Source organism: Hermetia illucens, chromosome 2, assembly GCF_905115235.1.
Source record: "Hermetia illucens chromosome 2, iHerIll2.2.curated.20191125, whole genome shotgun sequence".
Classification (NCBI taxonomy): Eukaryota; Metazoa; Arthropoda; class Insecta; order Diptera; family Stratiomyidae; genus Hermetia; species Hermetia illucens.
The window spans coordinates 92,208,469-92,496,826 of record NC_051850.1 but is presented as its reverse complement, the minus strand read 5'-3'; the positions used below and the strand labels follow the sequence as shown (position 1 = coordinate 92,496,826).

The 288,358-nt window shown below is 41.3% G+C and overlaps 3 protein-coding genes across 4 annotated transcripts; all 3 read left to right on the top strand.

The window, feature by feature from the left end:
• Positions 1-889: 889 nt before the first annotated feature.
• Positions 890-34,504, top strand: LOC119648498 (DC-STAMP domain-containing protein 2). Its single transcript, XM_038050265.1, is given in 15 exon segments — positions 890-1,033; positions 1,090-1,278; positions 1,333-1,483; positions 11,172-11,331; positions 11,425-11,541; positions 17,442-17,582; positions 17,641-17,715; positions 17,718-17,869; positions 19,520-19,567; positions 19,569-19,702; positions 19,889-19,983; positions 20,040-20,183; positions 34,050-34,155; positions 34,217-34,291; positions 34,360-34,504. Coding segments are annotated over 15 exon segments (1,812 nt in total). The 5' UTR covers positions 890-953.
• An 18,828-nt stretch (positions 34,505-53,332) lies between these two features.
• Positions 53,333-280,662, top strand: LOC119647920 (breast cancer anti-estrogen resistance protein 1). Of its 2 annotated transcripts, XM_038049244.1 has the most exons (6): positions 53,333-54,015; positions 146,707-146,736; positions 226,819-226,962; positions 245,158-245,343; positions 271,026-271,603; positions 277,483-280,662. In XM_038049244.1, exons 1-6 carry the CDS (start codon positions 53,941-53,943, stop codon positions 278,516-278,518), a joined length of 2,049 nt encoding a protein of 682 aa, XP_037905172.1. In that variant the 5' UTR covers positions 53,333-53,940; the 3' UTR covers positions 278,519-280,662. The 2 variants fall into 2 exon arrangements, with proteins under 2 accessions (XP_037905172.1, XP_037905173.1); XM_038049245.1 differs by lacking the exons at positions 53,333-54,015; positions 146,707-146,736 and adding an exon at positions 181,589-182,458.
• Positions 140,005-140,842, top strand: LOC119647921. Its single transcript, XM_038049247.1, has 2 exons — positions 140,005-140,175; positions 140,234-140,842. Exons 1-2 carry the CDS (start codon positions 140,172-140,174, stop codon positions 140,695-140,697), a joined length of 468 nt encoding a protein of 155 aa, XP_037905175.1. The 5' UTR covers positions 140,005-140,171; the 3' UTR covers positions 140,698-140,842.
• Positions 280,663-288,358: the final 7,696 nt, after the last annotated feature.

Genomic DNA, 288,358 nt, shown 5'->3' with positions numbered 1-288,358 from the left:
GAAATTTCCGCTTTCAAGTGATATTGACATTCTAGCCTTGAATTGCAGAGAGGCGACAGTTTTGACCCAGCATTACTTTGTTAGTAACAGTGCGATTTTCACCAAATTGGCAAGGTTATGTTCTATACTGTAGCTACATTGTTGTTTTGGTTTCTAGGGTGAACTTAAGGGGGTTTTTCCTGTCAAGTACCAAAATTATAGTTATTTACTATTATTAACTTTATTTTAACAGGTATCGGTTATGGAGGGTACTTCGGGAGCCTAGGCACCATATAGTGGCAGCCCTGTGATTTTTTTTCAAATTTTTGGTGAGTAGTTTTTGAGAATGGATTCGTAAAAAAATGACCACTTTCAACCCCCCACACTCCCCACCTTTTCCACAAATGTCCAAAACTAAGGACCGGCTTCGAAAAGTACTAACCGAGATCTTTAATTTGATACCCCACATGACTATATTTGATTGAAAACAAAAATTACACCCCCTTTTGCATGTATGGGGACCCCCCCCTTAAATTCAATGTAAAAGGATGTAACTCACTACATGCGTGAGCGTTCACAGTTCCCACCTTTCTACCAAATTTGGTGCCAATTGCTACAACCGTCTCCGAGAAAAATGCGTGTGACGGACAGACACACAGACAGACGGACGGACAGACAGACAGTAAACCGATTTTAATAAGGTTTTGTGTTTACACAAAAGTAAGGCTTCGTGAATATAGGCATGAAAATATATTCTAATATAATTTCCAATAAAATATAAGTTGAATTTTTCGGTTAATTACGCTGGTTCTGGTCTTGGAACTTCAAAAAACATTGTACATACAAATTTGTGTTTTCGTTGCACAACGATTTGATTTCAGATACGATTTTTCCAGTAGGCATTATATTATCCAAATGTACAAATTGAAGTCAATCAGAAATAATTAGAATTCAATTTACGAAAAGTTGCAATCATGAGTAAACTTAAGACTTCGTTTTCTCGGAGAAGAAATTCACCAGAAGGAGTGAAGCCTGTGCCGTCTATCATTATAATGTATTCCCAATATAAACATCCTTTTTACCAATATTTTGTTACTTATGTTATTGCAGGAGACGGACGAAAGTGAGGAAACTCGTGAAAGGATCTATACTCGGATATTTTGGGGGAGTTGTTTTAACGTACATGTGGTTTCTGTTTTTTGCTACCCAATTGAACTTCTCCCTGAGCAAGTCTAGAAACCTGGGGATTGCTTTGGCTATCATCTTGACGATTGGGCTAGCGTTCATCAGAACCGTACGGTAATTACGCCTTCCTTTGCAAATGGATCAAATGCTGACTTCAGTCTTTTACAGATGCATCGTTATTCTCATTCTGCCAAACTTTTTCAGTGTAAAAGGACGATCCGCTTTAGTAGCGTATACTTTTGTTTTAGCAGTAACTGGGCCTACGAAGAATATAATTGACAATGTTGATGTCCTCTCAACTAGTTTGTCTTGTGGACAAGTAAGTTCATGAATATACGAGTACTGTTTATAGTAGCATAGAAGGTAAGTTTAATTCGCTTATTTGTCGTGTGTGACGATGAACTTTGCATTATTCTGGTATATTTGACCTGGAATTCTTCTGAGAAAATTCCACTTAAAGGCTAGTGTTTATCAAAGCCATGAATAAATAAAATAACAAATAAGTTTTGCCAGAACATGTTGCCATTGGTTATTTGTGGTTTATTAAAGAAAACCGATATCTTACAAGTGTTGATTATTTGCTTCGTATATTTGTGATCCTTTCACCACACTTTTCATATCTTCTTATGATTTCTGGTGTGTTGACCGCGAGTTGATTACGCATATTGTTTACAAGTTTTTTTCGGTTATTCACATACTCTGGATTCAGATATCTTCAAATGAATTGAATTTAGATCTTCGCTAAAAAATTATCCTCAAAAATGCCCCTTAACAAAGACATTGACTCCTTTGATTTGTGCTTCCCACAGCCAGCATCAGTAATGGAAACTGCGTCTCTGCCTTCATTAAACCCTTCAAACGTAAAAACAAAATAAATCATGTGTAATAGATGAAAAATATAATACTTTGCAGTGAATTTCGTGATAACCCAAGTTCTGTCGAGTGTATCTTTATTAAATTGTTTTGCAAATTCACATATATACATTATTTAACCTAGGCGGCCCATGACAAGGCCATCACTTTTTCATGGCATCCATAAAGTCACACACCAGTCAGTCGGGCAAGGAAAGAAGATATCAAAGCGACATAAAAAGACTAAGAATGAGCTTCCAAAATCGGCTGATTATGATTGGAATACAGGAAGGTAGGCGAGATTGCCGAAAAAAAATTGCTAGAAGCTGAAGGTACCATGAAAGCAGGGATAAATAGAAATGGTGACAATCCTCACGACAGGCCGACCAAGAGAATGCATCTATGATCGTTAGAAACAAAAGGACCGCATTGAGTCATACACTTCGGAGAAATACTAGGGCGTTCACCTCAGTCGACCCTCAGTGACTGCAAAGCTGCTCCCTATGAGAGCATCGCACCAAGCTACTAGCCCGCCGCACATTAAACGGTGACAATTTCGTGAAAAGAAATGATCTCACTTACGTGATTACCAACCAATACGAATGATCCACAAAGCAGCCACTGCAACCCTCGGGATCACCAAGCCCAGTAAGTGGTTCATCAACAGAGATACTGGGGGTTGGTGTGACGATGTTCAAATAAAGATCCGTGAAAAGAAACGTGTCTACCAAAAGTTGCTCCACAATAAAAAGCTAGTCAATTGACAAATTTACAAGATTGCCAATCGGGAAGCAAAAAAGTGATCGCTGTTATCTGCTATTTGTTATCATTACAAAAAACTTTTAAGATAAACTAGATACTCGAGATGGCTAGAGAGATCTGAGATCTGTATCGATATATCAAAAGCCGAGACGAACGCACACAAGATATCGAACACTTCTGTTGCGTAAATGGCAAGAATGGTACTTTGCATACTGACGAGCCGTGACAGATAGATTGAGTGAATATTTCGAGCAGATTTCAGCTGAAGGATTAGTTCATCTGTCAATTCCATATGTGTTGCCGATATTTGGTCCAATTCCACCTTTCAGCGTCATTGAAGTCGAGGAAGCAATAAAATGAATGAAATCGGAGAAAGCACCAGGACCTGACGACAACGCATCTCAGCTGTGAAAAGCCAAGAAGTGGGACCCAACAGTGTGGCTCAATGAATTCTTCAATCGTGTTATTCAGGAGGTATAACACCATCTGACTGGCAAGAGGGTACTTCAATTCCAATATGGAGAAAGAAAGGAAGTCCTGCAGAGAATTCAAACTACCATCCAATCCGGTTACTTTCCCATACCATGAATATTTTTGAACGCATTCTTGAGAAATGTATTCGCTAAATCGTGAAAATAACTATGAATCAAGCCGGGTCTGTTAAGAACTCCGGAACTATTGATGCAATACACGCTAAGCGGTTACTCATGGAGAAACGCCGTGAGAAGCATCGCCCTCTTTATATTGCATTTCTGCATCACGAGAAAGCTTTTGACAGTATGCCACACGAACTCGTCTGATGTGCTCTACGAAACTTAGTGCCAGAAGAACTCATATGCTGGGTGCAAATGCTTTACCCCGATCCGAAAAGTAAAGTTAGAAATGTGGCGGGTGTATCAAAAGTGCTTCGTGCCTCCGTCGGTGTTCATTAAGGAAGTGCACTTTCACCGCTCCTCTTAGTTCTTCTTATGGACATTGTTATACGGGACATCCTAAGCCCAGCTCCCTATATAGTATACGGTTTTATGCAAATTGTGTTTTCCTGGCGTCTTGTGGCGAAAATGATCTCGAGCAATTTGTTCAAAAATTCAATACTCATCTCATGCATGATCTCAGAATGAATCTGACTAAAACCAATTTTTTATCTGTCAATGGCAGTGATTTGCTCAGAGCTGAGCAATTCAAATATCTCGGGTCGGCCATCAGTGAATGGAGAACTACATTATGAAATTGCTTCACACATTAGCAGCCTGGATGATGTGGCGGTCCACTACTGGTGTTCTTTGTGTCAATGTATCAATGAACGTCTCAAATCTAAAATTTATCGCAATGTTATTCGCCTTGTCGCCCTCTAAGTGTTGCCTGACTATAAAAGGCAATGAATAGCGTTTTGTGGTAATGAAGACGAAGATGTTGCGTTGGACTAGTGGCGTGGGGTGCCTTGATCACTTCCGAAATGAGGATATCCGCGCTCGATATGGGGTTGCATTGATCGTGGAAAAATTGCGAGAGAGGAGTCTTGGATGGTAGGTTCATGTAATTCGCGCTAATAAAGATTCACTTACCAAGATTGGCCTGAACCTGGAAGTTGGTGGTCAACAACCAACGCTGCCTTGATACACTGCATGGGGATTTAGTAGTCTTGCCACTGTATCAAGATCAAGCTTTTAAAAGAATAAAATAGCGCAATAGATCACGAGACCCCACTTGTGAAAGGAACAAAGGCTAAATGAAAAGAAAGAGAAGGCAGGACTTTAGTGATAATTGCTATTGGAAAAATGAGACAATAGACTAAAGAAAATTAATAAAAATTTAAAACAAGTCGGGAAACCGGAAGCTCAGCGCTTCAGGTATAAAAGGTTTTGTGTATTTCCTTTATAAAGAGATTTGAGTGTGCATTTGTTCCATTAGCATGTAGCACGTAAAATATGCATATATTATGTGAGAATTTCCACTTTCAAGTAATATTTACATTCATAGTCTTGAATTTGCAGAGAAGCAACATTTTTGACCTAGTATAACTTTCTTAGTAATAGTGCGATTTTCACCAAATTTGGCAGGATCATGCTCTATACTATAGCCTACATTGCTGCAATTTTGTGATTCTAGAGTGAACTTAAGGGGAGTTTTCCTGTCAATTACTAAAAATTCTAGTAATGTACTATTATTGACTTTATTTGAACAGGTATCGGTATGGAGGGTATTTCGGAGCCTAGGCACTATATAGTGGCAACCCCCTGATTTTAATAAGGTTTTCTGTGTTTACACAAAACCTTAAAAAGCAAGATTAGAAAATACTCGAGAACTTTGAACACCGGCACCTTAATGGCATTCATCTTCGATGCTAAAGATTATACCGAAATTATTACGTGGGGAGACTGTGAGATAACGGAGCCACATCTTACTTTGACTGTGTCTGATGAAGCCTCGAAATTCATTGTCAAGAACGGTCTCGGCACTTGTCAAAATATGAAAGATTTTCCATGCCACACACAAGCCTTAGAGCGATGCATCAAGTTGGTGACCAAAGTTTCAAGTGCAGTTTGCGGAGAAAATAAACGAGACGGTATCATTAGGGCAAGACTACTATCATGCCAACGAATGCCTAATTTTAATACAAAAACACAATTTGATATTTAATTACGTATTTTTTATATGTTTCTAAGTAATTTCTAGAATAAATGATAAAAAATAATTTTTTTTCTGAATGTGTGGAGATGAATGTCTTGAATGACTAAGAGAATCGTAAACTTCCCTGTTTACACCATATGTGTCCTTCTTATATCACCCCCAGCACATGCCGATAACTCCATTCCCCTCCATGGCAATTTTGGGGACTACAGTTCTTAGCCAGTTCGTCATGTCCTTCGTCGCGCAGCCTACCAACATAAGAGAAAGTGGTTGCCGACTCTTAGGGAGGGTTTCTTGGAAGAATTTCTCTCTTGTGGGCAGAGGTCTGCATCACTCCGCTTCCGTAGTTCCGTTGTTAAGGATTTAGGTCTATCCTCCTAAGGGCCTCCTGCAGGCTTTCTTCAGATAGCGGAGATACCATTTAGCAGCTCCAGCAATGAGACCTATCTCGTTCCTAATGTCTTATATACTGATTTCAGGCGTACTTTAGCTGATCTCTAGTTTTTGGGCAAAGGTGTTGTCACCTGGTTCTCAGTCTTGCGGAGATGCGATTCAACCTGATGGACCAGTTTTTGTGGTGTATGGGGCCCACTTGCCTGTTGTTAGTTTTTCTTATTTTTTGAATAGATGTGCTCATTCCCATCCCACGAGTATGGAGATTAGGACGTCCGCTGTGCCATACTCCCCCGTAACACGGTAAGGTCAAGGTTACTCATAGAGGCAACCAGTATCACTGAGACTCCGTTCTAATACAATCGATTACTCCCGACTGCAAACTATCTAATGGACACTCTGAATTAGGGCCGGTATTTTCTGGCTCCTGAATCTGGATCGGTAGCGTTTTGTTAATAGTAGACCCTACTTCGTACAGAGTGAAGCTGTCACCACCCACCACCGGTCTTGGTAAACAAACAAAGCTTGGTTCCTTGAGAGAAATAGGATCAATCGATCCTGCGTTTAGTTTATTTGAGCAGATATCGGAATGGGACATATTTTGAGGCCTAGATTTCATCTAGGCGCACTACCCTGATTTTTTTCGGATTTTTAGGTTGGGTAGTTTCCGAAAATGAGTCCTGTCTCACTTCAAGTGCGTACATTTTGACTCCTTACTCACGCACTTTGCAATTTATGCCAAAACTAATATCAATTTCAGAAAGTACAAATCGGGACCTTTCATTTGATACCCTACACAACTATATCCGGTGAAAAAAATTTTTGAATCCCCCTTTTGCATGTATGGGGAGCCCCCCTTTAAACTCCACCTAAATTTATGCCCTCCACCTAAATTTGTGTCCGGATAGCTGAGTGGTTAGAGCACAAGGCTGTCGTACGGAAGGCCGCGGTTCAAATCTCGCTGGCGACAGTGGGATTTGTATCGTGACTTGACGTCGGATACCAGTCGACTCAGCTGTCAATGAGTACCTGAGTCAAATCAGGATAATAATCTCGGGCGAGCGCAATGCTGACCACATTGCCTCCTACAGTCTACTGTAGTGTACCGTTACGGTCTTGAATGAAGTGCTCTAACACACTTCAAGGCCCTGATCCAATATGGATTGTTGTGCCAACGATTATTATTATATATAAATTTATGCCACTCGCTGTATGCGTGGGATTTCATAGTTCCCATCTGTTCACCAAATTTCGTTCGGATCGGTTTAGCCGTTTTGGAGAAAAATGCGTGTGACAGACAGACAGACAGACAGACAGGCAGACATTGAATCGATTTTAATAAGGTTTTGTTTTACACAAAACCTTAAAAATAATAAAAATGAGTATCACTAAGCGATCCAGCAGTGTTTGTCGTTTGAGACCAACAACAAAGCTAGAGCAGACTTTGTAAGAAACAGAAGGCAGAAAACGAAGCAAGACTGGAAGAAACAACTAATTCGGAATTGAATCAAAGGGAAATTCTCTTCAAAGTTTTGGAAAATAAGGAGCGAAATATGGCACAAATGGTGATTGTTGTACTAAGAGCAAAAAGGTAATGCATAATTTTGGAACATCATAAAACACCAACCGGTCGTTGGCAATGAAGCAAAGACAACTTAATTGGACTGCATGCCAGCGGTCCCTGGCTAAATGGGTCAGATTACGCCCCGGTTATGCCAAAATGTCATGACTGAAACGAAGCCTAGCCAGTGAGCGTTAGGCAAAGGTTGAGGTTCGACTTTACAACCAATTGGTTTCTGTTCAATCCTGTGATACGGACCCATGGAAATAATGTGCGCAGAACTTGTACATATAGTTTCTCCTTTTTATGAATAGATTTTATTTAGAATAGAAGTCCGTACTACTTAATCCTCTCTTCTTCGTTTGTGCAATTCCTATGAGTGTTTGGGAATACATCCAAGGGTTTCGGTTGGATAAATCTTGGAGTTTCATGTAAAATGGGATACAGCAGGCTAGGTGCTAATGTTTTTAGGTTTCTAGGTTCATTCGAATTCGAAAGGCAACAACGCACCTTACATGAGGAGCAAGGGAGCTACCAGTATGTGCCTATGGTCACTTCTGTAGAACTTTCCTTAAGAGCGTTCCCCCTTCGTTTTTTTCTTCAGCCTTTGTCTCCTTGAAGCGGGGTCAGCTTTTCGTGATCGGTTTCGCAATTTTGTTTTACCAAAAGCCTGATCTAGATGCAGCGGCAAGACTTCTAAATCCCCATCCAGCATATCAAGCCAACGTTTTTTCGGTGAGCTTTTTGGTCCCGTATCATCGACTTCGATGTTCACGCCAATCTTGGCGAGTGAGCGCCAATTACGTCACTTCGATCACAAAGAACACTAGTTGTGGACCGCCACTTCATCCAGGTTACGAAATTTCATAATGTAGTTCCTCGTTGGCTGATAGCATTGATCCGAGATATCTAAATCGCTCAGTTCTCAGGATCGGTCGTCAAAAATCCAGTTTTATTCAAATTCAGAAACCATGTTGCATGAGGCGATCGTTCAATTTTTGGACAAGTTGCTCGAGATCACTTTTGCTATTGGACGCTAGGAAAACATCATCTGCAGAAACCAGTGTATAAGGTGCTGACCGCAGGATGTCCCCCGTGTGGCAGTGTCCATAACAAGACCAAAGAGGAGTGGTGAGAGGGCGCTTCCTTGATGAACACCAACAGAGATGCGGAGCGGAATTGATACATCCGCCATATTTCCAACTTTACTTTTCGGATCGTGGTAGAGCATTTGGACCGAGCATACGAGTTCTTATGGCACTAAGTGTTGTCGTAGAGCATACCAGACGAGTTCGTGTGGCATACTGTCAAAAATTTTCTCGTGATGCAGAAATGCAATATAAAGAGATCGATGCTTCTGACAGCGTTTCTCCATGAGTAACCACTTAGCGTGTATTGCATCAGTAATTCCGGAGTTCTTAGCAAACCCGGCTTGATTGACAGTTATTACAACCATTTCGCGAATACATTTCTCAAGAATGCGTTCAAAAATATTCATGGTATGGGAAAGTAACTGGATTGGATGGTAGTTTGAATTTTCTGCAGGACCACCTTTCTTTTTCCATATTGGAATTTAAGTTCTTTCTTGCCAGTGATCACCTTCCTGAATAACCCGATTGAAGAATTCATTGAGCCACACTGTTGGGTACTACTCCTTGGCTTTCACAGTTGAGATGCGTTGTCGTCATTCGTTTTATTGCTTCCTCGACTTCAATGACGCTGAAAGGTGGAATTGGTATAAATGTCGGCAATACAAATGGAAGTCCAGGATGTCGCAGCAAGTCGATCCGGATTTCTCTCGTCATCCCGAGTGTCCAGTTTATCGTAATGACCATTGTAATGGACGGCTCGGGTGATAGCAATTACTTTCTTTGCTTCCCAATTGGTATTCTTATAAATTTACCAATTGGCGAGCGTTTTGTCGCTGAGAAACTTATGGTAGACGCGTTTCTTTTCATGGACCCCAATTTCAACATCGTCATTCTAAACCCAAGTATCTCGGTTGATGATGGCTTGGTGACCCTGGGAGTTGCAAACGGTGCTTTTTGGATCGTGTCTTTAATTTGGTTCCACGGTTCTTCCATGTTTGTAGTGGGTGGTAATCACGTAAGTACGATCATTTCTTCTTTCTTCCCACGGAATCGCCACTATTTAATGCACGGTGGGCCAGTGCATTCCTGACGCCCTTTCAGCGGTCGCTTGATTCGCGAAACGACACTCAACGGCCGATCTTCAGATGCGATGGTCTCATAGGGAACCACTTTGCAATCAGTGGCAACGATAAAATGTCGTCGTCTTAGAGAATGTATAAAGGGAGACAATCGTTTTATGAACTATGTATTTTATGTACAACGTCATGGGTGTCCACAAAATCGACTATTCGTTCGTCACCCTCATTGTGCGCTTCAAACCCCTTTCACACATGGCACCTGTTACCGTCAGCATTTTTACCCACATGACCATTAAGGTTGCATACAATGATGATATAGTCATCAGCAGGTATGTTGTGAAGAAGTAAATTGTGCGTGCAGATCAGCACAGTGATCTTCTAGATGAGAGGTATATAGCTCTCTAGGCACCCCAAGCAAGGATTCATTGCGCGTTCTGGGTCAAACTGTCGTAAGAATTACGACCTCTCACAACTTTTCTTGGTGATACATATACGGAACCGAAACAACTATCATTCGAAGTACATTTTGTTTTCCTAACTAGTGAAATAACGAATAGATTCAAATTATAAGAATGTAACAAATCGGGAAACCGGAAGCGGAACGCTTCTTTTATGAAAGATTTTGTGTATTATTTATATAAGCATATTTCAAAGACCAGTGTACCAGTGACCTAGTGTACGTAGTATTTCTGGCATTTGATTTGTCAGACTAGTTGATGATTCTAAGATAAAATTAGGAGGGGTTCTCAGTCAATTTAAAAAATATACTTATAATGAATAAGGTCATGTACTATTATTATGTTCATTTGAGCATTTGTTGGTATAGCGAGTATTTGGAGGCCTAGATACCATCTATCTTTACATTTCTATTCAGATATTTAGGCTGGGTAGTTTCTGAGAACGGGTGCTTGAAGTAGCCGACATTTTCCGGACCTTCAATTCCAAACCTTTGGAAACTACTAATCAAGACCTTTAATTTGATACTATATGACTATATTCGGCGAAAAAAAATGTACACCCCCATGCATGTATGTAACAAATTGCCTCTAATTATCGTGAACGTTGATGTCCTCATGTGCTCTGAAGAAGCCCCAAAAAAGTCGATTTCACAAAATCATTGCAGGTATATGACTAAAAACAATTTTCTCGTAAAGGGTGGGGTTTGGTTTTATTTGACAGCTGATTCCTAAGCAGTCTTCTTACTCTTAATAGACCTCCTCTTCAGCCCTCCTGTTTCAAGGTAGACGTTAGACTTTGATGCCATCTCATCAATAATTGCAAACTTTAATGAAATGTCCGGATAGCTGAGTGGTTAGAGCACAAGGCTGTCGTACGGACGGTCGCGGTTCAAATGTTACTGGTGACAGTGGGATTTGTATTGTGATTTGACGTCGGATACCAGTCGACTCAGCTGTGAATGAGTACATGAGTCCAATCAGGGTAAATAATCTCGGGCGAGATCCTATAGGGTACTGTAATCCTGTCGTGTGCCGTTACGTCTTGAATGAAGTGCTCTAACGCACTTCAAGGATCCAATTGGATTGTTGCACCAACGGTTATTATTATTATAATGAATTCTGTGTTTTTTAGTTCAGATTCAGATTCAGGGCCTAAATTTATTTCAAATTTTTTTTTCAGGAGCAATTAAAAGGAGCATTGGAAGGAATGTTGGAAGTTGTCAAACGGCCACTATATGCGATCAAAAATGCTGTTAAGCTTGCTGTTCGAGCTATGAAGAAAACTCTGGAAAAAATTGAGAAAGTTTTGAGAATGGTTAAAGATCTCATCAGTGAAATATGTACGTATCGTTGATCCGAAAAAAAAGCCGCATGAAATTGTCTGCTTGTTTATTTATTTCAAGCCAATCAGCTAATCTTACTATCTTTCATAGTGAAAGCTATAAGGCAGGCTTTTGAATGGCTAGGAAGCGTAGTGAATATATGTAACAAACAAATGGGTACGCCTTACCAACGATGTGTAGATATGTTCGAAGAAGGAAGAAGGGAATGTAGGTAATGAATGCGTTTCATTTCATTAGCTTATTGTATTATGTTTAGCACTAAGTAACGTCGATTAATTTGAAATACCGAAGTTTTGTGTAAAACATATTATTAAATTCGGTTAACTTTCTGTCCGTCTGTCCGTCTATCCATCTGTCCGTCTGTCTGTCTTTTTTTTTTGTGAGGAGGTGGAAATCTTCAAAAGACACTGGTCTGGACACATCAGCGTGTGGGATTTTACCCACTAAAACCACCCCCGACTTCCTCCCTGCCCCAGGGAACCACCATAAGGTATTACATCGCGGGGCGGAGTCAGCTCACTCTAGCTTAATTCCATTTCTTCTATGCGCGGCGCACGTGACCGCGCTTTTCTCCTTTCCTTTGCCTTTCGCGATTTATCTTGAATAGATGCGATCATGGAGTTGACCGCATCCCAATTCTCTTGATGTGGCTAGCATTTTCGGCACCAGATTTTCTGGTACCAGCACCTCTCCTAGAGTCTCCTCTAGGAGACAAATCTCGACAGTGGAAGGATACATGCTCTGGATCCTCTGGGAATCCCTCACAATTTGGACAGTCGGGTGAGGTCTCCAATTTAAACCTGTGAAGGTATTGGAGATATCCTCCATGTCCCGTGAGAAACTGGATGAGATTATAGTTAATCTCACCGTGTTGCCTCTCCAACCACTCCTTAATGGCAGGAATGAGCCTGTGAGTCCACCGACCCTTTCCCGAGCCTTCCCACCGCTCTTGCCATCTATTTATCGATCTCTCCCTCTCAGCCTTCTTCGTCTGCAATAAGGGAGAGATTAGCTTCGCATGGTATATATTCGCCATCTCATCTGCCACGATCTCAATCGGCATCATTCTAGAGATGACGAATGCTGCATCATCTGAGGCAGTCCTTAAGGCAGAGCAAAACCTCAAGGCTGTCCTCCCGTATACTGCACTCAGTTTGTTGTTGTTCACTGGCATCTGCAATGCCTCTCTCCAAACTGGGGTCCGCATAGAGCATGATTGAGGTCACCACTCTGGCTATAAGCAACCTAGAGGTATGCCGTGGCCCTCCCACGTTCGGCATCATCCTCGCCAGGGCCATACTAGCAATGGATTATTTATCACAAATATACTGTACGTGTTGCTTATAGCTGAACTTCCTGTCTATCACCACCCCCAAGTATTTGATGGTCGGCTTGGAAGTGATGATATGATTCCGATTCTAATACACGTGATGAGGACCGCTTCCGTTTTTTTCCTCCGCAAGCGTCAGACTAGAGCTCTCTAACCAGGATTTGATAGCACTGATTGCCTCGCTTGAGTATAACTCAGCATCTTCAAGATGCTTTGCGACAACAACCAGTGCTATGTCGTCAGCGTAACCCACCACTGTGGGGGAAGATTAAGTACATCGTTGTACATGATGTTCCACAGTAGTGGGCCCTATACAGAGCCTTGTATTAGATTCCAATTGGTCGAATTGAATGCATTTTTCACGTCCAGGGTTACTACCACGCAATATTTGCTGATACTACCCTTTCCGTGGATTGCATCTTCGGCCAGGCCAGTAACCAATTTGATGACATCAATGGTTGATCTGGCTTTTCGGAAACCCATACTGCCGATTTGAAAGGCCGCCTTGGCTCTCGACAACCGGGAGTAATCTATTATAGATTACCCGCTCTAACATTTTCCCCACAGTGTCCAAAAGACATATGGGTCGGTATGACGATGGTTCACCTGGAGGTTTACCAGGCTTAGGCAGAAGTACCAACTTCTGTCGCTTCCATGCCGCTGGAAATATTCCCTCGGACATGCACGCTTCGAACAACTCAGCGAACATGTCCGGCCTGGATTTCACGGCGAGCTTAAGGGCCTTATTTGGTACTTCGTCCAGGCCCGGCGCTTTTATTGTCTCCTATTCTACCGCGCATCTGCAGCAGCTCGTCTCTGGTGACTCGTGGGATTGCCGTCACATTCAGAGGTGGTTGGAATGTGTCGGTGCCCTCCTCTTGTTGAGGGAATAACCCCTGGATAATTTTCAGCAAGAGGGTGGGACACGTGATCTGCGGAGATGAACGGCCTCTGAATCGTCCCATCACGATTCCATAAGCTCTCCCCCACGGGTTTACTTTCGCTTCTGAGCAGAGCTCCTTAAAGCATTTCCTCTTGCTTCGCTGGATGGCGAGCTTGAGGATTTTGCGGGCTGCCTTATAGGCGCACCCCTTCTGTCCTTGATCGACTCTACCTACCGCCCTCTGAGCCGCTCTTCTGGCTTGGTGGCAGGCTGATCGAAGACCGGTCAGTTCATCATTCCACCAGTAGTTTGGTCTTCTACGGGGGAATGAGCACCTCCTAGGCATCGACGCGTCACATGCTTTGGCGATGCATTGAGAAAGATGGACGGATCTTTTCGTAGAGGCGCCTGCTTTATCAGGTTGATCTAACCACACCTCTATGAAGGTTTGCTCATCCAAAGATTTAGCAGACCAGCCTGAAATCTTTTTCGGTTTCCGGCATGATAGCTCTTTGCCGGAGGCTCGACACATGTCTCAAAGAAGATTGTCTGGTTATCGCTGTTGGTGTAGCGTTCGCTGACGCACCAGGACATACCACCCGCCAGCGAAGGGCTGACAAAAGTCAGGTCTACAACTGAGTCTGACCCCCCTTTCTGGAAGGTGTTTACAGCACCTTCGTTAGCCAAAACCATGTCCATCTGCGCAAAAGCTTCTAATAGACTGCGCCCCTTAGCATTTGACTCTCTGCTACCCACTCTAGGGCCCAAGCATTGAATCACCAGCAATCACCTTTGGACTGTCGAGAACAAGATTATCAAGCATTTACTCGAATTCAGGCAGTGTCAAACTTGGTGGGGCATAGCAGCTGTATACATATACACCACTTATTTTCGCCCACACAAAGCCATTGGCTGCTTGACTTGCAGTACATTGTATGGCCTGTCGACCACAAGCCCATATCGCCCGCTCCACCAGTCGAATCTGTAACCCATACGCCACCGTGACGGTTTCTGTACGGTTCACTTATGATGGCAACTTCCATCTTAGATTCGAACGTGGTCTGCTCAAGGTAAATCCTGAGCGACCCTGCAATGATTCAGGTTTATTTGAATAAACCTCATTTTCTCATTGCAGTGAGCGCTTTCCTAAATTCCGGACATTTGGCACTTCCGGCAATGTTATCCTGTTCCTCTTTGGCTTCGCACAATAGGCATTTGGGGTCCCTATTGCACTCTCTGGCAATATGGCCCTTCTCCCCACACCTTCTGCATCGATCGGACCGATCAATGCTGCTGGTGCATGCCTTCGCGAAGTGTCCCAAACATGAGGCATTTAAAGCACCTCTTTAGTGAAGTTTGCTCCTTTAAACGGCGGACAACCAATCCAATCCGAACCCTTCCGGCAGCTAACAACATCTGCGCTGCCTCCGCTGGCACTCGTATAGTGGCCGTTTTGAGTGCCACCATAGGCTTTCCGTAGACCGACAACAGACTCCTCTGTAAGTTCTTTCAACTTGAATTGCTCCTTCAGAGCAGTACAAATTTCCCCTTTCGATATAACTTCATCGAGATCCTTACATTGTATATAGATCTCATGTTTTTGGGCACGCACTGCGGCATTCTCCCCAAGTGAGTTTTTCACTTGAGTGCGAAAGTCATCAGTTTTGCCACCGCTGGATCTTTTCAGCTCGAACATGAGATCCCTTTTCTGGGTTCTTCGGATTCTGTTCACATTTCCGCTCAAATCTTTTAGGTCGGGATCAGCTTTGACCTTTTTCAGTATCTCCGCGTAGGATAGATTGGCCTTACTGGAGATAAGAATCGCATCTGGACGAGTTCGCACTTTTGCTTTTCGTTTCGCTTTTTTGTTGGTTACTTTAGTCCATCCATCGTTTTCGTTCGTCTGTCCGTCTGTCCGAGACACTGTTCTGGACACATCAGCGTGTGGGATTTTTACCCACTAAAACCACCCCCGACTCCCTCCCTGCCCCACGGAACCACCATAAGGTATTACATCACAGGGCGGAATCAGCTCACTCTAGCTTGTCACCTTTCTTCTGTACGCGGCTCACGTGACCGCGTTTTTCTCCTCTCTATTTTTCGCAGTTTATTTTGGATAGATGCGATCATGGAGGTTTACCGCATCCCAATTCTCTTGATGTGCTAGCATTTTCGGCTCCAGATTTTCTGGTACCAGCACCTCCCCTAGAGTCTCCTCCAGATTCCTCCTTTCTTCCACAAATCTCGGACAGTGGAAGAATACATGCTCTGGGTCCTCTGGGGACTCCATTGCAATTTGGACAATCGGATGAGGTCTCCAATTTAAACCTGTGAAGGTATTGGAGATATCCTCCGTGCCCCGTGAGAAACTGGGTGAGATTATAATTAATCTCACCATGTCGTCTCTCCAACCACTCCTTGATGGCAGGAATGAGCCTGTGCGTCCACCGGCCCTTTCCCGAGCGTTCCCACCGCTCTTGCCATCTATTTATGGATCTCTCCCTTTCAGTCTTCTTCGTCCGCGATGAGGAAGAGGTTGGCTTTGCATTGTATATGTTCGCCATCTCATCTGCCAAGATGTCAATCGGCATCATTCTAGAGATGACGAATGCTGCATCATCTGAGACAGTCCTGAAGGCAGAGCATACCCTCAGAGCTGTCCTCCTCTAGAATGAACTCAGTTTGGTAGCGTTCCCTGACATCCACAACGCCTCCCTCCAAACTGGGGCTGCATAGAGCATGATCGAGGCCACCACCCTGGCTATAAGCAACCTAGAGGTATGCCGTGGCCCTCCAACGTTCGACATCATCCTTGCCAGGGCCATACTTGCAGTGGATGATTTGTCGCAAACATACCGCTCATGTTGCTTATAGCTAAGCTTCCTGTCTATCACCACCCCCAAGTATTTGATGGTCGGCTTGGAAGTGATGATATGATTCCCGATTCTAATACAGGCGTAATTTCTCTTCCGGCGCTTAGGGATGAGAACCGCTTCCGTTTTTTCCTCCGCAAGTGTCAGACCAGAGCTCTTTAGCCAACTTTTAACAGCACCGATTGCCTCGCTTGAGTATAATCTTCGAGATGCTTTGCGACAACAACCAGCGCTATGTCGTCAGCATAACCCACCACTGTGGCTTACCCTCCGTCTGTCCATCTGTCCGTCTTTCCGTCTGTCTGTCTGTCCCTCACACGGATTTTTTTTTCGGAGACAGTTATAGTGATTGACACCAAATTTGGTGAAAAGATGGGAACTGTGAACGCTCACGTATACCGTGAGTTACATTATTCCACGTCAAATTTAAGGTGGGGTCCCCATATATGCACAATTTTTTTTCGACAAATATAGTCAAATAAAATGGTCTTGATTAGTACTTTCCGAAGCCGGTCTTAGTTTTGACATTTATTAGAAAGGTAGAGAGTGAGGGGGGTTGAAAGTGATCATTTCTTTAATGGAGCCATTCTCAGAAACTACTCAAGTGAAAAATCTGAAAAAAATCAAGAGGCTGCCCTATATTACTATAATTTTTAGTAATTGGCTGCAGAACTCCCCTTAATTTCGGTGTAATGTAGGCTATGATATAGAACATGATCCTACCAAGTTACCATAGGTAAAAATCGCTCTATAACTAATGAAGTTATAATAGGTCAAAGTTGTCACTGCTTTGCAAATTAAAAGACTTTGAATGTCAATATCATTTGAAAGTGGATATTCTCACATAATATATACATATAACCCGTGCTACGTACTAATGGGAAAAATGTATTTACAAAAGAAATACACAAAAACCTTTCATACCTGAAGTTTCCAGCTTCGGGTTCCTGACTTTTTTACCAATTATATTATATATTGGAAATTACGGACATATAAATTTATTTCATCTTTTAATTACCAGCAACCGACTGGGATCTCTTAAATTTTCTCTGCAATGTTACATACATAGTGAAGACCATATGCTATGCTGTCAAATTCATAGACTATGTTTGTATCCTGGTGGACTTTGTGAGTGATGCCATCGTTGGTACCGTAACCCGGAGTAATTTTCACTTACTTATCCGTTGTTTACCTCTACAATTAACTAATTTCCTTTTCAGAACTGAATATGTTCATTCAAGAGATAAAAAACATGTTCTACGTGTCCGTGAAATTCGATCATAAATTCAACTTACAATGCATTCCTCAAAAAATCTTTCGCAAGTGGGAGCAGATATCCTGGCTGATGTTCGCCAGCGTTCACGAGGGATTTTCTTTGTTATGGGATGGATGGAAATGTTGGCCAGCCTTTTTATTCTCAGAATTGTTTTTGAAGTAAGATATGTACGAGTAAGATATACGTAGATATAAGATTTTGAAAGATTCTGCCTCTGGTGTTTCGCGAATTTCTATTATCAGAAATAGGTGTATCGCAATGCTTTTTCCTGGTGTATATGTACCTAGTCCAGTATTATCGTTTTGAACCAGATTATAGGTTTCGATTGGAAGTTGAAATCTTCTTTTATGCTTCTTTTGACACCTGCGTACATAGGTGTATGAAGCTGTCATTATTTGTCAAACTGTAGTTGACGCTACGGCTGGGGTTGTATCGATCGATGGAGTTTTATATTTTCATTGGCTGCTTAGGGACCAACTCATCTGTCTTACTTCGAACTGGTCCCTAGGAAGAATGAGTTTGGTAGATTGGTTTGCAAGCCGATTATTTTCTATGCTCGTTTAAATTTGAATTTCCAACTTTATTTAAAATTGCCATGTTGTTGATTGTCTATTCCTTAAACGGTCTTGGTGCTTTTTATTCACATTGGGTTTGATTTTACATATTCTGTAAGTGGAGCAGATAACGGTCTTGTCATTATTTCATGTTAGTTTAAACCATTGGTGAACGGATGCGGGGGCTCTAGAGCGATATTTTTATTGACCCTTAAGAAGTAGGATATGGAAACCTTGACAGGGCTTTTATCAAGGCCTCTTTTAAGATTTGTGTAAAATAAACCCTTACTAGAATGGGTTTACGGTCTATCTGTCTGTCTCGAGGCGTTTATCTAGGCAACGGTGATACTGATTGACACCAAATTTGGTGGGAGAGTGGGAACTAAGACCATCCTTCTAAGTGGAATTTAAGGGAAAGGCTCCATATATACAAAAGAGTGGTGGAACATTTTTTTTTTACCAAATATGGTCACGTTGGTCTCAGTTCTGACATTCGAGGCAAGGGGGAGGAGGAGGAGGTGGAAAGTGGTCATTTCTTTCATGGACCCATTCTTAGAATCTACTCAACTGAAAAATCTAAAAAAAGTCACGAAGCTGCGACTATACGGCTGCCTAGGCTTCAGAAAACCCTCCATACCGACATCTGTTCAAATAAAGTTAATAACAGTATATTACTATATATCCCTTATGTGCTTTACTAATTCTTCTCTTCTCCTTGGTGTCGAAATCGTGACGACACCAGAGTGTACATCGGAAAAACTAGTGTTATGGTCGAAACTCGTCTCATGCTCATTGAAAAGAAAAGGCTGAGGCAGATCGAAAATAGTATTTTGTTAAATGGAAGAAATGGGAAATTAGATTTTGGAAACTATGGAAATAAAACTTGAATGATGAGGCAATTTCCTTTTCTTCTTCAGTACTGTACGGCTAGCTTAGACATAGGTTATAGTGTAAAGTTATCTTAAAAGACACCAAGAAACGGTCTATTTATTCAATTGCAAAAATTTCTGCTTTATACAGCGTTTTGAAATATTAATTTTTTTTGGATCTACCTTCAGAGCGGTTATTTACAAAAGCAAGTACCTGCATAATGATCGTTTCGATAATACCTACCATCACAAAGGACTTTGTTTGCAGTGGATGATAAAAGAGGAGAAATGGGGAAGGAAACTGCTTTGCCGTTGACGAGAAAGGAAGGAAGAAAATATGTTCCTGTGATTTCATGTGCATGTGATTTCAAAGCCTTCACTAAGCTTTACATTTTTGTAGATAACGTCCTGCTTCCTAGTTAAAGCGGAAAAGTTGAAAACTAGCCAGATCTGCTATGTTCCTTATGATTACTACGATACAACTGTTGACAATTTGCACAGTCGATTATTCATTTTATTGGCTGCTGTGGACGATACGGTCACACGGAAGGAAAATGGCTGGCATTGAAAGTAACGCATTTTCGTAAAGTGTTAAATTTAAAATACTATATATCGAAAAAATTCAGTTGCTCAGGCTTAAATAAAGCTTAAGAGTTTCCTGTTTTCTATAGCACCAAACCTTTTCGAATTTTTGTGCAGCTCCAGATCTAATAAGTGTGAATGTGACTGGTGGTGGATTTGTTGCTGAAATATACGACGAATAATAAAGGCGTTTTCCTCCAATGGCTGAGAAGTACGACATTGATCCTATACCATGTCTGCCTGATCCCAAGCCGCCGAAGTATGACCGGTATGTTCAGATAGGTAATTCTTGGGAGCTTACACTTTCGGCGAGTGGTTAAAGTACTCTTACTTTCTAGGAGTTTTGTTATTAACCTGTTGGGCTTTTTTGGTATTCGAACCTTACGGACTGCGATTACGACAGATTATAATGAGGAATTTTTATCCAGAACGTTCTAAGGAGCGCGCAGTGTGGTTGCACAGCCAGATTCTTATGAGAAGAAGTAAATGGAATGAAAATAAATACATTACAATCTTATGGTAACATGTTTGACGTACACACTCAATGGTAAAACATTTTGATGGTGGATAGAAACAACTCGGTCGAGAAAAACTGTTTCATGGAATAGCTACTCTATTTACCATCATTACAGCGTTATGTCGTTTTTTGCGAATAACACCAAAAAGCATGACCTGCCCAAGAAATCACAACTTTCCATTCCTCCAATTATTTAAACCGAGAATTGACACCATTTTCTTGAAACTATATAAAATTTAATTCAAATGGATATGTTCTCATATTGCAAAGATCCGTCACGTCGAAGATACAACTATTCAAACTTTCAACTTCAATTTACATACTGTTATTGAATTTATGTTCAGTACATATAAATGCACATTAGCAATTACAGAGCTCAGGCTGAACCAGCAACCCTTTTCAACTTTTATACTTGAAAACTACTTAACGTTACTTAAGGATTATGTATTATTATTATTTATAATTTGCTCCAGGAAACGTACACAGAAACCTAGATTAGCTGTCTTATAACTACCTTACTTACTTTCTATTTTATGCTACAAACAGAAATCATAGAACAGCTCTCATTAGCGGGGTTTCGAAAGATTAGGCTTTTTAAAGAAGCTATGTTAGCTGTGTTCTTAATTTTTTCAACGTTTGCCAAGCAATAGGGGCGATCAGTTGGATAATACCATGGTTTGTTAGTCATTATTTTAAGGCATTTGCTTTGTGGAACCTAAACTCTTGTTTTGTGACCAACCTGAAGCACGTTACTACGTATTGCGTAGATTCTTTGTACAGCAGTGTTATTCTGGAGTGCGATTTTCGATTTCCTATTTGTCAGTGGATATAACGCACAAATAAATGTTCATTGTCAACGTAATTCTTAAAAGTTCTGTCCAAGGTCATACCAAGGTAATTTATTGAGTCGGCCCAAGAGATAGATTGGCTGACAAAATTTAGCTTGATTTGATTAATATTCGATGGTTTTCTTTTTCTTCGCGCAGGAGTGCGCAGCGATTTCTAACAGCACTACTCGGAGCTTCGCCATGTACAGCATTGACTTCACTTCTTGTCCTTTTAGCAAAGTCATTCGAACGTCATTCGGACCGATAAATACGCGCTTTATTACGGAGATTATTACGTGTTTAACACTATAATTTCCGAACGACTTCGAACATCAAAAAATTACTTCGCCCATATATTCTACACTATATCAAGATACAATTAATTCCAAGAAAAAATTCGATTCCGCGGATCCGACACACGGAATGACCCTCTTAATTCTCCGGGCTTAGCATCGGGCTCACATTCGTTAATCTCAAAATTATTTGGGAGACTTTGAATAGCTTGTTGCACTATCACTTCATTTATACAAGATTTCCTGTTTGTAATTAGTGCATGAGCTTCCATAAATGTATCTACCAACAATTCAGAGAGAGTCATTCTCTGATATTTCTATCGAGTAAGGGTGGTATATGAAAGTTTTTTGTTTTTGCTTCACACATTTTGACTGGCAAGAAAGTACCATAGTGCCAACATGGAAAAAGAAAGCTAGTCCAGCAGAATGTTCAAATTACCGTCCGATCCGGTTACTATCCCATACCATGAAGATTTTTGAACGCATTCTTGACAAGCGTATTCACGAAATCGTTGAAATAACCGTGAATTAAACCAGATTTGTCAAGAACTGCGGAACTACTGACGCAATACACGCCGCACGGTTACTCAAGGAGAAACACCTTGAGAAGCATCGCCTTCGTTATATTACATTTCTGGATCTAGAGAAAGCTTTTGACCGTGTGCCACACGAACTCATCTGGTATGCTCCACGACAACACCAGACGAACTCGCGCGATGGATCTAACTGCTCTACCACGATCCGAAAAGTAATGTTTGAAGTGTGGCGGGTGTATCAAAACCTGTCTCAATATGTCTGTGTTTGTGTCCATCAAGTAAGCGCCCCTCACTCCTCTTTGAATCTGAATTTTTGACAAACGATCCCCATGAAACAGGTAAAATCACTGTGTCACTTCCTAACGTCTCATAGCAAAAATGATCTCGAACGTCTTGTCCAGAAATGGAATGATCGCCTCATGCAACACGGTCTCAGATTAAATCTGAATAAAAGTGAATTTTTGACAACCGATCCACATGAAACAGGCACAATCACTGTCAGCGGCAGTGACATGCCCAGAACTGAGCGATTTAAATATCTCGGGTCAACGCTATCAGCCAATGGAGAACTGCGCTATGAAATTGCTTCATGCATTAACGCAGCTTGGATGAAGTGGTGTTCCATAACTGGTGTTCTTTGTGATCGACATATCAACGGTCATCTGAAATCTAAAATTTACCGCAATGTCGTCCGTCGTGTCGCTCTCCATGGTTTTGAGTGTTAATAATAATAATAATCGTTGGCACAACAATCCATATTGGATCAGGGCCTTGAAGTGTGTTAGAGCACTTCATTCAAGACCGTAACGGTACACTACAGTACACTGTAGGAGGCAATGTGGTCAGCATTACGCTCGCCCGAGATTATTACCCTGATTTGACTCAGGTACTCATTCACAGCTGAGTCGACTGGTATCCGACGTCAAATCACGATACAAATCCCACTGCCGCCAGCGAGTTTTGAACCGCGAGACCTTCCGTACGACAGCCTTGTGCTCTAACCACTCAGCTATCCGGACTACTTTTGAGTGTTGGCCGACTATAAAAAACAATGAGCGCGTCTTGCGGTATGGGAGACGAAGATGTCGCGTCGCGATCGATATGGAGTTGCACCGATCGTGAAAAAACTGCGAGAGAGGCGTCTTCGACGGTATGATCACGTAATTCGCGCAAACGAGAATTCACTATGCCAAGATTGGTCTGAACATCGACGTCGATGGTAAACGACCAAAAGGCAGGCCAAAACAAACGGATGGCTTGATACGCTGATGGAGATCTAAAGGCTTTGAAATTGCATCCAGATCAGGCATTGATAGGGTCAAATGGCGAATCCAATCACGGCGAGCCAAACCCCCGCTTGTGAACGGGACAAAGGCTGAAGAAAAAGAAGAAGATGAAAATTTTTCTTTCTTCTTCTTTCTTTCTTTTATGCTGAAAGATTTTGTAATTTTAAAATCATTGCGTTCCATTTAGTGTACCTCAAGTACTAATATCCTTCTATTAATTTCGTAGTAATAGCTTATTTATTCGTCTTTTAATTGTCGGGTCCCGATACCTTCGCCATTGTTTTCTCAACATATTTCGCTCCCCTAGGATATTGCATGTCTTGGAATCTGGCTGCTACGATATCGATATGGCTAGTTTCCACGATATTTGGTAAACTTAAATCATTCAAGGAAATGCTGTCGCCAAAAAAATCTTCGAAATTCCTGTCAATTTGTATCGTTTGAAGGATAGTTTCCTTTTATTAGCGGTGTGGACGATAGCCATATCTTCACTAAAGGCAGTTAGCACCGTGAGATGAGGGGAATTTAGTGTATATTGAGTTTTGCCTTGGGATATCTTCACATCTATGCTATGTCCTTTAGATGTGGGGAAAGTGGGCTCGCATGGAGCGTGAATATGAAAGTTTTGCTTTGAACAAAATTCATATAAAATACGCCTTGCTTTGCTGGAGCCAATGCAATTCCACAGTTGGTGTCTGGCTTCCAGGTCACCATAAAGCAAATACCTTCCATTTGCTATTAGCCATTTCAAATCTAGTTCAAATGCCACAAACCATAGTTAAGCAGTTGCCAGATTAAGTGGGCCCTCCGCCCTCTTTTTTTTACGTGTGTGGTAATCCCAATAAACGATACTGTGTATAATAGCTTTAATTTTTCGAAGGTCTTTCACTTGACGCATTTTTCAATATCTATGATATAGCAGCAGCAAAAATTGTCCCTGCAACTTCCTTGTTGAATTTTTTAATGTCGATGACCTCGCGTTGAATAACGTCGCGGATGGGTGAAAAGTAATTGCTCAAACTATAAAGAAATTTCCAAATCGATTTTCATCTAAATTTCAAAATGCGAGAATTCCAACGAAATAAGCTGGACAATCTGGCTGAAGCGAAATAGATGTAGGATTCTGGAGAGTTCTCCTCCCTCTCTCTTGCAACACTAACGGCACTGTGGTATACTTTATAAAGCCAAGCGTAGCATGATGCCGGTATTAACTACTGAGTATGTAAGCTGATTTCTGGCAGTATTCCAGTCTAGATTAAGGGGCATCACAATTGTACAGTGCTATGCAACCAACGGAGATTTCCGAAATAGTGGTAAAAGTTTGCTTTCTCTGTAGCAATTAAACGCAGTTGAGGAGAGGCTTCATAAAGGTGATATTGTGATCGTAATGGGGTGATCTGAATGCCAAGGTGGCCTCTAACAACGACTTGCTCAGACAAGGGTATGGGGAAAATACAATTCTGGTGACCGCGACAATAATGGAGGGAGGGTAGTGGATCTCTGCAACGTACACTGCCTAGGCATTAGTGGCACATTTTTCGAGCATAAAGCTTGCCATGAAGTCAGTTGGGCTTCAACTGCCAGACACCGCTTACGAGTAATTAAATTGACCATCTTGCGATCAGCACTAGATTAGGAGTTGTCTTCTGGATGTGCTTACCCAAAGAGAGGCGCTGACATCGGCTTCGAAACGGATCACCATCTGATGTCGCTTACATTCGCTTACTGTTGCGTCCGCCACCTCTGTAGGGTTTAAAGAGCTGCCACCATCCTAAGTTTAACATCGACCATTTCTATAATCCAGCACCTCAGTGAGAGAGCTACCTTGCTGATCCAACTGAGCAGCCCACCTGAGAATATTGATAAGCATTGGGTCGACATAAATGATGTTCTTTTCTAGGATGCTATGCAGGTCGTCGGCTATGTTCCGAAGGGGCCTCACAAGATCTGGCTGACTGGAAAGGCATCGATAAACGGAAGTGCTTGAGGAGTCCTATTGACTGCTGCGAGTGATAGCGGAGAGTTTAGCGTAGTGTGCGCCGTGACAAAGGGAATTTGTTACTGCACTGGTCAGACAAACAGAAATTGCCACAGATATCAATGATTTCGGAACAATATACAGCATCACGAAAGAACATGCAGGTGGTCGCAAATCGTTTGATGATCCTGAGAAGGATGTTAACGGTCGGCCCCTCATCCATGATGACGAAGAGCTGAACAGGTGGGAGGAACCCTTCACCACGTATTACATGAAGTGAAGTTACGTCTCGTTTTGATAAAACTGCTAGTCACCATGTGAATATGTGCTCTTCATCGAAACCGAAGAGAAATCATTTCGACCATCAATGCACAGAGTAAAACCGCTGGGCTCGACGCTCTCCCTGCTGAGTTATTTATCGCCTCATCTTTAGTTACTACAGATCTACTACCTTGGAAATCCAAGACCTTTACAAGAAAGAGGAAGAAGACGATGATCATTAAAATTGTTGTTTTATTGATCTTTCATGTAATAATATACAAGTACACAATGGTTTTATTTAAACATAACTCGTAGTGTACATACCCAATATTTAATTCGATGTGGTACTGTCATTTTATTTCTTGCGGGGTACCAATTTGATGCAAAAGGGGCAAATTTGACCTACTGTAACTTTGTTAATAATGGTAGGAAATCCACAAAACCTTGCAGTAGACTGCTTCATATTAAAGCTTGGTTACTCCCCGCAGTAAATTTTAAAAGTACATTAATATACTATGACTAACTTTATTTTAGCGGATATCGGTGTAGAGAGTATTTCGGGGCCTAGATGTCATATAGAGACATCATCACGATTTTTTTTTCAAATTTTCTGCCTTTTAATTTCACAGAATCCCCTCCTCTTATTTTAAATGAATCCCTTTATGTCGCCTTCGCTCCCCCGTTTCGAACTTGGTTTCAAAACAAGGACTTAATTCGGAAAGTATCATTGGATTTGATACCCCAGATGACTATATTTGATGAAATAAAATGTTACATACCTCTTTTGCACTCATTGCATGCATGGGCATTCATAGTTCCCACCTTACGGAATGGAAGTTAGCTTAAAATTGGCTTAGAGTTTTCGATCGGGGATTCTTCTCTCTCCAGACAAATTGGCAAAAGTAGACGGTGCAATCCCACCAGCACATAAGTGCAGCTTCACTAAAGTATCCTGTTGATACGCGTTTACATCCTACCTCTGTGCTTGTAAAGGCATTAGGGGGCCCTTTTGAATCTTCAAGCCCTCACTAAGTCATGTACAAAATTTAATATGTGTTATATATGATGGTTGCAATTGGCGTAGAAACTCTTTTAGAGCGACTCCCATCGTTCTTTGCACCGTTACGGTCGGATATTGTCCCCTCCCCCTGTTATGGCTAAAGGAAAGTTATGATTTAAGATTTGTAGGTAACATCTCTATCTATGAACAAAGTCCAAAGCAATGAAAGTCGATAGAAAATCCAATTTAGAAAGATGATCACAGATTTGTTAATACTACGAAGTCATAACTAAAATTTATTGTTAGTTGTTGCTAATTTGGGTATACTGCCTGGCCAGTACTACTACTTGCTGTGGTTTTCGTTATTAATGTGTAGCCCGGGATGGAGGCATTTTGTACATCTCAGCTTTTTCCTCTCATTATTCTAATATCATCAGCATAAGCCACAAGTTAGGTGGACTTGTAGAGGATAATGCTTCCTCCATTTACATCATCGTCGCTGATCACTTCTTCAAAAGCCAGGTTGAAAAGGATACATTATGGAGAACGAGACAGTTGTTAATGATGCCTCGGCAAGCAGATTACCCGTTCGTTCCTACTTTGCAGTCATCATTGAACTAGTCACCATCATCAACAGCGCAACAACCGGTATTCGGTCTAGGCCTGTCCTAATAAGGAACTCCAGACATCTCGGTTTTGCGCCCAGGTCCACCAATTCGATATTCTACGCCATCGTTCCATTTCAGGCAGAGTCTGCCTCGTCTTCTTTTTCTACCATAGACTTTTCGGGCTGGATCATCCTCATCTATATTTCCCCAACCAGATAAGAGTTCGCAATTTTTTTAGCTATGAATCCAGGTTTCCGAATAATACATAAGGACTGACAAGATAATAGTCCGTGTGCGGATTCCATCGTTATAGTTGTTATCGGTTGTTGATTTTCGACCTTAGATAGGAAAAATTTTCAACGGTCTCAAAGTTGTAGTCTCCTATTTTTATTGTTTTCGTTTGCCAATGTGCGATTTGATGTTGTTTGTTCTTTACTTTTTGGCGCTGACATTACGACCATGTACTTCGTCTTGCCTTAATTTACGGTGCAGTTTGAAATCTCGGCGCCGTCTGCTCGATCTGGATGAAGGTAGGCTGCACATCTCGGGTCGTTCGGGTAGTCGGGTTGGATTTTAAACAGGGTCGTACCCCTACTCCCTGCATCACGAATCACTTTCTGAGGAGGGTGCATGATAGGGCATCCCCCTGTTGTAGACCGTTGTTGATGTTGAATGGTCTCGAGAATGATTCTGCCTGCTTTTATTTAGCCTCGCACATTGGCCAGGGTCAGCCTAGTCAGTCTTAGTAATTTCATTGGGATATCGAATTTCCTCTCTGTACAGCTTTTGATAGGCGGCTTTAAAGTCGACGAAAAGATGGTGCAACTGATATCCACATTCCAAAAATTTTTCCATCGTTTGCCGTAGAGAGAAAATCTGATCTGTTGTTGATTTACCTGGAGTGAAGCCTCTTCGATATGGGCCAATGATGTTCTGAGTGTATGGGGCTATCCGGCCCAGCACGATAGCGGAGAATATCTTATAGATGGTACTCAGCAACGTGATACCTCTATAATTGTTGCACTGTGTGATACCTCCCTTATTACGTATGAGACAGATAATGCCTCTTTGCCAGTCGTCAGGCATTTATTCGCTGTCCCGCCCCTTGAGCACAAGTTGATGAACCACTTTGTGTAATTAACCGCTTCCATATTAACCAATTCGCTGTAATTCCATCGGCTCCTGGCGACTTATGATTTTTAAGCCAATGAATTGCACGGACTGTTTCTTCTATACTTGGAGGTGGCAATATTTGTCCGTCGTCTTCAGTTGGCGGGACCTCCAACTCGCCGATATTCTGGTTGCTCAGTAGTTCATCAAAGTACTCAACCCATCGCTGCAATATGCCCATTTTGTCGGAAATCAGATTTCTCTCTGTATCTCGGCACGTTCGACGCTGCTTCGCTTGCGGCTGATGGGCGAATGGCCTAGTGGCCGAGGTGGTTAGCCACCAGTTCTTGTGTGTTTGGTGTTAGTGTTGTCTTGTGATGTCCTTTGTGTTGTGTTGTATGCAGAGTGGTAGTTAGCTGGTGAAAGGTTCCGTTGCGGTTCTCCGCCTCGGGCTGATTCCAGTTAACCCGTTGGGGAGTTTCGTCCCCATATACTCGAGGAGGGCGATCAGACTCGAGTCTGCAAAGGACTCATCTGAAGTGACTCTGCCACGAAGCCTCACCGGAGGTTATCTGGTACCATGGGAACCGGGAAGGCCCTCTGAGAGCATATGCTCCAGGAGAATTCCTGGAGGATATGTTCTCGGCCCGGTTATTTGCGGTTGGCCCCCTAGTGGGAGTTTCATGGTGGTTGTGGTTATGCCTACATCGCGGGTAGAGCTCCTCGGAGCTCAAGCGTAGAGTTGCGCTTTACAACTCGGGTGCCGTACCCCTTAGTTGCGGCAGAGGTGTTAGATAGGCCTCGCATCCACTGGTATGAATGCTGAGCCTGCACTCAGTATAAACCAGGACCGCTGTGCTTGCATGGCGGAGCTCTGATTGTGGTCCCAAAATCAATCCGTGTCCGAAGAGGACCGTGGGATAATGCCTACACGCAGGTACTCACGTTAAACCCCCAGAACTTTCATTTGTCTCGGCAGGATGAGCATCGAGCTGCATAAGGCTTCATCCTGCTGACTTGTCGGTAAAATTTCCGCGCCTGGTGCGATTGCTCCCTGTACTTTTTGAGTACACAGACCTTTTGGATCTCCTAGGCTTCCTTTTTCCGTCCGTGAAGTCGCTTCTCCGCTCGACGGAGTTCGTGATAAGTCTCTCCGCGTGCCTAGGTTCTTTGAGAATGCAGCATTACTCGGTATGCAGCATTCTTCCGTTCCGTTGTTAGCTTACATTCATCGTCAAACCAGCCGTTCTGACTCTTTTTCCGGCTGGGGCCAAGTATGTTTGTGGCAGTATTTATGGTAACGTTCTTCAGGTGATTGTAAAGATAATTTGTTGATGCTTCATCTCCAGGATATCTGTTGACTGCGGTTATTGCGGCATCCATTTCCCTCTTGTAGGTATTGCGGAAGGCTGTGTTGTGGATGGCTTCAGTGTTAATTCTCACCTGATTGTCAGAGGGGATTCTGGGTGATGTTGTTATTTGAGTTCGGAGCACTATGCCAACCAGATAGTGATCCGAGTCTATATTGGCCCCCCCCCCTATATGTTTTGACATTCATCAAGGCTAAGAGGTGGCGTTACCATTGTATTTTGATGTAAGCTATGGAAGCCAACGTATTACATGAATACGGGCTCCGTCCCTACTTGGCTTTTAAAATCCTCAAGTATGAATTTGATATCTGGAACAGACTTCGAGGGTTCATTCTACTAATTTCGTCGGAATACCGAATTCTCTCATGACCGTGTGCAATTTTATCCGGGCTATGTTGTCATAAGCGGCTTTAAAGTCGATGAAAAGATGGTGCAGCTGATATCCATATTCCAACAGTTTTTTCCATCGCTGCCGCACAGAGTAAATCTGATCTGTTGCTGATTTACCCGAAGTGAAGCCTCTTTGGTATGGGCTAGTGATGTTCTAGGCGTATGTGGCTATCCCGCCTAGCAAGATAGTGGAGAATATCTTACAGATGGTATTCAGCAAGCCGATACCTCTATAATTGTTACACTGCGTGATATCCCCTTTTTTATGTATAAGACAAATAATGCCTCTTTAACAGTGTCAGGCATTGATTCGCTGTCCTACACCTTGAGCATTAATTGATGAACCATTTGGTGTAGTATGTCGTCTCCATATTTAACCAATTCGACTGGAATTCCATCGGTTTCTGGCGACTTATGGTTTTTAAACCGGCGGAATGCACGGGACTGTTTCTTCTATGCTTGGTGGTGACAGCATTTGCCGGTCGTTTTCAGTTGGCGGGACTTCCAGCTTACCTATATTTTAGCTGTTGAGCAGGTTCATCAAAATACTCAACTCATCGCTCCAATATGCCCATTCTGTCGGAAATCAGATTTCTCTCTTTGTCTCGGCCAGGATGAGCATCGAGGTGTATAAGGCTTCATCCGGCTGACTTGTTGGTAAAATTTCCGCGCCTGGTGCGGTTTCTCCCTGTACTTTTTGAGTTCACAGACCTGTTGGTTCTTCCATTCTTCCTTTTTCTGTCTGTGAATTCGCTTCTCCGCTCGACGGAGTTCTTGTTATGTCTTTGCGCGGGTCCGCGTTCTTTGAGAATGCAACATTACTCGGTATGCAGCATTCTTCCGTTCCGCTGCCAGCTTACATTCATCATCAAACCAGCCGCTTGAACTTTTCTTGCGGCTGCGGCTAAGTATCTTTGTGGCCGTATCAATGATAACGTTCTTTTCAGATGGTTGTGAAGACCATTTGTTGATGCTTCATCTCCAGGGCATCTGTTAGCTGCGGTTATTTCCGCGTTCATTTCCCCATTATAGGTTTTGCGGAGTGCTCTGTAGTGAACGGCTTCAGTATTCACTCTCACCTGATTGTCAGAGAGGAATGTAGGTGGTGTTGTAAGTCCGGAGCACCATGACAAGGAGATATTGATCCGAGTCTATATTGACCCCCTATATGCTCTGACATTCATCAAAGCTGAGAGGTGGCGGCGTTCAATCAGCACGTAGAATTTGGTGGAAAGTGGTCCCGTCTGAAGACGCCCACGTATGTTTGTGGACCGCTTACCACACAAACCAGGTAGTGCCAACAATCATTTCGTACGATACTGCTAACTGAATAATCCGTACTCCGTGTGTGTGCATAGCCTTTCGCTTATATTTTCAAAGCCAATAACAGCAGGTGTCATTTTTTGGTTTAGTTGCTCTTCTCCAGAAAACCGATCGCTGTCCAACGGGTTTATTATTTATTATTATTATTCAACAAGATAATGAGGCGAATCTATACTGGTCTCCATATATGTTCTGTCTGTTGTACGGACGGTTGCGGTTCAAATCTCACTGGTGGCAGTGGCATTTGTATCGTGACGTGACAGCGTATACTAGTCAACTCAGCTGTAAATGATTGTCTGTACCAAATCAGAATAATAATCACGGGCTTTTGTAACGTACGGAAGGTCGCGGTTCAAATCTCGCTGGCGACAGTGGGATTTGTGTCGTGATTTGACGTCGGATACCAGTCGACTCAGCTGTGAATGAGTACCTGAGTCAAATCAGGGTAATAATCTCGGGCGAGCGCAATGCTGACCACATTGCCTCCTACAGTCTACTGTAGTGTACCGTTACGGTCTTGAATGAAGTGCTCTAACACACTTCAAGGCCTAGATCCAATATGGATTGTTGCACCAACGATTATTATATTATTATTTTGTAACGCTGATCACCTTGCCTCCTATAAAGTATTGTAATTCTGTAGTGTACCGTTACGGGCTTGAGTGAAGTGCTCTAATGCCGTTTGAGGTCCTGATCGAATTGGATTTTTGCGCCAACGATAATTATTATTATTTGTGCAAAACTATAAGAACTATTCATTAATTACATTACATTCAAGTGGCGAATGTTTTTGGACTATATTTCATAGAACGGCTCATTCTCATTTCCTACCAAAGTAGCTGGTACTTGTGAATTGAAAATAATTTCCCCGAATGAATGATGCTTTTGAGAGACGTCAAAACTGCTGCCGTATGCCCAAAAAGCAAACAACGTCGTATCATATACACATACAAAGTTTCGGGGTAAACATACCTGGGCTTTGTAACGTTGTGTTGCTAAGGCTTTGTAATCGGTTGATAGGAAACGCTTGAGACTCAATGCATCAGAAACCGACTCAATGTGGCAGGTGCGCAAAGGACCACGGGAACCACCAGATTCGTGGGTTATCAGCGCAACAACCGGTAGCTAGTCTAGGCCTGCCTTAATAGGGAAACGCCAGACATCCCGGTTTTTGCGCCGAGATTCACAAATTCAATTTCCAAGGCTGTCAGGCGTTCTGGCCTACGCCATCGGTCCATCTCAAGCAGGGGTCTTCCTAATCTTCTTTTTCTACCATAGGATTTTTCGGGCTTGATTATTCTCATAAATACGGATTAAGTGACCTGCCCACCGCAATCTATTAAGCCGGATTTTATACACAATCTGGCGGTTATGGTATTGCTTATAGATTTTGTCTTTATGTAGGCTTCGGAATCGGAACCATCAGATTCGTTACCAATGAAGTTGGCTTATTCGCGATGCATTTGTAAACGATAATTCAATTACGTGATATTCTTCAGAGGATAGAGACACAGACGATACGTTCCAGTATCAATCTTGATGCACTCTCGATTTTAACTCACAAATACAACGGCCTAATTCCCAAGCCAGCAGGAAACTGCTTTTTTGAAATGGTTAGTTTTTTTAGTCAAATGCTGCCCCCAACTGAATATATTCAGGTAGTTCATCGATCGCATGAAACACAGAATCAGCTATTTTTCGTTCGAACAGTCGTTCGATCAACCGTGCCGATGGACTACTACAACGAAATCACACGACGCTGTTCGTGAATGCAAAAAGTTTAATAATATACGTCTATATATCTCTGTATTGCCTGTGCTGGCTCACTTAGGTAGAGTGCATCTAAATGTGCACTAACATGAAAATGTACATAGCATTATATTGCTACAATTCAAAGGGTGTAAACGTTTGTTCAATTATATAATAACACCTAGGGTTTTGGAAGACTTTGGATAAAAATTCGAAATGGTAGCTCCATACCGATGAATTATTATAAAAAGTTAATTTTAATATCGTGGAGTCGGCAAGGGATCAGGAAATTGAAAATGGAATTATGGAAATCATAAAAAAAATGCTATCAAATGAATTTTTTTACCAGCCGGTAAGACAATGCAAAAACAAAGATAATTCGCATATCGTGAAAGCATTGTTAATTCGTTATTTGTTTGAGAAAGTGAGAACTGTGAACGTCCGCGCATACAGTGAGTTAGATGCTTCTATGTGGATCTTAAAGGGGAAAGAGGGCCCATACATGGAAAAGAGAGGTGTAACATTTTATTTCATTGAATATTGTCATGTGGGGTATCAAATGAAAGGTCTGATTAATACTTTCCAAATTAGTTTTGAACCGAATTGCGAAACGGAGGAGTAGGGGTTCATAAAGCCGTCATTTAATTCAACTCAATTATGGGGCCGTTTTCAGAAACTACTAATCAGAAAAAATTGTTATGCTGCCTCTATATGACATCTAGGCTCCGAAATACCCTCCATACCGATATTCGCTAAAATAAAGTTAATAGTACAATTGAATATTAATATATTTTCAAAATTTACTGCGAACTCATCTTAAGTTCATCCTAAATTCATAGGGTTGGATATGTTAAAGTTTGTTGGAAATCCTACCAGTTACAGTAAGTCAAATTTGTTTCTTTTGCGTCAAATTGGTACTCCCTAAAATATAATACAACGCCACATCGAATTGGAAGCTCCATTAACTTCCCGGACTACTTAATACGGTATACGCAGATGCTTTCGAATTTATTCTGATTTTCCGTTGGAATGAGAAAGTTTGCATTACGATTAATGAAGCCTGGACATAACTAATGCTATTCCAATGATATTTACTTCAGCAAGCTTTCTGAAATTCGCTAGACGGAAAGCTCGGCTAGAATTCGGAAAGAATAAGAAAGCGGATAAAATATCGTGCCTAGATTGGCTACGTGCTAAGACGGATGGGTATGACTTGAATTCAGATTCAGATTGCAGATAACGATCAACTTTCGAAATGTTCTCACAGGTGCTGGATAATGCGAAAAATACTGGGAAAAAGTAGCACTGTAAGATGCATGCTGTGTGCTTCCCCAATAACAAAGTTCGTATTTGAATAGATCTTTCTTATTTGTATGAGGACACAACTAATTCAAACAATATTATTGGTAGCGCCGAAGATGTTGTCCAGTGCCCTAAACCTGGCTGCAGAGGAAAGTACTGCAAAGAGTGTTTTAGTGAAATGAAGAACAAATGCTTCTTGTGCTCAGAACCAGTTGAATATGGAGATTTTAGTGATTTATCTGAAGAAAAGTAAGTTGAGACGAAAAGTATTAACTAAATCGCAAAACGGAATAATTTTAATTTGCATGATTATACATATGTACATACATATATGAAAATAATCAATCCCTATTCTGCAGAGATTCGTCAGATGAAGCTGAAGAAGTCGTTACTGTTGGCAATGAAGATGACATAGAAGAAGCTGCTAACCAAGCGAAGACAGGGGATTAATACTCTTGTAAAAAGAGCCATATTTGGTAGCATTTATTCTTTCAATAAAGGCTATCTTTTATATGCAGAAATGAAGCTGACGCTGTTGATTGTTTTACGATCTGAGACTACCGACGATAAAGTTGCTCCAATCATCCATATGTTTGTAGCTACGGCTTACTGATTAATTGTTTAGTAATAGGAAACGGTAACAGATCTTGCCATAATCCGATAAATTTCAACACTCCTCTGTTTAAAACATCCTCCCACCTGAGGAAGCTTTTTGATGTTGCAAACTGCTTCCGACTACGAGACGCTTTGTTAATCCAATAATTCATAGTTCCTAGCCTGTGTCTATCTAACAAATGCTAAATTACACATTATAACTGACATAATCAAATTTCGCTGGCCCCCAGTTGAAGATTATAGCCTTCCACTAGTACAGTGGGGAGAAGTCGTGTTGAATCTGACTATTATTCTTGAACAAATTATAACCTAATTCTTAAGTCGTTTATGAATTGTTAATAGAATATCTTGTCTTAGCCAGGAACAGGTATCCCGGTTTTTCGCCAAGGCCCACTAATTCGATATCCCTACAATCTTACTGTCGTGGCCTACGTCATCCCTTCATTTGAGGCAGGGTCTGCGCCGCCTTTTCTTTCTACAACAGATATTGCCCCATACGAATTGAGTGACTCGCCTACCGCAACGTATTGCTCCGGATTTTCTCTTCAACCATACGGTCATGGGATCCTTCATGATTTTCGCCATTTTATAGGCTGCGAAATCGTCCATTTTCATGTAGAAACGGAACTGTTTTAAAGGTTTTGTTAAAAACAGCAAGCGTTGACATGAGGCTTGGGAGAAAGGTTGGAACGGCGAACTCCAACTCATGCGGTAAATGCCATCGTTCCACGTCGAACTTAAGGAGGTACCCATACGCCTAAAAGAGGCGTGCAATTTTTTTCTTCATCGAATAAAGCCATGTGGGCATCAAAAGAAAGGTCTCAGATATTAGTTTCCACATGCAAAGGGGTAGGGAAAGGGTCACTTGCTTCACGGACCCGTTCTCAGAAACTATCCAACCGAAGAATCTGGAAACGTTATGGTAGTCGCGGCATATGGTATCTAGGCCCCAAATTACCCTCCGTTATAATATCTGCTCAAATAAAGCTAATAATATTGTATTATTATTTTTTGAAAATTTACTGCGAACACCCCTTAAGTTCAATCTAGATCCGTAAATTGCAATAGAATATGTTTTAATAGGAAGCATTATACTGGAAGGTTAGGTGGAAGTCTTAATATTAGTGACAACATTAGAATAGATCAAAAATGTCCCTTTCGCGTAAAATTACCGCTGCCAATGAGATAAAATGAAAGCACCACATCGACTTGTATGCATATATAGGCGTACCAGGTTTATCCTCACCTGAGTTGCAAACGCAGAGCTGCATGCGACCAGGCGCGTGTCATGGGTTGCGGATAATGACATGACCCACCGGGTCAGCTACGAATATCGCAAGTTAATCTTGTAAATAAGTAGCCGCGGACAAGCAGAACGTTTCCCTTTGTGTTCGTCCTCCCTTACCGATTCTTCCCGATCAGGGGGAGTAAACCTCCTTAACAAATCCGTAATCCGGGGTGAAGGGATCGACGCGCCTATCGGATGAATTGCAGTGACGTTACACTCTATTTCAGCGGCTCCCCTCCAAATACCTTCCCTACCTTTGGAGGTAACCATGGGGCATTGCAACATTGGGGCTCTGTTGCAGGGTTGAATTGCTTCCCCAATACTCGTGGGAACAAAATTGGGGAAAAATAATTTAAATTCTCTTAATGGGACCCCAGGGACACGAAGACAGTACCCAACACGATTAAGGGTCGTTCAACAACATCAGAGCGGCTCTTCGCCCTTGGATGTTTTGGCGGTTATGCCGTCAACCACCAGGGACGGGAGACCTAGGCGTCGTATGGTTTGGACGAACCAACTCAACGAATTTATCGTCCGCGCCTATTACCGTGTCACGGATTTGGAACGGAATCCATCAGGGTACAGACATCGACTACATGACGCGTTCATAACCCGATTTCCGGAGCTAAGTCATGTTCCGGAACAGAACGTCGTCAACCAGTACCGGGTGATAGTGAATAACAACCGAGTTGCCTTACCAACTAGGCAACAAATCTTCCAAGAGGTTTCATTTGAGCTCGGGCTGGAGTCATCAAATTACCGGACTAGTCAAAGGAGTAACACAAGTACTCCACCTGTAAGGCACTCCATGAATCCAGTAGTCAGGAGAAGCTTAGTAACTGGGGATGTCGACTCAATTTATAATGAGGCTTTGACCGCAATTCCAGGTCGCATTCACAGAGTATGCTGAGATTCTCCCAGACGCTAGGCCAAAGATCCCAAAACTGAAGTTTACTTCGGCAACTACTAACATCATTGCTGCCGTTGACAGAATTTTGGCTGATCGTTTGGCTAGCGAGATTACTGCTACAGAGGTTCACAGCCTGATCTACGTTGCAGCTGCCACGGTTATTCGTCTCCATAACCAACATCTTAGAGCGAATAACAGAGGTTAATGCGCAGATGGACTTTACCGTTCTGGGTGTTTCGACTAAACAAAAGAGTCGAAAAGTTGAGAAAGGAGATTGGTCGTGTGACGCAAGCACTCCTTGGAAATCCATCACCAAGAGTGCACAGATGCGTTGCGAACATCATTGGAAACTACCATCTGTCCAATGATATGCCAATCGAAGAAATCCTCGAGGTGCTGAAGCAGAAACTTGCGGTATGCTCCAATCGCATCCCGTAGGTATCAGAAAAGCTTTCAGCGAAGGACAGACAACACTTTGTTCTTCCAGAAATCAACGAGGATTCTACAAAAATCTCATCAACTACAGGTAGGGAAAGTAACTTCAATCTGGATCAGGCAGAAGACTTCTGGAGAAGTGTTTGGAGCGAATCCAGTCGTTGCAATTTAGAAGCAGCGTGGCTCCCCACACCTTATGCGCTCATGCGAGGGCCCCTCCCCGAAATGGCCATGCTGACGTAACTGAAGTCGACGTTGAAGCAAGCCTTGACAAGGCAGGTAACTGGAAGGCGCCAGGAGTTGACAAGATTCACAACTTCTGGCTGAAGCGGTTCAAGAGCACTCCCAGGATATTCGCAAATCAATTTAATCAGATGATTGCCGATCCTGATTTAGTTCCACCAATTTTTCACCAAGGGGATAACTTTCCTCATCCCCAAGGAACAGGGGTGTCTCTTGCCCTTCAAAATGTCGACCAATTACTTGTCTTCCTACCATCTACAAGGTCTTCACTTCAGTTCTGTGCGCGAACATCTTAAAACATCTTCATAAATTGATAGCTGAGGAGCAAAAAGGATGCCCAAAAGGCTCCCGAGGCTGCAAAGAACAGCTTATAATCGAGGACGGTAGCTGGAAAGCAGGCTGTCCACCAAAAACGAAACATCTCGACAGCCTACATCGATTATAAATCAGCCTTTGACTCCATATCACATTCGTGGTTACTACAAGTGTTTACGCTTGTATAAAATCAACCCGAATGTTGTTTCTTCTTCTGAGAACAGTAATGAAGAATTGGAGCACGAAGCTATCGGTATCTTCGCAAACATCAGGAGAGATACCAATCAGGCGTGGCATTTTCCAATGGCGACTCTCTAAGAGCCCACTGTGGTTTTGTTTGGCTTTGAATATCGCTATCCCATCTTTTGCATGAAAGGAAATACGGGTTCCAAGTCAAGCATGGCATATTGTCGAAATGTACATTAAGCCATTTAATGTACATTGACGACATCAAATTGTATGCCAAAGACGAGAACCAACTTCGCTCCTTGCTGGACATCACCATCCAGTCAGCAGGGGATATCGGCATGCAGTTGACTTTGGAGAGAAATGTCGCCATAAAAACAATTGTTCGGTGGGAAAAACACACCGACAACGAAGGATACAGCCAAAATAACATCTGAATTGAGGGCATGGATTCGGACGACGTCTACAAATACCTCGGCATATTGCAAGCAACAACACCTGCTGTGGCAATAATTAAATCTAAGTTCCTGGGGGAATTTGAGCGGCGTCTGGATCTTGTCCTTAAAAGCTGAGCTGTACGGGAAAAACAAAATCATGGCAATCAACACCTTTGCCATTCCCGTCCTTCTATACACTTTCGGTGTGAGTACAGTGGGAGTAATACTGATTTAGAATCTGTCAGATAGACGGGTAAGGGTAGTTCTTGCAAAACAACAACATGCACAATAGTAGCTGTCGAAAAATTGAGGGATCACTATCCCACGTCATCAGGGAGGAAGGGGGGCACTTGATTTAAAGAAACGATGCACTACAATCAAGGTGCATTCTCTTCGTGAGTTTTCTATGAGAAACAATCCTCTAGCCAAATACATCAGGCTACCGTCATGGCAGATAATAAATTATCTCCTTTGAACTTGAGAAGCAGAGAATGGGGATCCCATGTCGAATGTTACTTCAGTCCAACAGAAGATCGACATGTGGAAAGAGAAACCCATTCAACGGAGGTCATATAAAAAATTTGTTGTTGTCAGGCATTGACATCGAAGCCTCCAACAAATGGTTGACAAAATGGTGTACTTTTCTATAACCGAATCATTCCTAACTTCAATCCAGGATGCTTCGCTCCCAACAAAAAATTATAAACGGTACATTCTTCACGACTCCTCAATCACCAACTCCAGTTGTAGGTTATGCAACTGTGAAGAGGAGACCATCCAGCACATAACATCTGCGTGCAGGATGTTGAGCGGTACCGAGTACACCAATCGTCATAACTCCGTCTGCAAGATTCTCCATCAAAACCTTGCGTTGAAGTATAACTTAGTGGCAACCTACCATCCTTACTATAAGTATACTCCGCAGAGAATCTTGGAAAATGATCGGGTCAAACTACTGTGGGATCACACTATCGCCACCGACCACAGTGTTAATCATAACAGACCCGATCTAGTTCTGCTTCTGACATTGGATTAGCATGCGAGCAATTCGGTTGAAAATGGTCCCATTTGGAGAGGCTCATGTTTGTTTATGGACTGCTTTCCGCGCGAACCAAGTACCTCCAACAAGCATTTCGTGCGACATTGCTAGTTGGATAATCGGCAGTACCTTATCATTTATAGTGTCAAACTATGGAGTGTCAACGAGCTACTTAACGACACTCCATGTCGGACGTCCCTTTTATTGTCGGGTCCGCCATTGTTGGTTCCGTAATCTTGGTTTTCCATTTTAAGAGCGCTATCCAACCCCGAACCTGGAAGGCCAATTGGTAAAATTTTCTCCGTTTTAAGCGTATCGTCATAATTCTCCGTATGAAATTCTTTGTTAAGAGAAAACTCCCAGCGATCACCACGTTGAGGTGGAGAAAGGGATTGATATGAGAGCCGCTTTTAATGGTCAAGCAGGCGTTTCCAAAGCATTATCCTCCCATCCACCATCGCTCTGGGAGTAGTATACTACCTTTTTACCGCCAGAAGAATATAGATGTTCTTTGCAATAAAAGGCTGACGGTGGTATCAAATTGCAGGTTTTTAGATATGAAGCCACTTCATCAGAGTGAATGATAACAGAATATTTGCGCTTACGAAAAAATCGAAAAAAGATGGCATTTATGGGATGCTTCGGTTTGCTCAAGAATCCAAAGATGAAAGGTCGCGGTATTCCATTCAATAGTTCAGAGAAGTCCTATTGCAGAAGGTTTTTCTTCTCATACCGTTGGTTATATTTGAGTGTAAAATCGTTCGAAGCAAAAGTAAATATTCCAATGACATTTGGCATATATACCTATATGTAAGAGAGACAATCCTCGAGATATGGGGAGTAGTAAAACTTGACTTAGTACCGAAACGTTATGCGAGTCCCACGATCCTTTGCTGTTAGAGCCCTCAGAATAATACTATTACGAACGAAAAGACTGTAATAGAAAAGCGGAATCTAAGCAAACACGATTGCAAAATCTGAATGATACATTTTGAGAGTGCTTTGAAGAAGTTTATGAGATCAGGTAATTCAAATGGGCGGAGGGAATGACTGTCTTCGCAAACGCTTCAATACGAAAGTGTTACAGGTGATGCTGAGTCAATACGAGATCGATAGTTACCACTGAAAAAGCAATATCCGTCAAGCATTTCAAAACATTGCCATCATATAAAAGCCTGGGAAAGATGACTATTCAAACCCAAAAGACTTAAGAGGGTAAACCACTGTAGAGGCCGCAAAATAGAGCCAAAACGCAATCGAATTAGCGAAAGTGATAGTAATATCTATACAAATGTGCCACTTATTACAAAATAGCTAAAGCTAGGAATCAATTCAACGACTCCAACTGAAAAGAATAGATGCTTCAATTCACGATACCAACTGCGGCACCTAGATCACGTTCATATAGAGCAATGCAAGGGACCGCGAACACTTACGGATTTTTTCGTGATGAAACCTTTTTAAGATAGTAATTATAGTTTCTAAGATGGTAATTACCATCATCATCAACGGCACAACATCCGCTATCCGGTCTAGGATTGCCTTAATAAGGAACCCCAGACATCCCGATTTTGCGCCGAGGTTCACCAATTCGATATCCCTAAAATCTGTCTGGCCTGACCTGCGCCATTGTTCCATCTTAGGCAGGGTCTGCCTCGTCTTCTTTTTTTACCATAGATATTGCCCTTGTAGACTTTCCGGGCTGGATCATCCTCATTCATACGGATTAAGTGCCCCGCCCACCGTAACCTATTGAGACGGATTTTATCCACAACCAGACGGTCATGGTATCGCCCATAGATTTCGTCGTTATGTAGACTACGGAATCGTAAATCGGAGGATTCTTCTCTCGAACGTGGCCAAGAGTTCGCAATTTTTCTTGCTAAGAATCCAAGTCTCCGAGGAATACATGAAGCCTGGCAATATCATTGTCTTGTACAGTAAGAGCTTTGACCTTATGGTGAGTGAGACGTTTCAAGCAGAACAGTTTTTGGTAAGGTGAAATGGGCTCTTTGGGTACCAATAACCGTGCGTGGATTTCATCGTCGTAGCTGGTATCGTTTGTGATTTTCGACCTTAGATAGGAGAAATTATCAACGGTCTCAAAGTTGTAGTCGCCTATCTTTATTCTTCTCGTTTGACCAGTGCGGTTTGATGTTGTTAGTTGGTTTGTTTCGGTGCTGACGTTGTCACCATGTATTTTGTGTCGCCTTCATTAATGTGCAGCCGAAGATCTCGCGCCGCCTGCTCGATCTGGATGAAGGCAGTTTGCACGTCTCGAGTCGCCCTTCCCATGATGTCGATATCGTCAGCATAGGTCAGTAGTTGGGTGGACTTAAAGAGGATCATACCTTTTGCATTTACCTCAGCATCACGGATCATTTTCTCGAGGGCCAGGTTAAAGAGGACGCATGATAAGGCATCCTTTTGTCGTAGACCGTTGTTGATGTTGAATGGTCTTGAGAGCGATCCTGCTGCTTTTATCTGGCCTCGCACATTTGTCAGGGTCAGCCTAGTCAGTCAGTTATTAACTTCGTCGGAATACCGAATTCTCTCCTGGCTGTGTACAGTTTTACCCTGGCCATGCTATCATAGGCAGCTTTAAAGTCGATGAATAGATGGTGCAACAGATGTCCATATTCTAACAGTTTTTCCATCGCTTGCCGCACAGTGAAAATCGGATCTGTCTGATTTGCCAGGAGTGAAGCCTCTTTGGTATGGGCCAAAGATGTTCTGAGTGTATGGGGCTATCGGGTCTAGCAAGATAGAGGAGAATATCTTATAGATGGTACTTAGCAACGTGATACCTTTATAATTGCTGCATTGTATGATATCTCCCTTTTTATGTATGTGACAGATAATGCCTCGTTACAATCATCAGGCATTGATTCGCTGTCCCATGCCTTGAGCACAAGTTGATGAACTACCTTTTTTGCGGCTGGTGCCAAGTATGCTCGTGACCGTATTTATGATAACGTTCTTCAGGTGGTTGTGAAGATCATTTGTTGATCCTTCATCTCCAGGATCTCTGTTGACTGCGGTTATTGCGGCATCCATTTCCCTTTTATAGGTATTGCGGAGTGCTGCGTTGCGGATGGCTTCAGTGTTAACTCTCACCTGATTGTCAGAGAGGATTCTGGGCGTTGTTGTTATTCGAACTCGGAGTACCATGCCAACTATATTGGCCCCCCTATATGTTCTGACAATCATCCAGACTGAGAGGTGGCAGTGTTTGATCAACACGTGGTCAATTTGGTTGAAAGTGGTCCCATCGATGTTTGTGGACCGCTTTCCGTGCAAAACAGGTACTCCCAACAACCCTTTCGTGTGACACTGTTAATTGAATAATCCGCAGTCCGGTATCATTTGCATTTTGATGTAAACTATAAGAGCCAACGTATCGCCTAACTACGGGCGCCGTCCCAATTTCCAAGTATGATTTTGATATCATAGAGCAATTTAAGCGATTTCGAATTGATGGCAGATGTATATGAATGTGCATAAAGGAAGGGGAGGTGGAAGGACTTCTTGGGAAAGGCTGTAATTAAATGAAATTAAACTTATCCCAAACAATGAAAGCGAGAGAAGGAAAAACCATAGTTGGAAAATCTATTGAAGCGTTCTCCGTACAGCTGAGGGCGACTAAGGGGCAGTGGATCTACGCAGAGTAACAAATGGGCTAACGGTTGGCAGTATAGTCGTAACATAGAGGAATTGTAAGGAAATCTCTTTGATTGTTCCTTTTGGTAAGGTTTGATAAAGATCCTGCCGAACAGACATAATCCGAAAGTCCTCTTAGGGCACAGATATATTTAGAGACCATACTAATAGCCCCACCATGGCTAGCACCACGGTACTGGTTTATACCAAGTGCAGCCTCCGTATTCATAAAAGAGGATGCGAAACCTATCAAACAGCTCTGCCGCAACTAAGGTGTATTGGGCCCTAATTGTAGAGCGCGAACCACGCTTGAGTCCACAAAGCGCTCTGTCCGCGATATCGACACAACTGCAACCACTGTTAAGCTGAAGGGGGATAACCAATAATAATCTGGCCGAAAGCACGTTTTCGAGGAATTCTCTTAGCGCATATGTTCCCAGGGGCCACCCAGGTCCCCATGGTACCGATGAGGCTTCGTGGTAAGAGTCGTTCCAGAGCCCTAATTCAGACTGGAGTCTGATTGTCCTCTTCCAGTACGTCGGGGTAGCGCTCTTCGAGTAAGGATAGATGAAAAACCTTTGCGGTCAAAACAGAAGGTTGGGCGATCACATCGAAATCATTGGAATATATAATCTTGAAGGAAGCTATTACACGGACGGTGTTTTTATCCTTCGTCTGATTCACTCACGAAGGAGGTACCAGACATGAGCAGGTTCTACTCCTCATGCAGCCAAGGATGTCATCGAAAGAAGCATAATAAGTCAACCTGGATATGAAGAGTTGCTTTGGTGAGGTGATTTGCAGCGTTGGAGCCGGTTCAACGTCAACAGGGTGCTTTATGGTGTTACTATCGGACGGAGCTTCGTTTGAAATGAAAGTTGGATTGACATCACCGGAGCTGTTTGGAGCAGCTAAGCCGGTGTTAGCATCAATTTTTACTGGCACGCCGTATGGGTAGTAAAGCGGGATGGATGCAGTGGAGTAGAAAATACTGTTGCTCGATGATGCAGACGAGGGGGTTGTATGCCGGAGAAGGCCCTCAGTATCGAATTCAAGGGACCATGTCAACTGCTTAGTTGAGCGCTGCTAATGTCCTAGCTTCATACAGCGTCATAGTGGTAGGTATCATTGACCGAAAACAATGTATTACGAACGATTTAGCACACTGCTGCAAGATGTGTCAACATGATTGAGAACATGGAGCATCTGAATTTATTGTCCGAGGTTTGTCGGGCATTAAACAAGATTTGAAAGTGTCGGAGAAAAAAGGTCGACACAAGCAAAATATTGTAGAGTTCATGCTGGAGAGAGGCTTGCAAATGAGTCGAAAAGAATGTAGTGAACAAATGACGAACAGTTAAACAAGAAAAAGGGACATACACAGAGAAACGCTGTACGCGACGTAATGGAGATTGGGAGAAGAAGGCGGCGGTTACAGTGAGTAAGAATCTTCAATAACCACAAGGCAGATCGATGGAGCAACTTAACTGTGCCGAACCTCCGGCAGTATTGTTGCTTTGAAACAAAATCTTTGCTTTTTAGTACTAAAAAGAGAGAACTCCGATAAAATGAGAATTTGGAATTTTAAAGAAGTCGATTACTGGAAAGCTGCTGAAATCTTCCACAAGCTATTTCGTTCATATCACAGAAAAAGCTTCAAGGGACTAGCAGTTATTTTGAAACGAATAGAAAAAGGAGTATTACCGGAAGGGACAAAGAACGATTGAAGAGCGCTAATCAATGTATATTGTAATGACAAAATAGATTGGGCGATAGTCAAGAGACCACACCCGTTGGCTGGAGTTGACCTATAGGGTAGAGCTGTCCGGAAAACCAAACAAGCTGATGAAAATGACCGTGCAGCTCCGTCCACAAATATGAAGCTTGTAATCTTCTTTATCTTGACCGCGCGTGATTAGCCATAAAACCCCAAAACCGAGTGCCGCAATGCGGAGGAACATCTTAACAGATAACAATCCTCAATCGATGCTTCCCCTTCTTCAGATGTTCATTAGTCGTGGCCCTTTGGGTTCCTACCCTTTCTGGCATCCCCAGACCATGAAATGGAGAGACCGCTAGTTAATGTGAAATTTGCGGGTTAAAGGAGAGGAGGAGAAGAGGAAGTTTAAACCAAAAAGTCAGGTAAGTTCAACTTCATTTCAATGTAATAAAGAAAAAATATCAAAATAGAAAAAAAATATATCACAATAACCAATAATCAAATGGTAAGAAACTAAACTAAAAGTAAAAGAACAAATAGAAAAATGAATGAAACAGATTAAACCAATGAGAAATAAAGATATAAACGAGAAATAGTATAGCAGAAATCATCATAAAACAAAGGGAATCCGTTTCCAATCTTACAGATCTTCAAGAGTTCATCAAATATTCACGTCTACAAAGATGACTAATACTAATGCTCTTTTTTCAAATAAAACAAAGTGAAACACGAAACACGAAATTCAATAACACTTTACGACTATCCCCACTTCAAATCAAAGCAAATTTCAGACTGAAAGCATTTCGTCTACTCTAACTTTATCAAACTTGGAAATCATCATCATCAACGGCGCAACAACCAGTATTCGGTCTAGGCCTGCCTTAATAAGGAACTCCACACATCTCGGTTTTGCGCCGAGGTCCACCAATTCGATATCTCTAAAAGCTGCCCGGCGTCCTGACCTACGTCATCGCTCCAACTTAGGCAGGGTCTACCTCGTCTTCTTTTTCTACCATAGATATTGCCCTTATAGACTTTCCGGGCTGGATCATTGTCATCCATACGGAAATCCCAAAAGCTAAACTTCTTCAGCAAGAATCGCGAATCAGCCACCCTCCATCAGCTCCGTTCTTTCAAACATCGAAACTGTACTTGCTAGAACCTTTGGGAAATGCCCAATTACCCTAGAATCCATCCAGATTGTCTCAACTTCAGGTGAAAGGAACTTTAAGCCCGAAACCACATCATTTATGTTTTCAATTTTCAAAATAAGAAGTTGCAAAAACTATGTTATTCCAGCAACATAACGGAAAAAAACTTTTCTCTATTTTCGTTTCCACTTTTAAAACTTAGAAATATTGACGGCCATATTACTCAAACAAGTCGGGAAACCGGAAGCTAGACGCTTCAGGTATGAAAGGTTTTGTGTATTTCTTTTATAAAGAGATTTGGGTATGCATTTGTCCCATTAGCATGTAGCACGTCAAATATGCATATATTATGTGAAAATAGCCACTTTCAAGTGATATTGACATTCATAGTCCTGAATTTGCAGAGGAGCGCAGATTTGACCTAGTATAACTTTGTTAGTAATAGTGTGATTTTCACCAAATTTGGCAGGATCATGACCTATACTGTAGCCTACATTGCTGCAATTTTGTGATTCTAGGGTGAACTTAAGGGGGGTTTTCCTGTCTATTACTAAAAATTATTTTAATATACTATTATTAACTTTATTTGAACAGGTATCGATATGGAGGGTATTTCGGAGCCTAGGCACCATATAGTGCCAGCCCCCTGATTTTTTCCAGATTTTTCGGTTGGGTAGTTCCTGATAATGGGTTCGTTAAAAAAATGACCACTTTCAACCCCCCGCACTCCCCACCTTTTCAGCAAAAGTCAAAACTAATACCGGCTTCGAAGAGTACTAATCGAGATCTTTAATTTGATACCCCACATGACTATATTTGATGAAAAAGAAATTTACACTCCCCTTTTGCATGTATGGGGACCCCCCCTTAAATTCGTCGTAAGAGGATGTAACTCACTATATGCGTGAGCGTTCATAGTTCCCACCTTTCTACCAAATTTGGTGTCAATCGCTACAACCGTCTCCGAGAAAAATGCGTGCGACGGACAGACAGACAGACGGACAGACAGTAAACCGATTTTAATAAGGTTTTCTTTTACAAGCAAAACCGTAAAAAGAGACTCAAACAAAGCCCTATAGTCACCTCACTTACTGATCCACCGCCGCTTAGTTTCCCAATGTTCACTTGGGGCAACAACAGCTATTTCGAATTTTTCTATATTTTGCATTGAGCGGTCTACCGTCGAACGGACCTGTTTCCAACAACAAAATCTCAGCATTTGCGTTTGCATGCATTTTACTTTACCCTGAAATAAACGCTAAAGTTGCATTTAACTATATGTGGCGAAAACGCAAAAAACAAGTCGAAAAGCGGAAGCTCGACACTTCAGGTATGAAAGGTTTTGTTGATTTTTTATGCAGGAATATTTGGCTCCAGGATATGCATATATATATGCACGTATATAACTTGATCGTACCTATATTTCCGATTTACTTCGTGCACAAAAGCATACATATATACATATATAGTACGCATATTAAATACGGCTGGTATCTGAATCACCCCCTGCAACTTTGTTAATCATGATTGGATTTTCTTCAAACTTGACCAAAGTGTGCACTATATTATCCCTTACACTCTTGCCAAATTTTGTACTTCTGGGATGAACATGAGGGGGTTTGTCGGGTAAATTTCTAAAATGTGGAAATATACTATTATTAACTTTATTTGTGTGCATATCGGAACCGGATGTATTTTGAGGCCTAGATTTCGTAGAGTTGCACTATTTTAATATATATTTTAATTTATTCTTAACCGCATTCCTAGGATACATCCAATTAAAGCCAAATACGCGTGGGATCCTCGGGTTGCTACTGAAAGACTTCATTTAGCATTTTGAACCTGTCTATTTCTGTTTTACAAGTGACTGAAAGTAGAAAGTCAAAAATAGAGCCCGGCACTGTTTTCTAAGAACTTAAATGTACAAAATATATGGTAATTGCAATGTCCTAGCGTAATGTACCCACTTTCATGAATCCGACTATGCCTATTCTCTAGAAAACAAAACCGACCTTATTGCAAATCATCCCAAGCAAAAGGCATTATACGACCTGAAAATAGTTTTAAATTACCGCCGAGTCGCCACTTGTGAATTTAGAACCTGCTGTTTATGGAGCGCATGACAATGTCTCGATATCTAGATAGTCCACAGATAGCTCTAGAAACGATCCATAAAAGAACCAGCAACGGCCAATAAACTGATTTCCACGCACGGCATGACATTGAGAGTTGAATTAATTCAAAGTTTTGTTGACTTGCGGCATGACAAGCCCCGAACATGGCTCTCAACACTGCACTTTTCCTATCTCGGCATTGTACACCCACGCTACCACTTCTTTCGGAAGAATTCAATATTAAAACAGGTCCAGATACCGCACCGGCTAAAGAGAGTCGACCTACCTGTTGCCTTCTGTTGTTGCTTGTTCCCAGGTGGGCTCGAGCCGGCCGAGATCACTTCAGACCGTGTTTACATTATGGTTAAGTGTTGTGGGTTCTATTCCTTAACAATGTCAACACAGACTGCAATACATTTGAAAAAGGGACGAAGAAAAATAGCCGTGTATCTATTAATTCCGACTATCAGTTGTATCTCCATGTGTGGCATGTGCAAGGAACCATCTTCAACCACCAACCAGGAACATGGTAAATTTATGCCGGGATAAATAGGGCTAGTCCAGGCTAAGAATGGTGATTTAACGTCTGTTTAACTCAAGATTTGTTTTATGATCTGAATAAATTGTCAGGCGATTTATAGATCATAAATCGTTTTTTATGGATTGGATAAGCTCGACGAAATTAAAAAACGAGATCGATATCTGTGAGTACACTAAACAATAATATTATTGATAAAATGCGACAACATTAGATATACGAATTGATTTATTGGTCAGCAAGTAATATTCTATGCGGATTTTAAACAGCAGCCTTCAATACTTTGGAATCAAGAGTTGTCTCCAAACAAACTTTATTCGAGTGGAACAATTAGCAAAATTGTATCAATTTCGGTCCCAGTCGAACTTCAGTACAAGTATTTCCTTATGTACAATGCATTTTGATGTTCGATCTTCGAATGTCGCTCTTCCGTAGTAGCTAGCCGGCATTATTCTCTTCTGAGAAACTTAAAGCGTAATAATAATACCTTATGATCACAGATATGAAAGCAATTAATGTTTATCAATCGGAATTTCTAAGATGGACACATGACCGCAATTTAGGTATAAAATGCACTGAAATGAAGCTATTTCACCAGAACCTGTTTTAATCTTTTCAGGAGGTCCGCATAAAATGAAGAGGACTGAGAAAAATGAACCTCTTTATCATCCGCATCCTACTACAACATAACAACAGCAGGGTAGATGCAACATCTTACTTGCCCCTAGACTAGACTGTGCAGCGAGTTGCAGCCCAGTGCCGCTTTATTACTCGCAACGGCACAATCCCGACCGTCATCAGGGAGCGTGTTTGACATGAGGTCATTGGGGAAACTGATGACCAAAAGTCGATGGGCACAAAGGCGGCATCAACAACCACGCTGCACTATAGGCAAGAGTTTCAATAGTTGCCGAAGAACTTTTTTTACTGCTCGACTGAAAGCTCCGCTGAGGTTCAGGACGAATTCCAAAGAGCGTGTATAAAATTCTTGGAAATGGATCCTTTGCATAGGTCAGGTATTCCAAGCGACTCCGAAAATTTTATCTCAAATCAAAGATGAGATTACGCGTCGATTGTGTGGTAATCGGTCATTACTGCAACTAGAGTCACTAGTGTATTGTAGTGACGTTGCAACTGTCCGATTGCATGCTCACAAGATTCGCTTTCGATTATTTGGTCTGAGTGACCAAAGAGATGCACCGTGTGGAATTCGTTTGGAACGTTGGTGGTACTGACAAAGGCAGGACATTGTTAGGCTTGCTCAAATCGGCACTGACGATGCAGCAGACGAGTGCAGGTGGTTTACCGGAACTATGCCATCACCAGTGAGATACCTTTAGTTGAAAATTCAGGACACATTCAAGCAGAAACTTTCTGTGGTATGCTATCTTTCGCGACGGTGAAAGTCACACCAGTCGTGTTCAAAATGCAACATACCCAAGGAATCGACGAAGATTTTTTAAATCACTCAACGAATCCTAACTGACTAAAGCAAAAGAATAGTGGGGTGGACGTTGAGGGTTACCCGCCCAGTATGTTGAGCATACTGAGTAGATTCAAGGGACCCGTCCTGTCAGGCATGGATTTGGTCGATGTTACGGAAAGCAGGTTCGATGAGCCGTAAACAGCTCGAAGAACTGGATGAGCCCGAGTGCGGAATGAGTGTAGAATTTCTGGTGTAAAAATTTGCTTGTTCGAAAAAAGGATACGGTGCAGATCCCGCAGACACAAGACCGATTACTTGCTTATCAACCCTTTACCCTCTCTCTATGCAACTCGAGGAGAACAACATTCTGTCCGAGGAGTAGAAGGACTGCCGATTTAGGTCAAAGGATTGCAAAGAGCAACTTATTATTGACTCACTTGTTTTGTGACAGGCAACTAGAGGGCAAAGAAATTTCTTTAGTTCCTATAACGATTATGTCTAGGCTTTCGACAGTGTCCCCACTTCTGACTAATCCATATCTTATATTTGCCTCGCATTGATCGAAAATCAATAAAATTTTTGACGACATTAATGGAAGGGTTGTATGCCACCTTGTCAGTGCATTCATCTGAGGCTGCTAACACCTCAGAGCCCATCCCTATACAAAGAGGGGGAAATTTATTGAGCCCTCTTCGGTTTTGCATGGTACTGGATCAAATATGACTAATTGCCAGTTGATGTACTTAAATCACATCAAGGAATTTGTTGCGAATAGTAGTAATGTTTGGCCGTGATATTTGGATGGAATTTGATTTAGACCAGCGTCGAATTCAAGCCACCCGCAAAGGTCATCACGAGCCGCAAGTGGGACACAGCGTTGGTGACCCCCACATTTAAGCTATGACCCTTGCTTCTATAAATAACAATTGAATTCGAATTGGTGATCTGGAATTCCTGCGACGTGTGAACCCTCTCTCGAAGAAGAATAAACCAAGCACATTGAATGTATTCGTTATCCCTTCACTGTATGCGTTTATGCATCCGGGATATGGTCGTGGACGAAAATCTATCTGGAAAACGTCCAGCGGCGAATACAGACTATTGTGTCGGTTTGTAAGGTTTATTGGGGTCAGATCAGGAACAGATCAATGAATGGAAGTTGAAAATATTGCAACGCAAACACTGGAATTGTCTCTAGCAGCCATTTGTGGATCTACATTTTTCGAACAGGTGGCTGTGTGCTGGGGAGATCTTTGCTGATACGGAGGGATTCACGTATGTCATTCAGGACACTATCCGAGCTTATAAAAAGCTCATCATGAAAGAACGGGTGGAGAACGACCAGTTCAGAATGTGTGGTTCGGCGTTAGAGACGTTCGCCCATCTCATTTCTGGCTGTACTATTATGGCAATAGTGCAATACATCACCAGGCATATTGCTGTATGTAAGGTTATCCATCAAAACCTTGCATACAATCATGGGCTGATCACACGAAGATGTCCGATTTACGGATATGAGCCGCAAGCAGTACTTGATAGTTCTCCTTACAGCATCTGACTGATGACACCGCACATAACAAGCCTGACGTACTGTTAGCTGACAAGACGGGTCGCTCTGCGTATATTATTGATGTTGCTATCTCCATAATAGCAACATTGAGCGGAAATATATGGAGAAGAAAGTGAACTATGAGCCATTGGCTCGGGAAATCAAAGAAATTTGGCATCTCGAGCGGGTGGTTGTAGTTCCCAAAATATTGTCAGCTACATGTATTGTACCTAAATCCCTCAAGGCTTCCCTTGATGACCTGGGACTTTCGCACAGTCTGGTTCAAACCATGCAGAAGTACACCATTACCATGCTCGATGTTGCGGGGAGTTCTCGATGGATTCTCCCATTGACTTGAGACCGACCACTACCACCAGCGCGCCTTTAGTTTTAAGTAGGTGGGATCGTCGAGCCTAAATGCTTTGCACTTAGTGCCAGTATTAGGTCAAATCCGGCATCTGCCGAGATTGTGATAACTCGGAAATAATAATAATCGTTGCGGCAACAATCCAAATTGGATCATGGCCTTGAAGTGCGTTAGAGCACTTCATTTAGGACCATAACAGTACACTACAGGATTACAGTACCCTGTATGCGGCAATGTCGTCAGCATTGCGCTCGCCAAGACCATTCAATGAAAAGCCTGTAACGGAAATCATTACAAAAAGAGGCGTAAAGTGGAATGTTAAAATAAAAAAAATGAGTTAAACCCATTTATTTGGAAATTTTTGTATTTGTTTGTCGGGTATATTTATTTCGTTTAATTTGTTTTTATTTTTTTTTGTGTTGTATATTATTATTGAATGAAATAAGAATTTACTATTTAATGGCTTTTGGATTAAAAAACCAAATTAAATGAGCTCTTTCGAACATTGAGATTTTTTTTAGATTTAGGTCCCTCTAGTTCCTGGCTGCTCACATATTTCAAAAAATTCATAAGTACAAAATGGTTTTCATCGTTTTAAGGTATTTTAGCAGTCTTCCGGATTCTCACTTCAGAGATGGAATCTGTAAATTTGCAGCAAGTTCAGGAAGAATATATTAAATAAGAAAATCTTTTTCAAACCAGAATATCATTCTAAGAAAACTTATTGAACATTGTTTTACATGTAGAGAATTGGTAGACATTTTTCAAAAGAATTTATTTATAGAAACTGAAGTTGAGGCAATTTGAATATGCAGGACGTAAACCGGGTTTTAAACTCAGGATTCTGCAGTTTATGCAAATCGACATTCAGCCCAACAAGCCACTGTCACAGGCTCAGCTGCGGAACACGGAATTAGCAAATTTGTCCAGAAAGGTAACCCAGTTCGTCCTTCTCCAAGGATTTAAACATGCGCAAAGAAGGCTGGGTGTTACGCTCCGACATGTCCCTCCTTAGCAGGGGACATTCCACAATCGCCTTGCGCGCGGTGTCGGAAATAGCGGTAATCACTGTATTCTCCTTTAGTCTCTCCTGGAACGCGAGTAGTGGAAGAGTTACCCTCATCCGAATAAGCCTTTTCTAGCCGATCCCACTTCACCTGTTCCATTGTTTAGCCGGCATCTTACTCCACAAAATCACGCGAATCGCGTGAAATCGTTACGCGACTTTACGTCGTTATTCGCGGATTAGTGCTTTGCCGCGTCGCCTACAACCGCCGCCTTGAAGCAACATTCGTCCGACATCCGTCCGTCTATCGAACCTGTCGTAAATTCACTTGTTCCTGTTTACTGCCTTTCCTTTATCTTCGCGCCCCAGGAACATGATGCCACCCATTTATCGCTGAATGTATCGCTTTGCAAACACCGACGCCAAATAGCGTTGCGGTTTCCTTCCCGTCTCCTCCTTAGTCATCAAGTGCAAGTGATTCCGTAATATTTATTACTTGGGAGAAAAAGTGCAAAAAACTGCAAGTGGCGAAACGGCATCTTGAAAAGGAAAGTTGTAAGTGAATTTCGCGCCCACACACCAGGGAGTTGCGAGCCGTCAGTAGGAAGGAGTGCGTGACTTTTCTTTTCTTGTGCTTGTCGTTTTGCTGGCTCAACGGCGGGCGGATAACACCCCCGCACTCAGGATACAATGTTTACTGGCTTCGGAATACAACAGCAACAACAACCCGTGGTCGGAGTACCGCATCGCTTCTTTTCGGCACAGGTAAGGAACGTGAACACGACCTGAGGCAGAAAGATTTATCCTGGGCCAGATTGCACAGTTTACGCTCATCTTCGTGTATTTCATTAATTACGGCTCGCGCTACAATTCATTCTTAATGAGTGTGTGCGATGTGTGCGGGGAGCTTCTCGGGTACGTTAGGTGGCGTGCAAACGATCCAGTTCAAGGACTACCTCACCAGCCGGTAACGAGGTGGTTCCAACTCGGTGTACTCGGCAGGAGCTCCCACGCAATGTACTCGTTTCAGCTTCTACTGTTGGACGTGCCCTTTGTTTGAGGATGTTAACCGTTTTCCTTCTCGGGCGTTGCGGCGTTTCAACTGCTAATTGGTCAACAAACAAATAATTATAACAGCTCGTATGTAACGTGTCATATACAGGGATCTTTATAGTATCCTGCCATTACCTTCTACAATGCGAACATACGTAATATCAGTTCATGCATCAAATCATTTGCCACCAGGAAACACCTGAAATTTATTATTTTCTCCGATAAATTTTGTGTCAAATCTAAAGCGCATCTGAGGGCAGTCCAGTAACAATTCTCATAAATTGAAAGTTTGTTTTTTTTATTAAGGTTTTGTGTAAAACATAAAATATAAAAACAAACTATACGCACTTTTCTCCAAAACGTCTACACCGGGATGTCAAATTTGTTTTCACCGCATATAGTCATGTGGGATATCAAATGAAAGGTCCCGATGTATACTTTCCAAAATTAATATTAGTTTTGTCACAAATTGTAAAGTGCGCGAGTAATGAACCCAAATGCGCATACTGAAAGTGAGACAGGATCATTTTCGGAAACTACTCAACTCAGAAATCTAGAAAAACGTCTAAGGCTCAAAATATGTATATTACCAACTTTTTGAAGTTGCCTGGAAAACCCTCTTTAAGTTCGTTCTAAGAATCGCGCATAATACTGCCAAGTTTCATGGAAATCCGGCCATTAATTTCAAAGTTATAGCAACTCGAACTTCTCAACTTCACGCGAATTTACTGCATATTAAGTCATGCAAATAAGACGCTGACGTCATACGTAACGAGAATAATTGACATTCGCGTGAAAGGAAGTCCTCAGAGAGAGAGAATGTTCTTTTTTCAGGAGAGCACTTTTAAAGTTTACACTTGTCTCCAGAATCTTACAATCAAGTCGAGGGACTTTGATTTTAGCCATAACGTGTTGATTTTATACTATTTTATTTACCATATGAAGGGAAATTATATCAAAATTATTAATACTTTGGCCACGACTTGAGTTGCTTAATTTTGCACCTCACGCTTACCTAGTTATTCACAGTGTGTACATGGGAAGAATTAATAAACAAGTCGGAAAACCGGAAGCTCGGCGCTTCAGGTATGAAAGGTATTGTTTGTTTCTTCTGTGAGTATATTTGAGTGCAGAACTATTCCATTTGAACGTAGCCCGTTATGTATATGCATTTAGCATGTCAGACTACTCACTTTAGTGTGATGTTGCAGTAAAATGAGCTACTGTAACTTTGTTAATAATAGTATGATTTTGATCATCATCATCAACGGCGCAACAACCGGTATCCGGTATAGGCTTCTTAATAAGGAACCCCAGATATCCCGGTTTTGCGATGAGGTCCACCAATTCGATATCCATAAAAGCTGTCTGGCGTCCTGAGCTACTCCATCGCTCTATCTTAGACAGGGTCTGCCTCGTCTTCTTTTTCTACCATAGATGCGGGTGGGATCATCCTTATCCATACGGATTAAGTGACCCGCCCACCGTAACCTATTCACTCGGATTTTATCCACAATCTGACGGTCATGGTATCGCTCATAGATTTTGTCGTTATGTAGGCTACGGAATTGTCCATCCTTAGGTAGGGAGTCAAAAATTCTTCGAAGGATTCTTCTCTCGAACGCAACCAAGAATTCGCAATTCTTCTTGCTAACAACTCAAGTCTCCGAGAAATACATCAGGACTGGCAAGATCATTGTCTTGTACAGTAAGAGCTTTGACCCTATGGTGAGACGTTTCGAGTGGAACAGTTTTTGTAAGTTGAAATAGGCTCTGTTGGCTGACAACAACCGTGCGCGGATTTCATCATCGTAGCTGTTATCGGTTGTTATTTTCGACCCTAGATAGGAGAAATTATCAACGGTCTTGAAGTTGTATTCTCCTATGTTTATTTTTCCCGTTTGACCAGTGCGGTTTGATGTTGTTGATTGGTTGGTTTTCGGTGCTGACCTTGCCACCATATACTTTGTCTTGCCTTCATTGATATGCAGCCCAAGATCTCGCCAGACTTGCCGCCTGCTCGATCTGGATGAAGGCAGTTTGTCTCCGGTGGTTCTTCCCATGATGTCGAGATCGTCAGTATAGGCCAGTAGTTGGGTGGACTTAAAGAGGATCGTACCTCTTCCATTTACCTCAGCATCACGGATCACTTTCTCGAGTGCCAGGTTAAAGAGGATGTTTGATTTTGTATATTTTCATATATTTCTCTAAAAATGTGGTAATATACTATAAGGTCTACAAATAAGTTCTGTCGGTTTTCACAATAGATGACGTAGCTTGTTTTTTATTCCATTGATCCACATTTCCAAACATTCATCGGAAAGCTACTGTCAAAAGGCACAAACGTCAGTATAAATTATTTAATTGAAGTGTAAACAACAATACTTTTTTCATCAACGAAAATGGCCAATTTTGTACCAAATAATGTGTTTTTGCGGGGAGTTCTACTTCATTATTTCAATATGAAGAAAAAAAGCAACCGAAAGTCATCGCATTTTGGTGGAAGTTTATGGTGACCATGCTCTATCTGAACGAACGTGTCAGAGGTGGTTTGGACGGTTTAAAAGTGGCAATTTTGACTTGGAAGACGAAGAGCGCGCAGGACGGCCAACAATTTTTGAAGATGAAGAATTAGAGGCATTGCTCGACCAAGATCTATCGCAAACGGAAGAAGAACTTTGAAAAAACACTTGGAGTCACTCAGCAAGCCATTTCCAACCGTTTAAAAGCAACGGGAATGATCCGAAAGGTCGGAAATTGGGTTCCGTATGAACTGAAGCCAAGAGACGTCGAATGTCGTTTTTTCACGTGCGAACATCTGCTCCAACGACAAGAAAGGAAGGGTTTTCTGCATCGAATAGTTACTGGCGATGAAAAGTGGATCCATTACGATAATCCCAAGCGTCGGGCAACGTGGGGATACCCCGGCCATGCTTCATCATCGACGGCCAAAGCGAATATTCATGGTGAGAAGATCATGCTGTGTATATGGTGGGACCAGCTGGGTGTGGTATACTATGAGCTGCTAAAACCGAACGAAACGGTCACGGGCAAACTCTACCGACATTAAATGATGCGTTTGAGCCGCGAACTCAAGAAAAAAACGGCCGCAATACCAGCAAAGGCATGATAAAGTTATTTTGCAACAGGACAATGCTCTTCCACATGTTGCACAGCCCGTTAAAACATATCTAGAAACGTTGAAATGGGAAGTCCTACCCCACCCGCTGTACTCTCCAGACATTGCTCCTTCTGATTACCATTTGTTCCGATCGATGCAGCATGGCTTGACTGACCAGCACTTCTCCAATTACGACGAACTCAAAAAATGGCTCGATGAGTGGATAGCGGCCAAGCAGGCCAATTTTTGGCGCGATGGTATCTATGAATTGTCTGAAAGATGGAAGAAATTTGTGGCTAGCGATGGGCAATACTTTGAACAATGAATGTATAATATAACCAATTTTTCACAATAAAGCTTCAAATTTAAAGAAAAAAACCGACAGAACCTCTTTGTAGGCCTTATATTATTAACTGAATTTGAGCAAATATCGGAATGAAGGGTATTTTGAGGCCTGGACAAATAGAGGTAGCTTCATAATTGTTTTCAGATTTTTTGGTTGAGTAGCTTCTGAGAATGGGTCCGTTAAAGAAATCATCACTTTCCACACCTCCAACGCCTCGCCTTTCTAACAAATCAAAAGGTCGGTCAAACAAAACTAAGGTCGGCTTCGAAAAGTACTAATCGAAACCTTTCATTTGATACCCAACATGACAATACTCGATGAAAAAGAACATGTATGGGGGTCCCTCCCCCCTTAATCTCAACGTAGAAGGATATCACCCACTGCATGTATTGGGTTCACAGTTCCCACCTTCCTACCAAATTTCGTGTCAATCGGTAAACCGATTCTGACAATAGTGCGTGTGACAGACAGACAGACTGCAGATAGAAAGACAAGCAGACAGATTCTACGTAAAAGGATGTTACTCACTATATGCGTGAGCGTTCACAGTTCCCACTTTCCACCAAATTTGGTGTCAACCTCTACAACACTCTGAGAAAAATGCGTGTGACGGACAATTAAAGGTCTCGGTTAGTACTTTTCGAAGCAGGTCTTAGTTTCGACATTTGTAGGGTAGGTGGGGAGTTCGGGGGGTTTCTTCATTTCTTTAAGGGGGCCATTCTCAGAAACTACCCAACTGAAAAATCTGAAAAAAATCAGAAAACTGCTACTATATGGTGCCTGGGCTCCGAAATACCTTCCATACAGATATCAGTTCAAATGAAGTTAATAATAGTATATTACTATAATTTTTAGTAATTGGCTGCAAAACCCCCCTTAAGTTCCTCCTAGAATCACGAAGTTTTGCTGTAATGTAGGCTACAGCATAGAACAGAATCCTACAGCATAGAGCATAATCCTACCAATCGCACTATTACTAACAAAGTTATAATAGGTCAAAATTGCCGCTTCTGTGCAAATTCAAGACTTTGAATGTCAATGAAAGTGGATATTCTCACATAATATACACATATATTACGTGCTACGTACAAATGGGACAAATGCACACTCAAATCTCTTTATAAAAGAAATACACAAAACCTTTCATACTTGAAGCGTCTCGTTTCCGGTTTGCCGACTTGTTTTTTTTCTATTATGGCATGATCACTGTCGCAATCCATGTGAATATGACCACATACTAAAAATTTATGGTGCTACAAATACCTAGGAATTCTGCAAGGAACCCACGCTCGAGTTAGTGATCTGAAGGATCTGCTGCCCGAATTCCTGCGACGTTTAAAGCTGGTGCTGAAATCGCATCTCTCGGGGAAGAATAAAATAAGCGCATTGAATGTATTCACTATCCCTTCACTGGCTTATGCATTCGGAATATTGCCGTGGACGAAAACCGACCTGGAAAACGTCCAGCCGCGGATTCGGACAACTATGTCCAAATTCCAAATGCATCATCCAAACTCTCCCGTGGAGCGGATGAACCGGCCTCGCGACATCGGAGGTAGGGGCGTGGTTGCCAAGTCGAGTTGTTACGCATGTATGTTTACAGCAAATGGCAGGCGAGTCTCTTGCATGCAGCTGTCTGTAAGGCAGACTGTGGGCTGACTCCACATAACTTGAAGAAACACTCTTTCAATCCTCTGAGTGGGAAGTTGGACCAAAAGCGGATCGATGAATGGAAGTCGAAGGCAATGCATGAAAACACGTGAATTTTCTTTGGAAGCCATTTGTCAATTTGCATTTGTCGAAAAGATGGCTCTGTTGAAGAGCTTTTGCTAAAAAGGAAGAATTCATTTGTGCTAGTCAGGTTGGCGTGGTCGCCACCCGAGCTTATGAAAAGCTCATCATGAAAGCGCGGATGGAGAACGACCAGTGCAGAATGTGTGGTTCGGCGTTAAAGACGTTGGATCATTTCATTTCTGACTGTACTGTTATGGCACCGGTGTAATACATCACCAGGCATAATGCTGTATGTAAGGTGACCTATCAAAACCTTTCATACAGCATGGGCTGATCACGGGAATATGTCCGGTTTACTGATATGAGCCGCAAGCAGTACTTGATGGTTCTGCTTACAGCAAGTTTTAACTGATCGCCACATTATTGATGTTGCTATCCCCCATAATAGCAATATTGGACGAAAATACGTGGAGAAGAAGGTGAACAAGAAGTGACTGGCTCGGGAAATCAAAAAAATTTGGCGTTTCGAGCGAGTGGTTGTAGCTTCCATAATATTGTCGGCTACACGTGTTGTACCTAAATCCCTCACGGCTTCCATTTTGCATACGTGATTGATGTTGGAGGGAATTCTAGACGGATTCTCCCAACAGCCTACAACCATCACCAGCATTCCTTTTTAATTTACGTAGGTATGATCGTCCGAGCTTAAATGCTTGGCACTTAGTGCTAGTATTAGGTAAAATCGGGCATCTACCGAGATTGTGACAACTCAGAAAATAAAATAAAAAAAAAAGAAAATAAAAGGTAAATTCAGAAAATTAAAGCCTTCAAAACACAACACAGTAATCAAATATGCATGCAAAACCTCACTAGAGCTCTAAGGTTCAGATTTACAGAGAAAATTTATACAAAAAACAATTGCGCCAGATTTGAAAAAAAATTCAAATTTGTCCCCGGAAACGCTTTGATAGATCCGCTGAAATTGTTTTTACTATTCGAATTGGAGTATATGTCACCGAAATTTCTAAAGTAAATCATTTGAAGTCAAAACGTAAATTATCTTCCTTCGTGTGAAATTGTGAACTTACAGCAGACAGTTCTCAGTTGACGGTCGATTCGCTTGGGCAATATTCTTTCAGAACTCTAATGACGAAACGTCAACAACACTTCGGATAGTGATTGACCTCACGGCAACGACTTTTGGCGAAAACGGACTATGATTCGTTTCTGGAATGTGCGCACGCTTCTCAATAACGATAGCGAGAGTCCTCAGAATGTTCACTTACTCCAACTTGGGGCGGAATTCCAGCGATATAAACTGGACATTTTGGGCCTAAGTGAAGTAAGATGCGGGGACTTTGGAGAATACTCCGCTACCTCTTGCGTCAATATACTTTTGTACTCTGCAAAGTCAAATGGTAGCAGACGCGAATCGCGTGTCACGTTGTTTCTTATGGATACCGCAAGGTGCGCTCACTTGGCCTGGGTACCGGTTTCTGACAGACTTCTAACTGCTAGATTTTGGTTCAGGTAAAGGAGCATCACAATTGGCAATGCAACGCATCAACCGAGACTTCCGATGTGGTGGAGAAGGATGTTTCTATGATCAATTAAACGCGGTTCAGGGTTTCTTGAAGTTGACATTCTGATCGTGATGGGTAATCTGAATGACATGCAACACGGTCTCATATTTAATCTGAATAAAAGTGAATTTTATATGTTATATTATAATAAGACACCGAGGATGAAGGGTAGTATGTGCCTTAGGGATTTTGCAGGTTCGGTACTGCAACTTTCAACATATACCTAGATAATCAAAGCTGATTTAACACTTACAGCCTGACCATCAAATGCCACTTCCGGTTCCACGCTAGTAGCCCCTGGAATATGAATGGTGAGTTCTCTGCATTGTAAAATGGTGATGAGGGTATGATGACAGGGTAATAACCTGTCCATAGAATAACATTGTCTTGGAACCCAAAACGAAATCTGCATATTGAGCGATAACTTTAAGAGACTTAATCTTACAACTTGACGAAAAGAATAGGAGCAGTATTCCAGGAGCTAGTCAACGTCACAACCCCATCTAGGCACATCGGAGGTGTATAAGCCTTACGAACGTCCGATTCACCACTTTCGGAAAAATAAAGAATGCACTTAAAACGCTAAAAATAACAAAGCTTCTAAAAGGTGTCCGGATAGCTCAGTGTTAGAGGACTAGGATATCGTACGGAAGGTCGCGGTTCAAATCGTGTATCGTGATTTGACGTCGGATACGAGTCGACTCAGCTGTGAATGAGTACCTGAGTCAAATCAGGGTAATAATCTCGGGCGAGCGCAATGCTGACCACATTGCCTCTTACAGGATACTATAATCCTGTGGTGTACCGTTACGGTCTTGAATGAAGTGCTCTAACATGCTTCAAGACTCTGATCCAATACGGATTGTTGCACCAACGATTATTATTATTCTAAAAGCATTATGGGGCGACTACCAAGCTTTATGAGTTCCTAGATACTGTTTGGTCTGACTAAACTTTCAGCCGATCAACGAAATAGCTCTCTCACTGTCGATAATGTGTCAGCGTTGAGGAGGTGGTGGAAGTTCCAGAAACCACAAACCTTACACCATTGTCGTTACAGTCGCCAAGACCGTGTTTCAGTATCACATGTTCGAGCAAGATGTTCTGAGAGGCCATCTTATTCAGATCTCCCAAGATGATCACAATGTTTCCTTTAGGAAGTCTCTCCTGAAGTGCGTGTAAGTGCTCATGGGAAGCATTCGTCTCCACTAGTCAGTGCATAACGCTGCAGAATTATGATGCTCCTTAACCTGAATCATTAGTGTTACTGTTAACTCTAAAAAATAATAATAATAATAATAAAATGTGGACAGGAAAACAAATTTTTCCCTATCCCATTTTTGGACTATCTTTATTGACCAGATGAGGTTCGATTTTAATGTAATTAGTGAATAATAATTACTTTAAATAAAAAAGACATACAAATAGTAAACTGAGTAAGAAATAGCGGGCTGGGAATCGTTTTCAAATAATTTGCTGAAAAAAATTTCGACAAAAAATTCTAAATTAAATTTATTAAAAAATTTAACAAAAAATTTATCTCTTTTCTATTTGCTTATTGTACTTTTATTTTACTTAATTAGAAACATCTGTCATGCACTGATAGTGCAAAATTTTGTTGATTTTCAGGCTTTTTGGTCATTAAGTTTTTTGACGTTCTATGAGTGGTTTCCCATTTTTTTCTGTATCTTTAAAATGTTTCTTACTACAAGCAATATCGGACATTAATTTCTAGAAATTCCCGACTGGATTCAAATCTGGACTTCCTACTTGCCAGGCACCATTTTCATTCAATCAACCAAAAGTAAACTTGGGCAAACAATCTAGCACTATCTATCTGAGCTATCTGAAATGTTGTGTCCTTGGTACCCATGTCTCTCTCTAATTCCGGCTTAGTAAATTTTCATGCGTGTCGCGGTTTTTTGGCTATTAACTCAAGCAATTAGACCGTGAACTATGATTTTCCAATCAGATAGCAAGGATGACCAAACCATGATTAACTCTCCGCCGAGTTGACGGCAGTTCCTATTCATATCAGGTGCTTTATCTATCTAAGCTACCTAGTCCGTCCAGATCAAATTTCCTTTAACCCGAAAAAAAGTTTCTCTGTAGACATGTTGCTCTGGTCCACTTTTGCCCTATATCTGTTCCTTTTATTTCATGCTCTTTCGACATGATGGCTGGATTATTTTCTTTATTAAGTTTTTAAACGGAAAATGTAACTTTTTTTGAACGCAACTGTGGCATTTATGATTTCTCCCTCCACCGGTGACAGCTGATGGCTTTCCAACTGTCTTCTTTTGAATTAAGCATTTTAAAAATAAGTGAATGACTTCGGTGAACTCGGTAAAGCTTCTTTCTTTTTCGGTTCTCTAAAAAACATCGGACTGTAGAACATCGAAGAAAAGACATTAAGATGCTGTACAGGAAGTGCACGTTGCAGAGGAAATGCGAAAAGCATTTGTCCTTTTTTACCAGTTTTTCTGTTTTATTTTATGTCCGTTTCGAGGATCCGGAAAGATAATTATTACGGAAAGTGTCAGCTCTGTGCTAACCTTCAAATTTAACCATTTCCGTTAAGAAAAGCCCCTAGCGATTACAGCATGGATGTAAAGATGGGAGTGGGTAACTGAGTTATTGGTGTTAATTCAGCAGCTTTCACAGATTTTGTATTCTGTCGAGGGTCTCTCGCTCTTTCGATTCGGAACCTATACGTATAGGCGCTATTCATTTAATACGATTTAAAAATTTAAACAAGTCGGAAGACCGGAAGCTCGCGCTTCGGGTATAAAGGTTTTGTGTTCATCTTATCTAAGAAATTTCAACGCACATTTTTCTATCCGTATATAGCTCCAAATCCAACATACTCCTTCATATTTTTCCAAACTACGAGGCATACGTACATATTACAGCCGTAGATATTATGCTCACCCTAAGCAAACAAACTGCCTATTTCCGAATACTATACATATATATGCACGTATATAAATTGATCGTACCCATATTTCCGACTTACTTCTTATATCTATTTGAATTAGGCACTATCCGTAAAGTCCATTAGCACGCATATAATATATACCTACATCCACACGTGATGTGGATCCTCTTGGAAGTCAACAGGCGCCTAAGAGGAAAAAATCCATACAAATAGTTCCGAAAACCGGAACTAAAGGCACCGAAGAGAGAAATGCAGGTACCCCAAGTACGAACTCCGGCAATCGACTCGACAAAATCCAAGGGGAATGAAAAAGGAAAAAGCCGAAGAAAAAGACAAAAGTGCGAATTCGGTCAGAAGCGATTGTAATCTTCAGCAATGGAAGTTTGTCTTACGCGGCTTTGTGTGGGCGAAAATAAACGGGGTATATGTGTACAGCTGTTACGCCCCACCAAGCCTGACATTGCCCGAATTCGAGGAAATGCTTGACAGCCTTGTTCTCGATGCAAGGGGTCGTAGTCTAAGGGTGATTGCTGGGGACTTCAATGCTTGGGCCCGTGAGTGGGGTAGCAGAGAGACAAATAGCAAAGGGCCGCAGTCTATTAGACACTTTCGCACAGTTGGATGTCGTTCTGGCCAACGAAGCATGTGTAAACACCTTTCAGAAAGGGGGTCTACCTCAATCGTAGACCTAGCTTTTGTCAGCCCTGCACTGGCACGTAGTATGCCTTGGTGTGTCAGCAACCACTACACCCACAGCGGTCATCCGGCAATCTTCTTTGGGCTATGGGTGGAGTCACCGGGCATAAGATCATCATGCCCGAAACCGAGAAAGATGTCAGGCTGGTCCGCTAAGGCTCTGGATGAGCAGACCTTCATGGAGGTGTGGTTAGACCAACCTAATAGAGCAGGCGCCACTACGGAAAGAGCTGCCCATGTGGTCCAATGCATCGCCGAAGCGTGTGACGCGTCCATGCCGAGGAGGTGCTCATTCCCCAGTAGAAGACCAAACTACTGGTGGAATGCTGAACTGGCCAGCCTTCGATCAGTCTGTCACCGAGCCAGAAGAGCGGCTCAAAGAGCGATAGGCAGAATCGACCAAGGGCGAAAAGAGCGCGCATATAAGGAAGCCCGCAAAACCATCAAGCTCGCCATCCAACGGAGTAAGAGGGAATGCTTTAAGGAGCTCTGTTTAGAAGCGGACGTAAACCCGTGGGGGAGCACCTATAGAATCGTGATGGGGCGATTCAGAGGCCGATCATCTCCGCAGATCACGTGTCCTACACTCTTGTTAAAAATTATCCAGGGGTTATTCCCTCAGCAAGAGGAGGGCATAGACAGCTTCCAGCGACCTCTGAACGACAGGGCAATACCACCAGTCACCAGTGACGAGCTGCTGGAGATCTGCACTAGGATAGGAGATAATAAAGCTTGCCGTGAAATCCAGACCGGACATGTTCGCTGAGTTGTTCCTTATCATGGAAACGACAGAAGTTGGTGGAATTGCTTAAGGCTGGCAAACCACTAGGTGAGCCAACCTCCTACAGATCTATTTGTCTTTTGGACACTGTGGGCAAAATACTAGAGCGAGTAATCTATAATAAATTACTCCCAGTTGTTGAGAGCCAGGGAGGTGTTTCAGATCGGCAGTATAGGTTCCGTAAAGCCAGATCAACCATCGATGCCATCAAAATGGTTACTGGCTTGGCCGAAGATGCAATCCACGGAAGGGGCAGTACTAGCAAATATTGCATAGTGGTGACCCTGGATGTGAGAAATGCATTCAATTCGGCCAGTTGGAACCTAATACGGGAATCTCTGGCGAAGATTGGTGTTCCCGCTTATCTTGCAGCTATTATCAACAGCTATTTACAAGAACGGAGGCTTTGGTATGACACCGATGACGGACCCCAAGGGTACGTTGTCTCCGCGGGTGTTCCACAGGGCTCCGTACTGGGCCCACTGTTGTGGAACATCATGTACAACGATGTTCTTAATCTTCCCCTTCCGGAGGAAGCCACGGTGGTGGGCTACGCCGATGATATAGCGCTGGTTGTTTTCGCAAAGTATCTCGAAGATGCTGAGTTATACTCATGTGAAGCAATCAGTGCTGTTAAGGGTTGGCTTGAGAGTTCTGGTCTGACACTTGCGGAGGAAAAAACGGAAGCGGTCCTTATCACGTCGTAAAAGAAACTTTGCCCGTATTCAAATTGGGAATCATATTATCACTTCTAAGCCTGCGATCAAATACTTGGGAGTGATGATAGATGGGAAGCTTAGCTATAAGGCACATGTGCAGTATGTCTACGACAAAGCATCCACTGCGAGTGTGGCCCTGGCAAGAATGATGCCGAACATGGGAGGGCCACGGCATGCTTCCAGGTTGCTTATAGCTAGGGTAGTGAGTTCGATCCTGCTCTATGCAGCTCCAGTTTGGGGAAAGGCATTGCAGGTTACATTTAACGGTAACAAACTGAGTTCAGTCTACAGAAGAACAGCCCTAAGAGTATGCTCGGCATTCAGGACTGTCTCAGATGATGCAGCATTCGTCATTTCTGGAATGATGCCCATTGACATCTTGGCAGATGAGATGACGAATATATATAATGCGAAGTCTATCTCTCCTTTATGGCAGACGAAGAACGCCGAAAGGAAGAGATCGCTAAATAGATGGCAAGAGCGTTGGGAACGCTCGGGAAAGGGTCGGTGGACACACAGGCTCATCCCTGCCATCAAGGAGTGGTTGGAGAGACGGCACGGTGAGATTAATTATAATCTTACTCAGTTTCTCACGGGGCATGGAGGATGTCGGAAGTACCTGTTCAGGTTTAAACTGGATACCTCACCCGACTGTCCAAACTGCGATGGAGTCCCAGAGGACCCAGAGCATGTATTCTTCCACTGTCCAAGGTTTGTGGAGGAAAGGAAGAACCTAGAGGAGACTCTAGGAGAGGTGCTTGTACCAGAGAATCTGGTGTGAAAAATGCTAACATGTCAGGAAGACTGGGATGCGATCAACAACTCCATGGTCGTATCTATCCAGAGCAAACTGCGAACGGCAGCGGAGATCAGAAAAGCGCGGTTACGTACGCCGCGTAGAGACGAAAGGGGACGAAGATAAAATGAGCTGACTCCGCCCCCAAAAAGAAAAAGACAGACGGACAGACAGATATCGAATCGATTCTAATAAGGTTTTGTTTCACACAAAACCTTAAAAACCATAAATGGCATACACTACTCTAAGCATGGCCAAAACGCATTGAATGGGAAATAAGAGTCTCTATACACTTTCTAGTATTGAGGTTCGTATAACATCTACAAAATATAGTAATATTCAATTACCAGAGTCATTTGAGCTGGTATCGGTATACAGAGTATTTTGAGGCCTACGAGGTTGGCGTGAAAAGTTCCCGTTCTCAGTTATTGCAGTTAAGACCAGCATATAAGAGTACTAAACGATACTTATCATTTGGTACCCCCTGTGACTATATTAGACAATACACTTGCTATTCAGATCCATCTTTTCTTCAGACACTGTGCCTACTATCAACAGCCCCTAATCGACCGAAGTCTTTCACGGCCATAATGAAATTCTTGGCCTTTCTGATAAAGGGATATTGAGATTTTATAATTATTTTGCTTTTTGCGAATACTGATTGCACTAAGGCAGAATACGCAAGCAAATCAAGAATTGGTAAATCTGTAAACTTTCTTCCTATAGAAGTACCATATAAGTGGAATGCAGCCAATCTTTCGCCTATGACCAAGAACCAAAGAGTAAATTATGCAAACTCCCATGGTATCGAGCCAGAGCAGTTCCTTCATTCCACAGACGACTTTATTGCCCAATGGCGTCCATATAGACGACAGTCAATCGATCGATGCTGCAAAGCAAGTTCACAATCTTTCCCTTTTCCGCCTGTTCTGCAAACTACTCTCCTTCCTATCATCCTCAAGATAATTCTAAAGATTTCTGCCATTGAAAGTTTACCAGAAAAGAACTCCCACACGATTCGCGTACTCGTATATGCAGTTCCAATGAATCAACTGCCACCATTGAGTCTATGGAGCCCACATAAAACACAGATGTCGAATTTGCAAGCAGTTTGCGAAAAAGACACTGTTTATGGCTGGACCGGTGCTCGTAACTCGTTCCGTCTGCGATGTTGATGTAATGCCGCCGTGTTGAGTCCCCAAAGTGTGCAACATATGTTCCTTGTTATTGTGCACTATTTCCCGTCTGACACAAGCATAAGCTAATTTGACGCTAAGCAAGAAATCGGTGCCGTGATGTTATTAATTTCCCAGCTACATCACGTACTTAATTAGAATTGACTGGCTAATCGGAATCATATTATGCTTAGAGGTAATTTGAAACTGAGGTGGTGACTTCATACTAAGAGCGTACTAAAAGCCCAGTAGATACTTCCTATAAAGTGTAGTGGCACCCAGTCTACTGCATCCAAGTAAATTTCGATACGAGTCCGCATATCTACGTGGGACGTAGAAGCTAATACTTCAAGCCAATTATTCTAATTGCAAAAACGAGAGTGAATACAGACAGCGCTAGTTATGTGTGCATGTTTGCAGCAGTGTTGAAAGGATTAATGAACATTTTACATAGAATCATAACTGCTGGGGCTCTGTAACGCCTCCGCAGACTACATCTGCTTTCCTTGAAACCTCCCCTTGGAGTAATTTCAAGCTGGAAATCTCGAGGGTGTCGTAGAGAAAGCACTTGATTCTGTTTTCGTCGCCTAGCTCTCAACCTTGATTTAAATAGAAAACAAACGAGTAAGCCTTCAACTTTGATTGAAATTTATTACCTAATTTCGTCTAGATAAATATCGTTTCCATTACTACAGACCATCTTTTGGTACGATAAAGGCAGATATGAACACCCCTTCAGGTTCTAAGTTTGATTAGGAAGAACAGTAGCCATTCTGGCTCGAGATTTGTTCATAGCGCACTCATATCTTGAGATCTTAATGCTCTTGTGAAATTAAATTTCATCGTTATTCAGGCAATTGTGTGAGAGATGCCGGCTCTCGTTGGGTATATTGGAAGTATTATGGCTGTCTTGTTACCCTTCTATACATTCCTTGAATTTGACTTTCTTAGATCATCTTATATTAATAATAAGTGAGTCTTCGAATCTCAGGGAAAACATACCTACGAGTATATGTATATTTTTTACTAATATCAGAATTTATTCGCTTCGATTCCGTACTACTTCTTTGCAGTTTAATATGGGACTAAACACATAAGGTTAAGCGCATTTGAAAAAGATTATCACTTTCGGTTTGCTATCAGCTTCGTTCAGAAGCTTGGGTAGGAAGGCCAATGCCACATATTGGGAAGAAAGTACGTATTTAATTCTCTAATGTATGTGGTCAAAGGGTAGTATAGGCCTCAGGGCGAAACGTTGATTGGTACCCACGATGGAGCAGAAAACCTGGGAAACACCTGCTGAACCAACACCAACCGCTCTACTACCAAACCCTATCTCCACCTCCACGCGGTGATCGCTGGGAGTTCTTTCTTAACGAAAAGCTGCAGACGGAGGAGGATGAAGGCGAGTCTCCCAAGCCTAAAAACGGGACAAATTGTACCAACTGGTCCTCCAGGTTGCGGGTTGGGTAGGGCTGACAACCCTACACGGAAAACAACATGTTACGAAGCCACAATAGGAGACTCGGACTGACCGGATTACACAACGACGAACCCGGCAACGACAACGGAATAATGATTTGCGCATTTTCTCATGGAACGTGCGCTCCCTGTACAGAGATGAAGCTGATGAGCAGCTAGCCGATACCCTGTCCCTATATAGGGCTGATGTGAGCGTTACAGGAGATGCGTTGCACAGGGAACGGTTTCCTAGAGAAGAGCCGCTACACTATATATTATAGTGGCCATCCAGTAAACCATGTGCTCGCAGTAGGTTTCTTAGTCAGCCAAAAAATGAAACCTGCTGTTATCGGCTTTGAAAACATAAGCGAACGGCTATGCATTGTGTGCCCCTACAGAGGAGACTGCAGAGTCGGAGACGGATACTTTCTACGAGGCAGTAGGACGAATCCTCGAAGCCTGTCCCAGATATGATATCAAAATCATACTTGGGAATTTTAACAGCCAAGTAGGGAAGGAGCCCGTATTCAGACGATACGCTGGTTCCCATACCTTACACCAAAATACAAATGATAACGGACTGCGGATTATTCAATTAGCAGTGTCACACGAAATGGTTGTTGGAAGTACCTGGTTTGCGCGGAAAGCGGTCCACAACATACGTGGGCCTCTCCAGATGGGACCACTTTCAACCAAATTGACCACGTGTTGATCGAACGTCGCCACCTCTCAACCTTGATGAATGTCAGAACATATAGGGGGGCCAATATAGACTCGGATCACTATCTCGTTGGCATGGTGATCCGAGCTCGAATAACAAAACCACCTAGAATCCCCTCTGACAATCAGGTGAGAGTTAGCACTGAAGCTATCCACAACATACCTCTCCGCGACACCTATAAGAGGGAAATGGATGCCACAATAATCGCTGTCAATAGAGGACCTGGCAATGAAGCATCAACAAATGATCTTCACAACCACCTGAAGAATGTTGTCATTGATACGGCCACAAAGATAGAAAAGTCGCCAACTGAACACAATGGACAAATACTGACACCACCAAGTTTAGGAGAGACTGTCCGTGCAATTCATCGGCTAAAAAATCATAAGTCAACAGGATCCGATGGAATTACAGCTTAGAGTTATTTAAATATGGAGGCGACCAGTTACACCAAGTGGTTCATCAATTTGTGCTCAAGGTATGGGGCAGCGAATCAATGCCTGACGATTGGCAACGAGGCATTATCTGTCTCATACATAAAAAGGGAGATATCACACAGTTCAGCAATTATAGAGGTATCACGTTGTTGAGTACCATCTATAAGATAATCTCCGCTATCTTGCTAGGCCGGATAGCCCCATACGCCCAGAACATCATTGGCCCATACCAAAGAGGCTTCACTCCACGCAAATCAGAAACAGATCAGATTTTCTCTGTGCAGCAAGCGATGGAGAATTTGGTATTCCAACGAAGTTAATAACTGACTGACTAGGGTGATCCTGGCCAAGGTGCGAGGCCAGATAAAAGCAGCAGGATCACTCTCAAGACCATTCGACATCAAGAACGGTCTACGACAAGGGGATGCCCTATCGTGCGTCCTCTTTAACCTGGCCCTCGAGAAAGTGATCCATGATGTTGAGGTAAATGCAAGAGGTACGATCCTCTTTAAGTACACCCAACTACTGGCCTATACTGACAATATCGACATCATGGGAAGAACCACCGGAGACGTACAAACTGCCTTCATCCAGATCGAGTAGGCGGCGCGAGATCTTGGGTTGCACATCAAGCTGGTTTGCAGTTTGAATCCTCTTGTACCGACCACTTTAACCCTCAGGATCATTGTGGAACAATGTGCAGAGCGTAGATCATTGCTCCGCCTGCTCCTCATCGAATTCGAGAAAGCGTTCAACAACGTTAACCAGGAGTGTATCTGGAATTCTCTACACAGGAGGGCATTCGGCAGAAACTAGTAGCTTTTTTCAGAGCGAACTATGATGAGGCAAAATGTCACATATTGCGTTGAGGTAAAATCTCAAAGAAACTCAAAGTGCTAAGCGGAGTCCGCCAGGCTTGCATCTTTTCTCCGATATTTTTTCTTCCACTTATCGGAAGTTCTTCATGCTACTTTAGCTGAGGACATTGAGGAATTCAATGGACTATATGTTTTACAAACAAAACCTTAAAAAGCATAACCTACAAAATCCAATTTTTCACTCATTCCATATGTGATACTATTTTCGGAAGCTACATGAAATTTCATACAAATGGAAAATCGGCTTTGATATAGTAGTTCTAATTGCGAGCAATGGGAAATTGATGTACCAAAAATCGTAAAACCTTTGATTGGTTCCCCATGGAGACCACGTTTTCCTTCATTTAATCAGTAATATTCGTAAATTTCATATAAGTAGCCCCGCCATTTTTACATGTCATCCGAAAAATAACATGGTGAGGCAACTTTTTTCAACTTCGCAGGTTTGTAAGTCGACCGTCCCATCACAATATTGCATTTTAAACTTTTAATGAGAAATCGAATTTTCTTTAAAGTTTGAATAGTTCTGGTATAACTTCAAAGTGATTATTTCATTTTACGTAGTTTTGGAAAATGATGTCAAGTCTGGAATTAAGTGAGTATAAAGTTGTGGTTTTGTTGGGCAGTTCATGCTTTATGACACGATTCACTAACACACTCCGGACTCCCGAAAGGGAAACGGATCGCATCCTCGATCAATGTTCCTCCTGGCTCAAATGCACCGTCAGGAGGTTTCTACCGCCCTGGCATCCTCAGGCGATTCTATTGGAGGATGCCCCTTTATCCCTAGCTGCTCGAGTCTCTAACCAACTTCCTGCAAATCTAATGGATTGTCAAAATGGCATATCAACCTGAAATATTGTTGCAGCATGTGTACAGGAAAACACCCGCCCACCATGCTTATCAAAGGAGCAACACCAACCGAGTTGCTCCCTATCACAGAGTATTAAGTTAACAAAATCAAACAGAAGGGAATGTGAGAATTCAACGTTCTCCGTTTGAAATCTGAGGATAAGGTGAGGATGAATCATTGGGGAGGGAACGGCACAGCATTTACGTGACTGCCTCCGCATTTCATCAAAGATTCATCTTACTTGTCACTTCATCCCGACGAAAAACAAAAGAATATTCAATTTTTCAATTACTGAAACAAAGAGATAACCGTTTCACATAAAGATTCAGATTTCCAATGTTCGCGGATAAATGGAAGTATCAAATCTACAGAGGTTGCAAGGACGGCACAGAGCACAATTTTATTTCTTACCATATCATCCACAAGAGATGGAGCTGCATCGGATCTTAGATTATTCGAAATCTTTCTGACGTACTTTTTCCCCCGTAGATGAAAGTTTTTTCGCGATGTGGTATAGAATAGTGAAATCGTTGTCCATTCCGGCATCTTTCCTCGCGAGCACAATGGTGCAATTCTTTTTGTCATAGCGGATCCTATGCTAAACATTTCGCACTTTTTCATGGCAAACGGAGTTCCCACGCGCCATGTTCCTCCGCCTAGTTCCTCAGCAGAGTTCTCTCGACGTTCATTTATTCGCCTCTGCGATTTAGCATTCAGGCAGATTTTGCGGCGTCCTTTTGGGACGAACCTGACAACTTCTCCTCAACCAGAGGGAAAGGCACTTTTGGTAGCGGCCCAGCGGTCATCAATATTCTTGCTCTTCAAGGTTTTGTGTAAGGGGGAGAGGAGTCTCCAAGCATGCGAAAGGAGAATGTGAAATTCTTTTCCACCAAATATGGTCCTGTGGGGTATCAAATGAAAGGTCTCGATTAGATTTTTCATCATCATCATCAACTACGCAACAACCGGTATCCGGTCTAGACCTGCCTTAATAAGGAACTCCAGACATCCCGGTTTTGCGACGAGGTCCACAAATTCGATATCCCTAAAAGCTGTCTGGCGTCCTGAGCTACGCCATCGTTCCATCTTAGGCAGGCTCTGCCTCGTCTTCCATTTCTACCATAGATATTGTCCTTATAGACTTTCCAGGCTGGATCATCCTCATCCATACGGATTAAGTGACCCGCCCACCACAACCAATTGAGCCGGATTTTATCCACAACCGGACGGTCATGGTATCGCCCATAGATTTCGTCGTTATGTAGGCTACGGAATCGTCCATCCTCATGTAGGGGGCCAAACATTCTTCAGAGGATTCTTCTCTCGAACGCAGCCAAGAACTCGCAATTCTTCTTGCTAAGAACCCAAGTTTCCGAGGAACACATGAGGACTGGTAAAATCATTGTCTTGTACAGTAAGAGCTTTGACCCTATGGTGAGACGTTTCCGGCGGAACAGTTTTTGTAAGGTGAAATAGGCTCTGTTGGCTGACAAAAACCGTGCGCGGATTTCATCATCGTAGCTATTATCGGTTGTGATTTTCGATCCTAGATAGGAGAAATTATCAACGATCTCAAAGTTGTAGCCTCCTATCTTTATTCTTCCCGTTTGCCACCATATGTTTGTTTTGCCTTCATTGATGTGCAACTCAAGATCTCGCGCCGCCTGCTCGGTCTGGATGAAGGCAGTTTGTACGTCTCGGGTGGTTCTTCCTATGATGTCGATATCGTCAGCATAGGCCAGTAGTTGGGTGGACTTAAAGAGGATCGTACCTCTTGCATTTACCTCAGCATCACGGAACACTTTCTCGAGGGCCAGGTTAAAGAGGACGCATGATAGAGCATTCCCTTGTCGTAGACCGTTGTTGATGTGGAATGGTCTTGAGAGTGATCATGCTGCATTTATCTGGCCTCGCACATTGGTCAGGGTCAGCCTAGTCAGTCTTATTAATTTCGTCGGGATACCTAATTCTCTCATGGCCGTGTCCAATTTTACCCTGGCTATGGTATCATAGGCGACTTTAAAGTCGATAAATAGATGGTGCAACTGTTGTCCATATTCCAGCAGCTTTTCAATCGCTTGCCGAGCAAAGAAAATCTGATCTGTTGCTGATTTGCCTGGAGTGAAGCCTCTTTGGTATAGGTCAATGATGTTCTGGGCATATGGGGCTATCCGGCATAGCAAGATAGCGGAGATTATCTTATAGATGGTACTCAGAAACGTGATACCTCTATAATTGCTGCACTGTGTAATATCTCCCTTTTTATATATGAGACAGATAATGCCTCGTTGCCAATCAAATCAATATGCCCATTCTGTCGGAAATCAGATTTCTCTCTTTGTCTCGGCAGGATGAGCATCGAGGTGTATAAGGCTCATTCCTGCTGACTTGTTGGTAAAACTTCCGCGCCTGGTGCAGTTGCTCCCTGTACCTTTCTAGTGCACAGACTTGTTTGTTCTCGCAGGCTTCCTTTTTCCATCTTTGAAGTCGCTTCTCCGCTCGACGGAGTTCGTGATAAGTCTCTGCGCGGGCCCGCGTTCTTTGAGAATGCAACATTACTCGTATGCAGCATTCTTCCGTTCTGTTGCTAGCTTATATTCATCGTCAAACCAGCCGTTCCGACTTTTTTTCTGGCTGGAGCTAAGTATGTTTGTGGCCGTATCCATAATAACGTTCTTTAGGTGGTTGTAAAGATCAATTAGTGATGCTTCATCTCCAGGATCTCTGTTGACTGCGGTTATTGCGGCATCCATTTCCCTCTTATAGGTGTCGCGGAGGGCTATGTTGTAGATGGCATCAGTAGTCACTCTCACCTGATTGTCAGAGGGGATTGTAGGTGGTGTCTTAATTCGAGCTCGGAGCACCATGCCCACGAGATAGTGGTCCGAGTCTATATTGGCCCCCCTATATGTTCTGACATTCATCAAGGCTGGGAGCTGGCAGCGATCAATCAGCATGTGGCCAATTTGGTTGAAAGTGGTCCCGTCTGGAGAGGCCCACGTATGTTTGTGGACTGCTTTCCACGCAAACCAGGTACTTCCAACAACCATTTCTGGTGATACTGCTAACTGGATAATGCACAATCCGTTATCATTGGTATCCCTATGTAAGCTATGCCCCTACTTGACTGTTGAAATCTCCAAGTATGATTTTGATATCATGTTTGGGACAGGCATCGAGGGTCCGCTCAACTGCCTCGTAGAAGGTATCCTTCTCCGACTCTGCAGTCTCCTCTGTGGGGACGTGAACGTTAATGAGGGTTATATTTCTAAACTTGCCTCGCAAGCGCAGAGTGCATGGCCATTCGCTTATGTTGTCAAAGCCGATAACAGCCGGTTTCATTTTTTGGCTGACTAAGAAACCTACTCCGAGCACATGGTTTACTAGATGGCCACTATAATATATGGTGTAGCGGCTCTTCTCTAGGAAACCGTTCCCTGTGCAACGCATCTCCTGTAACGCTCTAACATCAGTCCTATATTGGGACAGGGTATCGCCTAGCTGCTCATCAGCTTCATCTCTGTACAGGGAGCGCACGTTCCATGAGAAAATTCGCAAATCATTATTCCGTTGTCGTTGCCGAGTTCGTCGTTGTGTAATGCGCTCAGTCCGAGACTCCTGTTGTTGCTTCGTAGCATGTTGTTTTCCGTGTAGAATTGTCAGGCCTACCCAACCCCCAACATGGAGGATCAGTTGGTACAATTTGTCCCGTTTTTAGCAGCCTGACAACGGGTTCATCTGCTATTACTACCCTTTTTAGAGCGCAAAAGTGCAGTGTCGCGAAGGACAAGGAATAGCCATCAGAGTGCTGCCATCTCACTTAAATTAGACGTACAATGCTCAATTCATGTCGTTCTCGCTCGAATTGGAGAATGCGAGTATTCTGGGGGCCATCGATACGTTACTGGGTAGCATGCGCGCATTCCAGAAGCCAATAATAAACCGTTTTTGATAGGCAAATGCAGTATCCATGAGGTCAGTCCCTATGCGAGGCGTTCTTGATATCTCGAAGCTTGCATTTCGCTAGGTCCCATATTTCGATTCCTTTTAGTCGCTTTTTAAGATCAGCAAGGAATACTTTGAGTGTGTTCTTAAACTTTAATGTATAAAGCAGGCACTACAGGAGCGAGAACTAAATCCGTTTAGCAGAAGCACATGCATTCCTTTAAATTAAAGTGAGATGAGAGATGTCAATCCAGGGAACTCCTGGAACTCCCGAAAATATGAGGGAGCAAATAAAAATCGTACCACGGTTCTTGTCCTTGAAAAGTAATCATACACTATGCTGGATATATATGGAATATTTTTTCTCTGATGCACCACCGATTTGTCTGATAGAGGCGCAAACGTTTGTCTGAAACGGACACGTGCCTGATACAGACACAGATATTCATCGTCCGCTGTCTGAGAAGGCAGGTCGAATTGAATCTATTGTGTCGTATCGATGCCACTCTCACTTTCAAAAAAGCACAGGAATTTCATCGATATCAGTTGCCTTTTTGCACCGCGAACAATTTACTGATTAATTTTTATCGATAGGATCATTTGAGGGACAACGACCAATCTGTTATTTTGCCTTTTCCATTTAAATCCTTTTCAACTTATCGGAACTCTTGCCAATTTTCATCAAGTCGAAGCCTTGATGGAAAACAGTAAAATGAATCATTAATGGCATTTGAAGGTCACATCATGCTCTGTCCGCGCTGTTTTCGTTGAGAAATTGAAAATAACAAATTCATTGCAACATTTGAACTTTTCGGAGAATCCAATTTGTAGACAGACAAGGATATCGTCTACCCATAAATATTTGAATATTTTCTGAGTGCACGGTGTCATGAATTCTGGAAAACGATTAGTGACGTCTGAACGCATTCAACTTTGAAGGATTGGGATTGATGTTAGCAATTAGCCCCAGAGAACATGAGAATATTGTATCGTGGTCTGACTAAATTTAACTGAAAAGGAGTTCTTATATTCTTATATTTTCAAATAGGATGAAGACAAAATTTAGAAGAAATCTTATTAACTTTTGGACTAGAAAGTCCTTTATGTTCACGATTTTCCCATACAAAGCCGCACACATAAAATACAAATGCGCAAAAGGAAACGAATATCTTCCCAAACCTTCTAAGAAACAAACAGTTAAAAATAGTTAAATGTGTTATAAGTGAAACTGGTCACAAAAGAAAGAAAGTTTTTTTCCAGACCATTCACGTTGATTGTGTTGCAATCTTCAGGTCTAACAATAAAATTCAAACTGAGACCGAAATTTGCCAAATGACCAGGCCACGGTTACTTCATTACCACCGAAACAATGGATCTCTAACCCGAGCACGAATCAAACAAGAAATGCCATTCTAGTAACAAACAATTGTAGCTCCAGTTTCTGTTTTCCGCAAATTTACAAGTTTGTTGCTTGGCACATTTGTACGTACTTATTTACATACATATGTGTTGTGCACAAATATTGTCATGATATGTGTATTTTTAGGTTGGGTTAAGCTTTCTGCTCTTGTAATTACACGGAAAGTATGCGTTTAATACCTGCGTGACCAAAATACTAACACAATTGCTCAAGGAATAATTAAACGTAGGAAGGAAGTATTACGGTTGAGATTAACATGTTATGAGTATATTAGGGTATCACATGATATAGAGACCCGGGAAAGTTCATATGGGAAACATGGGACACGCAGTCAGGAGAGTATCTTCCTTAACCTCATTTCTAGAGAATTATACTTAAAAAATCGTCTGTTGGCATATTGGCTCATTCCAAATCGGTTATGTGGGAATTCTTTCACTAAGATCGTGTTCATTCGTTTCAACTGACCCCACGGAGGTGCTTTAAGTGTCGGAAACAGCATGAGAATCTACATAAGTTCGACTTGTGTTGGCATTTCTCTCCTCTTCAAGATCCCTTAGTATTCCAGTGGACCGCTTTTGCCGCCGTTTTAACTGCTTTTCATATATTTTTCCTTCTGGTGACAAGTATGAAGCTTTCATTATTCCTACCCCATGCTATGCCACAAACCTCTGTGGCGACCCACTCGGGGGCTACCCTGGGATAATGAGCTCTATTGCATGGCATCATTCGCAATGGAGTTGTCACCTTTCCTCCATGGGTGGTCCATCCACTGCTACTTTCTCTTTTTGATCAGCACGTCCACAGTCAGCCAAAACTTGCGACTTCTTTTGGGACGTGGCCAACAATTTTCTTTGCCCGAACTAAGCGCTTTTTTCTGCTGGCCGACAGACGTTACAATGGTCCCATTCGGATCCCCTTTTTGTTACGCATATTCAGCAGACAACTCCTGAGGGTTCTGTTCGACCATATGGCAGGGTCGATCTGATTAGATATTTTAGTAGCAAACAATTGTTGGTCAGTCGAAACCTTATCCACCCTGTAGTAGACCCTGTACTCAAACATTGTTTAGTATTTTATACTGCGAAATAAATTCTCAATGTGCTACAATCCATTAACCTACACTTAACTGTAAGGTAGGCCCTCAACGGCATACAACTGGCTTCCACGCCTTTTTTGCTAACACCAGCCGGTCTTATGAACAATTTGACGCTACCACATTTAGTATCCACTCCAATATATAATAATAATAATCGTTGGCGCAACAATCCATATTGGATCAGGGCCTTGAAGTGTGTTAGAGCACTTCATTTGAAACCGTAACGGTACACTACAGTACATTGTAGGAGGCAATGTGATCAGCATTGCGCTCGATCTACTCCAATATAGCACTAATTAAAACGTTTTCTATTCTACTTTTATTTTAAATTATTTCAATTACAAAACGTGGTCACTAGGCGGTGTACTCGGTGAAGGATGAAGACGCTGGCTCTCCACTCCTGTAGCGAGTTCTAAAACGCGCGGAGAGCGCCGGCGGCGTCATCTATCCGCTAGCATTCGCAACATTCGAAACAAATTTTGTATGTTGCCAATCATGATGCGTCACAATTGTACCGGCAACTGGTGGGTCAAGTTGCAGAACTCTATGAACCTTTCCAAGTGTTGTTACGGTTAGCAAGACCATGCCTCTTCATCACATGCTCCAGCAGCGTGTTGTCAGATTCCATCTTAATATTCAGATCACCCATTAAGGTCACAATGTTACCTTTAGAACACCTCTTCCAAACTACTATGTGTAGCTACTCATAGAAAGCATCCTTCCCTTTTATATCGAAAATTCTGGTTAGTGTGTAATGTTGCACACGATGTTCATTAACTTGGGTCGGAATTGTGCAGACACGACGCTGTCAAAAACCGGTTTCCCAGTGAATACAGAGCGTCCTGCCGTTGCCTTCGATATTTCGATACTGGACTGGAGGATGGGGGGTAGTCTTCAGAGACCCCACTTTGCTTAGTTCTTATCACACTCGAAACCGTTGTCGAAGAGCTTGCGAATATAGCCATAGTTTGCAAGCGCACAAATTTCTATCCATTTTAGTCGTCCATCTGAAAGGAATTGACTGCATTGTATACCTTCATTTTGACATCGTTTATTTCAATGTCTCCCATGGTTCTACATCCCCAGTAGATTTGCCTTCTATACCGTTGAGCAGTATTGAGTGCATTGAAGAAGTCGACTTTCTTTCGCGAAATGTTGATATAATTCTTACTATCATGAAAATTCCGTCAGAGAATTTTTTTAGGTTAGCACCATACGTTTGGGCGGATGGCGAATGTAATTCCCTTTTGTTTTCTATGTCCAGTGACCCCAATGCGGCTCCGAAATGTATACCTGAGTTGGAGGCGCTACCTTGGACGTATTATGCTTGGCTGAGCAAATTCCCCAAGTAGGTGAGTGTGAGGGTGAGTGCAACTCCATTTCTTGATTCGGTCGGGAACTTATCACCTGCGATTATTATGGCCATTCTTATTCTCTAGTCAGTTCAGGTTACTCAGTTCAGGGTGTCCCGTTTATGATGGTGCAAATCTTAATTGTGAATAGTACCACTTGTGTGAGGAAAATTGATCCCTGGAATGGGCACTTTATCTTTTACCCTTGTAGAGTTATAGCGTTTTGGGTGAACAGTGAAAAAAGCTTGACCTTCCCAAAAAAATCATAATCTCACTCCCTCAATCACCTTAACCCAGATTTAATACCAATTTCCGTAACTACATAAAATTTCTTATATTATAGATCGATTTTTTTTCAATTGCAAATGTCATCATAAAAGCTTAAATGGCGAACACAAACAATTCGAAGGAAGGGTTGTTGGAATGGGAATATGCAGCACAAAAATGTGTCGCTCGCCCAAGCGCCCAGCGACGGACGCAGCAAGGGTTGGAATACCCAACGAGGCATCGGAATGCGCAAACAGAAAAAAAGACTTGCAAAGTGATGCGGGACTTGCCACAGAGAGTAGACAGACAGTTGACAGTCGCAGTTGAATAAAAAGACACAGTGAATATAAGCCGAGTGAGAACGTTTCCGACTGCTCTAGCAAAAGCTGAAAAAGAAAGGCGCGGCCGTTGTAAAGCACATGTGATCTCTGATGTTCCTCCTGAAAACTTCAGCAAAGGGGTGAAAACAGACTGATGGAGCAAGAGGAGCTCCTGGACGGAATTTCGTACTACAGGCGGACATGGAAACACTACGAGTGTAGAGCGTTGCAGAGCGAGCTGGGGAAAAAACGAAAGGATGAAAGAGCATCTGAAGGATACTTCAGTCAGGCACTCTCCAGGGCTCAAAAGAAGAAGACGAAGAGCGACTAGAAACAACAACACACCTCGCCATCAGAAAAACCTCTGGTTAAAATTAAGGCGGACACGAAGGATGCAGCATCAACGAAAAATTGGGGAGACGAAGGAAGACTAGACCGCCAGCTCTGCTTTTTAAGTCGACGGGAGGTAAGACCTTTGCGGAAGTCCCCAGAGAAATCCGTTGCAAGGTCAAGCCCAAAGATAACCGAGCACTAGCATCTTCAATTCGAAAAATGAATGGTGGCGGAGTGCTAGTCGAATTAAGCCCGGGGACAAAAACTAAAGTTTCATTCTACGAAGTAGTGAAAGGAATCCTGGGAGAGAAAGCTTTAGTTTCTAGCCTGGAACTCAAGTGTTCACTCGAAATCCGAGACCTTTACTGCCTCACAGAAGAGGCCATTATACACGAATGTCCATAGGTAATCAATGTCCGGATTGGTATCAGCGCTGCAAAATCTCGGGGCTAAAAACTTGCTGTGATGGAAGTTGCCGAGCAATAAGCTTCTAAACAGCGGAAAAATCAAAATTGGTTGGCTAATGTGCAGCACTCCTGGTTGGGAGTGACCCCAATGTCAGGGAACTTGAATAGGGCCTACCTCACCCAGACTCCATAGAGAAGCGAATTCTCGAAATGGCGGGGAGAACAGCCGCGAAGGCGGGGGAAGCATTCATGACGTAACCTTCGCGTCAGAGTCACTGGTGTCACTGGTGAACGGGCGGCAAGTTCTGGAAGACTTTCGGCAAGGGACCATCAATCATTGCCTTCGAAGTTGTTGACACAAACTCTCGGTGTAATGCACTCCAGCGCTCTTCCTGTGCTTGGAACGCCGCGAATGGGAGGTTGGGCGAAACTCTTGGAATAGATGGGGCCACGCTGGAGGGCACTCCTGGAGGTGGTGGCGCTGCAGCTGACACTAACGTAGATTCAGTTATGAACCTGTTAACGATGGGCTGTGGAGCTTCCATGCCCGGGATCGCATAGAGACGTGGCAAACCATCTATGTGTTGGTAGACGGCTCAAATTACAGAGCTCCGGAAGAAGTGTCACAGACTCCGCCGCTTAACAGAATGTCTAAACGACCGGAGGGAGGTATGTACCATAATGACGGAGTGCAGATTAGCCAAAAGGAGGCTCCGCAGCGCAATAAACAGGAGCGAATTTCGCTACTGGCAGGATCTGGTCGGCGAGGTGAATGGGGACCCGTGGGGCTCTGGGGACTTGGTTGCAAACTGATAACCCAAAAAAATTGCACATCTGCGGAAACCCTGTTCACTTAAGGCCGAGCAGATGCGACTGCATTGTACGGCACTACTCCCTGCGCATCCCGTATGCCCAGGACTGGCCACTTTTCTTTATAAAAGAAGTGGAATAGGCAGTCCTTTTTATGAAAAAGAAGAAGGTGCCAGGACCCGATGGTACCCCAGTAGACCTACCGCTCGGCGCATTCAATGCATGCCTAAAAGAGGGTAGTTTCTCTTCTCGTTGGAAGGCGGCGAGGCTTGCGCTGATCAGCAAAGGAAAAGGCGACCCTGAGTTACCGTCTTCATACCGCCCACTTTGTATGCTTAACACTGCTGGGAAAGTGCTCGGAAAGCTCATCAGAAATAGACCCGCTGAAGAGACTAATCCCCACGGAAGTTCCGTTTTAGAGCAGGGAAATCCACAGTTGATGCTGTCATGCAAGTCGTGGATACCATTCGACGAAGGCAGGTACATGCCGTCGAGCTGGATGGGTAGTGCTCCTCGTAACGCTTGACCTCAGAAACACCTGTAATTCCGCAAGAGGGAAAGACATTCTAGACACACTAGGCAATATTTTCTGCCTGCCGAACTATCTCTTACGTATATTGAGGGATTATCTGAGGAACCGCTCCCATCTTTATGAAACGCGGGAAGGTCAGACGAGGATGGAGGGCACGTCCTAGGTAGCGCAGGAATCCATTCTAAGGCCGGACTTCAGGCATGCTTTCTATGAAAGTCTACTTAAACTTATGCAGATGACGCGCGACGGTTGTTACTGGACGCACTGTAGAACAGGCGCAAAGCAGACTCGGCATACCGACCCGTCGGGTAAGCGGATGGATGACTGCTCATGGTTTTAAACTTGCACTGGAAAAAACCGAATAGATTAATGGCAAATATTGGGGGTCCAAGTAGGCAACGTCCTCCGCGCAAGTACAGAGACGGGGAGCTTTGCAAGTGGCGTCTGTATACCACACTGTCTCTGAGCCGGCCATGATGGTGGTTGCTGGAGTGATCCCCATTGCCCTTCTTGCTAAGGAGCGTAAAGCCATATACAAGCGCAAGAGAAAAGAGCCAAGGGAGGTGGTTTCTCATGAAGAAGGGTAACGTACCCTTGATGAGTGGCAACTCTCTTGGCAAAATGAAACTAGAGGCAAATGGACTGCGCGGCTCATTAGTAACTTAGATGCAAGGAGGGTTTGAGTCTTACCTGCATAAGATTGGAAAGGCACGATCGCCTGATTGTTTGTTTTTTCTTGTGGAAGGTGGGATGGGATTCGTTGGCAGCTCTATTTAAACACAGGCGATCTCTCTACAGACAACATTGTCGCGGAAATGCTGAGGAGCGCTAACAGGTGAAGCCGTGTTCCGCATTACGTTCGCGTTCTTCTCGTTGCAAACAAGATGGAGTCAGTTCCCTTCCTCCTCTCCCCTCCCGCTGGTGGAAAGAATTCCCGGAAAAGTTCGGAGGCTAGCTGGAAGTAATGTGACAAACAGCTCCAGACAAACTCTCTGATGATGGGGAGGTGTTTAGTTGGTAGTCCAACGACTTACCGTCGCGGGAGTCCAGCATTCTGTGCGTAAATGCATCCACCTCCCTTACCCCCAAAAAAAGTCATTTTGACTTCGAAAATATAACTGTTCAAACTGAAGAAATTTCAAAATTGATTTTTTATCTGAAATCAATACGCTTTATTGTAACGGTACAAACAAACATACAAAGTTGACAAAAGTTGCCTGATTATGTTAGCTTTCAAATGACATCTAGAAATGATGGGCTTATTTATGGAAAATTTAGGAATATTATTTAGGGAGAAAACGTGGTCTAGATATAGCAAATTCACTTAAATATGATAGTTTTTAATGCAAAAAAATGGAAAATGATTGCGCCAACACAAGAACTACCCCTTTCCGAAATCGCCAACTATTACTGTTGGGCTATGGTGCCTTGTATGAGAAGCTAGTCTCTTTATCAACGACTGGAATTCCATTTAACGTAGGGTTCGGTTTAGTTCGCATGAACTTGTTCTCTGGACTTTTGATCATATTTTTAATGGTTTGTTTTCCACAGGTCCATGTTGCTGCTGTTTCCCAATATCCAAACACCACTGCAGGGATCATGCGGCATGGATCATAGGTGATGACAGCATCAATTTTTGTTTTCTAGCATACTTGGAGAAAGCGAGCACCAAGCTACCTAGCAATAATCCAGTTTCATCTGTAAGAACTTCATTTACGATTAGGTAGCTAAGATAGGGCCGCTAGGTTCACCTTCTTGAATGCAAGAAATGTATCACTCTCAGTCATATAGCAAAACGCTGAACCACGGTGCCGTTTCCGAAGCATGCATAATTTCTAGAGTTGCGGGTTGCTAATCGACAAATCTCTATCCTTTTAGTTGCCGTTTACCACAAACAAATAAATGAAGACAAGGTAAACGCCAAAGGTCTTATGTAAAACCAGGCCAATCGCGGTATTCAACGTCGAAACCTAATATCCATGGTGTCAAGGTAATGCTCTATATTTGGTGGGAAAATGGTGTGATCTACCAAGAACTTTTGAAGCTTGGTCAAACTATCACACCATGCGAGAGACTTCTATAAGCAAACATTGATCCGTTAAGAGAAAGCTATAGCCAAAAAATATCCAAAATATGCGGCCAGACATTAGCCCATTATACTTCATCATGACAGCGCTCGGCCTCATGTTGCCATTCAACTAAAAAACTATTTGGAGAATAGCGGATGGAAGTTCTAGCTTACCCGCCTTATAGCTCAGACCTTGCCCTTTTGACTACCATTTCTTAAGACCTATACAAAACACATAATTTTACTTTAAAATAGGGTGTCAGAAATTGGCTAAATTTGATTGTTGGTTTCAAAAGATGAAAGCTTCTTTACGACGAAAACCATAAATTGGCTGAAAGATGAAAGAAAGTCACTATTAACGATAGACAATACTTCGAATAACATATTACTTAATGTTATCTTCCAAATAAATGCGTCAAGCAAAAAACGAACTGAATTAAGTTATTTACTTAATATATTTTTTGGAAATTGAGCAGAACCCCCTAAAATTGAGCCTAGAATCATAAAATTGCAGTAATATAAACTACAAATCATACTGTTGCTGACAAAGTTATAGTAGTTCAAACGTACTTGCAACAGGGGCTACAAAATTTCTTTTCATGGAATATATTCATGGCATTAGTTATGATAAGGGGGGAGTTCGGGGCCGGAAAGTAATCATTTCTTTCACGGTCAAATTTTCAAAAACTATCCAACCGACAAATCTGAAAAAAAAATATCAAAATACCCTGCATGCCGATATCTACTCAAATTAAGTTAACTTTAGTATATTATTTATGTGGTAATTTCAAGTGAATTTTTCGCACTCCAAGACGTGTATAACGTTATCATCATATAAAGTGAACTTATACGAACGGCGGAGTTGAAGTTTAGAAATACATATATCAAGGAATATTTTGAATTTTTAGATATGTACGAATAAGAAATGGTGCATAGGAATATTCTCACACAAAACCTTCATATCCGAAGTGTCCAGCTTCTGGTATTCCGACCTATTTTATTCTGCCCCGAGAGATGTAAGCAAAAGCTTCACACGTCGCAGAACTTCGGACAGCAGAATATCCAGATCACCAACTCGAGTATGGGTTCCTTGCAGAATTCCTACGTATTTGTAGAAGCCAGTCCGGCGTGCGGCACGTGATGGCCTTTGCGGATGGCTTGAATTCGACACTTGTCTAATCTAAGTTCCATTCGAATATCATCACAATTTGTATCTAAGGAGTCCTGTACAGTGTCCTTTTTAGAAGTAAGGTAGGTAATTCCCGCAGCTAGGAAGGGTGGAAATTCCTCCGGCTGTCTAATGATCTGATCTACGCTGTGTGCCAATTGACTATGTATTCTGGTTTGTACCAAAAATTCTTCACCCGATCCAGATGAGGATCCCGTCAGTTCATCGAGTTGTTTATGGTTCGTCAAACGGTTCGGTAACTTCCGCTAAAATCATGCCCGGCGTCGTGCCATGACCGGAGCCGGTAATCCACTCAACATTCTGGACGAGGAACCCCCAAAGCCCACTTCAATATTCTTTTGATTTGGCCACCGAAAACTCTACTGTCTCGAGTCTCTGTTGGGATTCTTTGAATGATCTGAAAAAACTTCCGTCTGGAGTAACTTTCGCTATACCGTTGTAACTGGCTACATATGATAGAAAGTTTCTGTGTAACTGCACCAGAGTACACAGTGATTGTAGTTGCAGCGGTAACATATCAGCAAACAGTCGAGATGTAATCTCAGAGTTTCTGAAGATGCATAGAGCCTGGGAGTAACTGGTCTCTGCTCTTTGGAGTTCGTCCCGAATTTCAGTGAAAACTTCAGCCGGATGGTGGAGCAGTGTGCTGCGGCAAATACTGTAGCTGTTGCCTGCAGCGCGGCTTGATGTTTTTGATGCCGCCGCTTCTGTTCCCATTCAAACACGCTCCCTGATGGCGGCCGAGGTTGTGTCACCGCGAGCAATAGAGCGGTACTGATGTGCAACTTACTGCGCAGTCATGTACGCATATTGCGTGAAACGCTCCATGAATCTCTAATGTAACAAGGGGCGGTAAGAGATTCTACCTGTCCTACCGTCGTTATTTCGTAGTAAAAGCGGATGATAAAGTGGTTCATATCCTTAGTCATCTTCATCCGCTGCCTACACAAACCAACTAAAGTGGTCGCCGCAAAGACTGCAAAGTTCCTTCATTTTCATCACCTACTTCCTGCGACGCTTTGGTGGTCTCAAGCTATTCAGACAGAAGTTATCCATCTATCCAACTTTCACAACCTGGCTTAGGACTGGTTACGGTGGAGTTTCTCGATTATTTATTATTAGGCACGGCACGAATTTTTATTTCCTTCGTTTGTTTTCGATACCTCCGATTTGCTAAATTTGATATTGATGTTGATCTTAAAGTAAGTAATAGTCCATAATAAACTTAATTTGTTCCGTCCAACACTACTCTTCAACTCCAACAGAATATAGAAGTGAGATCCTCCATTTTTGTGGCCTGAAGATGCCAAGAAAGGGTGACAAGCTTCAAAACACAGTAGAATATATATATATTGTATTTTAGGTTTTGATGCGGTCCCAACGCCCCAGATCAAGAACACAGGAAATGTAGGCAACGACTTAAGAGGAACTGAATTGTCGAAAAGATTTCCCGCCACATTCCCAAACCTAGCTGCCACAGAGTGGTAGAATCGTCTTTTGACCATCCTATAATCGCATTGCATTACATACCCTCGACCTCACTCTTAAGCGTCAAATGGCATAGTATGAAATTTGATGGCAATAATGGTATCATTGTATGCCGAAATTGTATTTTTTAAAAGAATTTACTGCAAACTAAATTATAAAATGTTAGCATTACACCAAAGTGAATAATTTGCCATATATATACTCGCGGTAAGGAAGCCATATGAAAAAAAGTCAGAGAACGTCTGGCTGCCTGTTTGTCTGTCACATGTACTTTTCTTGAAAACAGCTTCATCTATTACGAAATTTGGACTTACAATCATTTTACACATACATATATGAATAACATGATTTTATGTTGAGAGTAAGGAGGGCTCATGGAGCATATGAAGCAAGGGCAGAGGCATTTGTTCTCTCCAAGTATAGGCCTATCAAATGAAAGGCCTCATTTATAACTTGACGAGACAGTTAATTTTGACTTTGATTGTGAAAGGAGAAAGTAAACGGCTAAAAAGTACAGATATATAGTGAGGCATAACTTATTCGCAGAAACTATCGCATCGAAAAATGTAAAAAGAACATAATGATGCCATTACATCCTTTTCCTTTAACCAGTAAAATAAATTTATAATAATATAGTATTATACTCACTATGGGAGTACAAAAGACAAAAACATTGCAGAAACGTCAATCATACCATAGGCCTCGACAGTGAAAAAATTCATAAAAATTACACTATAATTAGCCAAATTAATTCAAAGCTATAGTTTTTGTGTGAATTTACTGCATCCTAAGGCTACGTCCCATACTAAAGTGGATCGGTCGTACCCCCACAATTATCAAATTTGGCAATCATGGTAGGGCGCAATATTCTTCAACAATTTGAAAAGTAATCAAGCCGTAGCCGTACTCTATCATTCTGTCATGCCAAAGCAGTCTCCTGAGGTGGAAAATGTTTGTCTCATGACACTAGCATCTGCACTGACTCAATTTAAATTTATGCGCCCTGCCTGTTACTTTCCTTGGCAATTTAGTTGTTGAAAGTTGATTTCGGTAAAGTGGAACTCAGAATAACCCCATAAGTTGGGAGTGTACAGTTCCATTTGGCATCCGAATAAAAACTTGCGTTGCCATCAAATGCTGGCTTTAATTAGCTTCAGATTTTCAAAGCACTTATTTCCAAGGTTGAGTTGTACAGATTTTTAATCGACAATTCCAGAGACATTTTGCTGATCTCCGAAACGCACATTAGACAAAAGAACCACTTCCAGATACAAGGAAATACTTACATAACACCAAGCGCCCCGACGACAAGGCGAACAAAGTGGAACTGGTATTCGAATCAAATCCCGGCTTAGACTTCGAAGTGTCTAAGCCGGGGTGCAGTTACTGCAAGGAATTTCCTCACGCTACATCTATCGGCCTAGCCGAATCTAGCGACGAAATCACCTTTTCAGCCGTATGTTCCCTCCAAGGTTTTAAATTACAGTCCAGCACTCTTGGAAAGTAATTTTTAGTAGTCGGAAACTATAATGCCAAACACCCCCACTTGGGATCAAAAATAATCTCTTCGAAAGGTAAATAACTATTCGACATCCTAAGCAAGTCCAAAGGGCTTGAAGTTATTTTTTCACGGCAGCATAAGTATTGATCTTGTTCATTTTGTTGTTACAAAAAATCCACCGAGTCCATACTTGCGCCATAGCTAACTTTGACGTATCTTCGGATTACTTCACTGTGATAGTCACTACCCCCAGCCTAGCAATAAATTTAAGCAAACCCGACAAACTAACAAATAAGAGAGCAAACTGGTTGAACTATTAGAAATACATCAACGTCCATCTTCATGCCAGGGTTCCACGATTCAATCAAGCTCCACCGTTGAACAGTAGTGGTGGGTTCAGGAAAATATCGTCGACAAAAATCTAATCTAATCTACCTGCTAATAAGGAGTGAGTGAGGAATGGCAGGAACATCAATCTCACCAAGAAGGTAAGGTGCACTGAAAGCAGAAGCGTGAAGTGACTTCCAGCACTTCACGAGCAGTCCCACTATATCACAGCAATGATTAATGTCTTTGGAGGTGAACCGAATAGTTGACGCCACCATTAAGCCTTGCTAAAGGAAACTGGGCGAGACGCGATGCCGATAAAGGAGCAGCGTTTGCGATTTATTTCCAGGATGTTTTTCAACCAAATTTCTCGTTCAGTGATCCACTTTTACCCAGATTACCCCGTGCTAGGCCAGTTGCGGGTTTTGTACGATAACGGAAGATATCCTCAATTGCGAGGTGCAGAAAATCAATCCTACGAAAACTTCTAGCCTTAAAAAATGAGCAAAAAGTTCCCCCCCCCCCCTTCAATAGGATTATTCAGCTCAGTTGCTTCCCACAGAGCTTTAAAACATCGCTGGTTACAATGATCTCCCAGGCTGGCAAGAATTTAACGCTAGCAAGCTCATATCGGCCAATCCGTTTGCAATTCGTAGTCTCAAAGCTTTTCGAGAGCCTCCTCCAGGCAAAACTCTCACCCTTCTTTTCCGATGAAAAAGTAACTCACCACATCAATTGGGCTTCCGCAAAAGGCATAGTACAATGGAGTTAATAGAATAATGGCAGAAATTCATCATCATCAACGGCGCAACAACCGGTATCCAGTCTAAGCCTGCCTTAATAAGGAACTCCAGACATCCCGGTTTTGCACCGAGGTCCACCAAATCGATATCCCTAAAATCTGTCTGAGGTCATGACCTACGCCATCGCTCCATCTTATCCAGGGTCTGCCTCATCTTCTTTTTCTACCATAGATATTGCCCTTATAGACTTTCCGGGTGGGATCATCCTCATCCATACGGATTAAGTGGCCCGCCCACCGTAACCTATTGAGCCGAATTTTATCCACAACCGGACGGTCATGGTATCGCTCATAGATTTCGTCATTGTGTAGGCGACGGAATCGTCCATCCTCATGTAGGGCGCCAAAAATTCTTCGGAGTATTCTTCTCCCGAACGCGGCCAAGAGTTCGCTATTTTTCTTGCTAAGAACCCAAGTTTCCGAGGAATACATGAGGACTGGCAAAATCATAGTCTTGTATAGAAAGAGCTATGACCCTATGGTGAGACGTTTCGAGCGGAACAGTCTTTGTAAGCTGAAATAGGCTCTGTTGGCTGACAATAACGTGCGCGGATTTCATCATCGTAGCTGTTATTGGTTGTGATTTTCGATCCTCCCCCCCTATCCTTATTCTTCCTGTTTGACCAGTGCGGTTTGATGTTGTTGGTTGGTTCGTCTTCGGTGCTGACGTTGCGACCATATATTTTGTCTTGCCTTCATTGATGTGCAGCCCAAGATCTCGTGCCAATCACCGCCTGCTCGATCTGGATGAAGCAGTTTGTACATCTCGGGTGGTTCTTCCCATGATGTCGATATCATATCATTGATTCGCTATCCCATACCTTGAGCACAAGTTGATGAAATTCTTGGTGTAACTGGTCGCCTCCACATGTAACCGATGAATTGCACGGACTGTTTCTGCTAAACTTGGTGGTGGCAGTATTTGTCCGTCGTCTTCAGTTGGCGGGACCTCCAACTCGCCGATGTTCTAGTTGTTCAGTAGCTCATCAAAGTACTCATCCCATCGCTCCAATATGTCCATTCTGTCGGAAATCAGATTTCCCTCTTTGTCTCGGCAGGATGAGCATCGAGGTGTATAAGGCTTCATCCTGCTGACTTGTTGGTAAAACTTCCGCGTCTGGTGTGGTTGCTCCCTGTACTTTTCTAGTTCACAGACTTGTTGGTTCTCCCAGGCTGGACGGAGTTCGTGATAAGTCTCTGCGCGTGCCCGCGTTCTTTGAGAATGCAACATTACTCGGTATGCAGCATTCTTCCTTTCCGTTGCTAGCGTACATTAATCGTCAAACCAGCCGTTCCGACTCCTTTTGCGGCTAGGGCCAAGTATGTTTGTGGCCATATCAATGATAACGTTCTTCAGGTGTTTGTGAAGATAATTTGTTGATGCTTCATCTCCAAGTCCTCTGTTGACTGCGGTTATTGCGGCATCCATTTTCCTCTTATAGGTGTCGCGGAGGGTTGTGTTGTGGATGGCTTCAGTGTTCACTCTTACCTGATTGTCAGAGGGGATTCTAGGTGGTATTGTTATTCGAGCTCGGAGCATCATGCCAACCAGGTAGTGATCCGAGTCTATATTGGCCCCCCTATATGTTCTGACATTCATCAAGGCCGAGAGGTGGCGACGTTCGATCAACACGTGGTCAATTTGGTTCAAAGTGTTCCTGTCTGGAGAGGCCCATGTATGTTTGTGGACCGTTTTCCGCACAAACCAGATATTTCCAACAACCATTTCGTGTGACACTGTGACAATTGAATAATCAGCAGTCCGTTATCATTTGTATTTTGGTGTAAACTATGGGACCCAACGTATCGCCTGAATGCGGGCTCCTTCCAAGTATGATTTTGATAGCATATCTGGGACAGGCTTCGAGGGTTCGTTCTACTGCCTCGTAGAAGGTATCCTTCTCCGACTCTGCAGTCTCCTCTGTAGGGGCGTGAACGTTAATGACTGACCACTTTTAAAATCAAAGTTAATGAGTTGAAATTCACTCAAATAACATTCACGCTCCCTCGAAATAATTGAAACTCAAGGGAAAAAGGACTTACATGGGAAAGATGTATTCAAGCTAAGAAGCAACAGATGACTATTAAAGCAAGGAGTCTACACTGGCTTCTAAACAAGCTCTCTATGCTTAAATTGGAGCGCAAATTCCTTTTGTATAAGGCAGTCATGAAGTCTATCTGGGATGGGATCCAGTTATGGTGTCCTGCGAGAATATCTAATATAGAGCTATTGAAAGGCACGCAATCCAAAATTCTGCATACAATTAAGGGACAGGGGTTTGTGACCACAACCAGCTCCACAGAGATTGTTTGACCACATGTCCGTTAGTGTTAGCCCACCTGCGTCAGTGCGCGCAGTTGTGTCGCTATGAGTGCATCGGTTCGCCTGTGAGTAGTTAGTAAAAAAACTTTTTACATTTCGGCGAAAACGTAATGACAGAGTGTCGAGAACAACGTGCGGCTGTGAAATTTTGTTTCCTGTTGGGGAAATCGCCCGCTGAAACTATTGTAATGCTTTAGACTGCTTATGGCGGATGCTGTCTTAAGTAAAACCAGAGTTTACGATTGGTTTTCACGTTTTAAAAATGGAGAAATGTCTACTGAAGACCAACTTCGTTCAAGACGCCCCTCAACGTCAAGAACTGATGAAAATGTCGACAAAATCAACTGCCTCGTTCGTGAAGACCATCGCCGCACCATTGATCAACACTGTGAGATGTCGGAAATGTCATGGAGTTCAATTCTGAGAATTTTATCCGAAGATTTGCACATGAGAAGGGTTGCAGTCAGATTCGTCCCGCGCCTTCTCACAAATGAGCAAAGGGAGCGTCGACTTCAGGCATGTTTTGAGCTTCAAAATCAGCTCGAAAAGAACCCTGATTTTTTTTCCAAGGTGATTACTGGTGATGAATCGTGGTGCTATGGATACGACTCAAAAGGAATATGAGAGGAAAGCGTTTGCCACTGTGGAAGAAGTGAAACAAAAATCGCTGGAAGGCTAAAAGGACATCCCGATGAGTGGATTTAAAAAATGTTTTGAACAATGGAAGAATCGTTTGGAGAAGTGCGTTATAGTCAAAGGCGAATACTTTGAAGGTGATCAAAATTTGATGTAAAAATATTGAGAAATAAGGAAGTTATTACGAAATTCCCGTTTTTTTGGGTCCCCCTTCGTATGTATAATATCTTGCAGGAGATTCCGCGCTTTGAAAACAGAAACAATGCAACACTTTTTTGAATTATATTTATATACTTTTTTTCTATTTCTCATTTGTGATCCAACTTGCTACACAGAGCTTACCTAGCAATTTTGAGTTTTGAAATAATATACCGAATAGGAGTCCACAAAAATAGCACAAACATACATAAGCTTGTGTATTACATAATTCGAGGGAGGAATAGCGAACTATTAAAATGACAAATACGTAAACCAGTATGATTTCCTATGCCGTTTCTCCTTTAAGTATGAAATGCTACCCTCCTTGTAACATATTCGGAACGTGTAGCCATCCGTTTTTGGGCTTTGTTTTTTACACGCTGCCCATGTCGTTGATATCTTTTTACGTCGGTAATCCAGTGGCAGACATTTGAATTGACTCCTCTTCAGTAAATTTACACGGGTATCAGGGCCGAACACATATGTACATATTTGTGGCCAATGTATTGTAATATCAATGTACCTCATCCAAACAGTATTGTTCCACAGAATCATTTATGCGAGAATCGTGACACAGTTGCCTGCGACTTTAACAGCCTATACCTCAAAGTACTGACGAAACTATGATAATTGAAAATGTTTGAATATATATGTATATTTGATCTTGAAGTCGATTAGATAGATAGATTAAAGATTTATGTAACGACATACATACATAACATAACGACTGAGTTACCAGAATAAAACAATCTAGGAGCACTTCCGATTGAAAAACTTTTCCAAAGGAAATTCAAAATAAATTTCAGATTATATTGTATAATACATATATGTAAAAACCCGTATGCGCACATAAGTGCCTGATCCCGCGAACAAACATGGTATTCTTGCTATTTCTCGTTTCACTTTCTGGGTAGGCATTCTCAACGACACAGTCTATAGACTCCTCATCGTACATTGAGAAATTTTTTTCTTCAATCCTACCTTGAAGTGAAACGAATTCTACTGTCATGTATGGAACCTGATAAGGATCGGAAACGACCGTGCAATATTCGCAATTGTTTGCATTCCAAGCAGTTGCCTTGACTCTTATCAGATCGTTTGTGTTTGTTATCAGCCATTCTACGTGTGGTTGAGAGTCACTCGAAAATGCATTAAATAGTTAAGAGGAAAATGCAAAAGTAAAAAGCTGTTGCCTGAAGTACCTACAATTATAATGTTACTTACATTAATTGTTTCTGAAGAAATACTTGAACCGTTTCCTTTTGATATGAAAGCAAGGAATCATTTTGTGCGTTGTCCGGACATACATACGAGTATTGACTTATTCGTCATACAAAAGATATGATTATATATGAGAACATGGTTTTTACCAAAGTTTATAAAAAAAACTGCAAACGTCGTTTAAAAGAAGACCGTATACGCATACACTCCCGAGAAATGATCTTTTGACCAGCTAATTGAGTTCGTCCAAACCTGCTTGAACGCCATCTCTCTCTTGGAAACATCAGAAGAAGTCACTATGAAGGATATGTTATATTATGGTAGATAACGGTTTATTGTTTGAGTGCGATTGGAAGTACTTACATATATCGTTTGAACTGTCTCCAAATGACCATTCAGAGGGGGAGCTAATTACAACTGCAAATAAAATCCTTAGAAGAAAGACGTGACGATGAGAACAGAACCTAATATGGTGTTAAGATAAATTGGGTGACAAGAAAAAAACCAGAAACAGATTAGGAACTGATTAGACTTCGTATAACGGCTGACAGCTTCTATGTAAATGGAGCATAGCATGTAAACACTCTCAAGACCATTCGACATCAACAACCTATCCTATCCCTATCATGCGTCCTCTTTAACCTGGCCCTCGAGAAAGTGACGTGATGCTGATGTAAATGCAAGAGGCACGATCCTCTTTAAGTCCACCAAACTACTGGCCTATACTGGCGATATCGACATCATGGGAAGAACCACCCGAGACGTACAAACTGCCTTCATCCAGATCGAGCAGGCGGCGCGAGATCTTGGACTGCACATCAATTAAGGCAAGACAAAATATATTGTGGCAACGTCAGCACCGAAGACGAATCAACCAACAACATCAAGCCGCACTGGTCAAACAGAAAGACTAAAGATAGGAGAATACAACTTTGAGACCGTTGATAATTTCTCCTATCTAGGGTCGAAAATCACAACCGATAACAGCTACGATGATGAAATCCGCGCACGGTTGTTGTCGGCCAACAGAGCCTATTTCAGCTTACAAAAACTGTTCCGCTCGAAACGTCTCACCATAGGGTCAAAGCTCTTACTATACAAGACTATGATCTTGCCAGTCCTCATGTATTCCTCGGAAACTTGGGTTCTTAGCAAGAAAAATTGCAAACTCTTGGCCGCGTTCGAGAGAAGAATACTCCGAAGAATTTTTGATCCCCTACATGAGGATGGAAGATTCCGTAGCCTACATAACGACAAAATCTATGAGCGATACCATGACCGTCCGGTTGTGGATAAAATTCGGCTCAATAAGTTATGCTGGGCGGGTCACTTAATCCGTATGGATGAGGATGATCCCACCCAAAAAGTCTATAAGGGTAATATCTATGGTAGAAAAAGAAGACGAAGCAGACCCTGCTTAAGATGGAGAGATGGCGTAGGGCAGGACGCCAGACAGCTTTTAGGGATATCGAATTGGTGGACCTCGGGCTAAAACCGGGATGTCTGGAGTTCCTTATTAAGGCAGGCCTAGACCGGATACCGGTTGTTGCGCCGTTGATGATGATGATGATATAAACGATACCAATGCCAAAGTATTTGTACTGGCTCACTATATACTCCAAATCTCTAGGACCGCCCATTAATCTACAGACTTTTTCAGTGCTTCGTTCCAGTGCTACCAACTCGATGACGGTAAGAAAATTGGTCGCACTGCATAAAAAATTTGTAATGACCGTTACTAACCTTGTTAAACAGCGATCCGCTGATAGCAACCTATAGTCCAATCATTGAAGCTTTCAACCTCCGAATTCTTTTATTCAAGACCGATTGACATGAAATTTGTGATTGGAATAGAGGAAATAGAAACAAAAGCTATATAGCGCGATGTGGGTAATTTCAAAAAAAGTAATTTACGCCAAACATTTTTTTTATCTTTTCTAAAAAAGAAATCATTTTTTCAAAAATATCTCAGAAGGTAGTTATGCCCTGTTTTCAGCGATTAATTATTTGAAATAATAAAAAACTTGTCTTTCCTTATTCGCTGTTGTTGATGGTTTTTGCAAATACCAATATTTCGGTAACCACTTGTTGCCGTCATCAGTACTAACACCAGTGAATAAGGAAAAACAAGTCTTTTATTATTTCAAAAAGGTAGTCGTTTGCTAAGAATCCAAATATCCGAGAAATTCATGAGGACCGACAAAATCATTGTCTTGTACAGTAGTAGCCCTTACTTCGGAAGGTTGCCTTTGACGTTCGTTTCGAGCGAACCACTTTTTGTAAACTGAAGTAGTAGAAGTGAAAACAAGTCGGCATACCGGAAGCTCGCGCTTCGGGTATAAAGGTTTTGTGTTCATCTTATGTAACAAACATCAATGCACATTTTTCTATCCATATATAGCTACAAATCGAACATAATCCTTCATATTTTTACAAACTACAAGACATACGTACATATTACAGCCATAAATAGTATCTTCACCCTAAACAAACAAACTGCGTATATAAACTGATCTGACGTATATAAATTGATCGTACCCATATTTCCGATTTACTTCGTGCACAAAAGCATACATATGTACATATTTGGTATGTATATTAAATACGGCTGGTTTAATGTACAAATACATCTATCTGAATTAGACACTACCCGCAAACTTCATTAGCATGCATATACTATACACCTACATACACACATGTCTGTTTGGAGTAATTGATGTTCATATCAAAATGACTAAAAAACTAAAATAAAATAATTCTTGATATGAACTCACTTTGTTGTGGTATTGACGAATTGATACGTGATGATGACGTCATACACGTTGTAGAATGCCCGAAATTCACAAATGGTAAAGTTTCACACCCTATAACTTTGTTAATAATAGTTGGATGTTCTTCAAACTTGACCGAATTGTGCATTATGTTATCCTTTACACCCATACCAATTTTGTACTTCTGGGATACAAGGGGGGTTGCTGGGTAAGTTTCTAAAATGTGGAAATATACTGTTATTAACTTTATTTGTGCAGATATCAGAACCGTATGTATTTTGAGGCCTAGATCTCGTATTCAGATTTCAGATTTACCGAACTATTACCTATTCATTCTGAGAACGAGAACTATGTTTCACCCGATATCAAATATGGAACCCGTTTCGAAAAGCACAAATTGAGCCCTTTCATTAGATACCCCAGATGGCTACATTTTATGAAAAAAAATGTTGCACCCTCCATTTACATGTATGGGAAGACCCCTTAAAATTAATGCAAAATGGCGCCACTTGTTGTAAAGGGAACGACAGATCACACGCTCTTACCAATTTTCGTGACACGGTCTAATCGTTTCCGAATAAATCGGGTGTGATAGACAGACAGGCAAACAAATGGACAGCCGTTGGCTCGATTCTAATAAGGTTTTGTGTATACACAAAACCAGTGTGTTTACACAAAACCAGTGTGTTTACACAAAACCTTAAAAATGGGGTAAGTGATGACCATATTTCAACAGTTTTCATTGGCTGCCAGAGAGGGCAAATCGCATTTGTTGCTAATTTCTTTGAAATGAAGCTCCTTACTCAACCTAGCAAGATAGCAGCTTATAAATGATACTCAGAGAAGTTATGCCTCTATAATTGCTCATGTCGCCCCCTCATTCGCTTACGAATCTCTAACCGATTTATTATTCGGACGGTTTTTCCATGTTTTTTGACGGTAGCATTTATTTGCCTTTCTTAGCTAGTGGAGATTCCAACTCGCTGATATCTTGGTGATTAAACATTTCATAAGAATCGGGTTATGTAGCAGGTTCTACCAGCATCTGATTGACAAGATAGTACCACAGTTACAATATGGAAAAAGGAAGCAGAATGTTCAAATTAGCGTCCGATCCGGTTACTTTCCTATACCACGTAGATTTTTTAAGACATTCTCGACAACCATATTCGAGAAATCGTTTAAAGTGGTCGTGAATCACCATGAATCACCGTGAACTACTGCCGCATTACACGCTACGCGGTTACTCATGGAGAAACACCGTGAGAAGCGTCGCCCTCTTTACATTGCATTGGATTGCATGGTTGTAGAGAAAGCGTTTGATCGTGCCACACGAACTCATCTGGTATGCTCTACGACAACACCTAGTACCAGAGGAACTCGCGCGTTAGTCCAAGTGATCTACCACGATCCGAAAAGTAAAGTTCGAAATGTGCCAGGAGTGAATGGTGGATTTCAAAGATCCGTCCAGCAGAGCCGTAAAAGGTGTCCTTTCCTGATTCTGTAGCGTCCTGTGCACGTATATATGGTATATATGGTTACCATTCACCCCGTGATGGTACAGAGCACATCAACCAAGTCTACGCGCCATTGTTTACGGTTATCAATACACTTGATCCCCTTACATTGCTTTCCGGGACGCCCGGAATTCTTCTCAACTGTTCTGCGCCAGGTGCTCTTTTGGCAACCCACTCCTCGTTCATTTTGGGAAAGTGCGCTCCACTGCATAATCCAAACCATCAACATATCATGTTTGAAGCGATTAACGCTCCCTGCGCGTGGAACGTCGCGAGGGTGAACATCGGAAGATTTGTTGTCTTAGAACAGGCAGAGTCGCACTAGAGATCACTTCATGGGGTGGTGGCCTTATAGCTGACATTGCCGCTAATTCTGTGATGATTTTGATAACGACGAAGCTTTCATGCCTGGAAGGGCCCTAGCCGTGACAAGTCTTCTATGTACTGGTGGACACCGGAAATTGCCGGCCTACGGAAAGATTGTTATAAGTTCTGCTGCTTGACTCAAAGTTTACACGCACTGGAGCAGGTATGCGTCATCATTGACGGAGAAACAAGAAAGCCCCTTGCTGGCAGGACCTATTCAGCGAGGTAAATGGAGATTTGTGGAGTCCGGTTATAAACTTCTCACCTAAAAAACCAGGGCTCTGCGGAAACCATGCAAGTGGGTCCTATTGTACGGGCAATATTCCTCAGACATCCAGGCTGGTGCAACAGCGCGAAAGGTGTCTAGGACTGTCCGCTTTTCATAAAAAAGGAGCTCAAAGAGGCAATTCACACTATGAAAAAATATGAAAGTACCAGGTCCTGATGGCACCTCGGCGAATATGTAAACTCGTGTTCTTGATTTAAACACTCGACTCGAAGATGAGCGTCTTCGAGCAAATCTGCGGATAGAGTCTGGCACTTCATTCGTTTAATGGCGAATATTGGGAGCCGTATATCAACCATCCATTTTGCTCTACAGCCCGAAGCTGCCCGAGCTGATGCCCTTGCAAGGAGGTGTGTCGTAAGTGCCTTGCCTAATTGTAGAAACTGGGAGCTTTGCGAATAGCGTCTGTTTATTACATTATCTCAGAAATCGCTGCGATGGTGATCACGAGAGTAATCCCCGTTCTGCTCGCTGGTAAGGAACGTAGAGCCATCTACAAACACTTAACCCTCACTCATACTAACTGAGTGACAAGTCTCGTGGCAAAATGAGCCAAGTGGCAAATGGACTGCGCCGCTCATCGGCAATTTAGATCCGTGGCTAAATCGAAAGCATGGTGAGATTCATTATTTCCTTACCCATTTTCGAGTGGGTATAGAAATGTACACTCTTATCAAGATTGAGCTAGCTGAAGTGATGGAATGAAATAGCTTCTCTCCTGTCGGATTGAATTTGCTACTTCCCCAACAAGTATGAGTTTTAGTATCATAACCTATTAACATTTCAAGTCCGCTTGATTCCGCATACTTTATCAGATCCCTTACTTTTTACGTGGAAGAATGCTCAAAGAATTATAAATAAGTACACAGAGACAACCTGTGACGTTTCTTCTCTTACGTTTTACCGCCGTACTGCACGATGACCATAGCTAGGTCCTGGCTGCAGAATAATGTCAGCAGGGTTGCTTCCAACAAATTTGTTATCAGGACACAGGCTGCAAGTCCGATTTGGTGGTTTTTTTTGCCAGGATATAAGGATACGATAGTAAGCAAGAGGCTTTCGCATGTTGCAAATTAATTTGACTAACTTGCATTTTTTTAGTCATAAGGGCAGTGTTTTATGTGATGAAAAAACACTAACACCGAGGTTACAACCTTGCCCTACCTTCTGCCACACCTGGTGATGCAGCAACAACAATGTCCGCATTCCCCAGGAGCTTCACCTTCTTCCATAGTACCTTCGCCAGTTGTTCCTCGATTTGCGCTTTCAGTTCGCATTTGTCAGTTGCGTCCACATTACCAAACCTTCCGCTTTCCTGGTAGAGGTAAAGAAAAGACTTCTGATAAACAAGATTAAGCTGCAGTGCCTTCTTTTTTTCTCGCGTTATGAGAGTTACTCACTGTCCTTTCTGGCTAACTGGTCTCTGGGTATCACCACTTGAAAAATACAAGTCTTTATATTAAATATTCATGTTCTAGATACTATGAGTGTAGTAGCCACCTATTATAGGCTACCACACCACGATAAGGTGGTTGTACGCGCATTTAGCAAACAAAATTCACGTACATACAAAATCACAGTCAATCAAAAATCAGTTTCGTACATAATTAACAAATTATATAATAATAATAAATGAAAATCTAAATCAAGATAATGACCAGATTATATTCCAATTAAATTCATAATACGCGTTTTTCACCTTGTGCTACTGTCAGCTCAGCCGTAATTTCCGACTAGAATTTTTATTTGCATCTACCTTTGCAATGCTTTCAAGGTAGATGCAATGGGTACGCATGGGTTCGACAATATCACAGTCAAATTACTTAATAGGTCAAATTGCTTTGTAAACATTTTTAATCAACATCTTAATTGTGTAAAAGAAAGGTAACGTTTAAGTGCATACGTTCACTGCAGTACTCGTGCGTTGAAGTACCCCGGTTCAAACACCGTGATACTCTCAGCAATCCAGAACTATTAACAGTTTGGAAATAGCGCGGTTACAAGTGCCGTACATATACATAACCACACGATAACCAACATGATAAAACTACACAATGTTAAATATTGCGTTGGGGAAAAAATAAATACTCGTATTTTGTCAATAGATGGCGACACTTAAACATATCTTGTGTTGTACTTATCGTATCGGGTCATTTCCTATAACGGCGAATCTGTGCTACAAGTGTCGCTTTGACGTGTTGGATGTCGTATGTTTCAGTCTCAAGTTATAGCGTGTCAAAGATGGTGTCCAGTTAGCAAGAAATTCGTCATATTTTACTACCTGAGAGGTAAAAATGCGACCGAAGGCACCTAAAAAATTTGTGAAGTTTATAGGCCCGATACTGTAACGATTCGCACAGCACAGCGTGTTTCGATTGATTTCGTTCTGGTGTAGTGGATGTCGAAGATACACCTCGTACTGGTAGGCCAATCGCTTGTAGAAACCGATAAAATCGTCGAAATCCTCCAAGTAGACCGGCATGTGAGCATTCGCTCGATTGGCCAGGACGGGGTAAGGACCCATAAAACCGTTGGAACCATTTGCAGAAGATTGGATTCCAAAAGCTGGATGGTTTGGGTTGCCACACCAGTTGACGCAAAAAATCTGAAACGAATTCGAACCATTTTTGAAGCGGATGGTGACTGGTGATGAAAAGTGGAATCAAGCGAAAAAGATCGTGGTCGAAGCGCGGTGCAGCCGGCCCAAAACCATCGCCAAACCCGGATTGACGTCAATAGGAAATGGTGTTGTGTTCACCAGGACAAACGCTCGGCCTCCCATATATGTGATGATCTGCCAGAAGCTACGGGAGCTCGGATGGGATTGTCCTATCGCACCCACCGTATAGTCCGGACTGGCACCAAGTGATTACCATCTCTTCCGGTTCATGCAAAACGCTCTTGGTGCTACTAAGTTGGCCTCAAAAAAGGCTTTGCAGAAACTGGCGTCTGATTTTTTTCCAAATAAAGAGGGGGTTATATAAGGAGGGATAATGAATCTGCCTCTAAATAGCAAGAAGTTTGCGAACAAAACGGCGCATATTTGACTTAAATTGAATGATTCTAAGTATGTTAAGTAAAAGCGTCAAATTTCGATCACAAATACGACATTACTTTTCCCCCAACCCAATATTATCCAGGTATCATCCTTATGTTAATGGTTGTAATTTTCCAGGGAATATTTATCAACCTATTATCTAACCACGCCAGACTTTAACTGATTTTAATAACTTTATCAGCTCTTTCAGAATGCCTTCCCATCATAACAGTTTTATCACTTACCCATGAAAAACAACTCAATCAATATTTGCGTCGTTCCGTATTGATCTAATCAGAGGAAAACAAATAAACGAAAATAATGTTTATGCGTTGAATAAAAGTTTTCCCACATAGACCATTAAGCAAATCAACCGCCTTTGATTACGTCACATGGAGTTGTGGGATGATCACCCCTAATGCTTTAATCGACGGAAATGTTATGTTTCTGCGTCATTAACCGCAACCTGTCGAATACCTGAATTTGATATGTTTCAAAAAAGCAACACTGAATCTCAAATTACACCCGATTTTGATTGAACTTCCATGGAACGTAGTTAATTTAATTTGTCGTTGCGAGCGGGGTTTGAGTACGAACGAGATATAGTTAAACGCTAACGGGAACATCATGGCCACTTGTTCGATACGTGGATTGAAAGGATTCTCGTAAAGTTTTCCAGTGAACAGAATAGTAGTCCGCACTTGTGACTTGCCATGGATTTGCCAGAAATTAAGATTAAATGCGAAAAATAATAATTAATTTAGTGCACATATGTACGTACATGCACATATCATACACATATACAAACATGCAAAAAACATCTTCCGGTATATATATATAATATTTCATCTTTAGGTCAATCGATCTACTTAACTCCTCCTACAGTATCTGTCCATTGCATTATGAACACTGAACATTAATAAAAACCACAATTTTCAATATTTATAGGTTAACAAAACATGACTTTATTATTTGATTAACTTATGTACGTGTGTAATATTGATGAAGTCTAATAGCTCCTTTCATTAAATGCTTTGTAACGCCGCCTCATTTTTGATGATATCTATTATGCGACCCGGTTATTGCGTATACAATTTTTAATCATTGTTTTTTAATCAACGACATTGGACATATCCTTAATGTTTTGTTTTCAATTAATAAGCGTAGTGTTTCTTCGCTGTCTACGGGTCTACCTAATTCCACAGAATTGCCGGACCAAGACAGCAAATCTAAATCCAGTGAACTTAGCCATCTCCTCTAGACGACATTAGTCGCTGAAGAATTTGAAGTTCGAGAAAAAAAACCGAGAAAAAAATATTTTTAAACAATTAACCTTTTACCAACAGCTTCAATTGCAATCCTCGTGCAAGTGGGCTCATAAGAATTGCCCTCGCCGCATAACTTCTATTAACTTCGGCTTTTTAGCTGGCCAAAGCCGACTACTTTGAAAAACCTCTGTGAAGAGCCACTGATAATTTAGAAACACCAACATTTAAGACCATCGCTGCGTAGCGTGATCTTCCCTATTTCAAAAGGGCCACAAATTGTATCTTTTTTTCTACCTTAATATCTCAATTCTTATCTATTACCAGGAGGTAATTTACCGTTATTATAATACCTCACAATAACTATTCTGACCTTCCCGATTTTGCCGAAAAAAAAACACAATAATATTGAAAGACGGAATAAACCGACTGTCAGGCAAATAGCGGTCCTAATTTTATTCCAACGTTCCAATCTTGATAGCAGAAAAAACAAGTCGGGAAACCGGAAACTAGACGCTTCAGGTATGAAAGGTTTTGTGTATTTCTTTTATAAAGAGATTTGGGTGTGTATTTGTCCCATTAGCATGTAGCACGTAAAATATGCATATATTATGTGAAAATAGCCACTTTCAAGTGATATTGACATTCATAGTCTCGAATTTGCAGAGAAGCGACAGTTTCGACCTAGTATTATTTTGTTAGTAATAGTGAGATTTTCACCAAATTTGGCAGGATCATGCCTTATGCTGTAGCCTATATTGTTGCAAAATTTTGTGATTCTAGGGTGAAGTTAAGGGGGGTTTTCCTGTCAATTACTAAAAATTATAGTAATGTACTATTATTAACTTTATTTGAACTGGTATCGGTATGGAGACTATTTCGGAGCCTAGGCACCATGTAGTGACAGCCCCCTTTTTTTCAGATTTTTCGGTTGGGTAGTTTCTGAGAATGGGTTCGTTAAAAAATGACCACTTTCACCCCCCCCCCCCGCACCCCCCACCTTTTCAACAAATGTCAAAACTAAGACCGGCTTCGAAAAGTACTAATCGAGACCTTTAATTTGATACCCCACATGACTATATTTGTTGAAAAAAAAATTTACACCCTCCCTTTGCAGTATGGGGACCCCCCCTTAAATTCGTCGTAAAAGGATGTAACTCACTATATGCGTGAGCGTTCACAGTTCCCACCTTTCTACCAAATTTGGTGCCAATCGCTACAACCGCCTCCGAGAAAAATGCGTGTGACGGACAGACAGACAGACAGACAGACAGACGGACAGACAGACAGACAGTAAACCGATTTTAATAAGGTTTTGTTTTACAAGCAAAACCTTAAAAATGAAGGCCAAAATATATTTTGATTATTCCTCGCTGCCAAAAAACGAGTGATATAGTAAATTTTCTCAAAAAAGTTCATGTTTCAAAATTTGATGAACAGGTGCGGTATATGTGCACTCTTTGAAATCATCATCAAAAATCGTGATCGTTACTGTTTCGCCACTTGATCTTATCTAGTGTAGTGTAACTCCCTGGACGATAACATACCTTGTCGTGGTGAGGGAGCTCAGTAAGGAAGATCTTCTAGGGAACCAAAGGGGACACCCGAAGCTAAGCCCTGATAAAAATCCCAACCGAGCTGGGACTACCGTGCCGAGGGCTGAATGGGGTTAAGATATGGCCGTGAACGGTGAATTCTGTATACCAGGCGACCCCCAGTTTAAACAAGTTTTGTCTCACCAAAAGGGACTCTGCCCGGTAAAACTAAGGTCATGACAGCCAATTATGATAAACCAGAAAATAGAAAGTGGTCCCGATAGCTGAGTGGTTAGAGCACAAGACTGTCGTACGGAAGGTCGCGGTTCAAATCTCACTGGTGACAGTGGAATTTGTATCGTGATTTGACGTCGGATACCAGTCGACTCAGCTGTGAATGAGTACCTGAGTCAAATCAGGGTACTAATCTCGGGCGAGCGCAATGCTGACCACATTGCCTCCTAGTATACCGTTACGGTGTTGAATGAAGTGCTCTAACACACTTCACGGCCCTGATCCAATATGGACTGTTGCGCCAACGATTATTATTGTTAGAAAACAAAAACCCTACCAAAAATAAACAAAATCTCGATCGTGATGGTCTCGCCCTAAATGAAGGGGCAACCCAAAACTCATCGATGGAGAACCTGAGTCTAGAGTTAGATTCTTCACTTACTCAAGTGGGAAACAATCCGTTTGAGACCTAGTCCTTAACGTCTCGTTCTGTCAGCACTCCTGACTCCGGGCAAACCGCCTTCGGGCAAGCCGCCTACAAGCAAACCGCTTCCAGGCAAATCACGAACCACGAGCTGTGCGAAGGTGAAGGGGAAAGGAGCATCTGGGGCATCTGCGGCTAAAGGCAAGCCGAAGAAGCAGCGGTTCTCGGAGAACCTCACACAAAAGGCAGCAAAGAGGGCTAGGCCGCAGTAGCTAAGCCTGCAATTGCAACCAAGACTAGGTTTTATATGATGACGCCTGTTCATCCGGTGACAATACTGAGCAGTGCCAACAGCTAAGGAGGAAACTCTATGGTGGAAGCTGTAGGAGTTTCATGACGAAAACACGAACGAATGGCTCTCGCAGTACTGCTTCTCCCTAAAAGATGTGTGGAAGGGTGCACGACTAACCTTTAAAAAGGTTCTCTGAGCTGCCACCGTTCAAACAATATTTCCTCTGCCTTCCAAAGCAGGGGCGGATATCCAGCTGGTACACACAGTTAAATATTTAGGAGTACATCTCGATTCCAAGCTAACGTGGAAGCACCATTTCAGAAATCGTGAAGATTGATCTGGTTCTGTAGGACTTCGATAGGTAAGATCTGGAGACTTTCATCGCAACGGATTCATTGAAAGTATACATACATCCATAATAAAACTCATTTTGATGTATGCATGCATCGTCTGGCGAACGGGACACCAGCAGAAAGCTACTGGTGCAGATACAAAGGGTTGCCTAAGTATCACTGGAGCAATGACTACTGCGTCGATTGGGCACTCGAAGCTATTCTAAATCTACCCCTATTCTTTCGAAGGTAAAACGGAAACGTATAGACTCGATACCATACTAATGCAACCTCTTTTAATTTTTGTTCCTCTCCGTTTTGTTATTTTATCTGCTCAAAATAAATTTCTTTGATATGCGGCGAATTTTTTTTAGAAATTAAAGTGCTTATGGCAGCCGGAGAGTTAACAAATTGAAAAAAAATATACTTTATATTTTTTACATTATTACTTGTAAACGTGAAGGATATATAAGTCTGAATTGCGAAAGATATTTTTAATATGCACATTTTTCTGGATATGTACGCAAAAATTCAGTCGTGCAAAAAGTCACTTTTTTTAAGAAAGGTTTGGCAACTCGCCCACGCCTTATTCTTCCAGTAGGCCTTTCGATTGTCCAGCTGTTGCTTTAGCGACAACTATTTACAGGCAAAAAAATTTTAAAACAAAACCTTATTAGGATCGAGCCAATATCTGTCTGTCTATCTGTTGCAAGTCCTTTTCTCATAAACAGCTATACCAATTGATACGAAATTCGGTGCGAAAATGGGAACTACGCCCACTCACGCAGTAAGTTACATTTTTCCATGTTCAGTTTAAGAGAGAGGTGGGATCCTCATATATATGTTAGGTAATAAAAAAAAGGTCTCCATTAGTACTTTCCGAAGTCGGTCTTAGTTTTGACATTTCTTGGAAATGCGGGTGCTGGGGGACGAAATTGATGATTTCCTTAACGGACCAATTCTCAGAAACTGCCCACCCGAAAAATCTGAAAAAATCATAAAGCTGCCTCCATACAGTATCCAGGCCTTAAAATACTCCATTTCGACATCTGCTTAAATTAAGTTAATAATATTACATATTACCATGTTTTTTGGGAAATTATCGAGAAACCCCCCTTAAGTTTATCCTAGAAATATAAAAATGCAATAATATAGACTGTGATGCATGATATACCACTAAAGCGAGTAGTTTGACATGCTAAATATCATCATCAACGGCGCAACAACCGGTATCCGGTCTAGGCCTGCCTTAATAAGGAACTCCAGACATCCCGGTTTTGCGCCGAGGTCCACCAATTCGATATCCCTAAAAGCTGTCTAGCGTCCTGACTTTTGCCATCGCTCCATCTTAGGTAGGGTCTGCCTCATCTTCTTTTTCTACCATAGATATTGCCCTTATAGACTTTCCGGGCTGGGTCATCCTCATCAATACGGATTAAGTGGCCCGCCCACCGTAACTTATTGAGCCGAATTTTATCCACAACGCGACGGTCATGGTATTGTTCATAGATTTCGTCATTGTGTAGGCTACGGAATCGTCCATCCTCATGTAGGGGGTCAAAAATTCTTCGGAGGATTCTTCTCTCGAACGCGACCAAGAGTTCGCAATTCTTCTTGCTAAGAACCCAATTCTCCGAGGATTATACACAAATTATACATTACGCGCTACGTACAAATGGGATAATTCTGCACTGAAATATGCATACTTACATAAGAAACAAACCAAACCTTCCTTACCTGAACCGGTGGTGTACTATTTTTGGACACTTTGGATGATATGAAACTGCATATTGGAACCTCAGTATTCCATGCAGGCCAGCTGGTGTTAATACTTCGGTGAAACATAGTATAACCCGGTCGAGTTCGAGGATTGATTTTAAGGACACATTTGCTTTTAAATACGAAGAGATGTATTTCCGATACTTGAGCCAATTAGTCTGCTTTGTCGGCAGTTTGGTAGACTCGGTAGAGATTGGTTGGAAATTTGAAAAAGTTATAAGACCCAACGAATTATCGGACCAAGATCACAGCAGGGTTGCGCAGATAGTTTTTTTTTACATCATCATCAATCAAGGGTCAGGTATTTAATGGCGATCAGCTGGCCAGTAGGTCGGGTAGCCACTCGATAGCACATCGAATTCATATTTCGTCGATATGCCAGCCCAGAAGATTTTGCCTCTAGGCAAGATCAGTCACGAGCCCCAAAACGTGTGTTTGGCATTGAATTTTAGTCTTCTACCAAGCATGTTGCAAAGTTTACACACTGTCCTACAGAAATGGTAAATCTCAGAGGACAGTATACAGCAGAAATTGTAATAGGATCACCTCAATCTACTACTCATACAGATGTAGCTTGCATGTCCCTAGCAAAATTTTTCATGAAGTAGTACTTTACATTAAAGATCAATGAGGATTACTAAGCCTCCATAACCTTTTGCATTAGGGTGCTTAGTACCGTAGAAAGCGTGTATCATAAAATTATATTTGTCGATGAGATGAATTTTCGATGCAAGGAGGATGTCGATCCCACTATTAACGCGTAGTAAGGCGGCGGCATCAACAACACCCGGGTTACCCGCCCAGCATGCTGAGCGGATCACCGTCGAAGGCACCCGCCATGCCAATACGCCTGGCATGAATTTTGCGGATGTTCTCAAGGAGGAAGTTCGACGAGCCATAAACAGCTCGGAGAACTGGAGGAGTCCAGGTCTGGATCGGCTGCAGAATTACTGGTATAAGAAATTTACTAGCGTACACAGTCGATTGGCACACAGCATAAATCAGGTCATGAGTCGGCCGGAAGAATTTCCAGCCTTCCTCAATACGGGGATTACCTACTTTATCCCTAAGAAGGACACGGTGCAGGACCCCGCAAACACAAGACCAATTACTTACTTACCAACCCTCGTCAAATTTATAACGTCCATTATTAGTGGAAGGTACAATGAGTACCTCGAGACCAACAACATTCTGTCCGAAAAGTAGAAGAGCTGTCGAGGTCAAAGGACTGCAGAGAGCAACTCATTATCGACTCGGTAGTTGTAGGACAAGCAACTAGAGGTCAAAGAAGTTGCTATATCGATTATGCCAAGGCTTTTGATAGCGTCCCGCATACCTGGCAAATCGATATCCTACATCTGTATCACATGAACAGTCATGGAAAAGTGGCATACCACCTTATCAGTGCGTACATCTGAGGGCGGTAATACCATGCCCATCCGTATATGGAGGGGCATCTTCCAGGGCGATTTGTTGAGTCCCCTTTGGTTTTGTATGGCACTGAACCCCCCTTTCATGGCTACTGAATGAAGCTAGAGGGCATTGTTTTGCAATAAAGTATGGCCTACCTGCTAAGTGTACACTTGATATACTTAGATGACATCAAGCTGCATGCTGGGACTGACGACCATCTTAGAATTCTGTTGCGAATAATAGACATGTTCAGCCGTGATATTCGGATGGAGTTTGAATTAGACAGGCGTCGAATGCATGCCATCCGCAAAGGTCATCAGCAGCCGCATGCCAGACATAGCATTGGTGACTTCCACATCGAAGCTATGACAGTTGACAAGACGGGTCGCTCCGCGTATATTATTGATGTTGTTATCCCCCATAATAGCAACATTGAGCGGAAATATGTGGAGAAGAAGGTGAACTATGAGCCATTAGCTCGGGAAATCAAAGAAATTTGGCATCTCGAGCGGGTAGTTGTAGTTCACATAATATTGTCAGCTACATGTACTGTACCTAAATCCCTCACGGCTTCACTTGATGTCCTGGGACTTTCGCACAGTCTTGTTCAAACCATGCACAAGTACACCATTCTGCATACGTGCTCGATGTTGCGGGGAGTTGTCGACGGATTCCCCCATTGACCTACCACCCGCCACCACCAGTTTTTAAGTAGGTAGGATCGTCCGAGCCTAAATGCTTTGCACTTAGTGCCAGTATTAGGTAAAATCCGGCATCTGCCCAGATTGTAATAACTCGGAAATAATCGTTGGCGCAACAATCCATATTGGATCAGGGCCTGAAGTGTGTTAGAGCACTACATTCAAGACCGTAACGGTACACTACAGTACACTATAGGAGGCAATATGGTCAGCATTGCGCTCGACCGAGATTATTACCCTGATTTGACTGAGATACTCATTCACATTATTTATTTATTATTACCCTGATTTGACTCAGGTACTCATTCACAGTTGAGTCGACTGGTATCCGACGTTAAGTCACAATAAAAATCCCACTGCCACCAGTGAGATTTGACCCGCGGCCTTCCGTATGACAACCCAGTGCTCTAACCAATGAGCTATCCGGTCACTCTATACTATTATTAATTTCTTTTTTTTAAACAGATATCGATATGGAGGGAATTTCGGAGCCAGCCCTTTGATTTTTTTTTCTGATTTTTTGGTTTGGTAGTTTCTGAGAATGGGTCCGTTACAAAAATGATCAGTTTTGACCCCCCGCACTCCCCACCTTTCCAACAAATGTCAAAACTGAGGCGGCTTCGAAAAGTACTAACCAAGACCTTTCATTTGATACCCTACCTGACTATATTTGGTGAAAAAAATATTACCCCCGCCCCCCCTTAAATACGTAGAAGGATGTAGCTTCTGTATGTGTGAGCGTTCGCAGTTTCCACCAAATTTGGTGTTAATCGCTATAGCCATCTCCTAGAAAAATGCGTGTGACGTACAGACAGACAACCAATTTTAATAAGGTTTTGTTTTACACTGAGAGTTAAGCGGGATTATAAATTTTGGAGAAAATCCCGAGGCCAGGTCTAATTAAACGAAAAGCGCTTAACATGCTCATCTCTTCAGGAAAAACATTTTTTCATACAACTTGAATTACTTTTAGCAGTCTTCTGCCTTAGCCAGCGTTTCTCTACTCAAATCTTCCTTATTTCCGATTGAACATTTATATTATGACATTTATGGAGTTATTTTCAAGCCCATATCTGCCGTTTTGCTCTAGTATTCGCTTTCTCCAATAATCTCCATTTGAATTGTTTGCTTTTTATCCTTTTACATTTCGGCAGCTTTTTTGCATTCCATATTCCCTCCGATGTGGTTTCCAATCGAATAATCTGGGCGGATAGCAAATCACTCGTAAAAGATGCAAGTCCTGAGAGATTAAACCTTGAATTTTCGCATTCTTAACTTGATTTATGAAGGCTATCTTCATTAGCAGACCGATAAAGACGCAAAGCCGCTAATAAATTAACCTTACCCAATGCACACATATTTCGTATGTCAGAATACTAATACCCTTAACTGTAAACTGCCGAATTTTATACTTGGCTTGACCACTATACATGACCCAGACGTTTTTTACCAAGAGTCCGGGGCTCTTCCATTTCCTTACTCGATATCGGTGGGAATTTGCTTGCCTCATAAATAACACCTCTACAGGTATTCCATTTCCATATTATTTAAGCAAATAGTGTTCACGGAATATCGGCATTTCAGTGCTGTGGAAGATATGGAGCCCGACCGGACTCGTGTAAATATTTGCTTTCACGGCCGCAAGAGTTGTCCCACAATTGCATGGAAAAGTCAACAAATTTCACGCAAGATAAATAATTCTGGCATTTTAAGTATTGAAATGAATGAGACAAAGCGGTCCAAATTGCCGGTAGAATTGACATGGCTGGGATAATCCACAATTACAAGAAAACCACGATTCGGGGAAAATAATGAGCTTTTCGGAGAGCTCCGTGACGGATGAAGATAAGCTGGAATGTCCACTCAGAATTGAAATGGGTTTTCGGCTTTTCTTGTCTTTTGATGAGACATGAGTGATAGTGGAGATCGAAAGAGCAAGGTTCTAACGTCTAATGAGGACCATTCGAGGTTCTGAAGTGTTCGATGTTGAAATGCACAAATTTTGGACACGATAAGGTCTGTTGCAATGATAACTGGATTTGCTGTAAAATCTAATGTAAATGACTCGTGAGGCCGATTAAGGTCGCCCCTTGTCTCGTTAACTTGAAACCACGATGCCAACTATGATATGGTCGCCGAAGAAATCGGAAATGGACGTGATCTTTTAGGAAATTTACAACTAGAACCAAATGAAGTTCACTTTTACGCAATTATGCATTCCATGGTTATGACACGATTAGACTTTCTCGGCTATAAATATTAACAAAACTATCTGCAAAGAAAATCTATGATTTATTTAAAGATGTTCTGTTTATTGAAACTATGATGATAATATAAGCCATTAGAACCCTTACCCTAAATACCAAAGTGGTTGGGATGTAACTTTTATTATAGGACAATTGTATTAAGGAACTCACCGTGAATTTTGTTCAGCTTTTCAGCTTTCTACTGTAAAAATCGGCTGAAGAACGGAAGCTATCCAAATGCTTTTAGATTTGGATATTTCAATATTTCATAATCAGCTATATAGATCCTTTTCGCCTTATCAAATAAATCTTGGGGTGAAGCTCCCAAGATTTATTTGAAAGCTTGACAATTTATCCAAATATATTCACGAAACTTTGATGAATACTTTTCACTTCATCTTCAACTGTTCCATTCAAGTTTGATCCACATGTGTAATAAAATAGTCCACGGGGTACGAATCGATCCTACTAAAGCTTCATTGTTGTCTAGTTTACAAACGAGATTGTCCCCATTGTGAACTCCTGCATGCATTGTTGCGGCACTTCCTCCGGTCAGTATTTCAAGATTGTTCCCCAAGCCCGCAACGCTAATGTCCTTCGGGAACTTCCTCTCGAAAAAACACTCAACAAATAATCCATGGCCTTGGCAACAGCCAAAGAAAACAGCGGCCACCATCCTCCTTTCATTTTCCGCTTTCAGCTTCTCACAATCCAATCTTACTGAAGTGACATCCTTCACCAATGAACTCCTATACTGCCAGTTACATTGAATGAGTCCTTCCTCTTCTGTGACCAGAACGAACTTCCCTTACCGTGTTCCCATTAACTCCAAACAAGTCGGGAAACCGGAAGCTCGACGCTTCAGGCACGAAAGGTTTTGTGTATTTCTTAGTACGTAGCACGTAATATATGCATATGTCCACTTTCGGGTGATATTGACATTGATAGTCTTCAATTTTCAAACAAGCAGCAACTTCGACGTATTATAAATTTGTTAGTAATAGTACGATTTCCATCAAACTTGGTATGATCATGCTCTACATTATAACCTAGATCACTGCATAATTTCGTGGCGCTAGGATGAATTTAAGGGGGGTTTCCAGCCAATTTCAAAAAATTATAGTAATATAGTATTATTAACCTTTTTTGAACAGGTATCGGTATGAAAGGTATTTTGGAGCCAAGGCACCATATAGTGGCAGTCTCCTGATTTTTTTCAGATTTTTCGGTATGGTAGTTTCTGAGAATGGCCCCCTTAAAGAAATGATCACTTTCAACCCCCCGCACTCCCCAAGTTTCCAAGAAATGTCAAACCTAAGACCGGCTTGGAAAAGTACTAATCGAGACCTTTAATTTGCTACCCCACATGATTATATTTGATGAAAAAAAATTTTACACCCCCCTTTTGCATGTATGGGGACCCCCCCTTAAATTCAACGTAAAAGGATGTAACTCACTGTATATGTGAGCGTTCATAGTTCCCACCTTTCTACCAAATTTGGTGTCAATCGCTATAACCGTCTCTGAGAAAAATGCGTGTGACGGACAGACAGACAGACAGACCGTGACAACACCCACCGCACATGTTCAAGATGCTCGACAGCAGGAGGTGCTCCAGGAACAAGGAAGAGATCCATTCAAAAGAAGCTCATCAACTTTGAGATCTCCACCAATGCCAAAGACGATGAAGGATAAAGTACAGGCCAAAAGTGAAGGACCATGTAAAAGGAGTAACCCTGCCGGGACTTATAGGGAGCAGAGTCCCGATCCGGAGGAATTACCCTTCACACAGCTTGGGGCAAAAATAGTTGAGCTGTCCGAGTTTATCAAGGACAAGCACAACGTGCACCAAGCCATAAAGAATATGGTGAGGGCTATTAGAGTTCTCTATAATAGATCACAGATGGAGGAAAAGAATAATAAGAACACGCTGAACCCCGCTGTGCCAACAGTATCACAAGCGACCCAAGTGACGCCTAACCGTACTACCATCGAATCCCAGCGAAATAAGCGAGTACGTGAAAAAGAGGGGGATCCTTTAAGTAATCAGCAGGCGCCTAAGAGAAAAAAAGGCGGACAGGACATCCGGAAAACCAACACCAACAGGTCAGAAGGAGGAAACCGTACAGAGAATCTAGGAAACTCGACCAGCGTTGCGAAGCCTAAGACCAGCGAAAACGATGGATGGACTAAAGTTACCAACAAAAAAGCGGAACGAAAGGCAAAAGTGCGAACTCGTCCAGATGTAATTGTTATCTCCAGTAAGGGCAATCTGTCCTACGCGGAGATACTCAAAAAGGTCAAAGCGGATCCCGACCTAAAAGATCTGAGGGGAAATGAAAACCGAATCCGAAGAACCCAGAAAGGGGATCTCATGTTCGAGCTGAAAAGATCCAGCGTGGCCAAAACTGATGACTTTCGCACTCAAGTGAAAAACTCACTTGGGGAGAATGCCGCAGTGCGTGCCCAAAAACATGAGATCTACCTTCAATGTAAGGATCTCGATGAAGTAACATCGAAAGAAGAAATTTGTATTGCTCTGAAGGAGCAATTCAAGTTGAAAGAACTCACCGAGGAGTCTATTGTGGGCTTACGAAAAGCCTATGGTGGTATTCAAACAGCCACAATACGAGTACCAGCGGAGGCAGCACAGATGTTATTGGCTGCCGGAAGGGTTCGGATTGGATGGGTTGTCTGCCGTTTAAGGGAACAAATTTCACTGAAGAGGTGCTTTAAATGCCTCATGTTTGGACACTTCGCGAAGGCATGCACCAGCAGCATTGATCGATCCGATCGATGCAGAAGGTGTGGGGAGAAAGGCCATATTGCCAGAGAGTGCAATAGGGACCCCAAGTGCCTATTGTGCGAAGTAAAAGAGGGACAGGATAACCGGCATATTGCCGGGAGTGGTAAATGTCCAGAATTTAGGAAGGCGCTCACTGCAATGAGAAAATGAGGTTTATTCAAATAAACCTCAATCATTGCAGGGTCGCTCAGGATTTACTTGAGCAGACCACGTTCGAATCTGAGATGGAAATCGCCATCATAAGCGAACCGTATAGACACCGTCACGGTGGCATATGGGTCAAAGATTCGACTGGTGGAGCGGCGATATGGGCTTGCGGTCGACAAGCCATACAATGTACTGCAAGTCAGGCAGGCAGTGGCTTCGTGTGGGCGAAAATAAGTGGTGTATATGTATACAGCTGCTACGCCCCGCCAAGTTTGACACTGTCTGAATTCGAGCAAATGCTTGATAATCTTGTGCTCGACGCGAAGGGACGAAGTCCAAAGGTGATTGCTGGTGATTTCAATGCTTGGGCCCTAGAGTGGGGTAGTAGGGAATCAAATGCTAGGGGGCGCAGTTTATTAGAAGCTTTTGCGCAGATGGACATAGTTTTGGCTAACGAAGGTGCTGTAAACACCTTCCAGAAAGGGGGATCAGGCTCGGTTGTAGACCTGACCTTTGTCAGCCCTTCGCTGGCGCGTGGTATGTCCTGGTGCGTCAGCGAACGCTACACCCACAGCGATCACCAGGCAGTTTTCTTTGAGACATGTATCGAACCTCAGGGCAAAGAGCTATCATGCCCGAAACCGAAAAAGATTTCAGGCTGGTCTGCAAAATCTTTGGATGAGCAGAGCTTCTTAGAGGTGTGGTTGGATCAACCTGATATAGCAGGCGCCTCTACGGAAAGAGCTGTCCATCTGGCTCAATGCATCGCCAAAGCATGCGACGCGTCCATGCCTAGGAGGTGCGCATTCCCCCGTAGAAGACCAAACTACTGGTGGAATGATGAACTGACCGGCCTTCGATCGGCCTGCCACCGAGCGAGAAGAGCGGCTCAGAGGGCGGTAGGTAGAGTCGATCAAGGGCAGAAAGAGTGCGCCTACAAAGCAGCCCGCAGAACCCTCAAGCTGGCCATCCAGCGAAGCAAGAGGAAATGCTTTAGGGAGCTCTGCTCAGAAGCGGACGTAAATCCGTGGGGGAGAGCTTATGGAATCGTGATGGGACGATTTAGAGGCTGTTCGTCTCCGCAGATCACGTGCCCCGCCCTCTTGTTGAAAATCATCCAGGGGTTATTCCCCCAGCAAGAGGAGAACACCGACACATTCCAACCACCTCTGAATGTGATGGCAATCCCGCCAGTCACCAGAGACGAGCTCCTGGAGATCTGCGGCAGAATAGGAGACAACAAAGCACCGGGTCTGGACGGAATACCGAATAAGGCCCTTAAGCTTGCCGTCAAATCCAGGCCGGACATGTTTGCTGGGTTGTTCGAAGCGTGCATGTCCGAGGGAATATTTCCAGCGGTATGGAAGCGGCAGAAGTTGGTGCTTCTGCCCAAGCCTGGTAAAGCACCAGGTGAACCATCGTCATACCGACCCATATGTCTTTTGGACACGGTGGGGAAAATGTTAGAGCGGGTAATCTATAATAGATTACTCCCAGTAGTTGAGAGCCAAGGCGGCCTTTCAGATCGGCAGTATGGATTCCGTAAAGCCAGATCAACCATTGATGCCATCAAATTGGTTACTGGCTTGGCCGAAGATGCAATCCACGGAAAGGGTAGTACCAGCAAATATTGCGTGGTAGTAACCCTGGACGTGAAAAATGCATTCAATTCGGCCAATTGGAATCTAATACGCAAATCCCTAGCGAAGGTTGGTATTCCCGCCTACCTCGCCGCAATTGTCGATAGTTATTTAACTGAAAGGAGGCTCTGGTACGACACTGATGACGGACCGCAGGAGTATGTCGTTTCCGCGGGTGTCCCGCAGGGCTCCGTATTGGGCCCACTACTGTGGAACATCATGTACAACGATGTACTTAATCTTCCCCTTCCGGAGGAAGCCACAGTGGTGGGTTACGCTGACGACATTGCACTGGTTGTTGTCGCAAAGCATCTCGAAGATGTTGAGTTATACTCAAGCGAGGCAATCGGTGCTGTCAAATGCTGGTTGGAGAGCTCTGGTCTGACGCTTGCGGAGGAAAAAACAGAAGCGGTCCTCATCACGAAGCGCCGGAAGAGAAATTACGCCTGTGTTAGAGTCGGGAATCATATCATCACTTCCAAGCCGGCCATCAAATACTTGGGGGTGGTGATAGACAGGAAGCTCAGCTATAAGCAACACGTACAGTATGTTTGTGATAAATCATCCACTGCCAGTATGGCCCTGGCCAGGATGATGCCGAACGTGGGAGGGCCACGGCATACCTCTAGGTTGCTTATAGCCAGGGTGGTGACCTCAATCATGCTCTATGCGACCCCAGTTTGGAGCGAGGCGTTGCGGATGTCAGTTAATACTAGCAAACTGAATGCAGTCTACAGGAGGACAGCTCTGAGGGTATGCTCTGCCTTCAGGACTGTCTCAGATGATGCAGAATTCGTCATCTCTGGAATGATGCCCATTGACATCTTGGCAGATGAGATGGCGAATATATACCATGCGAAGCCAATCTCTCCCTTATTGCAGACGAAGAAGGCTGAGAGGGAGAGATCCATAAATAGATGGCAAGAGCGGTGGGAACGCTCGGGAAAGGGTCGGTGGACTCACAGGCTCATTCCTGCCATCAAGGAGTGGTTGGAGAGACGACACGGTGAGGTTAATTATAATCTCACCCAGTTTCTCACGGGACATGGAGGATATCTCCAATACCTTCACAGGTTTAAATTGGAGACCTCACCCGACTGTCCAAATTGCGATGGAGTCCCACAGGACCCAGAGCATGTATTCTTCCACTGTCCGAGATTTGTGGAAGAAAGGAGGAACCTAGAGGAGACTCTAGGAGAGGTGCTGGTACCAGAAAATCTGGTGCCGAAAATGCTAGCACATCAAGAGAATTGGGATGCGGTCAACTCCATGATCGCATCAATTCAAGATAAATTGCGAAAGGCAGAGGAAAGGAGAAAAACGCAGTCACGTGCGCCGCGTATAGAAGAAATGGGATTAAGCTAGAGTGAGCTGACTCCGCCCCGTGATGTAATACCTTATGGTGGTTCCGCGGGGCAGGGAGGGAGTCGGGGGTGGTTTTAGTGGGTAAAAATCCCACACGCTGGTGTGTCCAGACTAGTGTCTTTTGAAGATTTCCACCTCCTCAAAAAAAAAAAAAAAAAAAAAAAAGACAGACAGACAGACAGACGGACAGACAGACAGACAGACCGTAAACCGATTTTAATAAGGTTTTGTGTTTACACAAAACCTTAAAAAAAGGATTTCTATTCTAATTCTCACGAGTTACAATGAAATACCCAGTTTTCTTTTAGCTATCGCACAGAAGATATTGGACACTTCTGTTGCGTTAAGGACAGGCATGGAACTTTGCTTAGTGACCGTCGAGCCGCGACGGATAGATGAAGAGAATACTTCGAGCAGATTTCACCTAAAGAATTTGTTCATCTTCCATTTCCGAAATCATTGCCGAAATTTGCAAAGAAGCGACAACTTTGACGTACTATAACTTTGTTAGTAATAGTGCAATTTCCAGTTGGTAGTTTTCATTGGAAAACATGCTTCCAAATTTCCAAAATTTAATATGTTTAATCTAATTTTAGGTGCTGCAGCTGCAAATAATGTCATTTATTAGATTTTCCTTTATGCTACCCCACATACGGTAAGTAAGGCGGAAGACACCCTCATACAGCATAACACCACGCTTGAGCCCGCAATGAATAGTAGGCACAATCGCAAGGTGGCCACCCGCAAATAACCGGGCCGAGAACACATCCCCCAGCAATTTTCTTGATACATATGCCCCCGGAATGCTACCCCTGGTATAGTACCAGATAGCCCTGAAGAGGCTTCATGACCGGAGACACTTCAGAAGAGTTCCGTGTAGACTAAAGTCCGATCGTCCAAGCTGCTGAAGCCAAAACTTGCAGGTCCCCTTTTGGCCATTTGGTGTTGACTCAGCCGACACGGTTTCTGCTCCGTCTGCTACCTCGCCTCCTTTGAGCACCATACATCACCATAGTCCTCTTCCTCCTTCACAAGGACGTAAGAAGAAAGTGCTATATAAACAGTTGCTTTTTTATCAGAAAAATGGTGATAATAATAATAATCGTTGGCGCAACAATCCATATTGGATCAGGACCTTAAAGTGTGTTAGAGCACTTCATTCAAGACCGTAACGGTACACTAGGAGGCAATGTGGTCAGCATTGTGCTCACTCGAGATTATTACCCTGATTTGACTCAGGTGCTCATTCACAGCTGAGTCGAGTAACCATTCAGCTATCCGGACATCACCAGAAAGATTGTGAAGCCAAATAAAAACTGGCAAAATTTTTCCAAATAACGGATTGGAGATTGGAAAACTGATTTTAGGTAATAAAATAAATACAACATGTTTATTATATTATACATACAAATAATTCACACCAATGTACCGAGGAATCCGTCTTACAATGAAGCTGCATTTACTTGCCAAATGACGAATAGGTACACAAATATATGCGTAAAATCCTTTGCTTGAGATCTCCCCATTTCAACAATTGATTGTTGCACTTCTCTGTGGATTTACTTTCATAATGAGGAGAAATACAATAATACCACACCGCAAAGCAGACAAATATATATTACACATATATGCTAATCTCACCCCGAAACAAACAGCACAAAATAGGTTTATGTACACAAATTGCAGAAGATTGCCATTAAGAAAAGCAATTTACCCACGAAGAAAGCATCCGGTCCGAATGAATTTATGCAGATGGAGCAAGCAAGCCGCATCACTCCATTAAAGTGGATATTCTTGGCGTGATGTAGAAACATCACGTAAGCAAACACTCCTCAATGAGAGGCGATGATATTGAAAAGATACTTTTCAAGGCTTCAGTCGTTTCGAATCGCTCCCGCTTCCATATGCTTGAAAACACAATAAGAAGGCCAAGGCCTCTCATCGCAACTACGTATATCTGCAGACACATTTCACTTGAAGAAACTTTCTCTGAAAATGGTTTTTATTGTTTGCTATGTAGTTCATAACATCAGAGCCGAATGCCAACTACTAAATTTCAAAAATTTGGTGAGCGCGTTTAACAACGTAGGACTAGGATCTGCATTAATTACAGGATTAATGATTCGTGTAGTTCCAACCCCGCGGAGGTCAATATATTAAGAGAGTTTTTTGTCCAAAGGACTTCGTGGGTCTCCTTGACGGGATTATATCTATCTCAAATTTCAACCTCAATCTTTCAAAGGAGAAAGTTGACGGTTTATACATATTTGAAGCATTTATAAGAATATTTAATGCCAACATTAGACTTTAATCACTTTTGATTTGTGGCTGCCCATTCAAACAAAGCCGAGAAATAATCCATCATTTGTGGTGGTGTTTGCTGTCCCTCACAAAATGTGGTCATATAGGGAGTCCAAGGAAAACATTGAATAAATCTTTCGCTGCATGAAGTCTCATTAGTTTTTGACACAAAAAAGAAATTGAAACCATGTGTTACTAGTCATAAAAAAATAAACAAAAAAATATTTAAGGAGAAACGACTTTCTCTATCCACTACAACGATAAAGATGCATTTAAAGAAACTGAAAATCACGTCTGAGTTATTACTGGAAATTGAAACTAATTTCAATTGGAGATCCACAAAATTAATAAATCCTTCGTTTGGGCTGTTCTGGATTCCTACCTTCCGTGCAACAAAATAAGGTTTCTGAAGGACGGCTGGATGGTGAAATCGGCAAGTGCAGAATTGAGGCCGGAGCTCCCCACTTCTGTAAGTAGAAGTAGAGGAGACATAAGAAAGCAACTATTTAATAGTGGTTACATTCGCATTTTCAGGCCAGTCGCAGTGCCACTAGCCGTTTGGCAATCCTTATGATCACACAATGACAAGGTGGTGAAAATTACACAAATAAATTATTGTCTTTTACAGCAAGATCATGGCTCCTAATTACATGCTCGACCAAAGTGTTATTAGAGCCCACCTTTTTTTTCGTTGATGCATACACTGCACTATTCGGACGCTCATTAACTTTAAACAGAATTTCACAGTCAATATTTTCTTTAAAACCTGCTATTTAATACATATATACTGCGGCGGAAGGGGAAATAATGCTCACGTGAGTGTCACTATCTTACCTCGTTCGCTATCAATATAGTATTCAAGGGATCTGTAATCAAGGAGTGCGCATATACTCGTATTTTAAAAGCTAACCAAAGTCCGTATTCTATTCTATACTTTTTGTTCGCTTTCGAAATTACCAAATTGATAGTTCCAAATTTTTTGGCTTCGTATTGGAGACTCTTAGACGGAACAGGGAACACTTTGGGGAATTCTCCAACCTCTCCGACTCTAAAGGGAGTCCACACAACTTTCACCTAGGCTAGGCCTATATGTTTACATTGTAATTCACAAATGTACGGACTCTTCTCTCCCCTCTAAAACGACATGGGACCGTTTTTGACGCAGTTGGAAAATCATCATTATCAGTGGCCCAACAACTGGTATTCCGGTCTAAACCTGCCTTAGTAAAAAACTCCAGACATACCGATTTTGTGCCCAGGTTCTCCAATTCCTTATCCCTAAGAGCTGTCTGGCGTCCTGACCTAAGCCATTAGTCTATCTCAGGCAGAATCTGCCAGGTTTTACTTTTTGCCCCTTCTATTAAAAATTCTTCTGAAGAGTTTTCTCCCAGAAAACACAGTTTTTCTTGTTAAGAACCCAATTCCCCAAGGAATACCTGCCCTATACAGGAAGAGCTTTGACCTATAAGGAGACGCTTCGGGCGGAAAAGTTTGTAAACCAAAATAGGCTCGGTTATCTGCCAACAACAGTGTGAGGAAGAAATCATCAACGATCTCCAAGTTGTAGTCTCCTATCTTATTGTTCTATTTGGCCAGTGTTTCTCCTATCTAGGGTCGAAAATCACAATCGATAACAGCTACGTGATGAAATTCGCGCACGGTTGCTGTCAGCCAACAGAGCCTATTTCAGCTTACAAAAACTATTCCGCTCGAAACGTCTCACCATAGGGTGAAAGCTCTTACTGTACAAAACTATGATCTTGCCAGTCCTCATGTATTCCTTGGAAACTTGGGTTTCTTAGCAAGAAAAAATGCGAACTCTTGCCGCGTTCGAGGGCCAGAATCCTCCGAAGAATTTTTGGCCCCCTACATGAGGATGGATCGATTCCCGTAGCCTACACAATCGAACAATCGACGAAATCTATGAGCGATACCATGACCGTCCGGTTGTGGATAAAATCCGGCTCAATAGGTTACGGTGGGCGGGTCACTTAATCCGTATGGATGATGATGATCCCACCGGAAAGTCTATAAGGGTAATATCTATGGTAGAAAGAGAAGGCGAGGAGAACCCTGCCTAAGATGGAGCGATGGCGTAGGCCAGGACACCAGACAGCTTTTGGGGATATCGAATTGGTGGACCTCGGTGCAAAACCGGGATGTCTGGAATTCCTTATTAAGGCAGGCCTAGACCGGATACCGGATGCGCCGTTGATGATGATGATTTGGCCAGTGTCATTTGATGCTGTTGCTTCTTTAGTTTTGTTTTTTTCTTTTTTGTGTTGACGTTTGCATACTTCATCATGCGTTTATGTGTAAGCCAAGATCTCTCTTCGATCGCTGCCTGTTCGATTTGGATGAATGTCGATTGTATATCTCCAGTCGTCCTTTCCATAATGTCAATATCGTCAGTATAGGTCCGTGGACGAGTAGACTTACCTCTAACATTTACGTCAGCATCACGGATCACTGTTTCCAGGCCCAGGTTAAAAAAGACGCATGGTAGGGAATCCCCATGCGTTAGACCGTTAGTGATGTTTAAGGGGTTAGGGGTAGTCAGAGGCCCGAAAACATGATGATTTTCAAGAATTTTTTTTTCTAGTTCATTGCTTTATTTTACAAAAAAAAACATAGCTTTAATACATCATGTTTCGACTTGACTTCACCAAAATTTAAAAAAAAAATTAATAATTTGAAAAGTTATCGCTGTTTGTGTGGAGCCCGTTCCTCCAGAAGTCCCTTGCGGTGATCATCACAAGTCCTTGGAGATTCATCTGAAATCAATCGGATAAGAGAATTTCGTTTCATTAATAGATAATCTTGTGCCTGATCGAAGCTTTTCTTTTTTTTTTCAAAATTAACAAAATGGCGGCCTCAGGAAATTTTTTTCAGATTTTCGAGAAAAAAACCGACAGTTAATTGTTAAAAAAAAATCGAAATTTATGAAAGAAAAAAAAAATCCTTCGATCAGGCACGAGTTTTTTATGTTTTCCATAAGCAGTATAAATTTTATTGAAATCTACCAAGCGGTTTTTAAGTTACAGTGATCACCAGTTCAAAAAACATAGTTTTGAGAAAAACGCATTTAAAGTTTTGCTATTGATTTATGTAGAGTTATACAAATTATTTATTTACTTACACTGAGTCATCTATTCCTGGGCCTTAAATATTTTCAGAACTTCGAAGTCGTCTTGAAACCTTTCTACAATCACGTCCCATGGTAAATCACTTGAAAAATAATTTATTTTAACACAAAACTATCGACTATCGACTGCAGCTGCTGCTAGCTACCTGCTCTCGAACGCTCCGTAGCGCCCAAGCGCCCTTTGTTAATTGTTGAATATCTCGAAAAGAATTTGTCGGATTCACTTTAAATTTTCGCAAAATATTTTTAAAATATTATACTTTAAGAAAATGCAAAAAAAAAAAATAAATTTTTTGAAAATTCTGACTACCCCTAACCCCTTAATGGTCACGAGAGTGATCCTCCTGTTTTTATCTCGTCTCTCACATTGGTCAGGATCAGCCTAGTCAGTCTTATCAATTTCGTCAAGATACCGAATTCTCTCATGGCACAGTTTTCTCTGACTGCAGTCAATGAAAAGATGTTGCAGTGGATGAAATTCTAGCAGTTTTCCCATCGCTTGCAGCATAGCGAAAATCGGAAATGTTACTGATTTTGCTGGTATGGGTCAATGGTGTTCTGGGTGTATGAGGCTATCCGGCCTAGCGAGATGGCGGAGAAAACTTTTATAGATGGTTATGCATCAACGTGATATCTCTATAATTGCTGACTGAGTGTTCTCCCTTATTTTATGTATGGGACAGATAATGGCCTCGTTGGCAGTCGTCAGACATTGATTCCCTGTCCCAAACACAAACCACCTCCAGACCAAAAACAATAAAAGCGAAAAAATATGAACGTCTCATAATCCACAAATGGGTAAAGAAAAGGCATATAACCACAGATTGAGCGCTTATCGAAGCTATATTGTCGCCCTAACAGACCACTGATGCACAAGAGGTAGCTTGCTAAAACAACTTCTCTCCAGCATCTCTCATGCTGTCTAGAGACGGATAAAACGATACAGTTTACTTAGATTAGATATAAAATGATATGACATTGGGGTATTCTTTCCCACTTCAGTGCAAGATCCAAAAGTGATAATAACGAAAATTCACCCAAATTAAGAAACTTGTCATCCGCACTATGTCTACGTATGTGCGTATCGAAATTTCACTAATTGGATATTTCTTTCATAAGGGTCCTCTCTATAATCCTCACAGATGTCTAGAAAATATTTTGTTGAAATCGAAGCTATTGTGCTCTTCTTCTTTTTCTTCAGTCTTTGTCCCGTTCACAAGCGGGGCGGCTCGTCGTGATCGGTTTCACCATTTGGCTCTATCGAATCCCTGACCTGGTGCAATCTCGAGGCTTTTTAATCCCCCATCCAGCGTATCAAGCCATCGTTGTTTCGGCCTGCCTTTTGGTCGTTTACCAATCGACTTCGATGTTCAGAACAATCTGGCAAGGTGAATTCTCGTTAGCACGAATTGCGTGACCATACCATCGAAGACGTCTCTCTCGCAATTTTTCCACGATCGGTGCAGCCCCATAACGATCGCGGATATGCTCATTTGGGATGTCAGTCCTAGGGGTTTTACGTGAGCACCTGTCATGGAGACTTAATCCTCTTAATCCTCTTAATCTTCTTAAGACACGGATTGATTTTGTGACCACAATCAGAGCCCCGACGAGCAAGCTATAATGGTACCTAGTCTATACCAAGTGCATGGCTCAGCATTCATACTGGTGGATGCAAGACGTACCTAAATCTCTGCCAAACTAAAGAGTACGGCACCCGTGTTAAAACGCACACCACGCCGAGGCCCGAAGGTGTCTGTTCGCTTGAACGTAACCACAACCCCCATAAACTCCCACTAGGAGCAAACCGCAGACAACCGAGCTGTACTCACATACAACGGGAGTTCACCCGAGGTATGGGAGTCCAGGGGCTAGTCCCGGTTGCCATGGTACCAGTATACCCCTGGTAAGGTTTCGTGACCAAATTGCCACTTCAGATGAGTCCCCGTGCAGACTTGCGTCTGATCGCCCTGATTAGGCCTTTGGAGCATTCGCCTACTGCATCACGGCCGGCAAGCCAAAGAGCGTCTCCGGTGCCACCACTATGGAGGTTCTTCTCGGCCACTTGGTTTTGGTTCAGCCGACAGGGTTGCCTCCCCGTCTTCCTCAGCCGCCACCTCTGAGCACCACATTTCGGATGTGATCAACACATGTCACGCCACTAGTCCAACGCAAGATATTCGTCTCCATTACTGCAAGACGCCATTCATTGTCTTTTATAGTCGGCCAACACTTAGAACCATAGAGGGCGACAGGACGGACGACATTGCTGTAAACTTAAATTTGAGACGTTGATACGTCGATCACAAAGAACACCAGTTATGGAATGCCACTTCATCCAGGTTGCATTATGCGGGGAAAATGGTATTATAGTTATTATGATATTTTTACCAAGAGCTGATGGAAGGTTACCTGGTGCAGTTTTGTTCTAACAACGACATACGAATAGCCTACTCGTTAATACAACTGCCTCTCTGCCCAACTACTCTCCATTACCGAACTTTTGAGGTCATAACAAATCGTTAGCGCTACCGAAAAAGTATCTTCCTTCATAGTCTATGAAGACCAACGAAGCACAGTGTCTTTTTTACTACAAAAACAATCTCCTTCGTCGGCATAGTGGTCCTGATCCTAATCGTCTCCCTGCGATACTGAACAACTTCGACGTTGGTTTTGTTTCCTCGTGGTTATCAGCCAACTACCCAACTGCACTGTTCACACATTCAAATCGTCATATAGTAGCTTAGAGTTGTCTGCGCATCCAACACCAATCTGGTTACTATTTGCTCTTATTACACTGCACTGCGCTAGGGAAGCTGTAAATATGGTACATATCGATATGTCGTTTATTCTCTTCTCTCTTATAAAACCAGCTTTTGGGTATGGCATGATTTTTTATATGATCACTTCCTAAAGTAAGACTTTCATAATATTGGACACAGTTTGCAAATCACCTGCACGTCAAACAACGACTTTCGAATAGCCTTCGAAAGCAGGACCGAACTTTATGATTCAGGTTGGTTTGAATCAATCTCATATATCGTTACAGGTTAGCGCCCTTTTGTATACTGGATATTTGGCACAAATTCGACGTACTACTCTTCTTCTGTACAAAATGCGCAAATATTTTCTAATCCAATTTCAGATGACGCTGCTTTCACCTGTGTCTGTTGACCTGTCTTAATTGCTGAAATATGCGGCCTTCGTCCGGAGAATGTAAAGAATCCTTTTCCGAATATTATTCTCTATCCTACTTTCATCTCGCCTGTCTAAGCTTAGGCGGAACCTCCGCGGTCGAATAGAGTCAAAATGATCTGCACTAGATCTAAGGAATTTCACTCTATCCTCTTTCTGTGTTCGCTTGAATGTGGCTCACTCTAAAGTGGAACAACTTCATTGTTGACTATATCATACCGTTAGCTACTACGGTAATAACTTTACGTAGTCCTGTAAAAAAACAAGCAACTATGATATGATACATTCCTCAAATCCTTATCAAACATCTCCCAATCGATGGTTGTTTCAACTTGAAAGACCGAAAAATACACCCACAATGTGGTAAGGTCTTTCCTCAACGGCGGACCCTTTCTGGTGCCTCAAAGGACATAAGAACCTGGAACAGAAACCTATTTGCATTTTTTTTTGTTCTGCTGATTTGGTGTTAGTCCACCTTTTGTGCAGAAACCGTATGTAATCCAGACAGAGCTGAATAACTTCTGGCTTATTCTATTCCATCAAGGTTTTTCTTCCAATGCGCGTACGTCTTGATATCATTTTCCACAGTGATGAGAAAGTACTCTTTTGGTTACTCCTTAAATTCATCGATAGCTAGGTCATGTTTGCCGCGAACAGAAAATATTTTCCTTGCCTCCAATAAGCTGACATACTTGAGTGAGTTCAACTATTCCAAAAACTCTTTAAAATTGAAGAGTTTTAAAAGTACTGATACGTCCAATAACTAAACCATTCTATGACGAAGTCCAGCTTCATATTCCTATTGTATGTAAGAAAATATAATATAATAGATGTATTTACAGGAGCACTCTTAGACCAGCGCAAAGCCCCAGGAAAGCACTTCTCGAAGCGCTGACGATTGTTCTTGAAACGCCTTTTCTGACTGGAAAATGGCTGAAAACTTTGCCCTGTACAATAGTAATTAAAGCCATTACCAATCTACATAGTTCCAACTGGAAATCTACATATTCTCATCGAACAACCTCCTCAGCTGCGGGGCTAATATGTCGAAGTCCTCAGACTAGTTTACAAACAAAATCGAAAACGAGTGTGCAATAAAAAAGCGAATCCATGAATATGTATTGAGTTCAGCAGTCGATAACGTGCATTTTGATTGTTATTGTTACGGCAGTTGGGTGCGAAGTCAAGGCGAGCAGAAATCGAAATAAAGAAATGGTATTTGCATAAAAGTCGATAAGTTGACTGAACAAACTTGCGCTTGTCTGCTTGCACGCATTAATAGATAAACCGAACTAACACGGAAATCTGCAGAGCCTCATGAAAGATTAAAACTTCGGTCTCAAAGCTGCGATACTATAACTGAATTTTTATTTGAAAACGAATGCAGACTGTAATTGAAAGTTAAAAAGATACGTTTGAACCAACGTACCCATGAATTACCTTTACATATCATAGGACTCGGATATCTTCAGAGGATAATTTTCACACATTCAAACTGATATCAAATGTTGTTGCAAGCGAGTTATAGACTTATTGACTCATTCATTTCAGAGGGCGATGAGCAGGTGAGATAAAAGCCTTGCTTCATTTCGAAAAGATGGTCTACACATTTGAAAAATCCTTAGAGGTAGAAATAATTCAAGGTCTCTTAAATATAGAGTAGCAGACCTTTCCATCAAGTATGTCATGAGGAAACAAAAGTGACGAAGTTTCACTGAAAAAAGGACGCTGGTGAATTTATAGCAAATTAACTTTAGGGCAATATGAAAATGTGAAAAGGATAATCTATCACAGAAAAAAACTCTAGTAGGTTTATTTTCAAAAGAAGTGAATAATATCATATAAAGTTGAATAGAATACAAGGTAATTGAATCACCTAAGACCGCTTTGATATACAGTAAAACCTCTATTGACAAAATTATTTTCAAATTAGCGTTATTATCATCATCATTATGATTCTCACCGTCGCCCTCATTTCTTGCAATTTGGCGAATCTGTTTCAGAATCTGGATTCATCAAGAATATCAGCTTTCAGGGCAACGGCTTCAATCTGAACACAGTACTGAACCGTACTCAAATTTCTCGAAAACTTTCAAACAATTTCTAATTATAGTAAACGTGACATTTACGGACTGAAATTTTTTTGATTTTCCAGAAGTTACAAGGCTTTTTTTAATCTACGTTCTGAAGATGCTCGTAACTCCATGATTCAATTTGACCCGTCTTATTTTTGTCCTCAGCCAACTATAAAAAGCTTCAATTTGTTTGACTGAGCGACGTTGGCTCTAATCAGCTTTCACTGTGAAAACATGTATCTTCCTCTAGCACTAAAGTGCCGCTTGGTAAGTCTTGCAAGAAAAGAAGATTTGATTATATCTTCTGCAGTGGAATTATAGGACAATGTTGAAGAAAGTCCTTTAAGCCAGTCATATACTTCTGCTGTCCGTCTGTCTGTCTGTCTATCACACGCATTTTTTTTCAGAACGGCCTATACCGATTGACACGAAATTTGGTGAGAAGGTGGGATACGGTGGACCCCAGACATGCAGTGAGTGACATCGTTCTAGGTTGAACTTAGGGGGCGGGGACCATACATGTAAAAAGGGGGTTGATAAAAATTTTTTTTCACCGAATGTAGTTATGTGGGGTATCAAATGAAAGGTCTCGATTAGTACTTTTTCGAAGCCGGTCTTAGTTTCAAGATTTGTTTAAAAAGGCGGGGAGTGGAAGGGGTGGAAAATGATGATTTCTGTAACGGACCATTCTCAGAAACTATCCAACCGCAAAATGAAACTGCCTCTATATGGTGACCAGGCCTCAAAATACTCTCCATATCGATATCTATTCAAATTAAGTTAATAATAGTATATTTCCATATTTTTGGGGAAATTGTGTAAAACCCCCTTAAGTTTATCCCAGCGTTAAAGTAGGTGGTAGTATAAAATATAATATGAAGCACATTATCCCCAAGTTTGATCAAAATCATACTATTATTAACAAGTTTACGGTTGCTTAAAGTTTGCTTTACCGTGTAAATTTACAACCCGTACTAAATCTGACATGCTAAATACATATACATAAGGGCTACGTACAAATGGGATAGTTCTACACTCAAATATACTCACAGAAGAAGCAAACAAAACCTGCCATACCTGAAGCGCCCAGCTTCCGGTTTTCCCGACTTGTTTTTAACATTGGTTCTCCCATGGAGGGATTGCGGCCTCTCACTAAACTATGCCATTCAGCTTTGGCAACTGTTTGGTATTTACATGCTCTGTTCCCTTTAACAGTTCCCCTAGAACTAGCATTTCCAAACCTTTTGACCTTATTTGCCCAAATGGAAGATAAAGTACTCAGAAGAAATTACAGTTTAACGATAGGTTTTTCACCACCCCTGTCAATTGGGTGTACTTTTGTAGAAAGAGACGAAAACGCCAGAAAAAATTGTTTGTGAATATACACCAACATACATGATTATAAAAACATTTGTAATTTGCACCCCGCAATTGATCCTCCATAGCAAAAATTGCAAAATAGTTCTCCATATATTACCAAACTTCAATGGTAAATATGTACATATTAAAGACGAAAATACTGTGTTCATCCTAAACAAACGTTGCTTATTACTAATGCATGCATATATATGTCCGCATCTGAATAGATCTAACGCATCCTATATTTCCACATTATCCACTCCCCAAAAGCATATACTTGTATGTAAATTAACTACCGCTGATAGTAACGTACACACATGCCCATCATATTGTGCACTGCCCGCAAACTTCATTAGCTCATATGTATTCATATCTGTCTCCAGTAATTGGTGCTGGTATAAAAATAACTAAAAAAGCTAAAAAGGAAACTAAAACCCTAAGGGGTCCCATGGAAACCCGCCGTGCATATAAGTTCACCTTATATGGTGAAGACGTCATACACGTCCTAGGGACCAATAAATTTACGTGAATGCAAAAGTCTGGCATCCAATACCTTTGTTAATAATAGTTAGATTGCATCTAAACTCCAGAATTATGTCGTATATTATCGCCTATAATACCATCAAATTTTGTATTTCTAGGATAAACTAGGAACTAGGATAAACTTTTATAATATATAAACTTATTTTGAGATGGGGGATGGATTTTGAGGTCTAGATTTCATATAGATGCACCATTGCGATTTTTTCAGATTTTTCGATTGGATAGGTTCTGAGAACGAGACCGTTTCACTTTTCGGGGCACACATTTTGAATCCTCACTCCCTTGTGTTTCACCCAAAATCATATGATAGCCCACATGACTACATTTTGTGGAAAAAAATTACACCCTCTTAGTCCAAAAACTAGGTGATGCCACTCGGTCCATGTCAATTACACGATTTTCCAAGACGCTTGCTTTTTACCCTCGCTGTTCTACCGGCTACCCTGAGATTGTGGGTTCCATTCCATGGCATAACCCGAAATAGCGTTGTAATCTTAAATCCATAAGAACCACTGCCTCCACTCTTTCCTCTGCCCAAATCCAATTCGACCATTCGTAACTGTAATTTAATGACATGAATTATTTCACTTCCAAACAGGGTGTTTCCACAACTACGGAAACACATTTATGCCAAGCGGCTTACTCATACAATTCTAAGCAAAAGAACTTCAACTATTTTTTTCCGAGTTCTTAACACTTTTAGCTGCTACAAGCATTTCAATTTCTAAACAAGTCGGGAAACCGGAAGCTGAGCGCTTCAGGTACGAAAGGTTTTGTGTATTTCTTAGTACGTAGCACGTAATATATCCATATATTATGTGAGAATATCCACTTTCGGGTGATATTGACGTTCATAGTCTTCAATTTTCAAAGAAGAAACAAATTTGAGGTATTATAACTTTGTTAGTAATAGTGCGATTTCCACCAAACTTGGTAAGATCATGCAAAATTTCATGGTACTAGGATGTACTTGAGGGGAGTTTCTAATCCAATTACAAAAAATTGTAGTAATATACTATTTTTAACTTTATTTAAACAGATATCGGCATGGAAGGTATTTCAGAGCCCAGGCACCATATAGTGACAGCCTCCTGATTGACTTTTTTCAGATTTTTCGGTTAGGTAGTTTCTGAGAATGACCCCTTAAAGAAGTGATCACTTTCAACCCCCCGCGCTCCCCACCCTTCCAACGAATGTCAAAACTAAGAACGGCTTTGAAAAGTACTAATCGAGACCTTTAATTTGATACCCCACATGACTATATTTGATGAAAAAATTTTACACCCCCCTTTTGCATGTATGGGGACCCCCCTTAAATTCGACGTAAAAGGATCTAATTCACTGTATGCGTGAACGTTCACAGTTTCCCATCTTTCTACCAAATTTGGTATCAATCGCTATAACCGTCTCCGAGAAAAATGCGTGTGACGAACAGACAGACAGACAGACAGACAGACAGACAGTAAACCGATTTTAATAAGGTTTTGTGTTTACACAAAAAAAAGTTAACTTTTTTCGTAAAATTTTCCCAAATTCTTAATTTAATTTGATTTTGTCTCGATTGTCATTGAATGTTCACGAGAAACAATAAAGCCGCAACGCTAGTCGCATTAGCCGTTACGAAATATACGCATACATACTTATAAAAACATGCATATTTTTTTTGTTTATCGAAAAATGCTTCAACTGAAAAAATTAAAACAAGGCGTTTCTGCCAACTGGTTAGGAATGAACTTTAGGGTTTCTAATGCAGCAAGGCAAAAAGAGGACAAATATACAAATTATACTAATGTCCTTAAAAAGTTGATAATTCACTAAAGTTGGCAGGACTACCAACAAACGTCTTGTAAAAATAGCTAAACATGAAAAAGTCATTTGTGTAAGTGCTAACGCTCAAAACGGTTCTACGTACATATTTCCACCAGTTTTGGAGAAACCCGAAAGATTCTGAGTGAGCAATCCTCCAAAGTTAACATCATGGAAATTGACGCCTGAACTGCTTTGTATCGAACGTCTAAACCAATTAATGTATATATTTTTAGGAATCCACTCAAGCCTTGCGCGCTAAAAGTCCCATTTCAATCAGCACTCGTCCCAAATACCCATTGATGGTTAAGGATAATTTTGCAAGTGCCTGGCGCATTCCTCAAGATTAGATACGAGGCTTGTCTGCTTATGCTTACAAATGGAAATATATGCGTTGATGTGTGGTCACCGCACCTCATACGAGTACCACATAACATACGGATGAGCCACTAACTCACTGGAATCCATGTCAAGAGGCTGTTGCTGGATTTTTGCTGTGCTTCTGTCGGTTGCCGCAGTGTAATGAGCCATTTCATAATTCCCTGAAGAAGATTCCGATTTCAAGTGTATTCCAATTACACACTACACGCGGATGCATACCAATGAAGCACCATAATAGCTACTTCGCACAAACTTTGCTGGCATATTATGCCTATATAACTACATATGTCGGTAAGTATCTTGAGAATGGTTTCAGTATGCAAAAAATGGTTTTCTTTGAGCACTCGAAAAAATAAGTGGCCTGCAAGCATTGAACCTTTAGAATAAACCGCACATTATTTGACTTTTATTGGAAGATCACATTTCATCCCAGGGGAGGACATTCTGAGGTTATCACTGACCTGAACTAAATCTGTAAACATTAATGAGAAGGAAGCAATGAAAATACGCTCATTACATGGTACATATATGAAATGAGGCACACCTGATTACATACCACCGAATATTGTGCGACCCATTAGTGTAGGTTCGAACTATTGCTGCAATTAACTATTACCCTTTAACTCCAACTATTCATGTGCAGTAACGAACAACTATTGCATAGTATTCCGCGGTTGCATTGAGCATTGAAGGAGGCAGCTTCCATCTGCCCTACAACAAATTTAATTAGTTGCAAACCACGTACTATAGACATCATCCCTCCACGAACTCATCTGGTATGCTTTACGACAACACTTAGTTCCAGAAGAACTCGTGCGCTGGGTTCAATTGCTCTACCACGATCCAAAAAGTAAAGTTCGAAGTGTGGCGGATGTATCAAAACCAGTTCGGTCTCTGTTAATGTTCATCAAGGAAGCGCCCTCTCACCACTCCTCTTTGTTTTTGTTATGGACACCATCAAACGGGATATCCAACGTCCGGCGCCCTACAGACTGCTTTCTGCGGATGATGTTTTCCTAGCATCTGATAGCAAAATGATCTCGAGCAACTTGTCGAAAAATGGAATGATCGCCTCATGGAACACGGTCTCAGATTGAATCTAAACAAAACTTAATTTTTGACGACCGCTCCCCATGAAACAGGCACAATCACTGTTAGCGGCAGTGATCTGCCCAGAACTGAGCAATTTAAATACTTCGGGTCAACGCTATCAGCCAATGGAGAACTGCGTTATAAAATTGCTTCAGGCATTAACGCAACCTGGAAGAAGTGACGTTTCACAACTGGCGTTCTTTGTGATTGACGTATCAACGAACGTCTGAAATCTAAAATTTACCACCAAATGTCGTCCGTCCTGTCGCTCTCTAATGAACGGCATCTTACGGTAATGGAGACGAAGATGTTGCGTTGGATTAGTGGCGTGACACGTTTTGATCACATCCGAAATGAGGATATCCGCGATCGTTATGGTGTTACACCGATCGTGGAAAATTGCGAGAGAGGTGCCTTCGATAGTATGGTCACGCAATTCACGCTAACGAGAATTCACTTGCCAAGATTGGTCTCAACATCGAAGTCGATTGTAAACGACCAAAAGACTTGCAGAGATTGCACCCAGATCAGGCATTCAATAGAGCCAAATGGCGAAACCGATCACGACGAGCCGACCCCGCTTGTAAACGGGACAAAGGCTGAAGAAAAAGAAGAAGATTTGAAAGACTCCATCCCAATGTATATTAACTTTAGGGTTTTTTTTCAATAGAAATTCTCCACCAGTTTCCTAATGTTCTTACGTGCCTTTAGAAAAATATTGGATATTTAAATTTATTGCCCGGACTAAACTTTATCTTTGAACCTAATTTTGTACAAATATGAAAACAGGAGCCAGATGCATATGCAATTGCAGCTGGAATAGATAAAAAATAAAGGTTTAATCCCATCTAAACAGGATAACCTAGTTATCGGAAAGGGCAGTAAGACCAAAACGAGGAAGTCTATGCCGAAGAGATGAAATCTACGAGTATAACAAATACAGAGAGTTCTCTACTCATTATGAGCTCCTTCTTAAGAAACTACACCGTGTATATGAGGTACCAGGTTTTCTCCGAACTAACTTGCAAACGGAAAGTTGCATGCTCCCACGCGTGTGTTCTAGGTTCTAGGTAATGGCACGCATATCGCAAGTTAATTTTGTGTAGCCAAAGACAAGAAAGTGGTTCCCTCTATATTTGTTATCCGCTACTTCTTTTTATTTTTCATCATCATCAACGGCGCAACAACCAGTATCCGGTCTAGGCCTGCCTTAATAAGAAACTCGAGTCACCCCGATTTTGCGCCGAGGTTCACCAATTCGAAATCCCTAAAAGCTGTCTGCCGTCCTGACCTACGCTATCGCTCCATCTCAGGCAGGTTCTGCCTCGTCTTATAGACTTCCCCGGCTGGATCATTCTCATCCATACGGATTAAGTGACCCATCCACCGCAACCATCGGTCCTGGTATCGGTCATAGATTTCGTCGTTATGTAGGCTATGGAATCGTCCATCCTCATGTAGGGGGCCAAACATTCTTCAGAGGATTCTTCTCTTGAACGCTGCCAAAAGTTTCGCGGTTTTTTTTTTGTTAAGAACCCAAGTCTCCGAGGAATACATGAGGACTGGCAATATCGTAGTCTTGTACCGTAAGAGCTTTGACCCTATGGTGAGACGTTTCGAGCGGAACAGTTTTTGTAAACTGAAATAGGCTCTATTGGCTGCCAACAACCGTGCGCGGATTTCATCGTCATAGCTGTTATCGGTTATGATTTTCAAACCTATATCGGAGAAATTATCAACGGTCTCAAAGTTATAGTCTTCTATCTTCATTGTTTTCGTTTGACCAGTGCCATCCTGTAGCTAACTCGAATAGTGCCAGTGATTGTGCAATGCAGATACGCGCGTTTGAAACCAAAAAACACTCAAGCAAGGCATAGGTTTCTCTGTATTTCTGACGAATGCATTTAAATTTACCTTCAAGCTTACATTTTATAATATATATTGAAATAAAAATTTTACTTCAATAATTAAAATTATTTCGACATTAACTTAAGATGATAAGGTTGATTATAAGTCACCTGTAAAATGAAACGTAAAATGAAGGTGACCAACTTGGTCAGCGGTTGGCAACTTAATAATCATATTCAATTAGTTTTTACAGTCTAAATAAGTCTACTAGACAAGGAGAACACCGGTGGGGGCATCTGTCAGTCGAATTAACAACATTCGGAATAAATTTGTAACCCTGCTGCACCACAATTCGATGTTTCTTTCGGTTTTGGTTTTGGCGCTAACGTTACCACCTTCGCCTTGCCTTCATTAGTATACAGTCCAAGATCTTGCACCGCCGATGGATGAAAATAGACTGTACATCTCGGGTTGTTCTTCGCATGATGCTAATATCGTCAGCGTGGGACAGTAGTTGAGTGGACTTGAAGAGGATGGTGCCTTTCGCATTTACATCCGCATCGTGAATCACTTTCTCCAAAGCTAGATTAAAGAGAACGCATGATAGGGCATTGCCTGGTCTTAGCCCGTTGTTGATGTTGAATGGTCTTGAAGGTGATTCTGTTGCTTTTATCTGGCCTCGCACATTGATCAAGGTCAGCCTAGTCAGTCTTATCAATTTCGTTGGGATACCAAATTCTCTCATAGCCGTATACAGTTTTACCCTGGATATGCTGTCATAGGCGTCATATTCCAACTGTTTTTCCATCTCTTGCCGCAGAGAGAAAATCTGATCCGTTACTGATTTGCCTGCAATGAAGCCTCTTTGGTAGGGGCCAATAATGTTCTGAGTGAATGGGGCTATCCTACCTACCAAGATAGAGGAGAATATGTTATAGATGGTACTCAGCAACCCGACACCTCTATAATTGTTGCACTGCATGATATCCCCCTTTTTATGTATGAGACAGATAATGCCTCATTTCCAATCGTCAGGCATAGATTCGCTGCCCCATACTTTGAGGATCAGTTGATGAACTACTTGATGTAATTGGTCGCCTCCATATTTAACAAATTCGGCTGTAATTCCAACGGCATTCTTTCGCTCCGTTGCTAGCTTATATTCATTGTCGAACCAACCGTTCCGACATTTCTTACGGGTGGGGCCAACTATGTTTGTGGCCGTATCAATGATAACGTTCTTCAGGTGGTTGTGAAGATCATTTGTTCACGCTTCACCTCCAGGACATCAGTTAGCAGCCGATATTGCGGCATCCATTTTCCCCCTATAGGTGTTACGGAGGTAATACGGTGTAAAAAAATCGGCGTGCCTATTGGCGAATACTATACTCTAGAGGTTCTTCTCCAGATATCTTTTCAATCTCTAAGGATGATCATGAAGCACTGCAACTATGAGGCTCTGCTGCAGAGTTGAGTGCTTCCAAGTTACTCATGGGAAAGAAGTTGAAAAAATTGCTTTAATTGGACTTCAAAGGCACCAGTAGGGTTACCACTTTTTTTTATAGATTGAGCAAATTAAACTTTTGCGTCAATCTTTCGGCGTAGGTTCGTCAGACGAAATAGTGTTTATGGGCCGTTGAGCTTGGTTGCCACGCCCATACTGCTTGGTTTCGTAGCTACGCAGATATTCCGTCCACACTCGGCGCTTTATTGTTACTCAACGTTTTTACTGCATTCTTGATTTCTTCCGGTGTAGATGGTGGGACAGGTGCTAATGCGGCCTCCGACCTCTCGATGTACTGAGATTTGGTTGTAGCTTTGAGTAGTTCCTCGAAATATTGGCCCCATCGATTTTTCATCCGCTAAATGTCTCCGGCAAGGTACCCATTCGGATCCCTACAGCCTATGGTTCCGGTTTTCCTCAATTTATAAGCTGGCCTTAAATTATACCTATTACAGTTTTCATTCGATCTGCAGATCTCGACAGCTTTATACGTTGATTTCTTCTTTCTGCAAATTTTTAAGCGGAACGTCTTTATTCTACGTATTCGACTCATTTAGTCTTTGTAGCGTTATTCTCGTCAATGACCTGCTGCACTCTTCGTCACCTTATTCGATTCTTTTGCACTCCACTTAATGTCCGATAAGTTTTCCCGCAGCTTCTTTTGCATATTTCAGCTTCGCATTTATAGGGGAACCCCCGAATTTATGTTGGCATTACTGGGAGTATTCCCCCCCCCCCCTTTAGTCCGTAGGTAGTTTGTCCTTTATGAAAGTGTTATGGGGCTTCGTTATTTTTAAGAACTAGTAAATTTATCTACATATATTTGGCATTTTCATAACGTTCTCTTCCAGCTGAGTTTAGTATGAGTGTCACACCCAAATATTGAGCCTGTGCATATCTTGTCATTGTCTTATCGCACAGATCCACTTGTTTGCTAGTGAAGTTCATGTAAGTCGATCTGGTTTCATTAAGGTTGATTTTTCATTCCCTGGTCAATTCTAAATTAGTTGTTCAGATACACCTCTGTGATTTTTTTCAGATTTTTAGGTTGGATTGGTTCTGAGCACGAGACCTGTTACACTTTTTGCTAGTCCAGCCGTTTCCGAATAAATCGAATGTAACAGACAGACAGACATCGACTCGATTCTGATAAGGCTGTGTTTCACACAAAACCTTAAAAATGAGGGACAAGGCGTAATCAATCCACGCTTTGATTACCGCAGTTGTATGTTTGCTTTCGAACTCATTCCTGCCGTTAAATCGTAGCTAAATGTAACTAAAATAAACCCTAGAATATGGAGATATTTAGAGAACTGTTCGTCAGACAAACAATGATTACTCCTTTCAAAAATTGACAATAGTAAATGTGAATAACCTTTACCACGGCAACGGATAACTAACCACAATGCATCAAGTACCAGAAAGAAGTATTGAAGACAAAGTGACGTAATCAGTTAGGAGTATGAATGCTTCAGAGGAAAAGCGAAACGTTGAAGCTATTTCGAGAGGAAAATAAATACAGATCTGAAAAATAATTATCTTAGTTCAACAAGAAGCGTAAAACTGTTTCTTTAAATCTCTGAACTACTATAGGAGAGTAGTACGTTAAAAATTATCACCACTATCACTTGAAAGTCCTTAGATCATATTAAACGAGGAACTACGTCAACAAACGGATCAGTTAATCAAAAGTTGGTGGCAGTGAATAGCGCACATATTAAACACACACCTAAATGCAAAGGTAAATTCAAGGTGGGAAGAAAGTTCGCAAAATTTCGGACTATTCGTTTTAACTGCTCAAAGAACCTATTTTTGACTGCATGTTCTAGTAGGCACGCCAGTCTTCCATAATGACAATCAAGAATTTTTTGGTAACAGAAAATTTTTGACAGTTTTTTAAACGGAAATACGCTTCAGTATATATTTTCCTTCTCTGAGGAATCTTTTATTTTCGAGTCGCTTATATTTTTACTCCAGCATTGGGACAGGATGCGTAAGTACTCCGGGTATAACTAAAGCATGCAGCATTTGATTAATATCTTTCTATGCAGCGTGGATTCCCTCAAACTCAGATGCAAGACTACCGCGCAGTGCAATTCTTGGTGGTCGGGATGAGCACGGAAACTCTATCTACATTGGGCGAGCTTGGGTAAATGGCGAGTTGGTTCCGTGTAACGTAATACCAGCAAAGAAATCCGCAATTGCCATTGCTTTAGCTGGATCGATTGAAGTTGTTGAAGACTACGAAGTTTTATGTGGCGATGTTTACTCCTGGAAGAAAGCCAGGATGGGTGACGTACCCGGCGCAGCTTTGATAGCTGGCCGAAGTAAAGGCGGAGAGGAACTATATATTGGCCGCGCAGTTCATGAAGGCGGCTTATTCCCAGGAGTAATTCAACCATCACAAAAAAATCTGCGCATTGCTTTCGAGAACGAAGTAATTCAATATGAAGAATATGACGTGCTTACTATAAAGGCCTGCGACAAAAGTTGTGCCAGCTGTAATATCCTTTAAACCGCTTACATTTATCAACATTTTAATTGGAAGTTAGTCAAATCTTTTGTTGCTTTCTACGTGACGTCAAAATTACCGTACATATACACAGATGTAACAACTGGCCTTCGTGACTTAAAACTGGAAGTATATGTCCATTAATTTATTTATTAAATGTTTTTTTTAATATTATGTGGTTAGCATAATTTTCAAAGTGACCTTTTGCAAGACAGTTTATTTCTGCGGAATGCTATGTACTGAACCAATTGTGTTCCATGTTGGAATTTACTGTCCAGCACGAACCGCACGGGTAAGTTTGGAGCCTTGATAAACTAGATATACCGAAGATAATGATAACTGTAAATAACTGTGAAGGAAGAAATCCCTAGTTTCTTTTACAAATGTCGAAATTTCATGACCCAAATCATGTCTTATTAGTCCACGCGGGGGGTAGACTAGTGGGAATAATTTACGTAAAGTATCTTAAATCTAATATGAACTACATTGACAGTTCAAGAAAATGTTTTTTGGTCATAAGCATTTCAAATTTTTAACAAACCCGCACATGATTTTTTTTCGGTCAAAACCCCAAGCGGAAAGGTGAATTTGATTGGGAGATCTTGCGCATTGACTGCATTAAAAAATCGCAGGGGCCAACTCTCGTTAAATAGTAATGGGGTCTCAAATGGGGGGTATTTGATTTGTCAGCACCACTCTCGGAGAGTTAGAGGATGAAAACCTACCCAGAAGGTAGAATAAAATCCCTCCTTTCTCACATCGTCGAATAATGAGGGCGATCGTGACTCGTTGAAAGGTTATGCTACTTCAAAAGAGGGCTATTTCTGTAACAATAATGAGCTTATTAATAGGACAATCACAGTCTTGATATGCAAAGGAGCTAACAGAGGAGAGTGCCCCCTGTATTTTTACCTCCTCCCATTCTGGTGGGGGTTGGCAAGTCAAGCTTACCACGATGATATCAAAATATTCCCCATTTGCAGCACCTTCACTTCTTAACTTTTTACCATCATATCTTTCTATTATGCACTAATGAGCATCTGGGCTGCTGAAGGTATGTTATGCTTAGGGCTCGGATCATTAACAGCCAACAACAGACTTCTAGTATCGCCAGTACTTGCACTTGTACGAATCGTCTACGTTGTATGCATCGGTAAAGTTCCAGTAGCACCTGAACACCCAGTTATTTGAATCATATTAAGTTTGGTTCTGTTGTATTTCTTGTTCAGTGCCTGCCACCATACAACAGAAACATCCAGAGTATCCTCGCCCGAAGATTCCATTTCCTTACAAACGTCCTCCTGCAGGTGTAGAAGACTATACAAGCGTTCTTAACCCTCTATTGTATGTTCAGTTTCCAATTTAACTTAGAATTCAGGATAAGACCCAGGATAAGATACAGATACAATCGTTATTCATTTAGCCGTAGGAGGTGGAATTCGAGTACCCTTGTCTTGGTCGTGAATAGCCTCAGCTCCATTTTGGCTGGATTTATGCCACATTTTGCAGCCCACAGGGACACCTTTCCCAAGACTCCCTCCATGATTTCTTTCATAATGAAGGGAAATATTCCTGACACCAATTTCACCAAGTTGGCGTATGCCGCCATCGTGTCCAATATGCAAAGAATCAGAGCACCAGATCCATGGCGCCACCTGGAGCGTAGCTTTGTTCACAGCTCTGGTCAAGTAGTATTCAGTCCTTTTTATTTGCATCAAATTTGTTGATTCTACGGCAAGTTTCCTACATCCCCTCTAAACACCCACGTACTCGAGGAGGGCGATCAGACCCGAGTCTGCAAGGGACTCATCTGCAGTGGCTCTGCCACGAAGCCTCACCGGAGGTTATCTGGTACCATGGGAACCGGGATGGCCCTCTGAGAGCATATGCTCCAGGAGAATTCCTGGAGGATGTGTTCTCGGCCCGCTTATTTGCGGTTGGCCCCCTAGTGGGAGTTCCATGGTGGTTGTGGTTATGCCTACATCGCGGGCAGAGCTCCTCGGAGCTCAAGCGTGAGTTGCGCTGTACAACTCGGGTGCCGTACTCCTTAGTTGCGGCAGAGGTGTTAGATAGACCCCGCATCCACTGGTATGAATGCTGAACCTGCACTCAGTATAAACCAGGACCGCTGTGCTTGCATGGCGGGGCTCTGATTGTGGTCCCAAAATCAATCCGTATCCGAAGAGGACCGTGGGATTATCCCTTCACGGCAGGTACTCACGTTTAACCCCCCCCCCCCCGCCAGGACTTTCATTCCCTCTTAACATAATCATCATCCTCAAAAAGTGTTACTTCTGAACGGTTTGAAAGGAGAAATTAATTATACCTGTGATACCTCTGTCCTCTCCTCTTACTTCAAAATCCTTGGAACATATCTCACCTAGCACTACAGCCCCTCACGATAAAAGGCTTCGTGAAAGGTCGATCTACTTCCTCCAAACTAATCCACAATTTTATTGCTAAATATTTTAATTTGCGCCAGGAAAACTTTTAGCTCAGTGGACCACAGCTCGCTTTTTCCAACTATCGCCTATCATATACCGCATTAGCCATGCCGCCTACCTTTCTAACCGACACTGCAGAATATTTTTTCATGGTTGCACATCGAGGTTCTTCCTTGATTCCTCAAGGCTGCACACAGCACCTCTTATCATTGTCAGCTTTTATCAATAATCTTCCGTCTCTCCTGCACATACTTTCTTTACTTTAGTGACCTTCAGCTATTTGTTTCTATTTAATTCTCTGTTCTTTGCAATCCTACTTAGATATTTTAATTCGATGATATTCTGTGGACAAGCTAACACCAAACGATAGCAAATTCCACTTGATGTGCCACCCTGTCAAATCTTCTCCCATTCGCTTCCCCTACTTTCTTGGTGACCGATTGTTATCATATCTGGACTCCTTTTAAATCCTGGCTGCATTCGAAAAGCTCAGTTTCAATTATTCCAACTATTCTAACTTTGATGTTTTGAATCGTGCTCCCAGAATTTCTGGCTTTTTTAATTTCCTTCTTCCCCGCCCTCCTTAAAATTTTTCAACTCCCTCAGCATGAACACCCATAAATACTCTGCTCTATAATTTTTCTCTCTTCTTCAATTTTGCTTACCTCATTATTAAAGCAGCAAAACCCAAATTCACTAGGTTACGTTTCTTTAAGAAGAACTTCACCCACATGCATTACACTACCCACCCCCGTACTCCTGATCTTCCTTAACAGCACGAGGTATTACCGGAAAATAAGAAAGTTGAGTATCGTATGAATTGAACTCAAGAGATCGGTTTTTTTGCATCATATTGTTACTAGCGGTGGTCAAAGAGTAGTATAGGTTCCAGGGCGAAACGTGGAATGGTACCCACGATGGAGCATAAAACCTGGGAAACGCCTGCTGAACCAACACCAGCAGTTCTACTACCAAACCCTATCTCCACCTCCACGTGGTGACCGCTGGGAACTCTTTCTTAACGAAAAGCTGCACACGGAGAAGGATGAAGGCCTAAAAACGGGACAAATTTTACCAACTTGTCCTCCAGTTGGGGGTTGGGTAGAGCTGACAACCCTATACGGAAAACCGATGTTAAGAAGCCACGAAAGGAGCCTCGGACAGGATGGATCTTACAACGACGAACCCGGCAACGACAAAGGAATAACGATTTGCACATTATCTCATGGAACGTGCGCTCCCTGTACAGAGATGAAGCTGATGAGCAGCTAGCCGATACCCTGTCCCAATATAGGGCTGATGTAACGGCGTTGCAAGAAATGCGGTGGACAGGGACCGGTTTCCTGGAAAAGAGGCGCTATACCATATATTATAGCAGCCATCCGGTGAACCATGTGCTCGGAGTAGGTTTCTTAATCAGCCAAAAAATGAAACCTGTTGTTTCATATGAAAATATAAGCGAAAGGCTATGCACTCTGCGTTTGCGAGGCAAGTTTAGAAATATAAGCCTCATAAACGTTCACGCCCCTACATAGGAGATTGCAGAGTCGGAGAAGGATACCTTCTACGAGTCAGTTGAGACGACCCTCGAGGCCTGGCCCAAGTATGATATCAAAATCATACTTGGGGATTTTAACAGGCAAGTAGAGAAGAAGCCCGTATTCAGGCGATAGGTTGGCTCCCATAGCTTACACGAAAATACAAATGATAACGGACTGCGGATTATTCAATTAGCAGTGTCACACGAAATGGTTGTTGGTTTGCGCGGAAAACGGTCCACAAACATACATAGGCCTCTCCAGACGGGGCCACTTTCAACCAAATTGACCATGTGTTGATTGAACGCCGCCACCTCTCAGCCTTGATGAATGTCAGAACATATAGGGGGGGCTCCGAGCTCGATTAACAGCACCACCCAGAATCTCCTCTGACAATCAGGTGAGAGTTAACACTGATGCCATTCACAACACAACCCACTGCGGCAACTATAAGAGGGAAATGGATGCCGTAATAACCGCAGTCAGCAGAGGACCTGAAGGTGAATCATCAACAAATGATCTTCACAACCACCTGAAGAACGTTATCATCGATACGGCCGCAAACATATTTGGCCCCAGCCGCAAAAGGAGTCGGAACGGCTGCTGCAAGCGATGGAAAAACTGTTGGAATATAGACACCAGTTGCACTATCTTTTCATCGACTTTAAAGGCGTCCTTGATAGCATAGCCAGGGTAAAACTGTACACGGTCATGAGAGAATTCGGTATCCGGACGAAATGAATAAGACTGACTAGGCTGACCCTGACCAATGTGCGAGACCATATAAAAGCAGCCGGATCACTCTCAAGACCATTCGACATCAAGAACGGTCTACGACAAGGGGACGCTCTATTATGCGTCCTCTTTAACCTGGCCCTCGAGAAAGTGATCCGGGATGCTGATGTAAATGCAAGAGGTACGATCCTCTTTAAGTCCACCCAACTACTGGCTTATGCTCACGATATCAACATCATGAGAAGAACCACCCGAGACGTACAAACTGCCTTCATCTAGATCGAGCGAGTTCTTGGGCTGCACATCAATGAAGGCAAAATAAAGTATATGATGGCAACGTCAGCACCGAAAACCAACCAACCAACAACACAAACCGCACTGATCAAACGGGAAGAATAAAAATAGGAGAATACAACTTTGAGACCGTTGATAATTTCTCCTATCTAGGGTCGAAAATCACAACCGATAACAGCTACGATAATGAAGTCTGTGCACGGTTGTTGTCAGCCAACAGAGCCTATTTCACCTTACAAAAACTGTTCCGCTCGAAACGTCTCACCATAGGATCAAAGCTATTACTGTACAAGACCTTGCCAATTCTCATGTATTCATCGGAGACTTCGGTTCTTAGCAAAAGAATTGCGAACTCTTGGCCGCGTTCGAAAAAAGAATCCCCGAATAATTTTTTGCCCCCTACATGAGAATGGACGATTCCGTAGCCTACATAACCATTTTTTGACAACAATGGTAGGAATTAAGAATTCAGCCGTAAGAGAACAGTTCATTCAGCATTGCGGTGGGTGATCCACTTTTCATTATCAATCACAATCCGCTTGAGAAATGGGGCGATCTTATTGTGATTCAGAAGCAAATCCCAAATGAAAATTCGGTCCATGAGGTCTTTTGGTGATAATGCGGCACTCATAGATCGAGCTTCTTTCCCATTATTAGCCGCCTGGCATTATCTAGTGTAACCCGATCAGACTCTTACAACGCGATATACAGATTACTAGAGCCACCCAATGGAAAACTAATGGATTTGCTTTTACTACACCTAATATAAGAAAATGAATGAAGAATTCTTTCCAGTCATCCCTTTAACGTGCGCCGACTTGATTCAACCATTTGAAACATCAAACGAGCCATGCAAGAAAGCAAAGAAAACCGATTAATAAGCCCGTTTCACTCTCCTAACCAATTTTCGCTTTACCCATTTTCCCAACGACTTCCTTCATTTTCTTAGCCATTGAGGACCTATCAAGTTGAATTTTGAAAAAGTTTTCTTTTTGTTTCAGGTGATGGTGGGAAACGGTGTTCAAATATCGGTTAGTATGAATTGATTTGTCATATATGCATGTAAAATAGTGCTTTATTACGTATCTCTATTGCGTTGAAGAAAGGAGATGCATCATTTGCCTAGATTTTCATTTTAAACATAATATTTTTGTAATCGTTAGGTATTGAAATTCCGATCTAAATGCTGAAAATGTTTTATTAAAATGAGTTGAGGAGACAAAGCGTCAACTTCTAAATCTGGTTGCTCTGTGATCGAATCCTAGTGATCATGTGTTCGTCTTATGTTTGTCTCACTGCGTCAGCATATCATTTCCACGGTATTAAGCATGAAACTAAACAAACTCTCTTTGAAATATGCAGGAAAAAACCAAATACTCTACTAAGGAGTGAACAACACACTAAACGCGAGAAGCAAAAATAAATGAGTCCATTACTTCATCATCTGTTAAACTCTTCCCTAAGACCACAAAAAGTGCTTCTCAGCATCTCTCTAAGAATGTTGTAGGGAGAAAGCTCCCCTGACTGAATAAACTTGCTGACGACACCCATTCCATCTTTCACAAGAGAAGCAGGTATGTTCGGTGTTGTCAGCCACTCCGTTGCACAACACACAATCAGGAGATCGTACCTTCCCAGTCTTATGCAGGTGTGACTAAAAACATCCATGTCCACTTAGAATTTGGGTAAGGAAATAATCAATCTCACCATGCTTTCGTTTCATTCATGGATCTAAATTGCCGATGAACCACGCAGTCCATTTACCGCTTGAGTCATTTTGCCAGGAGATTTTACCAATCGGTTAGTGTGAGTTTGCATTCTCCACGGGCAACCACCTCTGTTAAGTCTTCTCCTTTGCGCCTGTAGACGGCTTTACCTTCCTTAGCAAGCAACGGAACGGGAATCACTCTCGTGATCACTATCATAGCCGGTTTTGAGATAGCGCGATAATCAGACGCCGCGTCCTGCCTCTACACCTGGACAAGGCGCTTTCGATGTATCTCCTTACCAAGGAGATCACTCATTATCTTCGCGTGTAGAGCAGATTGGACTGTGTTGCTCCGATGCGCCCAACATTCGCCATTAGCCGTCTGAAGACCGACACTCCAACTGCTGCTTTGATTAGCTCGAAGAAGTTCATCTTTGAGTAGATCAAGTATTTCGACTCTATATTTAACTCGCTGATTGGAATGCTTTTCAACCATGAACAGTCAGCACCCACTTACTCGTCGCTTCAATACCCTTAGTTCGCTTTGTGCCTGTTCAATAGTGCGCCTACGCAACTTCGTCTACTTAACCGACCAGGGGTGACTCCTCTGGCATAATCAATCGTAGATTATCGGATAGACGCCTGCGCTTCTTCCGATGTAATCTCCATCCACCTCTGACTCTCAAACGTCATAAAGTAGGGAGCGGGATCTTAGATAATCTCTCAATATCTGCAAGAAATAGCTGGAGAGGTGGAACGGATGGAATGCATTTTCCACCGTCGAGATCGGCGGCTATGTGCCTCAGCCCAAAAACTGCAACCACCGTTGATGTTCCTGCTCTGAAACCAAACTAGCTTGGACATAAATCCCCAGCAGTACAGATTGCTTCAGATAGCCTACTCGTGATGAGCTTTTCGAGCACTTCCCGACCAGGTCAAGTATACACAGCGGCTCCGTATACTGACCATTGCCGCCCAGAATCGCCTTCCATTTTCTTCATCACCGCGAACGTCGCAACCTTCCAGTGACAAGAAAAAATGCCCTCCTTCAGGCGAGCGGTGAACACCCCAAACGTTAATTTTGGCCGTTGGTGGAATGCCAGTTTCTAATCCTCCGCCGCGATAGCATCAGGGCCTGGCGGCAATTCCCGCCGTCCACTTATACATAGAAGACTTGTCGCCCCTTGGTAGCATGAAAACTTCACAGATTGTCGTTATCAGGTTCGCCACTGAATTTACGGCATGTTACAACGCTGCCACCCTTGCCAATGTCCTCCAGTGCGCTTCTACGCGGTCCGCACAAAGGACTCCTCCTGGAGTCTGGGTGAGGCATGCCCCATTCAAGGATCCTAGCATTAGCACTTAGCTGGTAAAGACAATATATTTTTCCTACATAATTGGTGCCTTGGGTATAATAATACTATTATACATAAAAATTGGGAAAATTTCTAAAATATAGTAATATACTTTTATTAACATTATTTGAACAAATATCGCGATGGGATGTATTTTGAGGCCTAGATATCGTAAACATGCACCATTGTGATACAGTTTTAGATTTTTCAACTGTATAGGTTCTGAGACACATTTCGAGCCCTCACTCCCCCACGTCCCACCCAATGTGAGAAATAAGACTGATTGGGAAAAGTACCAATCGTACAACCCCGGCAGTTTTGTGTTCATCTGATATGAACAGCCCTCTATGCACGTTTTTCCATTCGTACATAGCTATTCCTTCATATTTTGCAAACTACAAGATACACATGTATGTACAATACATATGGGTGGTATATGTAAATATTGTGTTTATCCTAAATAAACAAACATTCCATCTAATTGATCTAACGCATCATGGCTTATTTCCACTTTACTCTACGCACGAAAGCATATGCTGCGCGTAAATTCCATTTGCACTCATATGTACATATATATGCCAATCAACAGTAATTGGTGACATTCAAATAACTAAAAACAACTAAAAAAAGCAAAACGAAAACGATCTCATGGACCCCGTCGTCAGATAAGTTCAGTTTAAACTATGTATATAATGATGGCGTAATACTAGTCTTAGAGTGCAATATATTTACGTAAAATGCAGTAATTTAACTTTCAATAACTTTGTTAATAATGAATTACGTTCAAACTTTCAGCAATTATGTCCTGTATTATCGAATGCTGTTACTAAATTTTATACTTCTTAAGGGGGGTTTTCAGGTAAATTTATAAAATATGATGATATACAATTATTAATTTGATTTGTGCAGATATTGGAACGGGATGTATTTTGAGGCCTAGATTTTATACAGGGATTTTTTCAGATTTTTCGGTTGTATAAATTCTGAGAACGAGACCTGCTTCACTTTATGAGGGTCACATTTTGAGCCCTCACCCCCCTATGTTTCACTCATCAAAAGTAGGAAGATTTTCGAAAAGTGCCAATCGAGCCCTTTTATTTGATAATATTCCATAAACAAAAATTAATTGTACTAAGCTATCCAACAACTAACATTCTTCACTTCTTCTCTATCACTAAAAAGTTCTTTGTCACGTAATCCCCTTGTACTGAGGAGATTATCTCTCTCGAAATCAACTTATCTTCGAAAAATGCATGTACTGCGTTTTCATTTAGATTTCGTGACATTTTTATTTCAAATTAATGAAAAACAACAATAATATTTTAAAATTAAAATTAAAAAATAAACAACTGGTGCGTGGGTCCATTTGGACCCAAGCCATTTGAATTTCTGCTTCTAGCTAAGATTAACTTGCCCTACGTTCGGCAACCACGGCAGCACGTGACATAATAAGATTACCTAAAATTGGTATGCGCGTAAGTTAAAAAATATAAATATTAGAGCAAAAATACGGGCGGCGTGGAGCCTGCGTCGTCTCATTCCACGTTAGGCAATCGCTAAAAAACGTTACCCCTAAACCCCGAATCAGAACAAGCCATTCCCTCGGCCTTGAGTATGAAACTGAAGTCGAATTTCGTCGAAAAGCACACATTTAAATCGAGGACCCATTCTCAGAAACTTCAGCTATTCGTCCTCAAGGATGATAAGTCGATCGTTAACGTCTTTCACAGGGCCATCGAAAGATTTGCAACCCATGCAAGCTGTTTGGTGATACGGTATACACTTCTGAAATCATTACGTTCTGCGGCATCTTTTGCTTCCCTGACCAACACAATATCAAATTCTCTTTTGTCACCTCGCTTCACGCCCACCGTGACTCACAGTGGTCAACAGGTACTTCAATCCCTTACGTTCATTGATCATCTCCTGCGGTTCCCCAGTCAGTTAGATCTTATGACGCCCCTTCGGAATGTAGCCCACGACCTGTGTAACACCCAAGAAAGGAGCATATTTGATGACAGTCCAATGCTCATCGGTATTCTCAATCGTATCTGCCGCTCTCCAAGTGGCGGACGCGACACGGAAGTGAACGTAATCGACCGTCAGATAGTGATCCCTTTCGAGTCCGATATCAGCACCTCTCTTGTTGCGCACATCTAGAAGACAACTCCTAAATCTACTACTGATCGCAAGGTGATCGATCTGCTCTGACGTACGGTGTTGGTCGGTTCAAACCCCACTGCTCTTATGGCGAGCTCGGTGCTCGAAAACTGTGCCACCAATGACGAGGCAGTAGAAGTTGCTGAAATCCGCAAATCCACAAAACTGTGTTTCTCCACAGCATGTCTGAGCGAGGCGTTTTCAGAGACCACCATAGCATTCAAATTACCCATCACAATCACAATATCACCTTTAGGAAGCTTCCTTCTCCACTATATCGAAAGTCTCCGGTGGTGCATAGCACTGTACAATTAGCCTGGATAGGATTCTTGAAGGCAGAAGTCGGTCAGAAATCGGCTCCCAGTTTGACATCTTGGCGGAACAAACCAACACCAAATTATGTTAGACGTATAATAGCACTTTCTGTTCCGTACTATGATGCATTTGGGCTTTCATAATACTTCCCATTTGTACCAAACAAGTGATGCAATCTCGGCTGAAACTGTAAGCTAAACAGAGAAATCTATGACCTATATCTAAATATTAAGCCCTCTATCCTGACATAATTTGATGTCGAATTTAAGAGAGCTGAAGGGAAGCAGCTAAAGAGAAGTATATTGTTTTTTTTTAAATATGGCTGCATGGAACATCAAATAAAAAACCAGTACTTTTTATGAAACGTCTTAGTTTTGATATTGATCGGAAAGTAGGACTAAAACGAGACAGCACCCATGTTCAAAAATGTATAATCAAAATATTTGGAAAAACTAAAAATTGCAGTAAAGTCTAGGACTCCAAATGCAAAGCATGCACATATCTGCTCTAATAAAGTTATAAATGTTACATTAAATATAGGCCCCGATACCAAAAAGCTTAGACCACTGAGATTTTATCTCGGTGCAGGGCCATATTTTTTTGATAATACGTAGCTATTAATTCTCCGGAATGTGTGTTCAGATATACTGCCTGTTGACTATGTTCAAAACTTTCACGAAATCGATGAAGAGCGAACTGTTGAACGTATTGATGTGCTCAGTATAATAAAATGGAGAGCGGAAACTAGCCTGGCTGTCGATCAAACCTTCGAGATGCTTTTTGATGGGTTTCAGGATGAGTTTAACTATTATTATTGCGACGGCAAGCAGCTCCCAAATACCCTTCAAATTATTGCACTCAAGACTAGTGCCTTTCTTCCCAATCCTAACGACCATCCCCTTCTTCCACCCTCTGGGAAAGATCTCAGATTGCCAGTATATCAGTACAGGTTGGAGAAGCAGATCTTCCAAAAAAAATGGTGAAGTTGCGATGCAGACTATAGTCACTTCATTTTTCTATTTCATGGACATGAACCGATTTCCGACTCCATAGAATGGCTCTGACCCCCACAACGACGTCGCTGCTCCTTCCATGGCCAGCTTGTCCACTGCTTCATTGCCTTCTAATCAAATGTGGCCTGGAAAACTGAGCGAGGCACATCTGTCTATGACGTATATTTCCGCCTGAAATATGCTGGTATTCTTACCCAATGGTTCAAAATGTGTTTTCCTTGAACCAATAACCCCCGCCTCACTGGTACTCACGGATGTCCAGATGGTGACGCGTCAACCCCAGAAGAACGTCTAGGGATGCCGCTGGTCAGGTTCCCATTGCCCCATTAGTACACATACAGGCAGTCTTTGCAGTTTGTGTAACTTCCTGGCTGTTGTGCTAAGTTCCGTTCTATCTGCGCAGATTATCCATATGTAATCATTGGCCTTACTATTGCAGTGTATATCTTCGGGGTCCATCCCCACTTTTTCTCTGCTATGGACCTGCAAATCATCACAACCCTTGCGGCTTCCCGACACATGCTCTTCCAGAGTGGTTTTTGGTCTAGTGTGATATAATCTAATGGCTCTCAGTTGATCAAATTTGCACTCCCTAATGAATGGTACTATATTGGCCTTGGCTTGATTTATGCGCAGCCTCACTTTTCCGCACCAGTTACTAGTGATTCGGAGTCCAGTTTGAACTTTGTCGCATAGGTTATCTTCATATTCGCCCCTACAGATTAAAACAATATCACCAGTGCAACATTGAACTTGTATTCCAGTATTTATTAGCTCTCCTAGGAGTTCATCAACTACCATGCTCCACATTAATGGTGATAATTCTCCACCTTGTGGTCAATGAGTAATATTATGACAATTGAATTAATTCCGAGAGAATTCGTAACATTCTACCCATCCAGAAGGCCACGGTGTTTCCCACTCCCTTGTGGATTAGGGCTCTATCTCCCTCTACCTCTATGTGTGATGTGTTATCGAACACTCCTTGGATGTCCAAAGACTCACACAATGCTATTTCCCTCGTTTCTAGGGTATCCCATAATACATCCGTCAGCTGATACAAGGCAGTTTCGGTTGACCGTCCTACTAGGCAAGCGTGACGACATGGATGTAGGCGCTTGCCTATTAGAATGTTAGTTCTAATATAGGTATGTATAGCTTTTTCCTCGCTACTGCAGGTTTCGTCTGAATTTACTCTACATTAAAACATCCAATATATAGTGCAGAAATTTTTAATATGTAGAAGCTTTTTGTGTGAAGTAAAACCTCATTAAAGCCGATTCAATGTCTGTCCCACGAGATTCACTCCGAACGGCTGGAGCTATCATAACGAAATTTGGTGAGAATATATGGTCTGTGAACCGCTACACATGCAACAATTTGCATTGCCTTTTATTGTGCTTAAAGAAGAGAGGCTCCACATATATGAAATGGGGAGCCAAATGTTTTCACAAAATAACTCATGTGAAGTATCAAATGAAAGGGCTCAATGCTTATCAAAAATGAATTTATCTTTAATGTTGGGTGAAACGCAAGAGCGTGAGGGCTGAAAATTTCTGCCCCAAAAAGTGAAACAGGTCTCGTTTACAGAGCATATTCAACCGAAAAATCCACAGTGATAATTCCCTACGAAATCTAGGCCTCAAAATATATCCCGTTCCGATATCTGCACAAGTAATATTAATAATAGCATATAGTATATTTTTTTTTGTGCGTACACGGAGGTGGAAAATCTTAGAAAGACATGTCCGCCGCAGCTCCACCGCCCGAACGCCGGAACTACAGCGGGCGCGTGTGGGATTCACACCCACCAAAACACCCCCGGTCTCTCCAGCCCCGCGGGACCACCATTGAGGTATTACTTCGCGGGGTAAGTTTGCTCGTAGGCACTCATTCCTTCTCCTATTTGCAACTTTCCTCCTTCTTTGTTCCTTCAGCAACTCCTCCTGCATTTGGATGATTGCAGAGCCAACTGCAAGCCACTTCTCCTCGGACTCCAACATCTCAGTAACCAAGCTCTCCGGGGTCCCGCTCCTGCCCAGCACCTGGTTTAAGCTCCTTCTCTCCATCGCGAATCATGGGCAGTGAAACATCACATGCTCTGGATCCTCCGGTATGCCATCGCATCTGGGACAGTTCGGAGAATCATCCAACCCAAAGCGGTACAGATACTGCCTGTAGCAACCACCGTGTCCCGTGAAGAACTGGGTAATGTGGTAGTTGGTCTCCCATGTTTTCGCTCAAGCCACACCCTAATGTTGGGAATGAGCCTGTGCGTCCACCGACCTTTCGTAGACTCGTCCCATCTGCGTTGCCAGAGATCAAGCGAGTATGACCTTGCCGCATTTCTACGCTGTGCATGCCCCTCCATACGTCTTGCATTGTACAGGACACTCATTTCTTTGGCCAGGATGTCAACCGGGATCATGCCTGCCACCACCAATACTGCCTCATCTGATGTGGTTCTAAAAGCACTGCAAACCCTCAAAGCCATCCGCCGGTAAAACCGAGTTCTCCTGCTTCCGTCTCTGAAAGAGCTAGGTCATCAGCAAAGCCGACAATCGTAGTCCCCTCTGGGATGGGAAGAGCAAGGACCCCATTATGATATTCCACAACAGGAGACCAAGTACCAATCCCTGTGATACCCCGGCTGTGACAATATACTCTTTGGGGCCTTCATCCGTCCCGTACCAGAGAGTCCTCTCTGAGAGGTAGTTTTCCACCAAATTCGCTAAGTATCCGGGGGACACCTATGTCAGCCACCGCCCCTTTAATTCTATCCCAGTTGGCCGAGTTGAATGCGTTTTTGACATCCAACGCCATCACGGCACAGCAGCCGCCAGAAATCAGTGCACCTTTGCCAGGTTTACCACCATGTTAATTGCGTCCACCGTAGAGTGGGCGCGTCGGGAAACCAAACTAGCGTTTCCGACAAACCATTACTGGCTTCGACGATTGGCAGGAGTCTGTTGTAGATGACTCTCTCCATCATCTCCCCATTGTATCCAACAGGCAGATGGGACGATACGACGCTGGGTTCCAGGTGGCTTGCCAGGCTTCGGAAGTAACACCAACTTTTGCTTTTTCCACTGGGCAGGAAATATTCCTTCTTTTTAGGCACGCCTACGAAGGTGTTGGCGAAAAGGTCGGGCCTAGTCTTCACTGCCAGTTTCAAAGCTCGGTTGGGGATGCCAACCAAACCTGGGGCCTTGTTGTCACCGAACCAACCACATATTTCCCGCAGCTCCTCCACAGTTACAGGCGGTATTATGCCGTCATTTAGCTGGACAAAAATTTGCCTTCCCCTATTTTCGTCGTGAGGGAACAGAGCGGTAACAATCTGTTTCAGGAGGCGCGGACAGGTCACCTGGGGTGATTTCCGCAGCCTTTTCATCACCCACTCTGTACGCCTCGCCCCAAGGGTTGATGTCGGCATGGTCGCACAGCTGTTTGAAGCAGTTTTTTTTGCTCCTCCGAATGACTTCCTTTAGGCGGCCACGCAATTGCTTGTGTGCCGAAGCGTCCAGCTTCCGGTATTCTGACTTGTTTATATGTTTATTATTCCATACTCTATAGATAATCATTAAATTCTACTTATTTTTGCAGAATTTCCAGATTTATACGTTTTTGGTGGTGCTGCACCTCGAGTGTACTATTTTTTCCAGCCTTGATGTTTGATGTGAACTTAGCAGTAGAAAAATAATCTCAATGCCTACAAGATCATCCTAATCTCATAATCCAGCGAAATGCTAAAGATGTGTTTCAAATTCTGAATTCCCTGCGCACACGCGTTTAGGTACATGCAGCCAATGACAGAACCTACATAATACAGAAATTTTCCGCATTTACCATTCTGTACCTTGTGTGAATAGGTATAGAAGATCATCCACATGTATTTTCTGTTTATGCACTTTCTATTCCAAATAGAATCCATTTCTTGCAAAACTGAACTACACTTTGCTTCTCGCAGCCTCTGGAGTATTTTTCTTTGTTACTACATGCTCTACCACTTACATACATGGATGTAGTATGGATGTAGATGCCTCCTTCTTAGCAACATTGTGGCAAGCAGAAATTGAACCACCTTGACATCTCCAATGGATTATAAATTCATTTCCTACCTCGCACGAGACAGGCTTGATAGTAACTCGATCTAGCAACACCAAGCACGTATGTATCTATTTTTATTTTTAGATGTGTATCTTCTCTGCAAACGATAAGATAATCATCGTGGAAGCAACTACCCTTAGAGTAAACCTTGTCTTATCTGTGAAAATTCCATATGGCAATTACGCATGAAATTCCATTAGCTCAGCAATTAATACCTCAGCACTCCAGGCATGCTGCTGGAGAGCAGACAAAAAATGATGGAAACCCAAGGAGTTGTAAACCTACAACGGAAATAGGTGCTCCATGCATGGGCGTTGAAAACTACATTAAATGGGTGGCTTTATTGTGACGATTGGTTCTAAGGCGTTCAGACACCAGGCGAAGTCGCAATTGCAAATTCGACGACGACGCCTCCTGATCTTACAAAACATGAAATCAGACCATTCCGGATTGCATTGATCTTACGTCAGATCTCGAATTTGAAATCAAATTGCAATAGCAAACCTCGCTTTGTACGTACAGTTGTGCGATCTGACCTAACTGTCTTGTGAGCTTATTGCGAAGAGAGTTACCAATCTTCTGTGTTTCAATTGAGGAAATTCTCTCAACTCAACTCAAGTTCCATTGGAAGCAGCCCCTGACACGCACTAGGCGGCTGCTAGTAGCTTCGCACAACAGCTACCGCTTTAATGTTGCAGGGTCTGTACTCAAAAATGCAGATTGACTAACCCAGTTCCATACACTCTGTGAGTTTCGGCAACCGAAAGTCTAAAGGCGTTCAATTGGCAGCTCTAACTGCTGCACTGTCCACTCCGATGCAGCCTTAAAGAGATCTAGTTCGAGTGTGCAACCTATGATGCACCACCTTTTTCCAGGAAACATTGCACAACTGGAGACCACATGCTTCTGATCCGCTCCTGATATGGTATGACGTCATGACTTACAAGGCGCATTTACTTTTATCGACGCTAATCCGAGACGGACATATCAGATGGATCAGACATTCCTGCGGCATTATGAAGCGAAAGGCTCGACATGTTATGCAGTCGCTAGAGCTATTCGCTGTCAACGATCTTCATCAATAACGTGGTGGAAACAACAACGATGATTTGTTATGTTCGCTATCGGTGGGAATTTCAGAAATAAGAAGAGCTGATAATGGTGCTTCAAGTCAAGTCCTTGACATTGACGATTAAAAAAACTGAACTTGAAAAATTCCAACGTAATTAATGTACTTGTATGAGAGACGGCACCGGTTGTTCGGTCAGATAAACGAATATATATGCTCGTGCGTATATGATGGGTAATTTAAATGTTCTACGTATGTTATATCGTTTTACTGAACAAGAAAATGGATTAGATTTCGCAAAAGCGGTGTCCTCTCCTTCCATAGGTTCGCGCAAAGAAGATTGATGACTGGATAATTACATTTGCATGCTTACACACATATGTACGGATGATGGAAAAGGTTTTATTCTGGAAGGAGCTGCAGTCAAGGTCGTTCAAATGGGAGGATGCTATTGAGCATCATCAATTACTGGTGCCCAAGGAACTTGGATGGCTAGCAAGAGTATGGAAATCGCTTTTCTATGTCCGTTCCACATCATTTCTGAGATACAAATGATTATTGAGGTTTTGTAATAAGACCATCTAACTTTTGCCTACCCGCATGCCTTTTACAGACAAATTGACTAAACATAAAATAGAATATACGTAAGAGGAGCTACCCATACTGGAAAAAAATGGGAGATGTTGGAAATTAAAGTAATTTTGTCCAATTATTGTTTATCAATGGCAATGTTTAACAAAGTAAACTCTTCCTTACTTTTCCAAGGTGGAGCAGAATTGTCAAACGATTATGGCATTTTCAAAAAATACTCAGAGGAAAAGTCAATCGAACTTCGTTAATACGGTAGGCGAACAACGAATTACTAAATATAATGATGTCACCACCGCCTTCAGTCAGACCCAAGTTAAAATCGATTCTCAACTCCTTAGTAGGTGTTTTTTGCTAGAATTTGAAGAACCTTAGGCCCGTGGAAGTGGCAAAAAAGAGCATGAAATGAAGTAGCCACACTTTTTCTGCTCCTACAATCATTATTCGAAAAGTTTGCATTCCCTCCCTCTCCCCAGAATTTTGATGAATTATGATAAACAAGAATCCCTGAAACTATAATGTTCAGCCCACTATGAAGATCGGATTGGTTTGTCAGCCATTTGAACCAAAACGAAGTTCCCGCACTGCTCGCACTCTCGCACTCTTCTCACGGTGTTTCTCCATGAGTAACCGCGAAGCGTGTATTGCATTAATAGTTTCACAGATCCTGACAAATCCGTCTTAATCCACGATTATTTCAACGATTTTCACGTATGCGAACCTCAAGAATGGAAGGAAAGTAACCGGAACGGACATTAATTTGAATATTTTGCTGGACTCCTTTTCTTTTTCCATATTGCAACTGTGGTGCTTTCTTGCTTGCCAGTCAGATGGTGTTCTACCTTCCTGAATAATCCGATTAAAGAAGTCACTGAGCAACAATGTTGGGTCCCAGCTCTTCGCTTTTCAGAGCTCAGATACGATGTCACCAGGTCCTATTGCTTTCCCCGATTTCATTCCTTTTATTGTTTCCTCAACAAGCAACAACGGTACCAGTCTATACCAAGTGCATAGCTTAGCATTCATACTGGTGGATGTAAGACATACCTAAATCTCTACCAAACTAAGGAGCGTGGCATCCGTTTTGAAACGCAACACCACGCCGAGGCCCGAAGGTGTCTTCTCGCTTGAACGTAACCACAACCCCCATTAAACTCCCACTAGGGGGCCAACCACAAACACCCGAGCTGTACTCACATACAACGTGAGTTTAGCCGAAGTATGAGAGTCCAGGGGCTATCCCGTATTCCCATGGTATCAGTATACCCCTGGTAAGGTTTCGTGACCAATTTGCCACTTCAGATGAGTCCCCGTGCAGACTCGGGTCTGATCGCCCTGATTAGGCCTTTGGAGCATTCGTCTACTGCATCACGGCGGTGCCACCTCTATGGAGGTTCTCCTCGGCCACTTGGTTTTGGTTTGGCCGACAGGGTTGCCGCCCCGTCTTCCTCACCACCACCTCTAAGCATCCACTTGCGCTGACAGGTGGAATTGCTCCAAATGTCGGCAATGATGGTGGAAGTGGAGGATGAGCACATTCTTCAGTTGAAATCTAAGTATTAAGTAGTTATCTATCCCTCGCGGCTCGACGGACAGTAAGCAAAATACCCTTCTTCTCATTAATGCAGCAGAAGTGTTTGATATCATGAGTACGGCTTTTGGCAAGTCGATACAGATTTATCTCGCCATCCCGAGTGTCCAGTTTATCGTGAGGATCTTTGTAATGGACTGCACGGGTGACAGCGATTCTTTGCATCCCAGTTGGTATTAAATTTGCCAATTGACGAGCTTTTTGTCGTCGAGAAACTTATGGTAGAGGCTTTTTTTTTCGCAGACTTTCATTTCAACATCATCATCATCATCATCAAGGGCGCAACAGCCGGTATCCGGTCTAGGCTACCTTAATAAGTAACTCCAGACACCCCGGTTTTGCGCCGAGATCCACCAATTCGATATCCCTAAAAGTTGTCTGGCATCCTGGCCCACGCCATCGCTTCATCTTAGGCAGGGTCTGCCTCGTCTTCCTTTTCTACCATAGATATTGCCCCTATAAACTTTCCGAGTGGGATCATCCTCAATTATATGGATTAAGTGACCCGCCCACCGTAACCTATTGAGCCGGATTTTATCCATAACCGGACGGTCATGGTATCGCTCATAGATTTCGTCGTCATGGAGGTTACGGAATCGTCCATCCTCATGTAGGGGGTCAAAAATTCTTTGGAGGATTCTTCTTTCGAACGCGGCCAGAGTCTGCAATTTTTCTTGCTAAGAACCCAAGTTTCCGAGGAATATATGAGGACTGGCAAGATCATTGTCTTGTACAGTAAGAGCTTTGACCCTATGGTGAGACGTTTCGAGCGGATCAGTTTTTGTAAGCTGAAATAGGCTCTGTTGGCTGACAACAACCGTGCGCGGATTTCATCATCGTAGCTGTTATCGGTTGTGATTTTCGACCCTAGATAGGAGAAATTATTAACGGTCTGAAAGTTGTATTCTCCTATCTTTATTCTTCCCATTTGACCAGCGCGGTTTGATGTTATTGGTTGGTTGGTTTCGGTGCTGACGTTGCCACAATGTACTTTGTCTTGCCTTCATTGATGTGCACCCCAAGATCTCGCGCCAGTTACCGCCTGCCTCGATCTGGATGAAGGCAGTTTGTACGTCTGGGGTGGTTCTTCCCATGATGTCTATATCGTCAGCAATAGTTGGGTGGATTTAAAGAGCATCGCACCCCTTGCATTTACATCAGCATCCCGAATCACTTTCTCGAGGGCCAGGTTAAAGAGGACCCGTAATAGGGCATCCCTTTGTCGTAGACCGTTGTTGATGTCGAATGGTCTTGAGAGTGATCCTGCTGCTTTTCTCTGGTCTCGCACATTGGTCAGGGTCACCTTAGTCAGTCTTATCGATTTCGTCGGGATACCGAATTCTCTCATGACCGTGTACAGTTTTACCCAGGCTATGCCATCAAGGTGGCCTTTAAAGTCGATGATTAAATGGTGCAACTGGTGTCCATATTCTAACAGTTTTTCCATCGCTTGCCGCATAGAGAAAATCTCATCTGTTACTGATTTGCCTGGAGTGAAGCCTCTTTGGTAGGGGTCAATGATGTTCTGAGCGGCCCCATACGCTCCGGCCTAGCAAGATAGCGGAGAATTTCTTATAGATGGTACTCAGAGACGTGATACCTCTATAATTACTGCACTATGTGATATCTCCCTTTTTATGTATGAGACAGATAATGCCTCGTTGCCAATCGTTAGGCATTGATTCGCTGTCCCATACCTTGAGCACAAGTTGATGAACTACTCGGTGTAACTGGTCGCCTCCATGTTTAACCAATTCGGCTGAAATTCCATCGGCTCCTGGCGACTTATGATTTTTTAGCTGATGAATTGCATGGACTGTTTCTCCTGAGCTTGGTGGTGGCAGTATTTGTCCATCGTCTTCAGTTGGCGATGTTCTGGTTTTCCAGTAGCTCATCAAAGTACTCAACCCATCGCTCCAATATGTCCATTCTGTCGGAAATCAGGTTTCCCTCTTTGTCTCGGCAGGATGAGCATCGAAGTGAATAAGGCTTCATCCTGTTGACTTGTTGGTAAAATTTCTGCACCTAGTGTGGTTGTTCCCTGTACTTTTCTAGTTCACAGACTTGTTGGTTCCCCCAGGCTTCCTTTGTCCGTCTGTGAAGTCGCTTCTCCCCTCGACGGAGTTCGTGATAAGTCTCTGCGCGTGCCCGCGTTCTTTGAGAATGCAACATTACTCGGTATGCGGCATTCTTCCGTTCCGTTGCTAACTTACATTCATCGTCAAACCAGCCGTTCCGACTCTTTTTGCGGCTGGAGCCAAGGATGTTTTTTGGCTGTATCAATGATAACATTCCTCAGGTGGTTGTGAAGATCATTTGTTGATGATTCATCTCCAGGTCCTCTGTTGATGGTTATTGCGACATCCATTTCCCTGTTATAGGTGTCGTGGAGGGTTGTGTTGTGGATGGCTGCAGTGTTAACTCCCACCTGGTTGTCAGAAGGGATTCTGGGTGGTGTTGTTATTCGAGCTCGCAGCACCATGCCAACGAGATAGTGATCCGGTCTATATTGGCCCCCCTATATGTTCTGACATTCATCAAGGCTGAGAAGTGGCGGCGTTCAATCAACACGTGGTGAAATTCGTTGCAAGTGGTCCCGTCTGGGGAGGCCCATGTATGTTTGTAGACCGCTTTCCGCTTAAACCAAATACTTCCAAAAACCATTTCGTGTGACACTGCTAATTGAATAATTCTCAGTCCGTTATCATTTGCATTTTGGTGTAAGCTATGGGAACCAACGTATCGCCTAAATACGGGCTTCTTCCCTACTTGGCTGTTAAAATCCCCAAGTATGATTTTGATATATTTTCTCCTATCTAGGGTCGAAAATCACAACTGATAACATCTACGATGATAAAATCCGCGCACGGTTGTTGTCAGCCAACAAAGCGTATTTCAACTTACAAAAACTGATCCGCTCGAAACGTCTCACCATAGGGTCAAAGCTCTTACTGTACAAGACATTGATCTTGCCAGCCCTCATGTATTCCTCGGAAGCTTGGGTTCTCAGCAAGAAAAATTGCGAACTCTTGGCCGCGTTCGAAAGAGGAATCCTCCAAAGAATTTTTGACCCCCTACATGAGGATAGACGATTCCGTAGCCTACACAATGACGAAATCTATGAGCGATACCATGACCGTCCGGTTATGGATAAAATCCGGCTCAATAGGTTACGGTGGGTGGGTCACTTAATCCATATAATTGAGGATGATCCCACCCGGAAAGTTTATAAGGGCAATATCTATGGTAGAAAAGGAAGACGAGGCAGACGCTGCCTAAGATGGAGCGATGGCGTGGGCCAGGACGCCAGACAACTTTTAGGGATATCGAAATGGTGGACCTCAGCGCAAAACCCGGGATGTCTAGAGTTCCTTATTAAGACAGGCCTAGACTGCATACCGGTTGTTGCGCCGTTGATGATGATGATGATTTTGATATCATATCTGGGACAGCCTTCGAGTGATCGTTCTACTGCCTCGTAGGAGGTATCCTTCCCCGACGCTGCAGTTTCCTCTGTAGGGGCGTGAACATTAATGAGGCTTACATTTCTAAACTTGCCTCGCAAGCGCACAGTGCCTAGGCAGTCGCTTATATTGTCAAAGCCGATAACATCAGGTTTCATTTTTTGGCTGACTAAGAAACCTACTCCGAGCACATGGTTTACTGGATGGCCACTATAATATATGGTGTAGCGGCTCTTCTCTAGAAAAACGGTCCCTGTCCAACGCATCTCCTGTAACACTGTTACATCAGCCCTATATTGGGACAGGGTATCGGCTAGCTGCTCATCAGTTTTTTCTCTGTACAGAGAGCGCACATTCCATGAGAAAATGCGCAAATCGTTATTCATTTCAACATCGTCATTCCAAAGTCAAGTATCTCGGTAGGTGTACCATTCACCTGGCTTGGTAGCCCCGAAGGTTGCATAAACCGTTTTGCGGGTCGTGTCTTTAATTTGGTTCCACGGTTCTACCACATTCGTAATGACTAGTAATCGGATAAGTGAGATCATTTCTTTTTGCTTCTCACGAAATCGGCATCATTTAATGTGCGGCGCGCCAGCGCATTCCTCACGCTTTTTATTGGTGGCTTGAATCCTAGGATGGCAATCAACATTCGATGTTGAGGTACGGTAGGTAGGTTTCATAGGGGACGACTTTGGAGTTAGTGACCGTGCTAAAAGGTCGACGTCTTATGAGAATATAGTCGATTTGGGTTTTACTATTCCCACTAAAAAATGTAGGAAGATATGACAATCCTTTGATGATTTTATATACAAGGCCATGGGTTTCCACAAAATCAATTACACGCTCGCTATCCTCATTGCGCACTTCAAACCCCTTTCCGCCGTGGTACTTGTTACCGATTATATTTTCACCCACAGGTCGCCGGCAATGATGATATAGTCATCAGTAGGCACACGCATCGAGAAGTTGCATCTTTCTCGGAATCAGGTCGACCTGTCTGTGGTGCGTACGCAATGAAGGAGTGAATACTGCAATCAGTTATAGAATGGTGATCTTCATCAGCCGATCATCAAATCGTTCGACTTCTTTAATGGGATCGCGGAAACCCTCTGAGATGGCAATGCCAACACCGTAAAGAGTGTGTGGGTTACCAAAATAGAGAGGTTATAGCTATTTTTAGCGCATTAGCATTCTAAGTCACATTTGTTGACACAGTCGGGTTTCTTCTAGAGCGCAGATATCAATGCGCGACGATTGAAGTGGATGCCCTAGCATTTTTCCAAGGCTTGTTACTCGATCCGATCATGTTTTTTCTAACGACATTAAATACATTTTCTTGGTAGATCAATTAGGATTTAGCATAGTGTATAACTTCAACTGTACTTTATTTATCTCCTTCCCTGATATCACAATTTTAATTTTGTTTTACTGAGGATAGCACAAAGTCCGCCACTGCTTTGCAGGATTCATATTTGTCTTGCAATATTTTCGTGTTGAAGAATTTGTAGATTTTACTTACGCAACTTTTGAGTTGGTGAAAGTTACATCGGGCTTTCTAAGAAAGCATAACTTAGCCGACTCACCCCTATTGAGGATTCTGCTTAGCCTTGAAGTGTCTCTTTCACATTCCAGTTGTTAACAATGCATTCTACGGGGATCTCGTTTACAACTACTTAAAAGCCTTATGTATTCACGTTGTGAGTTTCGAAAGTTTAATCAGTGTTCATTCTTTTCGCTTTTATAAGAATGATTCAGAAGTCGTCTGGTTGATTCCCTGAGTTTTTGCAGTTCTTGTTTCCAGCAGGAAACCGCAAAATACTGCAAAAATCTGCAGTTCGGAGCTTCCAGTCAGGATCTGCAAAAAATCAAATAACTTCGAGTTTGAGATCACCTGTCTGCGCATACATTTCCTGAGACAATCGTAGGGTAAATACATAGAGGCCACTATCACGCTTTTTTTTCTCATCATTACACGGTATTGTAAGATGACCGTAGCTAGGATTTGATTACAGAATTGTCGCAATGCAGCGCGATCTAGAGGATGTCTTATTGTAGAAGATTCTAGTCCCCTTTGTTGATATAATATTGCAGATTTTGTTAAATCGAATTTATGGCTCTTCTACCAGAAAGATACAAGGGCATTCCCATAAATTTCTCAGCCTTGCTGCCCGTAGAATGGTGGATGCTAGTTAATGTGTTTAACCTTTATGATATGTGCTGAAAAACCGCCGTTAACTGAAGAGTCTGTTACGTCTAGTGTGAATCTCACCGAGGTTACCAGATTGTGCTTTCCTTAACGCCAAAGTTCCGTTTCCTTGAGTCCGATTTCTTTTGGATATTGTTACAACACCCGTGCCCTCATTCCCAAGGAGTTTCGCCTTTTTTCGCACCTTGCGCTGTCGTAGGCTACTAGCCTTCCCAGGTTCACGTTGTCCAGTCCACATGGATACGTTCCCACATAGGACACTAGACACTAGACTTTTCTTGTCAGATTAAGCCTACCATTCCCTCTGCTTTGCGTCTGAAGTTTCCTTATACCGAGCCTACCTCTCCCGTTTTCTGGAAGAATTAGGGTACTGTGTCACCGACAGTTCCCAGGTTCTCTCATTATGGGAGTTGCTGTACCCTTCTTTCTGTCTGACCGCGCCGTAGACAGTAAATGCAGGCTTTCCACTAAAATGAAGGGTATGCCTTCCAAAGATTTCTCCTTGGTGGAACATTAATCTGGTGAAGTCTCCAAAATCCGTGCCATGACCGCGACTTGATTGCACAAAGTCGGAGTGCGTTTTAAGTACCTGAGAGGAGAATCAAAATTTTAAGTTTTCAGATTCATTTATTGAACACCCTTAGTTTAGTAATGAACATATACTCTACCCCGCCCAGGCAAAGCTGGTGTCCAAAGCGAGTTGACGAATAGGTGCGAAGTAATTATAAAGCCATTGGTAATTTTTTAAGGTTTGAACAACTTTAATAAAAAGTAGGGCCTCCATTATTGGTTATTACTTCTTCCAGACGTCTTACCATGAAATAAATAAGAGATTGAATATAGATGGAACATATTTTTTCCAACTCTTCTGAGGTTGCCTGTTTAAGTTCGCTCATATTTTTAAGTTCAAGAACTCTTTAATCTTGAATGGGCGAAAATTGCGGAACCGTTTCGCAGAAAAATAACTTCTGGCACCACTATTTCCTCTCCAAGGGCCTGCAGTATATGTATATTAACCTCGTCCATAATAAAAGGTTGAACAAAGAAATGCACAAATGGCAGGTTTAAGGATCAAGACGAAGACGGCAACGGTTTCGTACCAGGACAGAGGCAACTTATCAGACGCTGCCTCACCTCTACCCTAAGAACAGCGTGACCGAAGCGGCGCAGGTTATTAGGCAACCTTTAATTTTCATTCCCTTTAAAACAACAAATGTCTGTATATTATCAAATTATCACAAAGTAAGAAGCAGAGTTCCCTCTAGCCACGCAAATGATCATAGGTTTACGTTTAACATCATTTTGAAATCAGTCAGTTCCCTCACAGATGTTTTCTTAACGTGTATTTATACATTTTGAACTTCAGCCTAAGTGCAAACAAAATGCCACCAAGGTTAGGTATCTCAGTGTTTATACGCGACATTCTTCACAGACTATTTACGGGGCGATAAAGATAGGTGTTACAATAAGCATTATGACTGGATCGTATATTTATCCGATGACTGAACGCTTTATTCGCCACCCACACCCACCGCTAACTATTACCATTTTCTACCTGCAATGCCATTTCCCCATCTATAGCACCTGTAATCGAATTTCCATGAGAACGCATTAATTGAAACCCATATTGCAGGCTGCTAAAAATGGCTGAACTATGTGAATTAGATTAGACTGGATGCTAATCACCTTGAGCAGTTTATCGCTACTCTGTATCGGCTCATAACCACTTCATCGTGCAAATTCTCCACGCCGGATCTGAAAGGCAGCTCCGAAATGGAAGTCGAAATTGCGTAGATGTACTGGGCGAATTTATTGCTTCTAATTTTCCCAAGTAGGGAACAGCCTAAACGAGAAATCGTTGTGGAATCTAATCGTCGCAGGCAGCTATCAGCCATGTCAACTGAAATGTTATCACAACGAATTTTATTGATTAATCCGACAATGTGCTCTCCACGTTAGGTGCTCGCTGCGAAAAATCGCTCGCAGTGCCAGTGCTACGAAATCTAAGCGAGTCAGTTTGAACTAGAATTAATTTGGTTCTTCCTAGACAATTCGGGTAGATTATGTTATACACAACACATTAAACACATTAAATACAAAATTACAAAATCCAATAAAAGCTGATAATTTCATTCAAATTTTTTAAGGTTTTGTGTCAACAAAATTGTCTATCACACCTACCCACAGTACACCTGATAGATATCCTGTGCTCTTAACTTCCACGCATGCAGTTTAAGGGGAATACATATAAACGGAGGATGTGAAACCTTTTTCACCCAATAAAGCGATGTGAAGTATTAATCGATTAATAGGGGCACGTAGTTTTGCCATCAGTGGTATTGTTATAATCAAGTCGCACCGCGTCCTTGAAGAACTATTGTGCCCCTTTTACTGGTTAGAATGTACCTATTGATCATAGTATCCCAAGCAGGCCTATAACCGTTAGGAACTTTAGTATGTTCCCGAATTCCAGATCTTTCAGCCTTGCATCTGGTAGTAAGTGTTCTCCCAGATGCCTCGACCTACTTTCCCCAAGTGCCGGACACTGTCCCAGGACGTGTATAGAGATTTCGTCCTCCTCCTCACAAAACCTGCAGGCAGTGTCCGTAGATATCCTTAGCTTCCCTACGTGATAGTTCAGCCGACAATGACCAGTGAGAATTCTTACTATGATTCGGAGGTTCTTTTTGGTGAGGTTTAAGCAATCCTTTGTGCGTATGGGTTCGTATCCCCCAATAAGCACCCTGGACTGCTCCATCCCTGGTAGGCCCGCCCAATATAGTTCCCTCAACCGTTCTTCATCATTTCTTAGATTCATAGCCATGAAACCGTTTTCGATTCCACAGAAGGGTTCTGGCCCATGTAAAGGCGTCCCTGCTCCCTTCTTGGCTAGTTCGTCCGCTGCCTCGTTGCCTCCTAACCCAGCATGGCGTGGAACCCAAAATGTCCAGACCTTGTTGGACAAGCCGAGTGTATTCAGTCTCTCAAGGCATTCCCATACCAATTTAGAGTCTACCTGGTTGGACCTAAGTGCCTTGATCGCTACTTGACTATCGGTGAGAATAGTTATGTTCTGCCCTCTATATTTCCTTTGCAAATTAAAGGAGGCACATTTGTCTATGGCGTATATTTCCGCCCGGAATATGCTAGTGTACCTACCCATTGGCTCAAAGTACATTTTCCTTGGACCAATGACTCCGGCACCCACTCCCTCTGTTGTGAGGGATCCGTCAGTGTACCAAGTAATCAGTTGCTGGTTTAAGCCTTATGTCGCAGCCACGCTTTCCCAGTTTGCCTTGTTACTCTAACGTGTTTCAAACTTCTTCAAGTGAAATCTCGTTGTCATATTATCCCTTGGTATCAGTAATTCGGGATACCGCCTAGAAAGAATACCGATCTTCCTTAGATTTAGGCAGCTCCCCGCCTCACTCATACTACCTACCATGCTGAATATTGCCCTCCTTGCATGCATCTGTATGTGCAGATGGAGACGGGTTAATCCCAGGCGGACCTCCGTTGGGCATGTCCTCATTGCCTCACTGATACACACGTAAGCCAGCCTTTGGAGCTTGTGTAATTCCCTGGTTTGTGTGCTGAGTTGGGTTCTTTCTGCCCAAATTACCGCTCCATAGGCTCATTGGCCTTACTATTGCAATATATATCCAAAATAGTATCTTCGGGCTGCAACCCCATTTTTTCCTGCTATGGATCTGCAAGTCATCATGCCCTCGTAGCTTTCCGATAAGTGTTTCCGACATGTGTCTTCCAGAGTAATTTTTGGTCTAGCGTGATTCCCAAATATTTGACCTCTGCTTCTCTTTTCACCTCCATATCATGTAATGTTGATCAAGCTTACGCCTCCTAGTGAATTGTACTATAGTGATTTTGGCTGGGTTGACCGGCAGTCCAACCTTCTGCACCAGGCACTAGTAACCCTTAGTCCAGTTTGGATTCTATCACATAGGGTATCTTCATATTTGCCACTATAGATTAAAACAATGTCGTCCGCGTAGCCCTGGACTTGTATTCCAGTATTAGTTAACACGTTCAGGAATTCATCCACTACCATACTCCACATCAGCGGCGATAGTACCCCACCCTGTGGACAGCCTTGAGTGGTATTCATGATAATAGAATTTGTAACTGTCGGTACCTCTATTTGCCTGCTTTCTAGCATTTTGCCCATCCAGAGTGTGAGAGTGTTTCCCACTCCTTTGCGGCTCAGGGCATCTTATATCTCTGTGTGGGATGTGTTGTCGAATGCTCTTTCGATATCCAAAAACGCGCACAGTGCAATTTCTTTTGTTTCTATGGCACCCCGTAGTACCTCTGTCAGCTGATACAGAACAGTTTCAGTTGACTGTCCTCCCCGGTAAGCGTGCTAACAGTGATGTAGGGGATTACGCTTTAGAACGTTGGTTCTAATATAATCATCTATAACCTTCTCCACCGTTTTGAGTACGAGCGATGTTAGGCAAATTGGTCTGAAAGATTTAGGGTGAAAAGGATCATTTTTATCCGCTTTCAGAATAAAGACCACTTTTGCCCGTCTCCATGCCCTTCGTATGTATCCCAGTGGTATAGAAGGAAGTTTCAAGGATAGAAAACATTACACGTGCCCGTATTTAGAAATTACTCAGCCTAAAAATCTGAAAAATCATGAAGTTACTCCTATCTAACCCTCAAAATATCTTTTATATCCATAATATGGAACATGATGAGTTCCTGAGTGAATCCTACTATCACAAATAAAACTCATGCTTCAACTCTCCAGTGATCAACCAATTATTGGCTGCCGAAATCTAATAAGCTGGGGTGGGCACTGGTGGAGCGGCGTATTAGTCGCGAGAGTCATCCAATCCGAACCAATACAATGCTTCCTGTAACCATGGTGCCCCGTAGGAAACTACGTCAGGTTGCAATTCAAATGTAGTGTCTTCGCTGTACACGGGATCCATGTATGGATTCAGTGACCCTTTTAAGAATTATCCCATTATTGCTGCCATTTCCTGGAATCTCCTTCCTTGTGGCTTCTTAGAAGTCATTAGTCACTTCGGATGGGTTCGCCTTCATTCTCTGGTAAAGATAGTGCGCCTGGTTGACCATAAGAACCAAGTGAATCATTACTGCAGTAACATACACTACTCAACCAAATGCTGTTCCAGACGATGACCCCACTTGCTCCTGCCGAAACTGCGATAAGCAGCCTGTGATAATATTTTCGCTCATCCCCATTCCGTTTTTATTTCATAATTTAAAATATAATGCTAACAAAAACTTCACAACTTTTAATCCTTTTCTTACTTAATTCACAAATCAATTGACACCAAATTCATTTTTTAAATTCAATTCAATTATTTATTTCGACCTCATCCGGGCCTACTCTGCCACGGAGAACACCGGTGTGGCAAGTGTCAATCGAATTAACAACAATGTTGTTAACCCCGCTGCGCCACAGCTTCATCAATCATCAGCCTCACGTATCTAATGATAGATTTTGAGACAACCTCACAATGACCAACCTAGATATTGGTAGTATTTTTTTGCTCGGAAAGAAATAACCTTCGACTAGCCGAGCCAAATAATCAGGGATCTCCGATTTAGACGCTTTAGTGAGCCTTATCCAATCCCAGTTAACCAAAATACAGGCTTTTCTGAGATTTAGTGGCACTACCACGCAGCGCTTACTAGCATCCATTGCTACCGCATCGCCACTACAATCGCGTCTCTATGATTGACCGCGCATTAGATAGATGAATGGGGGCAGCTTTCATATAATGCCTTAAAGTTTTAGGTGTTTTGATAGTAGAATCAACTTGTCGCTCTTCTGCTGGACAGGAATTGGACTTCCATCAAATGTACTGAGGCGTGGTCTTAATTGCCAACTTGTGAAGTTTGTTCGAAATACCATTGGACTCCAGGATCTTATTATATTCAATGCGTCCGCAGATCTCTCGTAAATTCTCCTCGGTAAAACTAAGCACCAAGATGGCGTCTTGGCCTACTGGTTAAAGTCCACTTTTCTCATATAGCGACAAAGATTTGTAAATATTTTCAGCAACGAGCACGTCAATTGGTGTTCTTGTTGATTATAACTTCGTAGAGACTACTTAGGAGAGCCTTGTATTCTTCCTCCAGCTACTGACGCCCTTTCTTCCCCTTTACCTTTGGCTAAGTCTCGTTGCTTCGGTATCAGGAATTGAGGTATGCCTGGTCGACAATCAAAAACAACCCTCTACCTCGGAAGATGGTCGAACATCCAATGTTGCCAACCACTTCAAGCAAAGGTTTGGTCTCTGATTTTCGTCATTCGGTTTCCACACTTTGAGGCTCATGCATTTAAAACGTCGACAATCATCTTAAGGCTGTAGTTTCTAGGGCCTAGCACCAGACTGTTCAGCACCTCCTTCTATTGTGTTATTGTTGTACTAAAAATAGCGTAGCCTCTGAAGATATTAGTTCTAATCCCTGCCTCTTCTCCGAATTTTCCGCACCTTCATCATGTTTACTAGAAGTCTAGATCTCTAAAGCATCTTTTTATAGATAATTATTTCCGAATCTTCCACTTAACCCAATCTATTTCTATCTTGCCCGTGCGTATTCCCTCCCGTCGCTAAAATTATCCTAGAATGCATTAAAGAAGAGTGGTCCTGAGTCCGCCGCACTACTTCTGTTTAGTGCACTGATCACTCTTTCTTGGCGAATACCCAACTTTTAAAATAGTGTTTACTGACAATTTCTCTCGTTAAGACAGGGCAAACCATTGCCGTTTTAATCACGATGATCCGTGGGGCAGAAGTGAGATAGTCTCGAGAGAAGTTTGTCTCTGCTCTGACGAACTCTAAGCGACATATTGTATAACGGGGCAAAAATCACGTGCTACAATCGCAATAAAATTTCGACGGCAAGGGCGCAGTTTGCGTTCAGTGCTATTCCTGCTTGTTATCGATGACGTTCTCCACGCGACCTAGCCGAGAATATATATATATACATATACCTGGCAGGTTAACCTGAGTGACAAACGCAGAGCAGCATGCGACCAGGCGCGTGTTATGAGTTGCGGATAATAACATGACCCACCGGGTCAGTTACGAATATCGCAAGATGATCTTGTAAATAAATATCCGCAGGCAAGCAGAACGTTTACACTTGTGCTCATCTCCCCCAACCTATTCTTCCCTTTCTGGGTGAGCAAACCTCCTTAACAAATCCGTAATCCGGGGTGAGGGAATCTACGCGGCGCCTATCGGATGGATTGCAGTGACAGCACACTGTATTTTAGAGGCTCCTATTCAAATACCTTGCCTAGCTTTGGAGGTAACCAAGGGGCATTACAACATTGGAGCTCTGTTACAGGGCTGACTAGTTCCCTATTACTCGTGACAATCCAACTGGAAACATTTGTTTAAATTCTATTGATTGGACCCCAGGGACACGAAGACAGTACCCAACAAGGTTAACAGTCACTCAAAAACACTAGAACGGCTCTTCCCCCTTGTATGTTTTGGCGGCTATACCGTTCATCACCAGAGACGAGAGGCATAGGCGTTGTATGGTTTAGACGAACCAACTCAACGATACCGACTTCATAACGCGTTTACAACCCGCTCTCCAGAGCTAAGTCCTGTTCCGGGTGATAGTGAAAAACCGGAGTTGCTGGAACTAGGCAATAAATTTTCCACGAAGTTTCACTTGAGCTCAGTTTGGAGTCATCAGCTTACCAGAATGAACAAAGGAGCATACTCCATAGAATAGAATAGAATACTCCACCTACAAGGCACACTTGAACCCAGCAATCAGGAGAAGTTGAGTAACTGGTGATGTCGACCCAATTTACAATGAGGCTTTGACCGCATTCCAGGCCGAATTCACAGAATATGCTGAGATTTTCCTAGGCGCTAGGCCAAGGATGCTAAAACTAAAGTTTACTTCGACAACTACGAACATCATTGCTGCGGTTGACAGAAATTTGGCTGATCGTTTGGCTAGCAATATACTGCTACAGAGGTTCATAGCCTGGTCTACGTTACAGCTGCCACGGTTATTCGTCCCAATAATCAACAACGTGGAACGAATAACAGAGATACGTGCAGGAGAAATTTGCCATTCTGAATATTTCTAGTCAAGAAAAGACTCAAAAATTTGAGGAAGAAGATTGGTTGTGTCAAGCATTTCTTGGAAATCCATCACCAACAGTGCACAAATGCGTTGCCGACATCATTGGAAGCTACCATCTGTCCAATGATATGCCAATCGAAAAAATCCTCGAAGTGCTGAAGCAAAAACTTATGGTATGCTCCAATCGCATCCGTAGGTATCAAAAGAGCTTTCAGCGAAGGACCGACAAGACCTTGCTCTTTCAAAACCAACAGGGATTCTTTAAATATCTCGCTAGCTCAGATCGTGAAAATAACCTCGATCTGGATCAGGCAGAAGACTTCTGGAGAATTGTTTGGAGTGAACCCACCCGTTGCAATTTAGAAGCAACGTGGCTCCCACACCTCATGGGTTCATGCGAGGCCATCCCGTAAATGCTATGGCAATCATTAAATCTAAATTGCTGGGGGAATTTGAACGGCGTCTGGATCTTGTCCTGAAAACTGAGCTTTTCGGGAAAAATAAAATCGTGGCAATCAACACCTTTGCCTTTCCCCTTCTTCTATATAATTTCGATGTGATACAGTGGAGTAATAAGGATATAGAATCTGTCAATAGACAGGTAAGGGTAGTTCTTGCAAACAACAACATGCACAATAGAGCTGCCGAAAAATTGAGGTTTGCTATCCCACGTCATCAGGGAGAAAGGGGGTAGTTGATTTAAAAGCATTGCACAACAATCAAGTGCATTTTCTTCGTGAGTTTTCCTATGAGAAACAATCGCCTAGCCAAATATATCAGGCTATCGTCATGGCAAGTAATAAATTATGCCCTTTGCACTTGAGAAGCAGAGAATGAGATTCCACACTAGTGAAAAAAATCTAGAGAAAAATCGAAACTATGGCCCCTTGGCGGACGATACTACAAAAGATAGAAGCAGTGGTAATTTCAGCGGCTAAAATTTACATAAAACGCTCGATCTAAGGGCCATACTATACATGGAGATGCAAAAAGGACAATCCAATCCAATCAGAGTCCTGTCCAGTGGGCTTCAGCCCGAATCGAGGCTATCCTCAATTTAAAACTGACGTCTCTGTAGTTTAGAGCCACCGCGTCACTGCTTCAAGTGTTTGCGACAATCGGGGATGCAGAAATACATTTTCACATGGTCGCACAAACTTTCCATTAAAACGCATCATCGCTGTTTGCGGGCCTTTTGATGTTGCCTTCACCCCATCCTTAGGTTGGTCGCCCCCCGGTCTGGTTGGGCGTGCTGTCAGTCCCTATTTGAGGTGTTGTTGACGTCTCGGTAATAGGACAGTTTAAAAATATGGACATAGCTAAACTACAAATTTCTATCCTTTTCAGTTGCTTTTTACGACAAGCGGGATTAAGATTTTCTTAATCCCCAACTCACAGGCAATTGTTTTTTAATGTACCATAATATATGCTTGCTCTCCCACCGAGCGATGGACCGTAGCCATATGACTCTGGATTGGAGAGAGAGGCAAAAATAGCCGAATTGAAGATGAACACCAACAAAACCTAGGTTCTCAGTCTAACTGGTCATCGCATCGAAAACATTGATCTACTTGTTGGTACGAATGTATTGGAGAAGCAAGGGTACATACTGCTAGATGTACGATGTACGCATAAAGTTGCCCCATTCAATCGCGCCTAAAAACGGGACAAATTGTACCAACTGGTCCTCCAGGTTAGGGATTGGGTAGGGCTGACAACCCTATACGGAAAACAACTTGTTACGAAGCCACAACAGGAGCCTCAGACTGTAATCCACAAAGACGAACCCGGCAACGACAACGGAATAATGATTTGCGCATTTTCTCATGGAACGTGTGCTCTCTGTACAGAGATGAAGCTGATGAGCAGCTAGCCAATACCCTGTCCCAATATAGGGCTGATGTAACAGCGTTACAGGAGATGGCTTGGACAGGGACCGGTTTCCTGGAGAAGAGCCGCTACATCATATATTATAGTGGCCATCCAGTAAACCATGTGCTTCGAGTAGGTTTCCTAGTTAGCCAAAAAATGAAACCTGCTGTTATCGGCTTTGAAAACATAAGCGAACGGCTGTGCATTCTACGTTTGCGAGGCAAGTTTAGAAATATAAGCCTCATTCATGTTCACGCCCCTACAGAGGAGACTGCAGAGTCGGAGAAGGATACCTTCTACGAGGCAGTAGAACGAACCCTCGAAGCCTGTCCCAGATATGATATCAAAATCATACTTGGGGATTTTAACAGTCAAGTAGGGAAGGAGCCCGTATTCAGGCGATGCGTTGGCTCCCATAGCTTACACCAAAATACAAATGATAACGGACCGCGGATTATTCAATTAGCAGGGTCACACGAAATGGTTGTTGGAAGTATCTGGTTTGCGCGGAAAGCGGTCCACAAAGAAACATGGGCCTCTCCCGACGGGACCACTTTCAACCAAATTGACCACGTGCTGATTGAACCCCGCTACCTCTCAGCCTTGATGAATGTCAGAACATATAGGGGGGCCAATATAGACTCGGATCACTATCTAGTTGGCATGGTGCTCCGAGCTCGAATAACAACACCTCCCAGAACCCCCCCGACAACCAGGTGAGAGTTAACACTGAAGCCATCCACAACACAACCCTCGGCGACACCTATAAGAGGGAAATGGATGCCACAATATCCGCAGTCAACAGAGGACCTGGAGATGAATCATCAACAAATGATCTTCACAACCACCTGAAGAGCGTTATCATTGATACGGCCACAAACATACTTGGCCCCAGCCGCAAAAAGAGTCGGTGGTTTGACGATGAGTGTAAGCAAGCAACGGAACGGAAGAATGCTGCATACCGAGTAATGTTGCATCCTCAAAGAACGCGGGCACGCGCAGAGACTTATCACGAACTCCGTCGAGCGGAGAAGCGACTTCACAGACGGAAAAAGGAAGCCTGGGAGAACCAACAAGTCTGTGAACTAGAAAAGTACAGGGAGCAACCGCACCAGGCGCGGAAGTTTTACCAACAAGTCAGCAGGATGAAGCCTTATACACCTCGATGCTCATTCTGCCGAGACAAAGAGGGAAATCTGATTTCCGACAGAATGGGCATATTGGAGCGATAGGTTGAGTACTTTGATGAGCTACTGAACAACCAGAACATCGGCGAGCTGGAGGTCTCCCCAACTGAAGACGACGGACAAATACTGCCACCACCAAGTTTAGGAGAAACAGTCCGTGCAATTCATCGACTAAAAAATGATAAGCCTCCAGGAGCCGATGGAATTACAGCCGAATTGGTTAAATATGGAGGCGATCAGTTACACCAAGTGGTTCATCAACTTGTGCTCAAGGTATGAGACAGCAAATCAATGTCTGACGATTGGCAATGAGGCATTATCTGTCTCATACATAAAAAGTAAGAGACCATACAGTGCAGCAATTATAGAGGTATCACGTTGCTGAGTACCATCTATAAGATATTTTCCTCTATCTTGCTAGGCCGGATAGCCATATACACCCACAACATCATTGGCCCATACCAAAGAGGCTTCATTCTAGGCAAATCAGCAACAGATCAGATTTTCTCTGTCCGGCAAGCGATGGAAAAACTATTGGAATATGGACAACAGTTGCATCATCTATTCATCGACTTTAAAGCCGCCTATGATAGCATAGCCTGGGTAAAACTGGACACGGCCATGAGAGAATTAGGTATCCGGACGAAATTAATAAGACTGACTAGGCTGACCCTGACCAATGTGCGAGGCCAGATAAATGCAGCAGGATCACTCTCAAGACCATTCGACATCAACAACGGTCTACGACAAGGGAATGCCCTATCATGCGTCCTCTTTAACCTGGCCCTCGAGAAAGTGATCCGTGATGCTTAGGTAAATGCAAGAGGTGCGATCCTCTTTAAGTCCACCCAACTATTGGCCTATGCTGACGATATCGACATCATGGGAAAAACCACCCGAGAAGTACAAACTGCCTTCATCCAGATCGAGCAGGCGGTAACTGGCGCGAGATCTTGGGCTGCACATCAATGAAGGCAAGACAAAATATATGGTGGCAACGTCAGCACCGAAGACGAATCAACCAACAACATCAAACCGCACTGGTCAAACACAAGCACGAACAAGAGTAAGGATAGGGGAATACAAGTTTGAGACCGTTGACAATTTCTCCTATCTAGGGTCGAAAATCACAACCGATAACAACTACGATGATGAAATCCGCGCACGGTTGTTGTCAGCCAACAGAGCCTACTTCAGCTTACAAAGACTGTTCCGCTCGAAACGTCTCACCATGGGGTCAAAGCTCTTACTGTACAAGACAATGATCTTGCCAGTCCTCATGTATTCCTTGGAAACTTGGGTTCTTGGCAACAAAAATTGCAAACTCTTGGCCGCGTTCGAGAAAAGAATCCTCCGAAGAATTTTTGGCCCCCTACATGAGGATGGACGATTCCGTAGCCTACACAATGACGAAATGTATGAGCGATACCATGACCGTTCGGTTGTGGATAAAATCCGGCTCAATAGGTTACAGTGGGCGGGTCACTTAATCCGTATGGATGAGGATCATCCCACCTGGAAAGTCTATAAGGGCAATATCTATGGTAGAAAAAGAAGACGAGGCAGACCTTGCCTAAGATGGAGCGATGGCGTAGGTCAGGACGTCAGGCAGCATTAGGGGTTATCGAATTGGTGGATCTCGGCGCAAAACCGGGGTGTCTGGAGTTTCTTTTTAAGGCAGGCCTAGACCGGATACCAGTTGTTGCGCCGTTGATGATGATAATGACTCAATCGCAAGTCCGTACATTTAGTGTAGTTAGTGCCTATAAAATACACAGTGGCTCTAACTAAAACCAAAAACTACGTAATATGTAGCCACGCTGGTTTCACCACTCCCTGCATCTCCCCAGTACACCGTGTGGTTTGAAACTGCTTGCTTAATAGATTCGCATTTACGTGAAAATTGAAATACAGTCCTAACAAATCGAAAACAGAAAGCTCGTCCCTTCAGGTATGAATGATTTTGTTGGTTTTTTGTTTAAAAATATTCGGGTGCACGATGGTTGTACTCATATACAGCTCGTAGTGAATATACGTTAAATATATATTCAGTTCAGTTCAGTTCGATGTCGATGTAGTAATTTGGCGCGAATGGGGCTTGTTAACCTACTTTAGCTTTGTTAATAATAGTAGGATTTCCACCAAGCTTTATGGTATGATATTTCCTATTAAAGTCTCTCTCACCGCAAATTGTTACGGGCCTAGGATGAACTTAAGGGGGGTTCGCAGTAAATTTTCAAAACACAATAATAACTTTAATACCAAACGGCGGGAGTCGTCTGACTTGGTCACTGGGTCGAGCTCTCGTAATGGACAGCACGGCGTCGAAACCGCTAGTCGTGGGGCGGTTCGACGTCTAGGCGCCACGACGACCAGGAGAACAGCTCCGCATGCTGCAGCTGTTTCGCCACAATCGGTGGCGACCACTTCAGCAGGTTCGCGTAGGAAGCGGATGAAATGGACTGAAGAAATGAACTCCTTCATCATCCGCTCCTACTACGAAATAACGGCGGGGGCAGGTACAACATCTTACCGCCCCTTATTGCACCAGAGATTCGTTGAGCGTTTCCCGCAATTCGCGCACGTGACTGTGCAGCGAGTCGCAGAACAGTACCGCTTTACTACTCGCAGCGACACAATCCCGGCCACCATCAAGGAACGTGTTCGACTTGAAGTCATCGGGAAAACTGGTGACCGAGAGTCGATGGGGACAGAGGCGGCGGCATCAACAACACCACGCCGCACTGCAGGTAACAGGTTCAGTACTCGCCGAAGCACTCTTCTCCACCGTCCAGCTGAGGTTTCGGCTGAGGTTCGGGACGAATTCCAAAGAGCGTGTATAGAATTCTCGGATATGGATCCTTTGCATAGACCAGGCATTCCCAGGCTCTATGCATCTCCAGCAACTCCGGGAATTCTATCTCAAATCAATGATGAGATTGCATCTCGACTGTGTGCTGATATGTCGCTGCTGCAACTACAATCACTTGTGTATTGTGGTGCAGTTGCGGCTATCAGATTGCACGGTCAGAAGATTCGCTTTTCATGGCTACTGAATGATGCTAGAGCGCATGGTTTTACAATAAAATATGGCCTACGTGCTAAGTGCGAACTGACACAGCATACAGTAGATGACATCAAGCTGTATGCTGGTACTGACAACCATCTTAGAAGTCTGTTGCGAATAATAGACGTGTTCAGCCGTGAACCTAGGAATTCTGCAAAGAACCCATGCTCGAGTTGGTGATCTGATGGATGCTCTACTGTCCGAATTCCTGTGACGTGTAAAGCTGGTGCTGAAATCGCATCTCTCGGGGAAGAATAAAATAAGCGCGTTGAATGTATTCGCTATCCCTTCACTGGCTTATGCATTCGGAATATTGCTGTGGACGAAGACCGACCTAGAAAACTTCCAGCGGCGGATACGGACAACTATGTCCAAATTCCGAATGCATCACCCAAAGTCTGCCGTGGAGGGGATGAACCGGCCTCGTCACATGGGAGGTAGGGGCGTGGTTGACGTGGCGGCACAACAACATCGCCAATTCGATTCGCTGCGCGCTTATTTTTACAGTAAAGAGCAGGCGAGCCCCTTGAATGCGGCTGTCTGTAAGGCAAACTATGGGCTGACTCCACTTAACTTGAAGGATCGATCTTTCAATCCTCTGAGTGGGGTGAAGTCGGACCAGGAGCGGATCGATGAATGGAAGTCGAAGGCAATGCACGGTAAACACGTGAATTGTCTTTGGCAGCCATTTGTCGATTTGCATCTGTCGAACAGATGGCTGTGTGCTGGGGAGCTCTTTGCTGAGACGGAGGGGTTCATGTGTGCCATTCAGGATGGCGTGGTCGCCACCCGAGCTTATAAAAAGCTCATCATGAAAGAACGGGTGGAGAACGACCAGTGCAGAATGTGTGGTTCGGCGTTAGAGACGTTGGACCATTTTATTTCTGGCTGTACTGTTATGGCACCGGTGCAATACCAGGCATAATGCTGTATGTAAGGTTATCCATCAAAACCTTGCATATAAGCATGGGCTGATCACGGGAACATGTCCGGTTTACCGATATGAGCCGCAAGCAGTACTTGATAGTTCTGCTTACAGCATGTATTGGGACCGGCAAGTTCTGACTGATCGCCATACCGCACATAACAAGCCTGACGTACTGTTAGTTGACGGGTCGCTCCGCGTATATTATTGATGTTGCTATCCCCCATAATAGCAACATTGAACGGAAATACGTGGAGAAGAAGGTGAACTATGAGCCATTGGCTCGTGAAATCAAAGAAATTTGGCGTCTCAAGCGGGTGGTTGTAGTTCCCATAATATTGTCAGCTACAGGTATTGTATCTAAATCCCTCACGGCTTCCCTTGATGTCCTGGGACTTTCGCACACTCTGGTTCAAACCATGCAGAAGTACACCATTCTGCATACGTGCTCGATGTTGCGGGGAGTACTCAACGAATTCTCCCACTGACCTGCCACCGGCCACCACCACCAGCGCCCCTTTAGTTTTTAAGTAGGTAGGATCGTCCGAGTCTAAATGCTTGGCACTTAGTACTAGTATTAGGTAAAATCTGACATCTGCCGAGATTGTGATAACTCGGAAATAACTTTATTTGCGCAGATATTGTAACACGTACACGGACCACCGTGATTTTTTTTTGGAATTTTCTGAGAAATAATTGACTCATTTCAGATCTCCGCACTCCCATTCGCAAACAATTTCGAGACCTTTCATTTGATACCCCACATGACTATATTCTGTGAAAAAATGTACACCCGCCTTTTGCATGTGTTTTCAACACCTTTAAGAGGTGAAATTCCTCAGTTCCTCGGGAATTATCAAATTAAAAATCGGATCTAATTTAGCTGCAAAGTAATGCTTTGGGACGTTATGCGCTCATTTTTCCCATTCATGAATAGAAATAATCACGCGTCCAAAATATTAAAACATTGATTTTTCCACAAAAGAGCGAAGGTGAAATGCTCTACAATCTTGCTGGGCTTTTGTGGCATGTAGTCCGCAGCACTGCTCCAACAATTCACATACGGGCAAGTAACCAGTTTTCAATCTATTTGTCCGCGCTTACTACAGCTCACAGTGTGCGTTAAAATACCAGATCGGTCGAGCGTGCTACACTTTGAAAGGTCCTTGTCCTCTTTCAGTTTTACCAATCACACGGTTTCATGTAATTCACGCGCTGCGAAAAACTAAAGTAGTTTAGAGTTCTTGAGCACCCTCAAAGAGTTTAACGAGAATCCCCTAAGCATTGGTACAATCGGCAAGAATCTTTTATGCGTGCGCACTGTATCTTTTCTGCAGCGTGCTCTCTTCGCGACTAGTGTTTCAACACGATTTCTTGTCACTTTAGTCCCATCGCGTTCGCCGGTCCGATAGTACGTGGTATGAGGGCAGGATTCCGGGTCTGGCGTGTAAAGTGTTAAATCGATTGAACGATTGGTTTATTACGAAGATACCTTCAGTGATCGTTCGAAAATTACAATGTTACTCATAATTGCGGTGGCATCTTAATATTCTTGCGGTTAGTGGAAGTATATATGTACCTGTGAAACTATACATTCAAGTGTTCGTGTATTGTGTGCAAAATATTAAGAAAATTATCTAAATATTTGAGTTAGATATTTTCGCACTTGTATCAGATTCGTGCCGCTGTGCGTTAGTGACTGTGATAAAATTTTTAGAGTGCCAAGTGATCTGCATCAGAAGCCCATTTTCATAGTCTGCACCGTCGCCGACCACTCAGGTGAAATGCGATTTTCCTAGAAATCTGATGCGTACCTGGACAAGCATGCGCTGACTCATCAGCTCTTGTGGTACTTCACTAAATCAGCATCCGCGGCTTTAGCTGCGCGGTCTTCTTTATCGAACCTATAAAACCTGAATCACAGCCAACCCCATAAAAAATGATCGAGAAACGAAATTTATATCAAACACAGGATTACGACGTGCCATTCAGGCATCCAAAGGTTGGTATCGAGTTTCGTATAATTTTTTTTTATCTAATGAATTCATAACTGCGACTACCGGAGCAACAACTTGTTTATCTTATCTGCTTTCCCCTGGGCTTGTACACTATCTAAAGATCGCCAAGAGATGCTGACTGGTATGATACATATGAGATGTAACTTCGCTTTCCAAGAACTGTCTGCAAAAATTGCTGATTCCTCCATTCGGAGATTTCTTCAGTGCGTGGAGACGGTAGCACAACGAAAATCTGCCATAGACGTGATATTATTATAGAGGGGTGTAGTCTACCTGTGAGACCATCGGTCACAGACATCTTAATATCGCATTTTGCATATTCATCAAGTCAATGGATTCAAACGTGCGCTTTCGCATTACCTGGTGCTTCTGATGCTTCTCAGCGTTGGCAATTAATCCATTGAGGAGATCACCTGAGATCACCCATGCAGTTTTTTGCAATCATTTGAACTAGAAGGGGATCAAGAATGGGTTAATCAATGCCCAGAGATAATAATTGAAACGCCCTTCCGTTATTGAAACACTCAGGCAGCTGCAATCCAGGAGTGTTTATCTTGATAGCAACAACTTTTGCTTATCATTTTGCACGACGTGGTTCTAGGTACTTCTACGTACACCAAACATTCTGCGAAAACCGATATCATCGCAACAGGCATTCGTCTCTGCTTTGAACGTAGGTTTGCATGCACAAAAATAATATTTACAAATATCGTGTTCATTTTCGCCTCAATATACAGCTGCAGAAAAGAACAGCGAATGAACGAATTCCATATTTCTACGCTGGCAATTTGAAGTATTTTATCTACCTAAGATAAATATTTCCTACTTAGGAAGTATATTCGCTAACTCTTTTTAAACATTTCCAAGTGTAGATAAAGATGGAGATTGATAGTAGCAAAAATCTTTGATGAGTTTCACAAATAAAAATCAAGCCTTCAAAATACTTGGCTAATCGTAGCAGATACTTAGACCTGCAATAATGAATGCAATGGTCATAGTTGTTTTATATGAGATATGCTAATACCCAGGTGAAATTACAAACATACCAACAATTCATAAAGCACATGTTGTCGGGCCGCCACATCCCCTGCTCCCCTTTGCCTTCAAAACGCTTTGCCCCAAAACGGAAAATAAAATTATCTTTATGAACTAAAGCGACTTAATGCTTCCCATGTTTCTTTTTCCGTTGTATCGTCCATGAACTGAACATGACCGACTCACTAAATTTTGTGCACCTTGATAACCTCGAAGCCTTTGGACACTTGCAAAAGAAGTCCCATCTCTGAAGTTAGAAAAACCAATCAACTTCCATACAGAAAATCGGAAAACGAACCCTTCATCGTCTCTGGTCGAAATCTCCCGTTTTTCCCTAAGAAGGAAGAAATCGACGTCACTTTTATACGAAGGTCCTGAACTGGAGAAGGTATGACTATGAAAGAGCTCCAAGGCAAACAATACCGTATTCTACACCACAAGAGATGTACCTTCAAGTATAAAAGGTTTTGTGTTTCCCTATATAAGAGCATAACGTAGTTCTCCATTGGCTGATAGCATTGACCCCAGATATTTCAATCGCTCAGTTCTCGGCAGGTTACTGCCATTGCCAGAACTCAGCGATTTAAATATCTCGAGTCAATGCTATCAGCTAATGGAGAACTGCATAATGAAATTGCTTCACGTATTTACACCACCTGGATAATGCGGCATTCCACAACTGGTGTTCTTTGTGATCGACGTATCAGCGCATGTCCCACATCTAAAATTTACTGAAATGTTGTCCGTCTGACGCTCTCTATAGTTCTGAGTGTTGGCCGATTATAAAAGATAATGAACGGCGTCTTGCGGTAATGGGGACGAAGATGTTGCATTGCACTGGTGGCGTGATACGTCTGAAATGTGAATATCCGCGATCGATATGGAGTTGCACCGATCATGGAAAAACTGCGAGAGAGGCGTTTGCGATGGTGTGGGCACGTAATTCGTGCTAATGAGAATTCACTTACCAATATTGGTCTGAATATCGAAGTCAGTGGTAAGCAACCAAAAAGCCGGCCGAAACAACGGTGGCTTGATACGCTGGATAGGGATCCTGATCAGATATTAAGATGGACGGCGAAACCGATCACGGCAAGCGGGGCCCGCTTGTGAACGGGACAAAGGCTGAAGAAAAAAAAAAAAGATATGAGGAGCGACAAGTGCATGACAGCTCCATGACACATAGCTAAAAATTCCATTGCCCTCTATTTTTTAGAAAGCGATTTAAATAAATCATTTGACGAAAACCCCTGTATTGATAATAGTCAACCTTATACGCTTCACACCCTGAGTTTAATATTATTAGCAAATGCCAAGAATGTAACCTACATCAAATATAAAAAAAGGCTGGGGAGAATTAGATTCTTCTTGAATGGAATTTTAATATTTCACTGGAATTTCAATTATTCTCGTTAATTATGACGTCAGCATCTTATTTGTATGGCTTAGAATGCTTTTAATTCGCGCGAAATTGATAAGTTTGAACTGCTATACCTTTGACACTAATAGTTTGATTTTCATGAAACTTGGCATGTGTATGCAGGTGGCTGTCCTCTATGTCGGTGCAATATTTAGTACACCTAGGATGAGCTTAAGGGGAGTTGGCGTTAATGGCCAGATTTCCATGAAATTTAGCACGTATATACGAAATATTGTCCTCTATGCTGGTACAAAATTCAGAAGTCCTAGGATGAATGTAAGTGGGGTTTATCAGTAAATGTCTATAAATTAGTAATATATTATTAGTAACTTTATTTGAGCAGATATCGGAATGGAACATATTTTGAGGCCTAGATTCCATCTAAGCAGTAGGTAGTTTCCAAAAATGAGTCCTGTCTCACTTTAAGTGCGTACATTTTGACTCCTTACTCACGCACTTTGCAATTCACGCCAAAACTAATGGCGGAAAGTACAAATCGAGACCTTTCATTTGATACCCTACACGACTATATTCAGTGAAAATTTTTTTTGAATCCCCCCTTGCATGTATGAGGATCCCCCTTTAAACTCCACCTAAATTTATCCCACTCGCTGTATGCGTGGGATTTCATAGTTCCCATCTGTCCACCAAATTCGGTTCAGCCGTTTTGGAGAAAAGTGCGTGTGGCAGACAGACATGACAGACAATATTAAAAAGCGGTTATACATCTTTTATTCATATTACCGGCCAATTTTCCGAGGTTTCTGGCAATCTGTAAAAATCGCGCTAGTAAATTTATTTAGAAGCAAGTCATTCACGGAATCACTTTTTAACCTTTTCAGAACTGTTTAACTACTGCTTGGAAAAGGCCAAGTCTTGGTAGTACGTCGCATGAGGTGGCACTTCCCAGATAAGTATTTTCTGTCGTTTTTGATAAGCGGATCGAATTTCGATCGCTAATCGATACAAAGCAGATGTTGTACGCTCCCTTTTATAATCCGTAAAGCACAACAAGGGTACGGATTATATTCAGCGTAATCTGTGGATATAGAGTGGGAGCAAGTTGATCTCCATTTGGTCCGGTCTGACATTAAATGGGTGCAGATTCCTCAATCACTAAAAAGAACTGATTGCGGCAAACTTTTTTGGTTGCGTCGCTGAAGTAAAAAAGGCCATGCATGGCTAATATGGTTGTTATTTAGTTCCAACTTCGACATTTTTGTTTCACAATAAATCTTGCGTGTTCGGCCTGTCAGTTACGCCTGAATAGTCCGCAATTGAGGGATGCAGTTGGTCTGTCGGTTTTGAGTGTTCAGGCGGTCTGATGAAAAATGATTCGGCCAATCGGCCAAGCATGTGTTTGTTTAGGCTTTGACTGAGAATTTTATGGGAACCTTTACGCTAGTAAACACTTTTGATAAATGTCCACACACAACGCTTTCAGTTCAACTGGCGGTCGGGCTCTTCCGGCGTACAGGCTGAACTAAATCTGCATGGCGGGCTTTAGCGTCCATTAGCACAATGGAGAAAGTCAACCTACCAATGAACGCATTGCACACACTTAGAGCCCTTCGGAAATCAACACATGAGATCTCCCTCTCTTCTTATTTATGTTCAAATTGAACCTAATTGACAGAAGCCCCCAAGCTGTTCAGAAACCTCAAGGCGACTGTTGAAGGTTTGGAGGTTATACAGACGAGAGCGACAGAGAATATCAGATGGATAATCTTAAATTAAAGAATCAGCTGGCCAATAAACAGTTTCTTACCATATAAGAGTCCTTGAAATACGGAGACTGCTCTTCATGAGGTAGCACCTATGCTATAATCAATCCCATCTGGGAAGCACCCACTTCAAGATGAAAATGCCAACTTTTTTATACTGATAGTCATTTACGAAATCCTAAAGAATGTGGACAGTGGCTATGCCTAGGACTCAGTATTGTTTGTACCATCATTATCGGTGGGACTTTGAAGAATGCGTTAGAACCCGTGCGCTTCAGGATACGATTTGATACTATTCACCACTAAGCCAAAGATCACCATTAGCACTTACCGGAAGCGTGCCTCTAGTGCCAAAGAAAATAAAACGGAGTCTAGTTCATCACCCTGCTTTAGACCTATTTGTACCTCGAATCTGCTGTTTTTTGTTGATTCTACCGTGCGCTGTGAAATTTATTAGTCGTTCTCGAGAGCCGAACAAGCTTCTTAGGAATTCCGAAGTCAATAATTTTTTTGCAGTCCATTCCAGTGAATAGTATCACATGCCCGTTTAAAATGAGCGAATGTAGTATTTTGTTAGCGTTATCATTGGATTCCCAGCATTTTCTAGTACTTACCTACATATGAGGTTAATCATCCAACCAGGAAATCTCTGTGGTATTCACTGCGCACACTTATTTAATTTAAAAAATAGGACGAATTACATTATTTGACGACCCTTATGGATCCATTTTCGACTCTACTGGCGATCAGATTGTAGATGACATTTCTGATTCACTGGCCGCCATCTTCAGTAAGTTACGAATGACTTCATAAATGTTCGTCGATCTTGATTATTCTAGATCTTTACGGTTGACTACATGAAGAGCCAAACCAATTCCCTTGATTTGAACAATTGAGCAACACATTAAGAATTGAAACAGTCTTCAAAATACGTATAACTAAATTGCTCCCCTTATTTTGGATTTATGGCTTGCATGGCGATAATTTGTGTTTTTTTTTGGGTATTTTCTGAATTTTCGGCCACGTAACGTTTCGGGAGCAGTCCGGGTCACTTCTTCAGGACACCTGAGACTGTTCCCGTTATTCTTTGGTGTTACCAATGATTGTTTCATTATTACTTTTAAAGTGCGTATTTTTAGATTTTCTTCGTTTTTTTTTTGAATTCGTTGACAGATTACTTTCTGCGTTATGTCCAATGTTCTATTTACTGCTCATCTGAGGTTTTCATACTCTCTCTCTCTTTTCTCGTCTTCGGATACTGTCTACATATTTTCTGATCATTTTGTCAAGTAAAAACGTATTCGTTTTTTGTTATTAATTGTTGTTTCTTCAACTTCACAATTAAGAAAGTTCATACATGGAACCGCCATTTCGGAAGACTAAAAACTGATAAGATTTTGTTAGCTCACCAGTCTAGATGTCAATAGATGGTCTGATCTAATCAATATGACCTGATGAGGTCAACATATCATTGAAATACAGTGTCAATCTCAAAATTCGGTAATGTGGTTGCCTGGTCTGAAATGACATACAGTTTTATACAGGTGAGAGTTCTAACAGTTCTTGCAGGTAATGCAGTTAGCCATTGACGAGGTCAACTGACTGAAGATTGCCTACAATTACTGCATCTGACTTCCTAGAAGGAGCAACATGAAATATCACATGGCAATAAACTAGAGAATCTCCCACAGAAGAAAAGAAGAAAGCACTTCAAAGCAAAGCAAAGCAAAGCACTGTTTAGATAAAAACGAAAAAAATCAGTAATTCATCTTTACAATCAGAGTTTTATGTACTGCGTGAGTAGCGGTTATCACTCACCGGCTCAGAAAGTCGGGGGAGCCTTTGAACCACAAATCTTGAATCGATTAGCAAAACACGGCCTTTTCGGATGAACATCCATTGCTAGCGCAAATAGCACGCCCACAATCGATGAACGACTCACACTCGGCTTGTATAACAATAGAAATACAACATCATCGTGCATTCTACCCTTAAAGATATCCTGCTTAAGTGAATGAGAATCCTTAAGCACTATCTTGTCAATTTTCAAAACTGGGATATACTTTGTAAAATTGGTGGGCAGCTTTTCTCCACCCGGCAGGCTTCCGAAAAAATGATTGCCGACTTGACGGAACTATTCGCTTTCCTTTTTCATTTCAGCCTTAACCGGTCCTTGAACTATTCACCATCTTCCCTATCATTAATTGATTTGTATTCGAGTGTTTGTCGCCACAGGACTAGAAATCACTGTATTCGAAGCTTGCAAACCAAATGGAAAATTATTTGTCTGACAGTAGCTATAACGATAACTTCTGAAGAATTATGAAGCTCATTGGGTCCAATTATTGTAAGTTGTGTATTAATAAACTGTGCAGTGAATTTCCTTTGGAATCACACGCTCAATATTGGAACTGTCATCTTTGCATCAGTTAAATTTCATGGTTTTTCCTGATTTGATGTTTTTTTAAGGTTTTGTGTAAACACAAATAATAATAATAATCGTTGGCGCAACAATCCATGTTGGATCAGGGCCTTGAAGTGTGTTAGAGCACTTCATTCAAGACCGTAACGGTACACTAGGAGGCAATGTGGTCAGCATTGCGCTCGCCCGAGATTATTACCCTGATTTGACTCAGGTACTCATTCACAGCTGAGTCGACTGGTGTCCGACGTCAAATCACGATACAAATTCCACTGCCACCAGTGAGATTTGAACCGCGACCTTCCGTACCTTCTTTATTAAAATCAGTTTACTGTCTGTCTGTATGTACGTCAAACGCATTTTTCTCGGAGATGGTTATAGCGATTGACACCAAATTTGGTAGAAAGGTGGGAACTGTGAACGTCCACGCATATAGTGAATTACATTCTTAAGTTCACCCTAGAATCACGAATATAATAGGGTATAACATAAAGCATGATGCTGCCAAATTTGTGAAAATCGCGTTATACTAGGTCAAACATGTCGCTTCTCTGCAAATTCAAGACTATGAATGTCAATATCACTTGAAAGTGGATATTTTCATATAATATATACATATATTGCGTGCTTCATATTAATGGGACAAATGCACACTCAAATCTCTTTATAAAAGAAGTACACAAAACCTTTCATAACTGAAGCGTCTAGCTTCCGGTTTCCCGATTTGTTTAGTTTTTTTGGGCAATAAAAAAAACTTGTTGAGATTTCGAATTATAATAGAACATTTTAATTAACGAATCTGATAGCCGTCCGGATTTGCTTTTTTTTGGTCGAATTGGCCTCTCCTAAGAAGGGTGGCAGGTGGGAAGCATATCGCTAATTGTGGTAATCTGGAACAAAAAACTTAAAATTTTTCTTTTTATATGCACTTTCCTTTATATACCGTCCGAACCGAACTAAACTACTAAACAAAGAAAAAGCTTCAATTATTAAATTATTTACGAAAATGTATAATCGTGGTTCGTACCAGAACTACTGATGTGTAGAATAATATGTAAAAAATTCAACCCGATCGGTTGAACAAAAATCAAGTTGTGTGATAGCTTTCAGATAAGTTTACGTTTTCCTTTTAAAAACACGTAAGCACTTTTATTTGCTGTAACTTGGTCAATATTTTGAATTTCTATCTAACATTTCTATAGAATATTCCCAACCCCAAAATGTGTAAAAGAAAACTTGATTTCTGGAAAAAGTCACATAAGAAAAACCCCTAAATTTTTTGAAATTCTCTATGTGCCCTGCAATTTAGAAAACGGTATTTTATTTCCAAAAAGAATGATATCAGGTTGTCCACAAAGTTTTCGCACAAATATTAATGTGACAATTAAAAAGCAATTAGCAGACAAACCAAAACAGCAGGTACAACATGTGATATCCCAATGGAAAGGTCAGAGTCCTAACTATAAAATGCATGGTAAATTATCCTTGAAGGATCAGTGTTGTGAAGGATATTCAAGGATAAACATGGAATTCGACAAAGTACATTTTCGTCATTGCATTTTGTACGAGTTTCAAATGGGGACGAAGGTGCCGAAGGCGATTGAAAATTTGTCGAAGGTATTCGGTGAAGGAAAGGTAAAGCGCAGGACAGTTTACGATTGGTTCGAAAAATTCTACAGCGGAGACCTGACACTTGAAGGTGAACCTCGCTCAGGAAGACCCTATACGATTGACGACGATATCCTGCGCAACAAACTGGAAGCGAATCCTTTTCTTTCGACACGTGTGCTTGCAGAGGATCTCGGTGTATCAAAATCAGGAGTAGCAGTAGCCATTACGCGTCTTGGATATGTTTTGAAGAGCACAAAGTGGGTACCGCACGAACTGACTGAGCGAAATCTGGCCGATAGAGTGAGAATTTGCTCCGCTAACCTTTTACGGAACGAAAACGACCCTTTTTTGAATCGATTGGTAACTGGCGATGAGAAATGGATTGTGTACGAAAACGTAGCGAAGAAACGAGCCTACACTCATCGAGATCAACCGGGTCCATCGGTAGCAAAGCCGTCTATTCATCAGCAGAAGCGAATGCTCAGTATATGGTGGGACGTTCGTGGCCCCATACACTACGAGCTTTTGGGACCAAACGAGACCATTACCGCCGATAAGTACTGCGAGCAGCTCGACAGATTAAACACCCAGCTACGTTCGAAACGACCAGCATTGGTCAACAGGCGAAATATTGTCTTTCATCATGATAACGCCCGGCCGCATACATCTTTAACTACTCAGCGAAAATTGAGTGAGCTTGGCTGGGAAGTTTTGAGTCATCCTGCGTATAGTCCCGACCTTGCTCCTTCTGATTACCATTTGTTCAGGTCCCTCCAACATTTTCTGGATGGTAAAAAAATGACTTCTGAAGCTGACCTCCAAAGTGCACTTCGCACGTACTTTGAGGGGAAGGGGGAAGAGTTTTATAGAGGGGGGATTTTGAAGTTGCCCGATAGATGGAGGGAAGTCGTATCTAATGGAGGCAATTATATATTAGATTAAATAATTAAAGGTTTTTATAAACTTATCTGCTGAATTCTGTCTTTGATTTGTGCGAAAACTTTGTGGACAACCTGATAGTTTATCAATAATATCAAAACTATCCCGAAGAAAAATATGTTATGTGGTCCGACGACTGCAAAATTAAATCATTCATTTCAGGGGAACCTACAAATTTTTGTTGCAAACCGACCCAAACCCACCATAAATTGACCACTGATAGTTTATTGATCAATGGAAATTGCTTTCTGGGAAAGAAAATGTTTTCGTCGGACATTTTTCTTATTCAATAAGAACAACAATATTTTAGACTTCCGCAGTAGCATTCTAGACTTATACGATATTCATGTAAATCGGATCCGTTTATTCAATGTTTTCCTCATGCTTTTATAAACACATCAATTGCCAACTCTTTATTTTTGATTGTCGTCACCAAGGTTGATTGATTTAAATCATTTGATTAAAATCAAGTGATTTTCTTGTAAAAATCATTATTTAAATTAAATTAGATTTTTTCCATAAACGTTCTTGAATTACTTAAAATTATATTATAGTAACTGAATTAGTTACAAAAAATGAAAATACTTATTTAAATGCACAATTTTTATTATCAATCAACAAAAATTATTTAGTAAAGTATTTAAAAGAGAACACCAATTTTTCTGCTTATCCAGCCTGCTCCGAAGTTTGGATTGGACCAGACCAAACGTTGAAAAATCCTTTACATATATAGAGGCAGTGGTAGCCACGGCTGTAAACACCTAGCACAAGATAGGCTAATTCAGATGACGACTGTTTCGTTCAGCGCAAAATCAACTCCCCAGACCCTATCTAATCCTGGACGAAACCGTGATCGTCCACGGACGAGAAAAGTGGTAGAAAGTCACTCTTCAATTGGTCACCTGCCTGACCGTTCACAGTAGAAAACCCCTTCTCTTCTCTTCATTGTAATCTTCATAAAGTAATCCCTTTCAAAATTAAATCGTGATTGTGGCTCCTCCACAGCAAAGCTGCTGTCTATAACATATATAACTTTCGCAATTTGCCTATCTAACTGGTACTTAACCTCACTTGAAATCGTTATAATAAATATTGACATTTTTTTTGGAAGTGGTGAAGATATTGAAATATTTTCTACTGAGTTGGTACTAGTTGAAGATATATTAACCTCATGACTCCCTGTTGATTCACCTATACACGCGACAAACGATCATTAATGACTATTTCGAGGGAATCCTAGGGTTTTTTGTATGTGGGGCCAACGTCGCATATAACGCGTTCACGGCGGAATAGAAAAATTATTGGAGGTCCCCGAGAAAAGTTAAGAAAGTACTCGTTAATGTCGGAAATGATATACTCCCTATTAACGGTTTTATTCAGGGAGCGCCTTGGGTACTAGTTAGCAGTAAATAAAGTAAAAATCTACCATTGGTAGTTTAATTAGGACAAATTTACAATAAAGGCAAGTAAATAAAAAAAAAATCATGATTTAGTCGATTTTTTTGAAATAAAAAATAAATCTGTCAAGAATAAAAAAAAATATTATTTTCGTCATTCACTTCCAAATTCAATTATCTGACAATATTAACAACGTCTTATTGATTGTATTCTGGATTTTGTGCTAGTTTTTCTTACTTTCTATAATCTTTTTATAAATTAGCCAGAATCAAATTCATCCTAACCTTTTTTTGTAATTTTGTCAAAGTAGACCCCTTAAGATAATGCACGGTATTGGGAAATCTGATTGTAATTATTCTTTTAGAAATTTTTCTTGAACTTTTTTAAGTCGTCTGTAAATAAGATTCTAGAAAGTTCTCAAAATAGGTATCTGTTTGACAATCGCATCCTCGTTTGCAGTGAGCTGCTGTCCGTTGAGCAATTTTTTTAGATTCGAAAATAAAAAAGGTCATATGGTGCCAAATCCGGTAGATCTGCTGGTTGCTGTAACAATACGAACACGCGTGCACCCGTGAACTTTTTCGATTAATTTTTCGTTTTTCAAGTGAGGATATTTATTCTTGATTTTTCGCTCCACCGGTGCAAATACAACGCATAATACAGTCCAGTTATTGTGTTTCCGTTTTCCAAGTAATTGTTGTAAGTAATTTCACCACCCGGAAAACTGGCCATAACCTTATTGGCCAGTTTCACTGTCCATAGCGCTGACTGTTCCTTTGTCGATCACTTAAAGCCACGTCAAGGATTTTGTCATTTGTCAATCATTTCGGAAGTAGTTACTGCCACTGGACGTCGCAAACAATGCTCACCTTTTGTGGATGTATGATGATACTCTAATTCATTTACCCAATTCTAAACAATTTCAAATACAAACGTAAATGTGCCATGGATTTCGTGCAATTGAGTTTTAGTCTATATCTGTGATCAGTATAAGTATTTAATCATTGTTTGAAGCTCACTTTTTTCCATTTTCGAAATGAGCAAAAATTTCCTCCTTCAATTGAGGGTCAAAATTTACCGATATGAAGGACATAATTGAGGCTTTGACATGTACCTAGCGAGATATGACACTTAGTAAAAGCATACTCTTTTTTATGCCATGGCCGCCATCTTTTAAATTTTCTACGGTTTTATTGAACGCCCCCATAGTATCGAAATGCAACATCATATGAGTTACAATTTATTTTCTAAAATTTCGCTACGCTGTTCTTTATCTTGTTGATTTGGATTTATGCCAACTCCGAGAGGAGTTCGGTTTTTATGCCAAGTACATCCATTACATTACATTCAAATAAAATTTTTGAAAAAAAAACAAGAAAAATAGACGTCTTAAAAACTACATACAAGTAATACTGTTAATATTCCAGTTTTGTTTGTGAAACTTTTTTGAAAGCAATGACATGGATACCAAAGTGCTGGAATTATGCTGGTTGTTCTCTTCAGGCCTTTAAATGTGCTTTGTGATTGAGGAAAGTCAGTCATGTTCATTCGCAAAGACCAATCTAACAAACAAATAATTCAGTTTCACCAATCAATTCAGTGAGATACACATTGCACAATAATTTGGAAAATGGAAGCTGAACGCTTCTAGCAAAGTTTTATCATAGCATATCTTATTTTTGAAGTAATTCTAGTAAGAATTAATGAAGTCAACGAGGGTAAGAGTATGGTTTTAAGCATAGTTACCTTAACTTCAATGCACGATTCGGCCTATTTGACACGTACACGTTGGAATATACTATATGCTCCACTTGCGAGGAGCCTGAACCTGACTGACAGCTATTGGCATAGTTCTACCAAAGAATCAACAAAGAAACACTAAGTATTTAAACTTCAAATGAGAGACTTCATTTCTACATGAGCACTAAGTTCTACAAGGTTTTAAAATTTCCAGAAGTTCAAGGAGACTGTACTTCACTCCATCTCGCAAAGGCCCATTAATATCAACTTTGTGATCTATTTGAAAGAAGTACCTATACTTGGCTTACAACAACTCGGTGGAACAAAGCCGATGCGGCTGCTAGCATTGCTGAGATTCCAGTCAGTAAACCAATAACTCTCGCAGGGGCCAATACTTGACCCACCTATTGACTTCTAGTATCGCTCGAAATAATATTATGCAAGACGCATATTTATCAAAAGCAAGCTATCATGAAGAGAAAATGCAAAAGAGATGTGAGGAGCCAGTTCTTCCACGGTTCAATAGTATTGTTTTGATGCGGACATTCGAAAAAAGTCCGTAACAGTAAAGTCAAGTGTCGCTCAGTACGTTCCCAGCTTCAAGCACAAAGAACTGCGAATCCCCCAGCACTACATATTGTTGGAAGTTTATTCAAATTCAGATTGCAATGTGAGATTCGCACTTTAGCTGGGCTCGTTTCACTAAGCCCGCTTAATCATGTTCCAATGAATTCCAACGTTGATTACATTATTAATATGAATCTAAGGTAGAGGAGTAGACGGTGTCAGGTTTTCAGCTCAGTTCCAATCTTTGACCCTGAGCGACCGGTATAGTGACTGTTGTCCGTATGCAATTAGTGTCATACAAGTGTCTGTGTTCATGGTAAACAAATAAACACAAATGATACCGGCCACTGAAGCTGGCGCGACTACATAACAGGTGAATTGATATCTAATTAGTAATGACGTGCCATTATGGTTGCTGCTATTATTATATTTATCCTTTATGTGGTAGTGGCAAGCACGGTGAATTGGCTTGGAATCCAGAAAACCTTCGCATGAAGTCTTTCCAGATTTTCTCCACCTAGCGTTATGAAAATATACATATCTACGTACTTAAACGCGCCGAAACCTACTTATGAAAAGCAGAGAAAGTTCAACGTTTGAATGTTTCATTATTATCCGTACTGGCTCATAGCAGATTTTGCAAATCTGCCTTTTCTATAGCCTTCAGTTATGAAAGAGAATTTTTTTCTGAATATGAATGGTATTGAGTATTCCCAATGGGTAATTGTAGAAATTTAAATTCGCATGCGCATGCGGAAATTCCAGTGTTTGCTTTACCTTCGTTTAAATTCTATTATGCGGTACGCTACTCACCGTGAGAGGATCGCGCGGAAAAATAGTCGTCATTCGCGAGAAATGAGTCAAAGGTGATCTTGACTTTTAGATCCAGTTTTGTTTGGTTCAGCATATTTGTAAGATACTGCTGTTGTGCGCATAACGATCGATATGTGAATGTACCGCTATCGGAGCAGTAGCTACAAAAACGTATTGAAAGAAAAATACAGTCTGCAATTGATACCACTTTCCGCAATTACTGGAACGTTTCAGTTACGTTTGTTTGCTCCGGAAAGTAAGTGGCGATAGTAAAGCAAATTGCGTCAAGCTTTATCTTTATATAGTAGTCGAGACTATCCGTTCTATTTTCAATGACTAGGTTTAAGGCGAATTGAGTAACGACTAGGATAGCCCAGTCTGCACAGTTAAAAGTTTTAATGACATACATATGTCTGATTGAAAACTCAGTTTTCAATGTAATTCCCCATCAAATGAGATAAGTAAATCAGCATTCAAAATATAGTAAGATTCAATAGTAACTCATCGAGGCAAAAGTTGGTTTTTACCTTGATAGGAGCCCATTGGCTTGCTTACTCGGTGGATTTAAACATGTATAATCAAAACGAAATCTTGTCTCTGTTTTTGATCGCTACCTTCTTAATCCAAACTGTTACGTAACCTCAATTTTGGAGGGGGGAGGTAACAACTGGTATCAATGTGGACAATTTTTTGGACTAACATCATCCGTCTTTTCTTGAAAGACTTGTTACTTTGGTGAATCTACCGCAAAAATTTAATCTGATTATGCCCAGTTTTTTCTCAAAGCTTCAGAGCCAGCACCTCTCTATCGGAGATTTCTTTGCAGTCACTAAAGAATTGTTTGCATGTTATTCGCAGCCTAGTTGTAGATAAGACTTGACGATCGCAAAGAATATGATTGAGTGTCTTTCCTTCCTCTCCGCAACTTCGACAATGCGATTTGTAGGCTATGCCGAGTATGAGAGCATGGTCTTCTCTTAACCAGTAGCCTGTGCAACTTTTCAGCACTTCTTTGCACTGCTCCCCCAACTTGAGGATGTTGCTGCTGAGTAGTCAAAATGATTATACTACGCTAGGGGCTCGGATCCTGTTCTAGACATCGACAGGATTCTGGTATTGCTGGCCAGGACCTCCATTGGGAATGCACTAGCCAATCCTGGAAGACCATGCGTCTCAGCTACACTATGCATATCTAAGAATAATCCCGTCTGAGCTCCGCATCTCCGCCACCTTGGATCTGTTCGTAAAAAATGCTATATCGTAATCCTGCCACACATCATCGGTCTTCCACTTTGCCCTGGGTGGAAGAAAATTCCTCTTCAAACTCAGGACTTTTGTTAGGCAGAGCTGCAGGGCCCCAGTACTGCACTTACACATGGAGTTATTTGCATCCCATTATGCCTCTTTTCGTCGTATTTCCTGCTCACTGCCTGGAACCACACACTTGAACCGTACATTAAGGCACGGCGGACTATATCTGTGTAAATCCGAAGAACCATCCTCCACCGAAAACCCCATTTTCTCAAGAAAGTTTATTGGCAGGCTAAGAAAGCTATGCAGGCATTTTTGTCGTCTGGTTCTGTTTAGTCTTCAATTTAACTTAGAATCCAAGATCTCGCCAAAATTCTTTATATTGGGGGATACATTGGTCCACGGTAATAAACACAATCAACCCTTTTTTGGTTGGATATGTATCAAATCGGCATCTGACAGTCCACAGACACACCTTTACTAGCGCCCCATCTATAATCTCGTTCGTAACGGAAAGAAAAATCCCTGACACCAAAATCAACCAGTTATCGGCATATGCTACCACATTCCGCCCTTGTCCAGCACCCGTTCTGTTTCATCCATTACTATTAACCAGAGGAGGAATGACACCACCATGTGGCATGCTAACGTGGGTGAATGCTCACTCTATACCCAGGAAGGCCGCTTGTTTGTAGAGGAATGACTGCTTACTGGTGCTAATTGCGTTAAGGTAGGCTTGCTAAATTTTGACCCGAGACGACCTCTTCATTATCGTCCTGAAATGGCGTACATTCCCGAGCGAAATACAGCTCCGATAAAAGTCTAGAAGCATTGAAGTCTACTTTCCCTTGCTGTTTCTGAAGCAAGACTGGCATTACTACATGGGATGAAAAGTCCGCGAACTCGCAAGTTTAAAAATCAATTTTTCGGGAAAATATTTATTTACTCTGCAACGTACTCCCTTGAAAAGCAGCACACTTTTTGCAACCTCCCTTTTCCGTTTCTACACTTTCGTAATGTCAGTTTGTAGAGCACCTCAAAATAAGCCTGCGTTTTCTGTTTGATCACTTCATTAGAGTAAAATCTCCTGCTCTGTAGCCAACTCTCCAAATTCGGAAACAAAAACTAATCGTCCGATGACATGTCTGGGGAGTATGGTGATCGGGAAAAATTTTCGTACTTATGGTTGCTAGTTTAGTCATGGCTTTTGTGAATTAGTCCATTATAATAGTCATAGAACCCTTTTCTTCATGTGCGTTGTTTTTTATCTCATCATTTAATCGCTCCAATAATGTAGCGTAATGTTTTCCTGCAACAGCTTTGTCTTCAAAATAATTTATAAACACCATTTCATGGCCATCCCAAATACTGCTGTTTTTCGCCCCTATGGTCGTGGAGTCGGTTGATGTTCGCGTCGTTATGCCATCGTGCATAAAGTTTTTTCCATATGCAAATAATCATGCAAGACGTAAATGTTTCCTGAATTAGTAACCTCTTTTTGGGCCGTATTTAAATTCACTGAACCACTTACAGATCATTACTTCCGAAGGGGCAGATTTGTTGTAATACTCTTCAAGCCATTTTTTAATTTGGACAGCACCTTTCCCCATTAAAGAATAATGTTTAATTAACACAAGAAATTCCTTGTTGTCTAGCATTGACGAGTGTAAATTTGAAAGGGTAGCTTCCTCCAAACTACAATTTTTAGTTTTCAATGTAAATATATATTTCGAGAGCGACTTACCCCCTTCATTAGTACAAAGCTAATAAAAATTATTTTTATTTCAGAAAACACTTGGTCTATATCGAAGGAAACAAAAACTTAATTTATAAACTTCGAACTGCGCGCCCATAGATTTGATTCATACTTTTCTATGAATTATGTTTCCTATTATTTCCTATTTATATACTCCTATATATAATCAAGGAATCATTTCAGTTTTGACCATCGTTGTGATAGCAGTGAATGAAAAGGAAAAAAGGATGGAAAAGAGCCAAGAACGTATACTTTTTCTGTATGAGTTCAAACTTGGTCATAAAGCAGCGGCTAGCTGAGTGGTTAGAGCACAAGGCTGTCGTACGGAAGGTCGCGGTTCAAATCTCGCTGGTGGCAGAGGGATTTGTATCGTGATTTGACGTCGGATACCAGTCGACTCAGCTGTGAATGAGTACCTGAGTCAAATCAGGGTAATAATCTCGGGCGAGCGCAATGCTGACCACATTGTCTCCTACAGTCTACTGTAGTGTACCGTTACGGTCTTGAATGAAGTGCTCTAACACACTTCAAGGCCCTGATCCAATATGGATTGTTGTGCCAACGATTATTATTATTATTATTATTATTTACTCGTACTCTTGTTGATAAACCTGTAGTCCATAAGGACTACCCAAACCCAAATCTAAAAGATACTACCTTATTGAAGGGTCTACAGAAGTACTATAACTTTCAAAGAATTTCAGCGGCACAGAATTTATTCTTTACTCCATGATCAGCGAAATGCAATGGTGTTGTGGATTCTGATGGTGTTCAGTAATAACTGATGTATTCATCCTCAAAACGAATATTTCAGCTCTGGCCAGCTTTGGTCAGCTTTGGTCAATAAGGCGGATTTGCGCTCAATATAATTCGTAGGCATGTCGTGTTTTACGAATTATATAAAGGAGCATTCAACATCTGTGAGCCGCTACGGTCACGCTGCTCCCAGGGCAGAGGTGAGGCAGCGTCTGACGATTTGGCTCTGCCCTGGTAAGAAACCGTAAAGCCGTCGTCGCTTGACTTTTTTTTAAAAATAACTGATGTCCCAGGAGCATTTCAAAATCCGTTATACAGCCAAATCCCCAAAAAAAACATTTTTTAAAATTTGACTCTCCTTCGTTTGTCACAGCTGACTCCGGAAATGTTGTTCAAATTCTCACAGCACGTACAGATTCCATTCCATAACAATAGCGCTAATAGTGGGACCTCCAACCAACTAACTTGTTAAGGAAAGAAAATCAAAAAGGCTGACACTCTCCTAGAGAACATTAAATAACCATATTTTGTGAATTGGCCTCTTCAGATGCAGTTTCTAATATGATATTAAGGAAATAGTAATAGTACGATCACTAAAAAACCTGGCTCTCTAAGCAGCGTTCCTCCCATAACCCTACATTGGTTCGAAGGGAATCTCTCAAATGCTTGGCGCTTATTCGAGCTAATTTTCGATTCGAAAGTATTAAAATAATTTGCGAATACCATATGTCATAGCTAAGAAGCCAATCAGCCTGATTCGCTCAACCAGAAACCATCCGTAGAATTAAATGAATCCAGAAATTAATGAAATGTTTTTTTTTCGCATCATTTCCAGATTCTGACGTGGTAAACCTCCATATTTATTTGCATTTGTCGAAAAGGAAAGCAAAAAATCATACACACCCATTTTCTCTATATAACCTACTCTACACGGTCAGTTTTTCGTCAGTCAGAATGACAGAATTATGGCAAACTGATCGTTTATGTCAATGACCGATAAACTGATGAATAAACCTTTAAATACAATCTGTCAGTCTGGCTGGACTGCTGACCATCGAAACATGGCTTCCGAATTGTTCGGATGTTGTGCATGCAACAAAAATTGTTTTTTGTCGTATGGTTTATACTAAACACGTACGTCTATCAGTTTCTTATCAATCAATTTTTGATGGAATGCAGACTAATGAAAAACTGACTTTGTAGATAGGTCTATGAGGGCAAGTCTCCCTTTGACGGTCTTCGCCAATGTCTCAAAGTAGTTGAAAACAGTACATAGAAAAAGGAAAAGGAACCTTGACGATGTCTTTCTGGTTTCTAAGTATTACCCCCTCCTGCTTACGAATTGAATTGCAAGAAGGTAACTGGGCTCTGTTGCATCCAAATTGAGCCGCAATTACAGATGCTAATTAAATACCTAAAATGTGCCAAACGAATATATCGAAACACGGGCAGAGCCCTATGTGGATATATTCACTCATTTCTAGATTATATATATGCTATATACTTGAGCCCAGAAAAGAGGGCGAGTTAAAAAAAACGTTTCTTCTCAATTGGCACGTCTGTGGTTTCAGAGGAGTTCAGCATGAGCCGTCTTAGTTATCATTCTCTTGATCACTTCCGCGTGTATCTTCACATTTTATCAGAAGAAGTTAAAAACAAGTTGGTGACTAACGACTTTGATAGATATCTTTGGACGTGTACTGCTAGAATCGTAAGAGCTGGTTTTCAATTCCCATATCAGTAATTGACCTGACATGAATTACGCGAGTGTGGTAAATATGTTACGTCTACAAACAATTAGAAAATTATTACCATATTTATTTCTTCACAGTTCCTGTATAATTACTACAGAGTCGTGAACAAAGAGGGAAGCATTAGCTACTGCAGTTGTTTGAATATGAACCGTGTCCTTTAGTCAACCCTATGATTATGCCCCTTTTTATTCAATTCAAGATTTAAACGTCAGAGATGGGTAAATAGAACTTTTTCCTGTTTCTGTGGGAATACTTACATGTGGCGTAATGAACCTGCTCCACTTCCCCACCGTCTGTACCATTTCTTCATTTATTTGGCATAAAATTGATACTGAAAAATACTTATTGACAATGAAGTCTGTGACATCTTCATCTGGCAGTTGTGTATCCTGGGACCTAAGCACGTGAATGCTGTGCTGCACCACTTAACGTTCTATTCTACGCCGAACTCTCATACTTCAAGTACACTAATAATATCGAAAGTGGAAGGGAACATTTTTCATTAAATCTCTATTTATCTTCCAAATTGTGTGTAAAAGATCTTCTCAACAATAGTATGTATGCACCACAATTGCATTGCTGTTTAATATTTTAGAGCGCCACTTTTTTCCCCATTTGCGATGGTCAGGTAGAGATATCAATTTTCATTGTCGCTAGAATCCTTCTGACGAGTAACACTTTCCTCATATCCATAAAACCTGCCAAGAGTCCTCGTTCGTTACAGTCCCTCCTTACCAGCACTTGCAATTATATGTTTCAATAAGTATATAACAAGCATACATGCATACATATGTATTCATTCGTCGACAGTAGCTCTCAATTCTCCTAATGCGAATTTATTAACGAATAATCGAACATGGAAACGCTTTTTGAAAAGATGAACACAGGAAAGGAGCATCTCTTCCTTCACTTTGAAGCTTCAGGAGAGAGAGTAACCACATTACTTTGATAAAATTACCAAACTCAGCAGGCAACGCATTCGAGTATGGTCTATGTGGTCCTGGGAAAGCCACTATTGATTGATTTGATTTCGGTCTCTGACACCATCCTCACCACTGTCAAGTTTATGTCTTGCCGTTTCCGAAGCTGAAGAAAGTGGTTTGTGGTTTTTGGGGTCGATACCCTCTTTCGAGTTGCCAGTAAAGGTGTATGTAAGCATTATATGAGTACGTATGATTCTACGAGCACATCGCACTCCAGACTCGCCTTGCCTTTCACTAAAAGCGTGTTTGTTTATTTTTGTCACAATGTTGACTTAAAGCACTCAGAATGATAATAACAATAAAAAATTGCCTAGTAACATCAATTTTGGGAACGAAAACATGGAGCAATCAGAACGGGCTGTCTGTCTGTCACCTAGAAACGTGGCCCCATGTCTCTAGTGGTAATGGAAATAATGTGCAGAAATGCATGACCCCAGCAACTTTGCTTGTTTCTTGTCTCGGCGTTAAAAACAAAAGCAAACTAGGCAAGGAAAAATATATTATGCAAACAGAAGATTTACGATTTCGTGTGCATCTTTTCTATAATATCTCTCCATGGTAGCGATCTTACGTAACTTCAAGAATAGATACGATACGGATCTTTTTGATTTGTATCATCAGTGAATCGAATGGGAATCGGTTGTTCGTGTGCTCAGAATTGTGAAGGAGAACGTGGAAAACAATATTTATTAATAAAGATGACAAAAATGGAAAAATGCACACGTAATATTCCGAAATGCGATGCAACAGTCAGTCGAGGTCGTGGCATTTCCTTTGTATGAACGTGGAATTTCAGTTGCAATTCATAGGGCCCTGAACCCATACTAGTGGATGATAATCGTATTGCCTAAAACATACTTGATTTTTCAGTGACTCTCGAGAAATGAAATGGCGAAAAAAGAAACTGAGATTCGGAAAAACAGGAACAGGACTATTTTTCCACTAGGGCTTCTCTTATCTTTAATTCACCTTCAGCTAAACAATTACCTAAAACATATACTTTAGATATTAAAATAGTAAATAGTCACATTATTCCTCTGATGGCTAATGCGTTGAGATACCGAGTAATATTATGCTCTTTTGTCCGCCGTACTTCTAAATTACATTACATACAATTAGTTAGGGCTTTATCATCAATGGAAGAGGTCACAATGTCACCTTTAAGAGTCTTACCTAGACTGCATTGAAATTATCACCGAAACCCGCCTTTTCCTCTGTTTTGGAAATTTGTTCTAAAATTCGTTTCTTTACACTAACCAGAGTTTTCTTTCACTTTCCTTCACATTGAAAGTGTGGCGATCCCTCTTGATTGATTTAGTCGACTGATACAGTGACAATAGGTGCGATAAAATCGGTGGTCGAAAATTGAATATTATTAAAATTGATTTTCTGAACAGAGTCATTATCCTTTTAATCCCTTTATTTGGTATCGGCCCTGTTTGTGTGCATTCTCATGGAACTATGTTGTTCTTGGATCAATGTTTAGATGACTCTGTATTATATTTACTTGTTTGAGAAGGTCTTTTAATTACCCCAGCTGCTGATTTTCCTAAGTGATATTTTCACTTTACTCATTGTATGGTCACACCACCTGAGTCAATTTTCTCGTATATAATCTTGAGTTTAACTAGTTTTGTAGCACCATTGATCCATCGAAGCTCACGCATTTCTGTCGTATGCAGTATTCTGATCCATATATATCGTTGTTTTTATTCATATTATTAGTCCTGTCATTCTTTCCACTTTTACAGTCCATCCTATTTTTACCATCACCAGCTTGATGAAGGTATTTTATCTCAAAAAAAAAGTGTATATGGAAGACCTTATTTGCAGATCATTTTCATCCAGCTTGCTATCCCGTAATTGTATCTTTCTTGTAGTTCCACATTTTCCAGCTAGCAGGGTAATAACATCCGTTAGGAGTATTATTTTGTGAGGCAATCTATTACAGTGATAAAGAGCAATGAACTTAACCTGAAATCATACCAGTAGGTGCTCTTACCTTTACTTCAATTATGTCAAATTCGGCACGATTAGTTGTTATTAGCCATTGTGAAAATTTTTTTTACCTCGGTAGAGTGCAAATATATTTCCGCCTTGTCCTTTCAACAGCTTTTACTAAGTCAATGAAAATATCGTTCGGATCTCTTCTTTTTATTTTATCATCAGTATCAACCGCCCAGCAACGGATATCCGGTCTAGACCTGCGTCAGTGAGGAACTGAAAACATCCCGGCGGATCACTTTTTGCAGGGCCAGGTTGAAAAGGACCCATGATAGGCCATCCCATTGTCTTTAGCCGAGAGTGATCCTACTGCTTTTATCTGGCTTCGAACATTAGTGAGGATCAGCCTAATCAATTTTCTCAATTCGGTCGGGATATCGAATTCTCTCATAGCCGTGGACCCTGGCTATACTACCATAGGCGGCCTTGAAAGCGATAAAAAGATGGTGCAACTGATGGGCATATTCCAGCGGTTTTTTCATCGCTTGCCTCACAGAGAAATTCTGATCTGTCGGGGTGAAGCATCTTTAATATGGGCCGATGGTGCCCTGGGCATATGGTGCTGTCCGGTCCAGTAAGATAACAGAGGTTATAGGTTGTACTCAGCAACATAATACGTCTATAATTACTTCGCTGCGAAATATCCTCCTTTTTAGGCGTGGCCAGTGGTCAGGCATTGATTCACAGTTCCGAACCTTTGCTCGGTTAGTTGTTCGCCTCCATATCTAATCGGTTCGGCGGTGATGCGATTGGTTCCTGGCAACTTACAATTTTAAAGCCCGTGAATCGGCCGGAATGTTTCTTCTGTGCTTGGTGATGGCAGTATTTGTCCGTCGTCTTCAGTTGGCGGGAACTTCAACTCTCCCATATTCTTGTTGTTAAGCATTTCATCAAAATGCTCAACCCATCGCTCCAGTATATCCATACGGTCGGGAATTGGATTCCCTTCTTTGTGTCGGTAGAATAAACATCAAAGTATATAATGCTTCATCGTACGAGATCTGTTGGATCTACTGGGCTTCCATTTTCTGCACTGTCTATGTCGTACAAATGATAATGTTCTTTAAGTGATTGTGTAGATCAGTTGTCGATGTTTCGCCTAAAAGACTTCTATTAGCTGCGGTTATTACTTCATCCATTTCTCCCTTCGTGTTACGAAGGGCTTTGTTAAGGATGACTTCAGTGTTCACTTCTTTGTGATTATCAGTCGTGATTCTAGGTGGCTTTGTTATTCGTGCTGGGAGCACCATGCCCACGAGATAGTGATCCGATTTGATATTGGCCCCTCCATATGTTCTGTCATTCATCGAGACTGAGAGATCGCGGCGTTCGATAAACACATGATGAATTTGGCTGAAAGTGGTCCCGTTTGTAGAGGTCCATATTTGTTTGTGGACAGTTTTTCGCGCAAAGCAGATACTTTCAGCAACCATTTCGTTCGGCAATGCTAGTTGGATAAACCGCAATCCGTTGTCATTGGTACTTCTATGCAAGCTATGGGGTTACGTCTCCATGGTTTTACGTGGGTACCTGTCTTGAGGACCACAGTCCACGGTCTTCTTCAGACACGGATTAATTTTGCGACCACAATCAGAGCTCCGTGGCGACAAGCTGCAACGGTGTCAGTCTTTACCGAGTGCATGGCTCAGCATTAATACTAGTGGATGCAAGACTTACCTAAATCTCTACTGAACTAAGGATTGCGGCTACCGTGCTGGAACGCAACCCCACGTCGAGGCCCGAATGTAACCAACAACCCCTATGAAGCTGCCACTAGGAGGTCAACCGCAAAGACCGAGCTGAACGCACATACAACAGGAATTCTCCTGAAGTATGTGAATTCAGGGACTATCCCGGTTCTCATGGTACCCCTAGTAAGGTTTCATCACCTATTACCACTTCAGATGGGTACCCGTGCATACTCGGGTCTGATCGCCCTAATTAGACCTTTGGAGCATTCGCCTACTGCATCACGGCCGGCAAACCACTATGGAGGTTCTCCTCGGCCACTTGGGTTGGTTCGGCCGACAGTGTTGCCGCCCCGTCTTCCTCACCGCCACCTTTGAGCACCGCAACCTATGGGGTATCAGTAAACTACTTGTAAGATGGTCAGTCTATAATGAGTCTATCTTCTAATTTCGTTTTACTCTTTTTATTTGATGCGAAGTCAACTTCAAAGCCTGTAATCAATACCTTGTTGAAACAAGAGATACCGGGAGCTAGACACTTCGGGTATAAAGTTTTGGGTTCATCTTATGTGAGAAATTTCGTAGACATCTTTTCCCCTTCGTACATACCTCCAATTTAAAATATTCCATGATATATGTATTTCGAAACTCCAACTCCGCCGTTCATATGAATTTCTTTATATAATATGTTGATGGTGTCATACAAAGAACGATAAATTCACGTAAAATACACAATTTTGACCTTCCATACCTTCGTTAACAATAATTGGATTTTTTTTAAATTCCGAAATTGTGCATTATATTATTTTTTATAATCATACCATTTTTTGTATTATACTTCTAGGATAAAAATAAGGGGGTCTTCGGGAATATTTCCAAGATATGATGATATAATATTATTAACTTTATTTGAGCGAATATCAGAATGGGATGTATTTTAAGGCCTAGATTTCGTATGGATGCACCATTGTGAATTTTTTTTAGATTTTTCGGTTGGATAAGTTCTAATAACAAGACCTGTTACCCTTTTCGAGGTACACATTTTGAGCACTCACTCCTTATGTTTCACCCAGTATCAAAAAAGTATTAATCAAGCCCTTCCATTTGATACCCACATAACCAAATTTCGTGGCAATCGGACTGAGAAGCCAATCGGTTCAGCCGTTTCCGAATAAATCGAGTGTGACAGACAGACATACATGCAGACATTGAATCGATTCAAATGAGGCTTTGTTTTACGCAAAAACCTTAAAAAAAACCAATTTCCATCCGTAAACAGACTGACGTGGCTGGGTGTTCCAGGATGCCATGGAAATATCTTTCACTTTCGCGACATGGCACATATTTAACCATTGTCAATAGTCGGAGAGCCGTCTTTTCGACTGTCAAAATATTGTTTGACCAGTCATGATTGATATTTTTTAGACCACTGCTTTCTTATTTCCAGAAAGAAAACGAAGATTCTCTCGAAATACTCTCATAGACCATTTCATCTTCAAAATGTTAATACTTCCGCCACATTCGGACTGAATATATATGCCATAAGTGAAAATTACAGTCATGTCATGAGTTGTGCATCTTCATTCTCAGTGACATGGTCACGCAAATTTCACATATCGGTATGAATTAATGCTAAAATGTGTGTATATTACGTGAACAAATATGCGTAGAACGGATCACATAAATAATACCTGCAAACGAAGGTAGTTCCTGCTAAAAAGGAGGCTAATGGCAAGCAACATGTTTTTGAGAAGCTTTAGCTTCAGATTCTACCTAAAAATTAAATTCTTTAATGTTCAAATTACCACTTTAAAGTTGAATAAAAATTGCATTTAACTTGGGTTTCACATAGTTTTTTCCACTCGTAAAGGTCATGACACTAGAATATATTAAAATAAATAATTATCAATTGGAATAAGAGGAATTTTTTAATTTGACGGGATTTATAAGTCTGAATTTCAAATTTGTGTATGATTTATTTTCAATGATCGGAAAGATTACGCTCCTGTTGATGTTTTTACTTTCAAAAAATATGGGTGAAAGAAATGGGATTGAATTGGTATAACCCTTAAGAAAATGAGTGGGGTGGTTTTGCTAAGTCTACTATGGTACAAACGCTTATTGCGAAGACGGACTAGCTAAAATAAAGAAATCAACGAATCAGGATTCTTGATATTTTTTGGATGAATGGATATTTTGGGTGGATGAAGACATGACCCGTAATTGAATCCCCACTAGCACCTTCCCCTGTTTCCTCATCTCGGCGGCGGAACGAATGTTATATGCGATGTTTCTAGTATGTCTCCTGATAAATTTTAGCTGTCAGGAATATGCTCCTCCTTAGTCTTTGTCGAGAAGTAAATCTTTATTGGTTTTATCTCCAAACTTTGCCCAATGTGCAGCTTCCCTATATCCCTTAAGTGCTTTACTATCTTTTTGTCCCCCTTGGAACTTGGAACAGTATGGTTAGCCAAGATGATGTGTTCCGACACATATGATCTAAAGTCTGTTTGTCTTTTTTTTCATTCCAACTCTGCCTCCCGCAGATACTAGCTGAGCCGTTTTTCATACTTCATTTTAGTCTGTCCGCTGTTCAGCAAGAGAGATTAGGGTAAACTCCAATGTTATTCTCCTTTTGGATTGTTGCTCTTGGGTAAGTTTGGTAGTCTCGTTGTCTTTGAAGAGTCCTCCACTTCTCTGTCAATTACGAGTAATGAAGCATTTGGGTTGCGAAGTTTAATCTGATGTTTCTTGAAAGATTGTAACGACTAGTTTACCACAAAATTGTCCATAAAGTCCAGTTAGTGTACCCCCCCTTCTAAATTTCTTATGGTGGAGGTTTCTCCCTCTTAAGCAACTTTTCACTATTTTCATTTTAATGAGAAGCAACGGGAATTTTTCGAAAATCGTCTAAGTTTCAGTCCAGTGACTGACTCTAGGGCGTGAGATACTCTGCAAATACATTCTCTAAAATTTGTTTAAGAATTGTCCTAAGTCCACAATCCATTTGATGACGGATCAGATCAGTTGGAGTGAAATTTTCTTCCATTGGCCTCTGTCTTGGGTTAGCACTCAATTTCTAAAACTAAAAAAGAAATCTAGGATCTTTTCCAAGGTGCATAACTCTATAACAGTAGAACCAATTCCACAACCAAAGGTGTTGCTTTTTCAATTAAGCCAGTTTGTGAAAATTTATTTGAAAAAAGTAATGCATTTGCTACTTTTTTTTGTCCTTTAACGAAGGGGGTAATTGGTTCCTTTTCATCTAAACTTCCAAACGAAAGGTTGCTTCGTTCTTTCCCGCTGTTCGCATTTTTCGATTTTATTTCTTCAACTTATATGATTAGTAATTCAAGCCCAAGTGTAACAATCCATAAAACATCACACTTTCTGCAAATCGGACCACACCTAATGTTATTAGTTTGCTTTGTAAAATTATACAAAATAAATAATTGGATTTGTATGTCGATGCATATATGTTGTCCATTCAACTAGAAAAACTTGACATAAACAGGGCCCCATGGTACTCACACACACACTAACCAAATAAATTTACAGCCGTTCTTATCCAATTTAAAGAATCAACATAAATTTTTACCTGGAAATTTTTGGCACACCAATGTTGTCCCCATGTTTTCATAAGTTTTTCTGTTTTCTTAGCTAATCATTAATCAAACAGACCCGCTTTTGCAAACAGTTTTGCCAACTTGGAACGCAACATACTTTCGAAAAAGCATTAAGCAAAAAGGCAAGTGATTAATATCAGTGCGGGCTGGGTATGGATTATTGCTCTCTCGAACAATAGCTATCATTATTCAAACACTTGAGTTTCTTGATATTCCTGCAGATAATCACCACTTAATCTAACTGGATCAGAATGTGTGTATTTGTATGCGTTCATATCACTTTTTTCGCTACCTTGAAAAGGGAGAGGGGTGAAAAGAGGTAAGCTCCAGTCGTCACAAATATTGTCTACTGATATGAAACTTGGGGGACTTTATCAATATTGCTAATACTTCGCAAAAAGAAAGAAGTTTGACGCCAACAATGGTCGATGAAGATAAAAATTTAGATTCCTATCGCTATTTACGTTGCTAACTTCTTTACTTTACTATTATAAGAATATCATCTGACTGATTAGCTCGGTTACCAAATCCTTTTATAGAATATACACCGGTTCAACAAACCTTATATAGAGCGTAGCGCACCAACTACACTGGCACACATTCAATGCGCTTCAGCTCCTCCCACGGTTTGGAGAAGGGTGCACTCTTCCTCTCCTGTTTTGCACCACATAACTATAGTGAAACAAGGGCTAGCTGGAATATTTCTACAAGAAGACCAAGACTAGCGGTTTTTGCCAGGATAAGCGCGTTGATGGCAAAGATGATTTTGCTTCTGTTTCATCCACGAGAGGTGGAATTTCACCGTTTGTTATACGGTTAAGAATCGTAGTGAACCTCTTCAGTTACGCATCATCGTGTACGAGAAGCCTATTTTTAATATCTCTTAAAGGAAGATCGAAACGCTGAAAACGGCGAATAGTTCTGGAGTGGATGTGTCGTACACAGAGTTCGTAAACTGCAGCATGTTAGTGACAGTCTAATACGGCATTGACACCAATGCTGTTAATAAAATATCCGCAACAATCTGAAAGACTTTCTTTTACCCAGTTTTCAAGTATGAAAGACCTTTGGAAAGACTTATTGAAAATTACTGACTGGAAGATGTAGATTTCTTTAGAAAAACATTCCCAAATCCATAAGAACTGCATCCTATGATGGCGTCAGCCACGTCGATAAGAGAGTAGACAGTTTTCGAACTTAGAAAAGGAATGCGATGTGCACGAACTAAAAATACTCAGCTGTAAGGTACGGGAGTAAACGTAGGAACAGAGAATTATCACGAAAGAGCTAACGGTTTCATTAAAGAGAATTAAAAATCGTTAGTAACCAAAATAACTTGATCTCATGCCATTCGAGAGAACCTTTTATACTCGCTAAATATTGGACATGATTGTATTGATAAGAAAGGAGTGGGAAACACCCTGGCACTCTGGATGGGCAAAATGCTAGAAAGCAGACAAATAGAGGTACAAACAGGTACAAATTCTATTATCAACACCACTCAAGGCTGTCCACAGGGTGGAGTACTATCGCCGCTGATGTGGAGTATGGTAGTGGATGAACTCCTGGACGTGTTAACTAATACTGGAATACAAGTCCAGGGCTACGCGGACGACATTGTTCTAATCTGTAGGGGCAAATATGAAGATACCCTATGTGATAGAATCCAAACCGGATTAAGGGTTACTAGTGCCTGGTGCAGGAAGGTGGGACTGCGGATCAACCCAACCAAAACCACCATAGTACCATTCACTAGGAGGCGTAAGCTGGATCACCTGAGCCATAACATTCCCAACGGCATCCCTGGAGGTCCTTCTGGGATTAACCCCTCTCTATCTGCACATACAGATGCAGGCAAGGAGATCAATATTCAGGATGGCCGGTAGTATGAGCGAGGCGGGGAGCTGCCTAAATCGAAGGAAGATTGATATCCTTTATAGGCGGTATCCCGAATTACTGATACCGAGGGACAACATGACAACGAGGTTTCACTTCGATAAGAAGTTTGAAACACGTTGGAATAACAAGGCAAACTGGGAGAGCGTGGCTGCGACATACGGCTTAAACCAGCAACTGATTACTTGGTACACTGACGGATCCCTCACAGCAGAGGGAGCGGGTGCCGGTGTCATTGGTCCAAGGAAAATGTACTTTGAGCCAATGGGCAGGTACACTAACATATTCCAGGCGGAAATTTACGCCATAGACAAATGTGCCTCCTTTAATCTGCAAAGGAACTACAGGGGGCAGAACATAGCCATTCTCACCGATAGCCAAGCAGCGATCAAGGCACTTAGGTCCAACCAGGTGAACTCTAAACTGGTATGGGAATGCCTTGAGAGACTGAATACACTCGACTCGTCCAACAAGGTCTGGATACTTTGGGTTCCAGGCCATGCTGGGTTGGAAGACAATGAGGCAGCGGATGAACTAGCCAAGAAGGGAGCAGGGATGCCTTTACACGGGCCAGAACCCTTCTGTGGAATCGGAAACGGTTTCATGGCTATGAATCTAAGAAACGAAGAGAAACGGTTGAGGGAACTATATTGGACGGGCCTACCAGGGATGGAGCAGTCCAGGGTGCTTATTGGGGGATACGAACCCATGCGCACAAAGGATTGCTTAAACCTCACCAAAAAGAACCTCCGAATCATAGTAGGAATTCTCACTGGTCATTGTCGGCTGAACTATCACCTAGGGAAGCTAGGGATATCTACGGACACTGCCTGCAGGTTCTGTGAGGAGGAGGACGAAACCTCTATGCACGTCCTAGGATAGTGGCCGGCACTTGTGCAAAGTAGGTCGATACATCTGGGAGAACACTTAATACCAGATGCAAAGCTGAAACTTCTGGAAGTAGGGAACATACTAAAGTTCCCAACGGTTACAGGCCTGCTTGAGATACTATGATCAACAGGTGCACTATAACCAGTAAAAGGGGCAGAATAGTTCTTCAAGGACGCGGTGCGACTTTCCCTTAACAGAATAATAATCATTGATAAGAATTTTCACAGAAGAATAGAGCAATGAAGTTAACATTATTATCGGCACTACGCAACGCTGAAATTTCACTTGTGAAAGGTCAAATATTCATCAGAAAGCTCAGCACCAAAAACTTTGGAATCAAGCCAGATTTTCGAGATACAAATGTCATGCCTCGCTTGGTCCTGCGGCCTCTTATATTTTACTAAATGCAACAACATTGTTGGCGATTCCTCCTGAAATTTTCGGAGCCAATCTCCTGAAGAGAATCTTTGATAAACTGCTCGGCGTAAGTACATTAAACGTCGCAGAGAAAGAAATAAGTAAAGTGTAGTCGGAGTTACTTCTATTAGAGTTTCATCCAAGGTAGAGGCAACTTATCAGGCACTACCTCATTTCCGCCCTGGAAGAGGCGTGACCAAAGTCACTGCACAGTGGCATTTGCACGATTATATAAACTCAAAAATACTTTATGTGTATGAATTGCAACCAAGCCAAAAACCGTCTAGTAGTATTTGCCCAAGAATGAGGGGTCCGTGGACACAACCGTGGAAGTATGGACTTGGGACTCCCTCAATTCCTTGAACAAAAACCTGTATAAGATTAAGCTTGCAATATTAGCATTTCAATCTCAGTTTTTACGGGTATAGTGGTAAATTGTACGATTTGATTTGCTGCGCAGCGTTTCTCTATGAAATTCAACCAAAACCATCAAGAAGCAAATCCATAATTTCTCTCAGTCGGGGGAATTCCTACATGGACTTACGAGCAAGGACAATATCCAATGTTACAAAGTGGTCATACGACCAGGATCATCGTTCTTTTCAATTTCATGATTCAGTCGGCTTTATGAGTCTACATTGATCTTACACTTTTGTAAATAGCAAATAGATCAGTAGATCAGCACTTGACCACACAATTTTTCCAATCATATTGTGAGCAGCTCCGCACGGCTCCCACCGGAAAATTGTCTAGAATTGGACGGAATGTTTTGTAAGAATATCGACCGCCACGAAGGCTCTAGAGCCTCCTTCTGTAGTGGCACCCCTATTGTAGAAGGAAGTGTATATTGGTTGGTCTGTGAGAGCAATTGCTCCGAAAACAGCGGAGGTCCATAATCCCGAAACTAGATAAGTTCGAAGGTACAAAGACGGAGGGTTTATACTACATGCAAAAAAAATTGGCCAGCAAGCATACTCAAGAAGTAACGAGAATCGGCCTAACATGTTTGCAGTTTGAGAGTCTTTATAGTATACCTACCCAATATGAACATACCTTCGTAAACAGCTACGGACGAAGTTATCTTCTCGGCCAGTATGCCAAAAATGTCGAACATTTCCGTACTCCTTCATAACCTTATTGAATAAAGTGAGAGCGCGATAACTGAAAACCATTGCCGAAAAGTATCTCATTCAATGCATTGATACTCGTACCCTCTCAGGAAGATTCCCGTCTTTTTAATCGACTTTTTGAACATCTCCGAGTACTTAACATAGGCATTGTCTTTTTGGTGTCATCTATTTCGTTAGTTGTTAGAATAGATTACTGTATGTACCGTGCTACAAAAGAACACTGCACTGCAACTGACGGATCACTCGCATTTCGAGGTTGGTTTAGATTCACAAACTTTCACTCAGATTTCTCTGAACCAATTTGCGTCCTCTTTCCTGAAGTGCCTTGGCCTGAGCTCTCAGCTTTATAATCGCTCAGGTGTGGTTTCGAGTTAAAAAATGTGCCAATAGTAATGTTTCGAAACTTATCTGGCAAAACATTAGTATTTGCTACAACTAGAGAACGATTACTCGACAATCAAAAAACGTTCGCAAGCTACAATTAGCTTGGAAATCTCAGTTATTAAACTTTAATAGCATCCAATTTGAGGCAATCATGCCTGATCTTGAGCACGTTGCTTTTTTTATTAGTAATAACGAAAAGTTGATTGCGATTTTTTCTTGCTCGTGTTTTCTGCACATCGCGTTTAACTGTTCATGGGCTCCATGGTGCCTGGCATAACGGATCACTTAATTACAAACTATCATTCATCAAAGACGTTTAAAAGATTTCAAGATTTCAACCTAAGTCGTCTTGAAGACGTTGCTGGTGCTGAGTGACTCTTCTAGAAAATTGAATGTTCGCCTTCCGTTCCATTCGATATTGCCTGCAAAAACCAGAAGAAAACGAAGAGCCAGAAACCGGGGGCATCTTCAGCTGAACTTAAATAGTTCGTTCAACCAAGACATGAATTGCACTTGGTTCAATCAATGAAATGTGAAAACAAAATCTTTTTATTAATCATTTGTTGCAATGGCTCAATTTTTGCCCCCTTCTGTATAAAGCTATTCGCCAGCTGCGTTATTAGAGCAAAATTCGAAAGTGGAGTTTGTACCCGAAATAACCTTGGGTTATATCACAAAGCACGAATTAATTGATCGAATACCCACGACCAAACTCTGTCGACATTGGCATTAATGTTTGCAGATTAATGCATCGAATTTGATCCGTCGCCATGAAACCAAGCTTAATTGATCGATTCTCAAAATTCCTCGAGGGAATCAATTCTTTTAATGTTTAACAATAGTTTTTATGCATCATTGGGTTGTCAATACCTGACTGTAACTCGAAGTTATTATTTTAGTATTAACTACCCAACTATAAGCAAGCAAGTGATTTTTATGATTATAAGATTGTCTATTATAATTGCTAACCTTGCTAAAAGTCTCCATTCTTTTGCCCCATGGAAAACTATCCAAGCAGATTCGAACTGTCGCCCAGAATCGTCTCATCGCCCTCACAGCTGGCATTTTTCTAGTATCAGCCCTTCAGAACGTGCATTTTTAAGGGTTTGTGTAAAACAAAACCTTATTAAAATCGATTCACTGTCTGTCTGTCTGTCACACGCACTTTTCTCCAAAACGGCTAAACCGATCCGAACGAAATTTGGTGGAAAGATGGGGAACTATGAAATCCCACGCACACAGCGAGTGACATAAATTTAGATGGAGTTTAAAGAGGGGCTCTCCATATATGCAAAGGAGGGATTTAAACATTTTTTTCACCGGATGTAGCCATGTGGGGTATCAAATGTCTCTGTTAGTACTTTCCAAAACTGATATCAGGTTTGGCTTGAATTGCAAAGTGCGCGAGTAAGGATTCAAAATGGACGCACTTAAAATGAGACAGGACCCATTTTCGGAAACTACCCAACCCAAAAATCCGTAAACAATCAGAGTGGTGCGCTTAGATGAAATCTAGGCCTCAAAATATGTCCCATTTCGATATCTGCTCAGATAAACTTACTAATATTATATTACCAACTGACTAAAAAGCCCCCTTAAATTCATCCTAGGACTTCCAAATTTGATAGAAATCTGGTCATTTACGCCAAAGTTATAGCAGTGCGAATTCGCTGCTTCCAAAGCCATGCAAATAAGCTGCTGACGTCATAATTAACGAGAATAATTGACATTCGCGTGAAATACTAAACTCGCATTGAAGAATCTACTTCTCCCCTGCCCTCTTTAAGGTTTTATGCAAAACGCTTCTGTGAAATTTAAGCCTCGAGAAATGTCCCATTCAGATATCTGCTCAAATAAATGGTTATTCGTCTCCATAACCAACATCTTAGAGCGAATAACAGAGATATGCGCAGAAGGACTTTGCCATTCTGGGTATTTCGACTCAACAAAAGAGTCGAAAAGTTGAGAAAGGAGATTAGTCGTGTCACGCAAGCACTTCTTGGAAATCCATCACCAAGAGTGCACAGATGCGTTGGGAACATCATTGGAAACTACCCTCTGTCCAATGATATGCCAATCGCAGAAATCCTTGAGGTGCTGAACCAGAAACTTGCGGTATGCTCCAATCGCATCCGTAGATATCAAAAAAGCTTTCAGCGAAGGACAGATTCTACAAAAATCTCGCCAACTCAGGTAGGGAAAGTAACCTCGATCTGGATCAGGCAGAAGACTTCTGAAGAAGTGTTTGGAGCGAATCCAGCCGTTGCAATTTAGAAGCGACGTGGCTCCCACACCTTTTGCGTTCATGCGAAGGCCTCCCCGAAATGACCATGTCTGACATAACTGAAACTGACGTAGAAGCAGTCCTTCAAAAGGCAGGTAATTGGAAGGCGCCAGGAGTTGACAAGATTCACAGCTTCTGGTTGAAGCAATTCAAGAGCACTCCCAGGGTATTGGCAACCCATTTTAATTAGATGATTGCCGATCCGAAATTAGTTCCAGAATTTTTCACCAAGGGGATCACTTTTCTCATGCCCAAGGAACAGGGTGCCTCTTGTCCTTCAAAATGTCCACCAATTACTTGTCTTCCTACCATGTACAAGGTCTACCTCAGTTCTGTGCGCGAACATCTCTAAACATCTTGATGTTCATAAATTGATAGCTGAGGAGCAAAAAGATTGCGCAAAAGGCTTCCGAGGCTGTAAAGAATAGCTTATAATCAATACGGTAGCTGTAAAGCAGGCTATCCACCAAAAACGAAATATCTCGACAGCCTACATCGATTATAAATCAGCCTTTGACTTCATATCACATTCGTGGTTACTACAAGTGTTACGCTTGTACAAAATCAACTCGAATGTGGAAGCTATCCGTATCCTCACAAATATCGGGAGAGATACCAATCAGGCGTGGCATCTTCCGAGGCGACTCTCTAAGCCCGCTGTTGTTTTGTTTGGCTTTGAGTCGGTTATCCCATCTTCTGCATGAAAGCAATACGGGTTCCAAGTCAAGCGTGGCATATTGTCGAAATGCACATTAAGTCATTTAATGTACATTGACGACATCAAATTGTATGCCAACGACGAAAACCAACTTCGTTCCTTGCTGGACATCACCATCCAGTTTCAGCAGGGATATCGGCATGCAGTTGGGTTTGGAGAAATGTCGCATAAAAACAATTGTTCGGGAAGAACACACCGACAACGAAGGATACAGTCAAAATAACATCCAAATTGAGGGTATGGATTCGACGTCTACAAATACCTCAGCATATTGCAAACAACAACACCCGCTGTGGCAATAATTAAATCAAAGTTGTTTGGGGAATTTGAACGACGTCTGGATCTTGTCATGAAAACTGAGCTGCTCGGGAAAAATAAAATCATGCCAATCAACACCTCCGCCATTCCCGTCCTTCCATATACTTCCAGTGTGATAGAGTGGAGTAATACGGATTTAGAATCTGTCAATAGACGGGTAAGGGTAGTTCTTGCAAAGAGCAACATGCACAATAGAGCTGCCGAAAAATTGCGGATCACTATCCCACGTCATCAGGGAGGAAGGGGGGTACTTGATTTAAAAACGTTGCACTACAATCAAGTGCATTCTCTTCGTGAATTTTTCTATGAGAAACAATCCTCTAGCCAAACACATCAGGCTACCGCCATGGCAGATAATACATTATCTCCTTTGAACTTAAGAAGCAGAGAATGGGATCCAATGTCGAATGTTACCTCAGTCCAACAGAAGATCGACATGTGGAAAGAGAAATCCATTCACGGAGGCCATATAAAAAATTTGTTGTTGTCAGGCATTGACATCGAAGCCTCTTACAAATGGTTGACTAATGGTGCACTTTTCTATTAGACCGAAGCATTCCTAACTTCAATTCAGGATACTTCGCTCCCAACAAAAAATTATAAACGGTACCTTCTTCACCACTCTTCAGTCACACAGTCAACTCCAGTTGTAGGTTATGCAACTGTGAAAAGGAGGCCATCCAGCACATAACATCTGCGTGCAGGATGTTGAGTAGTTCCGAGTACACCATCCGTCATAACTCCGTCTGCAAGATTCTCCATCAAAACGTTCAAGCGTTGAAGTGTAACTTAGTGGCAACCTACCATCCTTATTATAAGTATACTCCGCAGAGAATCTTGGAAAATGATCGGGTCAAACTACTGTGCACTGCCACCGACCACAGTGTTAATCACAATAGACCCGATCTAGTTCTGCTTTTCAAGGAAGAACGGGCGTGCTTCATAATCGATGTAGCCATACCGTTGGACCGAAACACTGTCGAAAAATAGCACGAAAAAATCCGGAATTGCGGCCTCTTGGCGAATGATATGAAGCAAACATGGAGACTACAAAAGATTGAAGTAGTCCCAGTGGTAATTTCAGCGATGGGGTTAGTCCCGAAAAATATTAGGTTGGGGAAAAAGTAATGTCGTATTTTGTCAATAGATGGCGACACTTAAACATGTCTTGTGTTGTACTTACCGCATCGAGTCATATTATATGGCGATTTGAAGGCGACAATCTGGGCTACAGGTGTCTATTTGACAGTTTTATGATCGTACGTTTCAGTCTCAAGTTATAGCGCGTCAAAGATGGAGTCCACCAAGGAAGAAATTCGTCATATTTTACATTTTTACTACCTGAGAGGTAAAAATGCAACGAAGGTGGCCAAACAATTTTTTGAAGTTTATGGGTTCGATACTGTAGTGATTCGCACAGCACATCGTTGGTTCGAACAATTTCGTTCTGGTGTAGTGGATGTCGAAGATACACCCCGCATTGGTAGGCCAATCGTCGTAGAAAGCGATAAAATCATCCAAGAGACCGGCATGTGAGCATTCGCTCGATTGGCCAGGAACTGGGTAAGGACCATAAAATCGTTTGGAACCATGTGCAGAAGACTGGATTCCAAAAAAAGCTGGATGTTTGGGTACCACACCAGTTGACGGAAAAAAATCTCTTGGACCGAATCAACGCCTGCGATACACTGCTGAACCGGAACGAATTCGACCCAGTTTTTAAGCGGATGGTGACTGGTGATAAAAAGTGGATCACGTACGAAAATCTCAAGCGAAAAAGTTCGTGGTCAAAGCGCGGCGAACCGGCCCAAATCATCGCCAAGCCCGGATTGACGGCCAGGAAGGTTTTGCTGTATGTTTGGTGGGATTGGAAGGGAGTCATCCACTATGAGCTGCTCAACTATGGCCAGGCCATCAATTCGGTCCTCTACTGTTAGCAACTCGACCGTTTGAAGCAGGCGATTGACTAAGAGCGGCCAGAATTGGTCAATAGGAATGGTGTTCTGTTCCACCAGGACAACACTCGGCCTCACACATGTTTGGTGACCTGCCAGAAGCTACGGGAGCTCGGATGTCCTATCACACCCACCGGATAGTCCTGACCTGGTACCAAGTGATTACCATCTCTTCCAGTCCATGGAAAACGCTCTTGGTGCTACTAAATTGGCCTGAAAAGAGGAAAGAGGAAACTGTCTGTCCGAGTTTTTTGCAAATAAGGAGAGGGGTTTTATAAGGGAGGATAATGGAGTTGCCTTCTAAATGGCAACAAGTTTGCGAATAAAACGGTACATATAACATAAAATAAAATACATAAAATTCGATCACAAATACGACATTACTTTTTCCCCAACCCAATATATATAAAGCGCTGAAAACGCTCGATTTAAGGGCCGGGCTATACATGGAGATGCAAAAAGCGGTGCTATAGTCCGAAGAGTCCTGTCCAGTAACAATCTGACCTAATGGACTTCAGTCTTGATTCCTACTGTCTTCCATTGATCTATGTCTCTGTAGTGTAGAACTAGCGCGTCATTGCTTGAAGTGTTTGCGACAATCGGGATTTAGCAATACATTTCCGCATGGTTGCACACACTGATATCTAAAGTGTCAAATTTTCGGTTTTCAATTCGAAAAATTGTAAAGGGACGTTGGATGGTTGGATTGGTTGATGGTCAGCAACTTAATCTCGCCACCCCGGGTTTGAATCCCATTTCGTCCTGGATGACTGTGTACATGTATATAGGTTTAAGACTCCTACAGTACTAAGTGTGATGACAACGAAAATGAAGCACAGCCACATTGAAAATTCGATATGGAAAAAGGACCATAGTGATACCCTATACTCCGCAAAGAAGTGAATTACAACATAAATAATAATATACCATAATACCATCATGGTAAAGTTTGAATTTCCACTTACGGAAAAGGTGAAGGAAGTTGATAACTTGCGGTGTTCACTCCTCCTTAAAATGATCATCCCGTGTGAAGACCGTTTTTCTTTCGCTTTTTTTAGAAATTTTTTGTGAAAAACTGGATAAAGATACAAATACGAATTTTTCACTATTTATATAGCAACTTATACATCCATCTCCAAAAAAGGTGTTATTATGTTGCCACGTTAGAAGGCGTTGTGATCATCCTAAACCACACACACCATACACCACAGTCCGCAAACTAGGATTAATAAAAAATATTGAAGGCTACATTTTTGGTACCTTGTTAAACTTTCTTTTTTTGTAAATTTTGGTGTTTTTCCAAGGCTTCTTTAATGAATAAAAAAAAAATTACCGAATGATTCGCAATTGTCCTAGTTTGCGGACCGTAGAAATATGCTCTCAATAAGTCGTGAATATTTCATAGATTTTGAGTTATGGTGGCAGCAGATTTTCAACTTGCAGTTTCGAAAAAAACACATTTAAAAAGTGGAATGCAATTTTTAACCATAAAATCTTAACTGAAACATATGTAAAGCCTTGGCTTCAATTCTTGTGCTTTTAGCGAAGTCATTCGAATGTCATTCGGATCGATAAATACGCGCTTTATTACAGCGATCGACATAAACCTGGCATGTGACATTTATCAAAAAATCATTTTGCCAATTTATTTTACACTACCCACGTTTTTTGGTTTTTTTGAAAAATTATTTTGAAGGACTAGATAAAGATAGAAACGTGATTTTTTCACCATATGTTTACTGATATCTCTAGTATATGCGATAAATTTCTCAGCTTGATATCTTAGCTAGTTTTTGGAATACATGTCAATTTATGCACCCATCTGGAAAAAAAGGTGTTTTTCTGCTGCCACGCTGGACGGCGCTGTGTTCATCTGAGGAAAAAAAACTAAGTGGCATTTTAATATGGACAATATTCCACGGTCCGCAAACTAGGATAACTAGAAAATATTAAAAGACAAATTTTTTGTGGGCTTTTAAACTTAATTTTTTGAATTTTGGTGTTTTTTTACGGCTTTTTTTATGAATAAAAAAAAACTACCAATCCGATTACAATTATCCTAGTTTGCGGACCGTAGAAATATGTATTAAAGAAGTCGTGAAAATTTCAAAGAATTTGGTTGGATAGATTTTGAGCTATGGTGGCAGCCGATTTTCAAGATGCAGTTTCGAGAAAAACGCATTTGAAAATTTAAATGTGATTACCAATAGTAAAATTTTAACTCATCGTTAATCTGCTATACCTGGTCTATAGAGAGGACCCTCCGTTTCTTTAAAAAAGTCTTGTAAGGCCGATTGTTGCTCTCTGGTTTCAATTATGGCTCTTTTAGCGAGTTCAGTCGACCGTCGTTCGGACCGCCAAATTCGCGCTTCATTACGGCGGTCGACATAAACCTGACATATGTGACCAACTTGACATCCCATTGTCACTAGGATTTTGAGAATACCATTGAATCCTTCATTGAATATAATTACAGCCAGAAAGGTGGCTATTTCGACGACCTTGGCCCCAGAATGAAAGTGTTTAAGAGCGAAAGTCCAGATCAATGCATTTAGTGACTCATTGTTATCCTGAGTCTCTGCTCCTAAACATCTGTTCAAGAGATCATCTTGTAACAAATCTTTGTAGATTGGTTTGATAACTCTTTGAACTTCTTCTGTCAAAGGTGCCTTCTCGTGGTGAAAACTATCCAGTTCTCCTTTAGCTTCCGCTTTGCGCCATTTGCACCAACTGTCCTCGCCTGCTGGACAATTTTGATGCTGAGGATTTTCGTCTGTAGAACATTTATGGAAGAAAGTTGCCCAAATTTCTTGCTTCACTCCTTCTATCGAATTTGCGTATCGACGAATAGCTAGCCCAAAAAATGTAGTGAGGTCGTTAATAACCGTATCAGTAGGTTTTCCAGTCCCCTTTCCACCAATGCCTTTGTGTGATTACTAAGCCGCGTTCCCATTCTTTTCTCGACAGGTCCTACGCATTCCTTTTTAAGGTTTTGTGTAAACACAAAACCTTATTAAAATCGGTTTACCGTCTGTCTGTCTGTCTGTCCGTCTGTCTGTCTGTCCGTCACACGCATTTTTCTCGGAAACGGTTACAGCGATTGACACCAAATTTGGTAAAAATCCATCCATCCAATCCATCCAATGGTAATTTTTTTTTTCATCAAATATAGTCATGTGGGGTATCAAATTAAAGGTCTCAGTTAGTACTTTTCGAAAACGGTCTTAGTTTTGACATTTGTTGGAAAGGTGGGGAGTGCGGGGGGTTGAAAGTGACCATTCCTTTACGGGGGCCATTCTCAGAAACTACCAAACCGAAAAATCTGAACAAAATCAAGAGGCTGCCACTATATGGTGCCTGGGCTCCGAAATACCTTTCATACTGATATCTGCACAAATAAAGTTAATAATAGTATATTACTGTAATTTTTAGTAATTCGCTGCAAATCCCCCCTTAAGTTCATGCTAGGACCACGAAATTTGGCAACAATATAGGGTGTAACATAGAGCATGATATTACCAGGTTTGGTGGAAATCGCACTATTGCTAACAAAGTTATAATACGTCAAACTTGTCGCTTCTTTGCAAATTCAAGGCTACAAATGTCAATATCATCCGAAAGTGGATATTCTCACATAATATTGTATATGCATATATTACGTGCTACGTACTAAGAAATGCACAAAACCTTTCGTACCTGAAGCGTCCAGCTTCCGGTTTCCCGACTTGTTTACTACTACGTATATTTTATTATTTGCAGAAATTCGCAGAAATACCGAAGGAAACTCCAGCAAAATCCAATATACAATATACAAAACTTGTCGCAATTGGAACATCCATGTTCATGCTTGCTAAAAGTCTCTTTGCTGATGTTGATGCGAAGTCCTTTTTCTTCTCTGATAAGTATCGATTCCCATGAAATACTCGTTTTTTAGTGCGAGCATGACGTTGAACGTTAAAGCGATCTCCCTTCGTACGATCCATTTAAAAAAATCACTGAACACACAAACAGCACAATACTTACAACAAAATATAACTGAGTATAACTTGAACGCCTTTTAGTGGTCACTCTAGACTGGATTATCCTTTTTATTCCAAACAGCAAATAAGTTTAGACAATTAATTGATTTTTTATCTTTTTATATTTACACCTGTGTTCGAATTTATAAGGCTCAGGTAAAAAAATAACAGGTAAAAGAAGACTCGATGCTCTTTCTCATCGAGTATTCTAGCCGCGGCTGCAAACTCTTTACCTGTTTAACCCTGTAATTTCTGAAGGACTTGGAATATCAGAAAATCCCTTTGCCCACATATTCCCCACTATATATAGATACAATTCATGCAAAAAAAATCGATTTCTCCAACCCGACACACGGGATGAACCCCTTAAGAAGTTATCTCGCTTCAAAGTGGAGTTACTTTGATATATCATAGTACATAAATCATAGGCGTATTGCTAAGACAGTTATCGTCGCAATTTGTGGGCGGGACGGGTGAAGAAGCGGAGAGATACATTTCCAATATTTTGTGTTATTAATACGATTGAAAATTAAGCCTTTAGCATAACTTCGACATCATGGATTGAAAAGTTAAATTTTAGAAAATCATTTAAAATCGGTTCAATGTCTGTCTGTCTGTCACAGGCACTTTTCTCAGAAACGGCTATACCGATTGACACGAAATTTGGTGACAAGGTAGGACCTGTGGACCCCCAGACATGCATGTGTTTGCAGTCCCCATACATGTAAAAGGGGGGTGTAAAATGTTTTTCACCAAATATAGTCATGTAGGGTATCAAATGAAAGGTATCGATTACTACTTTTCGAAGCCGGTATTAGTTTTGAGATTTGGTAAAAAGGCGGGGAGTAGGAGGAATGCAAAGTGAAAAATCATGAAACTGTCTCTATATGGTGCCCAGGCCTCAAAATACTCTCCATATCGATATCTGTTCAAATTAAGTTAATAATAGTATAGTACCATATTTTTGGGGAAATTGAGTAAAACCCCCCTTAAGTTTATCTCAGAGTTATAAAAATCGGTAGTAGTATAGAATATAATATGAAGCATATTATCTCCAAGTTTGATCAAAATCATACTGTTAGTAACAAAGTTACAGTAGCTCAAAGTTGTCTTTATCGTGTAAATTTACAACCCGAAGTACTAAATCCGATATGCTAAATGCATATTCTTAACAGGCTACGTACAAATGGGATAGTTCTACACTTAAATATACTCACAGAAGAAGCAAACAAAACCTTTCGTACCTGAAGCGCCCAGCTTCCGGTTTCCCGACTTGCTTGGTTGTTAGATCCAAAACGTGACCCTGGGCAGTTTGTGGGAGCATCCGCCACTACCATAAATTATTGCTTTAATTCACATACTGCAATAAACTCTGGCGTGTATGAAGCGATTAGTCAGTTGTCAATAATATGTGCGCAAAATAATAAGATTTCCCCCTAATAATTATTATACTCTACATGCCCAGCATTCCAGACGCATTAATCAGTTGCACTTGTTTGCAAATTATCTGGTCGCTTACAGACAGATATATTCCTGTTTTCAACAAATCTGAATCAAAGTTCCATTCCAGATTCAATAAATAAAACACTTCAAGCCGAGAGCAATTAATGTCACCCCAAAGTATAATCCGCCGCCGCGTGCTCCTAGCTTTGTAGGCAGGCGGCTAGTAATGCAGTCAATATACAATACAAATGTAGTACAGTAAAATCTGAGATATTCCTAAAAGAGAAATAAATTCGCCGATTATCTTGTTTTGCAATGAGATTCTGCGAACCAGGCGCCATGGAATCGGCCGACGACGAGGCAAAAAATAAAAAGCAGCAATTGAGCATGTTTTGAAATAGATGCAGCAGACAGCCCGAGTGGTTCTTCATTATATTAAAAGCCATTTTCGTAGCTGCAATAATTTCCGTTGCACAGTGGCTCATTTGTTGTCAATTGAAATATTGCAGTGTATCTTACCTCAATCCACTTGTCGGTTGGGAAACCAATCAATTTATCTTTCGCTTGCACTCAACCGCATGTTTTCCAGTTCAAGCTATTCATCGAGCAGTGGTTGAAGTCGCCTCGCTGACTTTCTGCCAATTGAGGATTTGCATGAAACGAGAACAATTTTGTTTCCGAAATAAGTCCCGAGGTGAGGTATTTAGTAAAAGTGGATGAGCCTTTTGGGGCGCATATGCTTACTATTAATACCGCGTGTACTCACTACTCAGTTCAGCCTGCTATCCTGCTATACGGGGTGCTTACCCATGCGAATAGAAAACCTTCCAAGTTCAAGAATTTTACTTTGGGAATTGTTGGAAAACTGCTTAATATTCACACATCAAGCCGTAAATTTTTTATTACCTTTCTCCACTATTTCTCCCTTTAAGAATTATCCCAGGCGATTCTTTATTACTTCCAATGAATTTCAGCGGAAAAAAGGCCCCGAAATGGAGTGGAAATTATTCATGCTCTTCATGGAAACATGACAATGTAAAATAATGTAGACATTAAAACTCATACCGCAAAAAGTAATTCATAAGCATTCAAAATCAATATTTTACGCAACGTATGACCTTTGCTTTGTTTGCTGCTAGTGTACGACCTTATTAACTGAGTGACTCATAAGATTCAAGCAAACAAACTTTAAACCAGGTGAACGCACACATTTTTTGCATCTTCATTGCCTCATTCAGTTTTTGTTATAAAACGGAAGAAAGGTGTGTTATGAGCAAATATGGCCACTCACGGCTTTTTAATTCTGCCGAATTTGCCCCTTTACCGTGTTTTAATGAAAACGAAAGCAGTCAATGTTCTTTCACGTAACGATCCATTAATTGACTTTTATTTCAATTTACAGAAATTACATGCACGAGCCATCTACGACAACATCGCCGATTCACCCGAGGAATTGGCCTTCAAAAAGGGTGACATACTAAATGTGATAGAACAGGACCCCGACGGATTGATTGGATGGTGGCTGTGCACTCTACGAGGAAGACAGGTAATTTAGTCGTTGTTAATAGCCCGTAGGGCATGATATTCTTCGGGAGTTATTCACATCAGAGGGGAATTGGGAGTTTTATGAGGAAATTTATTAAAGTAGCGGAAATGATAAGCCGAAATATGATTAAAAAGTCAGTAGCAGCTCACGTCATGGTACCTTTTCAGCAGATAATGAATTTTCTGGGAACATGTGCTAATCAAATGTTTATTTTTAATTAAATTTCAAAAAAGCCTTTATTTAAATAAGATATTCAAAATATATATAATAGAATCGATCATATACATATATTTATTTCTGTGGCGCTGCAGTCCGATGCCAGTCCTTGGCGACTGTGTCCTCCAATTTTGAAAACCGAGCAGCATATAACTCGCGTTGTCACTTCAATCTTTCCATCTGTCTCGAAGCTTTCCAGGCGATTATCTGCCTTCTCGCTTGCATTTGAATAATCGTGGATCCGGTTAACCTTTTGATTTCATATAGGAAACGCCTCCAGTATAGCAGATTTCAAAGGAAAACTCGAAAATATACATCTTATGCTATTCTTACAACTAAGCCTCATTCACCTGTACACGTCCCAAACAATTTTTAGTCCCCAAGCTTGCGTTCGGCCCCTCATCGATAACATCTTGAGATAATTTATAGACAAACTAGGGTACCTACCCACTCCATTTGGCTCCATAAAACTAACGAAAGACCACGATCCTGCTTTTGGGCCCCGGCAATTATCAATGATTTTCATCGACAAATTCACCCGCTCAATTTTCGGAAGGATCATCGCATTCGGCGTCGTTATATTACGAAAATGTCAGCGGCATCAGAACCAAGCTGCGTAGTTTTTTGTATATTTCCTTAAGCATCTGCCCTTAGAGTAGTTGATCAGAGTTTTGCATTAGAAAATTTATCATGCAATGCGACTGTGTTACCATTTCATGACTTTTTGAAAAACTTTTTCAGTGTCCACTTTTTCTCCCATCAGAGTGCCTGATGGCTTGTTCCTTTTCCCGATGTTTACTATTTCGATGGTTAGTCTTTAAGTGTTTGTCTCTTACAAGGATCTCGAGGTGACGTTTGACAGCAAACTCCGATTTAATATCATATTTATTATGTCGGCACACTTAGCCGAACTTCCAGAATTTCGTTACGATATCAATTGGTCAGTCATACTTTACAATTACTTCGTCTGTAATATTTTTCAATTCGCTTCCGTTCCCTTACCGCAATTGTTAAATCATCAAAAGAGGTTTATATGATCCCTAATCTTCTCTACTCTATTTATCCTAATCGTCTGGTGGTCTAAAGGACAATCTGATTGTGCGGATGCGCTAACGAGCGAAAAAGGAAACACTTCTTGTAACATCGCTCTTTGATGAAAACCTTAAAAAAGTATCTTCGTCTAAGGCCCGAGGAGACCGGGCAACTGCATACCAAGTGCAGGGCCGTCTCTTCCTCCTCCTCACATTGGCTGCATATGACCGAGACCACCACTCCCAACTTTTTCCATGTGGTAGTTTAAGGAGCAGTGTCCCGTTAAAAGCCCTACTAGGATTTTCATGCCCCATTTCTTAAAGGACAACAAAAAATGCCCTAGTTACCCCGGGTCCTTTTACAAAGATTTCCGTCTGCCGATAGAAATTCAAATTTCTCCTTTCGGCTGAGTAAATCCGTGCAATTTCCCCATTCAGATATCCTGACCTTAGCCCATATTTATTTTTAGTTCAGTTTCCGCTACTTCGTCTTGCTTTACCAGAGCTTGTGCGACGTTCACTTTCGATCTTGCAGGATATTTACCTCGTCCGCATGTGCCGCTGAGATAATTTATAAAACAATCTTCCGTATAAATAATCTACTGACATATTACGATTGGCTCATTGTCAATCTGATGAACCTAACTATTCTAACCATTTCAGACAGCATCCATGTTAGAAGCTTCATTTACATCAACGATGTGCTTACTCCCAACACTCTGCAACAATTGAATTCACTGGGAAAATTTCTTTATTCGTTTGATTAACGAACAAGCATAACGAAGCCAAGATAAATTGAGAGAAAACAGCAGAAAATTGAAGTAAAAGTAAATTGAATAATTACAGAGCCAAAGCTGACAATTCATAATTGAGGCTGAGCTTTCTGAAGATTCTCGGTACTAATTAGGCCAGCGCTGCCAAAGAGTTTTGCGGTGCTCTCAACAGAGCAATTCCGGTAAACTGTTTAATGATTTTGGTAGGTGTTGGAGAAAATTAACTGATTTTAAAGCGTTCGGATCTGCATCCCGCAACAGTACGCTGTCGGACTACCAACTAAACACCTCCTTGTCATCAGAGAACTAGCCTGGAACCATTTGACACACCTCCCTGTCATCAGAGAACTAGCCTGGAACCATTTGACACATTACTTCGGGCTAACTCTCCCGGTCTCCCGGCTTTGGGAGCCTTGAGGTCAGGGAATTCCTTTCACTAACGGGAGGGGAAGAAGCGAGTTGGCAGTTCAGGGAACCCCTTACCATCCAATCCCTCCGCCGGTCGAGTTCGGTCTTCTTCGCAATAAGAAGAACCCGAACATAATGTGCAATTCGATTCCAGCTGCCAGCACCTTTCAGCATCTGACAATGTTGTCTGGAGAGAGCTCCCCTGTGTCTGCATAAAGCTGCTCATGAAAGCTGTCCCACCTCTCGCAAGAGAAAAAGGTGCGTTCAGTGCCGGCCGCCACTCCATTGCAGAACACACAATCAGGAGATCGCGCCTTCCCAATCCTGTGCAGGTAAAACTGAAAACCTCCATGCCCGCGTAGAAGTTGGGTAAGGAAGTTATCAATCTCACCGTGCGTTCAGTTCAACCACGAGTCTAAATTATCGATGAGCCGCGCAGTCCATCTCCCCCTTGGCTCATTTTGCAAGAAATTTGCCACTCGGTAAGGGTGCGTTGACGTTCTTCACGGGCAACCATCACTCTCAAGTTTTCGCCGTTACGACGATAGATAGCTTTGCCTTCCTTAGCAAGGAGGGCATCGGGGATCACTCCCGCGACCACCATCACCGCTGATTCGGAGACGGTACGATAAGCAGACGCCAGTCGCAAAGCTCCCCGCCTCTGTCTGTCAAAGGCATCAACCCATACCTCCGCACCATAGAACAGAACCGACGCAGGGTCGGGATTCTTCTTCTGGTCAAGATGACTACTTCGGTTTTTTTCAGCGCAAGGCTGGAGCCATGAGCAATCATCCATTGGCTTACCCATCACATCAATATACCAAGTCTGCTTTGCGCCTGTTCAATGTCGTCTGCATAATGGACCCGGCGCGACTCTTCAGGTATATCGAGCCTCAGTAGTCTATCATAGGAAGCGTCCCATAGGTCCGGCCATATGATGGATCCCTGTGCTACTACCGACGTGGTTTACATCCTCCTTTGGCCCTCTAGCGTCTCATAGAGCAGGGAGCGGTGTTTCAGATAATCCATCAATATCCACAAGAGATAGCTTGGCACGTGAAATGAGTTTTCTAATGTGCCTAGCATATCTGTCCATCTTACGGAATTGAAGGCATTTCTGACATCAAGCGTTATGAGGAGCACTATCCATCGGGGTTGGCGGCTGTGTGCCTCGGCTCGATGAATCGTATCTACCACCACCATAATAGCATCCAATGTGGATCTCCCCGTTCTGAACCCGAACTGCCTTGGGGATAAGTCCACTGCATCCGACTCGCTTCAACGAGTCTACTCTTGATGAGCTTCTCGAGCACTTTCCCGGCCGTGTCAAGCATACACAGTCGATATGCAGACGGGAGCTCCGCGTCACCTTTACCCTTGCTGATTAACACGAGTTTGGCCACTTTACAGCGACAAGGAAAAATTCCCTCCTTTAAGCAAGCGTTGAGCGCCTCAAGCAGCAATTCTGGCCGTTGGCCGAACACCAGTTTGTAAACTTCCGCCGGGATGCCATCAGGACTTGGCGGCATTTTGTTTTTCATAGTGAGGACCGCTTCTTCGAGCTCTCCCATTGTGAAAAGGGGGCAATCCTCGACGCTTTTCACGCTATTGACATCAACCCGTACAGGATGTCTAGGGAACAATGTCCACACAATGCGGTCCATCTGGTCGGTACTTAGTATACAGGGCCTCCACAAAGCCCCGATTTTCAGGGTGACAAGCTTATAACCAAGTCCCCACGGGTCCTCATTCACCTCGTTGACAAAGTTCTGCCAGCCGCGGGCTTTGCTTTTATTTATACCGCTGCGGAGTCTCCTTTTTGCTGATCTATATTGTGCCTTTATGGCGCATGCCTCCTCATTGGCGTGCAAACGTTGTGCCAAACGGCGGAACTTATGACGCTCCCTCCGTAGATCGGCAATTTCTGCCGTCCACCAGTGCATAGAAGGCTTGTTACGGCTGGGACCCCTCGGAGGCATGGAAGCCTCACACGCCGTCGTTATCAGGTTCATCACTTAATTTACAACGGTGTCAGCTGCGACACTACCACCCCCTGGAGCACCCTCCAGCGCGGCTCTGCCTACTCCAAGAGCTTTGATGAACTTCCCGATGTTCACTCTCGCGACATTCCACAGGCAGGGGGGCGTCGTGATCTGCCGGGTTATCAGATAGTGAAGAGAAGAGACGTGGGTTTAGTATAGCTTGGATTTGAACGAAGAGCGTAGTGAATTCTTCATAAGCCCGTAGAGACCCTCCAATTACTCTCACTAGATGAAATTTGACTGCAGTTTTCCCATTTTCTTCCGAAATGAAAAGTACTTGGAGGAATGAAGAGCCGTCTCCTACCTTCGTGAACTAAGGGACTTATGAGCTGCAACTTTGGTTAAGAACCCAAAGTAAAGGGCTGCTTTTTGGCCCCTTGGGAGATTGTTTCACAATTGCTTTGTAGAGCCAAACTTCCTACTCGTCAATACGTTTTGAGCAAATTGACTTAGATAATGGAGAATTAAATTTGTGGATAACACACACAATTTACCAAATAATATAACCACGTTTTCTTCCATGTAATATGCAATATTCGTAAATTTCCTATAATGAAGTCCATAATTTTTACATGTCATTCGAAAGCAAGCTAACCTTTAGCAACTTTGCAGATTTTTAAGTTTAAAGTACCGTTACAATAATGAAATTTAGATGAAAATTTCAACATTTTTCTAAAGTTTGAACAGTTATATCTCCACAGTAACGGTAACTTTTGCAATTGAAAAATCATCCATTTATGTGAAATTTTATGTAGTTTCCGAAAACGGTGTCAAATTTGGAATTAAATGATTGAGAGATCGAATAAGTGATTCCTCAAAGGAATGGTGCTATTTACCATTAAAATTTCTATCATTATCAACGGGACACTCTGTATACATAAATGCAGCCGTATGAACTCAGAAAACCTGCACTTAAACACCGGGTTCCGATTTATTCCATTCTGAAAATTTTGTCAATAATGCTTCTTAATTTTAGTTACCTTTGCAAGATTTTTCTCTTCTAATTCTTATCAACACTAAGCACCAAACCATTCGTTTCTTCTAATCCGTGATTTCTTACCTAATGTTCTTCTCCGCGGCTCCCTTAGTCATGAATATTACCTCATTTCGCTTCCCGGTAACATTGTCGTTTTCCTGATCCAGATGGAGCGCTTTCCAGGATATGGCGTTCTAATGTTTCGATGAAGCCTTTTCTTATCGATATTAAGCCTGATAGTGGAGATAGGCCTGATATTTGTATCGCACGAAGTAATGGTTACTGTCGCAATTTACTCTGCAATATGCAATATGTAGACGAATCTCGAAAGTAGAGTTAATGTCCACTGTCAAGTGTTGTCAAGTGCTTAGTTTGTAGAATTTAGTTGAAACTCATGCCGACACTAAACATATGCCATACCGAACTAAGCAATAAGCTAAGCATCCTCGAAAAACATCCACTTTATTTCTCTGTGGAGAAGTGAATCTTTTTCAGGCTTCCAAGCCATACCCTAAATGCAAATTATGAAGTAATTCTTGTCAACCTAAATGGACATCGCGGAAAACATCTTATTTATCTACATCTATACCGATAGCTTGCTCAATTTCTGTTTCTGAACCAAATGACATCTTGGCCTTCCAGAACTAAAGCTAAGCTGAAAACTATACGCCGGGGAATCCCTTCGCTCAAAATTAACAACGTGTCTTGCTTGCAAGAAAACCACTCAGGATTCTTGTGAGAGCCCTTCACTTATCCTTCCATAATCTAAAGTCTTGTGGTGAGACTCTGCGGTAGTGTCACGTGCTTGCAGCATATTTTCAGAATAGGGGACACTTCGGCGTCGTCTGCATTCCGAGAAGAACAAATACTACGGAAACCCCTTTTCATTAGGATACTGAGCGAATTTAAGTGTTATTATTATCCTCGACTCATAGTTATGCTTCCGTCGTTTACTTGAATACTAAGGCGACACTCCTCTTCAAGGCAATTGAAAGTGTAATGTTTTGAAAAGAAATAATAGTAAACTCACATCCGGTGCTCTTCATCGCGAAATACTCTATAAGTGACTCTTTTGGCTGCAGTAGCTGCTAAGAAAGAAAGATTTTGCTGGAGCCGTCTTTTGATGAAAATCTCAAGTTGAGAATAAACGTTCTCCTCTTTTTTAAAGATTAGTGAAAATGTATGTTTTATTTCTGGGCCTGGAACTCACATTTATTAAATGAAATAAGGGGAAAAAACTAAAGATAAGTCGCAGGGATATGCAATGTTTTTATTTTTTAATACGATAAGTTAATTAATAAATTAATTAACATCAAATTTGTTTGACACGTTATACCTACGAAATTTTAAATTCAAATTTATTAATGTCGGAGTATATGAATCGTTTTACAAATCTTCAATCAGTTTTCATTGTAATTTCACAAATTAATGACTTTTTTCTTGCATTCTATCACACATTACAATCGGATCTCCTAAGTGAAATGAAAATGAATGGATATTGTTCAATAATTGCAAATTACTCTATCGTCCCCATTTATCCATAACATTTACATAATTCTTTTGTTTACTTTGTTTGCCAGTTCTCAGTTCGTTACTTCTTATTCATTCAATCGCCTTTATTTCCATGTATCGATTTTCCATTTTACCCCCGAATAATGGTGACTAGAATTCCGATTGGAAATTTTCCGCTCTAGTTGCGTCTACAATTTATTCGGCAATTAAAGTATTCCGAATTGGTCGTAAAAGGAGAAAATTATTCACAAAGTGTGAGTTTGGTACGTTATTGGGTGTGAAAAAAGTTTTTGGGGTATTTTATATAAATGTGTGTTAGGTTAGTTATAAAAAGAGGTTTTCATCCTATTTGGAAGGTGACGACTGAGTTTCCTGGATATAGTCTCGTGACCCTTGTCACTGATGGGAAAATTTTGTTTGATGTATCAACTCTCAAAAATGGTAGGATCCTGAACCAATGAAGTATGATATTATACAATGGAATGCTCATTAGATTTTCTACCTTCACAACAAGGTATATCCGAGTGTAAGTATGCGGTATTCCTAGCGATTAAATGTATCATCAACGGCGCAACAACCAGTATCCGGTCTAGGCCTGCCTTAATAAGGAACTCCTTACATTCCGGTTTCGCGCCGAGGTCCATCAATTCGATATCTCCTGTCTGGCGTCCTGACCTACGCCATCGCTCCATCTCAGGCAGAGTCTGCCTCGTTTTCTTTTTCAACCGTAGATATTGCCCTTATAGACTTTCCGGGCTGGATCATCCTCATCGATACGAATTAAGTGACCCGCCCACCGCAACCTATTGAGCCGGATTTTATCCACAACCGGACGGTCATGGTATCGCTCATAGATTTCGTCGTTATGTTTTCTTGCTAAGAACCAAGTCTCCGAGGAACACATAAGGACTGGCAAGATCATAGTCTTGTATAGTAAGAGCTTTGACCCTATGGTGAGACGTTTCGAGCGGAACAGTTTTTGTAACTTGAAATAGGCTCTGTTGGCTGACAACAACCGTGTGCGAATTTCATCATCGTAGCTGTTATCGGTTGTGATTTTCGACCCTAGATAGGAGAAATTATCAACGGTCTCAAAGTTGTATTCTCCTATCCTTATTCTACCTGTTTGACCAGTGCGGTTTGATGTTGTTGGTTGGTTCGTCTTCGGTACTGACGTTGCCACCATTTTGTGTAGCTAAAGAACTCGGGCCTCCTGCTCAATCTGGATAAAGGCAGTCTGTACGTCTCGGGGCGCTCTTCCCATGATAACGATATCGTCAGCATAGGCCAGTAGTTATGTGGACTTAAAGAGGATCGTACCCCTCGCAATTTCCCAAGCATCACGGATCACTTTCTCCCCTTGTCGTAGACAGTTGTTGATGTCGAATGGTCTTGAGAGTGATCCTGCTGCTTTTATCTGGCCTCGCACATTGGTCAGGGTCAGCTTAGTCAGTCTTATCGATTTCGTCGGGATACCGAATTCTCTCATGGCCATATACAGTTTTACCCTGGCTATGTTATCATAGGCGGCTTTAAACTCGATGAAAAGATGGTTGAACTGACGTCCATATTCCATCGCTTGCCGCACAGAGAAAGTCTGATTTGTTGCTGATCTCCCTGTAGTGAAGCTGTGGCGCGTCAGGATTCGCGGCATTCGAAATTTATTTCGAATGTTGCGAATACCAGCGGACAGATGACGTCACCGGCGCTCCCCACTCAGTTTAGACCTCGCTACAAGAGTGAAGAGCAAAGTAGGTGACGAGAAATGCCAAATGTCATAGAGAAAAAAGTGAATACGAAAGAGACAAGACGTGAGGAGATTAATAAAATAACGAGCACCAGTTGTGTCGTTGGATATAGTAAAAGGATTCTATAAAAAGTTTTATGAAATTCACCTTTTTTTGAACCATTGCAGTTCCATTGTTTTTAATAAAATAAAATGAAGTGTTGTAGCAGTGAACATTGTTGTTATTAACTTCTAAAAAGCCTTTTTGGTGTGGGCCAATGATGTTCTGAGCATGTGGTGCTATCCGGCCTAGCAAGATAGCGGGAAATATCTTATAGATGGTAGTCAGCAACGTGATACTTGCTGCACTTGTGATATCTCCCTGTATGAGACAGATAATGCCTCGTTGACAGTCGTCAGGAATTTATTCGCTGTCCCACATCTTGAGCACAAGTTGATGGTGGTGTAATTGGTCACATCCGTATTTAACCTATTCGGCTGTAATTTCATCGGTTCCTGGCGACTTATGATTTTTGAGCCGATGAATTACACGAACTGTTTCTTCCACACTTGGTGGTGGCAGTATTTGCCGTCTTCAGTTGGCGGCATCTTCAACTCGCCAATGTTCTGATTGTCCAGGAGTTTATCAAAGTACTCAACCAACCCATCGCTCTAATATGCCATTCTGTCGGAAATCAGATTTCCCTCTTTGTCTCGGCAGAATGAAGATCGAGGTGTATGAGGCTTCATTCTGCTGACTTGTTGGTAAAACTTCCGCGCCTAGTGCGGTTGCTCTCTGTACTTTTCGAGTTCACAGACCTGTTGGTTCTCCAGGCTTTCTTTTTCCGTCTGTGATGTCACTACTCCGCTCGCCGGAGTTCATGATAAGTCTCCGTGCGTGCCCGCGTCCTTTAAGAATGCAACATTACTCGGTATACAGCATTCTTCCGTTCCGTTGCAGTTTATGTTTATCGTCAAACCAGCCGTTCTAAATATGTTTGTGGCCGTATTTATGATAACGTTCTTCAGGTGATCTTCCCATCATTTGTTGATGCTTCATCTCCAGGATCTCTGTTGACTGTGGTTATTGCGGCACCCATTTCCCTCTTGTAGGTGTTACGGGAGGCTGTGATGTGGATGGCTTCAGTGCTAATTCTCACCTGATTGTCAGATGGGATTCTGGGTGGTGTTGTTATTTGAGCTCGGAGCACCATGAGAACGAGTGGTCCCGCCTGGAGAGGCCCAGGTATGTTTGTGGTTTCTATGGAAAGCAAGTACTCGCAACAACCATTTCGTATGACGCTGCTAATTGAATAATCCTCAGTCCGGTATCATTTGTATTTTGATGTAAGCTATGAGAGCCAATGTATCGCCTGAACACGGGCTCCGTCCCTACTTGACTGTTGAAATCTCCAAGTATGATTTTAATATCATACTTGGGACAGGCTTCGAGGGTCCGCTCATATGACTCGTAGAAGGTATCCTTCTCCGACTTTGCAGTCTCCTCTGTAGGGGCGTGAAAGTTAATGAGGCTTATATTTCGAAATTTGCCTCGCAAGCGCAGTGTGCATAGCCATTCGCTTATGTTTTCATAGCCGATAACAACAGGTTTCATTTCCCCATATTGGAACAAGGTATCGGCTAGCTGCTTGGCAGCTTCATCTCTGTACTGGGAGCGCACGTTCCAGGAGATAATGCGCAAATCGTTATCCCTTTGTCGTTGCCGGTTTCGTCGTTGTGTTATCCGTCCAGTCCGAGGCTCCTGTTGTGGCTTCGTAACTTCGGTTTTCCGTGTAGGGTTGTCAGCCCTACCCAACCCCCAACCTGGAGGACCAGTTGGTACTATTTATCCCGTTTTTAGGCCCGGGAGACTCGCCTTCATCCTTCTCCGTCTGCAGCTTTTCGTTAAGAAAATGCTCCCAGCGGTCACCACGTGGAGGTGGAGATAGGGTTTTATAGTAGAGCTGTTGGTGTTGGTTCAGCAGGCGTTTCCCAGATTTTATGCTTCATCGTGGGTACCAATCCACGTTTCGCCCTGGAAGCTATACTACCCTTTAAATTATTTGAGATAATTAAACTTGCTTTTTTCTATTCGCTGCTGTTATTTATTGGTCTTGCAAATACCGATATTTCGGGAACCACTTGTTCCCTTCATCAGTGCTAACAAATCTGGTATATTTAAATCTAATTTGTACAGCAGACTATAATGACAAAAAGGGAATGGGAATGGCCATGGACTTAGAAAATGTTAGGCCACACGCCTGTAATGACAAAATGGGAATGGTGATGGCCAAACGACCATTCTAAGTGGCCGGAGACGACCAACAGGGGAAAGCTATCCCAACAACCTAAAAAAATGGCGGATTTGATCATGAGGGTCCCCCACACACGGGTGCACGTGACTTCCGTTTACCAACCGATGTCTTTGTAGTGCTAGTGGGCATGATCCCAGTCGACATTCTAGTGAAATAAATGAGCGTTTTGTACCGTGCAAGACGTAAGGAGGATAGAACGTAGGAATGCGGCGACGTCGTCTCTTTGGTACCGCAAATGAGACGAATAACTGGGTGGATAGGGTAATTCCCAACTTTAAGGTATGGCTTAAGCGAGATCTTAGGGAGATCGCATTGTCCAGTTTCTCACTGGACACGGTGGTTGTTGCAGGCTGGATGATTCACCGAATTTTCCTGGATGTAGACGAAGAATCCGAATCATGTGATGTGTCACTGCTCAAGGTTTTTGGCGGAAAGAGGAAACCTGAACCAAAGGTTGGGGAGGAGCCTGAGCCTAAAGAGCATAATTGGGGAGATGCGGAGTTTGAAGTGGAACTGGCTGACGGCCTCCTCCCCAATCGTAAAAATACAGGATTAGTTGCTGAAGGAAGTAAGGAGCTTGCGCGGCTGAGCTAAAGCAGACGTGTCTTTCCAAAATTTTTTCACTTCGATTTACACACATAAAAGACATTTAAGTCCGTTATTTATAGATAGAGTTGATTGGGTAGGCTATCTAAATTATTATTTTGATTTTTTTTTTTTTTTTTCAAGTAAGGAGTTTGTAATTCCAGTGATATTTGCAATTAATTAGAGAAATTGGGCTACCCGTTTCGTTGTGCGTGCAGCACCTTGTTGATACTCTCCATATATATTTTTTGTTCACGGTGTTGTTAGTTAGATGTGCAGGGTCTGAAGTGTCATTGTTTTTTGGAATACAATTCCTTGATTAATATCTCAGCCTAATCAAAAGTAACACATTGTTCTCATTTAGACAATGATAAGCTATCGCCGTTTTATGCCCGCTTTTGTTCTAAATAGTTATAAAGGATTATCCGGTTTTTTTGATTTTAAAACGGTAAAGTCGTCGCCAAAGGAGATCCTTCATTCACTTTTATTAAGTAAATTGAGAGTCCTGAAGTGGATGTTTTATGTTATTCATGGTGTTCGTTACCAAATATGCTACATTTGATTGTACGAACAAGTCGTAATCGTCAGGGAATCTGGTGAATGGAGTGAGAAGAGTAGGACTTCTGCGACGATGGTATTTTGTCATGCATTTGTACGTATGACATCGTATATGCATCGCTTGTAGTTGATAATCCCTCCGATGGTTTGGTTTTAGTAGCCCAAAATAAATTAGAAACACCATCAAGTGCAGAGCAAAAGCTTCGGAACATGAATCAATCCAAATTTTGCCACAGGGACTAATCGACCGCAAAATTCGCAATGATATCACTTTTTACAATCTATACCTCAATGCCGCCAAGATACTCCTTGATGGCAAGTTTCTTTTTGTGTTTTCTACGCAGTTTGCTCCATGCTGGAATATCTGATAATAGGAAAACCACCAAATCATACTATCAAACAGCGTATAGTCTATTTGGGGCTACATGTTATGTATCCAGAAACTATCGGACCAATATCTGCTACCTAAAATCTTATATAGGTTCGCACGGAAGTTCGACCTTATCTCTTATTCCCTTGACGCACCTTCAGGGTGGTAATAACCTATTTCAAGAATTTTGCATAAATACGTAAATATTTGAGTGTTAATTAGTTTTACAGAGTAGTGCTAGATAAAATGCATTCAAGATGGCTAATTTTCCCAATTCGATCCTAGACATATGTTTTGGCTGTTAACAAAGTCGACCAATGATCTAAAGGGTAAGCTTCTTCTTTACAACTAAAGATATTTCAAGAAAAAATCTTCCAATTAAATATAATTTTTCCATTCTTATAAACAGTCCGAAAAGAACAAACTCCTTCGAGAGTAACATTTCGTGACCCTTGTTCGATTAAAATAATACCCGCAGAATGCATTATTGTTATTGAACGGCGTCAGTTAACGATCCATTGAAGCCAACAACCCCTCAAAATATTGTCGCGTATAAGACGCCAATTAAACCGAAAAGGAACATGACAAGTGACTGGAACATTTTGTTTACTTCCAACGCATTTCTGCCTCCACTAAGCAATATGGCTCTTACGTAGGTATGAAAGTGAAACGACTGCGGACAGTATTCAATTTCGACTTTACATCGAAGAGCATGTACTCTGTGGAGAAATTGAAAATGTGAAAGCCATTTGTTGAAAATTTAATGCAAATAATTACAAGACAAATTAAGAGGATGCGCAAGTGCTCATGAACATAAATTCTCGCCAGTAAACGTTGTAGCAAAACTGTGTTTCTCACTACTTCTGGTTACTCTGTACACAGTTTACTGCCGGTGTCAACTTCCAGCATTGCTTTTAAAGCGAAAATTAACATTGATGAAGAGCTTCTTAATAAAATTTTGATTGGAAAATGCGGTCCGAAGATCATCCTCTGCAAACTGTTTTGGTTGTGTTAGCCAACACTACGAGGAAGTTAAATTGAAATATTGCATAATTAAGGTTACTCTTCTTAAACTTCATACATATATATCGGTTTGTGCTGCACAGGGTAGCGAATAGCTATCCAATTAATAAGCACTTTTTAAAACTACACATGGGAAATGCTTTCATACACTTATATCTATACTTATAACAAGGATATGTTGAAATATAAAATTCTTGATTTATACAAAATGAAAAGGAACCGATAAACTGAGTCTTCTTCCTCAGCCTTTGTCCCGGTTGCGCCATTTTGCTCGGTGAAAGACCTGATCTGGATGTATTCGCGAGGCTTTTAAATCACTATTCAGCATGTCAAGCCCCCGTTATTTCTACCGGCTTGACTTCACTGTTCAGACCAATCTTGGCAAATAAATTCTCGTTGACGCGAATTAGATAACCTTAAGGAGGTCATCCCATGTGAAGGCCGTTTTTTTTTTGGCTTTCTTTAGACATTTTTTTGTGGAGAACTGGATGAAGATCCAAATACGAATTTTTCACCATAGATTTATTGATATCTTGAGCGTGCACAGTAATTTTCCCAGCCCGATTGCATAATTCGTTATTCAAATACAGAGCAATTTATACACCAATCTCCAAAAAAATGTGTTTTTCTGCTGCCACGCTAGGAGGGCGCTGCGATCATTCTCAAAGAAAAAAAGTAACGGCAATTTAACGTAACAGACTTATCTACAGTGCGCAAGCTAGGATTATTACAAATATTAAAAAACTAAATTTTTGGTGACTTCTTAAACCTTTTTTTGATTTTGGTGTTTTTTACGGCTTCTTCAATGAATAAAAAAAAAACTACTGAATGAATCGCAATTATCCTAGTTTGCGGACCGTAGAAATATGTTCTGAATAAATTCTGAAAATTTCAAAGAATTTCGTTGGATAGATTTTGCGCTAAGGTGGCAGCCGATTTTCAACATGCGGTTCCGAGAAAAACGCATTTAAAAAGTAGAATGCGATTTTTAGCCATAAAACCTTAACTGACCATTAATCTGCTACACCTAGTCTATAAACCTTAGGTTTCTTGGAGAAACACATGTACGGCCTTGGCTTCAATTCTTGTCCTTTTAGTGAAGTCATTCGAACGTCATTCGGACCTATAAATACGAGCTTTATTACGACGATCGATATAAATGTAGCATGTGACTTATCATCAATTGTTACAGAACTTATCCTTGAAAACTATCCAATTAAACAACTTAAAGATAGTCATAATATTGTCTCTGTTAATTAAATATACAGGAAAATATTATACAAGCCACTCTAACTTCCGTTTATATCTTAATTTAATTAACTTTAAAATTATTTGATTTATACATTTTGAATTGAAATATCATTCCCTACACCGTAGCGTACGTTAGAAATTGATTGGCGAATCTCGATTAAATAATTTCTTGTAAGAGTCCTAAATTTCGCTTCTGGTATTAAATATTAAAATTTTCATTGAAGCCATTGCCATTGCTAAGCAAGTTGCAGTGGATAAATATTGCCCTTGCAAATTAACATCGGAATATTGTAGAAACCACTAAAACAGAATCACACGTTTTTCTTTTCCCGACATATTTTCCTTTATTTTTATGGTAGATGGGATGGAGTTGCTGAAGAAGTATTAGTAAATAGACTAAAGCCGCTGAACTGCTGTCATCACCTGTCAATCTGCCGAGAAAAGATGATATAAAGACGGACCAAATTTTTGCCTTTACTTTGATAGTATCCCTTATAATTATAGTATGATTTCTTGCCTTAATTAATAATATACATATTGTATACATATTTAGTCTTTCCATTTTCAAGACGAAAAACTTATCAGTCGAACATGTGTCAGTACCTACGTGGTCGGCATTTCAAGGCGATCGCATCGACTCTAATCACGCATTGAGGTCATCGCGATATTGCTTCCCTTTGCCTTTTTCTCATAAATTCCTTGATTAGATCTGCAATTGAAATTAATTTCATATAAAATTGCGTTCTCCATTTGCTATTTACGACAGCATAAATCTACAAGCGATTTGCGTGCCAGTTGTGCTATCAAATAAATCGAACGTTAAATGTTTTTAATTGTTCTTGTTAACGATTAATTTATTCTCCAGACCAATTCAAGAAGCGACGTAATCAAGCTGGGCCTCACTCATTGATCGAACCTATTCTTCTCCATTCCTATTTCGATTCTATTGAATTGCGACGATAAACACATTGCATACCAAATCAAAAGTCCACAAACTAGATATGAATCATGTGATTCGACGACAACCATGCGAAACAGATAAATTAGTATCGAAAAAAGATAATAATTTCTGATGAAACGCTTGCTCGGCCATTGGAAATATTTATAAATGTACAATTGAAACTGTGCAGATCGTAAAAGAAATAAAGTCACATGCTGTTGAAAGTACTATGAACTGTTGATATAAATTCAATCAAACTTCACGTGAACTCAATCGCAATTATCTGGACAAGGTAGTTCCATTGTTTAATACTTCTCTTAATTCTGGCGATAAAAACTTGTTTAAAAATTGAAATTGTTTCGCGAAATGCCCGTTTGGTTGCTTCGATTGATGTGGGCTTAAATATGGTTAAGTACGTGCTCTTGTCGACGTACTTAGTTTCTCGAATGTTATCGATGCAGTTTGTGTTTGCTGACATGTTCATATTTATGATTCATAGAGACGAAACCCTATCTCAAATTCATTATTGTAACTCTTGTTACACACCCACCGAATTCTTATCTTTTGCGGAAACACTAACGTAAATTTCGACGGAATTCTTTGGAAGTTTCATGGCACTGCGAGAATTTAGTCATAAAATCGTCCTAGGTAGATGCGAGTATATTGCTGATTCAGGCTGGATAAATATGCTTTTCGAATCGCAGAAAATAGTTTATACATATACATATATATGTGCATACATATCGATACTGTGGTAGACAAATTGTCAGTTAAACTGATTTGTATGAATATGCCCTGTGTTTGTATCCACAACGAACCGGGGTTCGAAACCGGAGAAACGAAATTAAGAGACCTGACTCTCGATCAATTCAGACATCGATTCGGTTTTTTTTTAATTCGTTAGTTGCCATATACATATCTATTTGTCACCTCTGCTGCCCACAACTAATTAACTGAGTTGAAGACTCTGGAACATTTGAACTCCCATATACGATACTGAGGGCTGTTTTGTGGATGACTTCAGTGATGACTCTTACCTGATTGTCAGACGGAATAGTGTTCCAAGTCTATTTTGACCGCCCATTTTGTTCTGACATTCATCAAGGCGGAGAGGTGGTGGTCCCGCTTCGAGATCTATCGCCTGAATACAGACTCCGTCCTTTCTTGGTTGTTAAAACTCCAAGTATGATTTTAATATCAGACCTGAGACAGGCATCGAGGGTGCGTTCTACTACTTCGTAGAAGGTATCTTTCTTCGACTGTGCAGTCTCCCTTGTAGGGGCGTGAACGTTAATGAGGTTTATAATATATTTCTAAATTTGCCTCGCATGCGCAGAGTGCATAGCCTTTCGCTTATGTTTACAGAGCATTCGATCTGTAAAGGGAGCGCACGTTACATGAAACAATACGCATAATCATTAGTTTTCGTTGACGTTGGCTTCGTAATAAATTGTTTTCCATGTAGGGTTGTCAACCCTACCCAACCCCCAATCTGGAGGACAAAATGATACAATCTCTCCCGTTTTTCGGCATTGGAGGATACACCTTCATCCTTCTTCGTCTGCAGTTCTTCAATAAGAAAGAATTCCCAGCGATGACCACGTGGAGGTTGAGGTAGGGTTTGGTAGTAGAACTGTAAGTGTTGGGTTAGCCTTCTATTTCCTGATGGTGGTTAGGTGGCCAATGATCTTTTCCGTCGCTTTTTCAAAGAAGTCAGCCTCTTCAAAGTTTGATGTTTCGTTCAGTTTTGCCTAGTAGCTTGCTAGTCAATTTAATTGATAACATTCAACTTTAACACCTGATTACTAATTGTAGAAACCGTTTATATTGTTTCTTAAGTTCTCTTTAGTACGGCTAATCTAAAAATATTTCAATTGTCGAATATCATCGCGAGAAAAACTCGATTTCAAGGAAAAGAATCATTATCTATAGAAATTAGTTCTTTTCTATTATAGATTGCCTTCTCGTCATATTATAATTATATTATTACAATGCCTGGAGAGTAGCTATTAACTACTACTCGTATTCATTGGAAGGACTTAATCTTTTTAATGAATAAAGTATAGATGAATCCTTGAGGTCCAACATTTTCTTTGCTCCAAAAGTAATCTGTGCCTTATCTCTAAAGTTGCTAGTTCGATATTCTCAGCTACGTGAATTCGACATGGATACATATACTGGTCAGCTCTCAGAAAGTTCTCCCAGTTGCTTCAAAATATTGACCACACTTCCTCATTCAATCAGCATCTAATATATAACTTAAATCCTAAATTTTCTCCTTTCTTTACCAAAAAGCCTGTTTAAAGCTCTAACTTTGGGGAAACAGTATCCAAACATATTGCAATACCACAAGGAGCTAATTACCTAAATTGACATAATGGTTCTTTTTAATTTTCATTTCAGTCTTTTATATATGTATATAATATACCAAACAAGAAAACTAACTTTCATTTCCCTGTTTTTCTATAGGGCCTATGCCCCGGAAATCGCCTACGAATAATCAACTCCTATGACTCAGGCTGCTTCACACCATCACCGTCATCATCGCCGAGCCCATCGTTGGGGGCGTCGACAGCATCAGTTTCATCTGCAGACATTTACGACACATCGACACTACGATCAGGAAAACGGAGGTCATGGAGTAACTCTCAGAAGGTAATTACAAGCCAATATTACTTTCTTCAATTCGCTGCTGGTTTTTCCTCCATGAATTATTCTCTTGCTACTCGCTTAATTACTACAACCATGAAAGATGAAATATCACCGCAAATCCGGTTTCCGTTCCGATTCGAATTAAATTGAGCTCAATTCATAAAAAGAGTTCGTGACTGTGCGAAAATATCTGCAGCTTGGTCGCCCAAAATCATCAAAATCTTTTTTGCCGAGAGCGGAAAGTGGATCAAATTTTAACCCTGGAAATCGCCATTATCTGAAGTTAAAGTATGAAGTATGAATTCAGTACAATTCAAAGAGAAGGAAATGGCAGAACTGAAAAAGTAGTTAAAACTCTAATACAAAGAAAAGGTTGATGATTTGATCAAGTTAAAAATTCAATCACTGAAAACATTATTTCATTTAGTGATTTCGTTTATCCCCAAAAGGCTCAAAAATAATTTGTCGTATCCTAGTGGGATTTGATTTTCGAAAATCCACAGAATATAAGGCAATTTATTGTAAAAGAGCCAGACTCATGTTATGATAAATACTATTTCTATTGATGAATAAGTCGTATATATAGCTTTCGAGTGTATGTTGACCCTTTTGTTGCTGATTGGCAGATACAATTAGAAAAATTTTCCTAATCACTATTCGGGACATAAAGTTTTATGTTCAGTGCCTAAGTGTGAGTTTGTGAGAATTTTATGCTGACGTAGCAGAAACAATCCTATAAAACTTTAAAAAACGATTTTAGCGCAGAAAGACGAGCATTGAGGATCTGGAGTGTGAGATCTACTACATTTTCTACAAAACTCTCTATGTAGATACAATCAGAAGGTAGTCATTCACTTTCCATTTCAAGGAAAAGTTAAGAAAACTAATAATTCAGTTACGAATATGAGACTTTTATTGACTTCAACGTGGAGCATAAGGTGCCGACCTCTACATATTTTAGAAGGTTTTCACCACCGCATTAAAAACAACAGCTTAATCATGCTGATCTTTTCCCTTTGTGTTGAATTTCGAATTGAATCGCTCAGATCGTAAAAACTTATACAAAGTTTTTGTTAGGGATTGGCAAGTCTTAAGTTCGCATCTACTTGATGTTGGACAACAATTCAATACAGATGAAACAGAAATATCCGGGCACTTCCTGAACATACATACGTCTTCCGGAACAAACGCATTAGAGGGTCTAAAATTTGCAAAGAGAGAATCACAGTTATGTAGTGCGCAAGTTTGGATGAAGAAAAAGAAATTAATAGTAAAGGCAAAAGCGAGCGCCCTCAATGTTTCAGAGGGGTGAAACACATTCCAGCTGTTTACTTTGCAATCCAGAATGCATGGCTGACTATGTCAATTTGCAATGAATAGTTGCAGAAATGCGATAAGCAGTTGGACCGAAACATCCTACTTTTCGTTGACAACTGCACAGCGCATGTCGTCCAAATTCCTCTGAGACGCATACAAGTTCGGTTTCTCCCTGCCAGCACGACGTCATTAAACCCAGCCTTGTGATCAAGGAATTATTCACACAATTAAGGCCTCCTACAGGAACCAAATGCGAAAAAGAATACTTAATGTAGTAGAAAATAAGAATCCTGACAATGTTACGCTTACGTCCTCGTTACGTCAGCATGGCAGCATGACAATGAAACGACAATAAAGATTTGTTTTAGAAAAAGCGGATTTTCGCAGAAAACGAAAGTGTTACCCGAATGGCACAGGACCTACCGCAGGAAGGGTATGAAGAAAGGATGGGAATTGACGCAAGTTGGCAAACGTCCGCTGTACCCACTAAAAACCAAATTTATGCTGGCATCTCTGCCACTCAGATAACGTAGAGGTTGATGAAGTTGAAGGTGAACAAGATGAACAGTCTCCTACTAATAGTCAAATGTTAGAAGCTTTACAAACCACCATTTCGACCATTTGATTTACATTCCAAATATTTCGATTTACATTCCAAATATGAACAATTTATCGAAAAAATTTGTGAAAATAAAAAACAACAATCCATGTTAGACAACTTTTTCAACTAATGATATGGTTTGGCATATGAAAGTAGATTCCCCGAAGATAATTGTTCCAAAGGCAAATGCGGTGTACCCGAAAGTTATATACAATCACGTAAGTCGACATCTAAAACCCTATACCTATACCGGAGTACCGCCAAGTGCTATACTATGCGATCACAAACTATGCCCTTTATAATGTATCAATGAAACTCCTTGTTTTACAGTTTTTTCCCGAATGTGGCTGCTTACTCGAGAATAGCGCTTAATTCCCGATATGTTGGCGTGAAGGCCATTGAAGACTAGATTCCGATATCACACAGAGTATTTTCGTAGACTACAATGATATCATCGGAAAAGCTGGGTCTAAGTCAGATTTTCCAATGATCATAATTGACATTGCTTTTCATTTTAAAAGGGAAATTATATTAAACTCAACAGAGCGCCTTACACCGAAAAAAGGCTATGACGGCTGTTTACCGCTTGACTCTGCTGCCTGCTAAAACCGAAGCCCCTCCCCCACACAAGCGGCAAGAATTATATTAGGTTGTTGCACATGAAATGGCCGATTTCGCAATCAAGTGAAGTTAGTTGCGATTTTGCTGTGTCAAACCACCACCAGTTGGCGCTGTTGGTGTTGGATCATGAAGTATAAATACTCCTATATATAATCAAGGAATCATTTCAGTTTTGACCATCGTTGTGATAGCAGTGAATGAAAAGGAAAAAAGGATGGAAAAGAGCCAAGAACGTATACTTTTTCTGTATGAGTTCAAACTTGGTCATAAAGCAGCGGCTAGCCGAGTGGTTAGAGCACAAGGCTGTCGTACGGAAGGTCGCGATTCAAATCTCGTTGGTGGCAGAGGGATTTGTATCGTGATTTGACGTCGGATACCAGTCGACTCAGCTGTGAATGAGTACCTGAGTCAAATCAGGGTAATCATCTCGGGCGAGCCGCAATGCTGACCACATTGTTCCTACAGTCTACTGTAGTGTACCGCTACGGTCTTGAATGAAGTGCTCTAACACACTTCAAGGCCCTGATCCAATATGGATTGTTGTGCCAACGATTATTATTATTATAAAGCAGCGGAGGCGACCAGGAACATTAACAGCGCATTTGGAGCTGATACGGTAAGCGAACGAACCACACGGCGGTGGTACGAAAATTCCGGTCAGGTGATGTAAATCTTCAAAGTTAGCCAATGACATGACAATGGCTAAATGTTGATGAGCCACCGAAGCATATGCCGAAATCGAGCTTCCATCGAACAAGCTAATGGCGACTGTTTTGATAGTCTACAGCTGGAGTTATCCACTATTCTTTTTGGCACCTGGAGAAAAAGATAAATGCACAGAAATACTGTACCCAACTCAAGGAAATGCACCACAAATTGAGTATTCAACGGCCGAGATTAGTCAACAGAGATGTGTGATACTCCTTCACGACAATGGACGACCTTAGTATCCAGAACAACAGTTCAAAAGTTGAACGAATTGCAAGTATTAGCAAAAAAAATGCCTTCGACGAATTTATCAACACCCGACAGTTGGACTTCTACGAAACTGGCATGCATGCTCTTGTATCTCGCTGGGAGAAGTGTTTGAATCGACTGGGACATATTTTGATTAAATAAATAAATGTATGTAAGCTTTACAGTAGTTTCAAATTTTAGTACCAAAACGGCCATTTCATTTGCAACAACCTAATATAAACTTTGCGTAAACTTTGCATCGACAATATCATACTTTTACTCTATAACAGTGAAAAATCATCTCGCTTCCACAGTAATTTATTTTTACCTTCCAGTACTTGCAAAGCTGCAGCACTTTTTTCATCTGCGTAAATAACTTAAACTAAAAACCACTGTAGACTATGGTTTCAGCATCCCGAAACCTTGGTGGAAAATACCTAATAAATTGCCATATGCTCGATAGGAGCACATATGTACATATGTAATGAATATCAAATCACATTGAGGGGAGAAGAGAGAAAACTTAATGTCAGATCGCAGTGACCCTAAGTAGGCGTCGATTCGGCGCCTTTACGAGATACCTCAAACTGATAAAGAAATTCGCAATAGTTAAGACATTTTTGCGATAGTGGGTAATTGAAGCTATTTGAAACTTGCGGTATATGTGGAAATTTACTAATTTGATTGATAACTTGTTGTTTCGGCCATGTTACTGCGGGAAGCGCCGCTGAAAACATACCCTAAACTTGTTCACTCAAAAATTTTATAAGTTTGAGTTACAACTGAAGAGTTTTTCAAAGCAAACTTAACTATGCATTTAATGTATAACATTAACCACTATCGTTAGGAATGTTTGGAAACAGGAACAAATTTGAATTCAAAATTATTCGTTAAAGATGAGTTGCGGATGAACGCATCCAGACATGTCTTGTAAAAACTTACCCAGTACTTAGACAGTATTCAGGTGAAAGTGAGTCCTTATCATACCATCGGGCTTTAACTCGAATTGCCTTTACTTCGGAAAAACTGAGCCGCATCTAATTATATTACTCTTTCGACATCTGCGTGTACGCATCTCAATAACAAGACATGAGAGCCTTTTCAAGCATATTAGCCAACTAACATCACCGACCATTTCGAGCAATTCACTATAAATAGACAATTGTTTCGTGCTCTCCACTTTGCCTAATTAGTTTAATTTACCTTATCAAAGACGAAGGAATGTTGTGTGCCATCCAACATGGAAGGCTCTCTCCTTGGCATGCTTGTTCTGTCTGGAATGACATTTTCAGGGTAAATGTGTAGCAAATGACTAAACGACATTATCTGAAGGTGAAATCCTAGAATTCCCAACTAATATGTTTTTCTAGAGACGCAAGCGGACATACACCCAGGCCAGCGGGGTCCATTTAAAGATCCGCCTACGTTGATATCACGCACGATTGCTGCTGTTACTTTGTATGATAGTCTTGTTGCCACAAAATAAAAACGATTTCCATTGTCGGAAACTAAGTATTCAAGTAAACCATATTGGGAGGAGGCTTTACTTGTGTGTTCTGGATGGTTTCAGAGGCAGCGATACGGGAAAGTGGGATTATTTTATAGTAGCCGACAGCCCTCTTCGATAATATTTGAAAAGAATCGCAAGCATTTGACTGAGAGGCTTTAAGCAAAATCAAACTTGCATTCCTGACACGTTCGAAACACGTCACATTGTTGAATTTTGTAGATGCAAACAACAATGATCCTATATCCAACTTGCATAGGCATTTCGTTCTAAGCCCTGAATGTATTGTTATTGATTGCAACACGCTATGGTCTCCTCTACGTTTGGAATAACATTTACACTAAGAAAGCAGGACGAAACTTGAAGACCCATAATGTGGAGTCTTTTATGCCGCCAGTCTACCCATATCATTTGAGGTCGAAACTTAAGGTAATGATATGCGAGTGACTTCCAATTTTAGAGTTTACCGTTGACCACATCTTCCTCGAACTTAATGTATTGCAGGCATAAGTCCTCGTGACTTACCTCAATTCAATTCAAAATTACCAATATGGGTAATGGAAAACTAAACTGGAAGGACCACATCCACATTTATGTTGCAGGTACACTTCCACAGATTTGTTTTTTTTTTTATCTCTTTGCAAACAACGTGCTCATGCGTTTGTGGAGTTCACGCCGCTGCAGTGTTCTAAATGTATTTAAAGAAAGAATGTTTTGTAATACTTATTGCAGAAATGGAATTCGAAACGCTCACGGGCCATGGCCCCGGATTTGTTCTCCTCACATTCTTTCGGCATGGAATGCTTCGGTTTCAAATGGGACTTTGATTTATGATCGAAAGTAGCAGGACATCGGAATTTGTGCAACAGATTTCCTTTGTCTGCATGGAATTTATCGCCTTCTATTCCGAATTTTTCACTGGGTTGATTCCAGGAATTAAAATTTTGTGTTGAAACGGTCGAGATTCGGTAATCTAGCGTTTTTAAAAAGAACCCTTTGATAGTGGCAAAAGAATTTCGTTTGCTCATTTATTTGTTCCTTTTTTAAAGTTTCGTGTAAAACAAAACCTTATTAAAAACGGTTTACTGTCTGTCTGTCTGTCTGTCAGTGACGCGCATTTTTCTCGGAGACGGCTATAGCGATTGCAACCAAATCTGGTGGTAAGGTGCGAACTGTGAACGCTAACTCATACATTGAGTTACATCCTTTTACGTCAAATTTAAAGGGTATCCCCCATTCATGCAAAAAGAGGGGTGTAATTTTTTTTCATCAAATATAGTCATGTGGAGTGTCAAATGAAAGGTCTCGGTCAGTACATTCCGAAGTCGGTCTTAGTTTTGACATTTGTTGGAAAGGAGGATAGTGCGGAGGGTGATAGTGATCATTTCTTTAAAGGACCCATTCTCAGAAAACTACTCAACCCAAAAATCTGAAAAAATCAAGAGTCTGGCACTATATGGTGTCTAAGCTCCGAAATACCCCACCATACCAATATCTGTTCAAATAAAGTTAATAATAGTACATTACTATAATTTTTAGTAATTGGCAGGAAAACCCCCTTAAGTTCATCCTAGAATCACAAAATGCAGCAATTTAGGCTCCAGTATAGAGCATTACCTTACGAAATTTGGTGGAAATCGCACTATTACTAAGTTATAATAGGTCAAAGCTGTCGGTTCTGTCCAAATTCAAGACTTTGAATGTCAATATCACTTGAAAGTGAACAATTTCGCATAATATATGCATATATTACGTGCTACGTACTAAGGAGACAAATGCACACTAAAATCTCTTTACAAAAGAAATACACAAAACCTTTCATACCTGAAGCGAAACCGGAAGCTAGGTTTCCCGACTTGTTAAAATAGTATCTTGGGCTTCTCAACGTGAAAATTTTCCAATTCCGAATCATATTTACCTTGTACTAATAGAAACCAAGTTGGAAAACCGGAAACTAAGCGTTTCATGTATGAAAGGTTTCGTGTATTTATAAGCATATTTAAGTTTGGCATTTGTCACATTTATACTGTACCTAGCTCGTATTGTTTATGCATTTCGTTCTTCAAACCATTCACTTTAGTAAGATACTGATATTCAAAGTCTTAGATTGCAAAAAGTTGCACAAAATTGCAGCTTTGACCTATTATAATTCTGTTAGTAAAAGTGCAATTTCCACCAAACTAGTATCATGGGGTTCCCAGTCAATTTCTAGAAAATATACTTACATTACATATGGTAATATACTATTATTAACTTTATTTAAGGAGGTCTCGATATGGAAAGTATTTTGAAGCCTAGACATCATGTCCATGAACCGCCATGTTTTTTCAGATAGTTGCGTTCGGCAGTTTCTGAGAACGGGTCGTTGAAGTAATTGACCCTTTTCAAGCCCCCGCATTCCTTCCCTTTGCAGCCAATGTTTAAACTTCGTAAAGTACTAATCAAGACCTTTTCATTTGATACCCCACAATACGAATACCCAAGTGAACAAAAATGTACACCCACCTTTTACATGTATGAGAACACCCTTTCAGATATTTGGGCTCAGTAATTTCTGAAAACAGATCCTTGAAGTATCTGACCCTTTCTAACCTGTTTCCAACTAACTTCAAAACCAATTTTCGGTTTCGGAAAGTATTAATCGAGGCCTTTTGATAACCCACATAACTATATTCGATGAAAAAAAATGTACACCCTCCTTTTGCATGAATGGAATCCCTCCCTTAAATTAAACGTGTAGCTATGCTGCTAACTGCATGCAAGCGGATTGACAGGTTCCACCTCCCTATCAAACTTCGTATTAATAGGAGTAACCGCTACACAGATATAAGGTGTGGCAGACAGACAGACCAGATAGACAGTAAATCGATTTTAATAAGATTTTGTTTTAAACAAAACCTTAAAAAGTAGAAAACTAGGAAATTCGTGCGTTAGGTATGAAAAATTTTGAGTACTTGAGTACGAAAATTCTATTTGTATGCAGCTAGTGAGTCATAGCATATATGACTTTAATATGTCACACTATTCAGTTTAATGTGACACTGGCATTCTATGCTGTCTAAAAACATAGTAAATTCAAACGAAATAGACACTCTTCCATTCAAACTTTTCCCCCATGAAGCTATCGTACAATGTACGGGGTGAGTTGCACTCAATAGAGCTTTAGATTTCATTATGTAGGTAAGACCTTTTTCAAGTATGGTAATTTTGGTAATCACACACATACAGGACAATCTTTTCAACAGCAGGTGTCAGACCTTAGGAAGGACGCTCCACCAAGAAAAATGAGAGAAGATTAGGGACGAAGTTGACCAGTCCCCAACCAGAGCCTGCTAAGATCGCTGTAAATGAAGGATACAGATATAAAATTAACTAACACCGAACTCTATCAGAATTTTTCGCATGTTGTGATACACAACACCGTTTGGTAATTAATCGCAATCTCCTCAAGTAGCCAGCTCCAAAATGGCAATTTATCTAATGGAATAGATTCGCCAGTTATGCAAGACAACATCAATTATCTTAAAATCGAGTAGTGAATACTTCTGGAATTTCTTCGGGGCTATTATTATACTCTTGGCATACAGCACGTGATCATCAGCGTTTATATCACCTCGACTTAAAGAAATGGATACCATTCCACCATTCCACAAATTTATTTTATGTTCCTAACGAAAATCTGTAAAGTATTCCCAAAGAGTCCATAGTTTGCATTCATCTCCATACTTATATCCATTCCTATGCATATTTTCTGGCCAATGTGAGATGCTATTATCACCTCATGCCTGAGATCTTTAGAGATTTTATCAAATAATTCTTTAGGCGTTGAAACCATAGATAAAATTTACAGCCTGATTTAAAGTGTGGAATTTTAAGGCAATAAAACGTTTCCAATTCTAATTTTGATACTTTGTGTAATTTGGAAGGTTTTAACGGTTTAAGTTTTATTTAATTTTTATTTTGTTTGTAATGCCGATAGGGTATCTTCCTATTCCATCTTACACACATTTCCATTAACTACATTTTGGAGCTCATCATGACTTCAATTAAAGAAATTTTATTGTCTCAATATTAGAAGATTTTAATGTAGAATAAATTAAAATAATATTTAATTCCAGTTGAAATTTGATAGGTCCCCTAGCATAACCTACTCACCAAGTTGTCTAAAGTTGCCACGCAATCAGAGTGTAATGAAATACCTCGTGCCACATCCCTTATCCCGAATAAATGAAATTGAACATTTGACCTTCTGAATTCTGTAAATATTGTCAAGTACTCTGTGAATGGCATTAAGGCTACAGATGGCATACAATTAACGGTAGGCTTCTTTTACGTAAACCTCATCGGATGATGGACGAAAAATATTTCAAAAACGATCTGTTTTCTCTGTGGATTTTAAATTTGTTTATATGAATGAATATTCTGCCACCACCAAGTATAGAAGAAACAGTCCGTGCGATTCTTCGGCTTAAAAACCATAAATCGCCAGGGGCCGAAGGAGTTACAGCTGAATTGGTTAAATATGGAAGCGGCCAATTACACCAAGCGGTTCATCAACCTATAGTATACTCAAGGTGTGGAACAGAGAGTCAATATCTGACGACTGGCAAAGAGGCATTATCTATCCCATACATAAAAAGGGAATATCACGCATTGCAGCAATTATATAGGTACCACGTTGCTGGGTACCAGCTATAAGATATTCTCAGCTATCTTGCTAAGTCGGATAGCCCCGTACGCCCAGAACATCATTGGCCCATGTTGGAATATGAACATCAGTTGCACTATATTTTCATCGACTTTAGAGCCGCTTGTGATAGCGTAGCCAGGATAAAACTGTACATGGCCATGAGAGAATTTGGTGTCTCGACTGACTAGGCTGATTCTGGCCAATGTGCGAGGCCAGATAAAAGCAGCAGGATCACTCTCAAGACCATTCGACATCAACAACTGTCTAAGAAAAGAGGACGCCCTATCATGCGTCCTCTTTAACCTGGACCTGGAAAGAGAGATCCGTGATGCTGAGGTAAATGCGGGAGGTACGATGCTCTTTAAGTCCGCCCAACTACTGGCCTATGCTGACGATATCGACATCATGGGAACAGCAACCCGAGACGTACAAACTGCCTTAATCCAGATCGAGCAGGAGGCGCGAGATTTTGGGCTGCACATTAATCAAAGCAAAACAAAATATATTATGGCACCGTCAACACCAAAAACCAAACAAACAACAACATCAAACCGCACTGGTCAAACAGGATAACAACTATGACGATGAAATCCGCGCAAGGTTGTTGGCAGCCAATAGAGCCTGTTTCAGCTTACAAAAACTTTTTTGCGCGAAACGTCTCACCATATAGCAAAAGCTCTTACTATACAAGACTCTGTTGTTGCCAGTCCTTATGTATTCCTCGGAGACGGAGACGGGTTCTTAGCAGAAAAAATTGCGAAGTCTTGGCCGCGTTCGAGAGAAGAATCCTCCGAAGAATTTTTGCCCCCTACATGAGGATGGGCGATTCCATAGCCTACATAACAAAGAGATCTATGACCGATAACATGACCGCCAGGTTGTAGATAAAATCCGGCTCAATAGGTTACGGTGGGTTTAATTTTACTTAATTACACTTAATCCGTATGTATGAGGATGATCCAGCCCGGAAAGTCTATAAGGGCAATATCAATGGTAGAAAAAGAAGACGAGGCAAACCCTGCATAAGATGGAACGATGGCGTAGGCCAGGATGCCAGGCAGCTTTTAGGGATATCGAACTGGTGAACCTCGGCGCAAAATCGGGATGTCTTGAGTTCCTTATTAAGGCAAGCCTAGACCGGGTACTGGTTGTTGCGCCGTTGATAATGTTCGATCGAAGAGTACATGCAAAGTAACCACCGCTGTTATTCTAAAGCTTCAAGCTCTCATGAATTCATGACTTCGATTGTTGAAGTTCGTGGCTGCACACGGCAGACACTTATGGACGTGTTGATCCGTCCATGGCAGTGAATACATTATATATTGTGAAAGGGCGTCAACTGCATTCCGGGAACTCACTATCCTAGAATTGCCGGTGAGTAGCTCATCCAAAAATCACGGTGAGTGGAATTGTGGAAGAAGCGTTAAGGTTTCTCAGCAAGTCGACGCCGATCCATTCATTTTGTTTAATTAATGGGAAGATTTTTGCCGCTGCTGTGAACTTCTAACTTATACAGCGTTAAGTGTACTGATAGTGAAACCGAAGCACAGTCTGACTGTGCCGATGTCCTATACTCTGACTTGGTGGAGTACAACATTACAACATTAATGGAAAGGTTTTCTTCATTTAAAAATTGGTCTTATCGATGAGTCCTCTTTTCTTAATAGTCTATTGTAAACTCCTTTCAAGAATAAGCAGTCGATTTGTTTTCGCTCCCCTCAGATGTTCCCAAGCGTTTAATTGCAGCCCCATTCATTAATTCTCCATCTAGCGGCCCTTTTGAGAGTTATTCCACCGTTGGCATCTTCTGTATAGCTTCTTCTATAGTAAAGATAGCCGCATTCTCTAGGAGATTGAGAGGGATCATTCCCGCGACCACCTACACTGGCTCAATCAATGCCGTCCTATACGCTCATTCTCAGTGCGTTTGCCCGGTATACTTTAACTCTCCACCTTCGGTTTATAACGTTTGATACTACTCCCACCAAGTTAGCAGCTGCGTAACAAAATAAATTTCACCACTCCAGCGATGAGTAATCTTTGCTTCCTTCCCCAGCCTGGTACCAATCCAAACCTTGGGAATTTAAATTCGTTCAACAATTATTCACTTTTCTATATCCTTTTATGACCGTGACTACATCATGCTTAAGTGTTTAGCTTAGCATGATCCTAATTTTTCAGAACTTGATCCTTCGCTTTCCATCGACACTGAATCCTCACCGAAGATAGGACGGTGATCGAAATCCCTAGCAGGGTGAAAAACCTGCTTCAGAACCTTAGATACTAAACTTATATTTCAACTCCATCGAGGGTAGAAATTACTATACTTCAAGCAGCATTTCGAGTACGATGCTTTATCTCTTCCACCTTGCATCATTAGGATATTAATATTGTTGAGTTCTTTGTCTCTTCACTGAGCAGCTATGTATTTACCCTATTGTTCACCCTCAACTAAAAATTTTTGCCTACGTGTGCATAGTATGGAATGCTATGGCCATATCTCAGTGGCATCACCATGCATAATTTCACATTCGTGCTGATTATGTATATATAATAATGTTAACTATGTATATAGAATAATATGTATCTTAATAATAATAATAATAATAATCGTTGGCGCAACAATCCATATTGGATCAGGGCCTTGAAGTGTGTTAGAGCACTTCATTTAAGACTGTAACGGTACACTAGGAGGCAATGTGGTCAGCATTGCGCTCGCCCGAGATTATTACCCTGATTTGACTCAGGTACTCATTCACAGCTGAGTCGACTGGTATCCGACGTCAAATCACGATACAAATTCCACTGCCACCAGTGAGATTTGAACCGCGACCTTCCGTATGACAGCCTAGTGTGATATGTATCTTATTGTTCCAAAAGCTAATCTTTAGATGAAATGTAACACATAGCTTTGGCATAATATGAAAACACATAAAATTCTTTATTTAAGGAAACAGATCTGAATACTTACTCAACAAGTTCGATCGAAAAACATCGAATAAGCGATCTTAACTTCACGTTTCTATCTTAAATTATTTAATCTTAAGCGACTACAGAACATCAAATTTAATATCTCGCGAAACAACATCAAATTGTAGCCGTTATTGTTTCTAATGAGCCCGTTACCCACATACTGCGCACCCCAAATAACAATACTCATATCTCCTCTCAGCCTCCGAAGTTGAAACGTTGTTCATGGCTGGGGTCGTTTGCTTGGTTATTAACTTATCAGTCCCAATCAGTCTAGGAGTTTTACCTAGAAGATTGCCGCCCGATGCGAACGGACGTGACGTTATGGGATTTCTAAAACGCAAAGTCACCCGCTCGCCATCATAATGTTCCGAAACAAAACAAAGTGCCAGTCAATAGGTCAAGCTGATCCCTTTCATATTAATATACCCAATATTGAAACAGAGCGGTTCCGACTATTGAACGGTATGGTCAATACAAAAGGACGAAACAGGCGGCTCGGTCGGGCCCATCCCAATTTGCACCCGTCATATCTGCACAATATATCTGGTGGAGTCATTTATCATTTTGTTTCCTATTCCGATAACCCCTGGTCTGCACACACGAATAAATATGAATTCTACACGGAACCAAGATGTCAAATCCTTGTAAAATCATTGGTTGTAACGTTCATAGTTCTCGGGGTAATGCAGAAACCATAAATTCTACTCATATCGCATATGAAGCACCCCTTGAACAAAACAATATGAATAGCAGATGTTGGAAATTACACCAAAGAATTGTAGAAATAAGAGGAGCACACGCTGCGTAACAAACTTTTCAAGTGCGACCCTCATCTAGGAATTATTTCGGGTGGTTTTTTCAGAAAAATTCAAAAGGAAAGTGTCATGTTTCACGGCAAAATGTTTTTAACCCGTCACGTATGTAGTTTTTTATTGCTCAATGGTGTTCGCCACAAGATTGTTATCGACGGGGTTTGTAATGAACACCTTTTGGTAATGGCATTCAATTGCTCGGGCCACCTACTGTACTAGTGTGATGTAGATCTCTTTGTAAGTAAAGCTGGAAATAGATCTGGGTACTGTTAGCAATGAGCAATTTGCACTGTGCGCGCAATGTGCTAAATTTGCGGAATTACACATTAAAGCAATTTACTTTGTGGGTCATTTCATGTCTACGTATGTATTAGAAAGTTTTTATTTATATCAAGTGTATTTTGTTGAATAAATTGTATGTCTGCAAATAGTGAAAGCCTGCTAAGTTGCTTTTCCTTAGATGACTGGCATTTACGGAAAATTTCTAATGTGATATCCAATGCATGAAATTCATAAACAACTGTATGGCCAACTAGCATAGCTGCGCTCTGAGTGTTCATACCTAAAAACTACTCCGCGAGTATACGAAGAGCGTCAACTTGTCAAAGCTACCCTAGTTGCTTCTATCCCACAAATTAACTTGATAATGCTATAAACGCATTGTCCACTGAACAGGAACAAAAACAAATTCCGCCCCACTTGACAAAATCCCAGTCATTATTCTGAAAGGATACTCTGCAACCATTAACCCGTTACTGTCCTTAGCTTTCGAAATAGGCGGGATTTCCGTTTTCCAACTCAGCTGGAATGCCACCAGGCGCCACCCTTTCTCTGCAATCCTGTTCTCGCTCTTTGCAAAGGATATCCGTAAACCCTTCGGGGACAGAAAAGACAGAATGAAATATCCATACCGGTCGCTATTCTCATGCAGAATAATTCTTTCAATGGTCAATGCCGTTCCTAGCTCCTCAGGAACTTCCCAAAAGAAAAATCTAGAAAAAAACATGTCTCTGTATGACATTTAGGCCTCAGATTACTTGTCATTTCATACCTGTTCGAAGGTAGTTAATAATACTATACTAGCTACTACTGTGCCTCTTAAAGCATGATACTGAAAAGTTTGGTGGAAGTCCTAGTGTTATTAAGTTATAGTAGGTCCAAATTGTCTGTTTGTTTTAAATTTACCGCATCCTAAGGCCTATATATATATATGTGAATATTACCCTAAAATGAATAATATAGGATTATATCTGTTTGAAAATTTGTTCTTGCCCATTTTTTTATTCGCTTAAAATACGGTAAAATCCGTAAAATATAAATTGCATCCAATTCCAATTCACCTTCTAATATGGCAAAGAGGCTCGGCGCAGTATTACATCAACCAGAAAATAGTTGGAAGAAAAAGATTGGGCAATGAATCAATCTTGGATAGTAGAGTGAAGCTAAAAAAAATTTCATGGATCATATCACTATAATTTCGAAAGGTTATAGCGTTTTTAAACTTCGCTTTTTTTTTAAATCATATTTTTCAAAAAGACGAGCAGAAGAACTCGGCAGTTTTTATCCGATCGACTTGAAAATTGTACTGCAACTTCCTCATTTGATTATTAGTGAAGTGCACACAGTTTTATAACTGATGGGGAGATTTAAAAATTTAAGTCAATATTTTTCGTCGAAAATGCGTATTTATTTTCGAAATCTCATGATTTTGCAAAAAAAACAATCTAAAACTAAAATTGTGTATACTTCACTAGCTAAAGTACTGTTATTCACGAAAAAAAGTTTATGCTTCCAAATGGTAATCCAAGGGAGTTCTGCTGCTCGCCACGGAGGATCTTAGAAAAATCTTTTTTGTTTACTACAACCGCCATTTTGAAAAAAAAAATGTAAATAACAAATTTTTTTCTTATCCCCGAGGAGTTTCTTAATTGATTGGTATATTGACTGTATATTATACTTTAATAATGCATTCATAGGATAATCTTGAACAATCTGTTTCTGGGATGCTCCAAACTCTTTAATGGATATACATTGTAGTGTGACATAAAAAATTCAGCTCTGGAAACTTTGACAAAAAAAAATTTGTTTACCCTTTTTAAGGTTTTGTTTACAAAGAAAAACCTTATTAAAATCGGTTCAATGTCTGTCTGTCACAGGCACTTTTCTCAGAAACGGCTATACCGATTGACACAAAATTTGGTGAGAAGGTGGGAACTGTGACGCCCAGACGTGCAGCGAGTGATATCCTTCTACGTTGAGATTTAGGGGAGGTTCGCATACATGTAAAAGGGGGGTGTAAAAATTTTTCTCACTGAATATAGTCATGTTTGGTATCAAATGAAAGGTCTCGATTAGTACTTTTCGAAGTTTGATTTGTTGGAAAGGCGAGGAGTGGGAGGGTTGAAAAGTGATGATTTCTTTAACGGACCCATTCTCAGAAACCACCCAATCGAAAAATCTGAAATAAAATCATGAAGCTGCCTCTATATGGTGCCCAGGCCTCAAAATACTCTCCATATCGATATTTGTTCAAATTAAGTTAATAATAGGATATTACCATATTTTTGAGAAAATTGAGTAAACCCCCCCTAAGTTTATCCCAGAGTTATGATATAAAAGTTGGTAGTAGTATAAAATATAATATGAAGCATATTATTCCCAAGTTTGATCGAAATCATACTATTAGTAACACAGCTACAGTAGCTCAAAGTTGTCTTTACCGTGTAAATTCACAACCCGAAGTACTAAATCTGACGTGCTAAATGCATATACATAATGGGCTACGTACAAATGGGATAGTTCTACACTCAAATGTACTGACAGAAGAAGCCAACAAAACCTTTTATATTTGAAGCGCCAGCTTCCGGTTTCCCGACTTGTTTCATGTTATGTCAGTAAAATATGGTTAAATATGAAGGAAAAGTTATAATTTGGGTACGGGCTATAACTACATATGCGTAAACCAATCTCTCAAAATTGCAGTCACATCAGTCCAATAAATTCTTCACAATCACCGCCCCCTTAAGAAACTGCATCTGTCGACTATCGACCTGCCCAACGTAAAAAAGGCTTAAGCTGACATGCAACCCTAAGCCCATTTTAATATTTATCACCTTGTTGTATCTCAATGCAGTGCAGTGTCATCACTAAGAAAATTTTGATATATCGCCTTTTGAACTGTACATAAAATAGGTTATCCTTAAAAAAGGATAAAAAATAATCAATTTATTAAAATGAGGTATTTTAAGTAAAATATACTTATTTTTATCTACAAGTTAACCATATTTTGTCCATCCACCTTTGTTTCAAATTATGCTTTCAATTCTGCGCGAAATGTTCTGAATATAAAATTAAATACATTAAGAGATAAGTGGATTGCCCAGGCATACTTCGCGAATATGTTGTGTTGAAACTTTCTTCGTTGTGTCTCTCATGAACCTTTTGTTTTAAAATATCCCAACCATTTCCAATTGGAATGCTATCAGGAGACTTGGGTGGTCACGACAGACCGGTGATGTTTCGACCCATTGCCCTGCATAAAGATTGTAGAATCTCTATTTGCTTCCATTCGTTGTTTAAATGGTGGAAGACTTTCGTTCAAGACTGTTAAATAATGCTGCTGGTTTTTGCTACCTTCCACAAAGTGCTTTTGTTTACTGCTACTCCCCAAACCATCATTGGATGAGGTACTTTTCTCCTGATCGTCGTTGAACGGAAACAAATTGGTCTATCAATTCCTTCGTGGTGAATTCATCACCAGACAAGAGCTAAGAAAATTAGCCGCAGCTACTTTTTGCAATAGCAAATACTTCGAAACTACTTTTTATGAATCTTGGCTTTTTTATAGGACGATATGATTTTAGACCAGTTTCAGTGCATCGGCGCTTCAATGTTCGAATGGATAAAGAGACACCTCACTAGCCTCCAAACTGGACTTTCTTAAATGAGATAAAGAATGACTCCCTTTTTGGTTACTGGAATATCGGCTTTTCTGCCCATACTGTCAATTGCATGATTTTAGTTCCACTTGAAGAGCACTCACAGTTTTTTAAGATTACCTTTAAAACTGTTGAAATTTATTAATTTAATAATTCGTCTTAATGATGTCAAACATTTTACAATGATGTCAAACACTGCACTATATCTGGATCAATGACAGCCTAAAAGATTTATAATCACACTCCCTCAATATAATTTACATTTACAGCCAACGTAGACGTGGGTCGTTTCTCCCCAAAACGGTTAAGCCATGAAAGAATACCATTAAGAGTAACATGATTGTAAATGACAATGGTCGGCCTTTTTATCAATCCGGAAACATAGCACGATTATGAATTATGAGTAACAAAACTGTCTAGTTCAGGCTTAAGATGAGCCAAGGAGCTCTGAGTTAGCATCCATTTGATGATTTCCTCCAGATTTCAACATCATGGCGCCACAGTTGTAAAAGGGATGTCAAGTTAAATACAACACACACAGACAGATTTTCGATTTTTTTTTTAAATTTTAAAGATGAAATTAAAATTGCAACAACGGACTTGTATTAAACTTTGCGGCTTAATCCGGCCCAACATCCAACAAGCGACTCGCGCCTGAGGACTAAACGTAGTTTTATTTGTGTTTAATATTCCCAATTCCGAGAAGTATGGTTAAGACAGTATACCAATTAATAAAAAAAATTTAACTATGATATCGTGGAGGGCAGAGGCAACTCATAAAATACCTCAATGCTTCGTCCCCTCCCAGAATTGTATGATTTAAATAAATTCTATGTTTATCAGCAAATTCTGTATTTTAATGCAGTGATGTTATTTTACATGACTCACTCAGTGTGTGGGAGAAGGTTTCCTAGAACAATCATATGGGCTGCAAATACTTTGAAGATAGGTTATCTTGGAGGTGTAAATATTGATCCATGATAGCCATAGTATTAATGCATGTTCAGTTTAACTAAAAATGAAGAAACTATTTTGTTTTAGCATTTATGAAACATTTTTATATGTTATGTATTCTAAACCATGTACATATACGTATTCTGAAACCACAGGTGTTTGGAATATCGAGTCATTTGGCATTTGTCACATTACTGACGAGAACGAGTATCTCCACTTTTTCAATGAATAACCATTTCTTATCATTGCTCAAAGTGGCCGCAAACACGTACTACCTTCAAGCTTGCAATCATACATGAATTAGTTACCAGCAAATATGCAAGATTTTTATTAAACTTTCCACAAAGGAAACCTTCCCAAAGTGTAAATAAATAGTTAAATTTATCAAGTCCTATTTTATCCATTCTCCTTAACTCCACCAGGAACCTTTATCTTCGTCGGTCTCTTTCTCGCGGAAGTGATTTCGCCAGCTAGTATTTCAAGTAAAAAAAAGATGGTTCTTCCTTTTTTAGCTAGAATTGCATTTATTCAAACAACGTATTTTGGAAATCAGTCGTTTCCTTCTCTTCATGGTTTATTTCCTTCATAGCTTGGCTATATTTGGTTTCGAAACGTTTTTCTTTGACTTGAAAACCAATCTAATTTTCAAAATTTTATTCACATATTTTTTTTAAATTTGGACATAACAAAATGAACAGGTTTAAAGAAATTACAACGTAACGTCGTCTCCGTCGCTCGTAGTGATTTTATTATGCAAAAATCGATAATTCGGGAAGACCTTGTTCCCTTCTTCAGTGCACGGGTGTATACTGTTGTTGTTCCCGAAATATCGATATTTACATGATAAAATCACTACGAGCGACAGAGACGATGGTACGTTTTAATTTCCTTAAGCCTGTTTACTAGAAACTATGAAGTCTATTGAATAAAATGGACAGATTGTAGCAACAAGAAATTGAAGTTTTCGTTCCTCCCGTCTTTTTCTCAAATTCATGTTTTCGAAATCGGCGAGCAGTAGAACACGAAGAGTTTTCATTCAATCGATGTGAAAATTTGACTGTAACTTCTTCCTATGATTGTTTAGTGAAATACACACGATTTTCGCATTTTTGTAAATAATTTTTTAAGTTAATTTTTTTCATCGAAAAAGGGATTCTTTTCTAAGACGCGAAAAAAAATCTAAAATTACAATTGTGTGTACTTCACTAGCTACGCTTATAAAAAGAATTACTATTCTGGATGCCAATCCAAGTTCTACTGCTCGCCGTGGAGGACTTTCAAAAAATGTTATTTTGTTTGTACGGTCCCACAGCCACTATTTTAAAAAAAATGTGAATAATATTTTTTTTCTTTCCTTGCTTAATCGACTGATATTTTACCGGTGAACTTTAATTTAAAAATGTGCTCACACAAAAGTCCTGAAAACCCCCTTTTTTTGGAGGCTCCAGACAGATATAACTCCTTAAGAAAGAGATATTTTATGATATCATATGGTGGGATGTAATGAGCATCACAGTACCTTCAATTGCTCTATTTCAAAATTCACGGGAAAGTAACTTGACAATGTACAAACTTGCTCTGAACGCCTAAGGCAACCGAAATTTATTTTTCGAAGAATGCATCTTATACAACAAGTCGGGAAACCGGAAGCTGGATGCTTCAGGTACGAAAGGTTTTGTGTATTTCTTAGTACGTAGCACGTAATATATCCATATATTATGTGAGAGTATCCACTTTCGGGTGATATTGACATTCATAGTCTTCAATTTTCAAAGAAGCAACAACTTTGACATATTATAACTTTGTTAGTAACAGTGCGATTTCCACCAAACTTGGTAAGATCATGCTCTACATTATAGCCTACATCACTGCAAATTTGCAATTTTGTGGTGCTAGGATAAACTTAAGGGCAACGCCAATTACAAAAAAATATACTAAAATTATTAACATTATTTGAACATATATCGGTATGGAAGGTATTTCGGGGCCCAGGCACCATATAGTGGCAGCCTCCTTTTTCAGATTTTTCGGTTGGGTAGTTTCTGAGAATGGCCCCCTTAAATACATGATCACTTTCAACCCTCCGCACTCCCCACCTTCCCAACAAATGTCAAAACTAAGACCGAAAAAGTACTAACCGAGACCTTTAATTTGATACCCCACATGACTATGTTTGATGAAAAAAAATTTTAGACCACCCTTTTGCATGTTTAAATTAACATGAAAGGATATAACTCACTGTATGTGTGAGCGCTCACAGCTCCCACCTTTGCACCAGATTTGGCGTCAATCGCTATAACCGTCTCCGAGAAAAATGCGTGTGACGGACAGACAGACAGGCAGTAAACCGATTTTAATAAGGTTTTGTGTTTACACAAGGTTTTGGGTTTACACAAGATTTTGGGTTTACACAAAACCTTAAAAAAGGTTAGAATGCTCAACCATTATCTCATTTCCATTTCCATTCAACAACTTGAGAGGAGCATGATATCAACTAAACAGTCATCCTGAACCTCAAAATTAAAGCAGATTTTGGCTATAGAAGGAACCCAAATGTTTGGTAATCCACATTTTCAGTGTAGCAGGTATGTTGAAAACAATCAGAAAGCCATCGAATGGTCAAATTATTTAAAATTTACTGTTGATACCTCTAAAACTAACTTGCAGTTGACTCCAAAATGGCTGCATCAGTTATGTCTACTAGCTAAGTTAAGTGGAGTAGCTATATGCATCTTGCCTCCAAATTAACATGAAAACATCACTTTCAAGAATAATATTAGAATGCAGATCGCTCTGATGTCGCAGAAATCCAGTAATTAAACCCAGGGACGTTCGCCACAACGATTTCAATTCCAAAATAAAGCTCATTTGGATATGGATATGGCCAGATAAAACTTTGTTAACATCAGAAAGCCCAGATACGAAGTTTCCATTACTACTGTATTACTGTAACGAGAGAATTTCTCGTTCGTGGTACTTTAGTTAACTTAAATGCACATCCTCTGAAGGTAAGCAACTAACAACACATGGATATGGTTCTAATGGAATTTGGAAAGGTGACCAATTGTAGTGTGCGCGCCCACTTCACGATCTTTTGGTAACTATCTGGTGGCTTTAATGACTATGTTCAATACAATTTTCAGATTTTTCTTCGATTAAACATACTCTATCATAATCCTCTCGGTGATCGGATGATCGGCTAACAGTGGCATACCCTTTGAGATTAAGGCATAATAACTTTTGTTAGTGGTGTACAGCTTTTTTGAACTTCCTGTTTATCCGATTTTGGGAAATAAAATAAAATATTGTTGCGAGGCACCATTATTTTCTTTTATTCAGTACATTTCGATGTTCCGGGTGCTGGAATAAGAATATAGTGATTATCGGTTTCGTCCAGGCCAAAGACACTCATCAGACAGTGCCTCACTACTGCCCTAGAGGTAATATGATTGCAAGTGAATACCAGATGCCTTTTATATTCATAAAAATAGCTGCGTGATATTCTGAGCAAAACTCGGCTGGTTTAAGCCTAAGCTGACCATGACTAAATAACTTGTTTTGGATTTACGAAGCTCTACATCCTCATCCACTTATTGACGAACCAGAACAATGGGAAAGAAACTAGATATAGGGCCCCCAACATTTGCCATTACTCGACTTAAGACCAAGACTCCAGCTGGAGGCCTGTCCGCTGCTGCTTTAATTTGCTCAAAGAAAGTAATCTTCGAGTCGAGCATTAAACCAAAGTAGTTAACAGCTGGTTTTGACCCTATAGTCAACTTACCGATCAATATGGAACGCACGTTCGGGATTCTCTTTCTGGTCAAGATGACTACTTGGCTTTTTTGCGGCATAAGGCTGAAACCATGTGAAGCCATTCATCCGCTTACCCGTCACATCAATATGACAAGTCTTTGCACAATGTCGTCTGCATAAGCGACCAGCCTCGACTCCTCTGGCAATCGGCATATTATGGCTTCAATTTTAACAACTGTATCCCTCCCAACCTTTTCTAATCCCACCTGACCGCTGTGTATGCTTGACACGGCCGGAAAAGTGCTCGAGAAGCTCATCAGGGGTAGACTCGCTGAAGCGATCCGTGCTGCCGGGGACTTATCCGCAAGGCAGTTCGGGTTTAGAACAGGGAAATCTACAGTGGATGCTGTTATGGAGGTCGTAGATGCGTTTAATCGAGCCGGGGCACACAGCCGCTGATCTCGACGGATAGTGCTCCTCTTAACGCTTGATGTCAGAAATGCCTTCAATTCCGTAAGATGGACAGATACGCTAGGCACACCAGAGAACTCCTTTCACGTGCCAAGCTATCTCTTGCGGATATTGAGGGATTATCTGAAAGACCGCTCACCGTTCTATGAGACGCTAGAGGGCCAGAGGAGGATGGAAATCACGTCGGGAGTAGCGCAGGGATCCATCCTAGGGCCGCATCTCTGGAACGCTTCCTACGATAGTCTGCTGCGACTCGGTATGCCTGAAGAGTCGCGCCTGGTCGGTTATGCAGACGCGTTGCGGCACCCGTTGCCGGACGCACTGTTGAACAGGCGCAAAGCAGACTTGGCATATTGATGCGACGGGTAAGCGGATGGATGACTGCTCACGGTTTCAACCTTGCGCTGGAAAAAACCGAAGTAGTCATCCTGACCAGAAGGAGAATCCCGACCTTGCGTCCCATATCGATCGGCGAGTTGACTATAGAGTCAAAACCAGTGATTAAATACCTTGGTTTAATGCTCGACTCGAAGATGAGATTCTTCGAGCAAATCAAAGCAGCCGCGGCTCCTTGCCAAGGAGCGCAAAGCTATCTACCGCCGTAAGAGCGAAAACTTAAGAGAAGTGGTTGCCCGTAAAGAACGTCAACGCACCCTTAACGAGTGGCAACTTTCTTGGCAAAATGAGCCAAAGGGCAAGTGGACTGCGCGGCTCATCGACAAATTAGACCCGTGGTTGAACAGAAAACACGGTCAGATTGATTACTTCCTTACCCAACTTCTAAGTGGGCATGGAAGTTTTCAGTCTTACCTGCACAGGGTTGGGAAGGCGCGATCTCCTGATTGTGTGTTCTGCAATAGAGTGGCGGATGACGCTGAACACACCTTTTTCTCTTGCGAGAGGTGGGACGGCCTCCGCCAGCAGCTTTATGCAGACACAGGGGAGCTCTCTCCAGATAACATTGTGCGAGAGATGCTGAAGAGCGCTGGCAGCTGGAATCGTATTGCGCATTATGTTCGGGCTCTTCTTACTACGAAGAAGATTGAACTCGACCGGCAGAGGGATCGGACGATAAGGGGTTCCATGAACTAACAACTCCCTTCCTCCCCTCCCGTTGGTGAAGGGAATTCCCTGACTTGAAGGCTCCCAAAGCCGGGAGAGCGGGAGGGCTAGCCCGAAGTAATGTGACAAACGGTTCCAGGCTAGTTCTCTGATGACAGGGAGGTGTTTAGTTGGTAGTCCGCCAGCGTGCTGTTGCGGGAGTCCAACACTCTGTGCGTAAACGCATTCACCTACCCTACTCCCAAAAAAAAAAAAAAATCCCACCTGACCTAATATATGATATAAACTGACCTCTGCTGTTAATTGAAACCATTACCAGCACATAACTGCAATTTATTATATCAAGTCATTGATTGCGATGATATACAATAATTTTATTATTTTCTAAAACAAACTAATTTCCCATTGATAAATTGTTGACCTATTGTCATTCTGCTGATCAAGAAATGTAGAGAAATTCACATTAAATTTTTCAATTTGAGGTTGAATGAGGTTGAAATCCTTAAATGAACCTTCAGGAAGATTGCTTATCTGATGTAAATTAAAACAAAGCGAGAACTTTCACTCTATCTTCCAATAAATGTCGGAAAAGACCCATTTCAAAAAAGACTAATTTCGTTTGGTATCTGACATGAAAAAATCTGAGAAAGGTAGCTTCCAATGATTATATTTACTGCACTCGAGGCATTTTGTAGGTTCGTTGCTTTCTCTCTTAACAATAGCATTTTCAAAATATGATAATGATAGGCAGAGAAGCACAAACACATTTCATGAGCATTAGATCATAATAAAATAATAAAAACTATGAAATTAGTATTTCAGTAAGTTGTGGACATGTTTGAAATCATACATTCCTTATAAGGCCGGTTTTTGCGCCGGATTACTTCCTTTAAAGTGATTTTTGAATAATAATCCCTTCTAGTATTTGACTCACGTGTGAATTTCCCCAACACTCTACAATTCCTGTAGAATATGTAAAAAATGAAAATCATCTAAAAATCCATAAAACCCTTAACGTATACGAATTTACCTACCCCTTTGTGCAAACCCCACACTTTTGGGTGCTACTAACTCACTTCTTACTTTTTAAATTTGACAAAATATTAATGTTCAGCATTATAGCTGTAGTTTTTCTTCTCCTTCAATATATAAAAGGGTGCGACTGAATGTCCTGTCGTTAAGCAGGAATATTTTACCTACGTCCTACATGTTGCATTAGTGCGCATGCCTGTTGCAGAATCGGTCGTCAAGTGTGTGAAGTGTTTGACTGTATCGCAACAACTAGTTGTAGCTCTTCTCGAAAACGTCTTCCAAAATATTTTTTACCCATTGATTTGTACTTAATCACTTAAAGACGCTCGTAAATAGTAAGATTAAGGAGGAAGTTAGAAGTTAGTGTTTGAAGTTAACAAAGGTGATTTTGAATTTGTGTGTTCTTTTCGGAAATTCAATCGGAGCTATCAAAGGTGGGTTGAAAATCGATAACCGGTAGAGTATAATAAAATCTCCAGATATGAATGGATGCTTTTATGACTCAAGTGTAGATCATAGAGGAGGCGGTGTTTTTCTATTTGAGATTGCCTTAAGGACCTTTAGGAATTTTACTAAATTGAACGATTCTGTGTCATACCGTATGCAATAGTATGCCAGTCAAACGAAGGATTATCTCATTTGACAAAGCAACCATTCATAGTTTAGCATCCCAAATGGGAGAGTTATAAGTGCATGTCAATTGGTACGATAAGAATAACTGAGAAATGTATTATAGTTAACATTAAGTAAACAAGTAGGAAAGCGATATCAGTTTACAATAATTATAATAGCAACAACAAGTATTTCCCCTCAAACTGAGTTAAGTAAGAAAAGATATTTGTTTGAATATGACGCAGCTATTTACTAATTCACCGAGATAATGGGATCTGATAGAAATTCCACAGTTTTTTCATACGTCCCCTTTGTATATCCTAAACTGTCCCCTTCCTTATTCATGAATACACTACTAATCATGTCTTTATTTCCCTTTCAGGTAATCACCCCACAAAAATGTGGTGATGTATACTTATACGATATATCATCATCAAGCCGCAGCAGTCCGTATCAGAATCTAAGCATAATGTCTGATCCGGAAGCGTATGACGTTCCCAGACCTGCAGTACATATACAGTCGAACTACGACTGTCCCAAACCACATGTGAAAGATACAAACCATCGACAAGCACAACCGGATGATTCCTATGACACCCCCCGACCGGCAACATCACTTAGTCAACAGAACATGACGCCTAGCAGCTCCAATTCATCCCTGATGACCCCTGATAACCTGAGCTTATCATCCTCCAATCGATCATCTTTGGCCAATATGCCTGACTACGATATACCGCGTCGTAATGCACCGCCAATTCGAACGCCCACACCTCAGCAACCGAATTCACTAAACAGTCAATCTACCTATGATTTTCCACAACAGTCACAGAGGCTACTGCCCTCGAATAATGGACAAGACAAAAGTCTACCTCTTGTAACCAAGGAACTTCCATTGGAGCTGGGCTCCGCTCTGGAGACCCTGGCGAAATTACAAAACGAGGCAACCACAGCTGTAATGAGGTATGTAACATTTTCCGTTTCTATATTGCGTCATTGCGTTTCAAATTGCTGATAAGGTCAAATAGCATATCAACATCTTAATGAGGTTTATTTCTCTGCTGGAAACTGGGCTTTCCACATTGACTGGATCGGGATCGGAAGTGGATTACAAATAAAAAACTATAAAAGATAATGATTGTTTATAAATATTGATGCAGAGTACTCATCATCTATTTTTAGATAAGCATCGCCAGTGTACCAATAAATCTGTGCTTTTAACAAATCATAGAATTTAAAAAAATATTGTTCAATAAAATGCGATATGAACGTTAACATGCTGCATATTCGTTGCGAGAAATGCAGTCGTTGAATGAGGAGTTTGGGTTTGAAAACCTCTTTAGTGAACATTGCATAAGTCAATCCATATGAAATGGCATTCCTACTTGTCTGATTTTCACTGAAGACTTCATAATGTTGGAAGAAAGATAAACATTTCGCACCACAAAGGCCCACACAAGCACTTAAACTAAGTCAAATCTTATCAATTTATACTCAAAATGGTTTATTTTTGGGTTACAAGGATACATAATTTGTTAGATAGTCTTCCAACTAAATTTTCCAAGGGTTAAGATATCTTCGACCAATATTCACCTATAGTCAGACGAGGTGAAAGGATATAATTTGAGGGGTGAATTTTCCATCTTCAATCCAAAGTCTTTATTATGCAAATTATCAATATAAATTGATATTCAATAAGTAAACGAGCTTCCACTACTGCTGACTGTCTAATGAACACGAAGATTGAGGGATGATCAAATGATAATGATTACTTAAGATGAGCCTTAAAAGCAAAATGGGACCGAAACCGAGTTGAATCAAGTATGGCTAAATTCCAAAATAAAGGGGGGAAAATGAGGACACATGGAGCCGAAAAATTCGCTAACCGGGACACCTCGATCGAACGGCGAAAAACTCCGAAGGATAGTATCCTCGTTAGATAATTATTTCATGAAGTGGTCTAAGGAAATCCCGCCCTGCGCTATGGCTCACGTTCACTTGTAACTGGGCTCTACGCTTTATTCCTTTATGAAATAAGTTTCCTTTGCCACTAAGCCTACCCCGACCTGTGAAATGGAATTTGCTGTTCCTTTCTTCAATATTATACCATAAATAATAATAACAATTGTATCAAAAGAAAGTGCACCGCTTCCTAAAAGAACTATTGACCCTGATGGTTATAATGTTCCTTTTAACTCTAGTATCTCGATCAAGCGTATATAGTCCAGTCATTAAAACTGAAAATTGGATGCGACCACTGAATTCTTTCGGTCAAGATCGATTGACATGAAATTTAAAGGGTGGCATAAAAAACAAAAGTTATATAGCCCCGAGGCGAAGACCCGATTAAATATCCACCAAATTTTCAGAATTTATTGCAAGAGAGAGAGATGCTCAAAGGATTCGACTTACTTTCAATTTATATAACAAAATCAGGTTTTGTTTTTATTCATTTTTATATCAAAAATTCAGGTAATAACATTATTTTGATCATAGCTCTGTTATTATTTATCCCACTGACTTATATCATACCTCATTTGAAAGGCTTTTTCAAACACTTTAAAAGAGCTTTAAATCCATTTCCACTAAAAGTCAGTGATTTTGCGTTATTTGACCTTGAAAATGTTACTTTTTTAGACATTACGAATTTACGTTTGACGATCCATAAATCTGCCCATATTGTACCTACCAAAAAATAAAAAGATTAATTCTTTTTCTATTTAATATGTTTTTCTGCTTATTATCATTTCCAAATGAAATACATAGTTTTCGAGTTATTTACGAAAAACGTTGAAAACCATGCATTTTTTCAATGAAAAAACGACATGTTTAAACATGAATAACTCGAAAACGACTACTTTTTTAATTTTCATTAAACGTTTTTTGCTTAAAACCTTTTAATCGATTTATGTGGTTATTTCGAAAAAAAATGTCCACCCAAGAGGGGGCGAGGTGCAACACCCTCCGGGAAGAAGCGCACATCGGCAATATATAACTTTTGTTGCTTATGCCAACCTCTACCCGCACCCCAAGTTTCATGTCAATCGGGCTTGATCTTGATCCTGAATTTGAATTGAATTGAATTTTCCGAAACAATTCGGAGGTTGAAAGCTTTAATGACTGCACTCATAACCGACAAAAATTTTGAGATGTTTCCTACTTCTAGGATCTTCGCATCTGGTAGGGAATATTACATACTGGTTTCACAAAAACTTCACATTATCCCAGAATATGTATGGAAGTTCACTTGTCCCACAGAGTCTACTGATAGTGTTCGCAGACATCCCTAGATACCCCAGGTTTAGCCTGCAATGACCAAGGAGCCTTCCTGAGACTAATGAAACCTGTTCCCGCCGAGGGATTTGGTAGTATGCTAGGTTTTCGTGGCAAGCTTTGTGCTCGAACAGTGTGCCGCGAATGGCGAGGTTATAGAAGCAACAAAAATTCACATTCAATAGTGTTTCCCCATCATATGTTGGAGCAAAGTGTAGCTAAAACCCACCAATTATTTTGTCCAGTTAAATTCGACTACCATAAACAATATTGTCTTCCAAGGATCAAGTGCAGTGATTAAGAGCAGTTTCGTTTGCAGAATTTTTAGCATTTTTCAGTGAGACTACTTCAGTGTTAAAAGTTACTTATCGCCAAAGGGGGCTAAATAGAATGGAACTTTGTGGGCTAGCAACTTGCAAATTTCGAAACTGTACTGCTACCGGAACGGCTAGAACCTTGTGCGACTTCTAATATAATGGAGAAAGATCCTTTTTATGGGCAAATACAAAAGGGTCGGGAGAAGTTGCCTAAAGGTGACATTGTGATCATGATAAATGAATGGGGTCTGGCCAAACCTTGATAGAACTTATGATGGGAAAACACGGTTCTGGCGACCGTATCGAAAATGGTAGAAAGTTTGTGGATTCCTACAGCATCCACCACCTCGCCATTATAATAATAATAATCGTTGGCGCAACAATCCAATGGGATCAGGGCCATGAAGTGTGTTAGACCACTTCATTCAAGACCGTCACGGTACACTATAGGATTACAGTACCCTATAGAAGGCAATGTGGTCAGCATTGCGCTCTCCCGAGATTATTACCCTGATTTGACTCAGGTACTCATTCACAGCTGAGTCGACTGGTATCCGACGTCAAATCACGATACAAATCCCACTGCCACCAATGAGACCGGGACCTTCCTGACGACAATCTTGTACTCTAACCACTCAGCTATCCGGACGTTCCTCCACTACTACTCGCAGGTTTGGAAAGCTGCGACCCTCCAAATTCAATATTGTTCGCTTATATGATTCAGCTTTCGCTAGCCGCTTGCTCATCGGATGCTTAATACACTGAAAATATCGATAATCATTTGGACGCCATCACAAACACTCTTTTCTCGGATGGTAAGCAAATCGTTGACTACGTCTCGAAAGAATGGCATAAGAGCTGGCTGACTGCGGAATCGTGGAAGTGGCTTGTCCCCGTAACATGCAGATACGATTTGTTTCTCCAAGCAGAAGCGAATTCATCTCAGTCATGAATGCACTCAAATGGGGTAAAGCCGCTGGGCTCAACGGTCTCCCCGTTCCGGAGAAACTAAAAGTTACTATTAGAGTGACATATGTTGACGCAAAATGTCATGTGCTGCATCGAGGTAAAATCTCAGAAGAATTTGAGGTCCCAAGCAGAGTCCACCAGGGTTGTATCTTACCACCGATGTTGTTTCTTCTTGTTATTGGCGACATTCTTCATACTGCTCTGTCGGGAGGACGTGGAGGATTTCGATAGACTATGACATCTTTTCTCAAATAGCTCTACTACGCTGATGGCATTTGTTGGCTTTAGATTTGGAAAAAAAGGCAAATAGAGTTGGACTGAAGATAAACACCAACAAAATGAAAGTTCTCATTATGAGAAATCGTTGTACTCTCTCTATCTGTATTAATGGGTAGATCATTGAAGACGTCAACCAATTTGTATATCTAGGAAGCGTGGTTTCTAGCAACAGTGGCACCCAACTGGGTGTCGTCCGCGCTAAAGACGCTTTCGCTGCCTGGTCTAAAATCTGCCGGCCCGGAATAAAAATTTCACCGTACGCGGTATGATCGGAAGGGGGAAGTGATAATTGATAGGCCACACATTAAGAAAAGGCAACAATTGCATTGCTGGCCATGCATGAAGTAAAACCTACTCTCCCAAGGTAGCCTTTGGGTGGGTGGTCACAAAAGCACTTGGCACAGAACAGTGAAGGAATGAGTGCGGGCATCTTGGGAAATTCTAGGGGGAGCTAAAGTGCATTTCAGCGAATCGCAAGCGATGGTACGATTAACGCGTTATAGCCCACCATATATCCTTATGATAGAAAATTTGGATGCAAAGTGTTCAAGATGTATCTATTTTTCTATTATATTATAATGCGATTCCCAGTTCAAATAGCAGGTGTTGTAAGGTAACTCCTTTAGCACGCTACCCTCACTAAAGAACAATACATTAAATAGCAGGATGACCATTTATCCCAATAGAAAGGCGACATTAAGGTACTACAACCAATCAAACAAGTCAATCAAATGACTGGCTAGGTCTATGGAGCTCGAGATAAACTCAGGGGCATTTGTGACTCCTACCATGAATTTGTTGACCCATGACCCAACTTTAAAATGGGACTACATTTTTTTTAAACTAAACTAAAAGCTGCCTGGCCTATGCCATCGCTCCATCTCAGGCAGGGTCTACCTCGTCTGCTTTTTCTGCCATAGATATTAGCCTTATAGGCTTTCCCGGCTGGATCATCTTCATCCATAATGATACTCCTCATTTATACGGATTAAGTGACACACTCACTGCAACCTATTATGTTGGATTTTATCCACAACCAAAGGGACATAGTATCGGTCATAGATTTCGTCGTTATATAGGCTATGAAATGCCATCATATACATATTTCGTCTAGCCTTCATTGATGTGCAGCCCAAGATCTCGCGCTGCCTGCTCGTTCTCGATGAAGGTAATTGGTGCATCTCGGGTTGTTCATCCCATGGTGTCGATATCGTCAGCATAAGCCAATAGTTGGGTGTCTCTCGCATCTACCTCAGAATAACGAACAACCTTTTTCAGGGCCAAGTTGAAAAGGGTGCATAATAGGACAAATCGTTGTTGATGTCGAATGGTCTCGAGAGTAATTCTGCTGCTTTTATCTGTTTGATCTAAACCGTACTATTACTAATAAAGTTACAGTAGCTTAAAGTTGTCTTTTCCGTGTAAATTTACTGCTACCCAAAATACTAAATATCACATTAAAGTGAGTAGTTTGACATGAAATATACATACACTACGGGCTACGTTCAAATGGGACAGTTCTCCTATAAAGAGTTTAGTTTTTTTCTTTTGCTCAAAATATAAGGAACAAAACTTGGACCGGGACCCTCGGCTAGTCCTCACGAGAAGGTAGAAATGGGTTATATAACGAAGAGCCCTCTACACGGCTCTGCTGATGTAACAAATTCGAGTAATAATTTATTGTGGATTTTCTTTGAGATAGTAACCGGGGTTATTTTCGGAAAGTATTCAAAAGCGAGCACACAATTTTTGCTGATATGTACTTTGAAGCCGAATAGTTGCCTTAGCAATATCAGTTTACTTCGTACTTAATAAGCATCGATTTTATAATCCATTTCTCTTACAAAGTATTTCACTTTCTCCCAGTATCACAGTCTTAGGCTCAGAAATAACTCGCTTCAGTGCAATTAAATTACCTTCGCCATTTATTCGTATCGGCAATTCATCTGTGTTTATAAAATGAGTAAATTCACTAACTATAAATGTTTTTTTTGTTCATTACAGGCTGCTCGCGTTCGTTATACCAAATTGGAGAAGTCGCGAAAAGTTGGAACCAGTTCTAATGGACATCAAATTGTCCGCAGTACGACTAAAGACAGCACTTCATGATTTAGCAGAGTTTGGTGAAGGCACACTAGGGAATGCAAGTCGTTCTGAAGATAAATCACTAGCGCATAAACTTAAACCTCTAGTCAAAGCCTTACGAGATGCAGACAAATTGGTTCATGAGGTGTCACAAACTTTGGAGGCTCAAGGCTGGACTTTGGAGAACCTTTCACGGAAAGAGCAAAAATCATGCTCTTCTCAACCTCCGGATAGCTTAGACCAACTTATAGCCTGTGCCCAAACACTAACAGAAGATGTTCGCCTTTCTGCTTCATTCATCCAAGGGAACGCAACACTGCTTTTCAAACGGGTACCACAAACACCTACGAATCCCCCAAGCAATAATAACAACAGTAGCGACGGAGAATGGATCGAAGACAACGATTATGTTAGCCTTGAGTCTAAAGACGCGGCCGCCAAAAAGAATTCGGAGCTTCGTGAAGCCATTCCACAAAATCTGAAGAAGAAATTCGATAACGCAATCAAGGCGGCTGAGGACACTGCCATAAATGCTGATAAAATAGAATTGAACGCCAATGATAAATTACTTATAAAATACTACGCAGTACAGATATCAACGCATATGGGCTATCTTTTACAAGCAATAGACTCATTCTTAGAAACGGTAGAGAAAAATCAACCACCGAAATTCTTCATCGCTTACGGAAAATTCGTTGTTCTTAGTGCGCACAATTTAGTCAGTATTGGCGATATCATTCACAGAAACATTTCCCGCGATGATATCAAATCGCAAGTGCAAAAGTGCACCGATGGACTATCAGACGCCTTGAGGACGTGTGTTCAAAAATCGAAAAAGGCCGCTCAGCACTTTCCCAGCGTGAATGCTGTTCAAGAAATGGTTGATTCTGTGGTAGATATCTCACATTTAGCGTCTGATTTGAAAGTTGCAGTTCTTCAGTCGGTGCAGATATAAAATAATCGGCAAATACACGCGAAAGCCTGTAGAGAATCCAAGCCGAGTTTGAAGATGCATGGCGTCAGTACTTTGATTTTCAGTAATATCTGTCAGGTTCCTTGACTAAGCACTTGAGTCAGTCTTATGCGCTTCAACTCCAATCGATCCACTTGCAACTCTTCACATAGGAAATTAACAGTGACTTGATTTTTTTATTTAGATAGTTATCTAAATAAGCCATGGGTCATTCACCCACTAGTGCATCTAGGACTTTAACCCGGAACCGTTTGACATATTACTTCAGGTCAAGCTTATTCAGTGCAGGAGCACATCCCCAAGTGTCAGGTCTCAGCTACCCTGGCATCTCTCATATTCATCTTCCTCTTTTTCGCCTCAAGAATGGCTTACGAAAAAGGTGTGACATTCATCATCTACTGAATACACCCGTGTCCGTTTAGCAGCTGGATTAAGTAATAGCCAATCTCACCGTGCTTTCGATTAAACCACGGCTGCAAGTCTTTGATGGGATGCACAGGCCATCCACCACTCAATTCTCTTTCCCAATATTGCTGCCATGCGCAGAGAGTGTAGGCTCTTAAGCGAAAGTTTCCTCATTTCTCTTGCCATTTCTGCGGTATGCAGATCTCCGCTTAGTATTATGGAGTGCGATCGGAGTAACTCCTGCTATCACTATTACTACTATTACTTGGAGACGGCACCACAGGCGAAAAAGATTCGTAAAGACACTAGTTTTTGTACTTGCGCTAGGCACTTGTGGTACATCTCATTACTGAGGAAATCAGCTATACTTGGATAAGAGGCCTCCAACATCAGCTGGCAAATCGCAAATATTCTAACCGCAGCCTTGTCTGCGGTGTTGTGAATCTGCTCGAACACACCCATCTTAGTGTCAACCACGATGCCAAGGTATTTCACCCCCGACTTCGACAAAACCATGGCTTCACCAACCTGAATAGGGAGGACTGTGAGAACCGTTTTCTTTGTCAGGACAACGACTTCGATAGAAAACTATCGTGGAAGGCTTTCCAAAGGTCCGGACCAAAGGGCTTTGCAATACAATAATACCCCTTTCAAATTTGTAATTCAAATACTGGTTGGTAAAAAGGACCATTTAATCGAATACTAGTTGCTTCCAAACACTCTTTCGCCGCTTTGTAATACGAGTGCACACGTCCTCATAAGGGATGGAACGACAGTTAGCAATAGTCAAACCAAGTTTCGTGAGTACAGGCTGAGCGTGATTTCAACGTAAATTTTATATGAACGTTAAATGGCCTACATTTTCAAGAAACCTAACCTATATGCAAACGGATAACTCTATCCAGATCAAGAACAAGTTTGTTATGAGTGTGTCTACAACACCCTCTGTGTCTAAAGAAAATAAACAAGCCCTTAACATACCCGCACCCACTGCTGACTTAGCGAATTGGCAATCCAGTCACAACATCGCTACCGTAACATATTAAGCCAAATTACGAGTAATTCCTCAAGAATCGAACGAAGTTGATGTTAAACATCAAAACTCGCGAAATAAATTGCTAACCTACTTACAAATACAAACACAAGCACAAAACGATAAAAGAAACAAACTTAATTTAGATAACAATGATCAAATATGTCGGAAGTACTTGCTGAAGACACCTAACAAATACAACTATAGACATGTGTTTTATATCTCTACTGCAGCGTAGTATTACGGAAACAAAATTACTTTAAAAACTACGAATATTAACCTTATCGATAAGTAATTTTTATATGTGATATTTTGTATTAAAGGACATCAAGATGAAGAGGTTTGGTATTCCCTTATACGAAACCTACTGATCTTGCGATCCCTATAGTTTAGTGTACATATGAGCAAGAGTGGGTCCTACGAATAATTAAGCTTATGTAATTTCATTATTTAACTGTAAGAATTTGTTTGCAATAGATGTGAATGCGTAGGAATGGTAGTGATAGATGACGTGTAATATGCTTTGAAAAATAGCTCGTTTTGCAATTATTCTTGGAATAATTGTGTCCCAAAATTTTCCGAAGCATGCTCACAAAATGTTATGAATTGTTGGATGTGATGCCATAGGAACATCAGTTGATTTTATAATCCTAAGCGAGATGTAATAAATGTAATGATGGAAAATCCAGGAAATGTTTTATTTGATAAATCAATTCAATATCTGTCCATTTGTCAGTCAATAATTTTTTAGGATTTTATTAAAGCGATACGATGTCTGCAGAAAGAGCTAAAACTATCATCATCAAATTTAATAAGAATGTGTGGCGGTAGAACCTTCTACGTGCAGCGAGTGGCATCAATTTACATACATGCAAAAGGGGAGGTCCCCATACATGCGAAAGGGGGGTGTAAATTTTTTTTCACCAAATATATTTATATGGGATATCAAATGAAAGGTCTCGGATATTACTTTCGGAAGCTGGTCTTATTTTTGACATTTGTTGGAAAGTTGGAATTGGGCGGGTCGAAAGTGATCATTTATTTAACGGGGCCATTCTCAGGAACTGCCCAACCCAAAAATCTGAAAAAATTTAATTGGCTGCAGAACCCCTCTTAAATTCATCCTAGCGCCACGAAATTTTGCAGCAATGTAGGCTATAATATAGAGCTTGTTGTTTGGTGGAAATCGCAATATTATTAACAAAGTTATAATAGGTCAAAGTTGTCACTTTGGAAATTCAAGATTTTGAATGTCAGTATCACCGAAAAGTGGATATTCTCACATAATATATGCATATATAACATGTTACGTACTAATGGAACAAATTCACACTCAAATGTCTTTATAAAAGAAAAACACAAAACCTTTCATACCTGAAGCCTCCAGCTTCCGGTTTCCCGACTTGTTTGTTTTATTCTCTGGACTTGTCTTTAAAAAAAACTCCAGTCACCTTTTTTAAGGTTTCGTGCTCTAGTGCTCCCCGTTTGTAGCTTCTAATGTAGCCCTTTGGGCTTCGAATCTGCGACAATGAAAAAAGACGTGTTCTGCGTCCTCTGCAATATTTGGGCACTTTGGGCAATATGACGAATCATCTAGCCCAAATCGATACACATATACTCGATAGCCTCCGTGTCCGCTCAAGAATTGAGTTAGGTCGAAACCTACTTCGCCGTGGGGTCGCTGCTTCATTAGATATTGTTCTGTAAGCGCAACATGATCGGAGTACACTTATGCGATACGCAGCTCCAATCTTTCTCTGATTTGCTATATTTTCCAGTGCATCTGCTCTGGCTTCTCTTCAGTGTCGAATAAATCTTTCTGTCTGTCTGTCTGTCTGCCTGTATGTCTGTCTGTCTGTCACAGGCACTTTTCTCAGAAACGGCTACACGGCTTGACATCATACATACATGTAAAAGGGGGGTCTAAAATTTTTTTTCAGTAAATATAGTCATGTGGGATATCATATGAAAGGTCTCGATTAGTACTTTTCGAAGCTGGTATTAGTTTTCAGATTTGTTACAAAGGCGGGGAGTAGGAGGGGTCTCAGAAACTACCCAACCGAAAAATCTGAAAAAAATGAAACCTCCTCTATATATATATTACCATATTTTTGGGAAAATTGAGTAAAACCCCCCTTAGGTTTATCCCAGAGTTATTAAAGTTGGTAGTAGTATGTTATTTCCAAGTTTGATCAAAATCATACTATAAGTAACAAAGTTACAGTAGCTCAAAGTTGTCTTTACCGGGTAAATTTACAACCCGAAGTACTGAATCTGATATGCTAAATGCATATTCTTAATGAGCTACGTACAAATGGGGTAGTTCTACACTCAATTATACTCACATAAGAGGCAAAGAAAACCTTTCATACCTGAAGCGCCCAGCTTCCGGTTTCCCGACTTGTTTATGTATTAGGTGAAAGAAATGAGGGCAATTGTTTAAATCTGTCAAAATTTTATTCTTAAACTGATCTCGTTAGTTCTAATTCGAATCATAACTAGATGTGTTCTAAACAAACGTGTATGTAAATAGGAAAGAAAAGTGTAAAAGTTTACACTTTTTTCTTTGGATTCACAATTTTGTCAAAAACCTAGAAGAAATTAGATCAATTCTCAAAAAGGGGACTTTCATTATCTAATACAACCCTTTGTATAACATTTTTTATTTTAATATCCTAATTTATTGTTTAAATAAAAATCTCTAATTATTATGTTATTTCATTTCCGAGAAATCACAATTTTAAAAATACTCAACGGATCGCATTTTGAATGTAAAAAGTGACCTAAAGAATTTTGTTGAATTCTTTAGGTCGGCTAAAAGGGATAGAAATCTGTTGGCTACCAATCTGAAGATTTCGAATTTTGTCCTAATATAGAAACGTTATCCAAGCCTCGGATAAGGATGAACTTACCGGTAACATGTCGCAACGGAGGCTCGCGATCAAATCTCACTGACAACATATCGTGACTGGATGTGAGACTGTTTTTTTGGGACGCGAAAGGAATTATCAATCATTGGTGAATATTAAGCAGGGTTATTTTAACTAAATGCAAACAAGTCCGAAATCCGAAAGCTCAGCGCTTCAGGTTTCGTTGGTTTTTTATATAAGAATATTTGGATACAAGATGGTTCCATTAATATATAGTTAGTAGTGCATAGTATATACATTGAATATACCCCACATTCGCGGTGCTAACATTTTGTCTCTGAGGGATTTGCCTAGGTTTCCACCAAACTTTCCAGTATGATGTTTCCTGTTAAAGTCTATCTTTCCGCAAATTTCTACGAATAACTTAAGGGGGTTTCGCAGAAAGTTTTCAAAATATAATAATATACTATTATTAATTTTATTGGAGCAGATATCGGGGTAGTTGCTGAAAAAGGGTCCTTCAAATAATCAAAACTAATATTTGCTTCGAAAATTACTATATTCGGTGAAAAAATGTTACACCCCACCTTTTTTGCATGTATAAAGAACTTCCTTAACCTCAACGTAGAACAATGCAAGTAAAGGGATTCACAGTTCAACATTTTTGAAGATGCGTAGACTTATTTCTAGATACAAGCATTAGATAAAATTTGACACAATGAACCTACTCCTAAAATCTTGAATTTCCTTCTTCGTAAAATCCATTAATAACCTTTCTGCTTTCTTGGCGACCACACATTCAAAGTAAAGTACAGTGCTAACCCGCAGAAGAAAGAGCCCCACAAGGAAGCATTTTAAATGCAATTATTCACCTACTATACACAGCATAGCGACGTAATGCTTACATTTTCAAACGATGTAGCCATCCTATGCAGACATATTAACTAGCAACTAGCGAAATCTTAGACTGGACCAACCACCGGAGGATAAAAAACTCGAGAAATAGCCTTTATATTAAAAAATGATCGATAATAGCCGAGTTGATTGAGAATCAGTCTCTTAATCTCATTACCTAGGGTTCAAATCTGAAAGTATTGACAACTGAGACTGCATGAATACTGTATACTTCACAAAGCAGTGGAAAAGAAACTGCACCTGCAGACCCAAAAGTATAAACAATAAAAAAGAATTCGGACAGCTTAAGTAATAAACTATTTAGGAATACATTTCGATTGTCAGCTTACTGGAAATAACATATAATGAAAGAACGAGTGTTCAGACAAATTATTAAAGCGAAAAAGTTATAAAATCGCTACGTCAGTCTGGCTTGAGAGAGAGAGTTTCTCCACCCTTTAATAAACAAGTGACATATAGCGCAAATTTCGGATAATTAGTCCAATTTTTATCGGTAGTGTTGTGTTCAAAATTAATAAACTCTAACTACTAAGATACCAGCCGCATTCTCATCCGATGACGATGAAGCCATAAAAGTGAAATTAAGAAAGAACTCTATGTCTACAAAAATATCAAACCACATCAGAGACAAAGTGCTCTGAAGATATACCGGTTGCCGGTACAAGTCAGAATCGCAGCGCTGACGAACGATGCCAAGCCAGCAAAAATAGTTTTATCGGGTTTGCCTGAATTCAAACTAATCGAAATATTTGAAGAGCTCAAAAGTAACAACATTTTCTGTTGTGACATTAAAATGATGAGATATATACAGATTTGAATCGCAGTTAAACTATATCCTCTATTTCGAAAAAGGTGCGATTAACATTCACGAACTCCGTAAAACTAAATCACAATTTAAAGTAAAAGTAAATTGGAATTACTATGTCAAAAAGCCTGGAGCGATCAATCAATGTTACAACTGCTAAATATTTTGGACAAGGGAAAGCGGATTGTCATGCGCGTACAAAATGCGGAAACTCTGGACTAAGTCTGGAAACTATCGGTTGCACCCAGCCAAAACGTTGTACAAATTGCAGCGGAGATCATAGTTCGGACGATCCGAGCTGTCCGGAAGTCAGTACATTGAGCTCGAAAGAAAATTAACAAATCGTCGAAAATTTCACAAAGTAGCACCAACAACAAATCATAACAACTTTGCGAATCTTAGGTTAAAAATACCAGTTTCGCCAAGATTTCGTGCTCCAAATACACCAATACAAGCTGGAGCAACATTCTCAAGTATAATTTCTGGAGGCTTGAATGTAACAACAACAAATCAAACCGATCAATTGTTTACTTTTTAGGAGTTGTTAAGTATTGCGAAAGAAATTATTACTAAATCTAGATCCAAAGAGGATCAGTTATCACTAATAACTGAGATTGCCATTAAATAGGCCTATAATTAAAAATAGATCTAAAGTCCCTAAATTGGAACGTACAGTCAATAGGTAACAAAATCAAGAAATTCTCAGAGTTCGTATATAAACATAATTTTGATATAATATATCTATCTGAGACCTGACAGAAACCTGGTACGGAGCTCTATCTAATCAGATATAAAGTGTAACCTGGATGAAGTGACATTCCACAACTGGTGTTCTTTGTGACCGACGTATCAACGAACGTCTCAAATCTAAAATTTACTGCAATGTCGTCCTTTCTATTGCTCTCTATGGTTCTGAGTGTTGGCCAATTATAAAAGACAATGAACAGCGCCTTGCGATAATGGAGACGAAGATGTTGCGTTGGACTACGCTTTGATCACATCCGAAATGAGCATCTCCGCGATCGGTATGGGATTGCACTGATCGTGGAAAAATTGCGAAAGAGGCGTCTTCGATATTATAGTCACATAATTCGCGCTAATGAAAATTCCCTTACCAAGATTGGTCTGAACATCTAATTCGATGGTAAGCGACCAGAAGGCCGGCCGAGGCAACGGTGGCTTAATACGCTGGATGGGGATTTGAAAGACGTACGATTGCATCCAGATCTGGCTTTTGTTAGAACCAAATGGCGAAATCTATCACGACGAGCCGGAAGAAGAGATTGAGAACCGATGGTGGAACAATTGCGATTTTAATAAAAAATATGATACATCACAAATTTGTTACACCCTATAAAACCAAATTAGTTGAAAATGTTTTTATTGAGATATTTGACGATAAACAATATTCGGTTAAGTTTTGCGCAGAATATTTTCCTGGTAGCAGATCGAATAAGGAGAAATACAGAAATTTCCAATACGACATAAATTTATAAACTAATATAAACGGTCCCTATGTAATCGCGGTTTCAATGCGCACCAACCCCTTGGTCTTCCAAAATGCAAAGGTTTGGAGAAGATCAATCGAAAACTTACAAATCAGGTAAAACTTCTCCATACTTTTCACATCAAAGCCAACTTAGGTTCCTACATCCCCAAATAGAAACCCATAGACTTCATATTTACCAACTGTCCACACAAAACACTTAAGCTAAAAGTTATTAATGATCTTCCATCTGACTACCTGCCGATCTCCTTCTATCTTAGTCATCAACCTAATAAAGCCTTAAACCCCTTATACAATTACCATAAGTCGGGTTGGATCCGTTTCAAATCATCGTTAAATCTGGCAGTTAGAGCAGAACCGGCACTCATTCAAGTTAGCACAAGAATCGATATAGATAATTTGCCCCTGTTAGAATTACAAGTAAATAATGCTATCAAGCAGGCAATTCCTATCAAGAGCCATTAAAATAGTTGCATTAACAAATTATCCTCGCACTGCAAGTGGCCTATAAAATCTAAAAATCAAATTCTAGGTAAATGGATTCCATATTCAAATTCGATAGACTAAACTATAGTAAACAAGCTACAAAAGGCAATTAGAAATGAGGTAAGACAAGAGTCTAACTTACATGGAACATTTTTATTAGTAATAATACGATTCAATTAAAATTGGAGTTATCATGCTTCATACTATAGTCTATGTTACTGCAAATGTAATGCTAAGACAAACTTAAGGGGGATTTCTAGTCAATTTCCCGATAAACGTAGTAATATGCTATTATTAACTAGTATTGTTATTAATTGAGGGGCAGCTTCATGATTTTTTTTTCAGATTTTGCAGTTGGGTAGCTTCTGAGAATGGGTCCGTTAAAGAAATTATCATGGTGGACCCCCCGCACTCCCTGCTTTTCCAACAAATGTCAAAACTAAGACTGGCTTCGAAAAGTTCTAATCGAGACCTTCCATTTGATACAAATATTGCACCCCCCTTGCATGTATTAGGACCCCCTTTAACTCAATGTAGAAAGATGTAACGTATTGCATGTGTGGGTGTTCGCAGTTCCCGCCTTCTCATGAAAGGGTTACGTTAAGTTTCTGATACCTGATATTTTTTTCTGAGCAGTGGTTTGATTAAATCAGTTCATCTTAAGGGTTATATTCACTGCATCCCATATCAGCAATATACACCCCAACAACAAACATGTAAATTAAGTTTTAAGTTTAGAATTCACTAAATGAAAAAATCTCGTTGTAGAAAAAATGACTGAAAGTGATAAAATGTAAATTCTTATACTTCCACCAGAAAATTTAAGTTTAAGTGATATCGGTAACGAAGTTGGGTTTAGTACACTTATAATGAGGTGATTTTCTGGAGCCTTGTAGGGCTACTGAATCTATTGAGAACAAAAAGGAATCGGGAAAAGTCTGAAAAACGACTGCTATTGAAGAAAATGTATTGGCGGGATCGGCTCCAAACTGCGAAGTACATTAGAGAAATGTTTTTGAAGGAAGATGGAATAGAATGCAACATACGGACCGTTTCACGAAACTACAAGATAGTTTATGTGCTGAAAACCTGCCAAAAATCTTTCGACCGAAAAAATCGCAGAAGCATTTAGAATGGGCGGAAAGCGGACAGCACTCGAATTAAGAAGGATAATATTCTAAGATGAAACCAAATTCAATTTATTTGTTGGTGTTGACAAATTGGCACTGATAGAAGGATCGGTAAATGGAAATGCTTACAAAAACATTCTCGCGAACCATCTAATTCTATCAATGAAGGGATTCTATTCTCCCGAAAATGACCAAATTTTTTAAGCAAGATTCTGGGCCGTGTCATCGCTTCAAACTGGTTATTACTTTTAATTTTTTGTTTATAATTTGTTATTGTCTCCTGATCACTTGGTGAAGTATAAGGCATCCACACAATCAGACTCTGCTTCAATTTCGTTATCATCACACTTAACACTGTGAAAGGGATAAACTCACAGAAGCGAGATAAATAAAAGACGAACACAAAACCCATGATGACTGGAAATCGGAAGTTTGACTGAGTGGATGCCCTAGATTCCAGTAAGAAGTGAACAGGAAACACTAAAATTATATACATATGTTCACTAACTTCCACACAAAAAAGCTTTCATTTGAAGAATAACAGAAAAATATCACAAAACATCCTTTACAAACAGGCATTGTCCATTGCCGCTTACTGGTACGTACAGTCCATATATACATATATATTTATCATATTCAGCCTAATATTTCTGCTTTCTGTTCGAATGGCC

What these genes read in the sequence shown, in the direction of transcription:
- LOC119647920 (XM_038049244.1), top strand. Translation starts at nt 53,941, where the DNA reads ATGTTTACTGGCTTCGGAATACAACAGCAACAACAACCCGTGGTCGGA. An exon ending in GCACTCTACGAGGAAGACAG is followed by an intron (nt 226,963 to 245,157) that starts GTAATTTAGTCG and finishes GTTTTTCTATAG; the next exon opens with GGCCTATGCCCCGGAAATCG. An exon ending in GCAACCACAGCTGTAATGAG is followed by an intron (nt 271,604 to 277,482) that starts GTATGTAACATT and finishes TGTTCATTACAG; the next exon opens with GCTGCTCGCGTTCGTTATAC.